The sequence below is a fragment of the Manihot esculenta genome, chromosome 9 (genome assembly GCF_001659605.2).
Source record: "Manihot esculenta cultivar AM560-2 chromosome 9, M.esculenta_v8, whole genome shotgun sequence".
Classification (NCBI taxonomy): domain Eukaryota; kingdom Viridiplantae; phylum Streptophyta; class Magnoliopsida; order Malpighiales; family Euphorbiaceae; genus Manihot; species Manihot esculenta.
This window is the reverse complement of record NC_035169.2, coordinates 32,980,926-33,193,724: the sequence shown is the minus strand read 5'-3', so window position 1 is coordinate 33,193,724 and position 212,799 is coordinate 32,980,926. Positions and strand designations below refer to the sequence as shown.

Sequence of the window (212,799 nt, the reverse complement as noted above, 5' to 3'; positions counted from 1 at the left end):
TGATCATATTTAAAGGATTTTGTTTTTAAAACAGATAAGGTTTTTTAAGGAATTATCGTCATTGAAAAAATAATTAAATATATTATTTATAGTATATAAAAATTAATTTGAAAAAGTTAAATTTGAATTTAAATTTGACATATTAAAACAACTTTAAAATGGCTAAACAATTATTTCCCAAGTCGTTTATTGACAACACTCAAAACGACATTATGACAGGAGCGTTAATAGAAGCTCAACTATTGTTTGATTTTAAAGCCAACTCGAATTTATCCAACGGAAAATTAAAAATTATATAAAAAATCAAATTAATGATATAGTTTGATCTCAAATTTTCTGACCGTTAAACTGAAGCTACTAATGTAGTCGTGGACCGGTGTCCGGTGACCACCGCAACGTTAATATTTTGTACGGAATTACTGGCTGGCAAGGCAAAAGACTGGTGGCCGGTTGCTGTTTAGTTCTGGTAATTGTACGGACGATGGAGATGATTAAAATTAGAGAGTGATGGCCAGCTAAGCCATAACCCAATTTCATGCTTACTCTATTCTCACTCAATTATATATTTTAGCTTCTTTCTTTTGCTTTCTTCACGTGAAAATTCCTGTTTGTGCGTTGCTTTCTTTATGCAAATTCCTGTTTGATTTTGATATAAATGACATTTTGCACATGTTTGGTTTATTGATTATCAATTTATATGTTTTTTGAAAAAAATTAATAAAAATATATAATTTTAATAAATATAATTTTTTTAAAAATAAAATGTAGAGAGTTAAATATTACAAATAATAAATTGGAATGTTATTATTATAAATTAGAAAAATTAATAGTAAACACCAATGTATTTATAGATTTAGTCTGATAATAAGTATGCCTATGACGGAATTTGAATAATTTTAAATTTTATTTTTTAATTTTTATTTAAAAAAAGGAAAAACATAATAAGCGGCTATTGAATGTTGAAATCATCCTATTCCTATCACCACATAATTTTGCTGGCTACCTCCCAACACCTTAAAAATGTATATAAAGGAGTAGTACTCTCTCATATCACATCAACAACCACCATGCAATTCTTGATTTTCGCGTTCTAATTAAAGCTTTTAAAGACAGATAAATTAAAAATAAATACATTTTAATAATTTGTTATGTTTTTTTTTTTCAAATGAAAAGTAAAAATCAGGAAAATAAATTTTGATATCGAAATTTATTTATATTTCAATATTATTATGCTAAATTTATAAATTTAATTATTTGTTATGTTAATAAATATAAAATTAAAAATATAATTTATTTCACCAAAATTTATAGTAGCTTTCTTTTTTTTTCTAAAGTTAGTTGCTTAATTAATGATGAAATTGAAATATATAATTGACTCCTAAAATTAGGAAAAATTTATGAAAAACACAAGGAATTTGTGCCTTTAGTAATTAATACAAAGAAGAAATAAAAGGGAGTTAATAATAAATAAAAAAATACTTTTATTTATTTTTTTCCAAAAGAAAGAAAGTTGGGGAAATAGGTTCACCAGCACCTGGTCCCCAATCTGTTTCATTATTTCATTGGGAGGGTAAAAAGAAAATGAAACACTAGTTGTCCTCTCCCTAACCAACATGTGAATATGGGTCCACTCATCAATCTGGTCTATCCATTATTTTCTATTTATATATATATATATTTTTTTTCTATTATAATCTAAAATTACATGCTAAAAATCAATTAAAAAATTAAAAATTAAAACACCTTTTTTACCATATTGCAAACAAACGGTCAATAATATTAAATTTAAATTTAAATTTAAATTAATATTTATATTTTATCATGAATTTACTATATATTTATAAATAATTGATGATGATGAAAATATTGTTGTCCATTCCTCTTACTAGATAAGACAAAAGTAAATCTCAGGAAACATTTAGTTTTGTTTATATGTCCAAAATATATGTATATTTACTTCAAGAATTAATCATTACAATTTTTTTTTTTTTTTTTTTTTGGTTTCGATAAAAGCAAGAAAGGGAAAGAAAAGGTTAAAAAGAAAAAATTCCATTTGTAAATTACCATGGATTGGGATAGCGACCTAATTAACCATGTTTGGTGAATGGTCAATTCCCTGCTTCCTCACCAGCAATTCTCATTTACCTAAAGCTTTCAATAATTCTGGTTCAACTAAGCTTGTCATTTTCTTTGTGGAATATTTGATTTTCCACTTTTGGCATTTTGGACATAATTACACTGTATTAAAAAATTAAAAGAGAAATGACATATTGTCAAACTCGTTTTAGTCAAACTATTAGCTATGATAGTCTCCTGAAAAGCACGCTGCTTCGTTAAACTAGTTGCTTCCAGATATGACTAAAGCTTATATATTATTTCCTTCTTATAATTTTTATTTGTTTTATTTTTTTATACATATTAAAATAAAAAATAATTTAGGGTTACAAAGGCAAATCACGCCCCTTTCGCATCTCTTTTCTCATTTTCCTTTTTCTGTTTTTTAAATTTAAATATTCTTTTAAAATACGTGATATGAAAATTTTGATAGATTTCATTTTTTTTTTCTTTCACATTAACATTAACATAATTTGATTTTATTGATTGATATTAGAGTTAGTTTGAAATTTTAGTATTTATAAACATCGAACCAAATTAATTTTAATCAGAAATTGAATCGAATTGAATCAAACTGAATCAATCTTATTCGATTCAGTTCGATTTAATCTATTTTAATTTTTAATAAATTTTTTATTTTAATTGAGTTAAGCATTCAGTCGGTTCGATTTAAAATTATATCAAATTAAATAAATTGAAAATTAAAATTTTAGTATTTATAAAAATCAAACCGAATTGATTTTAATAAAAAATTAAACCGAACTGAATCGGTCTGATTCGATTCGATTTGATTTAATCGATTTTAATTTTTAATAAATTTTTTATTTTTTACACTTTATTTTTTTAGTATTCTAAAATTTAATTAAAATTTTTTAATCTTAATATGATATAATTTCTCTATATTATTAAAAATAACATATTATTATCACTAATCGATTTAATTTTTTTAATTTTTTTATCAAAATCGAATTAAATCAAAATAATCGAAATTTTTAAAATTAAAAATTAAACTGAAATGAATAAAAAATTAAATTAAAATTTTAAATTAATTTATCAATTTTTCAGTTTGAACCCAATACTACTCATCCCCTAATTGATAGTTGTATTTATATTCCCATAACTTAGGTCTAGTTTTGCCCATACAATTTTATATGGTTCCTCTCCAAGAAGACAATTTCCTTTTGATTGACAAAATTTGCAGGCTGAAAAGTTCATTGCACTTGAAAATATAAATAGATTACTTAGAAAGCATCCAAAGTTTTTTGGGAGATAAAAATTCAAAAAATGCCAAAAATATTATACCTCTCAATAAATTGATATCAAATATCAAAAATATTTTAAAAACTTAATATTTGTCATTTCATCATTTTATATTAAATATAGATAATTCTATAGTCATTTAGTTTTTTTTTTTTTCTCTCTTTTAAAAGAGATGAATATTCTCTTAGAAAATTTTAATTTTATATATTAATTAAGGGGGGAAGGGAAGAAGGTATTGGGGAAGCTAGTGGTGATAAAATCAAGATGGAGTGGTCCAATGGACATGGGGATTATGAAGAGGTTTGAGTCGAAAACAATGATACAAAACCCCAAAAGTGGGAAAAGAAGGTTTTCTGGACCCCTCAATTCTTTTACAAGGGACACCCTCGAATGTCACCTGCATTCCGGCAAGCAACCGGTGACTTTCTTCGGGGTTTACCGGCTATTCAAGGTTTCGGTTGCTTTCTGTATCCAGCCCATCACGTGTGGTTGCTGTCAACTAAAACCCTAAAGGGGACGCGCACACACCCACACACAATGGGTGGCCTGTGCGCCTTAGGGTTGCTTTTTAAAAAATATTATTTTTTTTTAAATTTAAATATTTATTAAATTACAATTAAAATTAAAATATTTTATATATAAAAATATTAAATTACACATCTTCAAATATAATATTATTAGCCATGCTTTTAAAAATGACATGATTTTTTTTTATAAATACATTAAACTACCTTTAAACCCAAAATTTCTATTTCTACCAACTAATGAAGACTTCAATTTTGGAAGTAATGTTAAAGAAATAAATTTTTACATAAAGTTTTAAATATACTTTTAATCAATATTTTTGCTTGAATTCTAATTGTTAAGAAAATTTATACATTAAATTTATTTCTAATTGCATACTTTCAAATATGTAAATGTTTATTTTTTGAGTTTTATATTTTAATTTTATACCCATTTCAAAAAAAAAATAATTTTAAACCACTTGATATAAGACAACAATAGTTCAAAATAAGTTATAAACTAGTCAGGCGCTAAGAATATGATAAATCAATATATAATTCTACATGTAAAAAGAAAAATTCGGATACAGTATCACTTAAATTTTTAATCAAGATTTACTATCTCTTAAATAAATCACATAAAATTATTATTAGCATAGATAATTCATCATATTTTTATCAATTAACCTATAATCACGAAATTCTCTATCAATTAGCTGATATCAACAAAATTTTTAAGAGTTGAAATAATTAACTTATTTTTCTTGTAGTATAAAATTAATAATCACAAAATTAATGTACGTATTTTTAAACAATTATTAACCTACACCATTTTCTTCAGATTGATCAATTTCTCAATTATCCTTCTCTTTCATACAGATGGACCAATCACACTATAAATTTATTTCGACCACATCATAATTCATTAATTTCACCATAAAAAAATATTTAATGATACTTATTCATTCATTTGACATGATTTATTTTATAAAAAAGAAATTAAATAAATTATTATAAAAATTATATAAAATTTCAACTACAATTTAAAAAAATAAAATAATTCATTTCAAATAATAAAAATAATAGTAAAAAACTAATTTAATTGAATTTTTACATTTTTGATTTTAAAGAAAAATTCTGAGTGCTCGTTAGAATATATAGGATTAAAAAAATTCCAACTGTAAAATGCCACAGTTCATTGGGCTCATAAATTATATTTTATAATTTTTAATTAAATTAATTTCATTGAAAAAAATTATATCCAAATTAGCTATTTAAAATTATTCTCTCTCAATTAAAAAAAAAAAAAAAAAAGAATTGTGACAGTTGTCAACCGTCAAGTCAATTGAAACGCTACTCCCAAATTCTCTATAAACAGAGAAATCCTCTCATAAGAAAGAGAAAGAAAATATCAAATCTCAAATTATAAAAACTCTGTTAATATCATAAACTACTAGTTTTACAGAACTCTCACTTTAAGTTTTAAAATTATTAAATTTATAAGCTTTTTTTCTCAAAATTCAAAAATAAATATTTAAAAACTTTGAATAACACAAATAAAAAAAAATAAAAAGATCGATTTTTTTTTTTTATCTTAAAAAAATTATTAAAGATTAAACATTTTTTCTCTTTATTAAATTAAATATTTATATTTTACTTGTTTTTAATTTTAAACACGAAATTTATTTACAGAATCAATTATATTATAAGAGAAATAAAAGTGTAAGTACAATTATAGGTTGGCAAACAGTAAAGGAAGAAGCAAAATAGCATGTCAAGCAATAAAGTGATTAAATCAAATGCATGAAAATCGTTTGAAATGAGTAAAATGTCTTAATATCCTAGGCTTAGGTTGCTTGTCAAAACACAGTGACAATTACCACTTTTGATTCATTTTTTTAATTAGATTAATTATTAATATTTATCATTCAATTATAATAAAATAACCCAACAAAAATAAGTAAAATTCGGTTATTTTACAAGACATAGTAAATTAATTTGAAAATGTAAACTAAATAAATTCTTTTAATTTATTTATCCCAATTGTCTTATAAAATAAAATTTATTTACTTTATTTTAAATAAATTAATTTTACCATTAAGGCATTACCAACCACTTGACCTGGTGGTGGGTCCAAATCCATTAAACCCACACTCAAAGAAAAAAAAAATATTATAAAAAAAATGAAAAACGACATGCCCACACAGACAGTTTCAGCAATTAGCAAAGTGAAAACAGACAAAATCCTTAAATTTTGAAGCGATGAAAGTAATATTATAAGTAGTTTAATTATTATACTATGATTTATGCAAATTTGAGTTTATTAATTTTAATTATTGATACAAAAAATTTCTAAAAGGGCAAAAAAAGGTTAAAGAAAGCTTTGGATTGATTAAGTAATAAAGAAAATTACCCAAATAATTAGTGGGTAAGTTTTGATTAATGCTAATGGAAATGCAATTGTCTCCCCCAATAAAATCAGACCAAACTTGGCCTTAAGGATCCTCTCCTCACAGACACTGCCCCCCTTTCCCAACACAACAAACCCACACAGACACTCAGACTGTGACTCACACACACACACAAACACATATATACACACCGCCTAACAAGATACTAAATGGCTGAGACTTGAGACACAGCCTGATCTGTGTCCCACGTCCCTCTTCCATGTCCTGGTCCATGTTTGAGCTTCTGGGTCTGGAAGATTTGATGCTAATATAGTTAGTAGTACTAGTATTTGGAGTTAGTTTGAAAAGTGGTGGTGGTGGCTGGTAGTGGTGACGGTGGAGATGAATAGTGGTGGTGTAGGAGGTGGAGGTGGAGGTGGGGGTGGGGGTGGGGGTGGAGGTGGGGTAGGGGGAGTCACTGGAGGGATGGGGACAGGGATGCTGGCAATGAGGTCTCCGTTTACAGTGTCTCAATGGCAAGAACTGGAACATCAAGCTTTGATTTTTAAGTACATGATGGCAGGTTTGCCTGTGCCACCTGATCTTGTGCTACCTATTCAGAAGAGCTTTGAGTCCATTTCTCATAGATTCTTCCACCATCCCACCGGTAAGCAAGTTCTTTAATTGTTTGTTTATTTTGTGTGTGTGTGTGTGTACTTGTTTCTCTTTCTCGCTTTGGTCATCAGATTTTTGGATTCTTGATTGAAAATTTCATTCCAGCGGTGCTTGATTTGATTTGGGAATCTTCCTGTGTATCCCTCTCTTTTCTCTCTCTTCCTCTTGGCATAAAATTTTGGTTTTTGTTGATAATCACCGTGTAAAGCTTTGCTTTTGTTTGTTTGCTTGTTTTTGTGTTTTTGTTTTCGAATGGCTAGATATAGAATAAATAAAAGATTGAAATAATGGTACGTTTTAAGGGTTTCAAGTCTGCTTCAACTCTTCTTCTTCTTCTTCTTCTTCTTTATTAAAAAAAGGAACAGATGAACTGAGAGTTGATATATTTATTGTTTTCAATCTCAGAAGAGAAATGGAACACCCTTTTGCACCTGAAATTCTTTGACTGTGCATAACAGCTGGGGGCCGTGGTTTAAGCACTAGTGATCAATAAAATTAGCTTTTCAGGGACAGAGACTGGAGTTTTTGACACTTTTGCAAATTTTTCTGTAAGAAAAGGTTCAGTGTGTATGTATTATTGTTTTAACACGAACTTTTCTTGCTGCTTGCTGAGAGCATTCCTTGTCCAATATTTTTTATTTTATTTTATTTGTTTACAGGGTTCAAGGCTGTATGCTTTATTCTCCCCTCTCTCTTTTTGGGTTTACTAATTGTTGATAGCAGAAGATGCTTTAAGCTGATTTCTCTAGTCATCTATGTGATATTGTTAATGTCTAGATGATGAAGTGTAGTGCACTTCTGCTATACTATGTTGATACCATTCCAAGCATCATGAATTATCACATCTCGTTCTTCCTGATTCCTCTCACTATTGATATTGAATTGTTTGCTTCATATAGTATCACATTTCCAGCATAATTTTGCAGTGGGTTATTGCTCCTTCTATGGGAAAAAGGTTGACCCTGAGCCAGGGCGATGCAGGAGAACCGATGGCAAGAAATGGAGGTGCTCCAAAGATGCATACCCTGACTCCAAGTATTGTGAGCGCCACATGCACCGTGGCCGCAACCGTTCAAGAAAGCCTGTGGAATCACAAAACATAACACAGTCATCATCCGCTGTGACATCACTGACTGTTACTGGGAGCAGCAGTGGGACTGGAAGCTTCCAGAACCTTCCCTTGCACGCCTTTGGTAATCTCCAGGGCACTGGTTCTGGAACTAACCAATCCCATTATAATTTGGACTCCATTCCCTATGGAATCCCTAGCAAGGATTACAGGTAATGCTGCTTGTATGCATTTATTTGTGCTTTCAACTATGTGAAGTTTCAATAAGCTGGGAACAGTAACTTGAAGCCTGATCACTCAGAGAGATTAAAGTGTGCTTGCTAAGCTCATAACAGTGCTTAGGGGTGGATTATGCTTTTCTATTTGTTATAGACTATGTTTTCTTTAGGAAACAACAAGCATCAAAGCATAATTCAACTAAAGGTTTCATGGTATTAATTTTAAATATGTTTAGTTTTTGTACACACTGCATTCCTCTTTTCTTGGGGTGACGGTAGATTCTGGATAATTGTCGTCACCTGAGAGTGGAATGTTGCAAACAATTTTCAAGTTTCTGTTAGGCTCTGGGCCCTGGTGTCTATGAAAAAGAGGAACTTTGAATTGTTATAGCAGATTTTCCTTTTTTCTTTTTTAGTCAGTCTTGCTCTTTCAGTCTGGTACTATGCATTCTGCTTTCTCAGTAGAAATAATGCTAGAATTCTGACAGCCACTAGGAATTGTCTTCAGCACATCAATGGGTGCAAAGTTATCAACTCTGCATTTTCTGTATAGGGGAATAGATGAGAGAGATAAAAAGGGTAAGTCTACTACAGCAGAATTATATGTGCAAGGGTAGTCTGCAATTTTCTGAATAAAAGGAATTTTTGATTTCAGCCTGAATTTTGGTGTTGCTATAAGAAACTTTGCAGAGTTTACTTCTTGTATTTTAATTTTTTTTGGCATCTTAAGCTATGTCTGAAAGACTGCGAAACCATTTTCCTACATGTACTTGATGGTTAGAGGCTTATGACGTTTCTATATTTGTGTGAATTATGTATGCATATTTAATCATATAGAGTTCTTAAGGTGGTGCATATTTTTGTTTGGCGTTCAAATATGTTGCCATATGCAGTAAATTTTGGAAAGCTTATCTGTTTATTTGTTGTCAGATCTAGTGTTTGTTGGGCCCAACAATCAGTTGTGTGGTAGGAATTCGACTCTTGCAATATAGGTAGCAGATGAATTACAGAACCTTTTAATTTTAATGGAGGTTCAGGTTATGGGCCCTGATGTCCTTGATGACAGCTGTCAATATCTGTTGTCTTTCAGAGCTTGTTTTCTCTGTCTTTTCTTTGGTCTGGCATCTCTGCTTTCGCTTCATGTTTTGCTGTTACATTTACTATAGGATTCTGGCTAGCACTCTCCAGTCCCAACTGTCTGTGTTGAGGGTGCAAAACTAGTGGTATCTTCCTCTGCAATTTCTGTTGAAATGTAAAGTTGAGGAAGGTGGACTTACCAGTTCCGCGGAATATTTATGTTAGAAAGATTTGCTGCCTGAAATTTTCTGAAGAAAGTCGAGTGAACATTTCGTTCCGAATATCTTGCATTAGAAATTGGAAATGAATGCTTATGCTATTCTTTTTAGTATCTGAGCAACATTTTAGAGTTGTATAAGCTGTTATGATATCCAGGTATTGTTGGATTTCATTCTTAACTTTTATCTGCTGTTTTCCCCCACTTGCTTGCCTTTTTTGCATAAAATTCTTTAAATTGCTTTTGTCAATTGGTGGATGCGACATGCTACATTAGCTGGTTTATGTGTGTTTGAAGATACTTGACAGATGAAAATTCTGTTGGAGATATCAATGGAATTCCATCCTTCAATATGAAGCTTCTCTCTCATTCTTTTACTTTGTAGACCATGATATCTGTAAAGCTTGTGTAATGAACAAGCCACTGAAAAGTAGGTGTTGCAACTGAATTATGAAAAAGCTTGTAGTTGTTGATATTCTCTGGTTACTAGGTATGATAATGTTTGATTGGACAATTTAATGACTTTGTCGTCTCTTTCAGTTCAAAAGGCAAGAATCTGAAAATTGTTATGTTCCATTATGAAATAGATTTGAAGTTACTTGAGTTTTATGTCTTTTCTCTATCAATTCCTTACATAAAACTTATAGAAGTTGTATCCTCGTATTAGGATGTCCATTGCTATTTGGAGCCCCAAATCTATTCGGCCGCAATTCTCTGCAGCTTTCCCTGCTAATTCTAGCATTGCTTTCTTGGTGAATATACTTTTAGGCCTTCTGATCCATCCTTATGGTGTATCTTGGAACTCTTGAACAACACAACAATATTGTCCTTTTTCCCATTACTTGTACGATTCGAAAACTTGACGTGGGGACGTCAGATAGTCATCAAAGTGTATTTCTAGGACCACAATTGCAATTACAATAATATCATAAGTCCAAACTGATTCAGCATTTACAATATGTTGTATACTTTTTAGTTGTACTCCTTATCCTGATAGCTTTCATTATTCACTTCATGATTTTATTGATTTGAGATTCAAATTTTAGAAGGTTCCTCTTAATGGATGCTGAAACAGGTGTGGTCAAGGTATTAAGCCTGAGGCTGGTGAGCATAGTTTCTTCTCTGGAGCTTCAGGGAGCAACAGGGGTCTCCAGATAGACTCACAGCTTGATAGTGCATGGTCATGGAGGCAATCCAGAGTTTCATCATTTCCCACATCAAAGTCTATTGATAATTCAATGTTGCAGAATGATTATCCCCAGCATTCATTTTTCACTGGCGAATTCACAACCGGGGAACCTGTGAAGCAAGGTGGCCAGTCTCTTAGACCCTTCTTTGATGAGTGGCCTAAAACAAGGGATTCTTGGTCTGGCCTTGAAGATGATAGATCCAATCCAGCCTCATTCTCCACAACCCGGCTTTCAATATCCACCCCCATGGCTTCGTCGGACTTGTCCACACCGAGTTCTCATTCGCCACACGGTAAGCTTATAACAGGATTGCTTCAACCAGAAATTCCAATCTCTTACACTGATTTCTCTCCTCTGATATTTTGCTGCAGATAACTGAAGAGGTCAGGTCAAGAAATGGTGGAAGCATTTTCAGAATGTCCTGGAAAATTGTAACAATATTAAACATGTGGATGCTTAAAAGGGTCAGACATCCATTGATGTAGTTTGATTTTCAATCATGGTTAAACTGTTGTTGGTTATCAACATAGATGCTTGTGTAATGGATTCATTTGAAAGCTTTGCAAACTCCAGTTCTAGTTGTGGAATAAAACAAACTCTGGCTGTGGTGATTGAGGAACCCAAAAGCATTGTGGGTTTTGTATTGAATCATAGAGCTTGTTTGCAGATCTGTTCCAGTTGATAATTACTTCTGCATATGCACGTGGATTTACAAACATTTCTTTTTGATGTTCACGATCAATAGTTTTCTGATTTCGGAATAGGAATATGGGAACTGTGGCATGATATTATTATGGAATTTTTTTTAAAAAAAAAAAAAAAGGTTAAAAATTGATAATTTTGTAAATTTAGTTCTTGAATTAAAAATAAAAAATAAAAGAAGTTATGAATGTCGGCGAGCGGGGGGCATCGGGAAAGGTGAGAAGAAGTGACGTCAACCACGAGTGGGGGCCCAGAGACAGCTTGAAGGTTGGGAAAGGGCCATCACGTGGTCAGGGCATCTAATGTTATGTGAAATAAATGTATAAATCCAAAAAAAAAAAAAAATTCGAATAAATATTCTCGTTTCTATATTATTTTACATTGAACAAAAATTATAATATATTAAATATTTAAATTTATAAAAATTATAATAATTAATAATTTATAAACCTAATTATTTTTCATATTATGGCTAAGTTTGACCCAATTGACTTACATTTAAACTGAGCATTGCGTTTTTACCGTTTCATTAAAAAGCATTACAAACAAATATAAAAAATATTATAAATTCACCGAGACAAAAAAATATCTAAAATTAAAATTTATAATTTTTGAATTATAAATTTTATAAATTTATATACAATGATATACATTTTTGTAAAGTAATTATTTTAAAATATAAAGATAATAATAATATTATTATATTAATTTATATTTATATGTGAAACATCAATTTTCGTTAATTTAATTATTTTTTATAAAATAATTATTTTATAAGAAGTAAAATTATTTTACGTAATTTATAATAAAAAAATATAGCCATAGAAACCCTATTTTTATATATTTGGTTAAGCTATATAGACCCATTCAATTAGGCAATGGTCTATGGTGGAGAGAATCAGGTTCATGGGCTCAGGCGATAGGCCTCCATGGTTTTGAGCTAAACCCCGCAAATTTCATCACAGACTCAGAAACGTTTCTCATTCATTTTCGTTCAAATGAAACGTCCCGTTGTCAACTCCCAGTCTCGATCAAGAGGAGAGATTAACAAAATTTAGGAGTGTATTTATCTGCACTGTACTCTTCGCTGGAATCGACTGAAATCTGCAATTTCAGATTTGAATCCGTTAACATATTTCAGATAATAAAAAATAATTCTTTAAAAAAATATAAATATTTTAACAGAAAATACTTTTTAAATATAATTTATTTTCCAAACCTTTATGCTAATTAAGTCATGAATTTTAATAAAATTTATTAGTTCTGCCACTATTTCAAAATAAATTCAATTAAATTATATATATTTTTATTTTAGAGTCAAATAAATTCAATTCAATTTTCTTATTAAACAGATATTTTATTATATTATTAAATTTCTGGTTTTCAGCACGTCATTCCTACAACAGTAAATTCTAACAGTTCCATCGGCAGTCAAAAAATGCAGTAAAGGTGGTATATCCGGCGCAGATTCTCAGGGATGGCAAATAGCTACATCTTTTCTTTTTTCTTTTTTTTTTTTTCTAATTACAATAAGGTTTAACTGAAATTTTAACTCAAAATCTCTGCGTGACAGTACGCTAAAGCCCATTGGTCGGCGATGTCCAATTTTTTATTTAGAGAGCTGAGAAAACACAAGTTAAGAATACAAGGAAGTTTCTGATCAAGGGGCAGAGCTAGAGGAAGGATTTGGGGGCATATCTAATAGTATCTCAGCAGTACTCTTTTCAGTCTAATTTCAACCTCCGAATTTCTCGATATTGAGAAAGATTTGGTAATATACATGCTGGCATTTTTTTTCTCTTTATTGCAACAGGGAACATAATGAAAATTACCTGCAAATGATCTGTTGGGATATGAATTCCCTTTCATAATCTTAAAATTTCACCTACTCAAATTAATGGGAATCATTAATTTTATTTCATCAAACAGAATAAGAAAAAATCAATATAATATAATTTATTTTGGAACCCACTTTACAAAATAGAATCTGTCCCAGCTTCTAGACATAAACAATCCATTACAGATCAAACTCACACATAAATCAGTTACTACAAAAAGGTCATGGCATCTGATACCTATTTTCAAGTATAGTAGGTAAGGCTGAGTAGGTTATGACATATTAGAAAAGGCAAAGCTTCAAAATCATCAGTTATAGGACAGCTGGGGAATAAAAAAATTCATTGTCAAAAGTGTTTTTATAACTGGATACCCCACTAGTTAATCCCCTCTAGGCTTTCTGATTTGATGTTTGATCCAGCTATCACAAGGGGTTTTCTTTAGACAATATGTGAAGACGACCTTAACCAATGTGCCATTAGAAAGAACCTCTAGTCTAGTAGAATCCCACTGCCAAGAAGACCTCAAACGGAACTTTTGGACCTTATCGATAATGCAAATTTTAATAATGCTCAAGCATTTTTTGGAAGTGAACAAGTATTTAATAATCACTTTTATTTGATACTCGACCCAATACAGCTTTAACTAATATTTTGTAGATGATTCTGCTGACATCTGCTATATAATTCTGCCACAGGAATGACAATGGTCTCTTTGAAGGAAAGAGCTAAGCTAACAGATGTATTCTGGGGGAGAAAACATATATTGCAAAGGGAATATCAAAGCCAAAGTCACTTATGGACCATTCTCTTACTTCTCTATACTATAATTATATGTCCAAAATGTCGGACAATTTAGGTTGAACATATGCTTTCCCCCTACCATCTACCAATTCCTCCTAGTCAGTTTGTGTAGTATCAGGTCGACTAGAAACGTTACCCAATAAATCTAATCAACCACCCAACAATTGGAAGATATTACTCTCACTGGACTAGACAACCCAGGCCAATCCAAGGACTGAAAAATCTTTCAAAGCTTGAGATTCTTGCTCCAGCTCTGTGCAAGCTTCATCAAGCCACTTGGACCTTGGCTTAATTGCTTCATGGATGGTTTTATTGTAGATTCAAAACTAACAAGGTAATGATGAAGCAATGGTGGCGTTATGACTCATGGGGGTCACATATGTATATCTCCTTATCATTAATCTGCCCAACTTTCTATACTTCAACCAAGGAATTTGTGCCATTGGCTTCAGATCCTTAAGTAAAATCATAAAGATTTTCCCTAAAATGTACTTGTTTATTACGACAGTTTCAGCACTTCGTCCTCCCACAAACCATTCTGCAGCTAAACTCAAGCACCACCACCTTTCTACTAACTCTAAACCCTTGAGAAATGATCAAAGAATAGAACAGATTAAAAGGAAGCCAGTGGTCATTAACAGAGAAGAAAATCAAGCTATCCTTCAATTGGCTTAAAACAAAAAGCAAAAAGCCAGTTCCCTCATATCACTTGTAAAACAATCCCTAAGCCTCTCAGCGAGCAAGAGCATACTTGGGACGTATCCAGATCTTTGGTTGGGGTCCAACAGAAAGTACTTTTTTAAGTCACTGGACATCATATCCAACAACAAAAGAACTTAGCCACTACTGTGATTAGGTAATGAAAAGAATGCACTTCAATATAAGAACTTCCTTTTCAGAATCTACACATAATTAGATGAAACCTAATAATCAGGTTAGCACAACCAGCATTGTTTGTCATTTACAGCTCAGCACGAAATGCTGCAGGATATTTAAGGTATATGCTATCCTCAACTTTGAAGCTTTCAAGTAATGCCCATTCCCAAAATGAAAAGCATACACAAGCTCCTAACTCACTCTGGTAGCAAATTTAATGTAGGACAGAGAGAGCACAAGCATTGAGAACAAAGCATAAAACAACCACAAAAATATGACTCCTACAAAAGCAGTTGTCTACAAACAACTACTAATACTACTATAAATGGAAGTTAAATCAACAAGAATAAAGGAAAATAGCTTGTCTGTAGTTATGAACATAATGGGGCTTAGATTGAATCATTATGAATTCTCAATGTCAATGAGTCAATTATGATCATCTAACTGCCATGAAATAAATAAGCATCAAGAACAGGAAAAAAAAATTACAAGTTAACATTGTAAACTTTTCAACAAAAATTATACCGAGAAAAGTGTCATCTTCCCCAATCAAGCATTTGATTAAACACACAAGTCAAAGTTTGCACCCAAAACAACCATGTACCAAAGCATTAGCATCCCATTACTGCACAGTTGTATACAAAAGCACCTGCTCGCTCCTTGACAGCAAGAACATTCCACTCGGGCCCAGCCATACTTCTATCCTGCGGATCCCAAGAATGCAGCACAATAACTTCACCTTCAGGACCTCTATGCCCTCCAATCACTAATAAGCTGCTACCACATGCTTTAAATGCTAATCCCCAACCATGAGAAGAGTCGGCCCTCACTGGCAACTGCTTAACAACACTCCATGAATTATTAGTCTTGTCATATTTCTTGACCTGATTTGTTGCTTGATCAGCAGAGTACAGTTGATTATTTACAACAGCGACTAGAGGCGGAGAACGCATGGCAGGATGACCAACACTGGAAACAGGGTACATGTTCTCTATCCTCCTCCATATTCTTGTCTCGAGGTTATACTCCTCACCACAACTCAAGCATTCTGTTTGGCTTGACATACCCCCAATGACATAAAATTTCCCATCCATAAATAAGCCTGAACATAACTTACGTGGCAAATTCATATCTGGCAAATTCTGCCATACACCTAGTTCAGAATTGTAAAGCTCTGCAGATCTCAGAATGCGTCCATTCTTGTCACTTCCCCCAGCAATAATGGCAATTTCTCCAAGGCTACTTGAACCAAACAGACAACGAGGTAAGTTCATAGGAGGACATCTAGACCATTCATGAGACAGTAAGCTGTACATCCAGATAGCAAATCCTGACAGCTCGCGACCAAAAACAAGCAGTTCAGTTCCTACTGCGAGAGACTCCTTGTCTGCATAAGTAAAACATTCATCACATGGCATCCTAGGTAATCGCATCCATCTTTGCCTCACAGGATCAAAGGCTTCCCAGGGCATTAAAATACAGGCTAAATAAACCCAGTGTTCCATGACCCCAAGCTGCCGTCTCAATCTATATAAATATCCACTCCCAATAAGTGCTTTGAATTTTTTATTCACGCAAGCCAGATTTGGATAATATGATCTGCAGCTCCAGGCCAAGATATCTAATGCTGTGTCTTCATGAAGACCAGGCAAGAGACTATCATCTGACGCTTGACCATCATGATTCTCTCCAGTTCTTCCCAAGACTGAAGATCTCATTCTCTTTAACAATATCCGCTCCAAATCAAAACCAAGCATTTGTCTTTCAAGCAACATTTTATCAACATCTTTGGGATTAACCTTTCTTGATAAGAGAAAGGAAGCCAATGAGTGCAAATTTTTCTGGGAAAATCCCAAGCCTTCCTCCAAGTAGGCAGGGAGCTGAGATGCAACACGACTCTGCAAACTAACAGCCAATGGTAAATCACAACCAGCCCCTTCCACTTTCACTTTGGGTTCCTTAATCGTGTCTCTGAACACCATTGTAAACAGCGTGCGTTCTATGCAAGCAACCAAAAAGTCACGGGGTGATTAAGGAACCAAACTAGCAAACAGGTCACTAACAAGAACCTCAAAACACATGCAATCACAGTTCACAACCGAAATTACTAACAAATTTCAGAAATTGAAAAGAAAATGACCCTAAGATGAAAATAAGATCTCTGTTTAAACAGCAATTCACCTACTACACAAAAGGAGTCCATACAGATCCTCCAGGCATCAAATCTAGCTATTCATACACTATATAACAACATGCAATAGAATTAAACCCAAAATAAAGAAAAAAAAAATGCAAAAATACAGTTTCGACATCCAAAAATACCTCGAATCGCAACGCCTCAAATCCAGTAATTCTTGTATCGAATTCTACCAGAAAATTCACATAACCAATCCGATCACTATCTCTCTCTCAATTGGTGGAAGCTTCTTCAACCCTATCATCTCTTTCACTCTCTCCAAATCTATCAAACTGTAACAGTATCTACATATCTTGCATGTTTCTCTCTGCTAAGAGAGAGAGAGAGAGAGGGGTTTGTGTTATCTAAAAATTGTAGAGCATTTTCGGCATCGCACACAATGAATTTTTAAAAAAATAATTTTCATTAAAAAAAATTCTGATTCTTTTGTTTTTTCATTTATTATTTTAACTTTTAGTATCTAATTTTTCAAAAAAATTAAATTTTATTAATAAAGTTCAATTTATTTCTATTATTTATTTAAAATTAATTTAAATATAATAAAGTCCAATTAAAATTTTTTATATTAAATAAATTTAATAATGTAATTTAAATTAATTTAATTTGTTCATTATTGTTATTATTTTTAAATTAAATATAAATATTTATTTTTATAAATAACAACCATTTTTATCACTTAAAAAATATTACTAATATTTTTATAATATTTAAAATCTGAATTTTATATAATTTTTTATCATTAAAAATATAAAATTAATTTTTTAAATTAATAAAATAATATAATAAATTTTTAATATCAATTATAAATATATTAAGTATTAGTACTATTAAATTAAAATATTTTTTATAAAGAGTAATTATTAATTAAAAATAAAAAATAAATTTAAAATAAAAATTAAAAAAATTAAAAACTAATTAAATAATTTTGATGTAAATAATTTTAAATAAAATTATTTCTTATAGAATTTTAATAGTTTTAATAAGATTTACATTTAATTTAAAATCAATTCACGTAAAATTGAATTATTATATTATTAATTTTATTAAATATAAAAAAATTTATTTTTTTAAAATTTCTTCAAAATTTGGGCATTCCGGTTTAACGTTTGATCGCTGCTTCGTAAAATCTAAGCCTGCTTCTTTCATTCTCTCCTCATTCTTCCCCTTTTTTTTAAAGAGAATTTATTTTCTAGATCCCTAAATTTATTTTTTAAATTTAGTAATTTATCATTATTTTAATGTAAAATAAAATTATTTAATATATCATTAATAAAATTGTTAATAAGTTATTTTAATATTAATTAAATAGACTAAATAATATAAATTAAAATTATATATAGTATGTACAATAATAGAAATTAAATAATGTAAGTAATTGAGACAACTAATATTTCTTTTATAAAAATATTTAAAAAATTAGATTTTACAAAATAAAAATATATTTTAATTAAATAATTTTAACATAAATAAGAATTAGTAATTGTTTTTAATGTTTAAGGATGTAATAGTAATTTTAACAGTTTGGCCAGTCAGCAACTTAACTTCTCTTCGTTCTCGTCACGTGGTTCTTGCATATTGCAAACTGCTACAAGTGACGCGCACGTGCTTCTTTGACTTTATCCCTCACTTGGTTAAATTCATCATAATAAATGCTTTTCAGATAGTTATCCTTTCGAATTTATACTCATACCCATAATTTACATTTTTTTTATATATTAGATTTAAAATAAAATAAATTAAATAGATATTTTCATTTTCTATTAATAATATAAATTGATAAACCAAATTTAATAGTTATATAAGTAAAAGAAAGTAACTTCTAAATTCGAAAAAAAAAAATTAAAACTTAATTTTTATATAATGTTATGAGATCTAAGGATTTAACTGTAAATTTGATTAGGGAATATCATTTTTTTTCTTTTATTCATTTATTTTTTATATGTTAATTATGTATAATCACTTTTCTACTATAATACTATCTGTTTTTGTCACTTAGGCCATAAATATGGATGTGTCATAGTATTTCTCTACGTCAAACAGCTATTTAATTTTTTTCAATATATATACTGATAGAGGTGTGAAGCGAATGGATTGGCTATTCTATTTCATATCATATCACAGGGTTAGACTATTTTTTAATAGATCTGCGCTCATATTTAATTCGGCCTCCAAATCGCTAGATTGGAGCTTATGATATTGAATCGGTTTATTTGAGAATAACTTGATGATCTTTACGATTGTATTTTTATTTAAGACCCGGCCTCATCACCACATATAAGAGATCTCGCCATCATTATCATATATAAGAATAAAGCTTTTATTGTTTTACAAGATATATTTTTTAATATTTTTTATATTTTTTGATATTTGAAATATTTAATTAATAAAAAAATAAATTATTCGAACTGCACGTTAAAATGATGATAAATAATAATAATTATTATTGATATTTTTATATAAATTTTTAAATTTTTAAAAATAAAAGATTGCATATTTTTCACAAACAAGTTACATATAATTCTTTTTTTAAAAAAATATTTAGTCATAATCAATAAAAGTCCAAAAGGTTTATATTTTTATTGTTATACTTTACGTGACGGTAGCAATCACACTAAATTTTGACATATATTACAATTAATTTAAATTTTTTAAATGTGATAAAATTAAAAATAATTAATTTTAATTGATAAAAACACAATTATAACACATTAATTGAACGTAAAAGAAAAAAAGATAATGTTTAAAAGCAAAATCATTTCGCTGTATCGAGTTGTGCAAATAAATATAGTAAATATTAATTATATTAAATATGTATATAATAATTTATATCCAATCAAGTAATGACATATTTATTATATTTTTTAAATTAAAATTAAAATGTTTTATTATTTTCCATTTCGGGTAATTCATAAATTTTGAGATAAGTTTGAAATACCGAATGGATCCTTTTTTTTAAAGGAAAAAAATAGTATTATAAAATTATAGAAATTGCACCTGTTAGTTTTAGAATTTTGATGCAAGTCACGTGTGAAGAATTTATACACGTAGCTAAGAAACCATTAAGCCAATAATGTAAATTTGTCCTATTCCATTTTCTTTTGTTTCATATTATCCTCAAATTCCAACAGCATAAATCTTTTTGTTTTTTTTTTAAACTGTCCTTTTTCTTTCAAATAATTTTTTTATATAATTATATATATTATTTTATTTATATTGAAATAAATATTCCAACAAGAATTAAATTATAAATGTCATTTTAAAGAAAAAGACTGTTGAATCACATACGCCCGACATGTTCTCTGACTCGATTTTATCTTTATAAACCTTATTAGATAACCCCAAAGTTTATATATTCTAATGTAAAAACGATTAATATATTATTTCCTAGAAAGTATATATTTCCACCACTATATATATATATATTTCTCTAAAAATTATAATTCATTGATAATAGCGGTAAAGGTTAAAGAATTACAATAAATATCTAAGAGAAATTTAAGGCTCAAAACGAAGAGAAGTTCATGCATCATAAATATTTAAGATCGGATATTATTAAATTTGATTCGTTTCCTTACTCGACTCATTAATTTTATGCATGCTACATCTTTCTCTAATTTTCTGTAGGAGTAAAAAAAAATATATATTGAAAAAACATATGAAAAAAAAACATATCAAAAAAACATAAAAGAAAATATCATATGAGCTAAAAACAAATAGAGTTATAAAAACCAAAAAGATCAGAGTGAATTCGAAGAGCACAATACATAACGGTAAGAAGAGAATTGGTGGATGATTAGATGCTTGAAAAATAGAAGAGAAAGTTTTTATAATCGGATTCAATGTCATTTTTAATAGTGTTGAATATTTGATTAGTTTAGTTTAAAATTAAATTGAATAAAAAATTAAAAATAAAAATTTAATATTTTATAAAAATTAAATTGAATCGATTTTAAATAGAAATCGATTTGAATCGAAGTATAATACTAATTACGAATCTCTATATTATAAAAAATATTATTATTATTATTCAATTAAATTTATTTTTATCGATTTTTTTAAATTAAAATTAAAATACTTAAAATTAAAAAAAAATAAAAAAATAAAAATAAAATTTTTAATTAATTAAATTCCATCAATTTTTTTATTAAATTTGATATCAACAACATGGGATTATATCGATATGTTTAATGATTCTACTTCCATCGACCATTAGACAACATCTATATTCTACTGCATATCTTTTCATTGATGTGAATTGAAATGAGGTGCTATTTTTCTGATTGATTGTATTTACATATAGTTTTTATTTACTTTCTTCTTTGTTGATTATTTTCTCTATGCGTTCCACCGTTGTTCGTGTTGCTGTTCTATGTTTTGTGAAGGAGGGGATAACCGTTGAGCTGTAACCAAATAGTCAGTCTCTTCGGTGGTGTCTTTTGACATTTTGATTTTTAGGTTATTTTGTTTGGTTTGATTTTAATATGATTTGAGTTGCTCAATTTTACTTTGATTTTGTTTTCTTTTTTAATTTTTTTTTTAAATTTGATTCCTTCTAGTTGGATTTTTTGAATACTTTCTGTATAAAGTCCAACGGGTACAGTACAATGCAAAATATTCTACATGTAAAAAAAAATTTACAATTTTTAATTATTATATATTTCTTTAATAATTAAATCTTAAGTAATTCCATTGGAAAATATTTTTTTAAAAAAATATTTTTTAAATATAAATTATTTTCTACATACAAATATAAAGTAAATCTTAAATTTTTAACCTCATCATAATTATCCCTCTCTTTTTATTTTTGGCTTTTTGAAAAATTAAAGTAGGTAATGACCGAGAAATAACTTTATATTCATTTACTTATTTTCTAAAATCACATGAAAGTAATAATTTAAAATTAAAATTTATTAACAGTAAATATTTCTGTTTTTAGATAGAAAGCAGTGTGAATAAACTTTTATTAATTACTATTAGTTTATACAAATCATAAATTAATTTGCGTCTTCTTGATTAGCCCAAATCTTGAGTATTAGTGATAAGATCAGTATCCCTTTTAATAAATTGAATTAAACTTCAACAAAGATAAGAGATTATAAATATTTTAGGATGAAATTAAGAAAGTTACGTACTTATAATTTTTTTTTATCTATAAATAAAATAAGATAATTGTCATCAATTTTCTTAATATATTTTTCCAATCCATTCAGTAATTGGTAAATTAATTCATATAGTATGTATAAATGAATTTCTTTAATACATATTCAACGATTATTAAGTTATTTTTTAATTTGTAAATTTAAACAGTAAATAATCTAACTATAAAGTTAATGGACTAAAATAATTTTTAATATAATTTACTTTCTCATATTTTCATAAAATGTCATTTATTTCTCAAATTTATTTTCATTTTCTTTATTACTTCAACTTTTCAATTTGCAAATAACTTAATCATACAGCTTGAGAACATATACATATGATTATCCATTCAACTTTTAATTATGGGCAACTTAATCCCATGACTTTACAATATATGAATATAATATATTAGTTATAATAATTAAAAAGGTAATTTGATTAAACCCACAGATTAATGCTTCACTAAATTTTGTATAATAATTTAATTTAATATTAAAAAATAATATAATTAGTTAATTTATTTGATTAAATTAGGAGTTAATTAAACTGCCGTTTAACATTCAATACAATAACTGAATTGCCTTTTATTTAAAAAAAATATCATTCATGAATATTCGTCAAAAGCAAAGTAGAAAAGCAAGATGCAAGCCAACAGTCTATTGATGCTTCATTTCAAAGGCTCAACTCGATGTCAAAGAAACAAAAAGCAAAGGAGGAATCAACTAACAGTGATAGAAGAGATGAAGATGGTAATATGCGGTCAAGTTTTCAATAGCAAATTGATGACTCCGTGTTATTGAAGAAAAAGGGAAAAAGGAAAGTAGTAGAAACCAAACCAAAAAAAAGCTACATACACCAATTACATCTTCTTTCAGCAGTTCGCCTGGCAATGATCAATCTTCTTCTAGAAGATTTCTTGGAGAATGTAAAATCTAACGCTCTCCTCTCCCTCAGTCTCTTCATCTTCCTCATCGTTTTCGCTTGTATCACGAAAATCCGACGATAAATAGCAAGGACGGTGATGAGACCATGTGGAGTCAGCGTTGGTGATAATGTGAGAGGATCTGGACAAAATTAAGATTGGTGAAAGGAGGTACAACTATGAAAGGGTGATGCAGTATGGTAGGGTTTGAAGAGGGGAGAGCTATGACTTAAGGGGTTAGGGTGTAGAGACACCGTTTCTGCGCCATGGCTGTCGTTGGTGGTAGTTAATATGCGTGTGAATATTGCAACTGAGTTCAGCGAGTGCAGGGCTTTACATTAGGGTTTAGCAAACGGTGTAGACGATATTAGAAAGAAGTCTTTGGAGGGTATTTTCGCCAATAAAAATTATATATTCGTTGGTCAATAGCCAATCCACGATGAGATATCCTCTTTTTTACTAGACGGCAATGAAAGTTAAAAATTAAGTTGTGAATTTGTGTGTTTGGTAAAATTTTAGAAACATCCTTATAAATTATCCTAATTAAAATAATTAACAAAAGTACTGATCATAGAAATATTTTGCAAGTTATTAAAAAATTCAGAAGATTTTAAATAGGAGATTGGAAACACAGATGGAAAATTTTAAAATATTTTTAATAAATATAAAAATAAAATAACAATAGTGTATCACATAATGTTGAAGAAATTTATTATTTAGTGTATGAGAAAATTTATTAATTAATTTATTAAATTTAAAAATTTATTATATATGAGATTTTAAATTAAATATTAGATAGTTTGTTTATTAATTTTAACTGTTAAAAATTAAGAAAAAAATTAAATATCTCAATTATTTTAATTATTCACTTAAAGAAAAAAAAAGATAATTTTCAAGGGAAATTTTTGTGTCAATCTTGTGACTGTTAAATATAACAGTACTAACTTAAAAATTTAACGGTATGGATTAATTTTAAGAAATTTTTTAAATTAGAAGATTAATAAATAAAATTTTCCAGTAAAAATTTAATAATATATATATTTTTAAATTTTAAACAACGTGTTTTTTAATTTATTTTAAGGATATAAAAGAATCAGAACGCTGTAGGCGCAAGATAGAGAACTATAGGGACCATGTGTAACGTGTTATGAGCTTGGTCCTTGGGCTAACTACGCACACGCTCCGAGACAATACACGTGCATGTATCTCGAACCACACGTGCCAATGAACACTTTCTGTATCACACGTGCGAAGAGTCGGTCTCGTGATTGGCTTGTAGCCTTCTCAGTTTTTGAAATTTAAATAAAGATAAATAAGAAATAAAACATAAAATAAAAAAAAAGGAAAATCGTCCAAAATTGGAGTAATTGACCCAAACGGAGACGAATTTACTTATTTTCCAGGAAAATAATGTGGAGAGAGAAAAGAAAATAAATAAAGAAACCCATCTAATTCTAGAGAGAGAAAGAAAGGAGAGATTTGCCCTCAAATTTATTATATTAGAGATTAAATAAAAAGTAATTTACATATATATATAGAGACAGAGGAGATACAGGCAATTTGAGCAGAGGAAGCAAGAAGATGATTATGGTCTTGAATTCTCTTGAACTGAGCATTAGAGGATTTCGCGTTAGATCATGAGAGCGGGGAAGTGCGGGAGAGATTAAATAATAATAATAGTAGTAGTAATAATTAATATTAACAATAATAAGTATTTTGAGTTTTTATAGATATACATAGGTTGGGGTTTATGTTTGTATGTGTATTTGTATATCAGATCCTCTTGTAAGACGTAGTGAAAGGGAAATCGTTTTTTTGTTTTTTAATTTTTTTTTTGGTGTATTAGTATAAAAGGGGAAAGCTAGATAGGAAGAGGATTGTAGGGATGTAATTAGTGTTCAAATTGAGATTAGTTTCGTATCATTTTGGGAGGCGGAGGGAGAAGTTTAGAGCGATTTGTGGGTATTGAAATCATTTTGGATTTGATGTTGTTGTATTGCGGCGGATTGTGTCGGTGGCGGGGGGATGGCAGCCGGGCGAAGGGAACGGAGCGTGGAGGAGTTGTACAATTCGTCGGAGGTGATTAGAGAACTAAAGGCACGTGATTAGGGTTTCGTTTTTTTTTGGATAATTTTTGTAAACTCTATTTATTCGGATTACATGTTCAATTGATTTGAATCGTGGAGAATTTGAGTTTTGCAATCTAGGTATTGCAGAATTAGCCCGATTGTTTTATTTTTATTTTATTTTTCTTTAAGAGCTTGATGATTTAACTACAGATTGATTCATTTTCTTTTAGCAGTAATATAATAGCAATTGATGTACTTTGATGTGCTTGTTAGATCACATCAGTCTTGAGAGGGAGTTATCGCATGCAAGGGCCAGTAGAGGAAACTGAACAAGATATTGAGAAGAATATGGTGAGGAAAAAGGGTAATTTGCATGCTGTTTTTATTATCTTCTTTCTGTCTCTCATTCTTCAGTTGGCTTCCCTTGACCTTCCCCTCCAAAAACAATAAATTTAGGGGAAAAAGAAAAAGAAATAGTCCAGAGATAAGGAATGGATACTTTCAGCTATATGTTGTATACCTAATATGAGTGTGTGGATCTGCTTTTATTGCACCGGGTTCATCATTTTTGAATTCCTTGCTTACTGGATTTCACAGATTATGCAAATGAACTGTGAAGTTTTTACAATTTATGCTTTGTGATTCTCTTTTGAAGTTTCTCAAATGATGTTTGGATGACATTTTAGCTTTAGGCACACTAGTTTAGTGAAATCAGGGATTTATGATGTGAGCACAGTGAACTATTTTCATTGCTAGATATTCTATATGATCTTAAATATAGACTTAAACTACTCAAATTCTAGGGAGCCTGCTCATCCTAAGTTGAGCTTGGACTTCAATATTTATCTGAAAGTCTTGTGGAATTACCATAATGGTATGCCATGTAAACTTCAATGAACCCAGTGAAATTTGTTTGTCTCTCTCTCAAAACCAGGGTTTGAGAAGATCTTGGGGTCAGATGGGAAGGCAAAGTGTGAGATTATTTGTAAGGATATAAATAAATTAATTACAAAATTGATATTTTTGAACAATAACTGCATGGCCTTTTCTGCTTTCAAGAGTAAGCATTATCCAGAAAATGCCTGCAAAAATAGTGTGAATATTTTTAGCTTTTTATTCATAGGTGAATGTGTGTTCCATTCAACATTTAGCTTGAGACACATGCATATGCGGGCATATACCGAAGATCGTTTTTGGAGTAAAATTTCCCGTTTTAACTGAGAAAACTGTAGACTAAGGTTGATTGATTTTGAGATAGAGTGAGAATCTGTAAGTATTTAGAGGAGACCTATTGCTTTTAAAGCATGCATTATATGTGTTATTTTGCAGTTTTGGATATGGAATATATAGAATAATAGGATAAACTTTTCAATCAGTGGAAAATTTTTTGGAGTGCTTCTCATATTTGCCTGTTAGTTGGCTACGGATGGCGCAGATTAATAATGGGGGAAATGATATAAAGAGCTAAGGTTGTGTTTGACCATGAAAGGTGTTGTCTGTATAGAACTGAAGAGCAAGTGGAAGATATAGAAGCTGAAGATGGAGAGAGGATGCTTTTGCCAAACAGTCTAATTTTAATTAATACGAAGAAGATGTGGTATGAAGAATGTGTAGTTGCATTCATGTCCTTTTGTATTGAGAAACCTTTTTCCTTTCTGGAGAAAACTTAGCTTATAAATATTTAGAAGAATGGCTTGAAAGTTCAGAAAACAAACAAACAAACAAAAAAAATAAAATTAACTTATGAAAATACGTTATTTATGACTATCAAATTTATGGTTCAAATTATAAACAAGTTTATCTTAGATGTTCTAGATTAGTGCTGTTAAAAAATCATGATCAGAATTATAGCATTTTTTTATCCTATCATCTTCTATGAGAAGTGATCTAATTGTTTCAAGAATTGAAAGTATATAGTATTGCCCCACAATTGTAAGTTGTTAGAAAACATAATTAGTGGTGTTACCTTATAAGATAATGAAACTTCTCGTTGGGAAGCATAAAGTTCGACTATAAATTTAGAAGCTGCATATACTACTTCTAACAGAAGCTTTATTTACTGAATTTTATTATATCAGCTTCCATTTTACTACTGCCAATGATTAACTAACAGTTAAGAAACTTGTCCTCATTCAGTCTATTCACATAGAAGATAGAAGAGGAACTTTTCATTATCGGTCTCTACTCTCTACACTTAAAAACACTTATTGTTCACTTGGGTTGTTTGAATAACTTGAAATGAACTATCCTGAACTTCATTATTTAACTTTGATCATATATGAGCTCTTAATTCTTTACAGCAGTTAATAGCTTTTTTGTTTTAAGCTCTTCTTCTCAAGTAGTGCCTTAATTTGTTAGGTAAAGTAGCTCCTTATTTTATTAAGTTAATGGGAAGTACTCACTGTCACACTCACTACGGTCACCATGATTACCACAACTATTATGACTCGCATTCATGACCATTTTGCATGGCTCACACTCACTACCAATCTATAGGATTGGATGATATTATGAAGTGCTGCTTGGTGTATGACTCCTTTCTATAATCCTTGATAGTTTCATTGTTTATTGTTATTAGTTAGGACTTTTCTTTAAGTGATGTTCAATGTTATTAGTTAGGACTTCTTTTAAGTGTCTAGTTCTATTGGTGTTGCTCCTCCTTTTTTTCTTTCTTTATCAGCAATTCTATGTGTTGAAAATTACGTAGGCAAGATTTTGGCTTTGGGAATCTGGAAGTTGTTGTGAATTATCTCTTGCTTATTTATTTGTTTATTTATTTTTATCTAGTTACCATTGCAACCTGAGAAAACATTTGGCAAGCGTTCCATGAGACGGAAGGTTCATACAAGAGCAGAGTCGGGGACTTGTAATGTGTGTTCTGCTCCTTGTTCATCTTGTATGCATCTTAAGCTAGCCTGTATGGGATCAAAGAGTAACGAATTTTCTGATGAAACCTGTCATGAAACTGCAACAAGTCAGAGTTCTATCAATGAGGATCAACTTTCACCTTTTAAAAATCGAGCATATGACAGCTTACAGCATGCCACTAGTGAAGCAAGTAACTTTCCCAGCGTCAATTCTTGTCATGATTCGTTGTCTGAAAATATGGAAAGTAAAGCAAGCATAAGGTGTTCTGACATAGTTGATGTTTCGGCTGAGTCTGAGATGCTTGCGAAATTGTCCTCAGGTGGAACTGTTGTAGTGGATCAACCTTTTCCAAAACCACAGAGCATTTTGGATCAAATAACTTCATCAAATAATAATGAGTATCCCAATACTGTAGAAGCACATGATGATAATATATCATGTGTTAGTAGATCTAATGATGCAAGTATAGCAGTAAGCCATCATAACAAGAATGTAGACAGGAAGAATTTATCATGTAGTTCAGCTGTAGTTAGTAGTTTAGGATCAGGAGGAACTGGAAAGGCACCAATTTCACCCAAGTCAGAGTTATTAGAAACACCTTCAGGTGATGCATATGCTGGCAGTAGCTCACTGGAGGTCCAGAGCAGGTGCCTGTCCTCAACCACAAGTGACACACATTTGGCAGAAAAAGATAGAAAGATAGACAGTTCTAGGGTTTCAAGTCAACTTGCAGAAGGAACTGGGAAAACACCAATTTTGCCAGAGAAGTTGTTAGAGACACCTTCAAATGATGCATATGCTGGCTGTAGTTCACCGAAGGGCCAGTCCTCCACCTCAAATGGAGTACATCTGGAAGAAGATACAAAGATTGATTCTTCTAAGTTTTCAAGCAGACTTTCGGAAGGATCTGGAAAGACACTAGTTTTACCCAAGTCAGAGATACCAGAGACACCTTTAAATGATGTGGATGCTGGCAGTAGCTCACTAAAGGTCCAGAGTAGGTGCCTGTCTGCCACAAATGGACTACAGTCCGAGGAAGATACGAAGTTTGATACTTCCAACTTTTCGAGGAAACTTTATCCGAAGGTAGAAGAAGGGACCAAAAAGGATAATGGAGACCAATTGGATGAAGGTAATAAATGTTTGAACCAGGTTGGACAAGATGAGAAGTTGAATGGGTCAGTTGAATTACCAGATATGCGGGAGCCTGCTTTGCAAACTGTATCTGGGGATGAGAGTGACGAGTCAGAAATTCTGGAACATGATGTGAGTAATTGCACTGCCATTGCCCTTTTAGAAGCTCAAACTGTGCTTTCCTTTGTTTTTGGTATTAGCATTTTCGTTTCAATTGCATTTTTTGCGTTCTGGTTTCATAAAGCTATTTATCCATATTGAAAATATGCATATTTACATGTACATAACTTGGATATGGCAGTATCATATATTTTGTTTGGCGATGGTAATTGGCAAAAGGAGATTGATTTCAAAAACTTGTTCTTTAGATTGAAAGGTTTTTAGGCCCTTCTTTTTTCTGATGAGCAATTTTTTTTGAGGTCATGGGACAGTATATTATTTTGCTTTATCTAATTAATTGTGAACTGTTGAAAATTTAATGTGATAAGTTTTGTAGATAATGAAAATGAGAGTTCTTGGAAGGATCAAATATCTTTAACTAAATGGAATTTCTTGGAATTAACATGTTGAGTAAAGGGGTACTTTCTTTTAATTATTTCTATATGTTCCAGTACCTGTGAATGAGGATTTTTTTTTTCTGGATTTGTTGAGGACTTCTACTTCCTCCTCTTGTTTATTTGCTTGGAACAGGTAAAGGTATGTGATATTTGTGGGGATGCTGGTCGGGAAGATTTACTTGCTATTTGTAGTAAGTGCAGTGATGGTGCAGAACACACGTAAGTACATATACCCGTTGATCTATGGTTTGTACTGTTGTCAGCTTTTACTTGATACAAGTTTAACATGATTGTTATTATTAATCAGCTATTGCATGCGAGAAATGCTGCAGAAAGTCCCTGAAGGAGATTGGTTGTGTGAAGAATGTAAGTTAGCTGAAGAAACAGAAAACCAGAGGCAAGGTAAGCCAAAATATAAGCTGAAACTGCCACATTAAAGAATTGTAGGATTCTGGACACTGGCATTTGCTTTTTTAACATGCTGTAAAATTGTTTTGAAGGTTCAGATGCTGAAGCTAAAAGAACAAACAAATCTAGTGCCCCAAGCTCTGGCAAGAGACATTTAGAAACTATGGAGGTGGCTTCACCTTCAAAAAGGCAGGCTGTTGAAGCAAGTTTTGGATCACCAAAGTCATCCAGCCCCAGTAGAACAGCTGCACTGTCACGGGATAGTTCTGTTAAGGGATTAGATAAAGGGAAAGTAAAGCCAGCTCATCCAATATCTTTTGTCAATCACTCCAGTTTTGATAGTCCACGAGTTCAGGCACCGAAAGGTATGGCAAATATCTTTATGGAGATGGATTATAGATTTTATGCCAGTGAAAACTTCTAGCTACTCCAACTTTTCCCAAAACTGGGTATTGCATCTAATACTTTTTCTATTTGGGTAATACATCAATGTTTTCAGGTCCATTATTTAGCTATATGTTTTCCACCAATGCAATGTTTCATTGAATGAAAATGTTATGTCATGGATGTTGTCTGTAATTCTCTATTTATATCTAGTTGGCATGTATGGTTTTATATAGAAAGAGCATTATATGTTCGAGTGGGTTTGTTGTGATTATATCCCCATAACGAAAGTTGAGCATGATGTATATCGGTTGCATGAAGGTCTTGGTTTTTTCATTCTGATGTTCATTATACATTGGCTTTATTATTGCAAGCACCAATTCATTGCTTTTCTCCGGACAGGTACTTTATTGAAGTCAAATTCATTCAATACTTTCAATTCCAAACCAAAGGTAAAACTCGTTGATGAGGTTCCTCAAAATCAGAAGTGCAGTAGAGAAGGTCGATCTCCTGATGTGAAGGTGGGGACTGCCAGGATGATAAGCAAATCCATGTCATTTAGGTCGATGAACTCAGGCCGTTCCAATGCTACTGAGTCGAAAGTTAAAATGCTTTCTTCAAAATATTCTCAAGCTCAGGATGTAAAGGCATTAAAACAAGCGAAAGAACGAAATGCATTTGAAAGTAAAAGTTCATCTAAATTGGATCGCCCTATTGGCAGTTCATTGACAACTAGTTCTAATGTCTGTGTGTCCAAGGTCGGTCAAAAGCTCACACCTCATGGTGATAGTGTCATGTCATCATCCACAAGCAATAACAAAGAGTCGAATACTTCGCAGTCTGATGGAAAATTGGGCAGTTCATCAAGATCAATCAGCAGTATAGCTCATAAAGGTGCAGAAATTCCTGTTACTTCTGGTATGTTCCTACCCTCTTGATGGCATGTCTTCTCTAGAACATTATATCATCTAATAGTTATCTAAGATTTTTTAAACATAATTTTTTACTGTAAATTTCCTTTTTTTGGTTGGGTGAAATTAATTGCACTTCTTTTTGTTTGCCTATGCAGTTCGGCCTTTACCTGCAAATGGAGTGTGCAGTGCTTCTGTTGAACAAAAGTTAAACCAAGTTAGTGCAAAGGATGAACCCTCTTTGAATTCTTCTTGGACTGCAGAGCGACCATACAATAATGTGGAGGAAAATGTACAGGATGGTTTATCTCGGTCACGAGAATCATCAAATCAAAGTGAGAAAGCTAGGGAAATTTCTGTTTCTCGCTCGAAGCCTGCTAGTACTGCTGGACAAAAAAATATCGCCTGTAAAAAATGCAAGGAAATTGGGCATGTTGCAGAATTTTGCACAGTTGATAGTCCTCAAGCTTCTGGTATTGATACAACTGGTGCAAGAACTGTTTGGGACGACATGAGCAAAGGTAGTAAGTTAAAAGCTTTACTTGAGGCTGCTATGCTTAAGAAGCCTGGTATATTCAGAAAGAAAAAAGAAAGTGATCAATCTGATGGGCTGTCCTCGTCAAATGTGGATATAGCTTCCGAGATAGCTTCTCATGATCAATTTTCAGTTTCAAATAAGATGAGGAATGTGATTTCTGATGAAGGAACAGATGAAGGGCAAGCAAATTTTGGTATTTCTTCCTCAGAGAATTGCAAACTGACAGATAACAATAATGAGAAGCAGCTGAATGTGCATTCCACTGATGCTGTTTTTCGTTTCAAAGCTGGGGACTTGGATCCTACTTTCCCTTCAATTGGAAAACCTAGTCACGCTTTGGCAGCAGTGCCCATATTTTCGAAGATGTTAACCATCCCAGAGCATGAATATATCTGGCAGTAAGATTTCTTCCTTGTATATGTCCAGACATTGTTGTTTTATTGTTTTTTCCTCATGTGTTCTAGGTGGATAATTTTTGTTATGTGTTTGCAGGGGATCCTTTGAAGTGCGCAGAGGTGGAAAAACTCTATACCTATATGGTGGAATCCAAGCGCATTTATCAGTTTGTGCATCACCTAAAGTTCTTGAAGTGGTAAACCTATTTCCCCAGAAAATAACTCTGGATGAATTGCCTCGCCTTAGCACTTGGCCAAGACAGTTTCATGGCAATGGTGCCAAAGAGGATAATATTGCTCTGTATTTCTTTGCTAGGGATCTCGAAAGGTAAAGAAGGCTTACTCTTTGCTCAATTCTTATCTAGACTCTAAAGTGTGTTTTTGATGTAGGTTGTGTATTTTAATGTACTTATTTCTTATTCCTTACTTGTGATACAGTTATGAAAAAAGCTACAAGAATTTGTTGGATAACATGATTAAAAGAGATTTAGCACTCAAAGGATATTTTGATGGTGTTGAATTCTTGATTTTCCCCTCCACTCAACTTCCAGAGAACTCCCAATGTAAGATTTAGTTGTTATTTCTGTTGGTTTCCTTATTGTTTGGAGCAAATGGATCCTCTTGCATATTGTTGTGAAATTCATCTTCCATTCATTCTTATGTTAGTTACTCCATGATTTCAATTGATGGAAGTCGGTGTAAATTAGCCAAAACTAGTCTAAATTGCATTAACATGGGTGGCATGTTTCTAGCTTGAAAGCAGCAATTAGAAGGATATTTGAGCTCTCCCCCTCTCTTGTATTGTTAGATTGAAAATCTCTGATTGAAGCATGAACCTAATGTTGAGATCCTTATTTACTTCTTTCCTCATAGTAGTTGCTTAAAAATGGAGCTTGAGTAGAGTTGAAAAATGGGTTGGGTCAGGCAATTTGGATTCTGGCTGCATGGGTCTTTTTTTTTTCTTTTCAGTGGAGGGGGTTCAGTCTAAGTCAATTTTTCGGGCAGGATGCTTCAGGTTGCAAACTTGCAATACATAAAGGATTTCGGGTCAATTTGTAGTTTGCGAGTTTGGTCAAAATATTACTCCCTCCGTCCCATAATTTTATTTTCATATTTCCTTTTTTGGTTGTTTTAAAATTATTATACACTTTTATAATCCTATTTAATTTTAACTTATTTCCAAGAAACCTTCCAAAATATCTCTTAGTATTTAATAAAGTTTAATGTATTTAAGATGGGTATAATTGGAAGTTAATAAAAAAATTATATTTCTTAATATACATGAAAAAACAAAGTGGACAAAATTATGGGACGAAGTGAATAATTTTTTATCAGAAGTTTTTTAGGAAGTTAATTTTCGAGTCAAATTGAATCTGAATAAGCATTAGCATTATCTATGTTAAGGAGTTGCAAAGAGTTAAAGAGTTAGTTATGACTGCATTTCTATGTATGGACTAAAATGGGAGCTTCTTCTTGTTTGAAATGTGGATTGCTTGTGTGTTAAAAAATTTATCAAATGAGGATTGGATGCAATTATATGTTTGTTTCACATGTGAATTTATGTGAAATTCACTTGAATTTCCTGCACTAATGATAGCATAATAAACATATATTATACATATATTTGCAGGTAAATTTTGCTATATAATGAGCATAGTAATAAAGAAAGGGATAAAACTCTAGTTTAACTACTATGAATATTTAAGGATCTTTTTTGCATGCGCGCGCGCGCACGCACACACAAACACACACAATAATGTCATGTTCGAGTTGGCAGGATCTTTCTATTATCTACAAGTTGAAATGACATGGCATGATTGTCAGCTGAAGGTTAGTTATAGATAGGATTGCATACTCGACACCTAGAAGCTCATTCTAGATGAGGTGAATGCTGAACATGATGATCAGTGTTGTAATGTGGTCAAAACTATGAATTCTAAAATTTTTCGTTCTGTGTGGCAGGTTGGAACATGATGTTTTTTCTTTGGGGCGTGTTCAGGGGAAGGAGATCTAATTGTTCGGATTCTTTAAGTAAGTCGTTTGTTCCTAATTCTAATGTGATGCCTTGGGACATGAATTCTCCTGAAGATCCGTATGCTTCATTAAATGGGGATATTGATAATGGAGTATCTAGTTTACAAGCAAACTCAGAGCAGCAGAATGGTAGACTCGACTCCACTGCCTTGTCAAAGACTACAATGGAGAGTGCAGTTTTCTGCCCAGGAACAAGAAGCACTAGCCCTTCAAAGGTGGTGTTTTTTTTTCAAAATCCCCCCCTCCTCTTCATTGAATGGAGAACAAACTTTACTGCTTAATACTTTGCTCTTCTGCCCATGTGGTCGACTGGCTTGGATTGCATGCCAAAAATAAAAAAGAGATAGGTTCTTCTAATTCATCAGTGTCCTACACAAAATTCACCTAATCTTGCAATGAAAATTTTTTTTCTTATATTTTGGTCAAATAATTAGAAGGTTACTGTCATTATGATTTGCCTTTGAATTTTTAGTGTGAACTTGCCATTCAATGCATGTCAATTTTGGAAGGTGGATGCTAGATTGATCTTGATTACTCTTGGTACATGATGTCGTTCTTTGCATATATCCTTCCTTTTTATTGAAGGATCATTCTTATTATTTATGGTAACGTCATGATGCATGTCGTTTTTAGTTACTCCTAGTACCATCGTTGTTATATGGATTTGATGACTTTTTTTTATGTGTTTGTGCTTGTTGTTTGGTTGTGTATGTTAAATTTAATTGTATTAGATATATATATTCATTTCATGAATTTTGCAAAATTTTCTTTCAAAAACCTTGTGTTGCAATAGGTAGTTACTGTTATGGGCCTATTATCGTTACATGCGACTGTGACTTTAATCCATGAGCATTCTTTTTCCTATTTGTTCAACCCTTGAATGCATGTAGTAATATGTACATATACATGATGGTGATGGCATGTCTGGTGCCTTAATAGATTGAAAAGGCTATAGGGAAAAGGTTAAACTGAGATTAAGATCTCTTTTATTGATGGTTCCTAAAATTTTTTTTCCCTCTTATTTATCTGTATTTGTGTATAGCTATCTGCTGATGTATACTAACTTGCCAGACCTTGTTATTTGAAACTTAGTGGCACTTTCCTTTACAATACTTGCGTTCTTTTACCAGGAAGTAGCAGCTCTTCCAAAGAGTAGATTGGATACAGAATGTAAGCAGTCTACTGAGGCAACTGGATCCAACATTGATTCTAATAGCAGAGAGGAGACAAAAACCCCTGTAGATGCTTCATGTATTAGAGAAGTCGAGGTTTCCCAGGTTGGTGATCAAGCTGAAGATGTTGGAGGGAGTGTTGAGGAGAAAATGGTGGATATAATGGTGGATTCAGTGGACACTGGCAGAAATGAAGCTAAATTTGAGAGGAACCTAAATGAAGATTCCATGAGGGTGGATGCAGAAGCTTCCTCAGGTACAGACTTAAATATCAAAGGCCTTGACTGCTGGCAGTCAAGTAGCAGAAAACGGGCTTACTTGGAACTTTCAGAGACAGTCCCCGAGATTTCTAATAGGGAAGGTCAAAAACTACCATCAGATACTGTAGATCGAGATAATATTAGCAAGAAGCTGAAGCCTGGTTTCTGTGAACGATATGGATGTAGCAGTTTGAGAGAGGGAATTTCATCGAGTGTTGGTTTTGCTTCACAGATATGTGATTCGGGTTCCAGATCCTCAATTGAGGAAAAATGCTGTGAGCAAGCTGTTGATGAAAAAGTTATCCTGGAGGACATGGGAACTACTGAAAGGTATTTCTTTCCTTTGGATTCACGGCGTGTAAAAGATTCCCGATTGGGAGGCAACTCCAACTCCATGCCCTGGAAAGAATGCTCATCAAATGATGAGATTCAATTACATGATGGGGTCCCAAATCTTGAGCTTGCTTTAGGGGCCGAGTCAAAACCGCCAAATAAAGGTATCCTGCCTTTCTTTGTTGGAATGTTAGAGAAAAATAATACCCAGAACAAGACTCCAGATAATGTGACAGATAAGGAAGAGGAGGATGGTGTCTCCGCATCCCTTTCTCTTTCTCTTTCATTCCCATTCCCAGAGAAGGAACAAACTGTCAAACCTGTTTCAAAAACAGAGCAGCTCCTGCACAAAAGGCGCCATGTGAACACCTCACTGCTCCTTTTTGGGGGCCTCTCAGATAAATAGGCCAATGGTGACTCATTGTTTGTATATTGTCATCCACCACATGGATGTGGTAAATGTACCTGTTCATGTACTATTATCTTCCATGGCTTTATAGGGGAACTCAATTTCCATCTGTCCATAACCCACACAGGACACTAATAGTTTTTCTTCCTTTTTTTTTTTTTTTTTATTAAACTTAGCTTTTCTGTTTTGGGAGTGCATAGTCATGGCTGTTTGTATATAAAGAGAGTTTAATCCGCCTAAATGCCGTAAGATATTTGCAGACCAATATCTTGATGATGTCGAGTATTCTCTCTCTCTCTCCTCTACTCTTCTCTTTTGTTTTTTCGGTTTTCCAAATTAGCTTTGCTATCTGATTTTCTCACTATCATTGGTACAATCAGCTTTTTGGTAACTGCTCACTGGCAGGAAATTTTGTTAACTAATGATGGCTGTGATTTTGGAAGGTTGTTGCTTTCTGAGAAGGCAGATGTTATAATGAAAAGATTATTGTGAAGATTTGGATTTTCGCTGGTGGTCTAGTGAGGATCTGAAATTCGAACTGTCTTGCTGTTCCTGATGCTGGGAAATAACCCCCGAGTGTTTATGCTATTGAAAGCGAGATTCGAAGTGCTTCCATTTGTCATCACATAGCAGCTGATGAGCTGAAGGTCGGACTTTGTTTGGTTCATCACATTGTCCCACCATGTATCAGTTTACGATGAGGCTGTATCCTGTCCAGTCCTATGTTTAATAGCTACAGTCCAATGTATTAGTTAATTTTTCTGAGGAGGAGATTAATTAATCTTTCTCTTCGGGATGGCTATCTCTCAACTTATGTGCCCTTTTTCCTTTTTCTTATTTGTATATTAAAAAAAAAAAAGTAATCCACTACCTTGCGGCAAAAGAAATGAACCAGTGGAGTATATATCTCCAGAATCACTTTTATGTTAGGGTTGTTTGGATTGCTTATTGTGCCCAGAAAATTATGTCTCAAATGGCATTTTTCTTGGAAGTTCTTGGTCCTTCATTTTTGGGTATATATATAAGCACATCGTTTGAATTTTTTTTTTTAGAACAAAGTTCATTATGAAGATATCTGAAATCTAAATATGGGTTTCTTTTAACGTAGGTTTCATAGTCGATTTTAGCTTTAAGAAAGTATTTGTGGATTGCGTTTTACGATTGTGCTGTGCTTCTTTGTTGTTTTTGCCTCTATAGGCGTTAAGGAAAGCAAATATTAGTTCTTCATGTGTTTAAAATTGATTTGTCGATGGTAATTCGTAGGAATTAATGGTGAAACACTAAAGGAGTCACCATAAATCTACCTCTATCTATCATTTGTTGAGTAGATCTGGCGCTCCTCTCAAGGATCTTCAAGCGATGAAGTTTTTATCTTCTTGAAAAAAAAAAAAAAAGAATCGATGATCAAAATTCGTCATCTCCCAAATTAGATGAGATGATAGCAAAATAGTTTTATCGTGGGCGTTAATTGGTCTCGGGGGAGGTTGGTCGAAGGCGGATCATCCAACGCCAACCCAACAACAACCATCTTGGGCTCCACGGTGGGCCCGTCGTTACTCCTTATGCGTCTGCTTTCCCCTTAACTTTTTGCCTCATTTCCCCTTGTTTTTCCTAATTTTACTTCTATTACCATAGTACCCTCTCCTTGTACTCGTAGTCGTCGATCCCACTTGAAAGAAAGCTAATTTCTACAATTATTTTGTCAAAATAATTTTTCTAAAATAATATTTTATAGAAATTTTTATTATATTAAGAAAATGAAAGACAACTTTATTATATTAATACTTATTTTATACACACTTGAAGGAAGCTTTTCCTTTCTCTTTTTTTTTTTTCAAAAATTAAAAGTATGCTAGCTTCAATAAGAAAAAAGAATCAATTGTGTGAATAAATATTTATTTTAACATTAATATGCACTTATTTTCTTATACGATTCTTACATTTAATTTTAGCTTCCAACAAAATTTACCTCTACATATAAATTTTAGAAATTATATATTGCTTGAAAATTTTTACCCTTTTACTAAAATTTAAATTCAAAATATTTATCATATAAACACGACATAAATATCACTAATGAAGTATTTATAAATAAATTTATAAATGTTTTCTTAATCAAACTCTACAATTTTTCCATTGTGATTAATAAAAATAATTCTAAGAATATTAAAATTTTATTTTTTATTTCCCCGTCTTAAAACGAGAGGGTATATTTGGAAATTAAAAGAACTCAGAAAACAAAGAGCTATCCGCGCATCGTCATTTCTTCCTCGCTTCTGGCATATAAATACATTTTCTCTACTCTATTCTCTCTCCCAATCCTCTCGAAATATCTTCTTTACTTTCTCTGTGTAGATCTTTTTCCTGTTCATGGCGACTAGTTTTGCTCCTGTTTCAATCTCAGGTACAAAAATACCTACCTTATACACTTTGGTTGCTGAGAAAATTCGGATTAGCAAATAAATGGAAGTGAAACGAAATTCACTTACTGTTATTGAGAGTATTTAATTAGTTTAGATTCATGATTTTGTTTTTATTGTGGCGGTTTTAGGATGAATATTTCTTAAAATTACAATTTAGTTCTCTGGTATTTCAGCTTGTGATTAAATTTGATAGCCGTAGATCGCGAACAGTTTAGCTCGTCTCGTTCTTTGATCTATATACGATCGTTTCTTTCTGGCTGGATTTATATACGATCTTTGACACACTCTGTTATTTGATCTACAACAAAGTGATTGCATAACCTTATTATGGTGCTATGCGCTTTGTTCTAATAAGTGTGATTTTTCGGACATGGATCTAGTGTTATTTTTCAAAATGAAACTAGGGCTGGACATTCTGTTTATATGGTTTTGAATGGAGGATGCCACTTACGGCCATAATTTTATTAAAAGCTATACCCTGTATTGCAAAATTTTTTTCATATCTACATAATATTTACTACTTTTTTATTAGCAAGATTAGCAAAGATTTTTAATAAATGGGATTTCTCATTCAGCACGTTGCAACCTAAACTTTGATGAGCACAGCGCAGTTACTAGTTAATTGTCTAGGTTTTTAAAAGGATTATTATTTATATCAGATGGCACATTCTTATTTTCTTGATTAAGTTTGTCATAACTGCAAATAGTGTTAGTGTGTAAGCAGATATAAATGAACCAGAAACAAATAAAAGTATTTTTGCTTTTCTTATTTTACTTTATTTTTTTAAATGAGTTTGAGAATCCTTGATGGCTTTTATCCCTTGAGAGTTCTACATTATTTATGAGCATACTTTATTATGGTTCTAGGTGGTTCTCAATTGAAGGCACATGAACTTTGGACCTCAAGGTCCAATTCATTAGCAAAAACATCGAAACTGATAGTTCAAAGGAAGTCAAACCAGGTGGGAAATCGCAAGTTGGCTGTTCGTGCAGAATACAAGTATGTGTTTCTGGTCTCATTTCTATATAGGCGACATTTTAAAAAATTAGATACAAGACACGTTGCCTTTTGCTGGAGTGTTTTAATATTTATTGTTAATTGATCCATTTATTGTGTTCTCCTTTTAAATTAAAATTAATACAAACAACTAAAGGTTAAAAAAACTAGTAGCTCACAGTCCATATCAACCCCCTCCCCCGCCCTGGCCTGCGCGCAATTTTATTGCATGATCTTGTGGATGGAGATAGGGCATAAGTTTGTGAGACTTGGCAAGCATCTAGGTTTGAATATAAAGTGAAGATTAGTAGGCAGTTGCAAATGTTGTTTACTTGCTGGATGCTGGTAATATTTGATAGGAAGGTTGCTTCTTTAACATCTTGCAGTATGGTGCAATTGAAACTGAAAATTAGATAGGTCATCTTTTTTAAGTTAATTTTCAGGCATCTCTTTGAAGCTGTCATCCCTGCCAAAATATGATTTATGAGGGAAGGTTGTTTTGCCAGTTGCTGATGGGGATTTGAGATGTTTCTTATTGCATGGGTGCCATTTTTATTGCTGCTATTATTTCTAAGTTTTTTTTTCTTGTCGCGATTTAGTGTGTCATCATTTATGTGGATTGAAATGTTGTTTTCACAACAGTTAATCACCCTTGATTGATTCTGTGAGTTCTTTTTCCTTGCTATTTTTTGAGATTTGTCTTATGATGTCCTTTATTTTGTGCAGTGATGGTAGTAGGGGTGGCGGCAGTGATTTTGTTGCTGGTTTCTTTTTAGGAGGTGCCATATTTGGAACTTTAGCTTATATTTTTGCTCCTCAGGTGATTCTATGTCTTTCTTTAGTTCTCTGCTGTTTTTGGCATTAAAATTTTCCTTCTGAGGGTCTTAAAAGATTTAACAGCTAACAAAAAGATTTTTTTTTTTATAATTTAAATGCATTATTTAGAAGGGAAAACACAAAACTACTAGTTGCTGCACAATTGCAGAACAACTTTCTCTGGCTCATGACATCATGTTGGTCTTACATGTCTGAAACATGAAGATGAATTATCATCTATGCTACTTAAACATTTGCATTGTGCAACTATCATACATAGCAGTTCATGAATTGGTGAATAGCTTAACTTTCTTCTTTTATAATAGGTGTAGAGCCTATGTAGTTACTACAAGCCCTCCATCTCTGCTAGTCAATCTATGTGCTATGCTCACAAAATTGAAAACTATTGATGGTGTTTTATTGCTTAATTTTCTGCTATGCATTGATATGTTGGTCATCCTTGCCTTCTTCTATGTAGTTCTGCATTTTTAGCTGTATTTTCATCTATAAAACTTCAAAAGAAATGAAATTTATAAAGATCGAATTAGGTCTCAACTGGGCAAACATTGTTTCACTAGTAATCACAAGTTTAATATTGAACACAATCCATAGATTCTCAATCTCTAGTAAAAGTAACAAAAAAATGGATCCATTTGTAATATTTCCTTAATTGGATGAATTTATTGTCCAATTGGAAATGATAAGAGAATGCAATATAATCAGATGAGTATGGTTCTCATTTTAATACTTATCATTGCTGAAACTTCTGTGCATAAAAAAGCCAATGACCTGTTTGTAGTCCATTATATTGTTATTGTATGAAGTCAATCAAGATGCTGTTTGTTTCTCCCTACTTATGGAATGTTTGACCGTCTTGTATAGCTGATGGTTCAGTCCTGGTTTCATTTTGTTTGTCTTCTGTTGCTTCAGATTAGAAGATCCCTGCTAAATGAAGATGAGTATGGGTTTCGGAGGGCCAAGCGACCAATATACTATGATGAAGGTTTTGAGGTAATATGATCATCTTTGCTTGCTATTAGGAATTTGCTATTATGACATTGATATAATATTTGACATTCTTTACTTTCCCCAAAAGCAGAAGACTAGGGAGACCTTGAATGCAAAAATAAGCCAACTGAATTCTGCTATTGACAATGTATCCTCACGTTTGAGAGGTGGCAATAACTCACCTGCTGTGCCTGTCGAAACTGATTCTGAGGTAGAAGCTACCATGTGAGATTAGTTTATGTTTCTTCATCATGATCTCTGAGATTGCAAGCCATTTGAAAAACAGATATGTAACTCTATTGCCACTGTGCATATCGGAGGATTAGCTTTTTTCTTTGTTTAAACCAGAATGCAAAGTGTTATAGTTAGCATTATTGCCGCATACAACGCTGGCTTTTTCATGTGCACTTGAGAATTTGAGGATTTATAGTAGCTTCCAGCGGCTGTTCTGCCCTCTCTCTCTCTCTCTTTTTTTGAGTAATTGGCTAATTGCCGGTTGTGACCCAACAAAATTTGGTAGTTGTCAGTTGCTTTTATTATTCTTATTATTATTATCAGTTACTTAAACGTGTGCAGTATGGCATTTGTTACGATTAATTAAATATGATTATTTATAATAATTTTGAATTCGTAACATAATATATTATATTTTCTATGTGCTAATCACCCTTTCTGATGTAATATTATATAGTTTTTTTGTGTCATATTGCAATACAATGTTGTACTCGGTCGAAAAACCGCATTGGTTTCCTAGTGGGTTGCAAAGTTCATGGCATCTTTTTTCATTTTATTTGTTTGCTAGTTCCATGCCAACGAAATCATTTATCCAACTACAAGGATTTATGAGAACAGCTTAATCCTGACACCCTAATACATGTACCCCCATTTTAAAGATATTAGTTACAGCTTTTACGCCAATTTATTTGCATGGATGGCCAGTGTTCTCTGATAGAGTTGCAGAAAATTTTATTGAAGGGCAGACATGCTCTACGGTTGTAGCTGAGAACTACTGAATCTTGATAACAATCTTTAAACAATCTGGTTGCTTCAACATCTCAAATGCTTTGTCTATGTCTTGCAATGAAATTTCATGAGTCAAAAGCTCATCAAGATGGAATTCCTGTCCAAAAGTAATAAAATTTGTCAGGAATTCGAACATTATCCATCTATGCTTATTGAAAATCTGAGTTGAGTGCAATTGCAGCAATATAAATCTTAGAAATTCTGAGGTGTGCTTGGCTCATTACCTTGTTTTTGCATTTTTCCAGCACTTTTGGAAGTTCAGTTTTTATTGTGAGCCCTCCAAAAATGGACCCCTTTAGAGTTCTGCCTGCCAGTAAGGGCCAGAACTCAAATCTTCACAGTTTCACTTCCAGCACCTACCACTATTGCCTTCCCTATTCCCTAACAATCATCACAAAACAAGTAATCACCATCATTTGCCTACCACTTAATTGTACCCAATAAAAAAAGCAACAAAAGGGAATTTATACCATTTTAGTGGCTTGAAGAGCTTCATTGACCAATGGTGCAGCACCACTGCACTCGAAGCAATAATCCACTCCTATTCCACTAGTCAAGTCTTTCACCAGTTGTGAAATGGGTTTATCAAATTCTTCTGGGTTTATGAAATGTGTCATTCCAAAAGCTTGTCCCTTCTCTCTTTTCTTTCCATTCTTATCCACACCTATTATGGTAGCTGCCCCTCGCATTCGAGCTCCTTCTATAACCTGCAATTCTTTAACTTCTAATCACACAAAAAACAACTATAACCAAAAATCAAGAGAGCATTTGAAGGAAACGTACCCCTAACCCAACAGAACCAAGGCCTAAAACAGCCACACTAGAACCTTCTTTAACCTTTGCTTCCTTCCAAGCTGCTCCAAACCCAGTTGTAAACCCACATGATAAACAACTTGCATGAGGCAGAGGTATGGTTGGATCAATCTTAACAACGTAGTTGGAATCAATAACCATGTATTCAGTCCATGTGGAGCAAGTAAACAACTGGTACAGCTTATGGCCTTTAATGGACATTCTTGAGGTGCCATCTGGCATTAGACCATTGCGGTTTACTGGGAATTTCAGGCACAGATTAGTCTCTTTTGATGTGCAATTCTCGCATTCTTGACACTGTGCAATGAAGGTTGGCATCACAATATCTCTTTCTTTTAGCCCATTTACTTTGTCTCCTATGCTCTCCACCACTCTTCAATTGCACAGTTTATTAGTAAGAATATTTATTGGAAGCAAATTTTACAACAAGCACAGAAGGAAAGCTCACCCAACTCCTTCATGCCCTAGAACTCTAGGGAAAAGTGGCTGCAAAAGGAAACAAATAATGTGCCAAATATTAAACCCTCTGATAATCCCAAAAAAGAAAAGCAGGGTAAATTCAATGAAGATATATATACAGTGGGGATGATAAACATTGATTAGGTCCTGATTACCTTTTTATTAAATTTCAGTTTTCTAAAATCAATTCACTGTTGTATTTAGTGATTACTCTATTTTCATGAAGAAGTTCTGATTGTTAGTATGAATGTTCTAAAAATACAAAAATTAAAAAGTTAAGAACAATAAAAGATAAATCAAAATTTATCTTTAATTAGTAGTGAAGAACACCCACAAAGGGATATCCCTGGGCACGGGAGATGTCAGTGTGACAAATACTAGCATAAAGCATCTTGACTCGAACTTCAGAAGAATTTGGTGGGTCTACTTGTATCTCTTCCACCTTCAATCTCTCCCCAATTCCCCATATAACTGCAGCTGAAGAAGAGACAACCCAAAATTAATAATGTCCAAAAGAAAGCTTTTAACACACGGCACCTACCTTTGCATGTTATGACCTGTGAGGTGTTGCTGCTCCTTGACATGGCCTTAGATTGGACTGTGCAGCCAGGTGAAGCGCTGACGATGGCGGTTTTGGGGAGTTGATCAATGATGAAGAAGAACAGGGTTGCTTTCTCCTTTATCTCTCTAATTGTATAGAAGACAAAATCTGTTGACAGGTCAAGTCTGCTTTTCCACTTGGAGGTGAGTGCCAGTTGCTGTATACCTCTAAAGCAATTAATAATAATTTAATCACTTATAAACTAAAGTACCACCACTACTCATATACTCGCGTCTTTCTTTCTACTTGCAAAGATAGAAATTTCAAAAAAAAAAAAAAGATAGAAATTTCATATCATTATTTTCTTTTGCTTTCTTCGACCTAGAGTGTCGTCTTGTCCTGTGGTTGAGGATTCTTTTTTGTGGCTGTCTTTACCAATATCGTACTAGACTTATGTTCTTTGTTTCTAGTTTGAATTGTCGTCTTCTTGCAAGTGGATTAATGGGTATCTAATGTGTTGGCAGGTGCAAAATTTAGTTTAAATTGAAAAAAATAATAAATTAAATTAATTTAAAATTTTAATTTAATTTTTTATATATTTTAATTCGATAGTTAAATTATAATATAAATTATATTTTAATTTTTAAATTATAAGATTAAATTATATTATAATTAGTGAATCAATTTTTATATTTTTAAAAATAAATATTTAAACCCTACCATTTTTATTTTGTTCAAATACACAATCCCTTGTGTACAAATACCGGTCCATACTGCAATTTGCAAAATACTTTAAATGAATTAGTAAAGCTGCAATTCAAGCGACAATCAACTGTTTCAGTGACAGTTTTCTTGTTTTGCAGGCATATATCCTCTTCATTTTTTTTTTTCCAAATCTTGATCAGAACCTTTAAACAATCTGGTTGCTTCAATGGCTCAAATATGCTTTGTCCATATCTTGCAAATTGCAATGGAACTTCATGGGCCAAAATTTTATCGGATTTCCTGTCCAAAATTATATGATTATTACTAGCAGTTTCACTCAACTCAGCAAGAATTGACAAGTGTCAAGAAATCATCACCCCACCTCGTCCCAGTATTTTTGGTGGTGATCTGCTTGTATTTTGAGCCCTCCTAAAATATATATCACTTTTAGCTTGAATCCCTTCTCTACCAGTACTCTTTTCTCATATTCATCTGGATATATGGAATGAGTCATTCCAAAGTCTTATGGAAATGCTTGAAATGTCATTTGGCATTAGACCCTCAAGGTTTATCAGGTAACTTGGACCCAAATTAGTCTTTTCCTATGTGCAATTCTTGCAGTCTCAGAATCACAAAGTCACCAAAAATCATTGCATGAACACTTTCCACCTTTAAAATGATGATACCTGGTGGCATCTCGCACAATAATCTCTCTCTCCACAATACTGCTAAGTAATTTGAAAACAGTATGGCAATCACCACAAACACGAAGATTTTTCACTATACGTATGACCGTTCCTGGAACAGACTTAAGAAGGCCATAAGCCACAGCCAATCTCTCACTATGCCAAAAAAGCTGCCTCTCTTTTTCAACTTCTTCCATGTCATGTAAAACAAAGCTAGTATCAGGGACATAACCTCTTCTTCTCATCTCTTCATCTAACTCCTTGAGCAAACCAACTATTTCATCCTTCATAGGATGACATGTCTCCCCAGCATGGAACACTTGGATTTCCTTCCCAAAGGTGATGGTACTAAAACCTGGTTCCTTTTTAACTTCCCTAGCTGCCATCAACTTCCTTACCATTGACATATGTTCCCACATACCAGCACCAGCATAAATATTAGACAATAGAACATAGGTTGAAGGATCTTCAGGTTTCAAGCTCAACGTCTTATTAGCAATCCTTATCCCCATTTCCGTATTTCCATGGTGCTTGCAAGCACTCAATAAGGCTGCCCATGTAGGTTCGTCAGGCTTAAATGGCATCGTATTAATAAGATTCTCAGCCTCATCAAGGTGCCCAGATCGACTAAGAAGGTCCAGCAAGCATGTGAAGTGTTGCAAAGAGGGCTTAATTCCATATTCTTCAGTCATGGATTTAAAAAGCTCCCGGCCTTTACTAACTAAACCAGCATGGCTGCAAGAATAAATCAATCCAACAAAGGTTACTTCATTTGGCCTTACCTCAGCTAAAACCATGTCATCATATAAAGCTAATGCTTCATTGGCTCTACCATGCTGAGCTGCTCCAACTATCATAGATGTCCAAGAAACAACATCTTTATGCATAATTTCATCAAAAATGTTCTTTGCTGCTAAAATATCACTACATTTTGCATACATATCCACGAGAGCATTACTGATAAACGAGCAGGATTCGTAGCCAAGTGCTATGACAAGGCCATGAATCTGCTTCCCAAACTCCAGTACAGCGATATTAGCACAAGCACCAACAATGCTTGAAAGCACTAAGGGGTCTACTATATCTACCCTTTGCCTTCTCATTTCAATAAATAAGAACGAAGCATCAATCCCATGTCCACTCTGAACTAACCCTGATATTAATGCAGTCCAAGAATATAAGTTCCTTACCGGCGCCCTTAAAAACAGATCCACAGCCTCTGCTTTTAACCCACCCCTGGCGTACCCAGATATCATTGAAGTCCAAGAAACCGGGTTTTCTTTCAAAATAGAATTAAAAACAACACGAGCAATGTTGGGTAATCCACATTTTGCATACATATCAACCAAAGAAGACTTAACAACGTCATCATCATAGAATGGGGATAAAATAAACTGAGCATGCACTTGTTTCCCCTGCCTTATAGCACCCAAGCTGGCGCATGCCTTGACGAGAGTAGCATACACGAAATGGTCAGGTTGCAACCTGTCTAAAGTGAACATGCTAGGGAAAATGGAAAGAGTTCTGTTAGGGAGGTTGGCTTGGTTATATGCTGTGAGAATGGAAGCCCAAGAGACATGGTCTCTGTGGGGCATTTCGTCGAACAAGTAATAGGCATCTTGAAAAAGGCCGCATTTGCCATAAACATCGACAAGAGTGTTGGATAAGTGATCGCTTTCGTTTACACCAACTTTGACAATTTGGGCATGGAGTTGCTTAGCAATTAATGGGGATCGTCTTTTGGCGCAGACCTGGAGTTGGTGGCGATAGTAAATGATTGCATGCATTAAAATGCTATCCTTCCTTTTCACTTCGTGAGGATGACTTGAGCAGAAGAATAAGAGCAAGTGGCAGGAAGTGGTGGAGCTAAGCTTGGAATTGCTCACAAAACAAAACCCTTAAACCACTCCCACCACAAAGACAGATTCAAGAATTCAACAAAACGTCCTTGAAAATTGATATAAGAGAGCATAACAATTAAATAATTTAATTATTTTATAAAAAAAATTATTAATAAACTTATTCTAATCTTAATCGGTAAAAATCTCGCTACAGAAGAGAGCAAAGTTGTTTACTTTTGCTGGTTCAGATTGAGTCTTTGAATTTAGGTTTTTAGGGTTGGTGTTTATCTGTGACTTTTCTTTGGGCCTTAAAATCCCTTGTTTCCATGTATTTTCTCATATTAATATGAGCTTATGTTGTCGTATTTTTGGGCCATTGATTGGCCTTTTCAAGGAAACTCATATCTTTAGAAAAGAAAACAAGCCCATGCTCACCTAACCCAGAGTTAGGTAAGTCTCACGTGCATGACACGCGTGGACTATCTGATACTGTGGCAGTGAAATGTTCGACCCAAAATTTAAAAGAAAGGCTATTTTTTTTTCTAATAAAAAACCCTAAATCGTTACAGTCGTGGCATCTGAAGAACCTATCCTCTAATCTTCATTTTTCCTTCAAGAAAAACCCAAATCCACCACACAAACCTAGTTTCCTTTTTTTTTTTCTTGTTAAAAAAGGTTTTTAGTTAAAATATCTGGGAAAACTAAACTGATTTCTTTCATTTGAAGAAGATTTCAAGCATCCTCTGGGTTTGTTCTTTCATGAGATGAAGTGTGCGAAAAATCATCTGCATGCTAAACTCATAATCGTAGGAGATGGAAGGCAATGAGAACACTACCCAAAAGGTGCACAAAATTAGTTTCCCTTCTCCTTGTGTTCCTTTTTCTTAATATATTACTGGGTTTTAGTTCTTTTGTTCTTGCGAATGAACCGATGCACATGATAATTTCTCATTGTCCAGTTGTGATTTCGGAGTTTTGTTTCTGGGTTTCTATCTTTCCATTGATTTATATGTGGGTGCTGTGAAAGGGCAGGGAAAAAATAAGAAATGAAAATTTCATGGCGTGGGGCCGTATGGACTAAATATTTAATCAAATAACTGAGCTTAATTTGAGACTATATGCTTTGTGTATTGGAATCCCGTTGCTGCAGTTGGGTGCATTGTTTTCTGAAGTATAGTTTTTGTGCATCTGAGCTTGGTATAGATGAATTACTAGAGGATTTACTATATGAAAAAACGCCTTGTAGCATTTTTCTTTTTGTTTTCATTGAGGAAGCTGGTTTGATCAAGCTGTAACCTTTTAGACATATTGGTGCACTTAGGTACTTCGATTGTTCAGAAATTGCAAGCAAAAGAATAGTTAGTTTAAAGATTTCAAAACCCCATTTATATATTATAGTTTGGTAAAGAAAACCCTCTTAAGCTATCCAAAGATTTAGTTAATTGTCGTCTTTATATTTGAACATTGAGAAGCATGGAACTAAAATTCATTACATGTACAAAATGAAGTCGAGTTTTTCTGTCACAGATGTTCGTGAAACATAAATACATATTAAATGAGTATTCTTAGCAATTTCGTTGCATGCCTATCATTTCACAACCTGAGATTTCTTCACTTTCTACATTTACATAATGACTTAAATCACAGTCCAGGACCCTATATCCAAGTACATAACTTTTTGGCTAGCTAAATTTAGTTTGATGCATAGACATCTTCTCCTTATTGATATTATTGATATTATTGATAATGAAACTCTTCCTGCTCCTAGAAAAAAAAAAGCTTTTCTTCCAAAAGATGATGCTCCTCACAACCTTAGATTTCTTCACTTTCTACATTTACATAATGACTTAAATCACAGTCCAGGACCGTATATCCAAGTACATAACTTTTTGGCTAGCTAAATTTAGTTTGATGCATAGACATCTTCTCCTTATTGATAATGAAATTCTTCCTGCTCCAAAGAAAAAAAAAACGCTTTTCTTCCAGAAGATGATGCTCCTCACCATTTGCTTTTTTTATTTAACCCTTTTACTTCTTTTCACCCCTCCCTTGCTTTTCTGTGTAGTACTATTGCATTGATATGATTGAATTGTTTTTGCTAGTTCTTTGGCTATTTTTCTAGGTTTAAGCATAGTTGTTACCTTATGCATAAAGTGCAATTAGCCTGTCTGAATAATGTTTGACTTGCCTCTTCAAGTATTTCATTATCTGCATTTTTTTTTGTGGTGGGTTGGTAACCTGCAGGGTGCAATGGTCCTTCAGATTTATCGCTGATGGTTCCACATAATGCATTCACTTCAGCTATTCCATTAATTAGTTCATTTCATTTATCTCTAAGTTGTCATAAAAGACATTTGGTTTATGATACTTGCCTACAACAGATTTCTTCTTAGTAAAACTTTTTATATAAATATTTCTGATGTCATAATGTCTTCATTTCATCCAAGTTAGTTTTGTATGATCAATCACTTGTGCTAATGTCGAGCTAAAATGCAAGACAAAATTACAAAGAATACAATGCAATGCAATTTTAAGAAATTTGGTGGTATAGTTTTACCAATGAAGATTAAGTTAGAGGATTCTTGAATGAAAGTTGTTGGGAAGATTTATTCAGTTCCATGTGAGAAAACTGTACTTTTTTTTTTAAATAAAAAAACCTCCTTTCTGCTAAACTTGCAGCTCTTGTGAATTGTTGGCCCATAACCGCTGGTTGAGGAGGCAGGTTCTGTACTTGGAATGATTTCTATTGGTGAATCAAGTATAATACGTAGTTTGCTGCATCTATCTGAGCATTGTAGGTGAAGGTGGTTACTTTTGAATGGCATGCATTCATTTTCTGTTGTTCTTTCTTATGAAATTTAGCAATGGAAGTTTTACCTCCTTGAAAAGATCAAAAGCAATGAAAGATAGATGAAATATATATATTTTTTCTTTAAATGATCAAATAGTGAAAGAAAAAAGCTTGATTGTTTCTAGCTATCTATCTGTTTGCTTGCACCTTTTGCTTTAAATCAAGCTTATTTTTGGTGTACTTAAATTGTTTAACTTCTAACTGATTAAATCATGTACAATTCATTCCTGTCATAGAAGGTTTCTTTTATGTCACCATTTTGCTGAAGATTTCGGATTGCATATCTGTAAGCGTTTGTTCAAAATGCGTTTGCACTCAATGACAAGTTTACTCAGTAATTGCTGTGGATGTTTTGCTCTGTATTTTAAGCATTTGCTCTAGTTGACAAGTCTACACAGTTCCCAATGTAAATACTTGGTTTCTGTTTGACAGTGTGATCTAAATCAACTTGCATCTGAATTCTGATGGAAACTCTCATTCTATGCAGGATTACTACAAAATTTTGGAGGTTGATTATGATGCAACGGATGAGATGATAAGATTAAATTACCTAAAGCTTGCGCTGGTTAGTGGTGCATCTACTATGAGCAGCTTCTTATGTGAGCTTTTACAATTCTTGATTGCAGTAGTTTCTTCATTAATTACTGTGGGATTGATACAAGACATTTCATGATATTTTCGTTTATCTACAGAAGTGGCATCCTGATAAACACAGAGGTGATAGTACTGTTACTGCAAAATTTCAGGAGATCAATGAAGCTTACAAAGGTAATGCTTATGTATGACAAGCACGAAGGCCCACTTTCTCTATGCGATAATATGTTTATTACTTCTAGTGAATCAGGAAAAATTAATTTGTGGTTTGTGGTCCTCTTACAGGATTACTGGTCTTAGGTAGATATCCATTTATTTTTTTCATGTGTTATTTCTTGCAAAATGCTGAAATATAGACTTGGGGAAAGGCTCTAGGATCCTGTTTGTGATCTATGCAGAAGTAGGACAGTTCCTTATAGATAAAGAAAATTAGTCTGAAAAATCAAGCAACATTCTCTATTGGCTTAAAGCTTATATCTGATGCATTTTAAGGTTTTATGATATTCAGCAATGCAGTATAAAAGTAGAAAGGTGATACGGGGTGGTGCGTGATAAACTTCTGCTCACACACTCTCTCTCTCTTTTTTTGGTGCAGTGTTGAGTGATCCAGCTAAACGATCTGATTATGATTTAACTGGAATATATGAGATTGATAAGTACACTCTACGGGTAAGAATTTGATGATACCATCAATCTCAGGATTCAAATGCATACATCTTTAAGTTGGTGTGAAGGTTTGAATTTTAACCAGTCTCAATCAATTTTGTTATTGCAACACAGGAATATCTTGCCAGATTTAAAGGAATGATACTTACCTGCAACGGGCTTGGTATCGGTCATACATCAATGTGGTAATTTTTCAAAACTATCTACGATTTTAGCTTAAGAAGGTGCTATTGAATGACCAGAATGAGAAATTTGCATTTTTACTCTTGAATTATATTGTTTTATCTTTTTGTTTCCTGGTCTTCATGGGAAATGGTCTGGCACTTGCAGTTTAGGTAAAAGGTAGGTTTGAACCTATGCCCCTAGCAGCATACAAAGAAAGCTTTATTTCGTGGACTATGTTGCCTTTTCTAATTGCTATTACAAAAATTGCAAGGTTTTTGTTTCCCAAAAAAGAGAGGGGCAATATGTTTTGCACTTTCCCTTTTCTCTTGAAGAAAAAAAGGTTTAGTTCTTAGGGTGAGGCTAGATAAAACTTTTCCTTGAATCATCAAAAGAAAATGCAGTTTTTCATAGAATCATTACGAAATGCCCTTTTACTTCCTGTTATTTCCAGTCGAAAAAGTTTCTGAGAGGAATTTTAATATATATATATGAACTTTAGTCTTATAATTGATGAATAGTGATCTGGACCCACACAACTTAGATAGAGAACATTATATGGCCTGGTTTAGAGTCCATTCTATAGCCCAAGGTTAAAGATATTTTCTATCTATCTATAACTGGGGGTTTGGACTGTGATTCTTTATCAAGAGCCAACCCCTCTCTTTTTCTCTCTACTTTCTCTTATTCATATGACACCAAAGTCAACATAAAGCTAACCTACCCTACTCTAAATATTTGGTGGCTTCTTGGAGCCATCTGCAAGAGGTAAAATACAAGGGCAAAGCTGGAACGTGAATGCAAAATTTTTGTTGCATGCTTTACATTTGTACCGTAGTGAATGTTCAATGAGGTAGGTGAAATCCATTTGATTATCAGCTGTTAATAGGCTGTTAGTGAAGTTGATTAGCAATTCTTTTGTAACTAAATTTTAGCTTGTATAAATAGTAGCTGTGTACTCATAAGCTTTATGATATTGCAGGACACAGCAACTGACTGAAGCCAATGAATTTGCAGAAAAATAAGGTATATTTTATAAATATATTTTTCTCTGGTTGCCCCCACGTTATTAAGTTTATTTTATGCAAGGCCCCACTGAATTTATTTTTCCCCCTAGTGAGCCAAAAAACCCTGGTATCAGCTGACCTGGATGCTGTGATGATTGAATCAGGGATTGAGATATCAAAGGATGTTGCAAGAGCAGCAACTCTTTCTTAATCTGAAGAGGGAGGTATATCTGTCTGTTTGTATTAATATGTTACTGAATATTTGGAGAATCAGTGAGTCTTCTCTTCTCACTCATTTTATATGGAAGATGCATTGCTCAGAGTCTGATACACCACAGTTTTTAGATAAACTCTGAGGCAATCACACTTGTGATCTTGTTTGTTTGTATCATTCTTCTTGTATAATACCATTTATTTGGCTGGTCCTGTGGTCTCAACTTAGGCCATGTTTGGCTTGAGGTTGGGAGAGGTTGAAATGATTTTAAAAGAAAAAAAAATAAAAGTTTTTTTTTTTTTTAATGTTTATTTTAGATATTAGTAAAAAAAAAAAGTATTTAATTGTTTTAAAAGCTTTTTTATCATTATAATATAATAAAAATATTAAATTTCTTCTTGAATTATATTACATGAATTAAATTTTATCTGTTGATGCAAATTGTTTAGACTCTTGACATTGTTGTCTGTTGATGCTTAGCAAGGGATCAAATCCTTGGATTATATTATTATTATTATTATTCATTGGTATGTGCATCATCTATATTAATCTTTGTTTTATTATTCATTTGCATTATTTTTTTAATCTCCCCATGATATCAGTGACATATGCCTTATTATAAATTATTTGATTTTTTAACAAATAAAAATAAATCTCAAGTGGAAGAGAATCCAGATGCTGCAGGCAAAAATCAGTGGTTTTTTATTATTCTTTTGAGGATCTAAAGGCCAAGTGATTGGGATTATGCTTGAACAGGCCTTTCATGTGAATTTGAATTTTTTTTTTTTTAATTTATAAGTTTGAGTTTATAAATTTAACGACAAACATCTTTATATTAAAATTAAAATTATAAATGTAAGGTTGTCAACTTTCATATGATTGATTAAATAACATATGATATTAATTATAATTGTGGTGTATAAATGAAAAAAGAAATGTTGAAAAGTTGAAAGTTTGGCAACACCTTTATGGATGAAGCGCACAAGAATCTTGTGGAATATACACGCCGACTCTCTTTTTATATCCTAACCTGTCTGTCTGTCTGTCTGTCTTCTAGAAATTATTAATTACAAAACATGTTATGACACAAATAATATTAGCATTCAAATGGTATTGTATTTTTTTTTTTAATGAATCATTCAACATTCAATTCCCGTCAATAATACTATTTATATAAATTATTTATTTTGTGATATAATTAATAAAAATTTATTATTTACTCGAATATTGTTATTATTAATAATTCAGTATCTTTATTTTAAAATTCTACTAAAATGTTTTTATTTTTTATTTTTGATAATAATAGCGTCTTTCTGTCTTATTTGTCTTATTTGTTTTTTTTTCTGTTAAAATTTTTTTTTTAAATGATGAATAAAAGATAAAATTTTTAAAATTTTATTTTATTTTAAAATAAAACTCCTTATGTTGTCATTATTAATAAATGAGTTTCTGTATTTTTAAAAATTTATTATAATATTTTTATTTTTTTAAAAATTAATTAAAATATTTTTATTTTTTCTCAAAATTATTAAAAATGAGATAATTTAAATTTTTTTATTATATTTTTAATAATAAAAGTAAATAAAAATTTTATTTTATTAATGAAAAAAATATAAAGGTGTTTTGATAGATTTTTTAAAATCAATGAATTGACTTTATTAATAATAATAATATTTAAAAATTAAATAGTAAATTTTTCTATAAGAATGGTTAAATTATTTTTTACTTATAAAATTTTAGTATAATTAACATTTTAATATAATTAAAATATTAATTTTTATAATTTTAAAATTAAATATTTAGATCTTCATCTAAATAGGAGTTTGTTCCATTCATTTTTCCTATTAAAATGTTGTTATAATCTTTTTAACCGAATAAATTATATCTTAATTTTTAAATTTTAAAATTAATGAATTGACTATTATATTTTTAAAATTCATATTTAAATCTTTTTATAATTATTTCGCTAAATTTCAGAAAATATTTTTATTATCCTTTTCTAATTTATCCCTTTTCAAATCAGAAATATTAAAAAATTAAGATTTTATCCATTTCTTATCATCCATTAGAATTTAAAATTTTTACCTTTACTTTTTGTTTAGAATAATACTTAAGTTTCTATTAATTTATATGTAAATTATTATATTCAATTAAAATTTTCATTCATTCATCTTACTTTTAATAGATTTTTATAAAATATATTTTAAAAATAAATTATATTTTCTAATGTTTGACTACCTACTAAATTTAATGTTTGTCTATAACGAAAAGGAAAAAAAACTGTAATTTTAAATAAACTAAATATATATAAATTTAAAATTTTAATTTTAAAATATAAAAATTAATTTATTAATTATACTAAAATTTAAAAATTAAAATATAGTTTATATAATATATAATGTTTCCCAAATTAACAAGTATTTAATATTTATTTTTCTTCTTTTCATCTATTTGATGGAATTATATATCGAAATTATATATGAAAAAAAAATCTCATTTAAACAGACTGATTGAATTTAGACGGACTAGTTATTAAGTGTTTGATTTTAATACAAATACCAATTTGTTAAATAACTTAAAACTTACCCTGAAAAATTTTGATTTTGTTTAAAATTGCAGAAACTATTTTCCTTTCTACTGAAATGAAATCAAATGAGAATGTAACTGTGTTGCTTCATCATCTAAAACTGTTTCAATACTTTGAGTAATTGAAGGGAATTGGCCTAAAATTATTTTCTTTTACTAGAAAACAAACACCCTCCATACATCAAGGCACCAATCACTAATTAAAATACTAAATTTTTTTTCCTTGCATTCTCAGAAATTGAAGAACAAGAAAAGATACAGATGAAGATAGGATTCTTGGTTTTGCTTTTACATCAACTCTGTGATTCGAAACAGAGAAAGGGAGGAAGCTACGGCTATCGCTATGGCTATGGCACATAATTTTTACTTTCTTGTTATTTGAAATTTTCAATTAATTACCATCAATAGAGCTTACAAAAACATGAATCTGATCTAAGAAGCTCAGATTTTGAGGCCTATCTTTCCTCTTCACATATCCTTTCGCTTCCTTCTCCCCGTACACAACATATCCCCTCTTTCCGTTCCTCTTCCACATCTCCGCCGCGTAACTCCTGTGCGCGTAATACGCCTCCGCCGCACACGCTTTTCCCTCACCATCACCCGTTGCCGAAATCGGTTCCACCATTATCGGTAATCTCTCGTAGTGGCAGCGAGTGATGCCCTCCAGCTCGTCGAGACGGGTGAGCCCTCTAGCAGTTACGGCGTACAATTCGCCGGTAACACGATTGGATCCGGAAGCTCCAGGGAGATTGAGGAGGAATGGGACCCTGTAGGGACCACAAACGAGAGGATAATTGTCTATGGTTCGATATGTACCTCTAAAGACAGCGTCTCCGGTTCGCATCAGATCTTGCAAGAGTCCGTGGTTGGAGAAGCCTCTCTTGAGAGTACCGTAGGTGAAAATGAGCGTTGATGGTGATGGATTGTCCTCTGCTATTTCAAATCCCATTTGGCTTCTCTCTGAACTTCTTCTGTAAATGGAAGCAGATAGTTTTTGCAGAGATCTTTCGGTTGAATTTGGAGATGATGACGATGACCGAGGAAGAGATGCTCTATTTATAGCGCCATTTCCTAGGTTATACCGTACTTATACAATTTTAATTATCACATTACGTATAAATAATAAAAATAAATCAATACTATATCTTAAATTTTATTATAAAGATTCTGTCACTACATTTAATTTTGAGATAATTGAAATTATTATAAAATACATTAATATATATTTATAAAATTTGATTTTTCATTTACTTTTGTGACTAATCAGTCAATAGCATAATAAATATATTTTGATTTTATCAAACTAAAACAATATATTATTTGTTAATGATTTAATGGAATTAAAAAATAAATATTAAAATACTAAATTAATAAAACTAGAGGAATTATTAATTGTGAATATCACTTAAAAAGTATAAAATAAGCTGAATTTTATTTTATTTATGAAAATAATTATATTTATATTAAAGATTTAATATTTAAGATGTGCTCTCTTCTAAAATAATTTACTTGAAAAAATAGTTAACTTGCTATATTTTAAAAATATTTTCTCTCTCATATCGGCTTTTGCTTTTAGGCAAGGGCCCTTGATCCTGCCGTATTGTACGGCCTTACAAAGAACGAAATCTTCTTCCACCATGCGGTGAGCTCAAAGATAAGGTGTGGAAAATGACACCACTATGGAAAAAATTATTATTTAATTTATATTGTAGAAAATTTTAATCTATATTATAAAAAATTTATTTTACCTCTATTTATTTTACAAAAAATAATATATATTTAAAAAATATTTTTTAATGTGATAATTTATTTTTTATTATTTAATTTTAATTTAAAAAATCAAATTTATTAAAAAATTTATATATAAAAATATTAATAAAAATATAAAGATGTGAAAAATAACATTCTCTTTTAAATATTCTTAAAATTTTAAATCACTCATCAATTTTACCATTAAATTCTAAAAAAATACAATATGTCTTCAATAAGATTGATTAATTAGTTTATATTTTTATAAAATTAAAAGATTAATAATTTTTATATATAATAAAAATTAAATAGTAGAATATTTAATTTTTAAAATTAATTAAAGACTTAATGATAATTTTTAATTTTTTATGAATACTTTAGTATATTTTTTTAAAATTAATGAATTTTTTATTATAAAAAACTAAATATTAAATTAATCGTAATCATACACTAACTAATATATTTTTCATATTATATAAATTAAATAATATAATATTTAATTTTTAAAATTAATAAAAAATAATTAATAAATTTTTTAATATCTCATATCATAAAAATTAAAGAGTAAATTATCCTTATCACTTGGCTTTATTTATGTTTTAAGAGCACCGATGAGACGCTGATAAGTGTTTCCACCTTCATTTTTATTATTAATAATTTTTATATGCTACGCGGTTAGTAATAGATTCTTGCAATCTATTACCTAGAATTTATTTTAAAATATTAATATTTTTTAAAACTTAATTTAATTATTTTTATAAAATAAATTATGCCAAAAAAAATAAACTAATTTTACTCAAACTGCTCCTATTAATGAAATTATTTAGAAAATTTTTATTTTAAAAAAATTCGGATATGAGTTTTTAAAAAATGGAAGCGAAGGAAGATAACAATTTGGCTTTGGATTTTGGGTGCTGGAAATGATAATGAAATGTGTCATTTGGATGTTTTTGGATTTCTCTATTCCCTTATTTTTATTAAATATTATTTAATAATATGATAAATTAAAAATAATAGTATATAAAAATTAATTTTTTATTATAAAAAATAAATTAAGAATAAGAATAAGAATTAAAAAAAAATAAAAAAAGATTTAAAGAGACGAAAAATGGGTGGAAGAGGATGAATGGGAAGATAGAAATGTTGATAAGCGAGGGATCTTATGAATGTGGCTGTGCCTGCGCCTGCTTTTTCTGACCTCTTTGTTTTGTTTTCATAACCATCATCCCGAGGATGCCTCGGAACCATCAAAATTTATTATTTCAAATTTCTTCCTCTTCAGAATTAATGAATCATTCTCCAAAACCCTTCTTTTTAATAAATAAAAAAATATATATTTATTAATTATTAACTAATAAAATAAAACACGATTATTAAAAAAACATCAATAAAATTTAGAAATTAAATAATAATTTAGCTAAAATAAAACTGAAGTTTCCTCGGGGGGTTTTGGAAGATGGTTAGCCCAACTAGACAGAAACCTGAAGGCCACTTCAGCAGCCCAATGGGCCTAAATGCTCAAAATAACACTACTATGACTATCATCGTTCCCACAAATATACGGCTACTCAGCAAATAGTATGAATTATTTCATGTATTTAAGACTCCGCTTATTTCATAAAAATATTTATTAGAAATTTTTTTATATATTTTTTTATATTTAAAATATAATAAAAATTATTTAACTACCGGTATTAACGGAATAAATAACTAATAAATTTTTTAAAAATTTAATAATATTTAATATATTTTTTAAAATAAAAATTAATTAGTAAAATTTTTTATATTATAAATAATAAATAATATTTTAAGATAATAAAAAAAATAACAACTAGGAAAAAACACAAAGAGAAGAGAGTGACATAAGAAAGGATTAAAGAGGCATCACATCTATGTAAATAAATTAATTAAAGAGAAAAAAAAAAGAAGAAGAAGGCATCAATCACTATCAACAAGTGGGCACGAAAATACATGGCATGCCACATAATTATCAAATACACCAAGTGGATTCTGTCCTCATCACCTCTTATTTATTTAGTGCTCAACATAGTAATCTACTCTTTTACTTTCCCATCTACTCCATAAATAAATAAATAAATAAAAATAATCTTAAATTTTAAAACTATAGAAATATAATGATAATAAAAAAAATTCAGCATTTCAGTCTCAAATCTCCTATGGCAAACAATAAAAGTAGATGATATTCTCAGTGCAAACAATGCATCAAGCATAAATCATATACAATCCCCAGTTGCACAGAAAAAAAAAATTTAAAAAGCAAAACTATATAATTAAAATCAAGTTGCTATAGTTGCAAAAATCCACTAATGTAATAAGACTGTATTCATATAAATTTAATATTTTATTAAAAAAACTTTTACTTTTGATATCATATTCATAAAATTAAAAAATATATATATTATTATTATTATTATTTTAAATAATATAACATATGGGCTAATTACCCTTGCTTTTATAGGTAGATCTAATTAATTAAAATATTTTTCTAGTTTATAAATTAAATTAAAATATCACTATATTTTATTTCTTTAATTATAGAGAATAAAAGTTAAATTTTCAATTTTTTTACAATTAATCCACAAGAAAATATCTAAATTACCCTACTTAGAAACAATGAAGTCCCAAATAACTTCAACTCAGCTGATCACAATTTCACCACTTTTCCTCCCTTGTTAATTCCTTCATCTCTTCCTTCCTCCTCTCTACCATTTAATTTAGAATTTTCACAATTATAGATAATAAAAAAAAACAATCATAGCAAAAAAATTTTATTTTCATTTTTTGTCATCCTTAATCCAACTATTTATTCTATAGACTTGACTAAGTTGGGACCAAATGTGGCTATACTCCCAAAAATAAAGATATTGTGATTTTGGGTGTAAGGGAGGTTAGCCAATCCACAATAGCTAAGATGATGGCTCAAGTTTTGAATTGTAATTTTCTTTCATGCTATAATTTTCACTATAGTGACTCTAGTTTTGTAGGTTGTCCTCTAGATTTAACGAAATTAAAATATAAAAATATTTTAATTTATTTTATAAATTAAAGAGGTATTTTAATTAGTTAGGCTTAAGAAGGGACGAGGATAATTATTGGACACTAGCTTAAGGAAGCTCATCGAACCCAGAAAAGAGCAAGCATTTTCAAGGGGAACCACACAACAGAGCCTAAAGCTAACATCAAATTGGAGAACCGAAGGATTCTACCCGCAAAACTCTTCCACAAATTTACGATTCAGTCGAGCGAAGGGTAGACTAGAGACCCATAATCTAAACCTCATCAACCGAAACCAGGGAGGTTGAAGATCAGCAGGTAGAAAAAACAAACCAAATGTACTGCAGCTGAGAGGGGGTGATGGACAAAGCTCCCTCCACTGATGTTTAAGGGTCACTAATGTTTGCCTAACGCCTGGTGCTAATCTCAGAGTGTCCACCATATTCAACAAAGCCCCCTCGCTGATCATCGCAGGGGAAGGAATCACAAGACTGACTCGAGAGAAAGTTGGGCTTAATAAATCAGTAAAACCTTACTTGTTTTTTATAAATAAGATACTATTTAAAAAAAACAGTTTTTTTTTTGTTATTTTGATAATATTAAATTAAAATTTCATATTTTATAATTAATATATTTAAGAAAAAATTTTTTTTTTCCTGGGGCATGCCGAACAAGGATTGAGTTTGGTGCCTTTGTAAAATTAACCCCCAGAAACTTAAAATCCAACACATGGGATTGTTCTAGTTTAGCTGATTCACCCACTTTTTCCACGTTTTGAAAGGAACACCTCCCAAGTTTCAAACACTACAGACAACACATCTCCACCAAAAACATATTTTGTCCGTGTAAATTTTGGCATAAATTTCACCTCATAAAAATTATATATATATAAAAAAAAAAGGTTCTTCTGGGTAATAATGAAACGACACTATATATTATTAAGAGAATAAAAGAAAGAAAGAAAGAAAATGGAGAATATAAGAATAGAAAGGTCAGTTCCTTAATCCAAACGCATCTTATTTTTGGTTTAGGTTCGGATTCAGGTTCGGCGGTAGACTTTTAAGCCAAAGATAAGCACATCTCACACATCCCTCCCCCATCCTCTCACACCCACCACTGCAAATTCTCTCTCTCTCTCTCTCTCTCTCTCTCTCTCTCTCTCTCTCTCTTTCCTGGGAAAAAAGATTGAAAGAAAGCTCCTTTTTCTTTCTCCAAAACTGCCCAGAGATGATCATCACTGATCAAGAAACAACAGTGAGAGAAATCAAACCCAAAAGCAGAAGAATCATGGTCAGTTTCATCAGTGTCATTACATTTGATTTGTTAAATGTTTCTGTTTGATGAATTCTTGCATTGATATTCAAAACCCATGTATGTTTTAGGGTGGTGGAGGTCCTGATTATGATGATGATGATGATGATGATGGAGGTGATGTTGATAATAAAGAAGATATCAAGTGGCCGCCATGGTTGCGTCCTCTTCTTCAAACAAGCTTCTTTGTGCAATGTAAACTTCATGCTGATGCTCATAAGAGTGAATGTAATATGTATTGCTTGGATTGCATGAATGGAGCCCTTTGTTCTCTCTGTCTCTCATTTCACAAAGATCATAGAGCCATTCAGGTATGGCGTTCTCAATCAAATCCAACACATTTTCCTGTGAATTTTTGGTTGCTGTTCTCGGCCAAAATCATTTACAGATGGGTGTTTATTTGTGTGTTGTAGATAAGGAGATCATCGTACCATGATGTGATTAGAGTTTCTGAGATTCAGAAATATTTGGACATAACAGGAGTTCAGACGTACATCATCAACAGTGCTAGAATTGTGTTCTTGAATGAAAGGCCTCAGCCAAGGCCTGGTAAAGGTGTCACCAATACTTGTCAAGTCTGTGAGCGTAGCCTCCTTGATTCTTTCAGTTTCTGTTCCCTTGGTTGCAAGGTATGGATTCTTCACAATCTCTCTTCCAATTCTTCTCAATTTCTCATTTCTCCCCATAATAACAAATCGAACCTTTTTTGAAGAAATTTTAGTAGGAAAAAATCGCCACTAAATGCACTTTGATTAGCATAAAAAATTTGTAGCGTCGCAGTTTCTGTGGCGGCTTAGTGGCAAAGATTACGCATTTAGTGACAAAATTTGCCCCACTAAAGTCTAATTTCTTTTGGTGAAATCTCTTGGGTGGTTGGGAAAATTTTAAATACCCACTTGCATATGTTTACTATGGTAATTAACTAAATTAAATTTTTTATTTTCTAATTGGGTGATGATCATATCATCAGATTGTTGGGACATCAAAGAAATTCAGGAAGAAGAAAATAAGAAAGGAAATGGAAGGATCAGACACAGAAGAATCAATGAATGGAAACAGCGTTATCAGAGAAAAAGGAAATGGAAATGGGAATAAAAGGAAAATTCAAAGCTTTACACCATCAACACCACCACCAACTTCTGCAAGTTACAGAGCTACAGCAAAGAGGAGAAAGGGGGTCCCCCATAGATCCCCAATGGGAGGATTCATCATAGAATACTAGCCACTCATCAAGTCTTCATTATATATATACACACAAATCTGCAGAACCCAGTAGCTAGGCTGGTCACTGAGACACCTGAGCCTTTGAGCCATAGGAGGCCGGTGTTGGATATAGTGATCTTATGAAACTCCATAATGTTGTTGTATATAGAAAGAAAAAGAAATAAGTGAAATGGAGAAGTGACCAAGAAAGAAAGAGGAAGAAGAAAAAAGAAAAATAATGTTATTGAAATGGGGGTGTTAGATTTGAGATCATGTAGGCTTTTGATACTAATTTGTGATTAGTGCAATATGTACATAATTAATTATGGCATGTAGCTTTGTTAAAAAAAAGATGTAATGCATTGTGAAAAATGAATGAATGCACCAATTAATTATATCTTTTAATTTTTTTTTTATTTCTTCATTTAATTATTATTCTTTTAGTACATAAGAAAAAATAAATTCTAGTGAGGTCTTTTGAGACCTACCACCACCCATGCGGTGCCGTTTAATCGCCCCCTAAATTTTAGAAAAATGACATATTTCAAGTGTATTTTAAAATTTTATCCAAATCATTATTATTATAAGCAAACTCTTTGAAATTTTATTGTTCTTGCAGCAGAAAGAAAATATGTTTAACCTGTTAGAGATTGGCTTTGTAATGGTAATATATAGTAATTTTTACCCATCGAGTCTTTGAAATCGTCTTGTGTGGCAGTTATCTATATATATTTATATATATATTTAGTAATAAAACATTTTATTTCTAATGTTGCCCACCTATTATTTTTCATGTTAAAAATTCATAAGAATATTTAAGTAAATTTGGGAGATTTTAAATTCTACTCTTCTGATTCTCATTTTAAAAAAAAAAATTCACATTATAATTAATACTATATATTTTTTAAAAAATAAAAATCATAGAATACATTCTATTAATCTTAAAAAATTGTAAATAATTACAGAATTTCAACAATAAATTTTATTCTCGACATATAAAAAAAAATTTCAATCAAGTTTTATTTGTATAAATATATATAAAAGCCAGATTGGACTTTATAGATTCACCACATTATTGTCTTTTTAGTACATTATTAAAGAATAATTACAAGCAGAGAGTTTTATTTTATTATTTTTTTTAATTTCAGGGTGATCTGGTCTTTGAAAAATTAGATTATATAAAATGTGAAAGGAATAAATTTCTTCGAAAAAACAAAATCTGCTGCATTGAATGATTAACTTGTGGGGTTAGTTTGAAAAAAATAATAATAAAGATTAAACTTTGGAATAAATTAATTTAGCTTTTGAAAATTGTCATATAAGTTAAATACAGTTTAATTTATTAAATTTTATAGAAGTCTCAAGAAAAATAATATGTTAATATATAAAATTATATACAATTCCATCAAATTAAATTTTGAAATGAAATAAATTTACTATTAATTTTTTTAAATAACTATTATACTAAAATTTAAAAAATTAAAATAAATCATAAGAAGCTTTAGAAATTTAGTTCTCTAATGTTAATAATGTGTTTTTGGTACGATTGATTTCTTTTAATACAATTAAATCAAATAAAATCCATCGCTATCTAATGAAGCACACGTAATTTATCACAAGAAAAAATAAAGGGAAAAAATTGGAAAACGAGTGGGTCCCACTTAGGACAAAGGAGGTAAAGTGGGGAAGGGGAAGAAACAGACAGTCACGGAAGAGGCAATGTACTCTCTGGAAGTTGTATGATTTTGACACGTATTTTGTCTGTTGTACCGGTAATACCGGTAAGCACAGTATTATTATCATTGTTTTTTTTTTTACAAAAAAGCTTTTATTATGAAATAAATAAAAAAATGGCTAAGAAAACGACACAGTAGACGCCGTCCTATGCAAGTTGCCGTACCAGAAAATTGCCGTCACATTCATGATTCTTTGGGTTGATAAGTTGAAAGCCACGTGTCCCACTACCTCCAATAATTGTACTTTGATTACTTCTCAGCCGTCCATTTTTCATCGCCCATCTTTTGCGTTGTACTTTGTTGAAAAAGTTTGTAAGACCCACTAAATTAAGTGGGTTTAGTTTCATTATTATTTCAAAAAAAAAAATCATAATTATTGACAAGAGAATCTAATTTAAAATAATTGTATTATTGGGAATTTATTTTTCTTTTTATTGATTGGTTGGGTGTTGGTGGCCATGGGAATAATAGGAGCCATCATTTTTTTTAAAAATAATTTTTAGGTTTTTAATATTCTCAATATGAATCAGAATCTAATCCTTGGAGGATTCGCTCACATTATGGTTATTTTTTGGTATGTAATGGAATTTTTCCTTTTTTATTTTTAGATTTGAGCTTCATTATTGGAAATTAAATTAATTAAAAAAATGCTTAGAATTTTTGTTAAAAAATGTTTATTTGATTTATTTTTTTAATATTTTAAAATATATTTTTGATGTGAAAATTCTTATATATATCATATGAATAGAAGGGAAATTTGGTTGGAGAATAATAATATTGGTGAATAATTTTCTTGTGGGGTAGCTTTGTCATTATGAAAGAAACAATGAACAAGAAAATCCATAAAAATAGATTAGATTAGAATAGGTACTCTAAATATTTATCCAAATTGCCATGGAAATTAGGATGAAGTTTCTTCATTCAATCTTACTTCTTACTTTTGTTTGATCATATTATTAATTGATTGATCTTTAACATAAATATTATAAAAAAAATTAATTTTATATTAAACATAATATTTAAATTTTTATAACGAGATGAAAAATTACCGTGTTAATTTTTTAAAAATTAATTTAATGCATTTATCATTTATTAAATTTTATATTAATTTATAATATTTTTAAAAAAATTTCACTGTATATATATAGAGAGAGAATATTTTTTTCTTACTTTGATTGGGTCTCACTCAACCAAGCTTAGATTTGACTAGAAATTGGCTTCTCATGTTCCCTTATCTTCCTAGAGATCACCATCCCCTTGTTGGTAGATAGAGTTGCTGAAGCAGCATTATGGCTCCATATTGTGCTGAGGAGCTAAATATCAAATTTCCGTAAAGAAATATATTATATATTTAATGTTTCAACCAATCAACTTTAATTTAATTTAATGGTAAAACCTAATTAAGATGTATGATAAAAAAATGTTGATTTTCTTAAGTTAAAAAAAAAGCATGGCCTTGCAATCGGGTCGTTGATGGCAATATTGTATGAAAGATACGAGAGAGATAAAGAGTGAGTAGCATTCGGTTCAAATTGAAAAAATTAACGGGACTAAATTAATTTAAAAATTTAGTTCAATTTTGTATAAAAAATAAAAAAATTATTAAAAAATCAAATCAAATCGAATTTAATGAGACTGATTCAATTCAATTTAATTTTTAATTAAAATCAATTTAATTTAATTTTTATAAATATTAAAATTTTAATTTTTAATTTAATCAGTTTAGTACATTTTAAATTAAAATAATTAATATCCACCTTTAATAAAACAAATAAATTTATTTATTTATTATCGATAGACATTAGTCATCACATTAAAGGATAGATAGGGCAATGAATGGACCCCACCTTTTTTTTAATGAAGTTTGCCTAAGCCATGATGTCAATTGCTTCCCAATCCTCTCTTATTCATATGGTGTGACAATTGCTTCATATTATTAAAATTGTATTAATGCAACAGAGGATTGCATTTCCACTAGGACTCATTTTTATTTATTTATTGTATTTCATTGGCTATAATCCCCTAGTTAGGTCACCCACATTACCAACTTGGTATTTTTTTTAGGTTAAATCCTAGCTTTACACGTGTTTCACACTATCAACATTTGTTCCATTTGAGATTTGTTAAAGTTAATATGTGATTAATTTACTAACCCAATTGATTAGTGTTTCAAAATCTATTTTGTTCTATAATAAAATTTAACATTTTTAATATTAAGGTTTGACCAAGACCCTCCAAAGTTTGCAGCCTCAAATTTCCAATTAGTGTATTCTTTATGATCTAGTGCTCTATGTTAGGAAAAAATGTGTAAAAAATTTCAAATATTCTTTATAAATCTAAAAAAAATTACTAATAAAATTTTATTAAATTAATTATTAAATTTTAGTCTAGTTAGAGTGAATATAGTAAGAGGATAAATAATAAATATAACTAATTAATTTTTTAAATAAGGAAAATTTATTTTATGATTTACTCTCGTCACCGTGATTTACAATTATGCAAAACGTTAGATGTATTGATGAAAAAAATATTAAAAATAAATTATTAATTCTTAAAAATATATAATCTGAAATTATAAAATAAATTGAATTAAAATTAAAAATTAAGTTAAATTGAGATTTTGATTTAAATATATTTACTAAAAAAATTAGAATATAATTATTGAAATTTATAAAGTTATTAATTTTTTAATAATTATTAATTATATTAAAATATTAATTTTTGATACTAATCAAAATAATAACATGATATTTTTATTAAATACAATGATAAAATATAAATAATTAATTTAAAATATATTAATTAATTTTTATAATTTAAAATATATCAATTAAAACTCAAATAATTCCATTTTTTTTATCCCTTTATTTTTCCTTCCCACCTACTCCCTCTCAAATATTTGTAGACCATCGCCCTGACGTTGAATCACGAAGATTCCGTTTCTCATAATTTATTTTGTAAAAAGAAAATTTAAACAAATTATTATAAAATTACGTATATTTTTTAAAATAAAAATTTTGTAAATTAAAAAATATCTTTTCATTTTTGATAAAAAAGTGAATTAAATTAATTTTTTATATAATTATTTATTTCAAACAAAAAGTAAAACACAAGATGTTTTATAATTTCTCTTAATATTATTTATTAAAAAATTAATATTAAAATTAAAAAATTCTAATTAAATTTAATAGTAAAAGAAATATAAGTAAGTGTACCATGATTTAAAAATCAAAAAGAGATAAAATTTTGATATGAGTAAGTAAATTTAGTTTGAATGATTCACGTCTTCTTCTTTACTTTTTTTTTCTTTATTTTTTAGTGACATATTAACCGCCGTCCTCCTGCCGTGTTACTTATCGCTATCATATAAAATCGTACATACGGGCATATCTACCTTCTCATCATTGTTAGAAAGTTATTTAATTATCTTTCAACGCTCATACTGATAGAATCACGGCATAGTTGGATTTATCCCTATTTTCCATCACATGAGATGAGCTGAGTCGTCTTTAATGAATATTAATTTCGATCAGTCCGGCTTATCCGATTGTGAACCGAATTGCACGCTAATAAATCAGTGTCCGGCTCTCATACAACGGCTCGATTACGGTCAATGTGTCATTGTCCCAATGATCATAAATGTATATATAATTTTCCATCATCATAAAAAAAGTTAAATAAATTAAAAAATATAACTTTCTAGAAAATGTGAGAATATATTTGGAAAATCAAATCTTTTGAAGACCAAGCTTGAGTTCTGACTCAATGAAATCCACTTTCAAAGTCCAACATATCATTCTGACCAAAAATTTGTTCCACTTAGCAGATGGACCAAATCACATAAATCAAACCATTGAATGTCTGATCTTCTCCACTTTCTGTTTCATTATTAATTTTCTATAACCAACATTTTTTCTTCATTCAATTTTCAACCCTAGGGCATCAGATTCTTCCTTTTCTTTTTTCCAATAATTATTGTATTTTTAATTTGAAGATTTGAAAATTTGCATATTTTAACTAAAGAAACCTTAAATAGGAAAATTAAGGTATTTAGTATTGAGAAATGAAAACTTGAAATGAAGATAAAATTCCTAAACTTGTGGAGCCTATCTGTTACAGCTCTAAGTGAGAATATATGCTTTTGTGTGATTAAGTTGTGAAGCCAACCACCAAAGGATGAATTGGCAGAGACGAAATTAAATGAAGAGGCCATTTGTCTATATGGGTTGGGAAGGGGACCATTCCCCATTGCATCAAACCCTAATTTTTCATGGACAACCACATTAAGATTGTTTGTCCTTAGCCATCATTGGACCTGTGATCTATTGTGTAGAAGTTTAGACCAGTTGTTAAAAGTTTCATATCAGGCAGCTGCACTATATTTGTTTAGTAAAATCTTCGTCATATGATCGCACTCTTGGCTCATACCATGAAGAAATAAAATAATTCTTGCATCTCAATGCCTTTTCATGCCTAAACTTCGTCACAAGTCCCCAAAAAGGAAGGGAAAAGAGGCCAAAATTCAAGTTAGGCTGGCAAATTAGGTGGTACTGGTATCTATTGCACAAGATGAACATGGCAAATTCATTGCCAGTATAATCAATGTATATATTTATAACATATTTACATTGTTACAATGTATAGACAAAGAGAATACAGTCTACAAAAGAATTCAGATATCAGAATGGCTCGAGCCACATCGTTACAAGCTGGAAACTTGATCGGAACCAGCATCTGATCTAACAGTGTTAGTCTCGAGATTAAATGTCAAGGACTCTGCTAGCTTAAGAGCATCATGAACTCCAAGCCGAGTTCCCTGTTGTCCGACAACTGTTGCTGCAATCCTAGCTGCTAGTGTACCCATTCCTTTGAGGTCTGATATGCCTCGTAAAATGCCATACAAAATACCAGATGCATATGCATCTCCGGCACCACATGTGTCGACTGGTACACATGGCGAAGGGGGAATATATACGGCTTCTCCTTTTACACCTATGTAGGAGCCTCTTGGCCCATCTGTAACAGAGACTAGAGGAACAAAGTGACTAAGATATCTTGTAGCTGAAATTGCACTTTCCTTTGGATCAAAATCACATAATGCTCTTGCTTCATCACTGTTTGCAAATATAACATCTGCATAGTTCTCTACAATTTCCCTGAGCCACAAGGAGAGAAATATGACAGTTTTATTAGATACTGACCATGAATGAGAAAATGTTCGTTATCTCCATTAAGACCACAGAGATGAACAAAAGACAAGACAACACCCGTCTTCCCTTCCTCCTTACAGAACTTATACATCTTGCGAGTGCGGTGTAGTGGAACAGCACACAAGTTACCATTGCTAGAATAAACCAGTAAGTGTGTATTTGATCAAGATTAGGGACCGGAAATAGATCACAAGAGAATTGGTAATCATATACCTTCTATTTTCCTTGCAACAAGAAGATTTGAAAAAAAAAAAAAAAAGGGGACCTTAACCTTAAAGAACTCTAAATTCTTCCACAAAAACCCAACCAACATTACATGGTTAGCTTGAAAATATCCAAGATGTTTTAATAACCATGGCATTCCCTTCATTTAAGAAATAGAGAAAAGGGCACATTTAAAGATGAATCTTTTTATAGTCAAGAGGTAGTAACAACATGAACATTGGGCTTATTCCCCTTCACATCAGAACATTGCCAACTCATCTCTGTGTAGAGGAGCATATTCATCTCGACTCAAAAGGAGTTCACAGCAGCCAGAAGTTCCATAAAAGAGACTACCTAAATTTTACAAGATGGCAAGGGTGTAAAGGAGGGGAACAATTCCATGGTTGGCTATTTTTTCTTAAAAAAAAAAAAAAGAAAAAAAAAAGAGAAATAACATTTTTGGTTAAGAGATAATTTTCCAACAAGGGCATCCAGAAAATAACCTCCTCTTTGGAAAGGGCTTCTCATGTAAGATGAAAATTGTTGCCACATTAAATCTTTATCATCATTATTCTGATTATTATTGACAAAAACATGATATGGTGATTTTTTTTTTGTCAACATTCTTTCAGCACGGACTCTATCACACTTCTTCATTAAGAAAAAAAAAAAAAAATTCCTTTTCCCCTCTGGTAATGCAATTCTAAATTCTTCCAATAAAACAAGTGTAAAATTCCCAAAAAAAGAAGAAGAAAGAACTATAAGATAATCAACAGAACCACGTCGCTTACCAGAAATCATCATAATGTCTCTCGATGCAGGACACATCCGAGGCTGTGATTGCCACCAATGCACCATTTTTGCGTGCTGCTTCACATGCTCTTGTAATTGTTTTAATTGTATCAGTAAGTTCAAACAAATAACCTTCAACTATTAATATGTTTGTCTTGGAAACTATGGTAGCCAAGCTCGGATCGTAATTAACAGTTGAAGATGTACCCTAAAAGAGGCTCATATTAGAGTCAGTGTACAAAAAACAATTCTAAAGCAAATTAAGAGATATATGTAGTTATGTACCAAGGAGTAACCTTATAAATGACTAGTGAAATGTATGAAATATTATACACAAAAGATCACTTCCAAACTTTAGGTTTGATAACCCAAATAACATTATATTCCGACTTGAATCTGCACATCCTTATCCTTAAACACTGTAAACCTTCAGTTTCTTGTTTACCTCTCAAGGAAAGACTCTATACAAACATATAGCCAATAATTAATTTCACGTGGATTACCTCTCAAGGAAAGACTCTATACAAACATATAGCCAACAATTAATTTCATGTGGATTACCTCTCAAGGAAAGACTCTATACAAACATATAGCCAATAATTAATTTCACGTGGATCCTGCTTAAAAATGACAACCAGCTGCATGCAACATAAGTTCATAAATGTTGTAAACAAAAGTACAAGCCATTAAAATGAATAATCTACTCTTAAAATAGGACCAAAACGTATCCTGATCTTGAACCTGCCTTTCATTTCCAGTTAATTCTACAAATACTTTCCACAATTCAACAAAAAAAACAGAGTTCACTGCAAAGTAAACTTTCAAGCAGCACAAGTCTTACATTGAATGAAGTAAAATATAATTAACTGGACATGAATGGATAGAACTTGCAAGCAGCATCGACAATTTTAGAAGCAAACTCATATATTAGCATCACAAGAAAGAAAGAGAAAAATATATATTTAAAAGATCAAATAAGTTCTTTAACCAAAATATCTTAAAAAATTAAACAGTTAAACGACCAGTCACAATTTCTATCATTCAAAGCAGATATTACCTGATATGAAAGCATAGTTCTCTGAGCATCAGGAGTTGTGAGAACTATCACTGTTCCCGTTGTCCCATCTTTGACAGGTGCAGACAGAAAATTCACATTTGCCCGACGTAATTTAGCCCTATAAAATGTATCAAAAGAAAATTCTTAAGTTCATCTGATCATAGTCAAACGCCATGATAAGATTCAATTTTTGATAATAGACTGTGTTTGGTTCAATTAATATTATTTATTTTTGGACTTTGAGTTGCAAAATAGAAAACATAAAGGTTAGACACCACAAATTTTTATCATAAAGGAATATTTATAAACTAATCAGCAACAATTAACTTGTGAACCAGATGGACCTGGAATAGAGATGCAATATTGCAAGGGACAAAAGCAAAAACTGGCTAGCAGCCTAATGATACTTTCTCTTAACTTTGCGTGTTGTCCCACATTGGTTTGGAACATGGATTTAGGATTTAATACTAAATACAAGGACTTGAGCAAACCTCCCCTTGAACTAGCTTTTGAGTTGGAGTTAGGCACGGTCAACATGGTATCATAGCCTATCCCTGCTTCACTGTTGGACCACTCGTAGATGTGTATGCCTACAAATGCTCCAGACGTTCATGCCTGAGTGTGACAAGGGTGTGTTGTCCCACATTGGTTTGGGACACGGATTGAATACTAAGTGATTTAGGCAACCCTGCCTCTGAGTTAGCTTTTGAATTGGAGTTAGGCTCGGTCTATTTTCTCAATATTACGTGCTTGAGAGCAATGAAGTTCTAGGGTCAGACACCCAAGCAAGTAGCACACTTCTAGGAAAGAAGAATTGTTGTTGGAAGGGGATGATATTAGGAAAGCATACAGGCAAACCTTGTTGTGCATTTTGGCCCAATGGGACTTCTGATAGACCCACTTAAATTGATGAACCAACAAGACTGCCCATGTCCTCAAGGAAAATCAATGACCATGTTGTAATACTCAAAAAGTAACCATCAATGTCTTGATTTCTTTTGTTGATAACTTGGTTACAAATTACAAAAACACAAGATACTAAGGGATGGTGGCCAAAAGTCATCAATATGCTATTCATTTCAATTACAATAAATACTCTTAATATAAAAAGGAATAACATCATAGGTCTATAAGCTAAAGATTATTGAGCCAAAAAAAGAATGGTCTAGAAAATTGAAAGCCAAAAGTCTCATCTACTTTCTTTTATATGAATTGGGTGAGAGAATAAGTAACAACAAGGAAATCAAAGTAGCTGCTAACCTGTAAAAGTCACCCAATGGATCACTCCCAACACTGCCTGCCATGGCTACACTTAAGGCAGGGCCTGAAATGGGCTTGCAGCCGAGCCTTGCCAGAGCCACTAGGCTGTTTGAAAGAGATCCACCAGCAGCTGCCTTGTAGCTGCAACCATCCATAGCTCGCAAAACTCTACCCCTCTCTTCATGGTTCACAACTTTCCTTGTTCCCTTCTCTAATCCCAATCTCTCCAAAAATTCATCATCCACCATACCAGAAAAATCTACCTAAGTAAGTAAGAACAGAGATAAAACACCAATGTTAATTGATTTTTCCACACCATATTACAAAATTGGGTTAAACATTGCATGAAATTTAAAGAAACAAAAATACAAACACATATACACAAGAGAGGGAAAATGATATGTCACAAAAGAAACTTGTGGGAAGCAACTATCAAACAGTCAACATTGCCAGGGTTCTTCTTTTTTTTCCACACAACATAATCTCCAACATATAAAATGGCATAAAGGTAAAAATTACTTTGAACATATACAAACTTATTACAAAAGCTGATAATAGGAATGCATAACAATTCATCTCCAAAGATAAACGCATGTTCATCAGTGTGAGATGAATAATTAAATTATAAATATATTATTTCACCAAACAGAATGAAAAAAAAAAAAACTCCAACAGGCCCAAAAAAGGCAAAGCATGCTTTAATTATCATGGTATTCAAAATCCACCCTCCACAAAGGCACAAACAGAGGACTTGTGTTTTCCACTCATCTCTTACATTTTCTCGTCTGTAAGATAATTTATTAAGTAGTTGAAGCGTACAACCCAAATACACAAACATAAAGGGCAATAGGAATGAAGAGTGCTCTTGAGTAAATAACACAATTTATTTAAAATTTCTTTCCTTGTATGTCAATTCACCCATCATTTTCTTTTTCCAGAAATTAGGAAGAAACAGTAGATATCCAAAACAAGAAGCAAGAAAGTTTTAAAATAAAAAACAACAGGTTGAAAAAAGAGAAATACCATAGCTTGGCCAAGACCCAGAACATCCCATCTCTCAGGCAAAACAGCAGTAGGACTTAAAGCCTCCATATCTTCTTCTTCTTCTTCTTCCTCTTCACTACCACTCTCACCGTCTTCTTCCTCTACTAGTTCTTTTTCATTCTGTTTTCTCCTACTCCTACCCTCTAATTCTCCTTCTTCTCTACCAACACCAAAGCTAGAACAAGAACAAACCCTGAAATGCCCATCTGGCCTTTTGTCCATGGGACCAACTTCTCCCCACTTTTCTCTTGGTCTGTAATGACATGAAGAAATGGTTCTTGTTGTGGTGTAGCCATATAGGGAAGAATTGGGATAAAGAGAGAAAACAGGAGAAAATAAAGGATGAGAGAGAATAGAGGTTGTGGTTAGAGAAAAAGAGAGAAAAGAGGACATCGTCTAAAGTACAAGCTGATGGGTTCCTCGTATTTTGTCATAAGATAGAGGAGAGACCCATCCACACAAAGGAGCCGCTCAGCTTTCAAGCACAGAATGAGCAGCTTTTGCGTGTATTACAACAATGGAGGATAAGACCGACGGCAATATCTGCCTCCTGCCTGCCTACCTTTCTTTTGCTTACAAAACTCCCTCGGATTCATTTCTAGACCAGTTGTTTTTTTGGGCCGAGCCGGATTCCGTTGGCCCAAACAGTATTTCTTCCTTTTTTTATTAAAAAAAAAAAATTCAAACCCACTTTTATTAATCAAATGGTGTGTGTTAGTTTATAAAATCCATTTATTTATAATATTTTTTTATTTATAAATACAGTTTAGAAATTAAAAAAAAAAGTCAGAAGAAAATAACTTTTCATTTTTAGTGTTTTTAATCTGATTTGATTAAATAAATTATAATATTATTTTTATTTAATTATAAAATTTTACTGTATATTTTAGTTATCATGGAAGCGATATTGTTAGACTGTGTTAAACTCCTCTATATACAATTAAAACAATAATATATAAAATATATATTGCCTGGAATGGTCCACTGTGACAAACAGAGTCATTCTTATCTGCGGTGGCCGTCTTGGTTACCGGCTGCCGCAGCTGGTGTTTTCCTGCTGACTATCTCTTCCAAAATTTTCGATGCCACTAACACTTTGCCAGCTACTCCACTCGGGCACCACAAAGACATGTGCCACCCTCGGGCGTTTCACGTAGACCATAGCGTCCTCGTCCTGAGTTGCAGCTCGGCCGCTGCACAACCCCACGCCAGTTGACGTACCCATTACGCAGTTGCTTAAGCCAGGCATAGAGTCCTTCACGCGCGTGCTACGATCATCAGGCCGGTTCGAGCAAAGGACCATGGCGTCCATAGTCATAGTAGGGGAGGCGGAAGTTGGTGCGTGGTTGTGCTCGAACCATGGGACAAGCTCTTGTGATCCACATCCACAATTCTCTAAACCAATCTTGCGTTTGGGCAAGCGAGTAGCTTGATTGACTATGGATTCGAGGGTTCCATTGGCGCATGGCTTGTCCCAGGTGTACTTTAAGGAAGAGGTGGAGGCCATGGGTTTGGCAAGCAAAAGCGGTGGACCATTACGAGGCATCATGGAAGGGATGAGAATTAATTTAAAAGATAAACGGTGGAAAGACTATTTCAGAAAAAAAAAATTTAATAGATGTTTGAAAATATAAAAATTAATTTATAAATAATGATAACATGTAGGACTAAACAATAATTTTTTTTAAATATACTATTTGTGATAAAAAAAATTGTGTAGTTTTATTTTATTAATAAAATGAGATTTTTATCTCTAGTACTATTATTAAATGTTGCTGTGAAATTCAAATATTGATTAAAAATAATTTAAGGAAAATTATATTTAATCTTCAAAGTTTTATAAAATATATAATTTAATTCATATATTTTTAAATTTATTTATAAAATTTTATTTTATAATAAAACACTCCATTTAATTATAAAATCCAAATCTAAATAATTATTTCTATTTAACTTTATCATTATCAAAGTTTTTTTTATTTAATTAGAATAAAAAGAAAATAAAATATCTTTTATTTAATTTTTATTTTATTATTTTTTAAATATATGATATTAAAATTTAATTAACACTAATTTTATAATATAAAATTTTATTATTAATTTATAATATAAAAACTTATTATCAATTATAATATTTAGAGATTAATTTATAAAAATATAAAGAATTATTTTAGTAATTAAACAAAACTTTAACAATTAAATTTAAAAAATATATAAATTAAAATATAATTTTCACAAAATATTAAAAACTAAATTATAATTTATTACTCATATGAATAATATTAAAAGAAAAGTCTCATTTATTAACAATATAAAAATATACAAACTTTTTTTTGTTATAAATTAAAGTACATCCGCTTATTCGAAAATCATCACAAAGGTTTTTTATATTATCTCAATTAAAATTACAGAATTTTTTAGGCGAATACGGTTAAAGAAGATGTGAAATGGTGTCATAGTTTTCAAATACGGATCGACCCGTTCGGTTTAACCAGAAACCCGGGAACAATTGGCTGATAAAATGATAGTTGACACGTGAAGCTTCTTGAGAATATGACACTCACGAACAAACACCCAAAAACAAATAGGTGGGGTATACACTAGTACACGTGTACGCATAAGATTAGGAGTTATTACTAGATCAAAAAAACGATGCAAGTACCCAATTGTGGCTCTCCAAGACTCCAATCACAAATCTGAACTTCTGAAGCTCGTCGCGAGCACAGCTCCTTCCTTCCGCAACATAACCAGACAGCACAGAGAGAAGATAAAAGGTACGCTGCGATCGCTTTGTCTTCCTAACTCAATTCTCTATTTTAATCCATACTAAAATTTACTGGATTTTTATATTTAATTTCTGCAATTTTTCTCCCTTTTGATTCCGTTTGTCATTCAATCTATCATAATCTCTCAGCAGCCAATTCCGGGTACATTTTAATGACATTTATTTACAGTGATGTGAAATGAGAATCGATTTAGATTTGTGCTTTATGATCTGGTTTTTCTGTATTTGCAGAGAAATTTTCTCTGTGTTCCTCTTCCTTCACTCTCTGTATTTGGATTTTTCATCGCCTTGTGGAAAATTGAAGAGAAATTTGAGTTAGATTTGTCATATTTTGGATGTTGTAGGTCTTGAATTGGTGTTAATCTTGTGTCGTTTTGAGTTGTTTCAGTATCAATGGCCCAAGCCGAACTGACTACAGAGCAGGTTGGTGATTTGTCACTTATAATTTACTAGAATTTATGCGAATGTGAATAGTTTGTTTGCCTTTGGAATTTCTCTTCCATCTTTACTTGCTATTGTTGTTTACCTTAATACCTTTTTAATTGTGGATTCTGATATTTTTTGGATTATTATTATTTCTACTATTATTTTGCGATGTGATTTTGTTTTGAGTTTAAAATCTATGTTCTATTATATAGGTTCTTAAGAGGGATATCCCATGGGAGACTTACATGGCGACAAAGCTGATCTCAGGAACTGACCTTCAGCTGTTGAGGCGCTATGATAATCGATCTGAAAGTTACAGGGCACAGTTGTTAGATGATGTATGTTTTATTAATCTTTGTTGGGCACAAAATTTAATTTGTGTGTGTGTTTGTGGACTTGTTTAGTTGATGTAGAGGTTGCCTTTTGGTCCGTGGAAACAATTATAGGTCTGCACCATAAGAGTTTAGATTCATAGCTTGTGAGTAGCTTATTCTTGCAGAATATGTCTCTAAGATTGTCTTTGATTTCTCCCGCATGGAACTCTCTTTGATGGGAATGTAAATAATGACCTTTGCAACAAATTCTTTCCTTCCTTCATAACTGTGGAAGGTGTTACTGTTCGTTTGATGAGTAGTGGAATTATTTAAAGATGACATGACAAACAATGTGGAATTCCTATATCTGGAATAGCAACTATAACTATAACTATAACTATATATATATATATATAAAAGCTTTAGATGTAACTTAGAAGTGCACAATCAATGGTATTTCTTCCTTGTTTGATTTGAATACGTCTGTTGTTTTTTTCTTTTGCTATTTAATACTTTAGTACTGATATTCCTCCCTTGGTTTCCAGAAGCTATGTAATTCTAGTTTCAATGCATTACTACAATTTGAGGAGAGTTGCCTGAATCTTTTGATTACAGGATGGCCCAGCTTATGTTCGGGTATTTGTTAACATCTTACGGGATATATTTAAGGAAGAAACAGTTGAATATGTTCTGGCTTTAGTTGACGAAATGCTAACAGGTAACTGAAATATTTTCAGCATTCCAAATTGTATTTTTGTTATTTATTTGTTGACTTATTGTTGGTTTTCATTGGCAGCTAATCCAAAAAGAGCTAGACTATTCCATGATAGGTCTCTTGCAAATGAGGATACTTATGAACCTTTCTTAAGTTGAGTATTTGTTCAATGTTTTTTGTGTTTTTAATTCGAACTTCATTTTTTTTAAGGCATTGTTCTAGGCTTTGATGGGATTTTATCTTTCATTGCACTGTGGTTCCCTTCAGTTATTGAATCCATAATTTTTTTGTTTAAATTTGAGTTTTTTTTTTTTTTTTTTCCAATTTGCTGAGAAATGGATTATTCTGAGTGCAGCATCTCAGTAGCCATTTCTCTGTCAAAAGCTGATTTGTAGCTAATCCAATATGAGCACCGAACTTGGTTGAATGCACTTAACTTAGTTTAATGAGTTGAATTTAACTAGGCTATTCTTCCATTTCAGAGAGCATTATTTTCCTATATTTAATCATCAAAATCATCCTTGCGGTCTCCCCCCCCCAAAAAAAATATGTATATATATATTTCCAATACCGCAGTTCTAAGGGGTATCAGTTTATATTGGCTGTTAGCACATGAGAGTATGCGTGAAAAGATACCTGGGGCATTAAAATAGTAGCTGGTTTAGGCCTTCTGAAAGTTGAAAATATAGTTTCCTGGTAGTTCACTGAACTCTTTAGGGCATTTGTTCATTACACCTACAACTTTTAATTCTTGTAACTGTATGCATAATGAAATTTATATGTTTAACCTTCTATCTTTTGCCATAATTGGTCTTTACATTTGTGTTTTGCTTATTTGAATTTCACCATATTATGTCATTCTACTTCAGTTAAAATTATGAAAACTAAAATAACCTATTTGGTTGATATCAGATTGCTTTGGAAAGGTAACTGGTATGTACAAGAAAAGAGCTGCAAGATTCTTGCTCTGATAGTAAGGTACTTAAATATTAGTCCACATCTGTAAATAGGTGAAGTCTCCATAATTAACAAAATTGAATCTTTTATGATAACTCCTCTACTATCATAGTGCTAGGCCTAAAACTCATGATGGCATTACTGCAAATGGACAAGCCTCAAATTCAAAGAGTAAAGTCACTTTCATTGATGATGTGTTAAAAGGATTGGTTGAATGGCTTTGTGCTCAGGTTGTGTACTGTTTTGAGAACATTGTTTTGTAAGTTTTAAGTGGGTTTATACTTGTTGCATGCTTTACTCTTGATTCCCTATTGTCATGCAGCTGAAGAAGCCTTCACATCCGAGTCGGGGTGTTCCAACTGCTATTAGTTGCTTAGCAACATTACTCAAGGAACCTGTAGTGAGGGCCTCATTTGTTCAAGCAGATGGAGTGAAGCTGTTGATTCCTTTAATTTCTCCTGCATCTACCCAGCAATCTATCCAGGTACTTCATTATGTTCCGGATTGTTGGCTTTCATTAATTTATTTTCTATTTAATATGTTATTCTACATATTAGCTGCTGAAATATCCAGATAATTTATGGATTGTCGTGAACAAAGTCATGTTTGTTGGGTGGCTGAGCAAGCATGAGTTACACCTCACCATATTTGTTATGCAAGCTTTGAACATTAATAACATTTTATTGGAACCTTGCAACCAATAAATGTTGATAACTTATCTTTTATTACAGCTTCTCTATGAAACATGTCTCTGTGTCTGGCTATTATCTTACTATGAACCAGCAATTGAATACTTGGCTACTTCTAGATCCTTGCCGCGACTAATAGAGGTTGTAAAGAGTTCCACTAAAGAAAAGGTAAGTGTCACCTTTTTGCTTCATCTAGCTTTTCTAGTAGTAAGCATTCACTTTACTAGTTCAAATGTGTAGGTTTTTATACTTCTTTCCCACATTTCCATTCTTGCAATTACATTGCTTTCTTTGGATTATGAGTTGACTGGTCACATGGAAAATCTGCACATGGTTTATTGTATGCAAGAGCAAATCCGTGCCAGTTTTTTTGCATTTTGTCAAGTTTATCCCTATTCAAAGATTAAATTTTATGCTTCATATGATTTATCAATTTGGTTGCACTATTTTCTGCTAGGTTGTCAGGGTGATTGTCTTGACCTTTAGGAACTTGCTTTCCAAAGGTACATTTGGTGCACAGATGGTAGACCTTGGTCTACCACAAATTGTTCAAAGTTTGAAAGCTCAAGCATGGAGTGATGAGGTAAGACAAGTAGATGGCCTAACTTATTTTTCTCCAGCTGTTATTATTCTATGAATATATAGAATAAAGAATAGGAGGTAATGAGAATATATTAGCCTTTAAATATATTATGAATCTTGGTCGACTTTCATGCCTGTCACTAAATTGATAGCGTGCTATGGCAAACTATTACTATTATCAATCACATTGACTTATACTGAATATAAATTTGGTATAAAGTTTGTCACTTGTGTCATAGTAGTAAATGATTTTAACTTCTGATGATCCTAATATGTCTTATTTTAATTTATTTCTTTATTATTTTGTTGTTGTTTGTTAATTTCTTAAAGAGTACTGTACAGGCACTAGCTCAGCACTTTAGATGGCTATTCTGTCCATAATGTAGTTCATCTTTATGTAGTGCTGGGTGGGCTTGCATTTTCTTTCCTTGACAAGTGTTGAATTTAATGTTTATCATCTTCAGCAGCTTGAATTGGATCTCTTTATCAATGATGCTATGTTTCCTTCAGTAGGTAGAGGTGTTACTGTAGCAGTCCATAGATTTAGGTTTTTCCCCTCCCAAATTTTCAGTTATAACTTTTATGGTTGTCTTTCACTAGCATTATAGTCTATATCTAACGTGTCTTAGTTTTCTAGATGGCTATGCTGTCCATAACTCATTTCATCTATATGTATGGCTGGGTGGCCTTGCATTATTTCTTTCCTTGACAAGTGTTGAATTTAATGTTTTTCATCTTGAGCAGCTTGAATTGGATCTCTTTATCAATGATGCCATGTTCCCTTCGGTAGGTAGAGGAGTTATTGTAGCAGTCCTTATATTTAGGTTTTCCCCTCCCAAATTTTTAGTTGCAGCTTTTATGGTTGTCTTTCACTAGGATTATAGTTACATATCTAACTTGTCTTAGTTTTCTTATAATATATAGTCTTTGGTAGAGGGTTCACTTGCCACTTAGCCATTTGGCTTCAACCTTTACCTGGTTAGAACCAAGTCAAATTTAATTATTTTGCAAGCCTAATCTGGTGGTTTATTATATGGTTCTATAAAGAAATTAGTCACTATTTCTATGTTTGGACTGTCCAACTTTTTAACTAGTGTCCCGTAATGTCTTTGAACGTTTTGCAGGACTTGTTGGAGGCGCTGAACCAACTGGAAGATGGCCTGAAGGATAACATTAAGAAACTGAGTTCTTTCGACAAGTATAAGCAAGAAGTCCTCCTTGGGCATCTTGACTGGTCCCCTATGCACAAAGATCCTGTATTCTGGCGTGAAAATATTAACAATTTTGAAGAGAATGATTTCCAGGTACTTTTGTCCATTTTTTCATGCCTTACTCCAGTGCTTTAGTTGTCAACTGATCAAAGTATGGTTTGTTATGAGTTGCCTGATAAATGGAAGAATTATAAAGTAACTGCTTGGTTGAACCTGCTTGAGTACGAGAAGCATTGGTAGGGAAAAAGAAAACATGCCTTTGTCTCAAGTGCATAAATGCCTTGTCTAGGTTAGAAATAAATTTTGATTAGACAAAATTGTACGTGTGGCTAGTGCTCTAATGTTTCCTTATATCCTTTAATATTCTGATTAACTACCATTTGCATTTTTCTTTACCCTGTAAATTTGTTAGTTTCCATGCAAGTCCTATTTCCCCGGTGCTTAACTAATTTTATAAATACTAATTTCATTAAAATTTTCAACTTCTTTCAAGACTAATAGTGACTGAGTTTTTTTTTTTAAAAAAAAAAAAAGGAAAAAAGAAAAACATAACAAATAAGCTAAAATTAGTCACAAGAACGAAAGCAAATTTGGACATGATTACGGAATACTCATTGTTTTGGAGTAATTAATGGCAACTTTCTGCAATACTAATGTAAGATCTTCTGTGACAGATTCTGAGGGTCCTTATTACAATTTTGGACACATCTAATGACCCAAGAGCTTTAGCTGTTGCTTGCTTTGATCTCTCCCAATTTATTCAGCACCACCCTGCTGGGCGGATTATAGTGACAGACCTCAAGGCCAAAGAACGGGTAATGAAACTGATGAACCATGAAAATGCTGAAGTTACCAAAAATGCCCTCCTCTGCATTCAAAGGCTTTTCCTAGGGGCAAAATATGCCAGCTTTTTGCAGGCATGATTCAACGGTGCAGTGCGCAATAATAGTGTAATGGTTTTACACCATCTGCTGTGGTACTGCTTAAAATGAAGGGACCCTGAAGTCAGCTTCTTAGTTTGTTATAATTGATAAGATCTCTTCTTTACCAGATTTTCAGTTATATGCAAACTTAAATAATAGGTCTGTTTTACCCGAATGCGGATTATCATTTACAGTTTCTGAGGTATTTATTTATTTATTATTTTCCTTTTCGGGTGTATATACAATTGGATAGTTCCTTGGTGCAATAATGCCATCATGAGAATGTTTGGAGTTAAATCTATAATTTATTGATTTATGCAGCTCTATTTTACCCCTTCTACTCTGCTGCTAACATTTTAAGGACTTTTTCAGGGAAATTTTCATCATTTGACGCCCTCGGTGCTCCTTTTTTTTTATCTGGACGTATGCATCCCATCGTAACAGGACAATGTAAAAAGGAAATTTTCAAGTGAAGGAAAGAAGATAAACTGAAATGGATGTTAAGTAGAATAATTAATATATATTATTAATATAATAGAAATTGAGTTCATTGGGAAAAAAAAATCGAATAAAGGATATCATGATAAACAAAATCCATTGTTACTGCGCGTTAATTTCTTCGTTCATTCATTGTGCTACATTTGTTGCTTCCAACATAATGATCACTAGTTTGTGAAAATCGCATCTTTATTACTATTTAATAATAGTAATTTTCTCATTATCAGAATGATGATGACCATCTAGTTCCAGGCTCTCAATAGTGCCCGGAAACTTGAAGCCTTTATACACCAGATTCAAGGTAGGCCTGTCATTGTTAGCTCTATGTGCTTCAAAGTACTGATGATTTTTCAGTGTCTCAGTTGTAGTTATCAGCCTTCCATTTGTACTTGACTAACTTTCGAGGCATAAGATATTTTGCCCAACAAAGCCATAATATATTGCATGGTCCGTATTTACTCTCTTTAACGCCTCCACAGATACATTTGTAGGGTTTTGCTTTCCGCATCATCAGCTCTTCCATTATTATTGTATCGTTAATATTACTGCCAAGGAAACTCTCTGCACCTATGAAATCAGAAGAACTAGAGGTTGATGAAGATGACGAAGCCATCGGCATCTTAGAGAGAGAGATGGATCTGGATGAGATATTAGTTTTGTTTAAGGAATTCAGGGTCGTAACACGGCATTGTATTTAATCCTTTCTCACGAAAAATTCTAGGGGAAGAAAAAGCTTTCTCATGACCAGGACAGATATAGAAATTTTGTCATCACCCCAATTTTAATAAAGGATCAAATAAAATATAAAAAATAAAACATATAAAATAAATTTATATTAAAAAATTTATAAAATATTATAATTAAATTGTAATTTATTTATTTTTTATTAATTAAAATATATTAATAACAACTTCATCTTATAAATATATCTTGTCAACACTGATTAATAACTCTATCTCTCAAATCGATTTTTAATAATATTTATTATAAAGAAAACTCTTTCTACTAAAGTTGCAATATGTAAATTCATAAAAAAAAATTATTATTAAAATAATATAATAATTTAATATAATATTTATTATAAAAATTTTTAAATTAAATTATCTAACCATTAGTTATAAAAATAATATTTTCATTCTATTTTTTTTTAAATTTAAATATCTAATCTATTATCTATAAAAATAATACTTATTTACATTAAAGTATTTTTATATTTAAATTATTTAACCAATTATCCATTAAATTTATATTTTTTAAAATTAAATTGTTTTTTAAATTTAAATAGTCCATAAAACTCATTAATTAATAAAATATTAATCATAAAATATTTTTATTTATAAAAATTTAAAATTTATTTCTCTAAATTTAGATAATTTAATAAATAATTCAATTATACAAATAGATTAGAATTGAAATAATTACTTTTTAATAATAAAAATAGCATTTAAAATTAAATTAATAATAAATGAATAATTTAAAAAAATTACATATTGTAGTTAAAATTTTAAAAATAAAAAAAAATTAAATTGAAAAAAAAAAGAGAATAAAAGAAACAAAATAAAATAAATAACTAAAATTAAATGAATTAAATAGTATTAAAAGTAAATAAAATTTATTTGATAAAAAATTAAAAATTTTAATTTTATAAAATATAAAATATTTTAATTAAATAATTTGAAAATAAAAATTAATTAATAAATATTTTAAATATATAAAAATTTAATAATATTTTTTTTACTATATATAAAATTATCTAAATACCTCTATATAATTTAAAATTTTTTAAAGATGTCATAGTCCTTTTACAACATAATTTAAAATTTTTTAAAGAGGTCATAGCCCTTTGGCTCCATACTGATTCCGTCGCTCTTCATGATAAATATTAGATGAAAATTAAATAATATATTAAGAGTACTACATGATACTCCTAATTATATTACAATACTTGAATAACAATATTTAATAAATTAATAATTATTTTTATTTAATTAATATATTTTAATAATAAAATAATAAATATTTTAATCTTATTCATTAGAGTGCTACATTCATATTTGTAGTACTCCAATAATACTAAATAATTATTAAATATCTTAATAATAAATTAATATTTTGACTCGCAAGATATTTACTTTTCTAAATTAGTGAAGGTGCATCAATTTAATATTATTTAGAAATATTTATTTAAAAAATGTACAAGTATTTATTATTAGACATAAAGGAAAGGATTAAAAACTGGTAAAAAAAACAAAGAAACAATGTCCCCAAAGGTCAAGGTATGGCTTTCAAATTATGCTTATTGGTCTTGGGAGCTATCACCAACTTTGAAAGAGGAGTGATTAGTAAGTTTTCTAAAAATCAAATCAAGCTGAATAAACGGAATTCTGCTCACCGTCTGTGGGCTGATTTGTCTTTTTCAGGTAGAGTCTGTGGTCTGGTTCGTGCAAAGCAGGAGGAGAAGACGCGAAAATCCATTGCCTGAAATCGAGTGCTATTGCTAGAGCCAACTTAAGCAAAGATTGCGAAATGGAGAAAGCAGAGAAAGTGAAGGACAAGGAGAAAGAGCAACTATGCAAGAGGTGTAAACAGTCTTTTACTTCCTCTTCTAACACCTCCTCTGCTTGCCGCTTCCATCCTTCCTTCTTTGTTTGTCGCCGTCACGATGACCAGAAAAGGTACGCCTGTTCATTCGTTTGTTGGAAATTTTGCATACCCTTTTTCCTAAATGAGATTCCTCTGTGAGGTTTTATGGTGATATCTTCAATCCACTTGTTGTTTGTTTATTAAACAGAACTCAGAGTAAAGATAGATGAAATTATGTTGCAACTCCATGATTTTATGATGAATTCTATCATATGATATTCCATTAGTGGAATTCAGTTCAGTTGATTTTGTAATTTAATTCTTGTTTCGGAATGGTATTGAATTTTGAAGTAACTGATTTCCCCTTTATTTGCACATGAACATGATCAAAGTTGTTAACACATTCAAAACGGGAAAATTCCGATAGCATTTCAAAGTTCACTCCTAGACTCTAAAAATGCCTCTTTTGGAATCTATTGCAATGGGTTTTTTTATTATTTATTATTTATTATTTTTTATTTTTAAGTAAGATAAGGTAATATAGTGGGAGGTAAAGTTTCAAAACCTTCCCAGTTAGTGGGTTGAAAAAGTAGGGGTTTTGGAGATTCTAAAATCTCCAAAAACTGTACCCATCTTAAATAACCTTCTTTCTAGACAAATGGATTACTTTCCATATCGCACCTCCAACAATCTCCTCCTGGACGTAGTGTTATGCAATCTTCCTTGCTAAATGCCGTTGCACTCACTGTCACAGTGCTAATGTCAACAAGTAGCGAGAAATTTTCCCTTTGTGTATTCAGTTGCTATTTAACAAAAAAAAAAAAAGAGAAGTGTTTTCTGTAGATCTGTAAAAGATGACAAAAGCAGTGGTCCTGATGGTGGTTGTATTGAAGGCTGTGGACTGTGGAAGTTATAAGAGTTGTTGAGTTATGCTTAGAGTGATCATGGCTACTTCCACTAATTTGCACTGCTGGAACTGAAGATGGTAATGATGACTAAACATAGGTGGAGATGTTGATTTATTGGTGGTGGTAGCATTTGTATAGCATATCAAAAGGAGAGTCGGTGCTTTTTGTCATTAGTCATGTGATTGTAATAAAATGATACGTGTAAACAATTTATTGCAGCTTAATTTTCTTTAATTTTCTTAAGAAGCAAACAAAAACGTAGTGTGCTTGTGGACTAATACTGGAGCTGTATTTATAATAGCGAGAAATATGAGAAATATGCATATCATCCTATTCTGATTCCTCAAGTATTTGTGATTTTATTTCTGTCTCTTTGAAACTTATAAGAATTGAACTGTAATAACTGTAGTAGTTAATTTTCTATTTGCAATTGTGAGCCTGCCCATTCTTAACCTTGATATCTGCATTTGGATCACTGTGGTACTCATTGCAGATTCACTTTTTTTTTTCCTTCTAATTATTATTATAAAGCCTAATCTCTATAAGATATAAGCAACATAAGGATGAGTCGGAGCAGCAAAATGTGATTACTGCATTTGAATTAAGGTTTGATGTTATTTTCTCTTACTCCATTGGATGAAAAGCAAATTCTATTATTGTTGAAAGGGTGGGGGTAGCATAATATGATTACCGGAAGATAACGGGGGAATAGAGAGAGGAAATAGTTGGTATGCTGTGCTGGTTTTAGTAGTTAATAAATTATAACACACAACTGCATCATGATATTGTAATTGGGAAGCTTAGATCTTTTTTTTATATCTATTCTTTCTGATAAAATGTATATCAGTCGGCTGAAGGAAAAATTGTCCTCTTATATATATATGTATATACACACACACACACAAATATTACTATTTATTTATTCTCTTTAATCTGGAGGTTTGAGTTGTGCTTTTTGGCTGGTTGAAGGTACTATGAATTGGGACCTGATGATCCGCTGTATGCTGCCAAATTTTATGACTGTTGCGGGGCTGAGCATCCTGAGGCGCCAGGCTGCACCACCAGTTTTCATATTTCATATGATGACTGATGATGTAGTGTACTAACGTTTCTCCTAAACACTTAGATATGACTTGATTAGACTTGTACATATTTGCATACTTCCTCTCCAGCTAATCATTATTCTTCATGTATACTTTTCAGCTTTGTGTCTCTATAAAATTTATCATGCAATATTGATTTAATTAGAATAATAATAATAATATCTATGCTTTTAGTTAGGTTTTAGGTGTCCCTAATGTTCATTTGAGGATGGCTTGTGTTTTACTCAACCGGTTGGGATTTGTGGGAACAATTCCCATATGGCTAGATTTTAAGTGGATTATCGTATCTATGGTGATTCACATTGTTCCCATGGATTCTTTTGAGTGGGTAAATCATGAAAAACTGTAATAAGGTTGATTAAGTTTTTCATTCCATGTTGGCATGGAATTGAAATACTATTCATGAAACAGTGAGTTGCTTTTGATGAGCCGCATTTTGCTTCCAGTGATTTGAATTATGTCATTGCAGGAATGCATGATGATATAAAAACTCACCGTGTCTTTATCACCTACATCCGAAGCAAACTGAACCAAGGGACATGGAATTTGCCTCCTGACCTTATATGTTAAAAGATGGAACTGCTTTTAGAGTTCTCCATCTCTGATGAAAATTCTTTCTTTACATTTTAAACATGGCCATTGGACTAGCTCTGCAATGGTTAAATACTGATTTCGTAGTGCGAGATTAAGTATTCAAATCTTCAAACTTTACCCATTAAGATAAAGAGTAGAAAGTATGCATTTATAAAGAAAAAGAAAAGGGTTGTAAGAGGTATGGACAAGAACATGTGGTAAGTGGATATTGAAATGAGTTGCCTACTTTCCTGCTTTTTGAGCTTTAAAGGAGGAGAGGAATAAATTGTCCGCATGCGTGGGCTTTGTAGTTTGAAACATAGAAAATGTAGAATCTACTTGTGGAAGCAGATTTCGTTTACAAACAGTAAATTTTTGTATTTTGTTGGTAGAACAGTTGAAGATGCTGTCCCCAGTATCTACAGCAGGTTTTAAATGAGTATCAGAAACAGTATTAACACATTTTTCTATTTGTCATTTCACCTCAGGTTTTAAGATAGTGTACCTTGCTGATTCTGCAACATCCAATCTCTGCACTGTCAAGGGCAATCTATTCTGAACAAACATGGATGCTGATGAATTTGAAGATTTCAAGGACTATCCTTGTGTAGGATAAGCATGAATGTCATGAAGTGAGTACAATTTTGTTTGAATAATTGAGGGCGGCAAATGAATAGTTTCAAAAGAAAAAAGATACATGTCCTGCATATCAAACTGTGATAGTACATCTGGTCTTTTCTTGGCTTCTTGCACCTTTTCTTTCTCTTTGCATTTTCAGCTTCAAGCATTTATGATCCCACTCCCATGTGCTTGACAGTTGTTTGGATTTTTGCTGGTGGGTTTTTGGATCCCTAAATTAAATACTCCTTTCTCTTATCTACTATGTGACTGTTAAACTTTGTTGTCTTATTAGTTTTTTAATGTGGATGATCATGGACTGAAGCTTAGGTGCCTGTTTGTTTATTTATTGAGGCAGTTGATAGGTGTGAAGGAATGAGAATGATTTTATGCCCTGAAATGACAGCTAAATATTTTATTTTAACAGGTTATTTACAAAAAGGTCCTTGGATATTACCACAATTAACAAGTTGGATCCCATAAAATGATTGTTTTCTAAATATAAACAAAAATAGTACATTTTCTGATAAATGGGTAAAAATGTAAACAAAAATTAAAATTTAAAGATGTTTTAATAAATTTTTAAAAATATAAACTCAACTAGACATTATTATAGATATTTTTGTAGTTCAATCTATTAAAAATAGCAGCTTAAAGAATGCATCTCAGCAATAAGTGTGAGAAGATAAAGTTCTCAATTGAAATTAGTAAAGGAATGAATGGATAAACTTAAGTAGAAACATGACATGTGGGGAAACATGTGGATTGCTTGAACATGCCACTGAGTAGCCACATCACTCATTTTAATTTGAAAATAGGCGAAATATATAATTTGTTTATTAATTTTCTATAAAATTTAGTTGGCACTTTTGATTTTTTTTATTATTAATTTTTTTTCATAAATTTTATAAATTATAATTATATTAATAGTTATATTTTTAAAAAAATATAAAATAATGTTTTGTATTTTAAAGATTAAATTTATATTAAAATAATATCTGTAATATTGATCCGTCACAAATATAAGTGAAATTACAGTTTATTTTTTATATTTTTATTTTTTAATTAATAATTATATTTTAATGTAATATTGGGTATAACAGAATGAATTTAATGTAATATTTAAAATTAAATTATAGTAAAAGGAATATGAGTTTAGCATCCAGTGTAATAATATAAATTATTTCTCTTTTTTTCTCAAATTTTAATTTCTATATTTGGGAAATAAAATCCATTTCCTTATCCATCCTTTCATTTCAGTTTATTAATAATAATAATAATCTTTGAATTTATTTATTTATTTTTTTACTTTTAAGGCTAAGTGCTAAGAAATTTTATCCTTAAAAATGCAAAATAATACATTAAATATATTAGTTAAATGTTATTAAAAATTCATTTAAGTTAAATTACATCATTTAGTCATAAGAATCTAAAATAGGTAATTTTTTATTTTAAAATAAATTAAAATTTTATATAATTTAAAATAAATCAAATGAGTTAATGATTTTTTTAAAAAATATATATATAAATATGACCATGATTTGCTACAAAATGAAAAAGGGGTTGCATGGATTTATTGTAGCATAAATAATGGTGTGAGAAAAGAAGATTATATAAAATCCCTTTTGGTTTTTAGCCAAGAGAGTGAAATGCTAACAAATCAAGGCAAGCTTTGGAAAGAAACCCAACAAATTAATCAGATAATTCTCAATAAACAGTGATTAATTAAGGGGCAATTATTAATTGTAAAGATTAGGTGAAATTATCATGATTGCTTTGATTTGGAATATTTTATCAATTATGGTTTCCTTTCAATTCTGGATTCATTCTAGGGATGGAATGAATAATCTAATATATTTTTATTATAATTAAATTTAATTATTAATTAATACATTTTAATAATTTTGAGAGATCTCAAATTCTACTCTTTCAATTCTCGATCTCTATTTTAAAAAAAATAATAATAATATCAATCTTCTATAGTCTTTAGATTAAGCTATAAGCTTCATAACCTTTAAGAAAAGGATAAATAAGGTGATACTTCACTTTCAAATATGGACAAGTTAGATACAAGATTTTTATTTCAATATCCAATGGATTATGTTATTGGATTAATAATTCTATTTATTTCATAATACAATATAAAATATTAAAAACTTATAATTTTAATATTTCCCATTTCACATAAATCAAAATTTTTTTCTTTAAAATATACAAATTTATATATATAGGTGTGAATAAAATTATCAAAGTGCAAAAATTAATATAAAAATTTTTATTTATTAATTTTTTAATGAATATTTCAAATATTAAAAAATATGAAAATTGTTTTGTCATAAAACAAACCCATCAATTATATGAAAAGTAGAGATTTAATGACAACTTATCAAAGTTGGTGTTTGAGAATATACAATTTTGATAATTAAGAAAATAATTAGGCACACCTATAATTAAGAAAAAAAGGGAAAGTTTGTTGGTTGCAAGTCATCCTTTTCACCCCATAAGTTGCAACTTACCTTCCCATTATGCAAAAATTGTTTCTTTATCATTAATTATGGAGTGTGATTGTAAACCTATTATCCTTTTCAACTACACCTATAATAGGCTCAGCATTCGTTCAATTCAAATTTAAAATCGAATCGGATTGAATAAATTAAAAATTAAAATTTTGATATTTATGAAAATTGAATTGAATCAATTTTAATCAGAAATTAAATCAAATTGAATCGGTCTGATTTAATTTGATTTGATTCAATTTATCCATTTAAAATTTTAATTATTTTATTTTATTTTTAATATTTTAAAATTTAATTGAAATATTTTAATTTTAATATGATTTAATTTCTCTAAATTATTGAAAATAATATACTATTACCACTTATCGGTTTGGTTCAGTTTTTTAATTTTTTCTGATCAAAACCTAACCGAATTGAAATAACTTAAATTTTTAAAATTAAAAATCGAATCGAATTAAAATAAATAAAAATTCAAATAAAATTTTCAAATTAATTCAATTCGATTGATTTTTTTAATTTAAACCGAATACGATTAACCCCTAATTTAATATTACATTACAAGAAAATTATTACTATTTGAAATTAAAAATTTTATAAAAATTTAATTTAATTAAATTTTATTTTATAATTTTAAATTCAAGTCATGCTAAATTAATTATAATTCAATTAAAATTAAATGAGGAGAGACTTTAGTTTCATCTTCTTTACTTTTTTTCTTTTCTTTTCTTTTCTTTTATTTTTTCTCACAAGTGCAACATCTTATTTGCATGGGACCAACTATGAATTAGGTTGAGTTTACAAGATTTTACTTACATATGTTTTCTTATATATGTATCTCCAGAGTTATATGAAAATTAACATACATTTCTCTACTTTTAAAATTCAATAATTTAATTTTTATATTTTAATTTCATCTAATTCTTCATTAATTATTTTTAAAATAATTATTATTTTAAAATATAGTAATAATATGTTAGTATATACCAACTTTTTCATATTCCATTAATTTTACTTTTTTATTAAAATGAAAAATATTATTCACATTAAACATAATTCAAAGCTTTATCATGTTTTTCTTTTTTTATTTAATTTATTGGAACATAATCTTGATGATAACGTGGGTGCCTCACTAATTTCTTGATAGAGACCAAATCTTAAAGTATAAATTTTAATTCAAAATTTAAATAATGGTTATTAAACTTATTTTCATATGAATTTAAGTATTTTATAATTTTATTTTAAAATAATATAAAAAATCTTTATTTTTTATTTTAAAATATTATTTAATATTTTTTCATTCAGTCAAAGCATTTGGAATGATTAAATTAATAGATGCGTCTAAAATAAATAATCCATCGATTTAAAAAAAAAAAAAACGTGAGATAATTGACATCTAACTCCAATTAGTAAAATGAGAATAGAAGTAAGTGTAATATAATGTTTTCAACTTAATAATAATTGTATGTAAAAATTATGTATTTTAATTTTATATTTATTTATTTTTATATCGTATGATTATTATATTTCTTATAAATTCAATTAGTGTCGATTAAAAGATATAAGATATTATAAATGTAATGAAGATTTTCTGAATACATTTTTCATGAAATTTTGCTATGTAATTAATACTATAATTAAAACGGCGATTAAGAGGTGGTCGTTTTAACGAAAAACTGAAACATGAAATATTTAAATTTTATTTTCTCTCGATAGAATTAAATATCATTTTATCAAATTCTAACTATATAATCATATTTTCGAGTTTCATAATCACCTATAAGTAATTATTGTATTATATCAGTAATAAATTAAATTAATAGAATAATTTACTTTTAAAAGTTAAAACAATGTTTCTGTGCTATAAATACTAATAAATGCTATTTTATTTTTTTGCAGATTATAACTGAGTTTTGGGTTTACACATTAATTTTTTTCACATTGGCATGAATTTGCCACCATCTCTAGAAAAAGAATGATTAATATTTTGTTAAATCTTCATAATATTAATTTTAGAATTTATTATTTTTAATTATAAAAGGTTTTTAATAATTGAAAAATACAAATAGAAAATCTTAAAAACTCGCTTTTTTCTTTTAACTGTTTAATTGATTGTAACCTTTCTGAAAAAGTTAAAATTACTTTCTTGTTTTTATTTTATTTTAATTAAAAATTTGAAATTTGAAAATTTAAATGCTCAAGTACAGAGCTAAAGTTTGTAATGGCTTTGGCAGACACAGCAGCGCTAAGGAACAAAAGAAAAACAAATTGAACTAAAAAAGATAGTGAAAATTACTATGCAACCCCTATTATATTAGAAAATTTATTAGTTAATTTTTTAATTTTAAAAAATATATTAAAATATTTTTGTAATTTTAAAAATTAAAAATTAATTTTTTTATTAATTTTAACTGTTATATATTATATAAAAATATAAAATATTTTTAATATAAAAAGATTAAATAATAGATATTTTTATAAATTAAAAATGAATTTTTTATATATTAAATAGTAAAATATTTAATAATTATAATTAATAAAAAGATTAATTAGAAAAATTTTAATATTTTAAGATATTCTAATATATTTTTTAAAATTAAAAGATTATTTAATAAATTTATTTAAAATATAAGGATTAAATAGTAATTTTATTTTAAAAAAAGAAGAGTAGTCCCCAGCAGGGGCATTCCTGTACTTCTACACATCGTCATGAACTTGAGATACAATGTTATGGTAACTTACAGAGGAGAGAGAGGGACTGTGTTTGTGAATGTGGGTACTCTACAAACTGGGACACCAACATAAATTATTTGGTTCTCTGCTTATGTAAATTCTCCCTTCACCCTCCTCCTGCACCTTCCTCTTCTTCTTCTTCTTCTTCAGTTTCTACTGCTTCTGTTAATTTGAAAAAGAAAAGAAAAGAAAAGAAAAGAAAAGAAAAGAAAAGAAAAGGAAAGAAAAGAAAAGGAAAGAAAAGAAAAGGAAGGAACGAAACAGAATAGCTACTGCATTTTCTTACACAATGTCAGCATCTTAGCATTGCAACAGATAACACATAACCCCATTCAACAAAACTCACTCATTTTCCACTTCTCTTCTGTATCATCATAATCATCGTCATCAAGGAGAAGGACCAACATGTCTTCCAAGATCAAGTAATTCTTACAGTACATGAATTTACTTGCGTAATTCTCTCTATGTTAGATCTGAATCTCTTTCTCACTTTTATTGTGTCTCGTCAATCTGAAATTTTTAGTGCTGCCATGGAATTTTCTTCCAAAGTTCTTTATCGGTTTGTTGGATCTATCTTCATTAGGAGTTCTTTTTTTTTTTTCCCCCTCTCACTCTTTTTCTTACTGTTACTCTAGTTCGCTACTGTACACACACACACACACTCTATCTCTCTCTTTCCTTAATTTTGCCTTTTGATTTCAAATTTGATACGGATTATCCCCTATTTTTGCTGGTTTGGATTTTTTCATGTTCGGAATTCGGAATTTTGATTTATACAATTGTATGAGTATGGTATTAGGTGAATTTGATGATCTTATGGAATAAGAGAAGTTGTTGTTTCAAAGTTCTCATGTTTGGCATGGATCCATTTTTAATTTCAAAATTAATTCAATTTTACGAAATGGGCATTCTAGCATTGTCTTTCTAAAACATGGGCTTTTACCTGTAACAATTTTTCATTTGAGGATGTAATGATGATACTTTAAAACGTGTATAGATCTGGTTTATCTGAAACTCCCACGAAAGCATCACCTGCAACTCCAAGAGTGAGTAAACTGGGCAGGGCAGCAACTAAAGAGCCTGATTCACCTGCTCCTCTGCAAAGTTCACGCTTCTCAGTTGAGCGTTCTCCACGATCTGTTAATTCAAGGCCCACAATTGAACGACGGTCAATTAAGGTCACTCCACCACCTGATGTAAGTATTATTCAATGGCCATGTGTTTTAGTAGTTTTTTTTTTTTTTTTTTTTTCTGTTTTTATTTTTTGTACTTCGATATTTTATCCTTTTCAGTCTTTGTCCTAATTGGAATTTGGAATCCCCCATGAACTTTGGTAAATGAAAAGAATGAGCATTTGGAGTGCATTGTTGTTAATGGATTTTGTTTTTCTTCTGAAGAAAAGGGAATTTAAATGCCAAAAAAATTTCTTCGTTATATTTCTTGAAATGGGCACTATTTGATGGAGAAATTAGTGATAGTATTACTTGAAACATGCTTTTTGTCATTTTGTTTTTGCTGCATTTACTGATTGTATTTGGTCACCAGAAACCAAAGACAAGGTTGTTGAAGGGGTCAGAATTACAGGATCAATTGAGTCTTGTTCAAGAGGACCTAAAGAAAGCCAAGGAGCAGATAGAATTGATTGAGAAAGAGAAATCACAAGCAATTGATGAACTGAAACAAGCGCAGAAAGCTGCTGAAGAGGCAAATGAGAAGCTTCAAGAAGCTTTGGTGGCTCAAAAGAGAGCTGAGGAGAATTCTGAGATTGAGAAGTTCCGAGCTGTTGAGTTGGAACAGGCTGGGATTGAAGCAGCACAAAAGAAGGATGAAGAATGGGAGAAAGAGCTTGAGGCTGTGAGAAACCAACATGCTTTGGATGTGGCTGCTCTTCTCTCTACGACTCAGGAGCTCCAAAAGTTGAAGCAAGAACTGATCATGACAACTGATGCAAAGAATCAGGCACTGAGCCATGCTGATGATGCAACTAAGATTGCTGAGATTCATGCAGATAAGGTGGAAATTCTTTCAGCTGAGTTGATACGTTTGAAGGCCTTATTTGATTCAAAGCTTGAAACAGAGGCTACTGAAAACAATAAGATGGTGGCTAGGCTTAAGGAGGAGATGGAGACTTTGAAACAAGAACTCGAGGAAGCAAGGGTTTTTGAGGGTAAGTTTATTGAAAGAGAGGCTTCCATAGAACAGCTAAATGTGGAGTTAGAAGCTGCTAAGATGGCTGAAGCTTATGCACGCAATTTGGTAGAGGAGTGGGCAAGTAAGGTAGAGGAATTAGAGATGCAGCTTGAAGAAGCAAACAAATTGGAGAGATCTGCATCTGAATCGCTATGTTCAGTCATGAAACAACTTGAGGGAAACAATGATCTCTTACGTGATGCAGAGAGTGAAATCACTACTCTTAAAGAGAAGGTGGGCTTGTTGGAAATGACAGTTGCAAGACAGAAAGGGGATCTTGTGGAATCAGAGCATTGTCTGGGTGAGGCAAGGGAAGAAATTTCTGAATTGGAGAAAAATGTTGAATCTTTGAAGTCTGAGTTGGATATAGTGAGGGAGGAGAAAGCTCAGGCATTAAACAATGAGAAACTTGCAGCTTCTAGCGTTCAGAGTATATTAGACGAGCGAAACAAACTCATAAATGAGTTGGAGAATTCTAGGCATGAGGAGGAAAAGAGCAAGAAGGCAATGGAAAGTCTAACTTCAGCCTTACATGAAGTGTCTGCAGAAGCAAGGGAAGCCAAAGAAAAGCTGTTGTCCAGTCAAATGGAGCGTGAAAATTATGAAACCCAGATAGAGGATCTAAAGTTGGTCCTGATGGAAGCAAACAGGAGATATGAAACTCTGATGGAAGATACAAAACATGAGATCGATCTTCTTAAAAATAATATTGAAGAATCCAAGAATGAATTTGAGAAGTCCAAGGCTGAGTGGGAGCAAAAAGAACAAAATCTGACGAACTGTGTAAAGAAATCAGAAGAAGAAAACTCTTCTTTGGGAAGAGAAATTGATAGGCTGGTAAATTTGCTCAAGCAAACTGAGGAAGAAGCATGTGTCACAAGGGAGGAAGAATCTCAGTTGAAGGATAGCCTAAAGGAAGTTGAGGCTGAGGTGATTTTATTGCAAGAAGCTCTTGGAGAATCAAAGATCGAGAGCATGAAACTGAAGGAAAGTTTATTAGACAAGGAAAATGAGTTGCAGAATCTTCTCCAAGAAAATGAGGAGTTCCAAAATAGGGAAGCTATTTCTATGAAGAAGGTGGAGGAGTTATCAAAATTACTTGAAGAAGCCATGTCCAAGAAGCAGACTGAGGAGAATGGCGAGCTTACAGACAGTGAAAAAGACTATGATTTGCTTCCAAAGGTGGTTGAATTCTCTGAAGAAAATGGGCATGTGAGAGAAGAGAAGCCCAAAATGGAGCTTTCACCACAACATGAGGATTTGGGAAAAGAAAATTCAGAGGAGCAGAATAATTGCTTTGACAACCACACTGTTCCAATGGTTGCTGCCAAAAGTGAGAATGTGAATGGAAAACCAAAAGAAGATGAAAGCAAAAAAAAAGAAGACTCTGAACAAGTTGAGTTTAAGATGTGGGAGAGCTACAAGATCGAAAAGAAAGAGTTTTCACCAGAAAGAGAGCCAGAAAAGGAATCCTGTGAGGATGAAGTGGACTCCAAGGTAGAGGGTGGCGAGAGCTTGGATCAGATAAATGGTTTATCTTCAACAGAAAATGTCGATGATGGTGGGAGCTCACCTTCAGAGCAGCAACAACAGAAGAAGAAGAAACCTTTGCTCCGCAAGTTCGGAAGTCTACTCAAGAAGAAGAGTACTAGCAACCAAAAGTAGGAGGAGTCCAGTTATGGCCTGACTTATGTCTCAATTAACAGGCAGGTATATTTGATAATATCTTGCACGTGAGTGTTTTTTTCTTTCTCTTGCTTTTGCGTCTGATTTTAAGAATAGGTTAAAGATGAAAAAGGGTTGTATTATCTTTTAGTTCCCCCCTCTTTTGATGTGATTACCATTTTGGTGGAGTACAGTGTATGCGATGGAGATTCTTTTTTTCCCTTTCTTAGCTGCATATCATGAAATGTGGTGAATTGGAAATTGTAGTTTAATATGCTTGCATCTATTTTACATGGGAAAGAAAATATTCTTGTTGAAAAGATGGTGTATTTAGTTGATTCACACTGAAAGAGCTCTTTGTGGAGTGTGTTGCAGCATGTGAAATTTCATCGTTCTCAAGGTGCACTCATATGGTTTAGTATGTCGTCACAGCATGATACTTTAGAAAACCTGAGAACCTGTCCAAATGAAAATTGTCGAAACGTAGTATCTTGTATCAAATTTTCTATATACAACAGTAACTAAATCTTAATTCCAAACTAGTTAGAGTCGGCTATATAGATTATTTTTCACCATTTAACTCTATTTGAGATCAGTTCAGCATCAATATTAAAAAATTGTACTTCTATTGCTACTTCCCTCTACATCACTTTGTATAAAAATTTTATGCTAGCAAAAAATTTCTTGGTTAGAATCTCTTATATCCACCACCAAAATGACTCATATTAGGCAACACATTCCTCACTCGTGGCTCATGCAGGCAAAACAAAATTCTTTTGGGTTTCAACAATGGCAGAGACAGTTCTAGATGGTTTCAGCTTCCTTCTGATAGATTTTATGGAATTCAGATACTCTCTTGATATCTGGTATTGCATCCATTATCCCAGCAACTATGAGATAATCCAGGAACTTGTTCCAACTTCTGTGTGCATATATCTATATACTGGAACTCCCTAATCTGCTTGAATCCTTGAGAGCTTTAGATAGCTTAGTTCCCAAGCCATGTGAACATCCCAATTTCCAGGAACAGAATATCTTAATAATTTGATCCCATATGTGAATAGCTACTGTGATGAATTACTGTTGTGGCACCTGCCAGCCAAATTATTCAATGTCTCCTAGACAGGAACTTCAACGAAATTACCTGAATCTGTTTGATTGCATCAGGAAAGTGCTGCAAATTGGGCCTTGGGAGTGTACTTGTCAGCATTTATCTAGTGTTTAGTGTCTTGCTATGGAGTTATTTTGTTTTGTATGGTTGATATTTGAAGTTAATTAAAATATCATTCCAAATAGTAATAAATTCACAGTTGTTTTGCTTAGAGATTATTAAAAACCATTATTTTTATATTAAATTCAACATATTCTAGTCGTAAAATTTTAAAACAATCAAATTGATGAGTGAAGTGTCTAATGGGTATAATTCAAAAAAAAAAGCAAGGGGTCAAAAAGATTCATTCAAGGGATTTTTTTTTTAAAAAAAAAAAGAAAACTTGAATTTCAAGATTTTTATGCAATAATTTTGAAATGCTTTGGGCAAAAGCATAGAAAAGTGAAAAGTGGGGTCTGGGTCCATTTGGTGATGGGTCATTTTGTACAAATATCCATTGTCTGCTCCTTTTTGTTTGAAAGCCAACACTTTCTCATCTCTTACCATGTCTAACCAATACCAATTTCTGAGGAATATTAAAAAAAAAATACCAACAAAAAATTATTTTAAATAGCTTTACTAGTTAATTTTGCTCATGGATTAAATTAGTCTTTTAAATAGACTGGGCCCATGGCATTGCATTTAACAAGTCTGAATTAATCAGAATATGAGCTCAAAATCAAAGCCCATATCAATTCCAAACAGTTCAGCCCAATTTAGCATTTATATTTTTATTCAATTTCAGAAAAAACAAATATTTAGTTATTTTTTTAACTTTTTATTTAAATTAGTCTAAAATTTTTTAATTAAATTTATTTTTGCCTAAATATAATTTCTTACTGAAATTATTGATTTATTAATTTAGATAAAAATAAAAAAGCTCATTAATAATAATTAAATTATATATGTATATTGAAATTTATATAAAATTAATTAACTATATAAATCAAGATCCATACAATTCATTAAATACTATTAAACTCAATTTTACAAAGTTTCATATTTATGTCGTTTTATTTTCACATAAATTATTTATATTATAAAAATTTTATATTTTTCCTATTATAGAGAAATATATAATGTCAGTGAAAATTGAAAATAATTTTAAAAATGTATAAACATAATAACTTTTTAAAAAATTTAAAATATAATATCTGGATTATAGATTTTATAATTCTATATATAATTATATATATTTTTATAAAGTAATTATTTTATAGAAAATTATTAAATTAATAAAAAATAATAATTAAAAATAATATTTTAATTTATTATTTATAAGAAGGTGTTATTATTTTTATATTTTAATAAATTTTTAAAATTTTAAAAATTGATTTATTAATAAGGGCAGGATTAAATAGTAAATATCTCTTATTCATAGTTATAGATTTTCCCCGAATATTATTTGAGATGGGAAGAATGGTTGAATTCTTCGTTCGGGTCTTCTCATTTGCTTAGCTCGTAAGTAGGTTTTCGCGGTCTCCCTCGCTCTAATTGAAAAAGAAACCTATTATTTTCCAAAATTTCCATTTCTCACACAAGTATTCTGAAAAATATCATCATCTCATCATCATCATCATGTGGGTGGAGATCCTTTGTGGTCTGATCGTTTACAAGTTGTTCCGCCGCTTCTTCGTCGACGACGACGACCTTCTGGAGGTCGAATCCTCGGATACTACCGCTCTTTTCAACGTCGCTAATAGGTAGAGCTTCCTATGGCCTAATTGCGTTTCTCTTTAGCTAACCCAATTGAAATTTATTCATTTTGGATTTTGGTTAATTGAGATTAGATAATTCTCTCATTTTCTTCTAATGTTTGATGGTTGTGTCGATACATTTACTGAAATTTGATGCGCTTTTTGTTTTTTTTATGCGTGTAACTTGTAGACTTGAAAAGCTTTATGGAGGAAAGGCATATGTTGGCCTTCGAATTCCAGATGCTGATACTGGTTCACGACAGAATGTGGATATTGTACTTGTTACCAAAGGGTAAATGCTTCCAAATTTGTTGGTTTTTCTCCTCGTGCACTTGCTCCGTTGCTTGTCTGATGAGAATACGTAGGAAAGCATAGCGCAGTTCCCAATCTTTCCATAATTTGTTCTTTTTTTTTTCGGTCGATGGACTAGCAATCATGAATGCTTCCCAAGCTTAATGTAAAACTCGTCTCCTCATGGAATCATGGGATTTGGACTAGCAAAAAATTGATCATTATGGATTTGTACAGGGAAATTGTGGTGATTTCTGTCAAGAATTTCTCAGGATTGGTAACAATCAGCGGCGACGGCAGTTGGGTTTGTGAGAATGGTAAACACAAGGCACAGCATTTTCCTGATCCTGTAAGTGGTATATTAAAATTTGCTTCTTTATCAGCGAGAAAATTAACCGCTTTTTATGGCTGCAAAGATTGCTTTAAGAAATCATTACTCTTATTATCTGCTTAGAAAAAAGGCTAAAGCTGTTGAGCTTCGTGTGCAGCTAAACAAAGAGTTGCACTGGTTTTTGTCCACCACCATTTTTTTGAAGCTTTCTTATTAATTTTTTTTTTCAGGTGGAGGAGGCAAAGAAACAAGCATCTGTGCTTGAATCATATCTAGAGCAGAGGGGAGTTGCTCTACCAGAAGGATATTTGTCTTACAAAGTTGTGCTTCCCAACCCAAAGTTCTGGTATGCGTTGATATTAAGAATCATTAGATTGTGTTACTGAAATTGAAGGGTAATTATTGAACATGTGATTGCAATTGTATACACCCTCACAGATATGTCTCTATTCTGGACAAAGTACATTCTAGTTTGAGATATGCACTTTGGGCTTTGTGATTGTGGCTACCAATTTTTGATTAGTTTGTTGGATATTTTTCCACTTTGATTTAATATATCTGGATTCCATGTTGCCTTAGGTGTCCTTTATGTCTTCGTAGGAATTGGGTTTTAGCAGTGAACAACTTCATTGAATTTTAGCGTGACTAAATTTCATAATATTGAAGGGACAATTATGATTCTTTAACTCATTGTTAGCACCTTACAATTTTCAATTCAATTTTTTTTGTTCGAATCTATTTCCTCCGTATTGATTCAAATTTATGGGCTAAATCTTAATATACTTGAATCATACGATTTTGGATTCAAATCTTACAATTTTTGGTTTGATTTCACATCATAGCAATTTGAATCTATGAGGTAAATCACAAATATTTCTGAATTGCAACTAATTCGAAAGAATCGTAGTAAATCTTGTGAATAAATATGAATCAGACCAGGTCTTCACTCGATTCAAGGGATTATTTTCTAAAGAGCTGTTAGTTTTCGTTCATTTTTGCTATGAGAAGTGCACATACAATCTTTCCTTAGCTATTTTTTCCCCTTACCCATTCGTTTCCCTCTTCCTCTTCGTTTCCTTTTCTTTTTTTTAGTTCATTTACTTCTCTAATTATAGTTGTCAAGTTATAACATTTTATATTAACATATTTTAATCTTTTAATGTAACCTGCTATTTTTTTATTATTTAATTATTGTTCAAATTTAAAGGAGAGTTTCAACACATACATGATGATAATCGTTGTGTACAATTCAAGAGTTCCTAATTTATAATATAAAACTATGTAACGTACTGAGAATATATTATTCTATTATAGAATATATTTTAATTATGTAACTGAGAATTTTATATTTATTAAAATATGTGATTATGATATTTTTATACTTATTATTATATTTTAATACTAATTTCTTAGAATATATACTATTTCTAAATTTTGTATTGAATTTTATGATTCAATTGAATTCTCAATTCCTGATTCACAAAATGAAGATTTTGAATCTTGATTTGACAACTATGTCATTATATACAATCTCTGGTTACTTCCTTAATGTCATGCCAACATAGTTTCAACAAACATCAAGTATGAAGAACTAAACAGAGCTTGTAGAGGTCTTTAAAATAAATGCTAGCATAAGTATGCTGACATGGAAAAAGTATAACAACGAAACATTAACAAGCTGGCATACATTAGGCAATAGACATTACAGGGATTCCATCCTATTAACACTGCAGAGTTTTGGTTTGTTTATGACCGTACAACTTTGATAACAGAAAAATTCAGCAAGTTCTTAATATATGTGGGTAAAATCCTTTGGCAAATGAACAAACATGCCTATCCAGATATTTTTTATGAGATTATGTTTGAGACCTTGCTGAATTTCAAGATCTTCTGTAAACTAAAAACTGCAAAAATAAATTTCTAGATTGAAGTTGTGTTATAGGGTGGATGGAAGTTCTATAAAAGGTTGCATAAATTAAACTTATGTATTATGAAACAATTAAAAATACCAAAATCCAAAATAACAATGTCAAATCATCATCAGAATTATCATTCTTATTATATTTTCTGAAGTGCATGCTTTGAAAATTTAATCTGCTAGATATAATTTGAAATTGTACTTCTAATCTGACTTCTGTGCTACTCTAAGAAGTAAATATATTTGAAGTATTGCTGAGTCTATTTTAAATTGCTAATTACTATAATATGCAAGTGTACTATTTACCATGTGTCAAACTTCTTCCAGGACCTTTCATTTGAGCAATTTTCCGTCTGAGGTCATTACATATGATCAGTGGGTACAGCTGAAACCAGAACCAAAAGGTATGTTTTCTGGTTGGATTAAGGGTGCCTTTCATGGTGGAAAGAAAGACATGCAAGAATCTATACACGAGAAGCTTAATTTTACTCTCAGCACAGCTCCAATGTGGGACAGGTATTTGCTCTGTGCCTAAGAAGTTAATATTCATATTCTCTGTAGATGATTGTATTTATTTTATTTGTTGTGTTTTGTGAAAGAAATTATTTGCTGTAGTGACAGCATTTTCGTCAACTTCTATTGATGTCTTATGATTTATCAAATTAATTTCGTATTGTTTTCTAGCCATCTTAATGAGGTAGGGACTAGAAAATTCAGCAATTAAAAAAGAAAAAGTGAGAGCTCTCAGGAATCCATAAAATTGAAAACAAAAAAAAATTCAATGCAAATTGGTTCAATTATGATTGTAGATTTATAAGATAGTCAGTTAAGTGTACCTCTTGGGCTAGCTTGCTCTGTGTGTGTGTGTGAGTGAGAGAGAGAGAGGGAGAGAGAGAATCAATTGAGTGCATGTCTTGTGCTAACTTGCTATGTCTCTGTGTGGGGGTGTGTCTGTCAAAGAGCGGGGGGGGGGGGGGGGGTGTCAGTCTTAGAGTTGAACTTCATTGACTTTTCAAATGTTTTCAATAGTGAGCTGTAGTTGGTTCATTGTCAAATTGTTTACAAGCCTGTTGGCATGTGTTGAAGGTATGATGGAACCAGGGACCTTACAATGGTGGAATAGATTTTATGTAGGATGCATAATAGATGAACCTGAATAATTTTATGGAGTTAAGAGGTGGAGTATGGATTAAATGAGACTTCTAGTTCTAGGCATAGGGCAACTTTTAGTCCTTACTTGTTTGGTTATGCTTTCTCGCAATTCTTTCCTTGCTTGTTTGGTTATGCTTTCTCGCAATTCTTCTCAATATTGTTCTATTAAATTATGTGACTGTTACTTGATAAAACTTTTGAGTTGTCTTTGATTGTTGCAGGTTAGAGCTTAAAGGTAACAAATATGTCCTTGGAGAATTTCTGGAATTTAAAGGAAAAGAAGAAGATATCATTAGTTTGAGAAACATCAAGAGATCAAAAGTTAGTCGTCTTGTGGTCCAAAAAACAAGCATGTTGGGACTAGGTAATAACTCAAGGATTTCTTATACTTTGATTGTGTTCTAATAATCTGGTGATCAGTAAGGGTAAGCCTTGTGTGATGAAGTTACTCCATTATGACTCGTGAGTTGAAGCTCAAAGGTTGAAATTTCAAAAACTTCGTACTTGCAATGTGCAGCAAATATTGCACTTGTTTAAGTGTTCTCAGAGCCTATGATGCAGGAGAAAGTGTCATTTACTCGGTAGAAAGGAAACTAGAACATGTGCATAATTTTTTAGATTAAAAAGTTGGGCATGATTCGCAAGAAGGTTTTCTTTGTTCCAAGACGTATGCATTTTTATTTTTTAAAGGAATTTGAGGCATTTACATGATGTCGTGTTTGCTTTATGGAGTCATCTATTTCTAGTTCCTTCTGTTTTACCTATTGCATTTTTTACTAATCGATTCAAAACTCCATGGCCAACTACAGCGCATTCAAAGCTTCAAGTAATGTATTCCCCTCGCGATTATAGGAGCGAAGGGGCTTCAGGTTCCGAGTGGAAAGAAGCAAATGTGAGATCAAGCACAGAAGTTTTATTTCAGCCAGAGAACTCCAGAAAAGTCCGCAAATTCAAACTATCTTCAATCATCTCTATGTCACTAACCGCCTGAAGATGCTTCTGCAGAATGCCTACTTAATTACTGGAACATACAGAAGGCGGTGGTGTGATTATGCACTTTTAAAGTCTAAACTGCCTTCTCAACAAGTGTTATTTCTTAGCTATTTGGCCCATATTTGTAGTATGGGATAGCAGCAACTGAGCTTTTATAATATTAATTTTGAAGAAAAATATTATTTTTCTGGGATTTTGCCTATAATTGGTATTCATCACAGCTCCTTTCACTGACATGAGATTTTCATCTAAAATTTCAGGGTGTAGGGTTCGGCTGATACGTAGCTTTTTGTAGACCATCTTGAATCTCAGTTTGGAATGAAACGATTACATAGGCACCCAAAATAACATTAAACAATGTCTTTATTTCGACTTTTAGCTATGGAAGAAACCTAAAGTTTCAATTTGTAAAGGTTGCCTACATTACAAGTAAACACACTGGTCTACTCGAAATCTTTAAGGGGAAAGAAAAGAACAGAAAAATAGAGGAAGCCTATAAAGAAGAGAAGAATAATACGTTCACTTGGAGGAAATCCACTTCCCTTTGACCCAATCTTGATGAACTCTCAACTTAGAAACATGATAAGGAATTGCATCTCCAGTAGTGTCGAAGGAGACATAGTAAAAGGAATATGCTTTACCAACTATCTTCCCAACCCACCACCCATCGTTGTGGAAAGCATCAACCTTGTCAAACATGACAAAACGTGAAACCGGAGATTGCATTGATGGATTCGGAGGCAGCGGCCGGATTTCATCACTAGACACCACCTCGATCAACGGCCCCGATTCATCATCCTCTAGCAGGTTCTTGTACTGCACAGCATAGGAACTGGTAGTAAGGCGTTTGATCACTGTTGCTTCATAGTAGGAGCCTCGAAATCCTTCCTCGTTGCTGCATATTTCTACTTGTTCTCCTCTCTGAAACTCCATTATTTGAATGCGAAACAACACAAGAGAGATGGAAAGTGGAAAGAGGAAGTGCAAGGAGAGAGATTTCTAAAGGTATATTTATAGTCGGTGGCGCTGTTGAGTGCACTTTAGAAGGAAAACATGGCGCCTTAGGCTTCCTCTGATACAGTTGATTTTTTAGGAAGTAGAAATTTATTTCTTTAGGAAGGATAATTTAAATGTGATTTAGTTAATATATTAAATTTTTAAAAGGTAAATAAGGTGTGATTATAAAAATAATATAAATATTTTTATTTTAAACATATGTATAATATTTAATTTAATAGAAAATTTTATATATTAATTAAATATTTAAATTTAAAAAAAAATAAGTACTCAATTTATATAATAATCAATATATAATTTTTTATAATAATAATAAAAATTCTCACTAATATAAAAAATATTTATATTTAATTTAATTTTTTTTATTTGAATGAATATAAAATTTAAATAGAATTATATCATAAAATTTTTTACATATTATTATTTATCAATAAATATAATTTTTTATTTTTTATTAATTTTTATTTAATTATTTAATTATTTAATTATAAAACAAAAAATATGAAAAATATTGGCAAGGAGAATTTACTTTCCTTATAAAGAGAAATACAGGAATTTAACTTTTCAGAAAATTATAAAATCATACCAAACTTTCCTTATAAAGAGAAATAACAAGAATCTTATAAAATCATACCAACTTAGTAAGTTAACATTTCTGAAAAGTTTAACTTCGCTTATTAAATTACTCCCAATCACATGTAGCCTTAATTTATCTTTTTTAATGTCTTTTAGTTCTAACTAGGATTTGAAAAAGGTAAAATTATTTATTTATTTTTAGCTGAAAAACTTTTTTCAATAATTTTTAAAAAATATTTTAATCTAATATAAATATGTATTTTCAAATGTAAAAATATTTGAATACCAAAATTTTTTTCCTTTGAAAATGTTATTTTTAAAAATAAAATTGTTTGAAAATAAATTTTCTCAAAATATTTTAGTTATTTTTGAAATATTATTTTTTTAAAAAAATTACTATAAAATCCCTAAATTTTAGTAAGATTAACTAATCCATCCTTATAATCATTAACTCTTATTAAAATATCTTCATATTTTTTAAATACAACTATTTAGTCTTTCTATTTGATAACCTCTAGATCTTTTCTAGACTAGGGATAAGATTGGATCTAAACGAAAGCCACCGATCCAAAACTCATCATATCATACGCTCGAAAGACGGCTCGACTTCACGAGTTTGGGCTAATAACGCAGGGCGATCCGGATCAGATACAAGCACAAAGCCAATAGGGGAGTAGGCCCAATCACTCACCAACCCCGTTTGCATGCGTGCCAGTGTAAATTAAATAGCCACTACGCATGGAGCAAGTCTGACATATCTGTACGTACGGAACTAGGCGACAGAGACAGCTAGCACCGTGGCAAAGAGGTGGGTATACATCAGGGGTAGACGGAAAGAGGGGTCAGCCTCTCTTCTTATTCATAAAATCTGATTTGGGCGTTGGAGGGTTTCCACCGGGTGCATTCCCGATAGACCTGACCATTTTTTCTATTTTGCAGGTCCTTTCGTCAAATAGAACATTGAAAGACTCATCTGATGGGCCGTAGAATAGACCAAAAAAAAAACCAAATCTATCATAAAATAAAACTGTGAGAGGGAAAAGATTTATCACTATTAATATTTATTAACAGATTCTATTAATTTAATATGAAAAATCAATATTACCCTTTGTAATTAAAGAACTGGAAATTATTTTGATTGGAATACTTGAATCTGTGATTTATTTTGAAATGTACAAAGATGGTAATTTTAATTTGGACTAATTTCTATAAATAACTATGCTTTTATGCTCTTTTTATCTCTATGTTCTCATATATTCTCAATCAATAATACACAAAACTAATTTCCCTACTCACTTTCAAAATTAAATTTTAAATTCTAATTTCAATTCAATTCATTTTGGATAGAGGGTATTTCACGAGAATAATTTTATTAATAAAAATGAGAATATTCCCTCATTTGACTAAGAAATATAACTATTCACTAACGAAATTATTAACTGTAGTAACTACTTATATTTCAAAAAAATTAGGAATATTTTAATTGAAAGTAAAAATTCTAAAAATTCACTAATTAATTTTATTAAAACTCAAAAATCTATAGTATTTTTCTCTAAAGAATAAATATGCAACTCCCCTTCATAGTTGAGCTCTTCCAAGAAAAAATAATTTTTTTTTAAAATTATTATTTCACTTTTGTCAAATTATTTTAATATTCTTATTACTAAAACTTCTTGTATTTATTTTAAATATTTTTTAAAGTGATTTCCTCATCATCAAAAGTTCAAAACCCTAAACCATTTTGGCAATCCACAACACATCAGAGGCCTGTATTCATTCTCCTTACCTGATTTTTGTACTGGACTGATGCTTTCATATATATAGTTGAATTAAAATCTCTCTTTTTTTTTTGGATTATATCCCAATTCAACCTTTTGAATTCAAAATCAATATGTAATCATGCCCATTAAAAATTAATACTTGAAAATAACTCTCAATTGAGTGTTTCCATGTAAACAGCATATGTAGATAAACAGACAACTGCAATTTGTACAGTTGGATGCCTTGCTGGGCAGTGAGCAAACCCTAGAAGAAGTATTCAAATAATGAAAGAACACTTCAGACATCAATTTGACCTAAAGATTACCCAAAAAAAAAAATTTTGATATTTCTTTTTTCTATGCTGCAAATCAATCTATTTGAACCTCACTGTCAAAATCCACCATCAGTTTGTTCAGTTTCTTGTTGCTTATCCTCTGCTGATGCACACTTGTATCTTCAAAACTGCTAGCCCAGAGATATCTACTTCAGAATATAACTATATGTACAAAACTTGATAGTTTCAATGAAAAACAAAACTTCAAACTAACCTTTTAGGATGGGGAGATTCAGAGGGTGGTAATAAGATACGGGCAAGTTTAACAGCATCTTCGTTGCGATTGATGACATGGTTGAAGCATAGATATCTTCCATATGATGCAACGTCTTCAAAAACACAAATGTGTGCATCAACAATGAAACTTAGATCCACAGTGACGAAGACCCCATCTTCATACATCTCAGCTGCTCCTTTCAAATAAGGATTTGCAATTGTTATATCAGGACTCATGATGAGCCCTCCATTGATGCTCACCATGTTGATTTCTCGGTCCATTGCTAAGGCCCAAGCTGTCTTCTCTGCTAGTGCCTTTGACATTGCATGCCATAACTGCATAAAAATTGGTAATCTTGTCAGACAAAGTTGTTTACAGATCATTACATGTATGCTTAAATCAAATTTCAATAGCTATGCTGAAATATAGCAATTTGAACAAACCTTGAACTTCCGGCAAAAATTAATGTCACTCCAATTTCTCTCATCCAGATCATCAGAAGTCTTATTCCGATCATTACTCCATAGAACAGCAGTAACCGAGGAGGTGAAGACAACTTTGTGTATGGTTTCTGTTTGAGCACATGCTTCTACGACATTATGTGCTGCCCTTACCTCTACATCAGCCATAAATTCCTGCACAACAAGCTGCAATTTAGTATCTCCTTATACATCCATAAATAGCTAGCTTTTGAATGGAAGATTATCGTTTGTCCAGGAGAGCTCATTTCTCTTTTGAATAGATTTTACATTGAAGTGTCTTAAACTATGTCTAATTATGAAATTTTCCTTTCTTGTTTCTTTAGGAAATACATTTCAAGGATGAATTCATGACCCAACTTGAAATATTTCCGGGTATGTTACTACTACTCCTTTATTTCTACCATTAGGATAGCTAAGGTTTCCAAACTGCCCATATCAAGTTGATGAGTGCACATGAAGCATCACAATCCTATGTGTTCAAGTTAAAGACAGATGTTACAGTTAAGGAAATTTAGATATAGGAATTATTTAAAAGTAAAATTAAAAATTTTAGCTAGATTAACTAGTACATCTATTAAGAAGTTATCTAATTCTCTAACCAAAGCCAACCACTGAGTGCAGAAACTGGAAATTAGGCCAGCTAATTAAAATCTTATCATTAACTACAGCTATAGATTGCTTGAAAAAGTTGTCTTAGACCATTTTGTCTGTTAAGCCAACTAACCAAGTACTTCAAATTCAACAGTTCCTTTGATTGAAAAGGAATGGGTATTGATGAAGCAGGAACATACATCATAGTTGGGTTGATCTGATGGAGGTTCAAAGGAATAGAACAAGCCAGAGCAACCCTTTAGTGCATCCATTATGCTGTGGTAATCAAAGGGATCAGAATAAAAAACTCTCAATTTCTTGCTATTGCAAGAAGACAACTCCTCAAAATATTCCAATTTACCTGCAAATCCATGCACCCAAAACAGCACATACGCTAAAATAAGTATACTAAAGAATAAATAAATAAATAAATGAATAAAATTTTCAAGGGTAAACAATTTAGCACATCATGTAAATTTTAAGATATGTATAAAAGACAGTTCATGTTGTCTTGTGATGTAATACGTAGACAAAGTCATAGTTTTGTTAGTGATAGAAAAGTGCATGCATGTATCTTGAATTGTTTATACGCAAGGAGAATAAATTATAGGCCATTTTCTTGCAATTTGCACAACCTCTCAAATTTTTAATTATTATTTTCTTCCATCTGTAGAAATTAGGTCAACTAATTCCATCAGTTCAAAATTGATGAGCCAGTATGATGGGAAACCAATAAAAACATCCTAAAAAACACATTAGTGAGATTCAAACAACAAGAAATGGGAAAATTTAAGGATTTTACAGTGAATATATGAGCAAAAAATTAGGGCAAAATAAAAATCCAGGCAAGAGGAAGGAAGGGTAAAAATCAAACCATGGTTTTGGACAGCAGCATGGACATTGTATCCTCTCTGCAAAAGCCTGTGAACAAGAGTGGTGCCCAAACTCCCAGAAGCATCCATTACACAAACAGTCCTTGAATATTCATTGAAAGCAGAAGCTGGAGCCATTAGAGCCAAAGCAAGCAACAAGAAAGAAGAAGAAGGAAGCAATTGCAGCTACAACCCCACAAAGGAAATGAAGAAGCCAAAGTACTTATCATGAAAGACAGGTGGCTGGCTACACAAATATATAAAGAGACAGAGTTGAAGAGAGCATTGAAGGGGGAGGGCTTGGGGCTTGGTTGGCAGATGGTTGGGGAGGTGCAAAGCATTTAATTTTCAAGAAAAAGAAAGAAAAGAAAGAGTGTGGCATTAAATTTTGATGGGGTTCATGTGTAGTGGGAGGTTGGTAGTAAGGTGTGGATTCTTGGGCTCCCTTGCTTCCTTCCCATTTATGGAGAGAGAGACAGAGACAGAGACAGAGAGAAGATATTTACAAAACTCTTCTTTTTTCTATATAAAAAAGACTCTTTTTCTCACTGCATGATGCATTAGAAAGACAAGGGAAGGGATCAATGCTGCTCTCGGTCTAAATACGTTTAACTTTCCTTCAATTTTCCTTTAAATTAAAAGTAAAAAAGATGAAGAAAATAGAAATAAATAATTTTTAAAATTAAAATTTTTTTTCTTACAGTACATTGTTGCTTTCCTCTAGACACGTTTAATTCTGTTTAATTAGAAAAGAAAAAGATGAAAAAATATAAATAAAAAGGGAATAGTTAAATATTTGATTTTTAAAATATGAAGAGTAAATTGTTATTAGGGATGAAATTTAAGGATTAAATAATGAATTTAACAGGCTGTGGTGGGGATGGAGAAAGCTGGACCCGTGGGAAGATTCAGCAGGATGAGGTCAACTTTCTGCTTTTAAAAACCAGCCCATTGACTAACTCTTTCCTTTGATTTTCAGCCATAAAAATAATAAGCTTCAACTCCAACCTAAATTCAATTAATAAAAAAAAATTATTTTGTTAGCAAATATAAAGGGAAAAAAAAGATTAGATAAAGAAATGGATCATCTCGTTAGGTAATTAGGTTATTTTTTTATGAAAACTTCAAAAATATATTCTTACTTTTAATGAGTTAATTTCTAATAAAATAATATGAATAAAGAATATAATAAAAGACACTAAATAAATTTATTATATTATCTTTTTTAAAAAAATTATGTAAAAAATAAAATTACTCTCTTTTTATAAGATGAAAAAGAATATTAAAATTATAAAATAATTACGTGGGTTTAATATAAATTTAGTTTTATATAAAAATAAAATTAATAATAATTAGATTAAATATTTTTATTAATTTTTTTTTACATTCTTTTATTAAAATTTATGTATAATTAATCAAAATAGTTGCAGGATATTTAATTCTGAGATGAACTCTGTACCAAAAAAGTTCCTATTCCTATCAAATTAATTGTAATTTAGGAGAAGGGACACGTCGAGAATTCAACTGATTTGACTTTATAGAACAAGTGGACAAAGGAGAAGTGATTAATACACTTTGGTCCTTTCTTTCTTTCTTTCTTTTTTTTTTTTCTTTTTTTTTTATTTAGCATATGACTGAAATTATGGTAATTAAAAAATTAATAAAAAATTTAAGTTTATTTATAATTATAAAATAAATAGTGCAAGCATGATTAATTTTTGTTTCTTTTAAAAAGGGTTTTTTTTCTTTTTTTTTAATAAATTTTCTCTTTTAGTTTACAGAGTTTTTGGAAATTTTATTAGGTAGTTGATGTAATAACTCTTGACTCATACCTACAAATTAGCTGGATCTTTATTTAACCGACAAAAGAGAAAATATAACATGCAGAGGGGAGGAGGCTGAGCCTCTAAATTTTGCCAGCTAATTTCAGCAATTAGGAGCAGCTGGTGCCTATTGGGATCCTGCAGAGTGCAGACTGACCAGAGACATGGAGACCTCATTACACTAATTCAATCACCACTAATAATGCAAAGATGCTCTAATACATGTTGCTCGGCGCTGAGGACATCTCCCAAGAGTGGGAGATTTGGTGACATTTCTGATCAGCTGTTTTGTGTTTTTGAAAATTTGGGTGTGGATTGAAGGTATTAAACCCTCAAAATGAGAGCTCCTCTGGGATTTCTTGGAATTTATTGGATAAAAAGCTGTTGTACTTGGCCTTGAGATCTCCACCTAACAAGGTACAGTATGGTAAATCCCCAAGTTGGCAAGAGAGGAATCAAGTAAACTTAAGGGAGCATTGATTGATTAGTGCTACCTTTAGGACGAAATGAAGGGATGTCCTTTGACAAAGCTGATTCCACCATTCTCAGGAAAACCTTGCCTAGAAAATCAAACAAACAAAAATAATTAACACATTAGAAAGACATTCAAGATTTTTAATATCACAGAAGATCTTTCAACCAAGTATATGAACAAAGGCAAATGTGGAAGCCTGATTATCAGAACTCTGATGAATGGAGCATGCTCCAAATTACTTGCAATTTTGTAATATATTTTTGGAAGAAATAATGAATCACCATGTCTTGCCTTGAGCTTTATTTAGGATTTCTTTGGGGAAAAGGAAAATTTTTGCTTTATCAAAAATGGATTCAACGGTCCTCAACTTTTTAACTTCACTGTGCTTTGTACTTCCTTTAAAATAGCATACTCTTCAGTTGTTGAGGATTTATTCTGAACAGCTGCTTATTCTCAGTCTTGAATAACTCATCCAAAAGCAGACAATTCTTTTGAATAACTCATTTTTTCCCTTCGTTTGGCGTGATTCATTTTGTGAGAAAAAGAATCCATATGAATTTTTATAAAATCATGCAAGATTTCTCAACTTCTTTTAAAATGTGAATTCTTTCATTTCAAATAAGAGAATTGTTAGAAAAACAATAAATTGAATTAAATTATTATGAAATTCTTAATTCCAAACGATTGGTTTGGTTTATGGAAGTACTGAGACCATACATTTTCACTTACCTGTAACACTCTTCTGTCCTTCACTGACATTAATTAGGAAGGACGAGATTTGGTTATCCTTCAACTGCAGTTAGACGTAGAAAAATAAATTAAATCACATTGATGAGCCAAACTAGTTATTAATAGGAAAGAAAAAGTGCAGACGCATTAAATAATTATGTTTTTGCATTTGACCTTTGACAGAAAAGCCTTTGCGAGTTCTAATGCATCAAGAGATGAAGGACCCCTGTTGTATGCAAGCATGAATTTGCCATTTTGATAGCCAGCCAGGAAGTGATAAGCTGCTTGGCCTGGTGAGAGCTTTGATATAGATGGGATAGTCCCAGAACTGCTCTAATACAAAGTACAATCAATAGAAAGTTTATATATGTATAAAAAGTGTTTGTGTGTACTTGAATTAGCCTTCATCACGTCATAATGTGTTTTTCACTCATTGCCAAATCCAAAGCAAACTACAGTGCTCTAAAGAAATTTGAGTTTAGACAAGTTGAAATTGTTTTCAGTTCAAATTTCACTTACAGAGATTTGGAATTGTAAACAAGGAAAAAAAAGCAATTCATCATATAAATCTTAGAGGATGTTATTGGCCGACCAAATTTTGAAGAGATATTCAAATTAACACTCAGAACAAATTTTATCCACATTAGCATCCAATTTCCATAGATGACTTCATTTCAAATCCCTAGATTTCCTGCCTGTTCAAACACAACCTAATAGTAGTTATACTAAGGGCCTCTTTAAGGACATATTCTTCTCCCAAAATGTTGCCCGATTGGATTCGGAGTGCTATCAAGATATTCCCTCAACGAAATTCTCAAGCATACACAGTCTACAACTTGAAAACATTCTAACACTTAATAATGGGATACACTTGCTAAATATTTTTGCTATGGTTCAACTGTCTTGTGAATTTTGTTGTTTCTTGGTACATGTCAAATTACATTGTATGCTACTATAAATAGAAAACTACATCCCTGCTCATAATGCTTCTCATACAACCAGTAAAACCTTCCTGCGCAACATGTAGAACTGGGGTACCTTAATGTTCATTCACAGGGGGAAAACCTCCGAATCAATGAACATTCATCTTTATATTGATTACAATGAAAATTTTACATTTTATGATGCAAGGAATATGTTGTTTTTCCATACCCTTATGCAGATATAAAAGTGCACAGAACATTATGTGATTTATTACCTGTCTGAGGTTACAAGGACAACACCTACTGGGAATTTGAAAAGGCTAGGAGCCGAATAATTTTTAACTGGAAAATATGGCGCAGCATCTTGTGAAGAAAGAATAACTCCCGCATCAGTGGAGACCAACTGAGCTGCGCAGCTCTGGATAATATCCTCAGGTGCTAATAGCAGAATCACAGAGTCATCAGAAACCAGAAGCCTGAAATTAGAACCTCCAGATGTAAACTGTGGATGTTGATTGCACCACAACAAAACAAGATCAAAGGGTCGAGAATTTAACCTCGCAGGTAAAGGAATGCCGCCTCGTGCAGATATGATAGGTTCAGACAAAGTAGCTAGTGCCATTTTAGTTGCATTAGCATCAGAAAAAGCTTTACCACATAAAATAAGTGAAGCACGATCAATATCAGCAGCTATGACACTCTCATTTGCTTGAGCTCCCAGACGAACAGCATCCACTGCACCTTGGCTGCAAGACAAAAGTGTAAGTAAAGAAATCAACAAAAGATACATTCTCATATGTACCCATCACAGCCCATCAAGGAAGAACTTCCTAGAGATGATGTTAGAAATTGTATTCTTTCAGAAGTTTTAACATTAAACAGATATATCCCTACAGAGAAACAAATATGTAGGAGCATAAAACAGTGTGCCTCATTAGTGCTTCAAATCAGCCCTGCAAAGTTGCTATAACTAAATTTCATTGCTGATATCACTGATGGCAATTCTGTAGTCACCATTATATATTTATATTAACTAGGACATGGCTTACTCATTGCATCTCATAGAATGAAAAGAGCTGAGAGCCCCACATGATCCTTTCTTTTTTTGCTTAATTTGAAGCTAAGATTTAGACCAGTACAGTGCTACTCACTCCATATTGGTTGAGTTGGTGAGCAAGGGTGGGTAACCTTAGAAGATGAATATAGCATCATGAAGAAGAAAGTTTAAAAAGTCATTCACAAAAGCAGCTTAAATGGTACAGCTATAAGCTGCTGGAGGCAATAAACCAACGAATGTAACAAAGGTTAAATTACCTTATGGATGAAGCAACATAAACTGTCAAAGGACAAGAATCATGGGAAATGGCACGAGAGGGAGCTTTCCAGAGTACATTGGATAGACTCAATATGGCAGAAGGACTATCACTTATTATGCGAACTTTAGCACCGTATTTTAGTGATGAACCAACAGCACCATCATGAACATAAATATTTGAGACAGATGATATGTGAGTTGTGACCTAACAAGAATGAAAATAAATGTGTCAGATGTAGCAGAAAAGCAAGCACCACAACATGTTCCATAATAAACACCATTACCTATCACACAGCAATCTTTTGTAATACTTCTTTACAATAAGTAGAAGAACAGAAAATGCATCAAATAATTAAAATATTAGTTTATTAAAGTTATTCAACCCTAGTACAAGCATGTCTCCCTCTCAACCAAAAATTCAGAACACAGAGATGATACTGCAATGCAAGATGGAGGTGGATCAATATGCAATTAGTGTTTTTGTAGAGGGATCAGGCTTGATAAAATTAGGAATTTTAGGGTTTCAACTATGAGAAAAAAGATTAAAGGGCTAGATTTTAATAGCACTTTACTGGATAAGATGTGATGGAAATTGGAAAGAAATAGATCTCAGAATTGGAATTATAAAGCATGGTTGCAACAACATGTTTGCTGGGCCAGCAATATGAGACTAGAATTTAAACTTATGGTTAATTAATGTTTTAGAGAAAGAGTTGGAAAATATGCGAGAAAAATAGTTTATGTTGGAAATACAGGAATAACAAAATAAAGTTTACAGACTAACTAAAGCAAGGAAAGGATTGAATTTCACAGATGTAGAATCAAGGTTCAGTAGCAGCAGAATTTAACAGAAAAGAAAAAGAAGAAACAGAACAGAGAGGGGGATAAAGAAAAAAGAGAGAGAAATAAGATTACACATGCAGGCCTCAAAAGAAATCCAAAATGATCAATATCTTATTATCAAACTATATAAGAAAACTAGTGCAGTATATAAATAGATATTGAAAATCTCTAAATGTATCCATGCTCCACACAGATTAGAACTCTTACAATAAAAATTTATAATGATTAGCAAAAGAAAAGACCCCGTCCAACTTAAAAGAACGTAAATACATGAAAATATGTGGGAACTCTAATAACTAGCAAAAGATTCACTTGGCCTTGAACAAAATAATTTTAAGACTCAAAATTCTTAAGAGACACTATACCTAACTAAATTAGGCAAAAACAAAAAACTTAACATTTGCTCTGCATGAAATTCAATGATTACTTGACCAGAGTATAAAGAGTTAATACAATAATTAATTTAACCACCCTAATTTAATAAGTATACATGCTACACATCACATAATTGTGTCCTCATATCTTCGCTTGTATGGATAGACCAAAAGCTGAATAGGTGAAAACAGAGAATATGACCATTTGGATACATCAGTATAATACAATGAAGTCACAGAGTAAAACATGCATGTTTCAGCAGTTTACTAAATTGTGGCTTGGAAATTTCAGAAGCTCCTCCGAGGGCATTTCCTCTAACAAGAACGGGAATTCCTGACAAAGATTCTAATAGGAAACAAATATATTAAGAGAAAGTCATTTATAGTTTAGAAATATCATTAGGAAAAAAAAAAGATGCAGAAGATTTACCTGCAACAGTTGCACCTTTCTGTTGTAGCTCAGAAGTATTCAAGTTTCTAAATGATTTATCCTTCACAATTACACCTTTTCCAGCTAGAGCCCAATTAAGACCAGATGAAAATCCAGTGTCTTCCCTGTCCCTGCATTAATAACGTCTGAGAAACATTTACAAAATATGTGATTCTAAAGTATGATTATATGAACACATCAAATATCGATAGTTATATGCTATAATTTGCTAACATTCTCAATCACATAAACACTTTATAATAGGTAGAAGAAGACAAACAAACACATTAATGATAAGAGTAAAAACCCTATCAACAAGCATTTTGATTTTTGAGCATTTGACGACAGAAAAACGTTTTCTTTAACTAGTTGCTTCTACTAAAGGCTAACCAACCATGCCAACCTTCTAACTATCATTTTCCCGTTTGATAAGCGCAATTTAAACTCAGCATGCTCAAAAGAATCCTCATCTCCAATATGAAATTAATATAAAATAAATGAGCTTATGGAAAAGGTGGCATAGAATCCTAGTATTACTTTCAAATTCGTAGCATTACCAAGAAACTAATATAGTTTTAAATACCAGAAAAGTATTCAACATGATTATACAGAAAGACAACAAATTTCTTAGTTGTATAAAATTATACACCAGGATCCTGAGCTATAGAGAGAGAGAGAAGCTAATACAAACTCCAGCTAGATTCCGAAACAAAAACAGTTAATTGCAAACGTCATAAAGTGAAGATTCACCTAGAAGAATTGGCTGTTTGATCTTCTTCCTCAACTGATGAAACCGAAACTATATTCTGCAAAAATCCACAACGGAAAAAGAACAAACATTAGATTTCAGACATTATTGATCAAGCATGTCCAATTTAGATGGTAAATTATGAATGACTAAATAGTAGCATAACCATTTCAAAAATTAGAGACCCAGTAACGAAAATCCCCTAAAAAGTGGTCACTTCGTAGACTGATAAAATCGAACCTCAATAAATCCAAACAGTGAGACAGAAGGAAATAAAACTACCAGGTGAATAAAAAAACATAGGTAGGCAAGCGAGTATATAGTGAGACAGAGAAGGAAATAAAAAAAACTCACGCGTCTCGGGTAGAGCAAGAAAGGAAGAGAAGCAGTGGGTCTCGACGAGGAGCGAAAGGACGAGGCGTCCAGAAACCTTTTCATCACCGAGTTGTTCATTTTATGTTGGCACTGTTAACCGCAACAAGCAAGACACAGACTGAAAGAGTGAAGAAGACGAAAGTGAAGCTGAAGCTCAGAACCGCTGAGAGACGAGTGGCGATGGCCTTGCACCGTTGATTGTCCTGATGGAGTACCATCTTAATTAGCGGATAACTATTTTTACATTATATATTTCTTTTGGACTTTTTTTTTTGTCTATAAGTTATTTTTTGTACTATATTATTTGTTTGTCTGCGTGGGAATACAAATGATATTCAGAAAGCCATGGAACTTTCACCAGTGCACCTTCCAACAATACCATTGACTCGCCTCAGCTGAGTAACACCAAAATTATTGAATTCGTTTATCAACAAAACTGGAAGTCCTAAAAAACGAAATCTATGTGAATTACCTATCCAAGAATAGAAGTTGCTAAATCCCTCTTATACAAACAAAAATTAAGCATACACTGTTTAGTTACAAAGTGATAGCTATTGGGAGAATACTCCTTGGAGGGAAAAACTGGATGATAATTTCTACAATTACATGGTCAAAATTGCATCCTCTCCAATGAACTCAATAGCCAATTCTAAGAAATAATCAAGAAGTATGCTACAGGAATGGAACTGTTCTATGCCTGTAATGGAATTGCAGCTAAGTTTTTGTAAGCTTCACCCTTCACTTTCTTATGTGAACTATCTCTAGCTTTGTTGGCTTGCTTTGATTTCCGTTTCTTCGAACGAGTCCTCTCTTTCAACACTTCAGGACTCTGCTGTTGCTCTTCTTCAGCATGTTCCGCTAAAAGCACGGTTTCGTTGGAGGGTATATGAGATCCATCCTTTGTTTCTGCAGCTTGAATATTAGGCTCAATAACTGACATTCCTGTCAGAATATAGTCCACCAAAAAAGTGCTTCTCACTAGTCGGTCTATCCTGCTGAAATGCCTCTGCGAGTATGGGATAAGACCTTCAAGAAGCTCTCCGATTCCTCCTATCTGAAAGACAATAACATCAATCAGGCATGCTCAACAAGTAAATTTACAGGTTGTCAGGTTTGTATTACGTCTACTGGAGAGTGAAGACTATGCCCGTAGTCAACCCACTTAATTGAACTTGAGTCAACGAATTTCCAAGAATGATTTCTCATATAATCTTGAAATAATTTTTAAAAAATTAAGCCACAGCCAATCACCTCAAGGATCTCCGTTGGAGGAAGGATTTTGAAAACTTGAAAGAGCACATTTTGTGCAACATGACAGAGCTTTGGCTTTGTATTCCATTCACGAGCATACTCGAAAAGTAACCGAATTTCTTCCTTACCAATAGCACGTAGGGCTTTCTCCATGTGACAGTCAGCTGCCCTCTTCCTGCAGGAAATATGGCAGGATATAGCAGTGCAGATACAAACAAAAACAGACATATTTACATATATTACCACATCCTTGCGGACCTGCACAGTTCAGCAAATAACTCAAAAAGTTTATGAGGTCTGTGAAGTTCAAATGCAATTTGAATAGCTTTCGTGTAGTCAGCATCTAAAACAGCATTTTCTAATTCTTGGCCTTTTAAAACTCCTTCCTCCTGCATACATAACAGGATCATATAAGACAATTTGTATTATTAATAAATTTAACAATGAAAAATAATACATAAGAATTTAAAGCAACTGTTCAGCTAATATCCAACACTGATACCATATTTGTTATTCCATGTGCAAGGAATGAGAGGACATAAGCTTGCAGAAAAAATAGGCTCAAGTTCTTACTTGCTAAAGAGACAAACTGAAATAAGGCACCAAAAGTTTTGGAGATTATTCACCTCTTTACGAAAAGCTTCCTCTTTATCAGCAGCAGTGCAGTCATACCAAAGATTGACAACCACATCACTGCCACCGGTTGCAAACATTTCTGTCCTTTTCCCAATTGCCAAGGCCCAAACCTGCAAACAAAAAATTAATGAGCAAAATAAAGCACAACAAAGTTGGTTCATGCTAAAAGAATTCTGGGATGAGCAGTTGCTCAAAAGTTCAAGTTAATAATTTGCGTCATCCTATTTGAGCTTGCCAGCCACCTTGGAATATTAGCAATTTTTCAATTGGCTATTATTGATATTTTTCTTAAACACTCATCTATAGGAAGTATGCAGCTGTAACAATTGAATTTTGTTTCTACTGAGTATATAATTAGGCAGTAAAGTAACTCATGGGAAGTGGATTGCTAAGTACCAAGTAATGTTATACATGATAACTAACACGACTCTGCTGGTCCCGGACGACATGCCCCATTCATCTATCTACCTCACACACGTTTTTGTTAGTATACTCTATTGAAGTAATTCAAGAGAACCATAAGTTATTTGTTTGCACTTCAGTTATTCCTCTATTCACTGGTACTGAAGTTTCTTCTTTTTGATGCAGGATTAGTTTCTATGTCAACTTCGCATGTAGAAATAGGCTTTATTGAGCATAAATCCCACTTGACTCGTAAGACATACGAGTACCTTTGGCTCCCACACCCACTTTTAAAAGCTGATATGTTGTTGTGACTCCTATTACAGTAGTGAAACCTATAAATGCACCTTTAATGTTGATTAAAAAGATTAGTACACAGTTAGGTAGAATACCTAACAAGGAAAGATTAGGGAACAGGAAGAAGAGTATAGAGAGAAATAGAGAGAAGAAGAGAGAGAGAGAGAGATTTGGGAGAAGAGGATTGTATTGATTCCTGATTGATTCACATACAATCTGAAGTAGCTATTTATACTACTCTTCCTGCCAAACAACTTGAAAATCTGTTATTGAACAGAATAACCACTCAGTCCTCCTTTGTTGACTTATTCAACAACTAACTATGATAGGCTAAACAATCTTATTTCTGAACTTCTTTCTATAATACGTAACATACACATGCTAGGTTAACAATATATCTCCTTAAAAATCTTCTGTAAACTGAAATTTAATCCAGGGTACATCAGAACTATTATCCTTTGCAACCACACAAACTGATAGCACCACTCATGCATGGAAGACAGTAAATGCCACTTAGCTTTTCAATTTCGCGCTCATTAGCATGAATACAGACGGTGCACAAATGTTTACAATTTGTGAGACCAGAAAAATAAAAAATGTAACCCATGATATCTGTACAATTATGACAGAATCCAGGATAACAAATTTTTAGAGGTGAATAGTTCCCCCAAAAAAAAACAAAAAACATAAGAGAGATTCATCACCTTGTCTTCATGTTGATCATACGTGGCAATGCACTCATTCGTTTTTACTGTCCATAGCTTTACCAAACCATCAGCACCTAAAAATAATAATCAAGTAGATTAAATGTCATCCAAAGATATAAGACCAAATTCCATTAAGGAAAAGTAAGATCCATTACCACATGAAACCAATTGGGTGCCACGAGTAAGAAATGATGCTCTCAATACACTTGATGTGTGCCCTTCAAAGGTTTTTAAACAAGATCCATCAGCTATAGCCCATATCTTTATAGTTTTATCACCAGATGCTGTGATGACACATTGATCCACTGGTGAGAACTCTACAGACCAAATTCCTCTTTTATGCCCTTTAAGTACAACTACAGATACTAGATCTGGAAGCCTCCAGACACAAGCAGTTCGGTCCTAAAAAAATTGTATTTGTTAACTACCAGAAAAGAAAAACAGAGAACTATGAGCCACTGATTTGTATGCTACTGACCTGAGAACCACTACAAACTAAACTATCATTTGGCGCAACAGCCAGAGAGTTTATATCCTTATCATGCGCTGCAACAACTGCTTTTGCTTTCAAATTAACAGGCTGGTCCACATCATCTGAGATACCAAAGAAATTCCATACCTTGATGGTGCGATCACTGCAAGAGAATCATTCATGGCCCATTTGTTGTCATAGAAAAAATTAAAAGAAATTTAAAGAATATATAAACAAATATTTTTATTTAATCCAAAACAGAATTACTTTCACGGACTGCTAAAAAAAAATAAAACAAACAAAAAAGCAGGATTTACCTAAACCAAATTATGAATAGTGGGATGATGGCCAGCTAAAATGAGCTTGATTGTTTTCAGGAAAAGAACACTTAGAATTGGTATCAAATTGGATGAAAAGAAGGAGAGAGGGCATTTTCCACATCTAATTCTCTTAGACATCCATATGATAAAAGAAAAAAAGCTAGTACTTTTATAAGCACACACATTGATCATGAGTCTCATGAAACACACATTAATTATGAGTATGATGAAACAAATTACTCCCTCTGTCCAAAATTATTGTCCTCTTCCTTTTTTAGACTTTAGTAACATATGAATTGACTATTATAACCCTATTTAATTTTGTCTTATTTCCAAAAAACTACTTCAAATATCTCTTAGTATTTAATAAAATTTAATGTATTTAAGATGGATATAATTGAAATGTTAAATAAAAAAATTGTAATTTTTAATATATGTGAAAAAACAAAGTGGACAAAAAATAATGGGACGGATAGAATAATATACATTTCATGACTAGACAAGACCATGGCTTCAAATAACAGCCATTAAATTAAATCATCACGTATGTAACATGCATTAGGTGACAATACTGGGCCTAACAGCCATTATTAATAACAGAAATGCAAGCATATAAAACATCTTTTTTTATGGTGGCAGGTCTCTTTCACCAGCATTCCCAACTCCTTTTGCCGACAATAAGGTTGGCTTTTAATCTCCATTTTTGTTTTATGCTACTAACTGAAGTTGATTGATAACAATGAATATACAGTATGGATTCAACATCTTTATTTGATGTATTCATGTTCATTAGTTAGTTGCCTTTCTGAATTAACGTCGCGGCAGGCCACAACCACTAGTATATAGCACAATAGCCCTGATTCTACTGCACGCAACTGCAAGCTAAATCTAGGATCATAACTTCTTAAAACAACTGGCCAGTCAGTTTTGGATATCGCCCCTGAGAATAGTTATTTGCTCATGCAACATTGTGTAAAAGACAACAAAGTACAGCCTACAGACATAATCGGGGAATAAATATACCAGAAAAAAGTGCTTACCTGCTGCCGCTAACGAAGAAATTCTTCCACTTCTTTGAAAATGCAACAGCCCCTACACCTCCCATGTGACCTGTGCCAACACCAATGCAGTTTCGGCTTTCTGTATCCCACAACCTCACCTATGTATGCAACAACCAAGAGAATTAGTCCATTACAGAACTTTCATAAAGCATTACACAAGTATTAAAATATATATATATATATATATATATATATTAAGGCAAGTCTTGTACATTGCATTATCAGAAGGACAGAAAACTTACAGTATTGTCCTTACTTCCTGTAACTATAAGTGTCCTTCCAGATGTTGATACACAGGTGTCAAGGCTCAAAACAATTTCAGTATGACCTGTCAATACATATGCGCATGACATAGATTCAAGGTCATACACTCGAATCTGCATTAAATTGAGATGCATATTAGGAACCAGAACTTCAGAAAGAAATTTAGAAGTGACAGCAATGCACATGCATGCATAATTGAAGTACTCTAATTCTCTAGATCCATATGCAAGATGGTAAAATATTATCCCCATGATAAAATAAGGAATAGTTAAGTATATCGATGAACACAGGAAAATTGGAAAACAATGGTCAGATGCTCAATGCATATCATATCTATCATACCAACATCCAAAAATTGTGTTTTCCTTCCTTACAAACAATTAATTCTATATTTGATCCTAACCATTTAGCAGATAGCCAGATAGTTATGGCAACTGATACATACTGTTAATTAAATACAATTCAATTGGCTACTTTCAAACATATGTACCTAAACCCTTCTCCTTCCATACACCAGCACATAAAATGATTTAGGTAATAGGTTAAAAAAATTGTCTAACCACCAACCTGTTCAAGATTTGTAGCAACAGCAAGAAATTTTTCCTCCTCACCCAAAAATCTCATATCTAAAATCTCTTCATTGTAACCAATAAGCCTCTTGCTCAGTTCTATCTTGAACTTCTCTTCGGGGTGTTTAACTGGTAGGTAGTATAGAAACTGCTGATCTGCAGTCACACAAAGCAATCCTTGATCTAAAGGAAGCATAGTAGCAGACGTGAAGCCTCTTTTTGCTTCATCAGTGTCTGGGGTGGTGGCAGTAACATCAGAGGACTTTTGTTCATAAATGCAAACCGCACTGTCAAAACATATAAAAAACTACAGTCACAGACCTCACTTTTATCTAAAGACAAGAAATTATGTTCAACAATTAAAGAAAAACATGGCTGAGCAGCCACCAATGCCTGTTAATTCATACAATTACTCATAAAGAAATTATATATTAGTACCATTCAGAGTTCCATATCCTTACAATCCCACGTTCACCAACAGTGACAAAATAAATTGCTGATGATCCATTTCTGCCTTTTCCAATCTGCTGACCGTATGAATCCAGAAATGAAGAAATCTGAGTCCCAGAATCAATTACACAGAGAGCTTCCATCACCTCATAAGTTGGAATTGTCATCTTGCAGATATAGCCATGAAGATCCCACAAATTCACGACCTAAAATATTTAAAAAAAATAATTAGTATCTGGTATTCCAGTTAACAAATTGCCTACGCCAATATATCATCATCTAACAGCCATTTGCAAAAGACAACTAAAAAGAAACACTAATAAAACTTGATGAAAACCACTACCACAACCAGATCTCAAGTTATCTTTATCCTCTTTTTAGACCAACAAACCTACTTGACTTCTTGCATTTTAAAGTGCTATGCATATCTATTCAATGATATTATCATCTGTACTTAAGGAAGAAGATTCAGGCATGTTTAACATTTGACATGTATATTTTACAATTTTGGGGGTGATATTAGCCAGAATGTTACCTTATCTCTTCCAGCACTGAGTAATGTCCATCCATCTTCAGATACCGCCAAAGAGGTCACAGATGAAAAATGTCTTTCTAATGTTGCTACACACTTTTTGGCTACAAGATCCCAAACTCGTACTGTCGCATCATCACTTCCGGAGAAAAGCTATTACATTAGAAGCATGTAAAAAGTTAAACCAATGACTGAAAGAGAATAGTGGAGAATAATTCACTTGTTGGGATAAGAACTGTAATTAAGATATGTCCTTTTACATGGAAATTTGCTATATATAATGAATATCAACCGGTATAGAGATCTACTTATCCAACAGCAGAACTCCATAAAACATGGAAAGAATTAGTAATAAACCACAAGGGAGCTTGTTAAAGGGGGGTGAACAGATGAGAGAAAAAACGGTTTGTGCCTCTAACCATTCACTCCATTTTCTAGTAGATCACCTCTTGTACACCACATTTAATTTCTCCGGAAAGCATCAAACATATAATATGTTCAAGTATATTTGGTACCTTTTTATCAATTTCCTTGATATGAAAATTTTTATTTTGTTGCTATTGTCAACACAACCTAGCTTAAGCCTTTGCTTTCTCTCATAGGCTTCTGTAATTTTATGCAAAGTTTTGCAGCAAGACGATTGCTTCTTCCACAATATCTCATTTCCTCAATTATTCATAAAAGCTTTTTTTTGTGGCACTTCTTCTCTAGCAGGACTGCAGGACATTTCAGGTATATTCTAGTATCTAAGTTTCTCCTTACAGTTAGGAGTTATAATAACTGGGTTATCATGGTTCAAGCTATAAAATCTTTCCAAGCTCAGCATTTAATATGAGTGTAACAGTTCAAACAAACAAAAGCACTTAGAAGATGAAGTGTAATAAGTAAAAAAAAAAAAAAGAATAATACGAAGCAAATAACAGTATAAGACACCTTTCAACTAGCAGCTTTGAAACTTACAAGCATTTTATTTGTATCAGGATGGAACATAATACTTGTCACAACCCCCTTATGGCCTTTGAAGTAATGTGTGCAGAAGCCACCATCAACATCCCAAACCAGGACTTTTCTATCAGCTCCTGCTGTTGCCAGCAAGCCTCCAGACCCATGGCAAGCTATGCCCATTACAGGACCATCGTGGCCCTGCCAATATACATATAAGTTCAAAAATTAGCTCTTCCTGGAAACAACCATGCGTCTCACATCACCCATTTTGTCACCTACAATTCTTCCATTTCCACCCTCCCCCTTGGACGCTTTCATTGCAATAAAACCATGCAATGGAAAAAAACGACACGAAACCTACGTCGTTCAACACTTAATACCCAATGAACCAATCTTATCAAATTTTAAAGATTTATAAAATAAGTAGATGTTCGAAATCAAATTGATAGTTCTCTCTTCCTTTTTAAATTACAGTTAATCCAGTTTCTAGTACTTTCTTCATTTCCCATTAAACAAACAAAACCCAGTTCAATTCCCACTAAAACTTACTTTCCATGAGCGCACGCTCTTCATAGTAGACATGTCCCAGACTCTAATTTGCCTGCTGTGGCCCGCAGAAAACAGCAATTTATCATCGGGGCTGAGTGCCAAGGCCGTAATGGCCTCCGTGTCACCTTCAATAGTCGCCCTTATCGACGCATTGGCTGAATCCACGATCTTGATGGCTTCACCACAAGCACAAGCAATAAAAGCGCCGTCGGATGCCACCACGAACGGCCCCCCGCTGTAGAACTGCTGCAGCGACGGAACGCATCGGTAATTCTTCTTCATTTGCGCCGAAGCCATGAAAAGCAGTCTGATTTAGATAGATAATTATGAGAACCTGTGTAGATATAGGGCTTCTTCTTCACAGGAATCGAAGAAGCAACAGTAATTACTTGAGAGGCTGGGGGAAGGGGAGACCTGAAGAGAGCGAGCGAGGGTTTTGCTAGGCTGGTTTTGTTCAAGTGGCGCTAGGGTTTAAGACCGGTGGGAATCGTCTACGGCTTATCTTTTTGAGATTATTGCATTTCCTTTGAAAATTTCTTTTTTTTTTTTTTGGCATTGTTTTTTGTTATGATAAAAAAAAAACTCATTGAAAATATGCTTATTTTAATAGTTTCTATAAATTAAAAATAATTCATTTATTTTATATTAATTTTTTTATAATTTTGCTTATATAACTGAATATAATGATTATTTAAAAATACCATTTGGTCTTATTTTTTATAACAATGAAAACTTCAGTTTTCTAAATAATATTGTAAACAACTTTAATAAAAAAAATAACTTAAACTAAATATAAATTTAAATTAATATTCACAACAAATGAACAAATTATTAGATACTCTTAGAATATTACCTCATGATGCTAAAATGGTATATTAAGGATTAGCTAATGAATTTATCGATGGATTTTAATACTAACGATAAAAAATATTTACCATTTCAAGCGCATATTAGCGCTTTTTGGTTGGAGAAACCGTCGCAAATATTAGCAATATTAAGAGCCATTTGATATTTCATTTTATAAAAATTTAATTCAACTCAATTGAATTTTTAAATTAATTTAATTTAATTTTAATTTTTAAATTCGTTTAGCAAACGAGTTAAATTTAAACTCTATAGTATTTGATTTATTAAAACTTGTAAATTTAATTTTTTTCTAATATATGAGTAAACTTGCAAACGAATTTATGAACAGTATCGTTAAAAAGACTAAAATTAGTATTATAAGATAAATACACTTAAATTATATATAAATATTTATGAGATAAATTAAAATTTTATAAAGTTTAATTCTATATAATTTAATTATACTCTTAAAATTTATAAATATTAAAATTATTAAAATTTAAAAGTCGATTTTTTATAATTTTATGAGCTAATATATATATATATATATTTAATTAAAATTATTTAATTTTAAATTAAAACTCGAAATTAAATTATTCGTAAATCATTCAAAATTAAATTTAATAAAAATTTAATTCATTTAAACTCAATTATTAAATAAAATAAATTTAAATTTATTAATATTTAATTCAAATATAATATAAATAAAATTTAAATTTAACTCACATTTAAAAAAATTTTAATAAATTAAATTTAAACGCTTTAAAATTTAGTTAAACTCAATTCATTTGCTATCTAAAGCGTCATCTCTCCTCAATTTTCTTCTGCCACCGCCGCTCTTTACCATTGCTAAAGTTAGAAGTAGTCGTTAATCTTACGACAAGGGCTTCAAACAAGGATTTATATAAGTGGGAAATCCGTCGGTAAATGCCGAATAGCCAGCGACGGATATTGCTGAGAAGACAATATTGTCCTCTGGATGTTGCAGTACGGCAAAACCCGACTGCCAAAAAATACATTACTGTTTTTGAATGTTAACAAATTCTTTATTCATTAGTTAAAGTTAGAAAAAAAATAAAAAAAAATTAAATTATATAATTTTTATTATAAAATTTATTAAAAATCATCATTAAAATTAGATTAAATTTAATTTATTTAAAAATTAATTTAAAATAAAAAAATATTTAAAATCGACATATTACTCTTATTTTATATTGACATAAAATTGAAAAATTACATATTAATTTTTTAATTAAAACAATTATGTTCCTTAAGTATCTTTTTGTTGATAAAATATTTTTTTTCATTGAAATAAAATTTAAGATTGTATTGGTTATTTAAACTCCCATTAACGAAAAACTGTCCAATTAATTAAATAAATGAACAATTTTGTTAATGAAATAAAATTTAAAAAAATGTAATTGTTTTAGATTTAAAAAAAAAAGTATTTGATCATTAAGCTATAATTATTATATTCTATTAAATTATAAAAAAGAAAAAATAAAGTAAAATAAGATTTCTCGTGTATCACATTAAAACTCATGAGTAAATTTGCCTCGAAGGTCAAACTCTAATTAAGATCACGTTTTAAACTCTTACTTATTTGATTATTAAATTATTAACTTGATGATAATTTCTTTTTTTAATAATTTTTTTAACATTATAATAAAATTGATTGAATATTTATTTTAATTTAATATAAATAAATATTATTAAATTAATATATTATACATATCATTTCACTTCTCTCGACACAAAACTATGTATCAATATTTTTTATATAAAATCATTCGATATTTATATTGATTAATTCAATTGATATTATTAGATTACGATTAAAATTGAGGTGTCTGATAGATAAAAATATTAAAATATAGATCTGCAAATATACATTTAACTAAATAATATATTGTTTAAAGAAAGAAATTATGACTAAATATTGAAGAAACAAATCTAACATAAAGTGAAAATTTGCATTTTGGGCAAGTTTTTTTCATAACTAACAGTTGAGAAGGGAAGTTTGTTTTACATATAAATGAAACAATGAAGGAAAAATAAAATGTCCTTTAATAATTATTTAAGATTAATATTAATATACATGTAAACTAAAATACTTAGGTTAGAATAAATGGAAATTTGGCAAGGTAGGTAGGTTAGTTGTTTTTAAAGGTCAATACAACACCTACTATCTCTATCTCTCTCATCATTAATCCCATTTGAAGAAGCAATCTTATAATTTGGGATCCATTCTCTCACCGTTACTATGAATTTAGTCTTTAATAACATTTTTTATACGTAAAAAATTATAAATATCAAAAATAATTTCGAATAGTATTCGGTTCAAATTAAAAAAATCGATCGAATCGAATTAATTTAAAAATTCAGTTCAGTTTTTTATTCATTTCGATTTAATTTCGGTTTAGTTCTTAATTTCAAAAAATTTAATTATTTCAGTTCGATTCAATTTTGATCAGAAAAAATTGAAAAAATCGAATCGAACTGATTAGTAATAATAGTATATTATTTTCAATAATATAAAGAGATTATATCATATTAATATTAATATTAAAATATTCTAATTAAATTTTAAAAAGTGTAAAAAATAAAAAATTTATTAAAAATTTAAACCGATCAAATTAAATCGAACTAAACTAAATCAGACTAATTCAATTTGATTTAATTTCACATTAAAATTAGTTTAATTCAATTTTTATAAATATCAAAATTTTAATTTTCAGTTTATTCGATTTGATTTTAAATCAAATCGATAGAATGCTCACACTTAATTAATGGCCTATACAACGATATGAAACCTTTTTTTTTTTGCTCGTTAAAATGATATATCATTGAATAAATAAATCACGAGTTTAAAACTCGAATTATCATCCGCTTTTTATTTTTATTTTTTAGTATATACTTTCATATATATATATATATATATATAAAATGAAAATTTTAATGTGATTTATGAAATACTATAATTTATTTATGATAAAATAAATATTTTTTTTATTAATTTATGTGTTATTATTTGATGGAGTATTGTACATTGAATGTAAAAAGGAAAAAGTCTAAAGGGGGACCAATTTTTAGCTTGAAAATAATTAATAAGCTTACTTATAAAAGTAATTTAATATATATTAGCTAATAATTTGCATCATTTGCTTTTATCTAAAGGAAATCATCTTTACCTAATCAGTAACAAATAGTCTTGACTTTTTATGTAATAAGCAACATACAATTAGTTAACTATCTCTTAGTTAATCAATGGAAAATAAATTAAAAAAAAGTTTGAGTTTGAATTTTTTAATTATATTTATATTAAAATATTCATCTTTATAATAAAAAAAAGAAAATATTAACTTTATTATGTAACTCAGTTATTAAATTAATGAACATTTATTTTTTGAAACATTATTAATTATTAGTGAATAACTAAGGGTCAATTTCTGAAGTTCAAATATGAGAGAGACATAATCCAAACATATTAGAAAAAAGCCACGGTTTCTTCGCATTATGTCTGTCTTACCTTAAAGAAATGAAAACAATTTTTATTTTTTCATAATAAAATGGATCTTTTTCCTTCTTCAATTTCGTGTCCCATACTCTCTAATAACTGATCTTTTTTATATTCATATTCTATATCTCTCACAGTACTTATGTGGAACTCCACTTATTATTATTAATTATTTTTTTACTTTCTCATAATTAATTATTTTATTAATTCTCTATTAAAATTAAAATTTTAATTAATTAAATTCTTTTATCTTAAAATTTTTATTTGCACATTTTAACCATCGATGCAGCCGACCATGTACATTTTTTTTTAATGCAGAAGCTGGAAAATTAATAATTCAATTTAAAAATAAAAAATAAAAAAAGGATTGATGAGGAGAAGAAATTATTAATCAAAGATTATACAATAAATATCGTGTAATTAAGAAAATAATTCGAAAGTTTACATGAATAATAATATTGTTTTTGTGTTGTTCTTTACACACATTTACATGTGATCATGTGTGTACATTAATTATATATAAAAAAAAAAGATGTTTAATCCACACTGAAGGAAAAAGAAAAGGAAAAGAAAAGAAAAGAAAAGAAAAGAAAATCTCATAAGATCAGAACAACGGATTGTACACGTCTCTAACTCCTATAACTGCATTTAATCTTCTACTCTTATGACAATGGCCATGGCTGAGAAGATGCTTGGCTGCAAATTGCATATATTAATTCATGAGTCAAATTATAAAAATCTAATATAATTATTAATAAAATCGACAAAATATTATTATACTTACTCAATTATCTCTCTCCAGTAAGTATCACTTGCTTCATCATCCATAAGATCACCCCAAGCTTCAAACGTGGTTGAAGTTGAAGAAGGGTTAGAAGTATCGTTTGGGTTGATCCTGTTGCAGCTTTCTGTTTGATTCATTGTTGGGCAGTGATGATGATCATCAGGTGAGGCGGAAACCAGAGGTGGCAGTGGTGAGTTTGAGGCGGAGACACCATAAGAATCACAACCCAGTTGGCCATTACCGTTGCAGCCAACTTTAGAGTCCTTCATGGGATGATACTCATCACATACTGGCGGTTGCTGGGTTTCTACATTTGGGAAACTGGGTAGGAAACGACTGAGATCCTGCGGAGAAAGAGAATTATAACCTGCAGGAGCCTGGCCGGCGCCGCTGCTGAGCAGTCCTTCAAGCTGAGAGATCATTGTAAGGTACTCGTAAACAGAATTTGGTCCGAGAATATTAGTTGCTGCAGCTTCCATATTTGGAAATGGGCTGCTGCTGCTACTTAGAAATTGCAGGATCATATTGTTCAGGAGCTGGAGTTTGGCTAGCTGTGTAGTATCTGTATTATTATTCTGCAGTGGCCTGAGACCATTGTCCCAATAAACATTATTCATCAGATTGCTTAAATTAGCAGCAGCAAGCAATTGTTGCAGGTTTGAAAGGAGATTGAGGTCGGTTCTTGGCCTGTGAGTTACTGGGTCGATTCCCATTTGCAGAAGCTTTTTCTTCAGGTGAGTGTTCCAAAAGTTCTTGATTTCGTTGTCGGTTCTCCCTGGCAGATTCTGTGCTATTGCCGACCACCTGCGAGAGACAGACAAGATCTGTACAAATAAGATCATATCTATATATGTATATATATAGATAGATTGAGAGAAATTGATTGAAATTACTTGTTTCCGAGGACTGCATGGAGGTTGATGATAATTTGCTCTTCTTCTTCAGAGAATTTTCCTCTCTTTATATCAGGCCTGAGATAATTAGTCCATCGAAGCCTGCAACTTTTTCCACATCTATTCAAACCAGCAAGCTTTGGAAGAGCTCTCCAACTTCCATGACCATGTTCCTGAATGTAATCAATCAGCTTTTTATCTTCTTCTGGCGTCCATGGTCCTTTCTTCAGACCATTCTCGTCCTCAAATGGTGAAGATTTCCCCATCATCCCTGGACATGCAAAATTTTAAATTTTATAACTTAAATTCATGAAACTGATCTTCTGCGAATTAAAGAAACACAAACGAACTGAATCAAAACCTTAAGCTGGATCGACTGAGCTGAAGGAAGAGAAGCGCAATGGATTACTGATTCTGAAAGGAAACAGACAGAAGCAGTGGTTATATATATATAGTGATGGCGTGTAGTATATCTCTGGAAATAGGAAAATTATATAATATATAAGCTTATTAAGTGTAAAATATAATTTTTTTTCCTCTTCTTGATGGATGTTTTCTATGCTATAATTGGAAGTTTTTCCAATTATATCCTACTGAAAACCTTATTTTAAAAAAAATATATATTTTTTGAATATTTAATTAATTATTACCTGAAGAATTATACATTGAGTGCTATAATAGTTAATAATATTTTGATTTAATTAAAGATTTAATTAATAATAGTAATAATGAATCTCTCTTGATTAAAAAAGAAGAAAAAAAAAAAGAAACTTTTTCCATGCATAATAGAGGGGTAGTTTGGGCATGGTAAAAAAATTAAACCTAAAATATAACAACCTACGTAGACTAGTGCGTAGAATAAGGAAACATACATAGGAGAGTTTGCCACCTTCTTCTGTACAGTTTCCAAAGGAATGGACACATCAGCAATTAAGTTACACCAATATTAAGGTTAGGTTTACACGTGGCAGACATCAAGAGGATAAAAAAACTAAAATTTCTTGATTCGCAAAAAGAAGAAACCTAGGTTAAATTACTTATGGTTCCAGAAGTTTATGCTAAAAACACCACACGCAAAACTATTGAGTCCTTGAATGGGTCCTACTCAACCCTTGACTATTTTTAACGGCTGATTATGACACTTAATTTCTTACTAATTACTATATTAACTCATTCTTAGTTTTAATCTTTAATTTCGTTACAATATTTACAATATAATATATCAAGTGGCCAATATATACTAATTAATTACATAGTTTCTCCAAATTATGCTTTTGAATTCCGTTACTAACTGATGGCTTTATATATAATTTATTTAAATTCAGTAGAAAGCTTTCAACAATAATAATTATGAGTATTTATTATTTTATTATTTATTTTTATATTATAATAATACTTTTAAAAAAAATTAATAAAAATATTATTTTATAAAAAATAAAATAAAAAAATTATTAAACAAAAAATAATTTAATGTACATTTGAGATAAGTAGCCAGCCACTGACGGATCCACCTTGGAGTCAAGAGAGCTACAGCTCTCTCTGAAAATTTTTAAATTATCTATCAATATTTAGATTATTTAAAAAAAAATATTAAGTCTCTAAATTTAAAAAAGAAAAATTATTACTTCATCTCTATTTAAAATTTACACAATTAAAATATTTTTTATTTTATAAAATTAAAATTTTTAATTATTTTATTAAAAGATCTATCAATCTATTTTAAATATTTATATTATTCAATTCTATAATTTTAACTATATATATTATTGAGTATATATAAATTTAAATATTTATATTATTTAGTTTTTATAATTAAAAGTAAAATAAATTGATTAATAATTTTTTTAATAAAATACTAAATAATTTAATTTTATAAAATAAATAGATATTTTACTCAAATGATTTTGATATAGAAATAAATTAGTGAATTTTTTTAAAATTTAGGAATTTAATAGTAATTCTCTTATTAAAAAAATTACAACTTCAAATATCATTTTTACCGTGATCATCTTATTTCTATATATTTTTTTAATTTTTAAGATTTTAACTTTAAATATCTTATTTATTTTTTTAAAAAGTATTTATAAGATAAGTTATTTAATTTTATTTTATATAATTATTTTTCAATAAGAAGTTATAGTTATGTTTATTTTATATTACACTATTTAAATAAGTAGAAATAAATTTTAAATTTTTAAAATTTTAAAAAATATAAGTTCAATAAATTATGTGCTAAATTTTTTATTTTCTTAAAAAATCTTAAATGTAGATAAAATTAAATAATATTAATATGATTAATAAATTAAACTATTTAAATTTAAAAAAAAAACAAAATGAACAAATTGATTTAATTTATAATATTTTTCGATTATTTTAAATTTAAAATAAGAATTTTATCTTTAAATTGAAATCAGTAAGATTGAAAATGTTATTAAAAAAATAAAATTAAGTTCCTGACTTTAATTTCTAAATCCATCATTCTAACCAGCAGAAGATAAATTAGTTAATATATAATTTATAGTTGAAATAATATATAAAATAAATTATGATTAACTAATTAAATCATTTAAATTATATTGTTAGAAATATAATTAATTAGATTAGATAAATATTTTACAATATTTTTAATAATCATTTAATAGTTATGAAAAAAAGAGTTATATTTAAATTATATAAATAATTTAATTTATAAAAATAATTAAATACTTTAAATATAAAAATAATTATATATATACACACAACAATTAAATTTTTATTAAATTTTAAATAACTCTTAAATTTATACTTTTACTTATTTATAATTTTTTATTATGTATTATTTAATAATTTATAAAATTAAGATTTAAATTCATTTAATAAAATTTTATAATTTTAGTAATATAAATTATAAAATTATATTAAAAAAAATATATATATATAATATCGATTATTTAATATAATTTCGATTCATTCTTAATAAAAAATCAAAATTAAAATCAAATTTATCTACTATATTAATTTTTTTCCATTTTCATACAGCGTGAAACTTCCCAGAACCATGCACGGTACTAATCTGCCACCATCATCTGTACGTATTTTTTCATAATATATATATATAAATAATCATAGATTTGTAGTAAATAATGCAAACAATATTGGTCAATGCAGGTTTACTAAACCGAACAAAGATTTAAAGGAGGCAAAAAGGCAGGATTTTATTTTTTTTATTTAGCTCAAATTTATCAATTTTATTTTGGATGGAAAATTCATAATTAATTATATTGAATTGCAACCATCATTTTTATTAATATTAATATTAATATTAATATTGCCTGCATGCATCATCTATGATCTAATATCTTCACGTTGAATTAACCATGTGCATTCTCTCTGCTTGAAAAGATATGGGTATCTATCCAAACACCTAATTTTCATTAAAATAATATTAAAGAACAAAGTCAGACATATGAACAAATCCACAATATATACAACTTTCAACTTCTACACCACCAAAATTTTAAAAATATCTTTTTTAATATGCGTAAAAAAATAAAAATTATTAAAAAAAACCCAATCAAGCATTTATTATGAGATTTAATTTACTTTGACAAATTGAAATGCACATTAATTACTGGTAAATGTTATCAAGCTTTTCCCTTTAATTTTTCTTGTGTATATATACAAGGGCAAAATGCTTCAAAAGAAAGAAATAAATCCATTAATGAAGTGAAAATGGCTTAATTATTTTTTATAACCGCTGGATTTTTTCATTTCGGTCTGGAGTCAGACGTATGATAGTAGCCCATTATTTAGGAGCCTTCAAGTCTCCCGCGTGAACCAGGTCCAGCCCGTTCTGCCTTCAGATGGGACTCCACCTAAATTTCTCAATCAGACCAGTCCGGCCTATACGGCTCATCAAACAGATTCTTTTTGGACTCAGTTCTAATCTTATTTTCCGATTCAGCTCGAAACTAAGAAGGAAACCGACCCATCTGTCTTGTGGGGCCTTTAGCATGCGCGTTCAGGGAGAATCAGATACTGTTATGTATGGGGCAGGGATCTGATATTCTCGTACGTCCATATCAACATGGCAGAGACAGGTGGCCCATGGATGACAGTCTGTTATACGTCACTAGCGGACAAATGAAAAGAGATAAAAGGAGAAACTATCTCCTCAGAAAAGAAAAGGACTTTTTTTTTATAAATTTACAGAACTCTTGTAAATCCTATTTTACTAGATTTCAGATCACCAATTTTCATCCAAAATTAATTAATTTCACAAATTTATATATTCCACTATAATTCCATGTTTTAAGCAAGTGGTTAGAAAGCTAGGCAAAAAATTGTCGATCTATCATCATCAATACAAGGAAAATAGGTAAAATAATTGCCTATTGGTAAGCAGCCAAAATATATATATATATAAAAATAAATAAAAGATTTTGACAGTCAAGACGGAGACCAAAAAAATATATTTATTTATTTATTTTTAGCAGAAAGAGAGAAGGACAACGTCGACCAGAATCTGTCGTAGGTCATCTTCGTATCATTGGTTTCAACTTACGTGTGGAGATTTTCAATTACTTGTTTAATTAAATTTCTACAAAGCCCTTTATTTTCTTCATATTTATCAAATCTATTTTTGCTGTAAAATATAAATAATGAAGAAAGCAGAAATGTCCAAATGACATCACAAGCTTCGCTAGTCAATATGGAGGTTAAAAGGGTAGAAGAGCTTTGCCGGGGTTTTCCTCCAAATCTTACCTCATTGTCTATATTCACAAGTCACTTGATTTAATTAATTAATTTTTTTTTATTATTTATATATATAAAAATAAAAGAAGAAAAAGAAAGTGAATAGAAGATGTGTATAAGCATAGACTTACAAGTTTTGTTTGAAAAATTAGTGCAATTTCAAAGCTTCCTTGTTCAACTTGGTTTCCTTGAATAGAAAAGCTGTGTCTTTAATTCAAGCATCATTAATTTCTATTCTTCTACTTCTAAGTATTTGTCTCATGATAATGAATTAGGGTTTGCTAAATGTTTTAATTTTTGTTAATTTATTTTCTTTTTATGTGTTTACAGAAAATAGAAGAAAATTAAATTATTTAATATTATGGTTAATATAATATAAGATTGAAAATACATGATATAGTCAATAAAAAATAATTAATATTATGATTGGGTAAACCAATTATGACTATTCATATTTCAAACTTTAATTGGACCTTTCTGAAAGAAATCAACATTTCATGGGTCAAAAACACATATATGTATATTCTTTTTATTTGACTGTTGAAGCAATTTATATTTTCATTTTTGCCTCAACTTTTCTTTGAAATTACATTTTTATCAACAGAAAATATTTTCATTGTAGTAATATTATATATAATAAGAAAATAAGTTTAATTAAATTTCTATATTTTTTTAAAGGTTAAATAAATTTAATTTTTTTATCTATTAAATTCTTATATTTTTACTTAAAAATTAAATAAATACCCATATAATGTAATATTATGATAAAATATTATTATATATAAAACTTAATGATTATATGCCATGAATCATAATTAGATTGGATTATCTGTGAGTTCCAGGATTTTCTATTATAGTGCAGGTGAGCAGTAGTCGGTTTAAATTGAAAAAACTGATCGAATCAGATTGATTTAAAAGTTTGATTCGATTTTTTATACATTTCGATTCGGTTCGGTTTTTAATTTCAAAAATTTTGGTTATTTCGATTCGGTTCAGTTTTGATCAGAAAAAAATCGAAAAAACCGAATCGAACCAATTAGTGATAATAATATATTTTTTCAATGATATAGAGAAATTAAATCATATTAAAATTAAAATATTTTAATTAAATTTTAAAATATTAAAAATATAGCGTAAAAAATAAAAAAAAATTATTAAAGTCGAAACTGACTAAACTGAACCGAACCGAATCGAATCAGACTGGTTCGGTTCGGTTTATGACCAAAATCAATTCGATTTGATTTTCATAAACACTAAAATTTGAATTTTTGATGTTCGGTTCGATTTTGAACCGAACCGACCGAATGCTCACAATTAGTTGTACATCAGCTTTAGCCTTTTTCTATTGGGCTGGGTGAGGATTAGCCCAAAACTACTTGGTAATAAGCCCTAGGCCTATATTGCTTTCTGACTTGGCTTTCGTTCAATAGCATATTTCTTTAAGGCTTAAATATCTAAAAAATTCAAAGCTTTACATGTTTTGTTTATTTTATTTTATTTTTTAATTTAGTTTAATTAAAAAATATTGTGTTTAAAATAGTCTGCGTCTAAATTTAGGGCATGAGAGTTACTTATATTAACAAATGTTAACCTAATCTCTTTGTAAAATTAGGAAATTAAAATCGTAAAATATTTCGCTTTTCATCGTAATACATGGAAAGAAAGCAAGAGAGTGTGTTTGTGTATATAGTCAAATAGTTCATAATTACTTGTATTAATTATTCTTGTAAATTGTTTAGTTCTTTTGGGTATGGATGAAAGTGAAACAGAAAGTTCAGAAAGCTCACTATAGGAGATAAGAATATCACACTAAAAAAAATATATTTTTTTTTAATTTTACAAGGGTTCTGTAAATAGTGTTTTATAAAAGTTATGTAAACTTAACAAAAAATTTAGCCCTAGAGGAGAGTATCTCCTCTCTTTTATCCTCTTTCTTCCCCTTCACGCGAGATGGCCTATCCGCTATAGGACCACCTATCCTCTGGTGTAGGTCCTTACGTAGGGGTGACCCCATGCCCCTCCCTGTGTCAGGCAAGCATTTAATTCCCTTCGGCGCGTGCGTGGACAGGGCTGCGAAATGACTGAACCCGAAATTTTTTCTTTTTATGACTGGGTTTGAGGGAAAAGGACCAAAACTTAGGAAATGGCGGGCTTTTAAGACTGATAAATGGACTGGGCCGGTCTGAGTGAGTGATTTAAATAGGTGTCCGATCAAGAGGATGGACGGGTTGGGTCTGACTTATTCGGAAGTTTAGGAGCCTTATGATTGTGGGCTGCTACCATAGGCTCAGTCTTGTAAGGGATGGAGAAATCCAGCGATCATCAGGTATGGTTGAAAGTGAAACAGAAAATTCAGAAAGCTCGCATTAGGAGATAAGAATATTACACTAAGAAAAATATTTCTTTTTTTTTTATGGGTTTTTAATATTTTTTTCCCTCCTACCTTCAGTGGTCAACAATGAAAAAATAGTAGAAGAAGATGTAAAACATGTGTGTTTTGGATTTTCACATAATACTGTCATGGTCTAATTATGGTTAAATTAAACAAGATTTAAGAGAAACTTATTATTTAATTTTTGAATATTATTATTATTAATAATTTAGTTTGTGCATTTATAAAAATTTATTAAATTTTTTTAACAAAATAGTTCTTTTATTTTATTTTTTATTAAAAATAGATAAAAAATGAGATAAAATTTTTAAAATTCAATATTACCTTCAAATAAAACTCTTTATTTAGTTATTGGACATTGCTATTATTAACAAGTCAGTTTTTATATTTTTAAAAATTTATTAAAACGTTATTATTTTTTATAATATCTATTAAAACGTGATTATCATTTCTTTCAGTCAACAAAATAATTCATCTTCCTTAAAAAAAGAAGAAAAAAAGAAAAAAATGATGATAATGATGGAGAAGAAAAAGATGATACGATAAAGAAGAAAAAGAAGAAAAAGAATTTCTTCATTTTTTTTAGAGAATAAAAATAAAAATAAAAAGAAAAATTGAAGAAGAATAAAAAATAAGAAGAGAAAGAATCGATAAAGAAAGAAGAGGAGGAAGAAAAAAAAGGGATAATTCGATATTTTATTATTGTAATACCCGGCTAGACTCCGGTATCGGAATTCCTACCGTCCGGTGGAATCTCGGATGTCGGGAGCCTCTAGTGGGGTAGAATCATGTTTTTATAAAATGTTTTAAGGTATTTCATGGTTTTAAGTAAAATGGAAATGAGTTTTTGCATAAAAATAACCTTGAAGGAAAACTCAGGTTCAGCCGCCGAATCTCAAGTTCGGCCGCCGAACATACATGCCTTCGGAAGCGCCTTTAGGCCCCCGAAAGCATAAGTGAGGAAAGTCCAGGTTCGGCCGCCGAACCTCAAGTTCGGCCGCCGAACATGGCATGCATGCGGAGGCACGTTCGGCCCCCGAACGTGGCCTGGCCAGCCACTATAAAAGGGTCCCTTAGCCGAAAACGGGCGAGTTTTTTTCCCATTTCCGGCCAAGGTGAGTTCTCCGCCACCCCTCACCGATCTTGAGTCTTTTCCTTCAGATCTTTCAAGTTTTTCACTAGTTTTCATCTTGTTTTGAAGATTTCCGAGTTTTGAGCAAGTTTTGGAGCTTTGAGGTTCAAAAACTCAAATCTCTTCCAACTCCAAGTTAGATCGCCTCCACCCTCGATCTTCAAAAGGTAAGAGTCGATCTCTAGCTTACATTATGTTTTAAGCAAGTTTTATGCAAGTTCATGGGGTAGAAAATGCATGTGTAGCTTATGTTGAGCTTATGGGTTTTTGATGTGATTTTGAACAATGTGAGTTGCTTGTGTGTTGTAGTTGGATGTATGAAAGAAAAGTTTTAAATTTTTATGTATGTTGTGATCATGTATGGGATTAAACAGGTTTTCAGGTTGCAAGTCAGGCTTGCTACGGGTCTTGGCGGCCTTAAGCCGACCCGGATCCTAGCGCCGGTAGCGGTCCGATTTTTCGGTCGTTACAGAATGGTATCAGAGCCCTAGGTTCATAGGATCGGACCTAGAGTGTCGGGCTCATAGATGTTCTAGAAGGTCAAGCACAATAGGAAGATCATGTCCACTAGGATAGGATGTGGAGTCCTGTCTTGTATGATAATGTGAAATGCCATGATTATATACATGTGCATTGATGCTATGGTATGAATGATATGTATATGTGATGAGGGTTCATGTGTGCCCACATGAACCATATGATGCTAATGATTGTATGATGTGTACTGTTTTTTTTTTCAGAAAATAGGATGAGAGGAACCCGTCGATCGGCAAGATTGACTGGAGTGCCGCCTGAGGATTAGGGCACGAGCCCCCGTCCTCCTACATTGCCTAGGGCAATGTCTTGTAGAGCAAACAGAGAAAGAGTGTCAAGGGACCCTAGAAGGTCTTTTGACGCTAGCAGAAGGGGGACAGATAGAGGAGGAAGTTCTTCAGATGTGAGGGAGGTTATGGAAGAGGATCAGAGGAGGGATGGGAACCTGGATGTGAGCATGGAGGAAGAGGGGACAGGGGAGTCTCAAGGAGGCGTTCAGGCCTCGGGGTATGGTTTTCCACCCCATTATCCACCCTTCCCACAGGGTTCAGGGTATCCGATGGGAGGCACATCGGATTACTCCAGCTTTAACCCCTACCCTACCTACATGCCTTATCCACCTTTCTATCCACCTTACACACAGTACCCAGCTTATCCACCCTCACCCTTCTATCCAAACCCGGCAAACCCCACCTCGGGGAATGCTGCACCCCCACCTCCACCACCCACAGAACCAGCAGCCCCAGTTACTCAACCTCCCAGACCTAGCTCAGCCGATGGGAGCAAAGTAAAGATGACAGATTACCTCAAGCTGGATGCTCCCAAATACAAGTCAGGGGATGACCCCTTTGAGTATCTGAGAGTAGTGAAGACAATAACTGATGAGCTAGGGGCGAGTGATAGCAGGGCCATTCAGATGGCAGGGTTCACTTTAAAGTGCAAGAAGGCACGGGAATGGTTCAAGTGTTATGTGGACCCGAGACTAGACGGCATGACATGGGAGGAATTTGCGAATGAGTTCGCTGGATGGGCTTTTCCAGACAGTTCCAGAGAACTGAAGATGATTGAGTTTGAGCAACTGAGGCAGACAGAGCACATGAGCGTGGAGGAGTCCACAGATAAATTCTTGGAGCTATTGCCTTTTTCAGGGCAAGTTCTAGATACTGATACAAAGAAAGCCAAGAGATATATTATGAAGCTGCATTCCAGGTACTCCTCGTTGATTCAGTCAGTTGAGAGGGAAGGTTTCCACACTGTGGTGGATATGGCTCGAAGGATGGAGGCGAGTGCTATAGTTGAGGGGTCAGTGAAGCAGTCAGTGACCCAGTCTTCAGGGGTTAAGACCCCAGGCAGAGGAGGGCCAGGTCTCTCTTCTCAGAGCTCAAGTAAGAAGAGGTGGGATAACACCACCAAGAAGCCGAAGAAGAAAAAGTTTTGGAATAAGTTGAAATTCGGTCTGGGTTTTGGCGGTGGCTCGAGTTCAGGCTCAGATGGTATAGAATGCCAGAGGTGTGGAAGGCCGCACAGGGGAGTGTGTCGAGCTGGGACTAATGCATGTTTCAGATGCGGATAGGAGGGACACATAGCTCGGGAGTGTCCTAGAGCACCTTTTATGGGCCAGCCCCAGCAGACAGCTTCTGGTAGTGTGGCACAGCCAGCAGCTCCAGCCACATCTCAGGGCAGTGGCAGAGGTAGAGGGAGAGGGGCCGCCTCTTCTTCTGGTTCCAGAGGTGAAGGTCCATCAACTCCAGCCAGGATCTTCACCATGACTCAGCAGGAGGCTAACACATCCAACACCGTGGTGTCAGGTAATCTCGTCATTGGGTGTTCTGATGTGTATGCATTAATGGACCCGGGTGCATCTCATTCATTTATTGCTCCGAGAGCCGTCGAGAGGTTGGATCTGATAGTCTCTGGGTTAGAGTGTCCCCTATGGGTCAGTGGACCCAAGTGTGACCCGTCAGTGGCAGTGTCAGTCTGCCAGTACAGTCCAGTTTTTGTTGAGGGAAGATGCCTCTCCGCCGACCTTGTGGTTCTAGATTTGACAGACTTTGACATCATTCTAGGGACGGATTGGCTATCTACCCATGGTGCTACCTTGGACTGCAGGGACAAGGTAGTCAGGTTCAGAGATCAGAACGGGTCAGAGGTCGTCTTCAGAGGAGACAAGAGGGGCACACCTAGAGGTCTGATATCAGCTCTACAGGCTCGTAGGTTGCTTAGGAAGGGATGTCAGGGGTACTTAGCTCACGTGAGAGAGCTAGACAGTCAGGTCAGGGAGCCAGCCTCGGTGCCAGTTGTCAGAGAGTTTCAGGATGTCTTTCCAGATGAGCTTCCAGGTTTACCACCTGCTAGGGAGATAGAGTTCGAGATAGAGTTGATGCCTGGAACTAGACCGATCTCTATCCCTCCCTACAGGATGGCCCCAGCCGAGTTGAAGGAGTTGAAAGAGCAATTGCAAGAGCTGGTAGAAAAGGGTTTCATCCGACAGAGTACCTCACCTTGGGGTGCTCCGGTCTTGTTTGTGAGAAAGAAGGATGGATCCCTTAGACTTTGTATCGACTATAGGCAGTTGAACAAAGTCACTACCAAGAATAGGTACCCTCTGCCAAGGATCGATGATCTATTCGACCAGCTAGCAGGAGCGGGTTGTTTCTCCAAAATAGATCTAAGATCGGGGTACCATCAGCTAAGAATAAGGGATGAAGATGTGCCAAAGACAGCTTTCAGGACCAGATATGGGCATTTTGAGTTCCTTGTGATGCCGTTCGGGTTAACTAACGCCCCTGCAGCATTCATGGACCTCATGAATAGAGTGTTTAGTCAGTACCTGGATCACTTTGTTATTGTCTTCATAGATGATATCTTGGTGTATTCCAGGAATGCAGAGGAGCATGCCCATCATCTGCGGTTGGTTCTGCAGACTTTGAGGGAACATGGCTTGTATGCCAAGTTCTCTAAGTGTGAGTTCTGGCTGAGGAGCATTTCGTTCTTGGGGCATGTGGTGTCGGAAAATGGTATAGAGGTAGACCCCAAGAAGACAGAAACTGTGGCTAACTGGCCTAGACCCACTTCCGTGACAGAGATTAGAAGTTTCTTGGGTTTGGCAGGTTACTACAGGAGGTTCGTTCAGGACTTCTCAAAGATTGCAGCTCCTCTGATCATACTAACCAGGAAGAATCAGAAGTTTGTGTGGACCGACCAGTGCGAAGAGAGTTTTGAAGAGCTTAAGAAGAGGTTGACTTCAGCACCAGTTTTAGCTCTGCCATCTAGTGATGAGGACTTTACAGTCTTTTGTGATGCATCCCGTGTGGGACTGGGTTGTGTACTAATGCAGAATGAGAGGGTGATCGCTTATGCTTCTAGGCAGCTGAAGAAGCATGAGTTGAATTACCCCACACATGACCTGGAGATGGCAGCAGTAATCTTTGCACTCAAGATGTGGAGACACTACCTCTATGGGGTTAAATGTGAGATCTTTACAGATCATAAGAGCCTACAGTACATCCTGAGTCAAAGAGATTTGAACTTGAGACAGAGAAAGTGGGTGGAGCTGCTGAGTGACTATGATTGCAAGATTCAGTACCATCCGGGTAAGGCGAACGTTGTGGCAGACGCCTTAAGCTGGAAATCACTCGGCAGTTTATCCCACATATCGGCAGAGAGGAGGCCAGTGGTGAAGGAGTTCTACAAGCTCATTGAGGAAGGTCTACAGATGGAGTTGTCTGGTACAGGTGCCTTGGTAGCCCAGATGAGAGTGGCACTCGTGTTTCTGGAGCAGGTGGCTCAGAAACAGCATGAGGACCCGGAGTTAGTAAAGATTGCCAGGACTGTTCAGTCAGGCAATGATAGTGAGTTCAGATTCGACAGCAAGGGGATCCTCCGCTATGGGAGCAGACTATGTGTACCAGATGACATAGGGCTAAAAGGAGACATTATGAGAGAGGCTCATAATGCAAGATACAGCATTCACCCCGAAACCACCAAAATGTATCAAGACTTGAAGAAGGTTTATTGGTGGCCAGCTATGAAGAAAGAAGTGGCACAGTTTGTGTCAGCCTGTGAAGTGTGTCAGAGGGTGAAGCTGGAACATCAGAAGCCGGCTGGAATGCTTAACCCGCTACCTATTCCAGAATGGAAATGGGAAAATATAGCTATGGACTTCGTAGTGGGGCTACCGGCGGCGTCCAACAGATTGGACTCCATATGGGTGATTGTGGACAGACTCACCAAATCTGCTCACTTCATCTCTGTCAGGAGTGGCTATTCTGTGGACAAGTTGGCGCAGGTGTACGTTGATGAGATCGTCAGGCTGTATGGGGTTCCTGTTTCGATAGTGTCAGATAGAGGGCCCCAGTTCACCTCTAGGTTTTGGCGGAGTCTGCAGAGTGCCATGGGTACCAGGTTGGATTTCAGTACTGCCTTCCACCCACAGATAGACGGACAATCAGAAAGGACCATCCAGACCATAGAGGATATGCTCAGAATGTGTGTGCTGGATTTTGGCGGTTCTTGGAGGCAGCATCTACCTTTGGTGGAGTTTGCCTACAATAACAGCCATCATGCTAGCATCGGGATGGCTCCATATGAAGCTTTATATGGAAGGAAGTGCAGGTCACCTGTTTGCTGGGAAGAGGTTGCCTTGGCAGGGCCTGAGCTAGTAGAGATTACCAGCAGGGTAGTACCCATAATCAGAGAAAGGATCAAGACTGCTGCAAGCAGACAGAAGAGTTATGCAGACATCCGCAGAAGGCAGTTAGAGTTTCAGGAGGGGGATCTGGTATTGCTCAAGGTGTCTCCTATGAAGGGAGTGGTTCGCTTCGGGAAGAAAGGTAAACTAGCCCCACGATACATCGGACCCTTTGAAATCTTGCAAAAGATTGGGAGTGTGTCGTACAAGCTGGATTTACCTGCTTCAATGGAAAGGATCCATCCGGTTTTCCATGTTTCAATGTTGAGGAAGTTTGTGTCAGATCCGAGCAAGGTTCTTAGTGAGCCTGATGTGGAGGTCCAAGAGGATCTCACCTATGTTGAACAGCCAGTACGGATCATAGACACCCAGATCAGAAAGTTAAGAAACAAGGAAATCCCGATGGTGAAAGTCCTATGGAACCACCACAACTTGGAGGAATGCACTTGGGAGACACGGGAGTCTATACTCCAGCAGTACCCTCATCTCTTTTAAGGTTAGATCTCTATGTGTTTATGTGCTATGTATGTATGTTATGTTTCATGCCATGATATGTGCTAGTTGAGGTACATTCGGGGACGAATGTTCTTAAGGGGGGGAGAATGTAATACCCGGCTAGACTCCGGTATCGGAATTCCTACCGTCCGGTGGAATCTCGGATGTCGGGAGCCTCTAGTGGGGTAGAATCATGTTTTTATAAAATGTTTTAAGGTATTTCATGGTTTTAAGTAAAATGGAAATGAGTTTTTGCATAAAAACAACCTTGAAGGAAAACTCAGGTTCGGCCGCCGAATCTCAAGTTCGGCCGCCGAACATGCATGCCTTCGGGAGCGCCTTTAGGCCCCCGAAAGCATAAGTGAGGAAAGTCCAGGTTCGGCCGCCGAACCTCAAGTTCGGCCGCCGAACCTCAAGTTCGGCCGCCGAACATGGCATGCATGTGGAGGCACGTTCGGCCCCCAAACGTGGCCTGGCCAGCCACTATAAAAGGGTCCCTTAGCCGAAAACGGGCGAGCTTTTTCCCCATTTCCGGCCAAGGTGAGTTCTTCGCCACCCCTCACCGATCTTGAGTCTTTTCCTTCAGATCTTTCAAGTTTTTCACTAGTTTTCATCTTGTTTTGAAGATTTCCGAGTTTTGAGCAAGTTTTGGAGCTTTGAGGTTCAAAAACTCAAATCTCTTCCAACTCCAAGTTAGATCGCCTCCACCCTCGATTTTCAAGAGGTAAGAGTCGATCTCTAGCTTACATTATGTTTTAAGCAAGTTTTATGCAAGTTCATGGGGTAGAAAATGCATGTGTAGCTTATGTTGAGCTTATGGGTTTTTGATGTGATTTTGAACAATGTGAATTGCTTGTGTGTTGTAGTTGGATGTATGAAAGAAAAGTTTTAAATTTTTATGTATGTTGTGATCATGTATGGGATTAAACAGGTTTTCAGGTTGCAAGTCAGGCTTGCTACGGGTCTTGGCGGCCTTAAGCCGATCCGGATCCTAGCGCCGGTAGCGGTCCGATTTTCGGATCGTTACAATTATATTTTTAATGTTAAAAATATATGAAAAATTATTTTGTTGATAAAGAAAAAAGATAAAAATGTTTTAATAGATTTTTGAAAATATAGAAATTGACTTATAAATAATAGCAATATTTTGAGACTAAATTATAAATCTCTCTTTATTTTATTGAATGTGTACCATGTTAGTTAATATAATTTCAAATTTAAATGTGGATTATTTTAAACACAATATTTTTTAATTAGGTTAAAATACACAAAATTTTGAAATTTTAGATATTAAAATTTTTTTAAAATAAGAAGCAATTTTTTAAAAGAAATTAAAAACTTAAATTTGTATTAAGAAAAAAAAATCTAATTTTCAAAAACATTTATATTTCCAACTCATCAAATCTGCATGTTAGTAAGCTTTTCCTTTAAAATCTTCAATACTATAAAAAAGAAAAATTTTTCTTATTTTCCAAACAATAACCAAGGCTTAATGTTTAATTTAATATATGTATTATTAAAAATGTCTAATTTAATTCATATTCAGCTTTTTATTCAAATTAATTTAGAAGTTCCAAATTAGGAGTAATTTAATTTTAAAAATTAAAAAATTTAAATTCTTAATTTTTAGACTAAATCAATAAAAATGATAAGTTATATTTTAATTCTCTCTATTTTTTCTCCAATAATATTATCACCATTGAAATTTTTAAATATCCTCAATATATTCTCAACATCTAAAAATAAAAAAAATTATCAACTAAATAAATAAAATTTTAACACTTCAAATTTAAATTTTTTAATTAAGTTATCCAAATCAAAGAAGTGTGAAGCGGAATTTATTTTAGTCTACTTAAAAGCAAAAGCAAAAGCAAAAACTAGAACTGAAAAAAAAAAAAAAAAAAAAAAAAACTGGCCAGCTAACGGGAATCTTTGGCATGGAGAAGCCGAGCTGCGTAGTCTCAGAAGACGACAAGTTAGCAGGCGGAATTGATGTAAAAGTTATTGGTTCAATGCCTAATGGGACAAACGAATCCTCGGGTTTTCAGTGTATAATAACCCCGTCGAGGATCAGGAGTCCCCAATTACACAAAAACCAGTATGCGAGGTCTACAATCAGTAGAGACTCCAGTTGGAGTTCCGGCCGACGTCGTTTGGGATGCTTATCGTGGTCTTGAGCTGGGAAGGCTCGTCGATCAACTTCTGCCTGACGTTATTGGCAAAGTAGAGGTTGTGCAAGGTGATGGAGGCGTCGGTACTATCGTCAAACTTACATTTCCTGCTGGTAATTTTTCGCATCCGTCAAGATTTTCCTTCCTTTTCCTTTCTTTCTGGAGCTATTACTTGATCTGATCGTGTTTTTGTGTTATTTTTTATAAGCAAATTTAACTTCTTGAAATTGTTAGTTAACCTTCCCCTTGCCTGCTAAGGTGTCAAGGAAAAAACCCAAAACTGGAATTCATGTACATGTTAGGGTACCCAGTATATGCTCCAGTTCATGTATATCCCGTTTTATTATACTGGTGATGGTTAAATGCTTTGATGAAAACAAAACTCAGCTGAGTAGAATAACTTCTGTCATGTTTTGGGTCTGGTGCACTGCAAGTCATTTCACGGGGACAATTTTTATATTGGTATTGCAGATTGTATTGTTTACTTTTCTTTCTCAGGATGATTTAATTTAGCTGCTAATGTCCTCTGGGAAATTGGATTGGTTTGTGAATCTCATAGAGTTGGAGATGAACCAATATTGCCAATTTATTGAACTACTTTTCTTTTGGTACAATTAGCTCTGATTGGGTTCAAACTCAATAACTCTCAGCCTTGGAGGCGACTCCAGTACCATGAGTTAAAGCTTATTGGTAGTAATATTGCCAATTGAACTAGTAGTAGTAACCCTGCGGTCAAGTGAGTCCCTATCTCAAAGTTTTGGATGTAATATGTGATTCCATTCGGCTTGTAAGTAGTAACCCTGTGGTCAAGCCCCCAACTTGAAGAGCTGGGAGCTGGGTATATCCTGTGGTCAATGCCTATCTCAAAGAGTTGGAACTAGTAAGTATTAACCTTGTGGTTAAGCACCTTTCTGACGAGTATAACAATTGTCTCTCTCATAGAGTTGGATATGGGGCTTTGACTTATAATTTCCCATCCCATCTCCCTTCACCAAGAGAGATCACATACTGTTTCCTTTTGCAAGAGAAAAGATGTGTCATTCATTTGCAACTCATTTAATTATTAACCCTTTGATGCTGTTTAATTGGGGATACTGCTAGGAACTCCTGGAGTAGGTTACCTGAAGGAAATATTTACAAAGATTGATGATGATGATCGTGTGAAGGAAACAGAAATCATAGAAGGAGGTTACAAAGATCTTGGCTTTGATCTTTTTCGTTGTCGCTTGGAGATCATTGAGAAGGATGCTGAATCAAGTATCATCAGATCCACATTAGAGTATGAGATAGATGACACCAAACCTGAACTTGCATCTTTAGTCTCCACCAAACAATTTGAGATTATGGCAGAAACTGTTGGGAAATATCTGGCTGACAAGAAATCCATCTCATAGACACAGAGTCCATACTCTTCTGATGCATTTTCCCTACTTCTCATGACAAAGTAGGCAACGATATGTATTCAGAAATAAATTAATAATACTTCAAAGTTCTGCAGCGAATGCTCTGTTAAGCTAGCACATTGTTCTGTCTCAACGTTCAATAAAGTCATCAATTTTCATCATTGTGATAGAGATTATGGTATTTTCGATGCTTTCACCTTGCATGTAATTTAACTAGTATATACAAGAACCTTTTTTTTTTTAATCTGCTCTCTCCTATGCCATTCGCTACCTTAGAGTCCAGCATGCCTGTGCTTTAGGATCCCAAACAGCAGGGAGCAAGAACTTCCTGCCCCTTGATCCATGGGCATTGAAACCACCACCAGTATTCGGATCGATTCTTACTTTTCCGGTGTAGCCAGGCAGTGCTCCACTTCCAAAAACGCGATGGCAAGCTGAATCTGCCTCAATCGGACCGTCGTCGTGCTCTTGGAAAAACCCTGTATTCAATGGGAACATCAACCAGTCCTTCTGCGAATGCAATGATCATAGTATCTGCACCCACATTGCCATTTGGTGGGTTCAATATTACCCCTATTGGTCCTTTATCTGACTTGTGAAATGGCCATGCACAGGCACCTGGACACTCGTTTTCTGGGTTTCCCACTATAAGGTATGGTTTATTTTCTACAATTTCCAAACAGAAAAGTTGAAACTTAGCTGTATATTGTATAATCAAACATCTATTGAGAAACTGACAGACATGAAAGGAGAGATCGAGGTTACCTAAAACTCCATGTTCTGAACATTTGCCCGCGCTCAGGCCCTGCACATTTACATCCTTAGCAGTGAAAATAACAGGAATGGCTTCTTTGTCATCCGCGGTGGCTTTCTCTACTAGGGGCTTGAGGCGATCGCGAGTAACATTTTTCCCAGTAGAGTAATTGGTATCTGTGACTTGCTTGGTTTCTTTCACATTGATAGGTCCTTTATTAGCATAATCTCCGACAACCTTCCACCATTCAGACACCTGAGGCTGCAAGTTAGCACCTGCATTATAGTTCAAGGAATCAAGAAAAGCTCGAATGGCGTTCTTTTGGATATGACCAAATTGTGCGTATCATTCATATTAAAGCTAGGTTAAGGTTCCCGGAGATGATAGGACCTCCATGGTGAGTTATGGCGATATAGCCGTTGCCAAGACAAGAAGGAAGGAGGAGCAAAGAAAGAGAAAGAAGGAGGGATTAGAGAGAGAAGCCACCATTGCCAAGAGCTTTATTTTGGTGTGGAGAGGGTGAGGGACGTAAATTTTATATATAGGTGCATGGATTTGCATGGATAAACTAAAATAAAGAAGCTAAGACAGAGGATAAGATGGCTAAAATTATGGAATATCACGTAGAAATTAAATTACTAACTATTAAATTAATGTACCATGCCATCATCAACAATAATTGAATTTATCAGTCAAATAATTGTATAATATAATCATTAAAGAAAAAGTTTAAAATATAATTATAAATTCATCATAATTTCACTCTTTTTATTATAAAAAATAACTTTACTATCATTTAATTTCATGTATTTTTTTAATCAAACAAAAATAAAGAAAATAATAAAGGGGCTTTATATTTCTCTTATTTAAATTTTTAAAAGGACTTGTGACTTGTGGCGATTTGTTAGTAATTTTATTAAGTTGAGTATATGACCTACTTGTAAAATGTTAAATAAATAAATAAATTATTTTTTTCATTTCTGAGATATGTTAAAGCTAATATATATGCCTTTTAAATCTTCAAGCTCAATAGCTTAACATTAATTATATTTTAATTTTATCTTTTTTTATAATTATTTGTGAAATAACCAAAGCATCATTGAAATTAAATTACTCTTTTGTCCTTAGATTATATAAAATTTTCTGATTTTTTAAAATTTACTTATTTAATTTCTATTTTTTGAAATTTATCAAACTAAAAAACTAAATATTTTTTTTTTAAATATAGATAAAGGAAATTCCAATATGAAAAATTTAAAATATATAAACTGAACTATCAAATTTTAAAAACTGAGAAACATATAATTTTGACGTAACTAAAAATGAAAAATATTGAGTTAGTGTTGCTCATTACCTTGTGGCAAGTGTGTTATGGACATTCTCTAGTGGTTTGATGCTGTGTCTTAGTTGTTTGTTTATTTTTTTTAAAAAAATTATTAACTTAAAAAGCATGAAAATAACATGAAAAAACTCGGTAGTTCGACGCTTTATTTTAAAAATATATTTTATTTATAATATTTAAAAAATTTATTAATTAATCTATTCATTAATTTTTATTATTAAATATTATAAAAAAATCTAAAATATATCTAATAAGAAAGAACTAATTTATATAAATTTTTAAAAATATAAAAAATTAACTAATAAATTTTTAAAATTATATAAATATTAAATAGTAAAATATTTAACAATTAAAATTAATAAAAAATTTAATAGAGAAATTAATTAGTAAATTTTTTAAAAATTAAAAATATATAATTTTTTAAAATTGAGAGACCTGAATAAAAATTAAATATTTATTTTTTCCTAAAAAGAAATGCATAACATTATACACGGACGCTAATGCGTTAATTTTTCACTATTACTTTGGGGGAAGAAAACCGAAAGAGAGCTCATGAGAGACCCAAACTAGAACTCCTTGAAGCTGGAATGTTAAAAGTTGGAGAGAATAACAAAGATGGTGTAATTGGTAGAGCTGTGCAATCGGTGGTTTAGGGTTTAGGATTTAGGGTTTAGGGTTAGGGTTTAGGGTTTAGGGAGGGAAGGAGATCGATGGGGAGCGAGCGGTTCGTGACTTCGTTTAGCAGATCGACGGGTGGCAACACTCAGCAAATCAATAGGGAGGAAGGGAAAGAGATCGATAGGGAGCGGTTCATGACTTCGTTTAGCAGATCGACGGGTGGCAACACTCAGCAAATCAATAGGGAGGAAGGGAAAGAGATCGATAGGGAGCGAGCGGTTCATGACTTCGTTCAGCAGATTGACAGGAAGAGGGTTCATGACTTCGTTCAGCAGATTGACAGGAAGAGGTTGACGGTCGACGGGAAAGAGAAAGAGATTTATGAGAATGGAATTCGATGATTCGTTGTTAGGGATTTTAATTTAGACTGTGAGTGAATAGGGGCCTGGGGCCAAAAGGGAGGGAGGGCTTGGCATGCTAGGTTAAGTACGAGAGGGGGAGGGGGAGGACTTGGGCTTGGGTTTGGGCCTATCCACTAAATCGATTATTTCGGTTTGATCGGTTATTTAACACGTTTGAATCGAATCGAACCGAAAACCGAATAATTTTAAATATATTAACCAAACCAAACCGACCGTCCCAACTAACCGAACCGATAAACCAAAATCAACCGGTTCGGTTTTTCGGTTTAGACCGAAAAATGCTCTCCCCTAATTGGTAATTTTATTCTGAGAAACAATTGCTTGAAGAGTTCAAGATAAGAAGGATAAGAGGGACTTCAGCAGGACAAAAAAATGAGTTCCTTGGAGTGATAACAAATCAAGCTTCAAATGAAGAGAAGAAAGATGAACAACTTAATAAGCTTTTGCTGATTAAGAAACAGAAACTATGAGGAAACAGAACATTGAAACAAGAAGAAAAAGTTTCAGTCAAGCTATTGCAACCACATTAGCATTTCCAGACCAATAAAGAGCATATAAGATCATAGTGCTTCAATTGTGACTAGATGCCATGAACATTCTTAATCATGATGAAATTTAGAAAAAATTCAGCGACTGCAGGTGAAAATTAGCCCAATTTATCACCAAACTCTTGACCATTTATAACTAAGACAAAAAACCTTGAAAGAATCTGTACCGTATAAATAGCATTTTTACTTATAAAGAGGATCCTACAACACAGAAGACAACTTGAAAAAATATCCCACCCAACTTTAAGATGAAATCCATAACTAAGCAAAAGGTTAGGACTACCAAATATCAGCGCAAGTAATTACAGAAGGACACAAGTTTGTAACACATTCTTCCAAATCGCATAATATGTCAGGCAATGATATAAGATAAGCATATTACACACATTCATAACTGGTACACTCCGCGGTGAGGTTTCTCTTGTTCTGAATTGATATAAGAGAATGAGTTTCTTTACATTTGGGCCACTTCGGCTTCTCCTCATTCTTACGTAGCCTCGCAGCTACTGTCTTAAGACCACTCCTCATATAACTCACCACAGCTGTGACAAGCTCCCTGCAAAGCAATCAAACAGCACTCCTAAACATTAACTATTATATAACATTGAAATGAGTCTTGCCATAACAAATGGCACAAGTAAAAAGATATTACATGGCATTGAAAACTAAGAGAAGAAAGAAGAAACAGAGCCCACCATAACTATGGAGGTAAGAAGGATAGTTCTTGCTTTTTCAAAAGTGTTTAGTACTTGATCTTGTAGGAAAAGAGAAAGAGAAAGAAAGAGAAAGCAAGGGCGAGAGTGAGAGAGATGTGGAAAAAAGAAGCACATACAGGGTGTCCCTCCATTTTTGTCCTGTCCTTTATAGACTTCATTACGAATTTTTAGTCATAAGAGTTCTATAAAGCCAATAAGGTAGAGAGAAAGGGCGTGAAGCAGCTAAAGGTATTATTATCTATGTCTGCAGAGTCATTCTGCTGAAATATTCACAAAATTTGACATTTGTTCTTATTCAGTAACATAAAGGCAATTTATCACGGGGGGACTGTTTATTACTTACAATGGAGAGCACGGAGAACAACCGCCATTTACGTAGTAAACAAACAAGTATGAGTCATAATGCTGGCCATTGATTAGATAAAAACCTTGCAACCTTCGTACACACTTGAATGCCATTTTCTTGTATAAATGAATAGCAGGATTGTTATAAGAAATCACATGCAAGTAAACAGCACGGCATGTTGGAATACTTGAAGAATATTTGATAACCTCACGTATAAGAGCAGTTGCTGCAAATCAAAGAACCAAATAATTATCAGAGGAAGAGCAAAGTTTCAAGATATAATTCAATCAAGAAGTTCCCTTGGGGGTAGAGAGATTTCTCACCTATACCAAGATTTCTGTAATGTTCTACCACTCCAAGTGTCAGAATGTAGACCAGAGTTTGATCTGGTTTTGAGTGGTCATATCTGAGTAAATCCCCTATCTGTAGGCAGATATAAATTACAAGAAACATCAAATATCAGAATAATAATCAGTATTTTGGATAGAAGTACACAAACACAGGTTATAGAAAAAAGAAAAACTAGAAAAGAAAGACTGTAAAACTTTTAAGCATTCTATGTCATGCATGCAGCTTGCAATTAAGAGGTAACATTGGAATACTATGCGATTGGAATAATTTGGTAAGAATGACTATAATTCAATTTCAATTAAGAGATAACATTGGAATAATATGTGATTGGTGGATTCTATCAGAGTTGTTCCTGAAGTATTAGAAAACAATATGCAAGACCAAGTTCCCTAGAAATTTTTTCATGTTAGGTACTGAATCACATGAAAACGAGCAAAATGAGAAGCAGCCATAACTATACTTACATTCCCATAATTCAATAAGCCACAAGAAGTCATGCCCTTAAAAACATAGAATACTCACCTCACTTTCTTTTGCCGGTACAATTCTTGCAGTAACAAATCCAATAAGCTCATCACTCTGATCATTAGGCCGACTACGATCAACGGCTGCCCAAGACACAATGTCCCGTGCATTGACGACATTTTGGAAAAACTCCGACTCATACCTAAAAAGATAAATGCATTTTTCATAAGAAAAAAATAAACCATTTAAAAATCACAACCTGCAAGAAAGTGGAAAAGTAGAAAAACCGGGAAGGGGGGGGAGACTATTTGGACATTTTAACAATCCACCTGATAGGAAATACATTGGCATGTAGTCGCTCTAAAATCTCCAAATCAGAGGGACGGATAGGCCTGTAGCATATAGTTGGGCGGTGAGAGCTTTTAGGGTTTACCATTTATGGTTTTGCTTTTAATCCCCAGCAAAGATATGATAAATTTGGAAGATTTGTTCATGAACTTCTTCCATTTATGCCACATGAGTCGCCATCGCCATGCGGCAGTTGCTGGAAACAGAAAGTAAATCTTCGTTGACCAATCCCTTACAATAGGAAAAATAGGTCATGTGCAAAATCACAGGCATAAAGAGTCACAGAAGGAGGGACAAGAGAAACTTTAAGCCCACACGTAGAAGTTAGAAGCTTTGAAGCTGCACTAAATTATATTGCTGCTTCTTTTGTCAAAGTGTAGCATCATGCAAATTTTAATGATTCTAATGATTGGCTTCACTGGTTAAATTCACCCAAATATGATGTAACTACTCATATTAATCCCACAAGTATTTGTTAGATACCTAAGAGATTAAAGTCACCCAAATATGATGCAACTATTCATATTAAGCCCACAATTACCCATTGAATATGTATCATAACTCATTAAGAAATTCATAATGCGGAAGAAAACTATGTTAATAATCATTTATCTGCTAAAAGCGCAAACAATTCCGTGAGAAACTTATGAGGAAAAATAACTAGTTAACCACTCAGCAGACTCCAGGTTCAATTTTCCTCTCTCAATCTTTTGAGCAGCTAAAAAAATAACTTCTTTTCATCAAATTATACCAAACACAACACAAATTATATATTCACATTTTGCAATGCCAATGAGGAGTCATTATGCCCATAGCATGCTCTTCTATAGAAGATTTCTCTTGTATGTAAGCCACATGGAGCTACAAGATACTACAAGATAACATTTTGCCATCTTACAGGCTTATCACAAATTTACAGTGCTTGAAGATAGAAATTAGAATGAGTGGCACCATTTACCTCAAATTATTACTTCGGCTGACTCTTCCCTATAACAATTAATAAGACTGGCGGGTCAAAGTATCACAATAATACGTACACGTGATCTGCAAAAGTCAGACAACAATAAATAAGAATGGTCCACATTTTTCACCTGTGAATTTTTATAACTATTAGATCACAATGCAACCTGAGAAGGTTCTAACAGCCAATAAGTCAAACACAATAGGCTTACCCTCAAAAAAGCGATATAATTAAAAAGATAAAAGAAATGCGAAGATTGATGTTATAATCCAGCTACTCACTTACAGCAATCAAATTAATCCTACATACTGAAACAAAATTCACTACATTCATAGACATTGCTACAAAGCAACTAGAACTCTACGGCATCAACTTGATTGAGACGTATCCCTACCCTACTTGTTAACTTTGCCTTGTCAAATGATGGAAAGAGCAAATCTAGATCCCACATCACCAACAACATTTATAACATGAAGCTTCTGCAACATCCATACCACAGGCATGTACATCAAGGGATATAACAATAGTTAAAAACTTAATATGTAGCAACAAACGAATTGCCTACACGGAATAAAATAACCATCTAGTGTTGCATCAGCATCAGATCCCCCGTACTTGGGAATAACCTGAAGACACATATTCAGACAATGTTGAACAATAGGGATGAAGTCTTCTTTGTCCAAAACAAAATTAATTAACTAGTATGTCTCTGTCAAGAAGACAAAACAATTGCAAAAAATATTGTTCATGTCCAATCAAAGGCATATTTTAAGGTTTGCCAAATTGGTGTATCCATATTATAAGTCTCATCTTTGCCTCGGAAAACACCAACTACTGCATAATCTTGGGTCTAAGTTTATCTGTCAATATGTGGATCTCTCTCTCAAAGCTTAAATGTGTAATATGATACTAATAAGTTGACTATTTGCACAAATGTGAAGGATGAACACATTAACAACTTAACTGGAGCTGGAGGCGCAGATGCTCCTGTCTAGAACCTGTGAGCCGTCTCAAATTCTAATGATAAGCATCCTAGAATTCATTGTAATATTTCAGATTCCATAACTCTTTTAATTTTTATCTCCAAAATCCCTCCCCCCCCCTACAAAAATGATTCCTCTGAAAGGGAACCAAAACGGCAAACAACTCTAAACCTATTTAATATGATTCAGATTCTCCAAATTCCAATGAAAAGCATTCAATAATCCCAGTGCTATTTCAGAATTTCAGATTTCATAAAGCATTTGTGTCTGCTAATTTTTCTCGCACTTATTGTCAGCAGTTAATTTTCCCTGGTCTGGCAAGCTATATTTTTTAAGTAGCTCCACTATCAATTTCATTTCTAATACAGCAACAAATTTCCTTCTTCAAAATGCATTCCCAACATGGCTTAGATTTAATATATAATATATTGTAAGACCACATATTAAAATTAAATGAGATGAAGCATACTGTGAGCAGATATTCAGCTACATAGCTTTAGTTTAGAAAAAGCGCTAGCATCTTAACAACTTTTCTATTTCAGGCATATTACAAGCAGATAGAAGACAAATATGACAAGCAAATGGAGACATGAAAAGAAAATAGCAAAAATGTCTTACACCTGATCAAGAGTTCAAATCAAAATCTTGAAAATGTCAAAATTTAAGGTCAAAACTTGTCAAATTATCATACACCATGTAATCTGGTGAAGATTCCGTGTCAGAAATTCAAATGTAAAGAAAAGGAACCTAAGAGAAAGAAAGAAAGAAAAGAAAAAGCAGCAAGTAACGGACCACATCAAAAAGTCATCTACAAACATGAAAATGGTCAAGTACTTTTTTGAGAAGTTAGTAGTCCTGGCTCAAAAGCATGAAAATTACATAACATCTAAGATTACGAGTTATACAAAAAGCAGTAACCACTAAGTACCATACATCATCTCAGACCAAGTTTTACAACCAGGCTCAGTTCAAGCACATTACATTTTCTGAAATGTATCCATCTATCAGAATAAGCTCAACCCGAAACATAATTTCTAGTTTTTGCTAAAATCTTAAACTTTCATGAGAGAAAACCATCAATTGCAAAACATTCTCCACCACGCGTAAATAAACAAACAAACAAACAAAAAAAATCCATCATGCACATTAATTCCACACAAATACAAAACAGGTAAATTAAAGAAATCAAATACCCAAATGGGAAAATTAGAAAGAAAATAAAATAAGAGAGATCTCAGCTGGATACAGACCTCATATAGTGGTTTTAGATGGGAATAATCCAGAGAGAGAGAGTACAGAAATACGAGGGAAATGATATTAATATCTGGGAATTGTTGGTGGGATTTATTTGCCTTTGCTTTTTCTGGATGAAAACCGAGTTACAATTGGGAGGAATCAATCCTTTGATCTGCTTTCCTGGAAAAGAACTGATCCAATCTTGTTTGAGAGACAAAGGAAGGATCCTGGATAAAGCGTTTTCGTTTGAAATAAATGTAAATTGCTTGGTAGACTTGACTTTGGGTGGATTATAACCCTCGTGGAATTTGGTTGAATTTTACAGTAATGGATGTGCTGTACAAGGAAGACGATGCTGCCTTGCCAGGTTGTAGAACTTTACGGTTTGTACGCTACAAAACTTAGAGATAATTACATTAAACCCCCCAATATTTTTCTCAAAGTCGAACAAACCGAATTTTTCTTTTCAATTAAATTTTTGTATTTTAAGATAGCTAAATTAGTTTTAATAATATAATATATTTTTTTTAATAATAAGTATTATTTTTAATAATAAAATATTTTTTATAATAAATTATTTAATGAATTTTTTAACTTGTATGTTAATTAAAATACTAAATTTTTATATTTTAAATTTTAAAAAATAATATTTTATTATTAAAAATAATATTATATTAAATAAGGATTTATTTAGTTAAAAATATAAAAATTTAATTAATAAAAAAATTGAATTTTCTTTAGATTTATAGTCCACAAAATTTTAAGGGTGTGTTTGGTAGGGTTGAATAGAAATGAGGGCCAACTGTAACAATTAACGGGCTAATAGTTGTCATTCAGGCTGAACTTTTTTTTTTTTGGAAATGGTAAAGGCTGAACTTTATAATAGTTATTATTAACATAATGAAATTTGAAAATAAGATTATTTTCGTACAAATTATAATTCAAACTCTTATAATATATAATATACATATTGAATTCTATATCTTTGAAAGTGACATGATTAGTTTTGTAATATTAGAGAATTAATAAATTAGTCCATATTATAAAAAACAAGATTAAACCTCCTTTACTTTAATAATAATTAAATGCCATCAATTTAATCTTTATAGTTTAAATATATAAGTTAGTAAATTAATAATGAAATGGAGGAATTCAACATCAACAACCAATTCATTGTATCAGTATTTCTCATGACATAGATGGATTATAGAACAGAAAGATTGATATATGTTTTACTAAATCGAAGTGTAAGAAAGAACATGATTTTACAAAAGAAAAAATAAAACAGAAGTTGAGTTCCTCTATATTTATTCATTTAATGAGCCACACTCTGCTCTTAAATTTTTATTACGCTCATTACGTTGGAGGATATGATCTCTCCAGCCTTTGCTACTCAAGTACAGCGCCAGTCAGGAACCGGTGGTTCAGCACAGCTTCTGCAATTGGTCGTTTTCGGAAATCAGAATCTAGCATTGCCTATGCACACATAAAAACAAACAAATAAATAAGAAAATAGTAAAAAAGAAAATTAAAATGTCATGGAAAAATTTATTAATTCAAAAAATATATTAAAACATCCTTAAATTTTAAAACTCTACTCGTTACTCATTAATCTATGATGTTCTAACACCGTGATCTTTAATGCTAAAAGAGGAGAAAGAAAATTTCCCCCTAAAATCACCCTTTTCTTTATTAATTGAATAACTAAATAACTGAGAGTATTTTAAACTCTTTTCCAATAATTAAGGGCTAAATTAGCAGAGATACTAATCAGTAAACTTAGGGACTAAATAGTAATTTTGACTAATAAGAAAGATATCTCATAACACTACAATATGAGTAGAGAAGCTCAGCATAAGAATGCAAATCGATCGAGAAATTCAAATCTAAAACTCAACCTGAAGTAATTGCCAACCGGCCCTATCACCAAGATCCAGAAATTTGACAGCTTCCTCCAACTTATCATCTGCTAAACAATACCTGCATCATGCAATTAAATTGCAGGCCGAAAACGCCACATTATGTCAAAGTCACTGTCAAACCTAGGACAATTCCTACAAACTGTCTAATTTTTTCATCTGCAAACTTGATCACATCTATAAGCATAAATAATGAACTTTGAATTCTGCCTGAAGCTTTCGTATAGAAAATGTACATGAATACAATAATCATACAACCCCAAAAGTGCAATAATATAGTAGAGAATTTTTTGCTCCCTCATTTATTAGATTCAATTAATGGTTTCCAGTTGAATATTAAATTGAAGAAATTAGCGACTTGTATTTGAAAAATTATTAGTATTTTTTTATTCAAAACCTTGTTCACTTATCCACAATTAAAGAAGCACTTGGACTCACGGTCTCCATATATATTGTTCGATAAAGCTTTTTAATAGGTAATCTTGACAGCTCAAGTTACACAACAGAAAACAAATGCATCAGGAGTAGGATTGACACCTCATTTACTGCATTGTAGTGAGCATGGTAATAGCCAAGAAGTTTATGTTTATCACTTGAATTTCAACATAAGATAAAGCATCAATTTAATTTGTGTTGTGTTCCTGTGACAATTTCAGATCTTCCGTGAAGCCATAATATCAATTGTTTGCACCTCCATTTAGGTAGACGAACTATATTTCAGAAAACCACCCCTAGGCTCATAAAGGAGATGTATCCCAATTACTTGAGGAGAATCTGGTAAAATGTGCTTTTACTTGCTTTAGAGTCTGGATGAAATCAATAGGTGGGTCATGATCTCATGGATTCCACTTACCAATTAACCTTAAACTTTCAAATTTGTAAATTAAAGCATAAAGAGCAAATCAAATGAGCCAGAGAAGTTTACTTGACTAGTTTGTCTAATGAGGCATATAGACTCCTGCAATCTTAAATTCATCTTATGCATGCACCAACCAAGAAATTTACTCAAGTCATGAGGTATAAAAATCATCTTACTCTCTTACAGCTTCAAGATCAAGTTGGAATGTATTTTCCAAAAGCCTCTGCAAGTTCATGCACTAATGGTTAGGTCAATAGAATACCAGCTTATCTATGCATGTACCATCATCATGTATATGCACATGAATCCACATCCTGTGGCTCGCATATATATGAAGATGAAGGCATGTCAAGACATAATGCATGAAAGAAAGGGGGTGCGGTAACATTGTAGCCAGCTTACTTGCAAAGAGAGACTATCTATTATGCCAGCTTCACAAAACGGAACAAAAGCCAAGTATGCAAAAAGGAGACCTGCTTCATATCTGGGGTCAAGAAAGAATATAGTTAAAAGAATTAAACTTTGAGAAAGCCAACTTGCAAAGTAAATTTCCATAAGAACAAGTTACATGTCATCCGCAATTCCAAAGGCTCTTTTCTCCATAGGTGTGAAGGCACCAGCTGCAATTGCCCTTCTCCAAAGTCCTTCCGATAATGTTCCAAGGCCCTCTTCTAGACATGACATCCTGGGAAACCATGATCATCGGATATAAAGATCTAGAAAATAATGTGTTTGACTTGAGAAACTATTATGCAGCTGTACTACAAAGATCTATGGAAGTTCTTATTATTTTGGAAAATTGATCCACAACATTTGATAGCATACTGAGCATAAAAAGTTCCTACTGGATACTACAGTACAGTCATTATTGTGTTAAACCATATCAAACAGCAAAAAACATCTGGGGCAGAAACTTTTTAAGCGGGAAAATCTCATGTAATAGTTAGATCACATCAAAAAGAGAAAGAAAACTGCAATACCGAATATCAACAGAAAAGGCTAGATCCCGAAGTCGTGGAACTAAGTAAGCAGCATCTTTCTCTACTATAGTACTGCAATCAGTCAAGTAACACTTGGCATAAAATCTAAAGATAGAGACACAAAAACTCTAGCACTCATTTGGTAAGAAAAGTGGTAAAATGAAAAATAACATACTTAAGAACAATTGAAGATGGTCCAAGACTCTGGTGCAATCTGTCATGGTCATGCATGTATGCTAGGCCACTAATAGCACCCCTAAGAAGCTTGATAACAAAGTATCTTCTTAGCTTTATTGTTTGCCCTAGCTCAAAACGATTCCAAGAGTTTTCTCCCATGGAACGGCTTTTTGATATTCTTTCACTCATAATTTTTGCATAGTCTGCTGCACTATATTTCCCATCATTACGAAAAGCAAGCCACTGCACACGCATTAATTCAGATTATGACTCATATTTGGAGAAAATAAAACACATTAAAAAAGCTTAACAAAATGTGGGTTTCACAAGGAGAGGCCTCCTCACAGAACACCTCAATGAAAATTAACCAACTTTTGATAAGAACCTCAGGAGACAGGTGAGGAGTGCCAGAGGCTTCAGCTCTCACAGTATGGTACAGTATTATCAGCCTAAGGCAGTTCTAACAAGAGGAGATTATTCTTGTAACTATGATGTTTTGCATTCCTCCTATCCTACTTGTAAAGGAAAAGCTTTTTTCTCTACAAATATGCCTGAAGCTTTATCTTTTGTGGTAGAAAATTGCAGATCTCTCTACGGACATGAACTCACAGCCAAAATCCCAAAATTATTGTCTTGGTTTTCTCTCATTCTGTTTTTCCATTATAATAGTTGTGTTTGTGACTTGCGAAAGTAAAACTTTTTGCTATAAATTTCATCAATTTGATTGCACCTAGAAATTAACTGATAACTTTGTAACTAAAAGTTGATATTCGGTCTTACTTAACAGACCTGTTCCCCAGTTTTGGTCTCAAATCCTCCCACAAGTATCACGACATTCTGACAGATACCTTTTGAACTACTCTGCAATAGAGGTACAATGAAAAGATCAATCAATACTATATCCACAAATACAAACAAGTCGAACAATAAAATGATTTCAAATAGCCGCCAACAATGAAAGGAAAATTGCAATTATTTAGAGATTTATACATCAGTAAGGTTCAGAACCTTCATCCTACCTGAAGTACAGCATGAGCATTAAGCTCATTTGCTGCCATCATATCAGCTTCAACACCACCGGCTCGTTGCCCAGGATAAACCTTCACAGCAAACAATCTCAACAGTATGTAGTGAACCTAAAGTATTAATGTGACTGAAATATAGATGAACAATCCGCTGCATGACATACTTTAAAAAAAAGTTCTAACTTAATTGTCTGCATATGAGATAGGAGGTCCACATTCATTGTAGTTATATTTACCAGCAAACGGCCGTATGCTTCACAGGTGCATTAATTGAAACTAAGCAAGCGACAACCATCATTTGACATAGCGCCAGATATCGGTGAAAACAACATGTATATGCCTATGCTACGTTAGCATCAAAGAAAATGCAGCGAGGACCATAATAGAGGCATCCAATTTTACCACCAACAAAGCACAACAAGAAAAGTCATGGAAATAAACCAGATAAGATAAATTCTACTGACCTTAAACATAACTGGAGTTCCTTTAAGCGAGCCCAGAGCTATTCTCCCTTCATAAAGCCTGCAAAATAACTGCCATGAATAGCATCAATATCAGTAACAAGAACTAGAACTATTCCCTGATTTGCTTGATAAATAAGCCCAGAAATATCCATAAAAATCACCTGATCTTTACACCGCCTTCACCTACATCTTGAACTTTCAGTTGCCCCATATTGCCAGGAGATGAAAATTCCATATCCATCCCCGATTGAAACCCTGAATAGCTGCCAAATGAAAAAGAAAAAAATAAAAGAACCCCTAAGAAATCGAGGACCAAAAAGGAAAAAAAATGAAGAATGAGCCAAACAATACCTCGTAACGTTCATGAATCCATAGCTGCCAATGAGTTTCCCAACTTCGAAGGAGTCGGGGTTAGTAATCAAACTCGCTGTACAGAGTCGAATCGATCGAGTTCGAATAGGCGAGTTAATTGAAACTGAAGCCTTAGAGAAGAGGAAGGAGAATTTGCGATTGTGAGAGAGTGAAGATGAGAGCGTAGAAGAAGCAGCAGAAGAAGAGAAGCAATCGGGTGCAGCGAGAAGCATGGTTACTGCTCCGTCTCCGTGTAGGCGCTTTTTTGTTTTCAGAGAATAGAAATGGCGCCAAGGAGAGAAACGGATAAGGCATGTGATTGTGTTCTGCTATTTCGTCCAGAGAATGCTCCACGTCGTCGCAATGCAATTATTTTGGAAAATTTACTAATAAGTTCCTAAATTTTTAAAAAATTCATTAATTAGTTCTAATAATTCTTGACTTCTATTCAAACGTCCTCGCAATTTTAACTATAGCGTTCTTCTCTTAAAAATTGTTAAAAAATTCAATTAGTTTTATGTAAAAAGTCTTAAAAACCCTCATCAACCGTAGAATATCACAACCAAACAGCATAAATATATAACCATAAAATGTAAAAAATTGGTGTTGCTTTCTCTCTTCTTCCTTCGATTCCCTCATCTCCAATTGCAGAAAACTCTCTCGTCCCTCTCTCTTACATTCTCTCATCTCACACGACCATCGCCGATATCACTCAAATCTCTAATCATTTTCCATTGCTCGTGCTTCGTTCTCCATTGCAGCAACGAATCCAAACTCAGTTATAAATTGGCAAATCCATTCCAAAATCCCGAGGCAGTATAGGTACAGAGAAATGCAAGGAGGATACTGGGCAATTGCAAATCGAAAGTTTCTAACAGCTTCCTTCGCCTTCAGTCTTTGCGTCTCATATTGAATCCAAAAACGTCCCTGTTATAATTTCCTTAAACAGTGTAGCTGATTCAATTTCCCCGCTTTCAACTTTCATCTTGATAAATCTTAGGTACAGCTTGCATTGAAATCATTATATTGTTAAAGTTTCAGAATGTTAATTTTTATAGAAGATAAATTTGTTTATTCATTGAAATCTTTATAAAGGCATAAGTTATTTATATTACTTATGTCTGTTACTGGTTTTATGGAGGAAGAACCAAGTTTCTTCTATTTCCAGATTACTTAATTTGCAAGAAGAGTTTATTTTGCTTTAGCAATTAATGAAATGAAGGAATTTTGGGTATCAAAATTTTGTTTCTCTCAATTCACTAACAAAAAGTTCATTTGACTAGTAGAAAATATGATAGAAACACCAAACAGTAATATTTACTTAGTACATTTTAATTGAAATTAAAAATTATAAAAATTAATTAATGAATTTCTTAAAAACTCAATACCCATAATGATTTTTCCAACTATTTTTTTCCAAAGATAAAGCAGGTTTGTTAGTAAAAAGGCCTAAACCAGTACAAACAATTATTAGAGTCTGGAGCCCAAAGCACCACAAAAAGCAGACCAAGCAGCAACACAAATGATCTCATAGCCTAAAACCTAGCCCATTAAAGCTACAGCCCAAATAGTGAAACCTTAACTACAACCGGGCATAGATCCGAAACCAATAGAACCCGGCAAATCGAAGAACCTTGCGCCGCAGATCATCACTGGAGGTAACAGAGCCACTGGCCCTTGCCATCACTGGCCACTGGACTTGGCCAGGCCTCAACGATTGCAAACTCGATCGCAACAAAAGATTGACAATACAAGCACCACACATATAGAAGTGACCAAGCCCAAGCCAAGCAATAAGTAAACGACAATTCAAAATGCCATGTAACCACAAGAACATCCTCGTGGTTATTCGTGCTTATCACTTCGAAAAGAAGATTAGCTCATAAAATTTCCAATTTAATATAATCATGGAGCAATTTGAATGGACTAAATACAATACTTTAATGCCAATATTTATTTTCCCATATCATTATCTTCGACGACCATTAATAAAACCATAATTGAAAAAAGAAAAAAGGCAAAGCATACACAACACAATTAATCACAAAACTAATTCCCAACAAAATCGGAAAAAATGTATAGTGCCCAGAGGCAGAGGAGCTCCATGTGCTCTGTAACTTACCCCTTCGCGTTCATTAATGTTTAAATTATATTTTACATATTATAAAAACAAAAAAATATAAAAAGTCAAGTTATGAATAATTAATATAATAAATTTTAGAAAAATGACACATTATATTATTTTAAATTAATAGTAATTCTAAATAAGGGAACAATAAGTTATAAATAAAAATTTTCAAGATTAATTTATTTTTATAAAAATATTAACCGAAAACATAATGTCATTCGATATTTTTCATAAAAATTATTTTATAACCATTTATTTTTTTTTTACTTTTTAATTTGTAAATTAATCCAAATGAATTAAGAAGAATAACAATTTTAAATAATTTTTTTACTTTATATATTCTTTTTATAAGTTAATGAGTTTCACTTGATTAGCATTTAAGTGTTAAATTATTCTAAATAGAATGAATATAAAATTAAAAGGGAGAAAATTATTTGATAAAATATGCATTCAGCCCCCAAAAAAATTAGATTAAACTTTTAAACATCCTTCACTGACTGGATGTGATTTAGCCATATTTAATTATTTTTCGCTGTCCCTCGTCTCTCTCGATACTGCCACTATAAATTCCTCTCTAAACCCCTTTACCATTTCTATTTTCGAACCCAGGCCACAAAATTTCGATCCCTCACTGGATTCATACTTTGATCAAATTTCACCATGGAAGCTGTGACCATGAATTCGGTGCCGCCATTTTTGAGCAAGACTTACGACATGGTGGATGACCCCTCAACCAATTCGGTGGTGTCGTGGAGTAGCAGTGATAACAGTTTTGTAGTGTGGAATGTGCCGGAGTTTCAGAAGGACCTTTTGCCTAAGTATTTCAAGCACAGCAATTTCTCTAGCTTTGTCAGACAGTTGAATACCTATGTGGGTTTTCCTTCCTTTTTGATACTATCATTATTACTGTGCTGGTTGTTGTGTGAGACTCTCTTTGTGGATATGCGTGCTTATATATTGCATCATCTTTTTTTTTTTTGTGGATCTTTTAATTAGTCTTAGCAATTGATTATGTTTAATTTGTTGTTTGTGTTAGTTTGTGCATATTTTGATGCTTGATATTTTGGCTTTAGTGGCTATTGTGTTTCTATTAGCTTGTGGGTGTTGGTATTTTGGCTTTTCTGTTTGTGTGTGTAGAAATGGCAATTTCACCTCCCAAAGGTACTGCCTCCCTTAGTTTTTGCCCTGGATTTTACAAGTATACCAATATGGTTGTTGATTCAATGCATTTCTTGGAATAATTTTGTCCTTTGAATTATAAGTTAGGATAATAGGCAAGTTTGACTTGTACTAAGGTCCACAATTATTGTCAGTGGGGCGGGATGTGAAATTACTTTTGATCTGACTTATGCTTTCTCAGAGGCAAAAACTCAAAAAGTAGCTAATTATATTTTCTTTATGGAGCCTGATGGTATATGTGAAGCTTCAAGCTGATAGTTTATCATTATATTTCAAGTCCAATCATGCCTGTTCATCTGATATTTGATATACATATCTAGAGGAGGCTTATCCTACTTTTATTTAGTAGGATGTATATTTATGCGCTCATCAGTTTATTCATGAAATATGGGGAAAATAGGTAAGTTGTTGATTTTTGAGTGAACCCAATATAAAAGAAGAAGAAGAGGAAAAAGAAGAGCATGTTATGTTTTTGCAGAAGTGCAAATCAGTTCTATACAAATCAGTGTTTTCTGTTTTACCTAGGTGTTTACGTTTTGGAGACTCTTGCCAGATGTTTAAAGATAGCTTACCGATATTAGTTAAGGATGCAATATGAGAGCTATTAGAAGTTTTGTTGTTTATTTGATTTATTTAAAAATACTGGGAAGATAGCTTAGTTGCTCAGTTTTACTTGAGGAGGAGGCTACTGCCTACACCCATTTGGGATAAAATTGCACTGTTTAACATGAAAATACTATTGGAGTTTTTGGCAATGCATAATTATAGGTAACATGGATTTCTTGTTGAATTGTGTTTTGAAATTTAATATTTTTTTGTATTATCAAATATCTTGATTGTTCAACTTGGTTTCACCTTTTACTTCCTTCTAATTTAATCTTTATCTTTTATTAAATACCTATAATAGTCAATTTTTTCATTAATTAATTTTGTGCATGTGTGTGCACGATTGTGCAGATGAGAGGAAAATTTAGGGCACATTCTTCCTCTAATGATATATTTTATCTAGTGGTTTCTTTGAATGTATAGTTAGTAGTTTGTGATATTTACTGGAAAAAATGAGGTTCCTTGTATCCAGGTACTAAAATGAGACAAACCTAATAAAGTAGAAGTTGTTTCTTTTATTAGGAGAGCACAAGCTCATGAGAAGCAATGCTCCTAGCTTGGACCCTATCATATCCTTCTGACTGTTTTCATTGAAGGCCACAAATGTGCATTGTGTTAGCCTGGGTTGCTTGGTTCATATATTATGTTTTGGTTCTCAAGTGCACTTTTTTTTTTGGCCTTAATATTTTTAACTGTCCAAGTCTACAAGATTTTTGGCTTCCACTTTTCTTTGCCCCCTACACATACTGTCTTTACTCTATCCCGTCCATGTTTTATCTGACAACACTAATAAGTACTCGGTTGTTGGTTTGTCTTTTTCTGTTTCTATGAACAAGAAATACTATTTCTTCCTGTATCGACAAATTCATTTTACATTATATATATATATATATATATATATATATATATATATATATATATACTTTCAGTGTGAATTATGAAATGATTCAGAACCAGCTGCTGCTTTTATGAAGTGTACTTTGTTTTCTCAAGATATGTATAAAATGAGGCATGTATTAACCAATGTGCTCACAATTTGCAGGTTAAATGACACCTTGATCGAGTATACTTGACCGGTATTGTGTTTACTTGGCAGTGTCTTGATTGTTGGTATTATGATTTAACAGGGTAAACTGATAGTTAACAAGTCTAATGTTCAGTTGTAAGTTCCCTGTGAAATCACTTATAACTGAATGTTTGAATTTTGATTAAACCTATATAACTTTACTATTTTGAGCTTTTTGTTATGAATTAATTCTGATGAAATCAGTTAATTTGCTTTCACTGTATCATTCAGCTGGAATTTAGTGCAAACTTTTGAAATTTTTTATTCCAATATCGTAATTGGTGAATACAAATAATCCTGGATGTGCAATAGATGATTGCTTGATACTGTGATGATGTAGTAAGTAGCGACAGGAGACTTGCTTGATATTTGTGATGATGTTGTGAAGTATGGTATAATATGGCGTGTTCGATATGATAATTAGTTATTTGAGATTAACTTGGAATTTGTTATGGCATAGTAAAGTTGGATATAATATTGTACACGAGATCAATTCTTATGCATGACATGGCTTCTACACTCTCTCTAGTCCCAACCCTGCCCCTCGATTTTTGGAGGAGTCATTCAATGATTCCTCTGAATAACATTGTAACCTTACTCCGCATCAAGGTGGGGCTACTTGGCTAAAGTCATGGATGAGCCCCACTTGATTGTGAGAGAAGGTTGCACTATTCTTAAATGTACTTGTGCATTGTGTTTGTGTAATTTCATCGACCTGGTGAAGCAGATAGAAACCTTGTTGCCTTTGATTGATTTTTGGTGTGGAGTTTGGATCTTGGGTTCTAAACTTTATGCCAGGGCAATAATATGTTACATGTAAGAGAGAAGAAGAGTTATTGAGTGGCAAAAGATTGATGAGGTGGCACTAGAAAGGCAGGATAGGAATAAAGTAGTTAGCTGCAAAAGTGAGCTTGTTGTCAAGTAGTTGAATTAGTTACTAGCAGTTGTTGAGTCTGCTATATAATTCAAATATCATCTCTTGTATTGAAATTCCAAGATATTAATCAATCTTTCTTTCTTCTATCTCCCTCTCTCAAATTCTCTCTACTCTGCATTTCTTCCCTTTCGTTCTCTCTCCTTTCCTCTCTTTCTGACTTGTTAGGGGTTCAATCCTTAACATGATAAGAGTATTATAATTCAACTTGAGTTGTCTCGTATGGTGGGCATGTCTCAGTGGTTGAGTCCCTTAATCAACACTTACTAACATTAAAGCAAAAGTTTATGGGTGCTCTACTCTTTCTTGAATGTTAGAATTGTTTTATTGAGGAAAAGTTATGGGTGTTGTCACTATTTTGGAATTATCCCAATTCTGTTTTAACCTTTAGCCAGCAATTATTCTTTACCTTTTCAACTCAAGCAAGCCTTAATTTGCCACCACTGTAAAGGTGCAGTGGGCATGCCTCACATGTGTGAGTACCTCCAATTGCTGATCAGTTGGACTGCATGCATTAGTCATTGTTGCTGCCTGCCCTGTTTGAACCAAGGAGCACCCATCTTTTCAGAATTGGCTTGTACTTAATTGATTTGGGATACTGTTTTGTAATTATATTGATGTTGGGATTTGTATCCACTAGCTAGAGGCTAGTTATGAAATCTAGTTATACTTGTGTCTCTGCCGAGTGACCCCAACACTCCCCCCCCCCCCCCCCCACCCCTTCAAAAAAAAGAAAAGAAAAGAAAAGAACTGGATCCAGTTCCTCTATATCAAAAAAATCTAAGCTGCCAAGGCCTTCCTCACTACTTTCCCTTGTGTCATCTTAGGCTTGCCTCTCTTTACTTCTTTCCTACCACATCAATGTGTCAGCCTTATGTTGGAGCAGTGTTACCTAGATCGCTCATACCCCCTCATATCATGTTTCTGATTCTTCGTACCCAAACAGGATACATTCACATATTAAAACAATTGGTGAATTGTGCAAAAAAAGAAGTAAAAAAACTAAAATATAGCAAGTATGACTCTTAAAAATACTGATTTTGAGCTAAATTAAATTAATTTTATACACATGCATCTTAAATTGTAAAATAGCTCCTTTAAATTACATGTTTTTTTATACTTAAAGCCTTAAAATGAATTTATCAATATGTTTTAGTGCAACGCTACCCTTTATAGCGTACCAACTAAGGCTACCCCTCGATATCATGAATTATTAAAATTAACGTATCCCGTGTTTGTACCTGTCCCACGTACCATGAACCCTGAATTAGGTAACAATGTATTGGAGCATTTGCTGGTCTATGATGCATGTGTCTGAACCATCTCAACAGTTGCCATTTCCACCTTCTTAAGGATGTATTTACCCAAGCATTGTGTTGATTGTTTCTTATATGCTAGAGATCCATTGTCTTTAAAGCAAGTTGCTTGGCTTATAAATTAGATCTTTTTGCCGTGCTGTTAGACAGGCAAGGATGATAATATTACCCTGTTAAGTATTGTTATAAGTTATAGGAAGTAAATATGTTAATACAGGAAGTAAATATTGATAGATGGATTAGTTACTTAATCTTAGGATTGTATAATCATAGACTTTATTTTCCTTCCTGTTTAGATACGGTCTCACTTATAAATAGGTTGTAATCTCTGTTGAGAACAACAACAAAATATTATATTTCTACATGGTATCAAAGCTATTCTCGTAGAGATTTAATTTCTCTTTCTCTCGTCAAATTTTAAAATTTTTGGAGACTTAGGGCTCCTGTACTTTTGTGTCACCCATCTAGGGTAATATTTGTCTCCCATCGTCCACCTAGAGAGGACGCCGAAGTTGCCTTGCAACTCACTTATCATATTTGTGGTTCATTTGCCGTTTGGATGTTGGGTGGAGGCGTTTAGTTACCTTGCAACCTGCTTGTTAGATCTGCGGTTGAGACAGGTAAAACGTGATTTTGGGTTATCCATAAAGGGTAATATTTGGAGGCTCAGGGCTATGTTCATTTTGGGTTACTCATAAAAGGTAACATTTGGAGACTTAGAGCAATATTTGGAGACTTAGGGGTCTGTTTATCCAGGTTATCCATAAAGGGTAACATCTGGAAATTTAGGACTCTGTTCATTTTGGGTTACCCTGGGTAACATTTGGAGACTTAGGGCTATGTTCATTTGGGTTACCCATAAAGGATAATATTCGGAGATCTAGGGCTCTGTTCATTGGGATTACCCATAAAGGGTAACATTTGGAGCTTGAGGACTCTCTTCATTTGGGTTATCTATAAAGGGTAACATTTAGAGACTTAGGGCTTTGTTCATCGGGTTACCTATAAAGGGTAACATTTGGAGACTTAGAACTCTATTCATTTAGGTTATCCATAAAGGTAATATTTGGAGACTTAAGGCTCTGTTTATCGGCTTACCCATAAAGGGTAACATTTGGAGACTTAGAACTCTATTCATTTGGGTTATCCATAAGAGTAACATTTGGAGACTTAAAGGCTCTATTCATCGGGATCACTCATAAAGGGTAACATTTAGAGACTTAGGGTTATATGCATTTGGGTTACTCATAAAGGGTAACATTTGAAGATATCGGGCACTATTCACGAAAACTGTTCACGGCTACTGTTCACGGGTTCTGTTCCTTTGTTTATTTTGATTGTTTTGGGTTGATTGTTCTTATGGTTGAAATTGATTATATATATAATAAGTTGGGCGTTATTAACATTTATACTCCAACTTGAGGGGAGTGTTATAAGTTATAAGAAGTAAATATGTTAATATAGGAAGTAAATATTGATAGATAGATCAGTTACTTAATCTTAGAATTGTATAATCATAAACTTTATTTTCCTTCCTGTTTAGATACGGTCTCTCACTTATAAATAGGCTGTAATCTCTGTTGAGAACAACAACAAAATATTATATTTCTACAAGTATTAACTGACGGGGATTTTTTTTCTTTACTTTTGCATTATGTGCTTAAATTTGAAGAAATTATTGACTTGTAACTATATTTGTCATGTGAAATTTGATCAGTTGCTACATTTTATGTATTTAGACTTTGAATCTGCTCGATGCATTCAGCCCTGTTGATAGTGGCTTTATTGTTCCTTGATGTTTTACCTTCTTGAAGCAGGGTTTCAGAAAAGTTGATCCAGATCGCTATGAATTTGCAAATGAGGGGTTCTTAAAAGGGCAAAAGCATCTCTTGAAGAGTATATCTAGGAAAAAGTCTCTTAATGGACAGAGTACTCAACCCCCTCAGGTTCAGAGCTCTAAAGTTTCAGCATGTGTTGAAGTTGGAAAGTTTGGACTTGAGGAAGAGGTTGAAAGACTAAAACGGGACAAGAATGTGCTCATGCAGGAACTTGTTAGATTGAGGCAGCAGCAGCAAGCTACAGATAACCAGTTGCAAACTGTAGGGCAACGTGTTCAGGCAATGGAGCAGCGGCAACAACAGATGATGTCATTCCTTGCAAAGGCCATGCAAAGTCCAGGCTTCTTAAATCAGCTTGTACAGCAGAATAATGAAAGCAACAGACTTGCTGCTGGGGGCAATAAAAAGAGGAGACTTCCCAGGCAGGAGGAAGAAAATTTGGCAGTCAAGACCGGCAGTAATTCTCCCAATGGGCAGATTGTAAAATTCCATTCTTCTATGAATGAAGCAGCAAAAGCAATGCTGCACCAGATCCTGAAGATGAATTCATCATCTAGGCTGGAACCATCAATAAACAATTCTGCGCCTTTCCTGATTGGTAATCTTCCTTCTTCCAGTGCATTAGACAGCAGCAATACTTCAAGTCGAATCTCAGAATTGATGCTTTCAGATGTTCAAGCATCATTTTTGCCTGTTGAGTCAGCTTTTTCTGCCAGTCATCCATGTCATGCCGTTTCTGAGGTCCAATCTCCTTCTTGTGTTGTAACTGACCATGTTAAAACAGATTTTATTTCTGAGATGAAAATGCATAATTCTGGGCAAGATGCAATTCTGCCTAATTTTGCTGAGAGACAAGGAATTATGTCAGAAATCTCCGCTGGAGTTCCTAATACAAATTTTGTCGATCCAGAGACGGGGGTTGGAGAGAACACCACACTAATGCCGCCTGTCTTGGATGTAGCAATTCCTGAAGAAACTGATGCCTATTCTTCCAATCAGGACACAGATATCTTGATGGATGGTATACATAAGCTTCCTGGCATTAATGATGTATTCTGGGAACAGTTTCTTGCAGCAAGTCCAATCACAGTGGACACAGATGAAATTAATTCAAGCTCACTGCTTAGCGGCATGACCAGAGAACAGGAATTGCAATCATGGCAGGAGAATGGCCAGGACAATATTCAACATATTAATCATCTTACTGAACAAATGGAGCTTCTTACATCAGAGGGCCAGATGGGGTGAATTTTCACCAATTGTATATAAGTTTATTTCTATCAAAGGTAAAATTTTAAAGCATTATTTACAATGATAAGCTGAATCTCTCCCCTATTTCTCACTGTTAGATTCTGGTGGTATAACTAAGTTTTGTCCTGCTTTCATGCATTCAGCATTGTATCAAGCTGTCATAGGGTTTGCTTAAACAAACTTTGTTGTCCTTTTAAGGGCTTTGATCAAAAAAAAGTATGTTGCCCTATGCCATATAAAATGTAAATGTATTACAAATTTACTACATAGTTTACGAAGAACTTGTTTTCTTGTCAAATACTCTATTTTCACTATCCATGGAAAAAATTAGCAAGTGATAGAAAATTGTTTTATTTTAGATAAATGCATGTATTCGACATTGCCTTTGCATGCCTTGCTTCTCAAATAGGTTAAACCCTTTTGAAAACATTCTCTTCTTCTGATCTAATCTGCTGGAAATACATATGCTTCCAATTATAAAATTGAATTTGTGTAAGCAATTTAATTAGAAAACTACAGTGTCATTTTCAGAACTTGCATAATTTTCTGATTCTTGCAGAGTTGCTGTTCTGCACTGCCCAGCATGCTAAAGCTTTTGCTTTTCTGAGGGATGGCAAGGCAAACTTTTTCCCCCTTTTTTTAAAGTTTAACAGACTTATTTCCACCTTTATCAACTATGATAATATTGTCTCCGTTCTGCGTTACCCTTTTCATTTTAAATATATGATGCAGTGTTTTGTGGTAAAAATGGAATTTGTATGGAAATTCCTGATAGACAGATAGAGTTCCTTTAATGCCCAAGAAGCAAGCATTGTTAAGTGCTGATTTGAACCAGCTTTGAAGTTTCTTGCTGCATCCCTGCCCCTCCTGGAAACATGTGGCAAGCGATTCTCGCCTTTCTTGGCTCAGAAAGATTATATTAGGCGATTGCAAAGGCTACCTTTCTGAAAATTTCACATATACCCTTCAGTTCCATGGAAAATATTTTGTTTAATATATGTTTGAAGCATTCAGAAAATTTATGAAATAAAAATATCTTTTATTAAAAGGAAAATTAAGTCAGTTTTGGAGAAAATCATTTTTTTTTTTAATTTTGAGAAACTTATTATTACTATTATATATAAATTTATTAATATTTTTTATTTATTAAAATTGCTATTGCATAATAAAAGTAATATTTTTTATAAAAAATATTTTTGTGTATAAATTATTTTCTATAACTAAGGGGACTAAATATATGTTGTTTCAATATTCACAATGTTTTGATCACATTATAGTGCAAGTGTATGTGCATTTGAACCCATTTCAGTTTTCTTCCTTTATTTTTTTTTTTTTTTGGTTGGACAGTTGATTTAAATTGAATTAGATTAAATTTGTCTATATTATAATAAATCCATGTTCATAGAAACAAAGACTAGTTATTTATTTTTTTGTGATTAATTTAAAGAAAAAAAAAATCCTTTTCCTTCCCATTTCTTTTATCTCTTGAACCACTCTTAAATTCCTCTTGATTTATAAATTCATATTAAAATCTGCTCTTCCGCTTTATTATTAAATCTGAACATTTGGATACAAGAACTTGAAAATCTCAGCTTCAAAATCTTTATTAGGATTAAAAATATTTCTTATTATGTGATATAATCAGTATGTGTGGCATTTTAGTCTTTTTCCGATGGAAAATTGTGTATCTCTTCATACTGTTTTACTGGTGGTATAACAATCTCTATAATAAGCTTTGCTATAAAAAAAAACACTCGATGAAGATCAGAAGAATAAAGAGATAGTTTACATTAAATGTTAATCTCTGTAATTTTATAATTAAATCATCCCATTCATCATCAAGAACCTAATAATATATTAAATCATCCCATTCATCATCAAGAACCTAATAATATATTAAATCATCCCATTCATCATCAAGATTTCATTCCGAGGAATATAGTTTTGGTTTGAAGCGAATAATAGAATCCTCATATGCTTCATTTACAAAAGGTGTGTCTCTAATTTGCTTATACCTTACCAACACAAATAGATTAATTGATTAATGAACTTAACAATATATATATATTTAAGGAATTTTTATAAATAAAAAAATATCATTTTATTTTTTAAAAATTAACCAATTCTTTCATATTTAGTTATTTTATAAAAAAAAGTTAAACCATTTTTTTTGCATTGAATTTATAGACTAAATATTTAAAAATTTATATAATTCAAATTAAAAAAAAAAAAGAAAAAATCTGGACCGCCGCTTTGTTGATAAACAGACAAACGTTTTATTTGATAAAACGTATATATTTGTTAATTGAGAAATTTTCAAATAATAATATTTAATGATTTTTTTAAATTGTAGGGATTTATAGTAATTATTTTTATAAATATTAAAGAAATTATAAAAAAAAAGACTTTTTAATGAGTAAAAAAAGAAAAAAGACTTACAATGTGAAAACTATCTCATCTCTTAAATTCCTGTAACCGGCAACGAAATCCCATTTGCCCGGGAAACGACGAAAAAGGAAAGGAAATGGATCCCGTCGGCCTAAGCTTCAAGTCCTCCTTCCTCTGTCCACCTCCCAAGCCAAAACCGAAACCCTCAAAACCACCAAAATCAAACTTCAAAATCCCCATCAACTGCTCAATTCATTCGGACCCTTGGTCCTTAAGCGACGGCAATATTTCAAAACCCAAACCCAAATCCAAGAATCCCAAGAAGCCTCTCTCAGACGACAACGCCAGGCGCATAATCAAAGCTAAAGCTCAGTACTTAAGCTTGCTCCGTAAACACCAAGGTCCTCGCGCCCAGACCCCGAAGTGGATAAAGAGAACGCCTGAGCAAATGGTTCAGTATTTGCAGGATGATAGGAATGGGCGACTTTATGGGAAGCATGTGGTTGCAGCCATAAAGACTGTGAGGTCGATGGCTGGGAAGAGAGAGGAGGAGAGGAATGTGAGGCTGCTGTTGAGTGGTTTTGTGGGTAAGTTGAGTTTTAGAGAGATGTGTACTGTTTTGAAGGAGCAGAAAGGATGGAGGGAGGCTAGAGACTTCTTTGCCTGGATGAAAATGCAGGTCTGTTTCAGTTGCTTTTGATTTATTTTAGTTTTTTTTTTTTAATTTTTCTGAGTTTATATATCTATATCATATGCATACTGGTTGTTCTTAAGTGTCTTATTGTTTTGTGTAGTAGTTATAATTCAAGGACTTGTTAAGTGTAGAATTCTTCTTATGAAACTGTTGTTTTTGGTGGGTCTAGAGAGTTGTAGAATTCTTCGTTTGTGACGTTTGTTGTTTCTGGTGGATCTAGAGAGTTGTAGAATTCTTTGTTTGAGACGTTTGTTATTTTGGTGGGTCTAGAGAGGGCAGAGATAATTTCATTCTAGATTTTTGTTATGTTCAGATGACTAATGCTTGTCTGTGCTTAACATTGCATGGAATTTTAGGTGAATGTGCACGGATGTACTTTGATGAAGTTCATATTGGTTTCAGTGATTAGCTGCAAAAGAGTGTTTATTTCGATTGAAATTGTGTGTGTCGTGGTATTTGCTTAGGTTTTTGTTTTCTGTTGATGGTTTGAGCGACTTTTTATAGGGTATGGACGCAGTGAATGCATGCCTTAAACTAGTTCAGTTTCATTCTTTTTGGTTTTTTTGTTATTATCCTCAAAAAAATCTGGAAATTAATTTCATGTAATGACAGCGCTGTGCTCTGACAGTTAAGCTATCACCCAAGTGTTATAGTCTACACAATTGTTTTACGAATATATGGGCAAGTTGGAAAGATCAAGTTGGCTGAACAGACCTTCTTGGAAATGCTTGAAGCAGGATGTGAACCTGACGAAGTTGCTTGTGGTACTATGTTGTGTTCATATGCCAGATGGGGACGTCACAAGGCTATGCTTTCATTTTATTCTGCTGTACAAGAAAGGGGAATTCCACTGTCGGTTTCAGTTTACAACTTTATGTTGTCCTCTTTGCAGAAGAAATCACTTCATGGCAAGGTCATAGAATTATGGAGGCAAATGGTGGATAAAGGGGTGACACCCAATAATTTTACTTATACTGTAGTCATCAGTTCACTTGTCAAGGAAGGTTTTCATGAGGAGGCTTTCAAAATTTTTAAAGAGATGAAGAATAGTGGGCACATGCCTGAGGAAGTGACATATAGCTTGCTTATTACCATAAGTACCAAAAATTGTAACTGGGATGAAGCAGGGAGATTGTATGAGGATATGAGATCTCATGGAATTGTTCCAAGTAACTTCACCTGTGCTTCACTTCTGACCATGTATTACAAAAACGGGGACTATTCTAAAGCCCTTTCTCTATTTACAGAAATGCAAAGAAAGAAAATTGTGGCGGATGAAGTTATCTATGGATTGCTCATTAGAATATATGGGAAACTTGGCCTGTATGATGATGCACAGAAAACATTTGAAGAGACTGAGCAACTAGGTATGCTGAGCGATGAGAAAACATATTTAGCAATGGCACAAGTCCATCTTAATTCAGGAAATGTTGAGAAAGCTCTGCGTGTTATTGAAGTGATGAAGTCTAGAGACATTTGGCTATCGAGATTTGCTTATATTGTTCTTTTGCAGTGCTATGTGATGAAAGAAGATCTGGACTCTGCTGAAGTTACATTTCAAGTTTTATCAAAGACTGGACTTCCCGATGCTGGTTCTTGTAATGACATGCTCAATTTGTATCTGAGACTTCAGTTGACTGAAAAGGCTATGGATTTTATCATCCATATAAGAAAAGATCAAGTAGATTTTGATGAGGAGCTTTTCAAGACAGTCACTAAAGTACTTTGCAAGGAGGGCATGCTAAGAGATGCTGAACAACTGATAAAAGAAATGGGTACAAACAGATCATTCCAAGATTGTAGATACTTCCAGACATTTTTCAAGATTATGCATGGACAAAACAAGGAATATAAAAACTTATTGGTCTTTGGTCAACCCGACACTATGGCTCTCAGGCTTATCTTTACCCTGTATTTGAGACATGGCAGCTTTAGTAAGATGGAAAAAATTCTGAAGTCATTGCTGGAGACTGTTGGTGGTTTGTCTATAGTGAATCAACTAGTTAGCAACTTCATCAGGGAAGGTTAGAAACCTGCCTTCCATATCTTGTGATTGGTACAATTTTATGCATCTCTCCGAAAGAGTTTTATTTGTCATTATAATTTTATGAATTCATTCTGTGGCATGAATCCAGCGCAATCTCCTCTTTTTTCCTCCTCTGATCTTGAGGACTGACATATCTTCTTCTACATAGGTGATATATGTGAAGCAAACACAATTAATGCTAAAGTAACAAAGCTAGGCTTCAGATTGGAGGATGAAATAATTGCTTCGTTGATTAGTTTATATGGTAAAAGACAAGAGTTGAAGCAAGCTCAAGAGACCTTTGCAGCAGTTGTGGATTCCCCATCATGTGGAAAGTCAATATTTAACTCGATGATTGATGCATATGTTAACTGTGGTAAATCAGAGGAAGCATACAGTTTTTATAAGGAATTAACTGATCAAGGTCACAATCTGGGTGCTTTTGGTGTCAGCGTTATTGTGAATTCATTGACTAAATGTGGTAGGAATGCCTTTTCATATATTAGTAAAGTTTATTTTATTTTATAACATTCTTTGGTAGGTGGTCATTCTGCACTATATGTGGATATAATCTTATTACAAATGGTTCATCCTCGTGAATTAAAATTCTGTTGCCCAAAACAGTTATAGGTTCAAAAACTAAAGCTTCCATCTTACTTGAGTTGGCGATTTATCATTGTCTTTGAGAAGGCAGTTAAAATAGGCATGCTAGTGGTGTAGTCCGTAATGCATCTTGACATGGTAATATGGTATGTAGCTACTTCTGTGGTAATTTTGATTAGTGAGAACTGACGAGAATTATTCCATTGCCAGGCAAACATCAGGAAGCAGAGAATGTCATTCGCAAGAGCATGCAGGACAACATGGAGCTTGATACAGTGGCATACAATATTTTTATCAAGGCAATGCTAGGAGCAGGTTGATATAGATTCTCTCATTATTATTATTATTTTTTTATTATTACTATTATTTTTCAAGATAAGTACAGAAAAAAGTGGGCATTGATCTGTAGAAGTAATGTTGCAGGGAGATTGCATTTTGCAGCCAGCATCTATGAACGGATGCTTTCCTTGAGAGTCACTCCATCAATTCAGACATACAACTCCATGATTAGGTGACAACTTGATGGAAGAAAAGTGTCTTGAAATAATATTATTTGTAGCATCTGCATGTTTGTCTATATTTGGGAAGTTTTATTGCTGCTTTTATTAATTAACTATGGATGCAGCGTTTATGGACGAGGTCGGAAGCTGGATAAGGTTGCGGAGATCTTAGATACTGCTTGCAGCTTGGGTGTGCCTCTGGATGAGAAGGCATACATGAAAATTATTAGCTATTATGGCAAGGCTGGTAATAAGCTACAGCTACCTTTGTCTCCAATCTCCATTAACATATAATATCATTTTATATTTTGCAATTGCATTAAAATTTTTAAAGGTCCAATTATTTTTTTCTTTTGGGTGAAATAAGATGTTGTATTTTTCGAATAATGTCTTTCCCTTTGTTGCTCTGAACTTTTGGAAGATGTGTCCCTGTACTTCAAGTTCTGTCTATGTTGGCTTAGTTTATGGTTAGCACCTAGCACAGCATTCATCAAGGAGATGTTACCATCTTTAGCATATCTGTTTGCACCACTTGGGCTATGTTGGTAAAACGTAATCAAAAGTGTAAATGCAATTGTGATTAAATTACATTACTTGTTGCTTTATTAGTTGTATGGAGAAAATCTATTGTAATCTAACATGAACTGTGTTAAAAAAATCATTATTGATTTAGTTAATGTCCATTACTAACAAAAATGTGTGGTATCATATGATTATTTCTTTACTTCATTGCTCATATTTTACTTCCACTGCGACTCAACAATTGTCACCATCCCTAAGACTACTGCACTGCCACCACCCATAACCACTGCCAGATAAACTAAATATAGAAATAGAAATGGTCTACATTACATTATTTTTCATCTTGCTGCCAAACATATGATTAGAATGGCCATTGCTTCGCGCTTATCATTCTACTATATATTTTTTTATTGCATTACTTTCTATTTCATTAATGTATATTATAGTATATATACTTGAAAACAATACATAAACTCAATGTATGCATTATGTCCTCTCCCAATATAGCTAAATGGTTTATGAGGTGGTAGATTCACTTCTTTTCAGTTAAATATTATTTTGGTGCTTTAGTTAGCAAGGTATTATATTCTTCCTTGATTAAGATATTCCATAACCTTAAAATTTTTATCCCCTCAGGTAAGACAAATGAAGCATCACTTCTGTTCACCAAAATGCAGGAAGAAGGGATAAAACCAGGGAAGGTATATTCATATATTTACTGCCAAAACTATAGAGATTAGGCTTGAAGGAATTTGCATTACCATATGATCGCCACATGAAATTGACCTCTCTATATATGCGTGTTTGTTTGTCTGAGATGAGCCTATCTTTTTGTCATTTGTTAGATTTATTAAATCATAAAAAGTATCCTTTGATTTACAGTGTCAAATTTGATGGCAAGTTCATTAATTTTAATTATTCATATTCTGCCTCAAATGCTTGACTAACTGTTGGAATTGATGAGATTCCCTTAATTCATGGGATAAGATTGTGAGAACATCTTGTGGTTGATTAGCACAATCATTGGCTTAATCATTGACTTGATGGTTGTATTAAGGAGTGATTTATGGGATGCCATATAAATTTTGCATCTTCCATTATCATTTTGGACCCTTGTGTATTTTGTAAATGAGGTGCTAGTAAAATGTAATCTTTAAGGTTTTATGTCCATGGATATAGGCTCTCTATAGCTGCACCATGTAATTATTCTCTTGTTATTTTCTCCCTTCTTTTCTATTATTCTAAAAGTTTCAAAACCAACTTTTCTAGCATTCATGTAAAGTAGTGAATTCACTATGAGCCATTTGAAAGCAGAAGTGCTTAACCCCTTACCGGGAAAATGCAGGTTATTTACAACATTATGATCAACGTGTATGCAGTAGCAGGACTCTGTCATGAAGTTGAGGGACTTTTCCATGGCATGCAGAGAGATGGGTGGCTGCCGGACTCCTTCACATACCTCTCCCTTGTTCGAGCTTATACAGGGAAATTGAAATATTCTGAGGCTGAGGAAACAATTGATGCTATGGAGAAGAAAGGCATCCCACCTTCTTGTGCTCATTTTAACCTCTTACTCTCTGCTTATGCAAAAGCTGGTCTTATGGCAGAAGCAGAAAGGGTTTATAAAAAACTATTGACAGCTGGCTTAAGTCCTGATCTTGCTTGTTTTCAGAGTATGCTAAGAGGTTACATGGACTATGGTCATGTGGAAGAAGGTATACACTTTTTTGAGCAGATGAGAGAGTCTGCAGAACCTGATCGGTTCATTATGAGTGCAGCTGTACATTTGTATAATTTTGCTGGAAAGAAACACATGGCTGAAGTTCTTTTGGGATCCATGAACAATTTGAGGATCCCATTCCTCGCTAACCTTAAAGTTGGATCAAAGGTAGGAACTGTTGATGTCTCAGTGGTAACTTGACAATGCACTATATAACCTGGAGAGCAAGAGGATGAGAGGAATTTTTATATTTATATGGAGCAGTGATGACAGAAACAGTAATAAATTGGTGAATTGCTGTTGGTATTCCTCTGATCAAGTGGTGGATGGCACCATATCTCTGAAGGCTTAGGCCTCATGGTCAATGTAGATGCCTCCAACTTGAAGTTGAACAACCCATGAGTGAGAGTGACTATGAACAAATGCTGCGCGATTGCACACTCGAGGTGACATGGTAGTGGATTAGGAGTTCAATACAGCTGTGCTTTCACCATTCAACGAAGAGCTCCTCCAGTGTATGAAGATAAATTGTGGCAAAGATGTGTAAGAAGATTGTTCTTGGACTAAGGCATCCTAACCAGAAAATGCATGATAATGGATGCCAGTACCGGTGAGTACTGGGCCAGCTGACTACAGTAGGCTTGGTGAGTCCATGTACTGTACCTCCACTCTTTGTCTATTGTGAGGTTTACGAATATGTATTGCCTGTTGGCTTTGTTATTGGCTGTGATGAAGTACCAGATGATTTGAAAGTATTTAGATTTGCTTCCTTCATGAAACTGACATCCGGTAAGCTACAGCAGTAGGCAATAGCTTTCTGCTTGCGGTTGTGCTCAAGAAACCATTCAGATATCAACTTGGTATTTTTGTGATTTTGGCATGCTTATCAAGAAAAATACAGGTTGGATAACTGCTGAGGAACAGGGACTAGATATGTCAACTATACATATCTCAGCAATATGTCTCTAAATTATTTTATTTGTGATAATAAGGGCAAATGCGTAACCCAAATACAATGTAAGTGATAGTCTTAATTAGCTAAATTATATTATACATTCACAAGTATGTGTAATTTCACTTATAATTTTTTTTTTAAATTATAGATGGTGGAATTCATTTAAATTTAACTAGTTAAATCACTAAAACTTATATTTTAACTAATTATTAAACTCATAAACTTAAAATGTGCCTCTAACTAAAATTGCTTATGAACCAACTTTTATTAAATAAATTTAGAAATTAAATTGAGCTCTACTTATTGAATGGTAGATATGCATTATAGTAGCACACAATGGAAGTAGTTGGAAAAATTCATGTTAAGACATACTGGTTAGATTCTTGTTTAGAATTTTTCTTTGCTTGAACATTAGGTGACAAATTTCTTTTTAGAAAAAAATTACATAAAGTTTTTTAAATGGGCCTGGAGATTCATAAAAATTAGGATCGTGGCCCATTTGAGATGGGCCTGGGGATTTGTCAATGGACCGATCACCCTTCCAAATCTATAAGGTTAGCGTTGCCTTTTTTTCTCTTCTAATTTCTGAATTAAATATTTCTCTCCGTGAAAATTTCAGGCAGGAACCAACGATGGCTTCTGCTTTGTTGAGAACCCTAACGAGATCGTCCAATTTGGGTTGCAGCACCAGAAATTTCAGTCTCGTTACCAGTCAAATCAGCAATCACACTGCCAAATGGATGCAGGTGCCTTTTCCATTTGCAACTTTTAATCATTTATTGATTTCTGATTAGGAGAGGGGAGGGACTTGATTGATTCTTTTTCAGAAGAAGATAATCATGCTACTCTAATTTGCGAAAAATCGTTGATTTTGTACCTATATCATTAGGTATATCTGGGGTTTTATTTGCATTTACGTACTGAAACTGGGCTGAGATTTGAGATTGTGGTTTACTTAACCTAATTGTTATTATCATTATGTCAAAGTTAATTGGATTCATATGAAAATTTTTTAACTACTAGAAATTCGGGTGATTTGATCCCTCAAGCTCAATCTATAGAACAGAACTCTCGTAGTCTTATTACTGGATTCAATGAATAACTAGTAAATTTTTGGTACCAAATGCGTTCAGTGTCATTTACCAAGCTGCAGAAGATTTTACTTCAACATGATTGAAAAAACGTTCTTTTAGTTTCTTTATTTTCATTAGATCAAGCACACAATTCTACCATGAATTTGAAACAATCATGGAATTTCTTTGCCAATAGTCAGTTAATCAACAGCTTTTATTTCCATCTATTTAACCGCACGGAATTTTGTTTTCTTTTCTGAAGTTGTATACTGGTTAAACTGATTATTTACTTTTTATTTATATATGTCTTTTGTATGTATTGGCAAACCATTCAGTTTTTCAACAAAATGCAAGTCTATAGATTTTCTTTACCAAGGGAAAGGACTGCTATTGTTTGGACATAGGTTTAAATCTTAGCAAATAGCAATTGACATTTAGCAAAGGTCTGCATGCTGGAGTATTAACAACCATTCTTCTTTTCCAATTTTATCATTTTGAATATTTGCTATGCCTGCCGTTTTAGCTGAAAGTTATAGAAATTGTGTGGAGTTGGTCATGTGCCTTTAGGTCCTTCAATATAGATGATGAAATGTAAGATGGTGGGTCTTATTGGAGATGGACATGTTTCTCTTATCAACTTTGATTCATGGTGGTTTGACTTGGCAACTCCAAAATTTTACATGCTTGGGCATGATTTTATTTGTCTGTTTGTTCTTTGCACAAAACCTGTAAATATTTGTGCATTTGAATTCAGAGGATACAAGTATCATATAACTGTTCCCAAGTGAATGCCAGTGTTGTGTTTTCAAATCTCTAGCTAGTATGCCTTGAATTTTTTGCCAATTGTCCTTCAAATTCTAGCTTAGCATCCTACTTTTTCTTATAGTAGTGGATGGATTTGCTGCCTTGATTGAGTTTTAACTTTCCTACTCAAAATCAACTTGGTGAAAGAGTTGAGATGCTCAAAATTAGTCAACTCAATATGTGTTGTGAACTCAAGTAAGCTTGTGACCAAATTTAAATTTAAGCTTGAGCATACGTGCAATAAGTTCAAGTCATTATTTTCTTTTTATATGATTAGGGTCAAATCATAATATAATGACTTTAACTGCTCAAGTTCAACCTCCACTTGATTGAAGTCAAATAAACTTTTACTAGTGACTCAAATCTGAACAACTTACAAGTACGTGGAGTCATTAGACCCTTAACAATGTCAAATCAACATGAAATTATGAGCTTCAGCTACAGGATTTTAAGATAAACACAATGCTTTGAGAAGGTGACACTATAGTGGCATGCATTTATTATTAGCAAAATGATTATCTAGTTTTGGATGCTTTTGGTTATGGAAGAACAAACCTTACTGTTGCAGTTTTAGATTGTGATTTGAGTTCTTCTAAATTAATGCATTTTATTCCAAAGCCATTTTAAGATGATGATCTATACCGTCTTGTTTATAGAGTCGTCAATGCTCTGTAGATTCTAGTTTGTCTTTCCTCGCCTTATGTTTGAAGTTGCTAATACATACTTGGCAGGTTGTTTATGTTTCTTTACTTCTTTTTTCCTATGATCCTGTGGTTCATACCTATGACATCGTGGACTTCATTGCTATAGCAGTTATTTCTTTTATTCTTTTACTATTCACGCGATCTCTAGTGACAATATCATGTTTTCTGTGCTGATTGAACTTTTTACATGCAAGTTTATTTTTTCTGTAATTTTCTACTTCCTAATTGGAAGGTCTGTATTAACACTGAAATAATGAAGAATTGCTTTTTATTTGTAGGATACTAGCAAGAAATCTCCAATGGAGTTGATCAATGAAATTCCACCCATCAAGGTTGAAGGCAGGATTGTTGCATGCGAAGGAGGTACGTTTACTGTATATTGTATGGCATTACACTTGTGAACTTGGTACTTTTAAATATTTCATCATATGTTCTATCTCAGTGATCCCCTAAAGAGTGGGTTAATATTGGTAGTCTTTCTTGTTTCTTGTTGCAGACACGAACCCTGCACTCGGGCATCCTATTGAGTTCATATGCCTTGACTTGAAGGAGCCAGCCGTCTGCAAGTACTGTGGCCTACGCTATGTCCAGGATCATCATCACTAGAGTAATAGTTCTCTTATTTAATCATCTGCATGGAGATTGGTATTTTGGACTAATATGTGCCTATCTTTGTCAAATTGTTTCAATCAATTTGCACTTTCAGTTGACAAATCTTTGTACTATGGCATTTCCATGTGTTCAATATCAAGCGAATAAAGATTGGGCACGATCATTATCTTGCTTGCTTGGCGATTTTCTGAACCAAACTTCTGTTTATCGCTGTGCTGTCGTCTGCTTCAGACATTTATTTGTTTTCTTTCTTTTAATGAAAGAAGTATAATAGGCTAGGTTTTCTGACTGATTAGTGGTCAGCGGTTGTTAAATAATCCTTGAATTTTTTCTCCTGATGAAAATAAAAATTAATTGGAAATGTTGAAGAAAGTAAATCCCAAGTATTAAAATTTTATCAGCCTAAGGAGTTGTTAAAGCAGTCAGCGACAATTAAGGGGTTTGACCAATAGATATAGGATTAATTGCATGTTAACTTTTGATGAACTGACATGTGACATAAGGCAAATTATTAAATATTTCATGTACCGTTATGATTGAGCTGATGTATCAAATTAATTGTATTGAAATAAATAATTAAAAATTTTAAATTTCATAAATTTAAATTAAAATTTCACTTTCATATAAATATATTTTTAATAGTGATACGGGTCTAGTGAATAATTTTTATTTATAAATTTTTAATTATATGTCTTTATACTATTAGTTGGGTTTACCATTTTAATATGATAAAGTGGTTTGCGTAGAGACAAAAAGTAATCATTCCACGATTTGTTTTCCCACTCTTATTAAGAACCTAGTGGTAACTTAGCCATCAAATTACATCCCGTGCATATAGAAAAGAATTACATCACATGCGAATAGAAAATATAAAATAATAATAGAAGAAGAAAAATAGAAAATTTACGGGAGGGTTTCTTGTAGTCTAGTGCCAGCAAACCACAGAAGGACCTTGCCTAACAGAACTAGTAAGAAAAAAAATTCTAAGACACTGAGGAGGTTGACGCCAGCTTGGCTTTGATGTCTTTCCTTAATATCTTTCCAGAGGGAGACTTGGGAATTGCATGAACAAAGTACACTTTGTGCAGTTTCTTGTAGAACACCACCTGTTTGAAGAAAATGCTAAGATATAATAAATTAGGAGTTGAAATCAGCCTAATAATTCAGTGGTGTAATAAGTGCTTGCAAATGAAATATTAGTTTGCTGCATCTGCCTTTAATAAACCAGTACTTATCCGAAACCCTAAAACCTTGGTCTATTCTAGACTTGCCTGTTTTGCTATGTAATCTTTTACGGCCTCCTCAGTGAGCTCGAACCCATTTGATGGAACTACAAATGCAACAGGAGCTTCTCCAGCAACTTCATCTTTTTGCCTAATAATAAATTAGAGAATTTGTTAACTGCCTATGGGCTTTGACATCTCTTTTAATTATGAATTATTGGTATTTTGTAATGCAACTTACGGGACAACAGCAGCATCTGCAATTGATGGGTGGTTTACCAGGAGGGCCTCAAGCTCTGCTGGTGGCACCTGAACACAACATTAAAAAACACAAGCAAACACATTTTTTCGGAAAATTATTCAGTGCGCATGTATCAAGTGATGAACTTTACCGTCCATAATTTTAAAAAAATGAATTTTTATGAGGAAAATATATATATATACAAAGTAGAATGGAAGCATAACACATACTTGGAAGCCTTTGAATTTGATAATTTCCTTGACTCTATCAACAATGAAAACCTCCTCATCATCATCTACATAACCAATGTCTCCAGTATGAAGCCAACCTTCAACATCTATGGTATTTGCTGTGGCCTCCAGATCATTCAAATACCCTATAAATTATTTTCACAACCTCAAATAAAAATTAGTCAATTACAAGTTAAACAATACAAAACGCCAACGTTTTAGGACAGGCAAAGAGGCAGGCACCTTTCATAATTTGTTGCCCACGAATGCAAATTTCACCAGGTTGGTTGTAGCCAAGGGAGCAGCCAGTTTCAGGGTCAATGACCTTGAGCTCTGCATTTCTAACCACAGTGCCACATGAACCTGACTTGGTTGGAAATGGCTGCTTTGCAAATCCTAAGCACATTGATAGCACTGGCCCTGCCTCTGTCATGCCGTACCCCTGCACCTCATTACTTCTCAATCATACTTCTCTCCAATTTATTGTGTGTTTGTAAAAATACTTTAAAAACATGAGTATATATTCAAAAATTTTATTTAGCTCAAATACATATTTGACCCCTAAATTTTATAAATTATAATTATTCAACCTTTAAACTTTATAAAATATAACTATTTAATCTTAAAAAATTTAAAATATATATAAATTATGTATAGCTGTAGGATTAAATAGTTATATTTTTGTAATAAAGTTAAGTGATAAAAAAATTAACATTTTCATGTAAATTAACTTTTTGGATAATGGTCGGTAGCTAATTATGTATTTAACTTTTTATTAATTTATCTATATTAATAAAAAAAATTTTAATTTGTATGAGTAGAAGTAGGTATACTTTTATTTGATTTAAGGATTATATTTTTTAGCCCTTGAGTTATAAATTTCAAATTGATTAATGAAGGAAATAGAATTTCATTATAATAATTTAATAATAATAATTAAAACCATGGGAGGTGATAGACAATGAAAAGACTCAATAAGATTGTAAAAAAAAGCATTATTTAAAATAAAAAAAAAAGAGGAATTGGATTTTTTTTTTTTAAATACTAAAATTATTGTCTAAAAAAGTCATCAAATTTGCTACCTATCATATCACAAAGAAAATCTGGATAATGTGAAATTTTCAAATCTCATAATAGAAGCAAGAGAATGAAAGCAACTACCTTAGGGAGATTGGAGCTGTTATTAGCCGCAAAATTGGCTAAGCAATCTTTGGCAGAATCGAATTACGAATATTTATATATTTAATTAATTAAAAATTAAAATATTATATTAACACGTGGTCTCTATTATATTTTAAATAATATTTTTATTATGTCAAGTTTAGATTAAATTGGTATGTAAACTCCAGCGTGTTCAAGAATTTGGCCGATCTGTTATCCAAAGTTGTGAGATTGTGATGGCCACGTTACGCTTTTCCGACGTGTGAATCAGATCTCAGCGACGTCATTAATGCTGGCCATACTCATCTTCCTACTTCCCACCACCACCACATCTTCTTCCACTGCTCTTTTCATGCATTTATTTCTTCTTTTCCCTTTCCATTTATTGTATTAAATTAAATTTATTATTCTATAATTCTTCTATCAATTTTTCTCTTTTTATATAAATTTATCTAATTATTTATATTTAATATAATATTAATTATTTTAATAATTTTAATTATTATAATAATAACTAAGAAAAAATTAAAAATAAATAATTTTTCGTAACCCACTCGATCTTCAAATATTATTATATTTTTAAAATTTTTCAATCCTGTACCCCTACGTTTGTGTGCAGAAAACGACACCGATTCAGGGTGGAAAAAAAATGCAAAACGACACAATGCTTTAAAGTTTTTCAGTTAAAACGCAGAGAAAATTGCGTAGCATGCTATCATTCACAACTCATAAGCAAAACCACTGTCATGTCATTATACTGACCTGTCCTAATATCGCCTGTGGCACCCTACTCCGTAGAGCATCCTCCAGCTCTTTCCCCAGCGGCGCGGCCCCTGACAGCACCACTCTGATCGAGCTCAGGTCGAACCCTGCCACCATCGGATTCTTTGCCAACGCCAGCACTAGCGGTGGCACCACCGCTGCTACCGACACCTTATGCTTCTGAATTAGCTCTAGCAATGCTCCTATCTCAAATTTTTGCATGAACAAAACCGCTGCCCCAGCTCTCAGCGAGCAGAGCAAAACACTGTTGAGTGAATATATATGAAACAGAGGCAGAACACACAACACAACGTCTTCTTGTTTCAAGTATAAGTTTGGGTTCTCTCCATCAACTTGCTGAGCCACACTCGTTATCAAGCTCTTGTGGGTTAATATGACTCCTTTAGGAAGCCCTGTGGTTCCTGAAGAGAAGGGCAATGCAACAGGATCGTCAGGGTGGATTGTTACATCTGGGATTTCGCTCTCCTTGGCCTCTGAAAGCACCGTGAAATGAAGACAATTCTCAGGTGGGTCATCAATGGTGATAACATTAAAATCTTGGCCGAGTTTTGGTTGGTTTTCTTGGGAATCTCTTAGCTTATCAACGTATTGAGATTGCGTAATGATCAGCTTGGCACGAGAAGAAGTAAACTGTTTGAATATTTCATTTGAAGTATAAAATGGATTGGCAGTGGTGGTGACTGCACCAATCATGGAAGCACCCATGAAAGAGAAGACAAATTCAGGACAATTTTGTAGGAGAATCATGACGACATCACCTTTGTTTATGCCCAAATTGGACAACCCAGCAGCACACTTCTGAGATACGAGGTGGGTTTCAGCAAAAGAATATGTCTTGCCAGTGGAGCCTGAAATAAGACATGGCCTATCAGCAAAACTTAAGAGATTCTCAAAGCAGTATGCATGGAGAGAAAGGTGGTTAGAGATGGGAATGTCAGGCAATTTTGATCTGAAAATATGGGCATCAGAATTGTGAGGAGGAGAGACTTCAGGCTTGGAAGGTTCAAGTTCAAGGGAAGCAATAGATATCATGATTCTTGGACCTGTTAATTCCTGTGTCTGAAGCAGCTTGTAATGGAGAGAGATGTTAACAGAACATAACAGAAGAAAGGAGATTATGTCTGGAAATGAAGGGAAGAGAGAGAGAGAAATAAATAAAAGGGGAGGGGGGGAAGAGAGAGGGTAGGTTGAAAGAGTGGGTGAGAGAGAAGTAGGTGTAAAATTGATAGATATTAGAAGGGAAGGAGAAGGAGAAAGTATGGAAAAGGGAGTGAGTTATGCATATGCTCTATCTCACGTTCAAGAAACCAAACCCCACTTGCTTACTTCTCTCGTCTAATAAAGCTTTTCCCTTTACCTAACTCTCCCCCCTTCAATTTTTTATTTCTCTTTTTTATTTTAATACCATTTTCCCTTAATAAAATTATTTATTTTAATTAATTTATTAGAAAAACATTCAAATTGAAACAATCGGAAATAATAATGTTAATGAATTTAAAATTCTATAATAATATTTTTATTGTTTATTTTTTTAAATAAGAATTCAAATTATCTATTACTATTTAATTTAAAATATATTTTATTAATAATGAGTTTATTATTCAATAAAACTTAAATATGGTATAATTAGAAAGTTATTTTATTTTTATTTGTAACTTTTTAAAATTATTTTATTTAAAATTATTTTTCACTTAAAACAAATAATTTTTTTTCAAAATTTATCATTATGTCTAATAATAAATATAATAAATATTTATTCAATTTCTTAGAAATATTTTTTTGTTGTAATTATTTAAAAATAATTTGAATATAATTAATAATAATATTAACTAATAAATTAAAATGGCATATGGCCAATATTTTGGAAAAATTCAATGCAATATTAACTCAAACTAATAAAGCTAATTAATAATTTTAATTTAAAAAATTATAATAATTTATTTAAAATATATTTTAAATAGTCATGTTTTTCACATATTAAAATTAAATGATTTAAATAGTATATGTAGAAAATAAAAATTACTATTATTTTAAAATTTTCAAAGTAATAAATAATTTGAGAAAAAAAATTCTAAAATAACAGTTGTTGTGTTACCTATAAATAATTAATAGTTTAGTTCATTAATCTGACACCTATCCAACAATTTTAGAAAAAATACTCTCTCAAGGTTTTTTCTTTCATCTACTCTATTATTATTTTTATTTTTAATTATTTCTACTAAATACTTTAGACTCAATCTCAAAAGATTTTATATTTCTATTGATTCTCCTATCCCTCCAATATTAGAAAGAATTTATTGAACCTTAATTAAGAGATATTAATAATTTGAACTATGATTGCAATTGATCAATCAGGGAAGAACGGAGTGATTGACACCTATAAACAGTTACACTCAAATAAGTAAAATAATAGAATAAGTAAATATAATAAATTACTTAAAATTTAAAATAATTGTGTAAAAATATATATCTTAATTTTTACGCTATAAAAAAATAAAGTTAGTTATTAAATATTTTTTAAATTCGTCTTATATGAACTAATGAATACAAAATTCTGCGATTAAAGATATAATGATATCTACTGAATTATATCCGATAACGATAACTTTTTATGAAATTTTATCATATTTAAAAAGTGCGAGTCTTGATATACTATTAGTTTATCAAATTATTACTGTATGATATTATTTTATAGTGACGATTTATGATTTGTTTTAAACGATTATTATATCATATTAAGTACTCGTCTTAAATTAATATAATTTTTATTCATTATTTTATTATATTTTCTAATATTATTTAGTGTTGGAGTAATTAATAAAAATATAAATGACAAGTGAAAATTATTGAGTATTTTGCTATAATTCAGATGATTTAATTGTTTTTTAATCACATATACATATATAAGGCCTATGCTCTTTTTTTATTTGGTTTTCATTATTTATAATTATAATTAATTATAGCTTTTGATATTCTACTTGTATTAATTATATCATTAAATATAAATTTCATTGTTGTGTGTAACTATTTTTTATTTAATATTTTAATATTTACAATTTATTAATTTAAAATAATATGAAATATTATTATATTATAGTTTGTGGCCTTTATACGATAATACATTGTTATTTTATTTACCACTACGTATACACACACTTCATAATTAAAATATTTTACTACCGTAACTTTAATCATTATAAAAATATGTATTTATAGGTTTAATTTAATAGTAAATTCACAGGTTTAATATAATAGTAAGTGCATTTGAATAAATCTGAGAAATCTCGAATTATACTCTCTTAATCTCTCCGATACTCATTTAAAAAAAAATTATTATAAAAATAAAAATAAAATTTTGTTTTATTGGTATTACTGTTACCTAAAATATAAAGTATTTAATACTTTTTAATTTAATAATAATAAACTAAAAATTAGTTATTTTAATAGGATCAGTGAGTAATTCAACAACTAAATTTTATTTCCATTTAAATGAAATTAGGTTGTAACTTCAAGTATGTGTAAATTAATTTTTGGAGAAGTATTATATTGATAATATTGGAAAACAATTTTGACAATTTTATTTCACAATCATAATTATATGTCAAATTATTAATCTTTTCTAACGATTATCTGAAATAAATTTTTAGTATATTTATAAAAAAAATATTTAGGGTGTGTTTACTTTAAAAAATATTTTTTATTTTCATTTTCTTTATTTTATTTTTTATGAAAAATTTGAAAATTATTTTCTCTAGAAAAATTAGAAAATCTATTTAAATTATTATTTTTTTTAAAAATATGTTTAATTTTTTTATAATATTTCTACTTTAATTTTTATATTAATTTAAAATAAAGAGAAAAATTCATATATTTTACATTAATTTAAAATAAAAAGAAAAAATTATGCATATTTAAATAAATATAATTATTAAAAATTCTATATCGTTGAGTTTTGTATTTTTTATTTTAAAAAAATTATATTTTTCAAATTTTTAAAACAATAAAAATTATAGAAAATAAGTTTTCATTTTTTTATAAAATCTAGAAAAAGAATATTTTTTATTTTTCAATTAGAATAAAAAAATTAAAATGAACACATTTTTTAATTTTCTAAAAAATATTTTTTTTTTTTTAAAAAAAAGCATATTTTTTTATAACTAAACACATCTTTAGATTTTTTTTAAAAAAATGGAAATTTCATTAATAAGTGTAAGTCACAGACGTGGCCCAAGGCCCTACAAATATATTTTCTCTCTATCAGATTACATTCCAAAAAATTATAGGCTATCAAAACTCTAAATGCATAACAAAATTGCAGACTATAATAATATATAAATTGATTATTATAATTTTATTTTATTTTTAAAATATTTTTTTAATATTTAATAAAATTTAATATATTTAAAATAAATATAATTAAAAAATTATATTTTTTAATATATATAAAAAAATATAATAAATAAAAATTATAGGAGAAAGGAAGTAATATTTTTATCATAGTAAGAAATGGGCTAAGTAGTTAACTGTGTCTTTCGCAAAATCCAATTGTATTTTGTAATCAAATTGAACAGACAACTAGATTTTGTGGATTAGGTCGGTTGGCCTCACCTTGCACGAACCTCTTATGTCTGTGCAATATAAAGGGTCTCAATTATATTGGTTTTCTCCAAAAAAAAAATCAATATAGCATTTAAAACTTTTAGTTTATGCAATAAGTGACTTTTATTTTATTTTTTATTATTTATGTAACGTTGACAAATTTATTTATAGAAAAGCGTTCAATTGGTAAAATAAATTAAATCAAAACCGCATATTAGTACGAAATTAATAAATAATTTGGATTAACTATTTAATGTTAAGTGAAAAAGTATCTAAAAGTTATTTGGATCAGTTTGAGTCGAACTGTTTCAATTCAATTAGTATAAGAGTTATCTGTGTCAGAAAAAGCCAATAAATTTATGAAAAAAGTGGAGCTAGTAATTATATTAACCATTTTAGGTCAAATAAATAATAAATTAAAAAATTATTTGGATCGAACCATTTCACTTTATTTATTTTTTCTTTTGATACTTTACTTCAAATAAAAGATGTACAAAAAAACAATGAATGAGTTAAAGCAACTCTAACCATTGTTCAAGAAAAAATTTATTTAAATTAGATTTATATAGATTCGTAACGTAAATATATAAAGTCATTTCAGTTATATAATATCTTGGAAGTTTTTTTCTTTTTTTTTTGCAAATGAATTTAACCTATTTTATGCTATCAGGATTCTAGTAATGTAACAATAGATTGAGTGGCACTTGATCAAGAAAATAATATCCCAATTTCAGCCATGTACAAATATTCCAAAACCAGCAACTCAATCCAGCACTCACAAGGTTCCCAAGTACAAAACTATATATTGAACACCATTATTGAAATAACAAGAGTCACTAAGAAATTCAATAATCCTTCATGAGACATGCAGGACCCTGATTTTTTTGGACCAACAGGTTCGGGTGCAGCCACAGGAATCTGAATGGGGTCGCCCACTGGAGGGGCTATCGGTGCTCGTGATGATGGTGTTTGTGGTGTGGTCACAACCGCCGGAGTTCTACTGGTGTTAGAGCAACTTTCAGGTGGTATCTTGTTGATCGGAGACAACACCCCATCAATGCCATGGCAGCGGATGGAGGAGCCTGCAGTGCATATGTTTGGGCTAATGATTTTAACGTTGTTGAGAAAGAAACTCCTCCGGCCTCCGTTGTTAATGTTAAGGATGTATTCAGGTTCAGAACTTGGAATCGTGGAACCTGATGGGATATGTCGAAGGTGATCAAACAGCAAAGGTGATGGAATTGAATGGCGAAGCAGAAACTCAGAAACAGAATCTCGCAGGATGTTGGTTTTTGACAGGATTCTGTCGTTGGGCATCAAGAAAGTGACATTCCCAAGAATTTTATTATCAAGAGGAGACATTTTGATGAGGGTGATAAAAGTGAAGTAATTTGCTTTTGCCATTTCCTCAATAGCAACATCAAGATCATGGGTTTTTGGAGCGGTGTCTGTAGCTGCTGCTGCTGAGATAAGAGCCAGGAAGAGAAGCAGCAGCACGGCCATGTGGGTTGCTTTCTGGAACCCTGATGAAGACATCTCTGTCCTTTTTCGGATGATTTGATGTTTGCTTTATGAAGAGAATGCATGTTAGTTTCAGGATTGTAATAAGGGAGGTTAGCTTGGACATGCATCTCAGCTGCTTCAACAACTAATTAAGTTGTTCATGTTTCCTGCATGTTTTCAGGTTTTTCTGGGGAAATATTTACATGTGAACATTCCAGATTTTCCGCGTCAACAACTTCTTCTCTGTTTCAGGGTTTTTCTATTTGTTTATTCATTCCAATTTTCTCCATTTTGGTTGCCTGAGATGTTGCTGAATTTTTTGAATCTCTGAACTGGTTTTGTTTGGAGAATTGCTGTCAGAGACTAAACAGAAAGAAAGTTTTTTTCTTGGGTAAGATTCATTTCCCCCTTTGTTTTTTAGATGTTTAAGTTTCAACCAGCTCAATTTGAGATGATATTACCATTGAAAATCTTTATTAGTTTTATTTTTATCAAATACTCAAATCATCTCTTTTTCAAATTCAATCGTTATTTTTTAATTTATAAATTTTGAAATAAACCAATAATCTTTGATAGTTTTAATAATAATAACAATACTGCTTTTGTTTAAAACCATAATAAGACCTCAAATGTAAATCTTTCATGGCAGTATATGGAATAAAACGACATTATGAAATTCTGATAATATTACTTCACATCCATAGGGAGATAAATTTGAAAAAAAATAAATGATTTTATTTCAGTTTAAAATTTAGATAATTACAGTTCAATTTTTAAAATTTAATAGAGTTTACAATTTAATTTTTAACTTTTTTTAATAATAAACAATTTAATTTTTTATTTTTTATTTTATTAAAAAAATAGTTATTCTACTAAATTTACTATTAATCGACGTAAGAAGAAGCAACAAACTTTTTTAAATTGATGTTGTTCACCTTTCTACATTACAAAAGAACACAATAAGCATATTCCTAGTCATCCATCCAGCAACTGGTACTATAATGTCTGCTAACTTTCACTACAACTTGCAACCCAAGTAATCACCAGTTGAAACGAAGACAACAAACTGAACATGCCTAGTTTTCTGTCCAACATTAAAATTTTTAAGGTGAAAAAAAAAATGTAATGAAGGAATGTCATTGAACAAATGCAACTCCAGAGAAATGAATGGCCTGTCAAGGGAACTGGAATGAGCCTCCGATTTGGTCAGTATTAGAGGGGGGATTAATAGCCACCCAGAGGAGTGATATGGTGATTGCGATAAGTCCCGACCACACAAAAACAATGGTCGGTGTTCTTCCTCGTCGCCCCATCAGCCCTTTAGCGAAAGGGTAGAGATGAGCCAATACCCAGAAACTGAAGAAAACACCACCTATTAGACGGCTCCACTGCGGTATGACACTATATATTGTGCGGCTAAATCCAACAGCTATTGCAATTATGTTGAGCATCATGATCACGATTGGTGGTATCATCAAGGATGACCATTTGACAATGTAAAGGTCCGCAAATTCATCATCAACATCATCACCAGCTGATTTCGAGGTCAAGGTGAAAGAGATTTCGATTCCTGCAATAACTTTCAACAACCCCTGAAGCACAGCAGCCAGGTGGGCGCTAGTCCCTCCGATTAACCAGAACTGTTCATTTCTCCACCACTCCTCTAGTGCAATACCAGACCATTTGACCTCAAGCAAAGCAAGTAAACATAGAGTGAGAGAGATCACGAGCAGGTAGACGAGGAAAGTAACATTAAGGGTCTGGACGATGAACTGGCCGGAGAAGAGAGACAATGCAGGTAGGAAGCAGTAGACAATCAGGAAGATTGAAGTAAATGGGTAGATTCCAACATTGAGATATGCTATCCTCTGCAGAAGTTTCATTCTTGGGCTGGCTAGAAGGGCATTGTTGCGAGAGAAGAAAATCTCAACAGAACCAGTAGCCCACCTGAGGACTTGATGAAGCCTATCTGTGAGATTGATTGGTGCAGTGCCACGGAAGGCATCACGCTTGGTGACACAATAGACTGATTTCCATCCCCTGTTGTGCATCCTATAACCAGTGACAACATCTTCAGTAACAGACCCATAAATCCACCCAACTCGCTGTCCCCACTCTGTCTTATCTTCATACCAGCAAGAGATGACACTAACTGCCTCTGCAACAGTTGATGCATCAAGAAGTTCACGAGGAATGGTAAGAGCACCAGGTGGGCGTCCATTCTTTACAGCTGGGTGATCAGCAAGGGGGCGACCTTGAAATTCTGACACTGGGATTGAATCAATGAGGAAACTTGAGTTGCCAAACATCTTAGGAAACTGCGAGAGGTTCATCTCTTCATCATCATCATCAGAATCACCCATTCTTAAGGCCCTGTTCTCTACTGGGGTGTTCCCAACAGAGGAATGCTTCTTGCGACGGGCAAAGCAACAGCTGAAGCAACCTGGGTGATATTCTTTTGCTCGAGGAGGATCAAAGCCATACAGAGCAGTTCTTCTAAAAAGACATCCAGTACCAACATAGACTGGACCCATGAGACCATCAAGAGCGCGCATATTGATATCAAAGAAAACAGTGTTGTTATTAGCATATCGATCAGAAGGGTCAATACCCTCAAACCTCTGAGGAAACTGAACATAACAAATGCGATCACCTCCCTGATCCATCATGAAGCACATGCCTTCTCTCATTGCTTGAGAGTTGTAAATGTAATGGTCACAATCAAGGTTGAGAATGAAGGGGCCATTAGACATAATGGCTGAGGCTCTAACAAGCGCATTCATGGCCCCTGCCTTCTTGTTGTGGTCATATCCAGGACGTTTCTCACGAGAAACATAAACAAGTAATGGGAGACGAATATCAACATCCGTAAAATCAAGGATCTTTGTATCATCAGCATTTCCATGCAGTGGTTCATCACTAGGAGGTTTCAACATCACCTGCATCACACAAAATTGATGATTTCAGCTCATGCCATCTTTAAAAGATAAATTTGAATAACTAGCAGAATGCTCAACAATAAAAATGATACCTGTATTATACCAGCATGGTCACCCTTAGAATGCTCCAGTGCAGGATGCATCCAAGTCCCTGGCCAGTGGGTACCATCAGCCATCCATGTAGCTTTTGGAATCTTTACACTCTCCACAGGTTCATCATCTCTATTCTGTCTTTGATGTTTCATTGCCTTGATTTCTTCACGAGCATGATAAGCATCAGATCGGCGGCGAATGGAATCAGGCAAACCATTGATTCGGACCTTGAACTCATCATATTCACGCTTCACTCTTCTGCGATCCTTGACAAAATCTGGGCGCACTTTGTTCTTATAAGGATCCCTCTTCAAATTGAAGTAAGTTTCCGGATTCCTGGGCTCAATGTCATGTTTACGGCAGAAGGGAACCCAAATATTAGAAAAACTTGCTGCTTCCGCCATAGCCTCAAATGTCAGAAGCGCACCTCCGTCATCAGAAACATAACAAGAAAGTTTTTCCACAGGGTAATCAGCAGCTAGGATTGACAAAATAGTATTTGCAGTGACAAGAGGCGGTTCTTTCTCTGGATCTGCAGTAGATACGAAGATATCTATACCTGGGAGATCAGATTTACCAGTGGGGTTACTTGGGCTAGGTGTTTCAAATTTCTCCTTCAAGACATTAAGATCTGTGGCCCGATTGATTGGACATAGCTTGGGAAGTTGGTCAAGAAGCCAAGAAAATGCAAACCATATCTCACAAACAACAGACATCCCCCACAGCCAGATTGCATCCTCATTTGGATGTCTAACTCTCCATGTCAAAAACAACGCCAGGACCACAATCCTAATACAAATGAGCAGCCTGAAAACATAGATACAACACAAGGCACAACATATCATCAGCATAAAATGGAGTTAAAAAAAATGGTGCTGCTCTAAACCATACTATTATTGTATAAGACAAAGTATATAACATGAACAAGGGGTGTTGTTTATCTTTGAAGACAGACCTCACACAAATTGATTTCATAGGATTAAACAAAAACATACTAGTATTTATGATCATCATTTGATAAACTGTTCACTCATGAAAGAATAATTGAGAAATATAAGAATCACCAGTGCAAAACCATGTCAATGTGACAGTGAGTGACTGTTACTTCTCACACCACACAATGTTAATAAACCAAAAGGCCGAAATTTCTAATTAAGAGTGAATGTTTTCATAATGTTATAAATATAAATATGATGTAGGAAGGAGACTCTACCTATATGGACTGATAACAGCAGCTGGTATCTTTACTTTCCGGGTAAGTGGCCTCCATGATTTATTCATCAACTCTTTGGATTCAGCAATTTCTTCATCTTTCCCATTGCCAAAACCCCCATCATCTGGCCATATAGCATTCCCATATCCGTAAGTCCCCCTAGTTTCAAACAGCCACCTATTATGGTCAAAATCCCCAGTCTGGCTCCTCATAAGGACCGACTTTGTTGACTTCATCAATGACAACCTCCTCTCCATTTTGGACACTGTTCCAGATTGAGGGAATGGAAGTGCCCTCCCATTTTCTACAGCTACTTCATCCAATTCAGTGTTCTTATATGGCTCCTTACAACCTGGGCAAATTCCACCACCTGTTTTCACTGCATCTATGTAGCAATCTCGGCATATTTTAAAATCACACTCACAAGGGAGGATATCCACACCACGTTCATCACTCATGACCTTGCCATCACAGCCTGGTATTGAACAAGAGGACCCCTTGGCACCAGCCATCTGGGGATGGCTTGTCTCAGAATCAATCACTTTGTCCATTAGATGAGCCCGTGTGACACTATTAAACCCTCCAGTAAAAAGTGAATTCGACACATATTGCTCTTCAACCTTTTGTGAGATAGATGGATCCATGGGTTGGTTATCGGGGGTTGGTGGTATATGCACTGTATAGTTCATGAAATCACTACTCCCAAGTTCACTATCAAGATCATCCCTGGAGTAGCTGACATAGCGACCAGAAGAAGTTCTTCTTCCAAATGTCACAGTTGGAGGCAGTGGAGGCCTCTGCGAGTCGGTAGCATCTGAGCTCACTGATAAATTTGATCGACTAAGTTTAAATGATTTTGAGGCCATATTTTATGATGGACAGAGAAGTATCTTCAGAACCTGAAATTTTAGGATTGCACAAAATTTTAACATCAGCATGTATTGCATATATGTAGGATCAAATCATAAAACATAAAAAATAAAAACCAGATTGCCTAAATTCCATTAAGATTCGATATAGAACTGTCTCACATGTTAATAACAGACCACTGCAATTCAGAAACCATAATTTCCATGTCTAAATCTTACAACATATCAAAAAAATGTTGCCAAAACATCTTCCCAAAGGTTTCAAAATCTCTACGCGGTAATAGACCAGCTCACAGAGTAGCAACAGATGATCTACAAACTCTGTTTGGCTGCTAATAAAAAAAAATTATAAGGTAGGGCCACACAAATTTTAGTCGAAAAAACTTAAATCAAACTAGCGGCAGAGAACAGCAGAAGCATTCAAGATCCAAAATCTTTTCTTACATTTATCGGCAATCAAACAAAATCATCATTGCAAAAACCCCACAATTTAGCCGAAAATCAGCAGAAAAACAACACATTTAACAAAACATGAAAGCAACCAAACTCACAATCGAAAGATCACCATGACCGAAACAAACATAAGAGCACAACAACATCGTAGTAGTTGCTCTGAGACACCCAAGATCCCAAATCACAAGTTATTTGCTGTAATCTAAAATAGAAAACGCCTTTAACGGCAGAACATGTATACCTTTAAGCAAGAAAAGATGGATCCATATTTTCAAACCAAGAAACAGCAGATCGAGAACATAGTGCTAAGATATGAAAAAAAAGCTTACCTTCTGTTTATAAATAAGAAAGGTTCTTTAAGGACAAAGAGATCCCTTAGTTTGATTCAATCAAAGCTAGGAAAGAGACTGAACGGCAAAACTTGAACAAATCATTAAAAACGAAAAAAAAAATGAAGGCTTCAACGTCACCAACTGTCGACAATTTCTCACATTTAGAAGATTTCTTAGTAGAAAGACTGAGTCGTGAGAGCAAAACTACAAGCCACTAACATGGCATTATCAGGACTAAAATAAGTTATTTAATACGAAAAGCTTTGCTGGGCAAGTACTGTAATTTTAAAATTAAAAAAAAAAAAAGAGAAGGTTCTTGGCTTTGAGGCCAAAGAAGAACATGAAAAAAGAATAAAAAGGAAGCGGGTTTTTGTGGGTCGCCGGCCAGAAGCACAAGACCGACCGGCTGTAGCTTTTGATGTTTGTTGGGTTAGAGAGGAATGGGTGTGAAAAAGATGGGAGAGAGAGAGAAGAAGAAGAATAAAGTTAAAGGGTAGTCTTGGGATTTTGGCAGAGATAAGGAGAGTTGATGAGGAGGGTAGTAATGGTAATTTGAAGAGTAACCTTTCGCCAGATATGGAAAGAGTGTGGGTGAGGTGAATAACAGTGGATGAACGGATAAAGGAAGAAGAAGAAGAGGACGACGGTGGGAATATTATTTTATTTTTATAAAAGGTATAATAAACACAATTTTTTTTTATTAATTTCGATTATAATCATTTTAAAATAAATTTTATGAAATATTAAGAAATATTAATAATTAATAATAAATTATTTTAAAAATAAAATTAAATATAATTATAATAATAAAAAAATATAAAACAAATGACTTATTACTAAACAAATCAAGTGTAATCATCACATAACATGCAAGTAAACACGGCGTTTCAAATAATTAATTATTTAATACTACTAAATTACTTTCTTCAACCATGAAAAAGGCAAACTACTGACTTTAGTTGGCAGATTTTTTTTTCTTTATGCATAAAAGAATTTAATTTTATAAAATAATTTAATAAAAAATTAAACGTATAGATATTCGAATCTAAATTTCTCTAATTCACATACTGTTATTTACTGAATGAAATTAGGAATGGCTGAATTAAATTTTTTTTTTGAAAAAAAAAATAAATTTTTTTTTTGAAAAAAAATGACAAATATTTGTACCTATAGTACAACTTAGGTTCCAAGTTTAGCAAATTTTAAATTTTTTAAAATATCAAGATATAGAATTTACATTATCAGGTAATAATTTAATTATATGTATTTTCTAATAATTCATTATTAATAAATGTTTAACGTTTTTCTTAATTTTTTTAAGGATGTCGTGTAATGAAATGGTAAGGAACTCGTAAATGTGAACAAAAAAAACTCTCGCATCCACGAAGCGTGGCTGCCCAGCTATAGTGGCCGAGCAGTGTTTCCGTGTTGACGTGGCAATTGCAAAGTTGTTAATTTGCTGTACTCGTTTTGACGTGGCCATCCGAAATGGTAAACCTCTTTCCTCCTACTAGGAAAATTAATTTAATAAAAAAATTGCCAAAAGCGGACATCTCTATACTACCCCTGTGGATATCGCTTAATTACGGAATTGTCACTTCATTTGAAATTGCGGAAAGGGCGGAATGATTATCGAGCGCCTGTCTGTCTCCTTACGTGACGTGGCGCTTCGTCTCTCTGGATATTCCCTGGATAATTTTTTGGAAAGCTGAACGCACACTGAATGAGGCGCGTTAATATCACGAACCAATCGTCTTTGATATATATGGTTCCAACTTTGAACTTACAAGGGACATGCAACTTCAAAGTTAGAGCGTGTTTTACTCTTCACGGAGAACGCGGGTCCAGATCATATCCTAAATTGATTTATTTTATTTAATGGTGAATTATCTGAGATTCCTAAATTCTAAGATTTTATTTTACTCTAAATTTTAATAATTAATTAGGAGGTCATTCCTTTTAAGATATTATTATTACTACTATTATATATCTTCTCTTTACATAAAATTATTTTTCATTTTTTGTTTTTTAAATATAAATAATTTTTTATATATAGATGTTAATAAATTCATCAACATTTAGAAAATAGTTTTCTATTTTTAAAAAATAAATATTAGATTTCTCAAAATGATTTAATTTTTTTATTAATTAGTTTTTTAATATTTTAAACATCAAAAAATATTTAATGGCATAAATGAAGCATTAGTTCACTTATGAAAAGCATACATTTAACCATAAGAAAAATAATGTACACAAAATTATTTTTCTTTGGCTTATGTTTTTAATATTTTTTTGTAAAATTGAAATGTTTGCGAGAAAAAAAATTAAAATGGAGCATAAAAATTAAATATAATTAATATTTTAAATAAAAAGGGTAAATTTTTTCTTTCTTGAAAATTTCAAAATTATATGGAAAACCAAATATTTCGCACTTCTTTTATATTTCTTCTATAAAGAATAGTAATTAGACAATTTTCCAATCTGCAGAGAATGACTTTAGTTTAGACTTTGAATTTTTAAACATCAGCGAGGAGAAGGAGCCCACAAAAAGAAGGCGGATTCAATGGTGAGATTATTAAAGCAAAAACAAATTTCGATTTCACCGATGTTGTTTCATAGTTGATAGCCTTTTAAAGTTTTCTTTCCTTGCTATATAATACATATCAGCATCCAATTGGAGTGTATGATTTTCATTTGTGGTTGCTTCTAATAATTTGGCTACATTCAATTATGATTTTCTAATTGATTATTATTGACAAAAAAAATATTATTTATTAATTATAATTTAGTAAAATTAACTATTCAGTCTCTTTATTTTTTAAAATATATTATTTAATTATGAAATTACTCATATAAACATGGATTAAATAGTTATTATTATTTTTAAATTACAGTGGTTAAATAGTTATATTTTTAAATTATCAAAATAAAATTGGTGTGAATTTGAAATTACAAAGATTATTTAGTTGTATTTTAAAATTAAAATAGACAAAGATGATATTTTAGTTATTTTATATATTATTAATGGTTTAAATAAATAAAATGATTAAATAATTAATATTTTAAAAAGATAATAATTAAATCATTAATAATTTAAAAAAAATAATGACTCTTTAGCATATTTGTGAAAATAAAGAGAATAAGTAATTAATTTTATTAAACCACGTCAATTAAATAATTAATTTTCATTTACTTTTTATTCCTTTATTAATTTATTTCTCTTTATTTTAAACCATGATCTGTATTTATAGTAATTGTTATTGAAGTATTATATTAATATTCTTACAAAAATTTTATTTATTTTTATTGATAAAATATCATAGAGTCCCCAAATTTTATTATTATTAACATTTGGATCTCTAAATTTTAAAAATTAAATTATTTAAACCCTTAATTTTATTCCCATCACATACTTAGATTCTACCATTCTTTTTCCTTTTATAATTAAAAATAAGTTTTTATTCCATTTTCAGATATTTTACTTATTAGTTTCACCTATTAATTTTATAATTATTTATAATAGTATTCCTTAAATTTATCTTTTTATCTTTGTTTATCTCTTTTCTCTGAATAAGAGAGTTAATTAATAAAATTATAAATAATTATAAAATTAAGAAATATTGAAATTGTAGATTATTATATAATATTTAGAGCTTAGTAGTATTTTAAAATGCCAATGAAATACTAGTGTGATAAAAAACATGGTTAAATAATTTAATTTTTAAAATATAAAAAATTGAGTGTTGATAATGGTATAATTTAAAAAATAAATTATAAATTGCTCTATTTTTATTTATACCGATTAAAATATTACATCTAAAAATACATTAATATCTATTGGTTCAAAAATATTATGAGTTTTATATTTATATAGTTGTAATAATTTCTAAATTAATTTTAATTAAATTTAATTAACTCATTCACATAGTATATTATGTGTTAATATTTTTATTAAATAACTTTGATTAATTTAAATTAAATTTTAATTAAAACTTTAATCTTTTAATTTTTTTCTATTTTTAATTAAAATTATTATTTAAGTAAGAGAGATTAAATATTTTAATTATATAATTTGAAAAATTTCATATATTTAAGGGTTTAATATCTTAATTAAAATTTAATTTCAATTAATTAAATTGAAAAATATTGACATATAACATGCAATATAAATTTACTTAAATTTGATCAAATTAATTTATAAAATTGCTATAATTATAATAAATTTAAATGTTAGATTTTTTTATTTAAAATTAAAAATTTTAATTATAAATATATAAAAAAAACAAAATTATGGTTTTTTTCCAATAAACTTAAAATTAAAAGCTTATAAAAATTAAAAAAAGCTAACAAATTAATTACTTGCTGTAGCATCTCAGCGATTATCCACCAGGACCTAAATAAACAAATTAAGGTAGGCAATTTCGAACCATAAAGCAATAAAAGTGATAAATTAATTTTTTATATAAATTATTAATTAAAATAAATTAAATTAATCGAATTCAAATTTTATTCTAATAGTAATAATGGGATTGGAGTTTCAATAATTAATATTAATTTTTAATTAAATTTAAATAAAATAAATCGGGTTGAATTAATTTTTATGAATACCATATGCGATTAGAATTAAACTTTATTTTTTTTGAGTTTTTTTTTTCTTTTCTTTTTATTTATTTATTTATTTTCTTAAAAAAAAAAGTTATTAGAATTGCCGCTATATCAAGTAAAGATCCTAATTTTAGGATTTTATGGGCAGGAGATAGGAGGTGAGAATGGAGAAACTTGAATATGTCCTATCAGATTAACTTCAATGTCTTGATTAGTGAATTATATTAAATTAGGCAATTTTGAATCACAAAGCTATTAAAATGGTAAATTAATTTTTTTAAGAAAATAAATTAATTATTAATGTTTGAGATATTATTATATATTCTCTTTATGATTCGGTAATGAATACTTTCCTTAACCATTATGAAAGAAAATTTCCTAATTAAAACTAAAGATAATTTTCCAAAATAGAATATTCTTGTAAGGGTATAAAAGGAGGTTTGAAGCATATACAACATTATTTACTTATTAGAATTAACCTTCCTTTGAGTTTGAGTTTGTTCTTATTCCTTTTCTTTTTTAAAAAAAAAATACTTATTACAATTACAGCTATGTCGAGTAAAGATCAGAAGATAGTTCCAAGTCCACCAAGAAAGATTCAAAGAAGCCTCAAGGGAGCCAACAACAAGGGTCTTCATCTAAGAATGGGAAAAGTTTTAATGTGAATTCATTTTTTTTTAATTTTAAAATTTATTAATTAATTTCTCTATTATTTTTAATAGTTAAATATTATAAAAAAAATTTAAAATGTCGTAAGACTATATTGTTACTAATAATACTTTATTTATATTATTATTATTATTTAAAATAAAAAAAATTATAAAAATTTAATTTAATTCAATTATTTTATATCAATTTTTTATTTGGAGTGAAATAATTATTTTTTTAATTTATGAATTTTTTATTTTTAAATAAAATTATTAATAATTTTATAAAAATTTACTTGATTTTTTTAAATAAATAAATAAATCATACGAAAGAGAAAGATTATATATTTGTAAGATCACAGGAGAATCTTCAAAATGAATAATACTATATGAAATAAAGCTGCTTTCTGAATAGCCAATGTGAATGGCCAATTCAAATGCTCTATCAGCCTATTAGATCCTTCAAATCATGACGATGATAAAATAATAATAATAATAATATATATTTTTTATTTATCTATCTCAAATACATTAAACTTTAAACATCAAATAAAATTATCATTTAAGATAAGTGTATCTGTGTAAATCTGAGAGATCTCAGGTTGAATCCCCACTCCCCATTTAAAAAAAAAATTATCAAAAATTAATTATATTTATAAAGTTTTAATATACATGCCTCATCAATTAAGATAAAAATAATTATCTTTTCTTCAAAATATATTTTAAAAATATATTAAAATTTTAATTCACATTAAATAATAAAGTAAATATAAAATTAATGAAAGACAACTGTATCTGTTTTGATATGAATTGTATATAATTTTTTTTTTAAAGATATAAAAAAGGAAAAACTTGAATCTATCTATCTCTATTAGATAGATTTTAATATCTTGTTTTTAGGAAGGTAAATTAATTATTAATTAATATTTTTTATATGATATATTTTATATATATTATAAAATATTAAAATTATAAATAAACAGTAAATTTCATGCAGTGAAAAAATAATTGGAATTAAACTGATAAATTATTTAGAACTACATAAAAATATATGTTTGATAATTAATTATTAAAAAATATTTTTAGTCTTCAAATATATGATGGAAACGAAATATTTCACACACTTTAATTTAGACTTTTGAATTTTTGAACATCAGCGGAGCCCACAAATAGAAGGCGGATTCAATGGTGAGATTATTAAAGCACAAACAAATTTCGATTGATACCCTTTTGACCTTTTCTTTTCTTGCTATATAATAACACCTAAATACCTACCCCTGGCCTGCTCTTATAAGTGTCCAAGTGGTTGCTTCTTATAATTTGACAATATTCAATTATGACTTTGTAATTGATTATTATATATATCAAAAAAAAAAAAAAAAAAAACAGTAAAATCCAAGACCAACAATATACAAAATGATCCTTAAAATCAAGGATATAAATTAGGGGTATCTAGTTTTTTATTTGAATCAAAAATTAAATTAAACTAATTAAATTTAATTAAATTATAAATTACTCTATTTTTAATTACACCCATTAAGAACATCACACCTAAAGATACATTAAAATTAAAGGGCTTATAGATGTTGAAAAAGCCAATAAATTAATTACTTGTTTTTAGCATCTCAGCAATAATCGAACTAAAGCTAAATAAATTCAATCGTCATGCTTCATATATTTCAATTAATAATAATACATGATTTGAATTAAATATAATTTTTATTTGGAGAAAATAAATAATTAATGAAAATAAAATAAAATTAGAAGATTGTAATATTTTTTTTTTTAAAAAAAGCCAATAAATTAGTTTCTATAACAAAAAAAAATAATAATAATAATTAATTGACCGTTTATTTTAGTTGGTAGGTATAATTAACAATTCATTAGCTAATATTACCAATAGTATCTTATTTATATTAAGAATTTATAAATCGAGATAATAGAAAAATCTTAAAGTTTAATAATGATATATCACCATTCAGTAAAGCTTGCTGAATAGCACATTCAAATGCTCCATGATAATAATTTTATTTTGGTTAAA

The 212,799-nt window shown here is 32.1% G+C and overlaps 29 protein-coding genes across 55 annotated transcripts; 13 read left to right on the top strand and 16 right to left on the bottom strand.

The window, feature by feature from the left end:
• The first annotated feature begins 6,379 nt into the window (after nt 1–6,379).
• On the top strand, nt 6,380–11,515 carry LOC110622185 (growth-regulating factor 4). 2 transcript variants are annotated; one of them, XM_043960359.1, is made up of 4 exons: nt 6,380–6,935; nt 7,843–8,224; nt 10,600–11,006; nt 11,086–11,515. In XM_043960359.1, exons 1-4 carry the CDS (start codon nt 6,671–6,673, stop codon nt 11,091–11,093), a joined length of 1,062 nt encoding a protein of 353 aa, XP_043816294.1. In that variant the 5' UTR covers nt 6,380–6,670; the 3' UTR covers nt 11,094–11,515. The 2 variants fall into 2 exon arrangements, with proteins under 2 accessions (XP_043816294.1, XP_043816295.1); XM_043960360.1 differs by having other exon boundaries at nt 6,381–6,935; nt 7,870–8,224.
• Nucleotides 11,516–15,299: 3,784 nt separating this feature from the next.
• On the bottom strand, nt 15,300–17,510 carry LOC110623410 (F-box/kelch-repeat protein At5g60570). Its single transcript, XM_021768348.2, has 2 exons — nt 17,254–17,510; nt 15,300–16,930 (listed from the first exon to the last, which is right to left on the bottom strand). Exon 2 carries the CDS (start codon nt 16,911–16,913, stop codon nt 15,543–15,545), a length of 1,371 nt encoding a protein of 456 aa, XP_021624040.1. The 5' UTR covers nt 16,914–16,930; nt 17,254–17,510; the 3' UTR covers nt 15,300–15,542.
• A 7,075-nt stretch (nt 17,511–24,585) lies between these two features.
• Nucleotides 24,586–36,926, top strand: LOC110622611. Of its 5 annotated transcripts, none has more exons than XM_021767177.2 (12): nt 24,586–25,286; nt 25,532–25,609; nt 28,046–29,392; nt 29,951–30,036; nt 30,125–30,219; nt 30,324–30,590; nt 31,012–31,527; nt 31,679–32,456; nt 32,551–32,781; nt 32,892–33,016; nt 34,416–34,702; nt 35,618–36,926. In XM_021767177.2, the coding sequence occupies exons 1-12, from the start codon at nt 25,215–25,217 to the stop codon at nt 36,656–36,658; spliced, it is 4,923 nt and encodes a 1,640-aa protein (XP_021622869.1). In that variant the 5' UTR covers nt 24,586–25,214; the 3' UTR covers nt 36,659–36,926. The 5 variants fall into 5 exon arrangements, with proteins under 5 accessions (XP_021622869.1, XP_021622868.1, XP_021622870.1 ...); XM_021767176.2 differs by having other exon boundaries at nt 30,318–30,590; XM_021767179.2 differs by having other exon boundaries at nt 24,588–25,286; nt 25,542–25,609; nt 30,318–30,590.
• A 1,984-nt stretch (nt 36,927–38,910) lies between these two features.
• LOC110622637 lies at nt 38,911–42,359 on the top strand. Of its 2 annotated transcripts, XM_021767226.2 has the most exons (6): nt 38,911–39,065; nt 39,952–40,084; nt 40,808–40,901; nt 41,828–41,908; nt 41,997–42,161; nt 42,200–42,359. In XM_021767226.2, exons 1-5 carry the CDS (start codon nt 39,032–39,034, stop codon nt 42,132–42,134), a joined length of 480 nt encoding a protein of 159 aa, XP_021622918.1. In that variant the 5' UTR covers nt 38,911–39,031; the 3' UTR covers nt 42,135–42,161; nt 42,200–42,359. The 2 variants fall into 2 exon arrangements, with proteins under 2 accessions (XP_021622918.1, XP_021622917.1); XM_021767225.2 differs by having other exon boundaries at nt 41,997–42,359.
• A 300-nt stretch (nt 42,360–42,659) lies between these two features.
• Nucleotides 42,660–45,004, bottom strand: LOC110622636 (8-hydroxygeraniol oxidoreductase-like). Its single transcript, XM_043960018.1, is given in 8 exon segments — nt 42,660–43,025; nt 43,153–43,257; nt 43,259–43,309; nt 43,399–43,635; nt 43,712–44,114; nt 44,190–44,227; nt 44,535–44,677; nt 44,742–45,004. Coding segments are annotated over 8 exon segments (1,134 nt in total). The 5' UTR covers nt 44,785–45,004; the 3' UTR covers nt 42,660–42,911.
• Nucleotides 45,005–45,450: 446 nt separating this feature from the next.
• Nucleotides 45,451–48,211, bottom strand: LOC110622463 (pentatricopeptide repeat-containing protein At4g14050, mitochondrial). Its single transcript, XM_043959644.1, has one exon. The coding sequence runs from the start codon at nt 47,917–47,919 to the stop codon at nt 46,084–46,086; it is 1,836 nt and encodes a 611-aa protein (XP_043815579.1). The 5' UTR covers nt 47,920–48,211; the 3' UTR covers nt 45,451–46,083.
• Nucleotides 48,212–48,502: 291 nt separating this feature from the next.
• LOC110622271 (dnAJ-like protein slr0093) lies at nt 48,503–53,778 on the top strand. Of its 6 annotated transcripts, none has more exons than XR_002489071.2 (8): nt 48,503–48,816; nt 50,653–50,767; nt 51,312–51,423; nt 51,517–51,592; nt 52,014–52,087; nt 52,199–52,269; nt 53,229–53,272; nt 53,364–53,778. XR_002489071.2 is itself a non-coding variant. In XM_021766733.2 (7 exons), the coding sequence occupies exons 1-6, from the start codon at nt 48,787–48,789 to the stop codon at nt 53,269–53,271; spliced, it is 372 nt and encodes a 123-aa protein (XP_021622425.1). In that variant the 5' UTR covers nt 48,505–48,786; the 3' UTR covers nt 53,272; nt 53,418–53,778. The 6 variants fall into 6 exon arrangements, 2 of the variants coding, with proteins under 2 accessions (XP_021622425.1, XP_021622426.1); XR_006351859.1 differs by having other exon boundaries at nt 50,653–50,777; XR_002489074.2 differs by lacking the exon at nt 50,653–50,767 and having other exon boundaries at nt 48,504–48,816; nt 53,418–53,778.
• Nucleotides 53,779–56,250: 2,472 nt separating this feature from the next.
• Nucleotides 56,251–57,096, bottom strand: LOC110622136 (putative gamma-glutamylcyclotransferase At3g02910). Its single transcript, XM_021766541.2, has one exon. It carries the CDS (start codon nt 57,000–57,002, stop codon nt 56,445–56,447), a length of 558 nt encoding a protein of 185 aa, XP_021622233.1. The 5' UTR covers nt 57,003–57,096; the 3' UTR covers nt 56,251–56,444.
• A 4,805-nt stretch (nt 57,097–61,901) lies between these two features.
• Nucleotides 61,902–63,726, top strand: LOC110621886 (protein RGF1 INDUCIBLE TRANSCRIPTION FACTOR 1). Its single transcript, XM_021766164.2, has 4 exons — nt 61,902–62,107; nt 62,200–62,439; nt 62,542–62,757; nt 63,099–63,726. Exons 1-4 carry the CDS (start codon nt 62,045–62,047, stop codon nt 63,348–63,350), a joined length of 771 nt encoding a protein of 256 aa, XP_021621856.1. The 5' UTR covers nt 61,902–62,044; the 3' UTR covers nt 63,351–63,726.
• Nucleotides 63,727–69,637: 5,911 nt separating this feature from the next.
• LOC110622952 (uncharacterized sugar kinase slr0537) lies at nt 69,638–75,261 on the bottom strand. Its single transcript, XM_021767719.2, has 5 exons — nt 74,614–75,261; nt 73,591–73,853; nt 72,331–72,448; nt 71,273–71,481; nt 69,638–70,223 (listed from the first exon to the last, which is right to left on the bottom strand). The coding sequence occupies exons 1-5, from the start codon at nt 75,025–75,027 to the stop codon at nt 69,770–69,772; spliced, it is 1,458 nt and encodes a 485-aa protein (XP_021623411.1). The 5' UTR covers nt 75,028–75,261; the 3' UTR covers nt 69,638–69,769.
• Nucleotides 75,262–77,255: 1,994 nt separating this feature from the next.
• LOC110623079 (V-type proton ATPase subunit H) lies at nt 77,256–83,533 on the top strand. 2 transcript variants are annotated; one of them, XM_021767943.2, is made up of 12 exons: nt 77,256–77,408; nt 77,764–77,842; nt 78,058–78,183; nt 78,775–78,877; nt 78,956–79,028; nt 79,787–79,852; nt 79,944–80,061; nt 80,154–80,315; nt 80,563–80,688; nt 80,978–81,103; nt 82,227–82,406; nt 82,988–83,533. In XM_021767943.2, the coding sequence occupies exons 2-12, from the start codon at nt 77,813–77,815 to the stop codon at nt 83,234–83,236; spliced, it is 1,359 nt and encodes a 452-aa protein (XP_021623635.1). In that variant the 5' UTR covers nt 77,256–77,408; nt 77,764–77,812; the 3' UTR covers nt 83,237–83,533. The 2 variants fall into 2 exon arrangements, with proteins under 2 accessions (XP_021623635.1, XP_021623636.1); XM_021767944.2 differs by having other exon boundaries at nt 77,302–77,408; nt 77,808–77,842.
• A 2,418-nt stretch (nt 83,534–85,951) lies between these two features.
• Nucleotides 85,952–89,777, top strand: LOC110623710. 5 transcript variants are annotated; one of them, XM_043959589.1, is made up of 3 exons: nt 85,952–86,010; nt 86,155–86,409; nt 88,195–89,077. In XM_043959589.1, exons 2-3 carry the CDS (start codon nt 86,261–86,263, stop codon nt 88,313–88,315), a joined length of 270 nt encoding a protein of 89 aa, XP_043815524.1. In that variant the 5' UTR covers nt 85,952–86,010; nt 86,155–86,260; the 3' UTR covers nt 88,316–89,077. The 5 variants fall into 5 exon arrangements, 3 of the variants coding, with proteins under 3 accessions (XP_043815524.1, XP_043815523.1, XP_043815522.1); XM_043959588.1 differs by having other exon boundaries at nt 85,957–86,076; XR_006351932.1 differs by lacking the exon at nt 85,952–86,010 and adding an exon at nt 89,390–89,777 and having other exon boundaries at nt 86,083–86,409; nt 88,195–88,370.
• A 4,998-nt stretch (nt 89,778–94,775) lies between these two features.
• LOC110622773 (WEB family protein At5g16730, chloroplastic) lies at nt 94,776–99,942 on the top strand. 2 transcript variants are annotated; one of them, XM_043959586.1, is made up of 4 exons: nt 94,776–95,187; nt 95,763–95,961; nt 96,311–98,661; nt 99,381–99,942. In XM_043959586.1, exons 1-3 carry the CDS (start codon nt 95,171–95,173, stop codon nt 98,618–98,620), a joined length of 2,526 nt encoding a protein of 841 aa, XP_043815521.1. In that variant the 5' UTR covers nt 94,776–95,170; the 3' UTR covers nt 98,621–98,661; nt 99,381–99,942. The 2 variants fall into 2 exon arrangements, with proteins under 2 accessions (XP_043815521.1, XP_021623093.1); XM_021767401.2 differs by lacking the exon at nt 99,381–99,942 and having other exon boundaries at nt 96,311–98,841.
• A 1,217-nt stretch (nt 99,943–101,159) lies between these two features.
• LOC110623389 lies at nt 101,160–106,340 on the top strand. Its single transcript, XM_021768314.2, has 7 exons — nt 101,160–101,473; nt 101,658–101,759; nt 101,996–102,107; nt 102,320–102,435; nt 104,335–104,523; nt 105,381–105,523; nt 105,969–106,340. The coding sequence occupies exons 1-7, from the start codon at nt 101,349–101,351 to the stop codon at nt 106,148–106,150; spliced, it is 969 nt and encodes a 322-aa protein (XP_021624006.1). The 5' UTR covers nt 101,160–101,348; the 3' UTR covers nt 106,151–106,340.
• Nucleotides 106,341–106,438: 98 nt separating this feature from the next.
• Nucleotides 106,439–107,186, bottom strand: LOC110623390 (protein AGENET DOMAIN (AGD)-CONTAINING P1). The gene has a single exon (XM_021768315.2). It carries the CDS (start codon nt 107,083–107,085, stop codon nt 106,672–106,674), a length of 414 nt encoding a protein of 137 aa, XP_021624007.1. The 5' UTR covers nt 107,086–107,186; the 3' UTR covers nt 106,439–106,671.
• A 2,479-nt stretch (nt 107,187–109,665) lies between these two features.
• Nucleotides 109,666–112,492, bottom strand: LOC110623509 (cinnamoyl-CoA reductase-like SNL6). 2 transcript variants are annotated; one of them, XM_021768485.2, is made up of 5 exons: nt 112,005–112,492; nt 111,331–111,491; nt 110,501–110,692; nt 110,055–110,392; nt 109,666–109,986 (listed from the first exon to the last, which is right to left on the bottom strand). In XM_021768485.2, the coding sequence occupies exons 1-5, from the start codon at nt 112,138–112,140 to the stop codon at nt 109,875–109,877; spliced, it is 939 nt and encodes a 312-aa protein (XP_021624177.1). In that variant the 5' UTR covers nt 112,141–112,492; the 3' UTR covers nt 109,666–109,874. The 2 variants fall into 2 exon arrangements, with proteins under 2 accessions (XP_021624177.1, XP_021624178.1); XM_021768486.2 differs by having other exon boundaries at nt 109,666–109,968; nt 112,005–112,476.
• A 1,339-nt stretch (nt 112,493–113,831) lies between these two features.
• On the bottom strand, nt 113,832–120,367 carry LOC110622005 (phosphoenolpyruvate carboxykinase (ATP)). 2 transcript variants are annotated; one of them, XM_021766339.2, is made up of 11 exons: nt 120,017–120,367; nt 119,665–119,720; nt 118,915–119,045; nt 118,736–118,830; nt 117,267–117,472; nt 116,510–116,698; nt 116,228–116,428; nt 115,204–115,357; nt 115,030–115,093; nt 114,320–114,385; nt 113,832–114,234 (listed from the first exon to the last, which is right to left on the bottom strand). In XM_021766339.2, the coding sequence occupies exons 1-11, from the start codon at nt 120,113–120,115 to the stop codon at nt 114,158–114,160; spliced, it is 1,338 nt and encodes a 445-aa protein (XP_021622031.1). In that variant the 5' UTR covers nt 120,116–120,367; the 3' UTR covers nt 113,832–114,157. The 2 variants fall into 2 exon arrangements, 1 of the variants encoding a protein (XP_021622031.1); XR_006351936.1 differs by having other exon boundaries at nt 114,119–114,234; nt 115,018–115,093.
• A 150-nt stretch (nt 120,368–120,517) lies between these two features.
• On the bottom strand, nt 120,518–128,987 carry LOC110622004 (transducin beta-like protein 3). 2 transcript variants are annotated; one of them, XM_021766337.2, is made up of 14 exons: nt 128,493–128,987; nt 127,959–128,141; nt 127,002–127,151; nt 126,455–126,672; nt 126,015–126,303; nt 125,426–125,560; nt 125,163–125,281; nt 123,809–123,965; nt 123,486–123,732; nt 123,328–123,404; nt 121,915–122,034; nt 121,532–121,677; nt 121,289–121,463; nt 120,518–121,091 (listed from the first exon to the last, which is right to left on the bottom strand). In XM_021766337.2, exons 1-14 carry the CDS (start codon nt 128,787–128,789, stop codon nt 120,729–120,731), a joined length of 2,676 nt encoding a protein of 891 aa, XP_021622029.1. In that variant the 5' UTR covers nt 128,790–128,987; the 3' UTR covers nt 120,518–120,728. The 2 variants fall into 2 exon arrangements, with proteins under 2 accessions (XP_021622029.1, XP_021622030.1); XM_021766338.2 differs by having other exon boundaries at nt 121,547–121,677; nt 128,493–128,986.
• Nucleotides 128,988–133,253: 4,266 nt separating this feature from the next.
• LOC110623562 (transcription factor MYB92) lies at nt 133,254–134,949 on the bottom strand. The gene is made up of 4 exons (XM_021768549.2): nt 134,894–134,949; nt 134,533–134,803; nt 133,640–134,443; nt 133,254–133,551 (listed from the first exon to the last, which is right to left on the bottom strand). The coding sequence occupies exons 2-4, from the start codon at nt 134,799–134,801 to the stop codon at nt 133,518–133,520; spliced, it is 1,107 nt and encodes a 368-aa protein (XP_021624241.1). The 5' UTR covers nt 134,802–134,803; nt 134,894–134,949; the 3' UTR covers nt 133,254–133,517.
• Nucleotides 134,950–150,440: 15,491 nt separating this feature from the next.
• On the top strand, nt 150,441–152,244 carry LOC110623632 (norbelladine synthase). The gene is made up of 2 exons (XM_021768634.2): nt 150,441–150,793; nt 151,782–152,244. The coding sequence occupies exons 1-2, from the start codon at nt 150,610–150,612 to the stop codon at nt 152,072–152,074; spliced, it is 477 nt and encodes a 158-aa protein (XP_021624326.1). The 5' UTR covers nt 150,441–150,609; the 3' UTR covers nt 152,075–152,244.
• A 106-nt stretch (nt 152,245–152,350) lies between these two features.
• On the bottom strand, nt 152,351–153,297 carry LOC110623316 (protein EXORDIUM-like 6; the record flags this gene model as incomplete). The annotated part of the gene is given in 4 exon segments (XM_021768232.2): nt 152,351–152,576; nt 152,578–152,749; nt 152,849–153,188; nt 153,190–153,297. Coding segments are annotated over 4 exon segments (846 nt in total), but the record flags the coding sequence as incomplete, so codon positions are not given.
• Nucleotides 153,298–155,918: 2,621 nt separating this feature from the next.
• LOC110623438 (histone acetyltransferase MCC1) lies at nt 155,919–161,548 on the bottom strand. Of its 2 annotated transcripts, none has more exons than XM_021768383.2 (7): nt 161,188–161,548; nt 158,952–159,037; nt 157,975–158,224; nt 157,703–157,847; nt 157,153–157,252; nt 156,827–157,055; nt 155,919–156,323 (listed from the first exon to the last, which is right to left on the bottom strand). In XM_021768383.2, the coding sequence occupies exons 3-7, from the start codon at nt 158,079–158,081 to the stop codon at nt 156,146–156,148; spliced, it is 759 nt and encodes a 252-aa protein (XP_021624075.1). In that variant the 5' UTR covers nt 158,082–158,224; nt 158,952–159,037; nt 161,188–161,548; the 3' UTR covers nt 155,919–156,145. The 2 variants fall into 2 exon arrangements, with proteins under 2 accessions (XP_021624075.1, XP_021624074.1); XM_021768382.2 differs by having other exon boundaries at nt 157,975–158,189.
• A 776-nt stretch (nt 161,549–162,324) lies between these two features.
• Nucleotides 162,325–167,277, bottom strand: LOC110623401. 3 transcript variants are annotated; one of them, XR_006352123.1, is made up of 12 exons: nt 166,949–167,277; nt 166,759–166,860; nt 166,598–166,655; nt 166,128–166,208; nt 165,898–165,969; nt 165,107–165,351; nt 164,932–165,003; nt 164,520–164,636; nt 164,354–164,435; nt 164,018–164,174; nt 163,072–163,153; nt 162,325–162,649 (listed from the first exon to the last, which is right to left on the bottom strand). XR_006352123.1 is itself a non-coding variant. In XM_021768336.2 (12 exons), the coding sequence occupies exons 1-12, from the start codon at nt 167,179–167,181 to the stop codon at nt 162,563–162,565; spliced, it is 1,278 nt and encodes a 425-aa protein (XP_021624028.1). In that variant the 5' UTR covers nt 167,182–167,276; the 3' UTR covers nt 162,325–162,562. The 3 variants fall into 3 exon arrangements, 2 of the variants coding, with proteins under 2 accessions (XP_021624028.1, XP_021624029.1); XM_021768336.2 differs by having other exon boundaries at nt 164,128–164,174; nt 166,949–167,276; XM_021768337.2 differs by lacking the exon at nt 164,932–165,003 and having other exon boundaries at nt 164,128–164,174.
• Nucleotides 167,278–169,600: 2,323 nt separating this feature from the next.
• Nucleotides 169,601–178,100, top strand: LOC110623021 (heat stress transcription factor A-1b). The gene is made up of 3 exons (XM_021767834.2): nt 169,601–169,946; nt 175,995–177,301; nt 177,826–178,100. The coding sequence occupies exons 1-2, from the start codon at nt 169,737–169,739 to the stop codon at nt 177,261–177,263; spliced, it is 1,479 nt and encodes a 492-aa protein (XP_021623526.1). The 5' UTR covers nt 169,601–169,736; the 3' UTR covers nt 177,264–177,301; nt 177,826–178,100.
• Nucleotides 178,101–179,707: 1,607 nt separating this feature from the next.
• LOC110622824 (pentatricopeptide repeat-containing protein At5g27270) lies at nt 179,708–190,050 on the top strand. 2 transcript variants are annotated; one of them, XM_021767488.2, is made up of 10 exons: nt 179,709–180,333; nt 180,977–182,372; nt 182,544–182,855; nt 183,188–183,292; nt 183,401–183,488; nt 183,603–183,724; nt 184,636–184,700; nt 185,345–187,420; nt 189,534–189,618; nt 189,752–190,050. In XM_021767488.2, exons 1-8 carry the CDS (start codon nt 179,791–179,793, stop codon nt 185,918–185,920), a joined length of 3,207 nt encoding a protein of 1,068 aa, XP_021623180.1. In that variant the 5' UTR covers nt 179,709–179,790; the 3' UTR covers nt 185,921–187,420; nt 189,534–189,618; nt 189,752–190,050. The 2 variants fall into 2 exon arrangements, with proteins under 2 accessions (XP_021623182.1, XP_021623180.1); XM_021767490.2 differs by lacking the exons at nt 189,534–189,618; nt 189,752–190,050 and having other exon boundaries at nt 179,708–180,333; nt 184,636–184,696; nt 185,345–185,731.
• On the top strand, nt 187,262–190,050 carry LOC110622827 (NADH dehydrogenase [ubiquinone] iron-sulfur protein 6, mitochondrial). Its single transcript, XM_021767493.2, has 3 exons — nt 187,262–187,420; nt 189,534–189,618; nt 189,752–190,050. Exons 1-3 carry the CDS (start codon nt 187,307–187,309, stop codon nt 189,859–189,861), a joined length of 309 nt encoding a protein of 102 aa, XP_021623185.1. The 5' UTR covers nt 187,262–187,306; the 3' UTR covers nt 189,862–190,050.
• Nucleotides 190,051–190,623: 573 nt separating this feature from the next.
• Nucleotides 190,624–194,764, bottom strand: LOC110622826 (4-coumarate--CoA ligase 2). The gene is made up of 6 exons (XM_021767492.2): nt 193,485–194,764; nt 191,805–192,003; nt 191,562–191,707; nt 191,332–191,399; nt 191,139–191,241; nt 190,624–190,973 (listed from the first exon to the last, which is right to left on the bottom strand). The coding sequence occupies exons 1-6, from the start codon at nt 194,535–194,537 to the stop codon at nt 190,851–190,853; spliced, it is 1,692 nt and encodes a 563-aa protein (XP_021623184.1). The 5' UTR covers nt 194,538–194,764; the 3' UTR covers nt 190,624–190,850.
• Nucleotides 194,765–198,852: 4,088 nt separating this feature from the next.
• Nucleotides 198,853–200,359, bottom strand: LOC110623315 (FAS1 domain-containing protein SELMODRAFT_448915). Its single transcript, XM_021768231.2, has one exon. The coding sequence runs from the start codon at nt 199,638–199,640 to the stop codon at nt 198,903–198,905; it is 738 nt and encodes a 245-aa protein (XP_021623923.1). The 5' UTR covers nt 199,641–200,359; the 3' UTR covers nt 198,853–198,902.
• Nucleotides 200,360–200,501: 142 nt separating this feature from the next.
• On the bottom strand, nt 200,502–206,115 carry LOC110622621 (cellulose synthase-like protein D3). 3 transcript variants are annotated; one of them, XM_021767197.2, is made up of 4 exons: nt 205,416–206,115; nt 203,853–204,751; nt 202,639–203,446; nt 200,502–202,546 (listed from the first exon to the last, which is right to left on the bottom strand). In XM_021767197.2, exons 2-4 carry the CDS (start codon nt 204,716–204,718, stop codon nt 200,783–200,785), a joined length of 3,438 nt encoding a protein of 1,145 aa, XP_021622889.1. In that variant the 5' UTR covers nt 204,719–204,751; nt 205,416–206,115; the 3' UTR covers nt 200,502–200,782. The 3 variants fall into 3 exon arrangements, with proteins under 3 accessions (XP_021622889.1, XP_021622888.1, XP_043815823.1); XM_021767196.2 differs by having other exon boundaries at nt 205,504–206,115; XM_043959888.1 differs by having other exon boundaries at nt 203,853–206,115.
• Between the last annotated feature and the right edge of the window lie 6,684 nt (nt 206,116–212,799).

Coding starts and splice junctions, on each gene's coding strand:
- LOC110622611 (XM_021767176.2), top strand. CDS start 25,215: ATGGCAGCCGGGCGAAGGGAACGGAGCGTGGAGGAGTTGTACAATTCG. Junction 30,037..30,124: donor AGTGATGGTGCAGAACACAC/GTAAGTACATAT, acceptor ATTATTAATCAG/CTATTGCATGCGAGAAATGC. Junction 32,457..32,550: donor GAGCATGAATATATCTGGCA/GTAAGATTTCTT, acceptor ATGTGTTTGCAG/GGGATCCTTTGAAGTGCGCA.
- LOC110622826 (XM_021767492.2), bottom strand. CDS start 194,537: ATGATATCTATTGCTTCCCTTGAACTTGAACCTTCCAAGCCTGAAGTC. Junction 191,708..191,804: donor TGGGCAACAAATTATGAAAG/GTGCCTGCCTCT, acceptor AATAATTTATAG/GGTATTTGAATGATCTGGAG. Junction 191,242..191,331: donor GCAGATGCTGCTGTTGTCCC/GTAAGTTGCATT, acceptor ATTTATTATTAG/GCAAAAAGATGAAGTTGCTG.
- LOC110622004 (XM_021766337.2), bottom strand. CDS start 128,789: ATGGCTTCGGCGCAAATGAAGAAGAATTACCGATGCGTTCCGTCGCTG. Junction 123,405..123,485: donor CACCCAATTGGTTTCATGTG/GTAATGGATCTT, acceptor TATTATTTTTAG/GTGCTGATGGTTTGGTAAAG. Junction 121,678..121,914: donor AGGAAGCTTTTCGTAAAGAG/GTGAATAATCTC, acceptor TTATGTATGCAG/GAGGAAGGAGTTTTAAAAGG.
- LOC110622185 (XM_043960359.1), top strand. CDS start 6,671: ATGAATAGTGGTGGTGTAGGAGGTGGAGGTGGAGGTGGGGGTGGGGGT. Junction 6,936..7,842: donor ATTCTTCCACCATCCCACCG/GTAAGCAAGTTC, acceptor TGCTTCATATAG/TATCACATTTCCAGCATAAT. Junction 8,225..10,599: donor ATCCCTAGCAAGGATTACAG/GTAATGCTGCTT, acceptor ATGCTGAAACAG/GTGTGGTCAAGGTATTAAGC.
- LOC110623632 (XM_021768634.2), top strand. CDS start 150,610: ATGCGAGGTCTACAATCAGTAGAGACTCCAGTTGGAGTTCCGGCCGAC. Junction 150,794..151,781: donor CAAACTTACATTTCCTGCTG/GTAATTTTTCGC, acceptor GGATACTGCTAG/GAACTCCTGGAGTAGGTTAC.
- LOC110623410 (XM_021768348.2), bottom strand. CDS start 16,913: ATGGTGTTCAGAGACACGATTAAGGAACCCAAAGTGAAAGTGGAAGGG.
- LOC110622271 (XM_021766733.2), top strand. CDS start 48,787: ATGGAAGGCAATGAGAACACTACCCAAAAG. Junction 51,390..51,516: donor ATTACCTAAAGCTTGCGCTG/GTTAGTGGTGCA, acceptor GTTTATCTACAG/AAGTGGCATCCTGATAAACA. Junction 51,593..52,013: donor GATCAATGAAGCTTACAAAG/GTAATGCTTATG, acceptor TTTTTGGTGCAG/TGTTGAGTGATCCAGCTAAA.
- LOC110623389 (XM_021768314.2), top strand. CDS start 101,349: ATGTGGGTGGAGATCCTTTGTGGTCTGATCGTTTACAAGTTGTTCCGC. Junction 101,474..101,657: donor CTTTTCAACGTCGCTAATAG/GTAGAGCTTCCT, acceptor TGTAACTTGTAG/ACTTGAAAAGCTTTATGGAG. Junction 105,524..105,968: donor AACAAGCATGTTGGGACTAG/GTAATAACTCAA, acceptor GGCCAACTACAG/CGCATTCAAAGCTTCAAGTA.
- LOC110622824 (XM_021767488.2), top strand. CDS start 179,791: ATGGATCCCGTCGGCCTAAGCTTCAAGTCCTCCTTCCTCTGTCCACCT. Junction 183,489..183,602: donor ACATACAACTCCATGATTAG/GTGACAACTTGA, acceptor CTATGGATGCAG/CGTTTATGGACGAGGTCGGA. Junction 183,725..184,635: donor TAGCTATTATGGCAAGGCTG/GTAATAAGCTAC, acceptor TTATCCCCTCAG/GTAAGACAAATGAAGCATCA.
- LOC110623021 (XM_021767834.2), top strand. CDS start 169,737: ATGGAAGCTGTGACCATGAATTCGGTGCCGCCATTTTTGAGCAAGACT. Junction 169,947..175,994: donor TCAGACAGTTGAATACCTAT/GTGGGTTTTCCT, acceptor TTCTTGAAGCAG/GGTTTCAGAAAAGTTGATCC.
- LOC110622637 (XM_021767226.2), top strand. CDS start 39,032: ATGGCGACTAGTTTTGCTCCTGTTTCAATCTCAG. Junction 39,066..39,951: donor TGCTCCTGTTTCAATCTCAG/GTACAAAAATAC, acceptor TTATGGTTCTAG/GTGGTTCTCAATTGAAGGCA. Junction 40,085..40,807: donor GCTGTTCGTGCAGAATACAA/GTATGTGTTTCT, acceptor TATTTTGTGCAG/TGATGGTAGTAGGGGTGGCG.
- LOC110622827 (XM_021767493.2), top strand. CDS start 187,307: ATGGCTTCTGCTTTGTTGAGAACCCTAACGAGATCGTCCAATTTGGGT. Junction 187,421..189,533: donor ACACTGCCAAATGGATGCAG/GTGCCTTTTCCA, acceptor TTTTATTTGTAG/GATACTAGCAAGAAATCTCC. Junction 189,619..189,751: donor GATTGTTGCATGCGAAGGAG/GTACGTTTACTG, acceptor TTCTTGTTGCAG/ACACGAACCCTGCACTCGGG.
- LOC110622621 (XM_043959888.1), bottom strand. CDS start 204,718: ATGGCCTCAAAATCATTTAAACTTAGTCGATCAAATTTATCAGTGAGC. Junction 203,447..203,852: donor GCTGTTATCAGTCCATATAG/GTAGAGTCTCCT, acceptor CTATGTTTTCAG/GCTGCTCATTTGTATTAGGA. Junction 202,547..202,638: donor ACCATGCTGGTATAATACAG/GTATCATTTTTA, acceptor TGTGTGATGCAG/GTGATGTTGAAACCTCCTAG.
- LOC110622136 (XM_021766541.2), bottom strand. CDS start 57,002: ATGGGATTTGAAATAGCAGAGGACAATCCATCACCATCAACGCTCATT.
- LOC110623562 (XM_021768549.2), bottom strand. CDS start 134,801: ATGATGGGGAAATCTTCACCATTTGAGGACGAGAATGGTCTGAAGAAA. Junction 134,444..134,532: donor CATGCAGTCCTCGGAAACAA/GTAATTTCAATC, acceptor TGTCTCTCGCAG/GTGGTCGGCAATAGCACAGA. Junction 133,552..133,639: donor TACTGGAGAGAGATAATTGA/GTAAGTATAATA, acceptor TGCAATTTGCAG/CCAAGCATCTTCTCAGCCAT.
- LOC110623390 (XM_021768315.2), bottom strand. CDS start 107,085: ATGGAGTTTCAGAGAGGAGAACAAGTAGAAATATGCAGCAACGAGGAA.
- LOC110623710 (XM_043959587.1), top strand. CDS start 86,261: ATGGAGAAAGCAGAGAAAGTGAAGGACAAGGAGAAAGAGCAACTATGC. Junction 86,410..88,194: donor CGTCACGATGACCAGAAAAG/GTACGCCTGTTC, acceptor GGCTGGTTGAAG/GTACTATGAATTGGGACCTG.
- LOC110623509 (XM_021768485.2), bottom strand. CDS start 112,140: ATGGCTCCAGCTTCTGCTTTCAATGAATATTCAAGGACTGTTTGTGTA. Junction 110,693..111,330: donor CAGATCAACCCAACTATGAT/GTATGTTCCTGC, acceptor CTTGTTGTGCAG/GAATTTATGGCTGATGTAGA. Junction 109,987..110,054: donor GAATCTCCCCATCCTAAAAG/GTTAGTTTGAAG, acceptor ATTCTGAAGTAG/ATATCTCTGGGCTAGCAGTT.
- LOC110623438 (XM_021768383.2), bottom strand. CDS start 158,081: ATGGTAAACCCTAAAAGCTCTCACCGCCCAACTATATGCTACAGGCCT. Junction 157,253..157,702: donor TACCGGCAAAAGAAAGTGAG/GTGAGTATTCTA, acceptor ATCTGCCTACAG/ATAGGGGATTTACTCAGATA. Junction 157,056..157,152: donor TTACAGAAATCTTGGTATAG/GTGAGAAATCTC, acceptor TTTGATTTGCAG/CAACTGCTCTTATACGTGAG.
- LOC110621886 (XM_021766164.2), top strand. CDS start 62,045: ATGATCATCACTGATCAAGAAACAACAGTGAGAGAAATCAAACCCAAA. Junction 62,108..62,199: donor CCAAAAGCAGAAGAATCATG/GTCAGTTTCATC, acceptor TGTATGTTTTAG/GGTGGTGGAGGTCCTGATTA. Junction 62,440..62,541: donor AAGATCATAGAGCCATTCAG/GTATGGCGTTCT, acceptor TGTGTGTTGTAG/ATAAGGAGATCATCGTACCA.
- LOC110622005 (XM_021766339.2), bottom strand. CDS start 120,115: ATGAACAACTCGGTGATGAAAAGGTTTCTGGACGCCTCGTCCTTTCGC. Junction 115,358..116,227: donor GTCCTTGTAACCTCAGACAG/GTAATAAATCAC, acceptor GTATTAGAGCAG/TTCTGGGACTATCCCATCTA. Junction 115,094..115,203: donor CAAAGGCTTTTCTGTCAAAG/GTCAAATGCAAA, acceptor GTCTAACTGCAG/TTGAAGGATAACCAAATCTC.
- LOC110623401 (XM_021768336.2), bottom strand. CDS start 167,181: ATGCTTCTCGCTGCACCCGATTGCTTCTCTTCTTCTGCTGCTTCTTCT. Junction 165,352..165,897: donor AGACCAAAACTGGGGAACAG/GTCTGTTAAGTA, acceptor ATGCGTGTGCAG/TGGCTTGCTTTTCGTAATGA. Junction 165,004..165,106: donor CCATCTTCAATTGTTCTTAA/GTATGTTATTTT, acceptor GACTGATTGCAG/TACTATAGTAGAGAAAGATG.
- LOC110622773 (XM_043959586.1), top strand. Junction 95,962..96,310: donor AGGTCACTCCACCACCTGAT/GTAAGTATTATT, acceptor TTTGGTCACCAG/AAACCAAAGACAAGGTTGTT.
- LOC110622463 (XM_043959644.1), bottom strand. CDS start 47,919: ATGCATGCAATCATTTACTATCGCCACCAACTCCAGGTCTGCGCCAAA.
- LOC110622952 (XM_021767719.2), bottom strand. CDS start 75,027: ATGTCCTCTTTTCTCTCTTTTTCTCTAACCACAACCTCTATTCTCTCT. Junction 73,854..74,613: donor TGGGTCTTGGCCAAGCTATG/GTATTTCTCTTT, acceptor TTACTTACTTAG/GTAGATTTTTCTGGTATGGT. Junction 70,224..71,272: donor AGACATTATGATGATTTCTG/GTAAGCGACGTG, acceptor CTTGTGGCTCAG/GGAAATTGTAGAGAACTATG.
- LOC110623079 (XM_021767943.2), top strand. CDS start 77,813: ATGGCCCAAGCCGAACTGACTACAGAGCAG. Junction 77,843..78,057: donor CCGAACTGACTACAGAGCAG/GTTGGTGATTTG, acceptor TCTATTATATAG/GTTCTTAAGAGGGATATCCC. Junction 80,062..80,153: donor TTGAATGGCTTTGTGCTCAG/GTTGTGTACTGT, acceptor ATTGTCATGCAG/CTGAAGAAGCCTTCACATCC.
- LOC110623315 (XM_021768231.2), bottom strand. CDS start 199,640: ATGTCTTCATCAGGGTTCCAGAAAGCAACCCACATGGCCGTGCTGCTG.